At 45.8% G+C, this 276205-nt stretch overlaps 7 protein-coding genes and 1 long non-coding RNA gene across 17 annotated transcripts; 5 read left to right on the plus strand and 3 right to left on the minus strand.

Annotated features, from left to right (window-relative positions):
• The first annotated feature begins 21900 nt into the window (after positions 1 to 21900).
• On the plus strand, positions 21901 to 37054 carry GOT1 (glutamic-oxaloacetic transaminase 1). 2 transcript variants are annotated; one of them, XM_077349404.1, is made up of 10 exons: positions 21901 to 22126; positions 23512 to 23693; positions 24139 to 24256; positions 24399 to 24511; positions 25915 to 26019; positions 27089 to 27239; positions 27371 to 27536; positions 27650 to 27792; positions 28260 to 28395; positions 29908 to 37054. In XM_077349404.1, the coding sequence occupies exons 1-10, from the start codon at positions 22003 to 22005 to the stop codon at positions 29918 to 29920; spliced, it is 1251 nt and encodes a 416-aa protein (XP_077205519.1). In that variant the 5' UTR covers positions 21901 to 22002; the 3' UTR covers positions 29921 to 37054. The 2 variants fall into 2 exon arrangements, with proteins under 2 accessions (XP_077205519.1, XP_077205521.1); XM_077349406.1 differs by lacking the exon at positions 29908 to 37054 and having other exon boundaries at positions 21902 to 22126; positions 28260 to 29081.
• Positions 30007 to 46745, minus strand: CNNM1 (cyclin and CBS domain divalent metal cation transport mediator 1). Of its 2 annotated transcripts, XM_077349402.1 has the most exons (13): positions 45004 to 46745; positions 41218 to 41361; positions 40584 to 40724; positions 39667 to 39836; positions 38237 to 38336; positions 36400 to 36447; positions 35391 to 35453; positions 33878 to 34044; positions 33219 to 33399; positions 32781 to 32897; positions 32571 to 32687; positions 31356 to 31456; positions 30007 to 30651 (listed from the first exon to the last, which is right to left on the minus strand). In XM_077349402.1, the coding sequence occupies exons 1-12, from the start codon at positions 46649 to 46651 to the stop codon at positions 31377 to 31379; spliced, it is 2976 nt and encodes a 991-aa protein (XP_077205517.1). In that variant the 5' UTR covers positions 46652 to 46745; the 3' UTR covers positions 30007 to 30651; positions 31356 to 31376. The 2 variants fall into 2 exon arrangements, with proteins under 2 accessions (XP_077205517.1, XP_077205518.1); XM_077349403.1 differs by lacking the exon at positions 35391 to 35453.
• Positions 46746 to 63398: 16653 nt separating this feature from the next.
• On the minus strand, positions 63399 to 72859 carry LOC143843408 (uncharacterized). Of its 4 annotated transcripts, none has more exons than XR_013233550.1 (2): positions 64254 to 70806; positions 63399 to 63734 (listed from the first exon to the last, which is right to left on the minus strand). XR_013233550.1 is itself a non-coding variant. In XM_077349409.1 (2 exons), exon 2 carries the CDS (start codon positions 66347 to 66349, stop codon positions 65516 to 65518), a length of 834 nt encoding a protein of 277 aa, XP_077205524.1. In that variant the 5' UTR covers positions 66350 to 67820; positions 72664 to 72859; the 3' UTR covers positions 63399 to 65515. The 4 variants fall into 4 exon arrangements, 2 of the variants coding, with proteins under 2 accessions (XP_077205524.1, XP_077205523.1); XR_013233551.1 differs by having other exon boundaries at positions 63399 to 63737; XM_077349409.1 differs by adding an exon at positions 72664 to 72859 and having other exon boundaries at positions 63399 to 67820.
• On the minus strand, positions 63399 to 76436 carry LOC143843409 (uncharacterized). The gene is made up of 2 exons (XR_013233552.1): positions 76312 to 76436; positions 63399 to 64399 (listed from the first exon to the last, which is right to left on the minus strand). It is a non-coding gene; the product is annotated as an uncharacterized LOC143843409 (long non-coding RNA).
• HPSE2 (heparanase 2 (inactive)) lies at positions 71521 to 205543 on the plus strand. The gene is made up of 12 exons (XM_077349407.1): positions 71521 to 71774; positions 72093 to 72250; positions 87412 to 87573; positions 162470 to 162643; positions 163230 to 163401; positions 180301 to 180348; positions 186828 to 186921; positions 189064 to 189170; positions 193993 to 194107; positions 199255 to 199400; positions 200995 to 201141; positions 204369 to 205543. The coding sequence occupies exons 1-12, from the start codon at positions 71521 to 71523 to the stop codon at positions 204532 to 204534; spliced, it is 1743 nt and encodes a 580-aa protein (XP_077205522.1). The 3' UTR covers positions 204535 to 205543.
• Positions 205544 to 210712: 5169 nt separating this feature from the next.
• Positions 210713 to 229285, plus strand: HPS1 (HPS1 biogenesis of lysosomal organelles complex 3 subunit 1). Of its 2 annotated transcripts, XM_077349416.1 has the most exons (11): positions 210713 to 211096; positions 213639 to 213755; positions 214478 to 214615; positions 215512 to 215654; positions 217476 to 217584; positions 217906 to 218066; positions 218275 to 218377; positions 218603 to 218695; positions 218977 to 219046; positions 219969 to 220036; positions 222176 to 222438. In XM_077349416.1, the coding sequence occupies exons 2-11, from the start codon at positions 213639 to 213641 to the stop codon at positions 222197 to 222199; spliced, it is 1026 nt and encodes a 341-aa protein (XP_077205531.1). In that variant the 5' UTR covers positions 210713 to 211096; the 3' UTR covers positions 222200 to 222438. The 2 variants fall into 2 exon arrangements, with proteins under 2 accessions (XP_077205531.1, XP_077205530.1); XM_077349415.1 differs by lacking the exons at positions 210713 to 211096; positions 213639 to 213755; positions 214478 to 214615; ... (4 more) ...; positions 218603 to 218695; positions 218977 to 219046 and adding exons at positions 222814 to 222881; positions 224102 to 224227; positions 224697 to 224761; ... (2 more) ...; positions 226332 to 226414; positions 226917 to 229285 and having other exon boundaries at positions 219878 to 220036; positions 222172 to 222339; positions 222413 to 222592.
• A 1914-nt stretch (positions 229286 to 231199) lies between these two features.
• Positions 231200 to 242569, plus strand: PYROXD2 (pyridine nucleotide-disulphide oxidoreductase domain 2). Of its 4 annotated transcripts, XM_077349410.1 has the most exons (17): positions 231200 to 231618; positions 232081 to 232100; positions 232299 to 232392; positions 232489 to 232562; positions 233066 to 233221; positions 233371 to 233524; positions 233865 to 233926; positions 234214 to 234311; positions 234651 to 234792; positions 235133 to 235267; positions 236033 to 236104; positions 236284 to 236371; positions 236894 to 237050; positions 239235 to 239389; positions 239791 to 239897; positions 240163 to 240283; positions 240852 to 242569. In XM_077349410.1, exons 1-17 carry the CDS (start codon positions 231396 to 231398, stop codon positions 240920 to 240922), a joined length of 1929 nt encoding a protein of 642 aa, XP_077205525.1. In that variant the 5' UTR covers positions 231200 to 231395; the 3' UTR covers positions 240923 to 242569. The 4 variants fall into 4 exon arrangements, with proteins under 4 accessions (XP_077205525.1, XP_077205526.1, XP_077205527.1 ...); XM_077349411.1 differs by lacking the exon at positions 236284 to 236371 and having other exon boundaries at positions 236033 to 236105; XM_077349412.1 differs by lacking the exon at positions 235133 to 235267.
• Positions 242570 to 252356: 9787 nt separating this feature from the next.
• LOXL4 (lysyl oxidase like 4) lies at positions 252357 to 266428 on the plus strand. The gene is made up of 15 exons (XM_077349417.1): positions 252357 to 252583; positions 254040 to 254335; positions 255646 to 255830; positions 257120 to 257325; positions 259276 to 259314; positions 260106 to 260322; positions 261409 to 261592; positions 262279 to 262433; positions 262826 to 262993; positions 263253 to 263415; positions 263768 to 264011; positions 264519 to 264634; positions 265045 to 265181; positions 265419 to 265530; positions 265654 to 266428. The coding sequence occupies exons 2-15, from the start codon at positions 254110 to 254112 to the stop codon at positions 265722 to 265724; spliced, it is 2223 nt and encodes a 740-aa protein (XP_077205532.1). The 5' UTR covers positions 252357 to 252583; positions 254040 to 254109; the 3' UTR covers positions 265725 to 266428.
• The last annotated feature ends 9777 nt before the right edge of the window (positions 266429 to 276205 follow it).

Consider the following 276205-nt stretch of genomic DNA (forward strand, 5'->3'; position numbering starts at 1 on the left):
ATGGTCTGTTGTGGACCGTTTAGATCTTGGTTAAAATTTTTATTTATTTAAAATGCTAGCAGAAAAGCCCATTGTATGACTGAATACAGCAGGTGCTAGACCATTTCCACCTCTGCCCCTGGTGGAGCTGCTTGGGGTGGCAGGAGTGCTGACAGGGGCTTCCTCCCCTCCCCCCACTGGCCCACAGTCCCAGATTCTCCACCCTCTCAGCTCCTGCCTACTGGGCTGGAACTTCTTCAAAATGGAAGAAGTTGGAGGGGGGTTCCACCAGGGGTGGGACATCCATCCTGATTGGCCTTAATTGGACAGATGGCCAATCAGGATTGGGGCAGCTGACCTTATTGGTGGATAGGCAGTGAATCCCAGCTCCTCCCAGCACCCCTTACCAGCTTTATTAATGATTACAGAAGATTTATATCCTATGTCTCCATCAAATAACCTACAAGGCAACTTACATAAACTACATTAAAATCAACGTAATAAAGCAATTTTGACACAGAATTACTACCTCACATTCCTAGAACTAGTAAGAAAAAGCAGGAACATCAGCAGTCTATCCACATCCTCCTAAAACTTAAGAAAAAGGAATGTTTTTACTATTTAAAATCTATTTATGGGGCAGGTGAATGAAAGTTTCTTAGCAGAGAGTTCCATACCTATTTGGAAGGTCCTGTCCCAGAAAATCACCAGCTACACCTCAGATGGTGGGGGAATAGGAAGCAAGACCTTCAAAGAGAAACTCCAAAACCTAAGCAGGCAGAGTAAACCTTTATATGAGAGAATGTGGCCATTCAGATATCCTGGTCCCAGAGATATTTAGGACTTAAAGAGTCAGTACTAGCACTGAACTGAGGCCTTATATCAAGGGAGAGCTAGTAACATCTAAACAATATTAGAGTAAATTCTGTCAACAGCCTTTGCTACTGAATTTTGGCCCAGTTGTAATTTCTAAACATCTTTTAGAATGAATAGAACTCATTTCTTTGACTTCCAAGGAATGACCTCTTATTTACATTGTCATGAGTAGTGACAGATTTTAACAGCCTGAGAAGTCTGATACCACTCACATTCTCAGCTGACCAGTTTAAACAAGTCCAGTCATTATTTTACCTGAGTAAAATGAACAACTCAGGAGGGCTTTTCAGTAATTAATTTCAGAAGCTTTTATTAGGAACATTACTATATGGTAGGGTAAGAGCTGGGATTTTAAAAAATCTCGAATAATGAGAGCTGATCCAGGATAAATTCCTATTCTGAGTTTCCACCCCACCCCCCATGTGCCATTTGCTAGTATCTTTCTGTTATCCTTGCCCCTGAATTTAAGTGACATATCCAGTAATGACTGGTGCTATGGGATTTTCTTATTGTGTACTGCTAATGTGCCCCTCACTGTCACAAGTAGAAAGTCTAGCATAAGTACTCTGACACTGGATATTTTTCAGTAGTTTTTTCTTTGTTTCCTCTAGAGTGGCAAGTTGAAATGAGCCAGTCACTTGCACATAAGGTCTTTGAATTGTCAGTGGAGATGGTGTCTTCCTATTCCCCCAGATGCCTTGTAAATTCAACTTTGTCACAAAGAATTTTTCATAATGAACACCATCATGTTGACGGCTGAGGCAGGTAGTTTGATGCAAATTCTTGCATGAGTTTATCAAATTGTAGAATTAGATGGGACCACAGGTCACTTGCCCCAAGGCAGTATTCTCCACTCTACTCCTGGGGAGCAAGTAGCTCCAGATATCTTCTACGTGATAATTAATCCAAATGTTGCAGAAGAAGACGTCTTCTCCACTATAGTTCTCTATTTGTTCCATTGGAAATGTGGCAAAAAGCAGTAATTCAGAAAAGCAGTAATTTCACCCAAGTACACATCTTGGTGCCCCCTGAAGGATATTCCTCATATTCCATTCAATCATGCACACTGGAGATCTTGCATATCCCAGCACATCCACACAAATTATACATGAGAAAATGACTAATGACCTGTCTTGTCCAGCATCCTCTTTTCCTCAGTAGCTCATAAATCTCCCCCCCCTCCCCAGCCTTCAAACAGGGCATGGAGGTCAAAGTATTCCTTTGCTGCTGTTCCCCAAGAATTGATATTTTCACTCCATTTCATAATTGTGGCAAATAATCTGTGAAGAGAACTGTGAACCAAATAGAGTCCTAGAAAGTCTGGAGAATTTGTCTCTGTGGAAAAAAATGTGGATCTTATTTATTTATGCCTTCTTTTTCTTCCCATTGGGGACTTAGAGTGGTTTCAGCATTTTCCACCTCCATTTTACTTTCAGAACAGTGCCTTTCTAAGGCTGGTTCAGCGGAGAGTATGTGATTGGCCTATAGTCCCCAGTGAGCTTCTGTGACCGAGTAGGGATTTGAACCTGGGTCTCCCATATCCGAGTCTGATACTTTAACTGTGCTCACAGAACTATGCAGTGCTTTATGCACAATGGGACAGTCACTTACTTCCGCATCTCAGTAGGAATATCAAGTTTAGATTGTAAACATTTATTTGGAATTATCTCCATGTCTCTATACACTTAAATTCTTCCTATACGGAATTAGTGCGTAAACCTTGTTTCCTTTAGGTGGAGTGATCATGTTTTGTTCTTTGACATCTCATGAAGCCCTAAGCAAGCTGCCAAGATTTGCAATGGTCAGGGGAGAGTTTACTTGACTATCAACACTTGCATGCCTTGCAAGAGTTGTATGGGAGCAGAGTCTCTATGATATTTGAACTGAGTGGTGAAACGCCTTCCTAAATGTGCTCTTCAGACCCCATGTGGAGTAAGACAGGCCTTGGAACCAGGGTGAAGGTATGTGCTGGGCCTCCTCCCGGACATCTGGTAGGTCCTCGTCCCTCACTAAGTTTGACATTATCTCCCAAACAATCACCGCCAACTTGTTTTCTTTGGCTTGGCTTGTTATTTACAATCCTCATCCTGCTTATGGTTCATGGTTTCATTTTTCTCTTGGTGTTTATAGAGATCCTTCCCGAATATTTGTGACATGATTTTATGAGGGGACATGAGGAGAGACTTCAGACAGTCACCACCTGGCTCATCAACTTCCACCAGCATCCCAGCCTAGGCCTGTGGTGGATTTCTGGTCAGCTGTTGGCTGCTGTTCCCTCTGGGGCCTAGCTAATATATTACTGGAACACCATAGAAGTCAGTTTACTGTGGATCCCACACAGCTCAAGTAGAACCCATGAAGCAGAATCCTTTGCACTGGGTGAATTATAGGTTTTGTTTCATCAGAAGCATTTACTAGGCTCAGGCTAGGTTGGCAACCTCCAGGTGGGTCCTGGAGATCTCTTAGAATGACAGCTGATCTCTAAACAACAGAGATCAGTCTCCCTGGAGAAAATGGCTGTTTGGAGGGTGGATTCTACAGCATTATACCTTGCACTCACTGAGGTCCATCACCTTCTTAAACCATACCCTCCCTAGACTCCACAGTTACCTCATCCAGGAATTTCTAAACTAGTATTTGGTACCCCTAGCTTGGATCAAAGAGACATGACTCTCAAAACATAATATTGCACTGATATTATATGATGTAGTTTATTTTGGCATCCTGGACTTAGATTGTATCATCACATTATGTTACTAACACATCAAGTAAAGAATCTATAGCCCTTTCCTACCTCCTCAGATGATGAGACAGAAAAGCAGTGACACTATTTATACTTTTCTACCCTCAGTGACTTTTGGTTTTGAACCCCCTGGCCTCACTGTGATGTTTCAAAATTTGTTTTGCTGTTTCAAAATGAGTACCAGAAACTTATTTGCTTTAGTTAAGATATATGCTTAATTTAGTTAAGATATATGCTTAGTTAAGATATATGAGCCTAGTAAATGCTCCTGAGCCTTCGGGGAGGGCGGTATATAAATCTAAATAAATAAATAAATAAAAATAAATATATATTTTTTGTCTGATCAGCCGGCTGCAAGAATGAGGTTTCAAAGAGGTTTTCTTGGAATGACCTTGCTTCAGTCTCATAAAGCCTTTGATGCTGGCACAGCAGCATATGTGCTTGGTATACTCTTTCCTTGCAGCTATAAAAAATTAATTATATTATGTATCTGGCCAAATATTTTTCTTTGCAATAATATCTGCCATTTAGCTGCAAATAAGGGACATGACTCAATCACAATAAATTATTTTAAGTTCTCTGCATTTTGATAGGAAATAATAAGTGCTTGGTTATTCCCTCACTTAAATAAAGCAATCTAAAATAGCTTAATATATTTGAACTATAACACACACTCTCACAGAGCTTTTTTGGGTTTTGCATCAAATATATCCATGACAGAAAATCTTATATAAAAAACATGTGGAAAGAGCATAATTACCTGTAAAATAGAAGCCAGCTTGAATTCTTCTATACAGCCATTACAGGATGTTTCAGATACTCATTCTCCCAAAACTCCATTGGCCGATTGTTTATTCCCTCACCCTCATTTAGTTTTTTCATGCATGCAGTCATACCAAATGTTGAATAACAAATCCTTTTTTTTTGCAGTAATTCCTTTTCTTCCAGTTTAACTACCCTAATTATAGCTTTGTTAATTACTAGGCCTAATCTTTAAGTGCAATTGAGCAAAAGAAGTACTTTTAACTTACAGGTATCTCAATGAGGGAGATTTCAGCAGATGTTTACTTTATCTGCTGAAACCAATATAAGCTAAAAATACTTAAATTTTTGTTGGATTATGCCCCTTAATACATACTCTATTGGATGATCTTATAAAGCTAGGATAAAACTTGCAATTTAAAACATATAGTATATAATATTTCACAGATTTTTTTAAAATAAAGAGGCATTTTTACCATGTGTTTATAAGACCAATAATTCTTATTCCTCTTTGCCTTCCACCTCTATACCTCCTCCACATCTACTTTCTCACACCTACTGTTTAAATCTCTCTTCTTTTCTCAGTGCTTTTAAACATCTCTTTCAAGCCATGCCAAACTCCTAGTGCCCTACTTGGCACTGGAACACCTAGCCATAGTGATCCATGTGACGGTCACTTCTAGATTGGACTTCTGCAACTTGCTCTATGCTGGCCGGAAACTACAGCTGGCCCAGAATGCAGCAGACATGGTCCTCACAGGAACACTGTGGAAGTCCCACATGTGGCCCACTCTCCAACAACTACACTGGCTATAAATCAAATTCTGGATCAGACAAGGTCTTGGTTAATACCTTCAAGGCTATACGCAGTCTGGGCCCAGTGTACTTGAGGCCCAGTGTGCCTTGCTGTCTATTCCTCCCAAAGAGCTTTATGCAACTGGCTGGTGATCCCTGGCCCCAAATTAGAATGTCTGATCTCAACCAGGGCCAGATCATTCTGTGTCCTAGCCCCCACCTAGTGGAATGAACTCCCAGAAGAGATCAGAGCCCTGCTGGAGCTATCACAGTTCTGCAGAGCCTGCAAAATGGGGCTCTTCCACCAGGCATTTGGTTGAGGTTGTCTGAACCAACAATCTATTGGGCCCCAAAGAACCCCTCTTTGTGAACTCTGAACTGGCCAACCATCATCACCATCATCACCATTTGGATTTATTACCTGCAACTCCCAGCGAGCTGGCCCATGGTGGTTTACAAACAATTCCATGGGATACTTAACATGTCAATATTGTTCAACCACTTACTGAACCTATTGGAACCACTGTTATTACTGATATTACTGTTGCCCTTACCATTGTTGTTTATTCGATTTTGTTACTGTGTCATGCTGTACTTGCTCCAAGTTTTTTCACATTCTATGTCAACTGCCCTGAGCCGCAGGGGAAGGTGGTATATAAACATAACAAACAAACAAATGATATTGAACATAGCTTTGGGGTTGGGTGTCATCAATATGCTGATAAAACCCTACTCTTGGCATCACTAACTCCCGACTCTTGAACTCTGTACAGGACAGTTTTAGTGATTCTGAGGCTCTGAGCAAAAGTCCAATATGAGATCCCAGAATCAATACCATCTCCCCCTGCCACCCCAACCAGGGCCAAGCAAGGATTTATCCAAGCCCTACATGAGGTGAGTAGGAGCCACCACCAGAAGTCTGAGACCCAGATGAGTGGCATCAGGAGACTGCTATTTCCCCCTCCTTTGAGGTGGTGGTGCAATGAATGGTTAATGCCACTCCTATCATGGGGCCTGGGAAAGTTGCCCTGTTGGCCATTGCCAAAGACTGCACAGATTCTGTATCCAGCAGCTGAGGAACAACAAGCTAAACTTAATTTTCAGAGAAGACAGAGTAAAGCTCATGATCTAGAGGGGAGTGAAGAGACAGGAAGTTCTCTTGGACTAAACTTTAGAGAAACAGGTTGGTGCTGCTGACAAGGGTGCTTTCCTTCAAATACATTTTGCTTAAAGTTTATATTCCATTACAGACCACAAAACAACATTCTAATTCATTCTACTGAAACCTCACAAGGCTAGATTACTGTAGCACTCTTTATATGGGGCTGCTCTTGAAGACAGACAGGAAACTTCAGTTAATGCAAAATACAGCTGCCTGACATTTAACTAGAGCATACTGATATGATCATTTTACATGTGCTCTACGTTCTTAAATAGCTGCATATTTGTTTCTAGGTTCAATTCAAAGTGCTAGTTCTTACTTTTAAAGCCCTTCACAGCCTTGGAATCGCATATTTGAAGGACCAGTCTCTCATAATATGAGCCAGATGCGCCTCATCTGTCCCAGATTTGTGCTCCTGCACAGGAGCTGGGGCAGTGAAGTTCCCAGTGCATAAATTGTCTGAGAGAGCTCTGAGAAAACTGGGTCTGCCCCAAGGTCACCCAGCTGACTGCATGTGGAGGAATGGGGAATCAAACCTGGTTCTCCAGATTAGGGCTACTGCTCTTAACCACTACACCAAGCTGGTTTAAATAAATAAATATATTCTAAGGTAATGGAGCCCAGAAATTGTCTCCGTTATGAATACTTCACTCGTGGTGTCCCTTGAACTAAGAAATTCTGTGATAAAATTATATCTGGATAACAAACATCTCATTATTTTTTTTACTAAAGTTAGAAACTTTCAAAAGTAGATACTTTCCTTTACCTGACTTTGAAACTATATTGCCCAACTAGTAGAAATGTACAGTTTTGCCCCTACAGCTTTATTAGCCATCACTTCATAAAACATTCCAGCATTTCTAACCCGATGGGAGGCATCAAACAGGTCTGCTTTGTTTTCCTCTGAATGATCCAGTTTACAAGAATCTTTGTTTAGGGTCTACAAATACCACATAATTCCATACGCGTTTATATACCTTGAGACTGGGTATACAAATCAATTGCATGCACAGGGAACTCCAGAGCACTCTTTATCTAGATTAACTTCACAGAAACGAAAGGCATTCTGCATACGCTCAGAGACACTCCACTCGTAGCGACAAGTATTTTTTCCCAGATGTTGGCTATCCTCCGGACTAGACATGAATGTCTGAGATCATCTCAGTTTCTGCACAGGAATTAAAGCAGGTTGTGCTGGGGACTAATCAGTCCTCAGCTTCCAGGGATTTTGATAGCCCTTTCCTGCCAGCAAAAGTACTGCTGTTCTTGTGGGAATGGGGTAGCCTCAGAGGGAGGGCAGTGTCAGTTCCTTTGTCTTCCAGCAGGAGTTTATCTCCAGGGATCTCACCAGGTTTCCTGGGTCAGCCTACACCTCTTTGTTATCAGCAAACACAGGAACAGCCCTCTCCAGAGCCAAACTGTGCACAAACCTCTCAATCTTCATGCAAGGGCAAGATACAATGCAGCCACGCACACACACACACACGGGAGAGAGAAAGCTGAATGAAAGGCAATGCCAGCACACAGATTAGACTGTTCCTTCCAGGCCTCCCCGGTTTCCACTCAGTTACCTCAGCCTTGCTTTCTGGGTTAATGTCAGTTTTCAGCAGGTAAGATTCCTTCCTTTTGGAATACTTTTTGAATACTTTTTGAATACTCCTCTTAGTTTTATCCAAAACTATATATCGCAACAGCATTTTTCTGCTCCTGAGCAAGAGACTATGAGATCTTGCCAAACAGGATTGTTTTTGATAAGACTTGTGAAGCACTTAGAACACCAAAAGTGCTATACAAAGTCTCAGAACAGCCCCAGAACAAATATTTTCTCATAGTCTCTGACAGAACGATACACTTCCCTGCACTATGATCCAAAGCTGTGGGTTCTCCTAACATGGCACCAGTTTATTCCCAGGCCCAGAACAACTCAAATTCCTGTCTACAAAGTCTTCTCCTCACCTGATTGGTCTTTTAATGATTGGATGGAAGCAAGTGTCAGATTAAAGCCAGAGACCTCGCAGTGTATACTCTCACTCCCCTTCCAAACACCCCCCTCAAGTCTGGCCAAAGGGCAGTCCTAGACAGGTTGCGCTATCTCCCAAGTTTCACGCTTATGCTCAGAGGAACTGTCTTTGTCCCCAATACACCAGGCATCTCTTCTGCAAGCACAACCTATTAATATTTTCTGTTCCAGCATTTCTAATTTAAAAAATGGAGATTCTGTATCACAAACTCTGTGAATAGGCCAGTGCGGCTTCTGATCCTAGGACAGACATGGCCACCCACTGCCTGACCCCACCACGTCATCCCCTACTGGGGCAAGATTGCCTTTGTTTGAATTCCTGGATGAGTAAATGCCTGGGCTGATGCTGCCCAAACAAGGGGAAGTGGTTTTTTAAAACTATAAACCATGCTCCGCTTCACTTTCAGCAGGCCTACAAGTGAAGTAACAAAGCTGGAGTCATCGTTCCAAAACCCCTGTTTGAACTTCTGAAAGAGCCATCTCTTTTCCCTACAGAGCCTTACAGAGATCATTTCTCCCTGTGATGTTTTGCTTGGTGAAATTTCCAGCCTTTAGCACTGAGATGAGGCAGCTGGAACTTCTCCCATGAGTCTGGACATTCTTCTCTGCCCCCTTTCCATGCCTACTCTGGTTATAAAAGTGTCGCCATGTTAGCCTGCAGCAGCAATTGTTCCTAAAACTATGTTAGACTTCAAGAATTGGTGGGAGATAGCAAAAGGTGGGGATGTCCATTGAAAAAAAAATGAACAGAAGTTTGGAATAGATATGTGCATGTTCTAAAAGATCTTCAAAACTGTGATATACTTAATGGATAGACTGTAAAGGAAGGAATGGGCCTGTGGTGGTTTTAAATTAGAAATGTCTTCTAACTGCAGTATTGCCAAGTATATTTCAGCAGCGGAAAGCTTCCTAAAATAGATTTTAGTTCGGCTGGACATGTTGGTTGTCATTTATTTTTCTCACCATGGGAAGAAAATGCAGACCACAGTTGTGTGACATAAGCTACTTCACATGAAATCCGATTTCCAGAATTAACCTTTGTTGTTCTTAAAGGTGCCACTGGAGTCAAACTTTATTCTACATGTCTAATTATAGATTAAACCTTGGAGAATGGTGGGACAAAGGTGAGATAGATCAAAAGATATGGAATTCCAGGCGTCACTTCCAGCCTGATAATGATCTCCAAATATCCCAGTAGTTAGGAGGAGGCCTAAAACTAGCAGAAGGCTTGCAAATTGTAAATGCTACTAATTTGCAGTTCCGCAAGACGTCGCACACAATCTGCAACACTCCTGCAACAGTTCCGCGAAAAGCGATTTGTTGTAGCACTTCAAGGGAAATCGGGAAAAGTGGATTCACCCTCCGAAAAGCGCTACACTCTTGCGAACAATCTGCAACACTAGCGAAAAAGACCTGTGCGTTCCCATTGTTGCGGTTCCAACAAAGTCCCTCCCCTTGGCTCTCTCCTCCGAACTTCCAGCAAAGTGATCACCATTTTTTTCCCCTCGGAGCGAGCGGAAAGTAACGAACCAGCGAGGCTTCATTCACCCAGTGAGGCTTCTCCGGCTACAGTCCCTCCACAGAAGTGCTTTAAAGCTCCCCTAAGTCCCCAAGCACAACACAGCCCCATTTGCAAGTTCCCTTTATTTTTGGCCGAAAATCGCGCCATGCGATTTTTTTCACTCGGGGGAGCGTGGTAACGATGACTCGCCAGCTCACACGCCAGCTAGATGGGTCTCTCCAAGAATCAAGGCATATTTGTTGCAACGTGTGTTTTTCTTTTTTTTTTTTTTAAAAAAAACTGTGCTTAAAGGGAAAGGGGCTTTTCCGGAGCATGATAACAACCGCCCATTGGCTGTTCGTTTGATTGACAGCCAGGGGCGGGACCATGAACAGAAAAAATCGCTTCCTTTCTAGCGATTTTTGCAAGACCGGAAACCTGTGGGAAACGAATGAAACGCTACTGGATTCCACTACAAAGGCAGGTATGCGTAACGCCGAGATTGCACTTTTAAAAATAGTGTTTCCGCTTTGTGGAACCAATTGGCAACATTGGTCCTTGTGCGGAAACACCCTAGATTCTGATTCTCATCTTCCTATTACCTCTCCAGGGCTGGCCCAAAACAGTTTTCTACCACTTGACATAAAAAAGTGAAATGCTGTCCTTTTCTCTTGAAGCAAAAAGCTGTAATACAATTCAATGGCTATTCAATTCAGACTAACTATTCAATTCAATAACACCGTCCTTCTGAAGGGCCTCAAATCTTCTACCTAAGACAGCTGTTTCACTTAGGACAGGTCCGGATCCTCTCACAAGCAGTATTTCCATGGTTGCCAAAAAGGAAGCCATCATTGGATGCTTTTGCCACTATCTACAAAGCCACAAGTCAAATCAGTGAGCTGTTCTGAATGATCAGTTTCTGCTGAGGTGGCTTCCATCCCTCCCTACCCATTCCCACCCCCTTTTTTATTCAGAGAAAGCACTTGCAGGCCGAGGAATGTAAACATGTTGGAGCTTTGCTCTCTCTGGTTCTTATCCCAAAACAGGCATGTACAAATGAGGCATCCTGGACAATGGCTTTTCTCTTTTCATTCCCTGTGCAAAACTGACCTGACTGGAGTCTGAGAAGGGATACCTGTGGGGACTGATCTAGTATCTGAACGTCCTTTGCTGCTAAGTCCTCTCTGCCCTTTACCTACCAGCTCACATTCTATTTTAAACATAATAATTCTCTGGCTTGGGGAAGGGTCTATTGCTTGAGTTTCTAAAGAGGGAGAATTCAATGACTGTGGTATCCTTTGGGACTAGACTGCAGCTCAGTCCATTCCTGAGACAGTGGAAGAGCACAGCCTCACACTGGCCAATGCCCTTACACTTTTCCAGTGGTCTTCCCAAGTCAGAGAGAAATAAGAGAGCCCTCAGGCATTGTTGCTGGAGCCATACAAAGAGAATGATGCGACAGATTCAAAAACTCAAAAGGAACGGGGAGATTAACAGTGCAGCCCTATGTCTGCTCAGAAGGAAGTCCCACTCTGTTCAATAGTGCTCATTCCTTAATACGTATACATCCTTAGTCTTTAAATGGCAAAGGTAGTTGGATCCTGACTGTTCTCTGTTGAGTACTATTCTCAACACAATCCTTTTTCTGCCAGTTATGGGAGTAAATATTAAGCGCAAATCATTAGTGCTTGGTGAAATGTCCAGCCTTTAGCATTGAGATGAGGCAGCTGGAACTTCTCCAGCATTTTTACCTTTCTACCTTTTTGTTAAGCATTTTTACCTTTTTGACAGTACCAACATACTGGATAATCATTAGATCTTCCAGCTGTACTCAGAAGAGTCCTGTAAGGTTGGTAACATTGGTTTCTACTGAGGGGAGAACTATGACTTGCCCAAGGATACTCAGATGAGTACATGAGATTGGCTCTGAAGTGACTGGGGCAAGATTTCCTGATTTCTTTCTCCATACACTGGATCATATCATACTATCCTCCATGGATCTGGGTTAGTCAAATGACTATACCAGGGGTAGTCAAACTGCGGCCCTCCAGATGTCCATGGACTACAATTCCCAGGAGCCCCTGCCAGCATTTGCTGGCAGGGGCTCCTGGGAATTGTAGTCCATGGACATCTGGAGGGCTGCAGTTTGACTACCCCTGGACTATACAGTTCAATGTGATTGCTGGGATATCAAAGGAAAAACCAAACAGTAAGTTGCTCAGAAATTGTGAGGGGATAACTCTTCCCTTACTCTGATAGAAAGAAACAAGTGTGTAAGGAAATTGGAAGCCCCAGTATGTTTCATTCCAGAACAATTAAGTAGAAGAAGAGTTGGTTCTTTTCCGCTTTTCTCGATCAGATTTAACTTTAACTCAGGCAAGAGGGGAGAAGTTATCAGTAAAGATGACCACGAAGTCTGTGAATGTAAGCACTAGATGATATATTGGTATGCAGAGGAGCTGCTGGTTTGAGATCTGAACTCTTAAAGCTTCTGCTTTCAGTCAGTGGAAGTTCTCTGCCATGGTCCCACCTTCTGAGTTTAGACAAGTTATTTATCCCTCAGCCCTAGTTCTCTGCAAAATAGCTGTGTACAGATGCAGCACAGGAGCACAGCACACAAAGCTCAGGTTTCCTTGTGTTTAAGCAAGGGATGTGTTCTCACTCATTCTCTCCCCCTTCAGACGCCATCACATGACTGAACAATTTGATCTCCCCAGTGTTGTTGTTATTCATGTTGTATTGTGAAGTGTTACTTGATAGATTGTTGTGATGTTCTATTGAAATTTGTATCATGTTATAGATTGTTATAATATTCCATGAAAATTTATGCAATGTTCCATGTAAACCACCCAGAGCTGTAAAGAATGTGCAGTATAAAAATTCAAACAAACAAACAACTTCATTGCTGGTTGTTGTTTTTAAAATCTTTTATTGGGCTGCAACCACATGTCATTGGAAATTGCACTATTGTTGAGCCATAGGAATCCTTTGCAAGTAGGTTTTCCTTTGTAGACAAGACAATCCAATTGCAAATAATCTCTATAGCTCTATATCAAATGTATGCCTTAGATGTTGAAGCCTTTTGATACTTTTTGTTGTTCCCTTCATTGCCAGTTTTTATTAGCCTTTTAAAGCTATTTGTATTTTATTGTTTTCATTACTGAAATCTGGAAGCTACTTTTGTAGGAATCTTCTCTGGGAATGCAGAGCATAATTTTTTTAAATGAAGGCATAAGAATACCTCCAAGGGTATTGCCTATCATATAATTATTTGCTGTTTTGGATGGTAGTAAACCTATGATGCAAGAGTACATACCACTACAAATAATAATCATCCCCTCTCTATTTTGGCCTTACTATAATGTTATTGTCTTGCCACTGACGGTATGTGTCTTTGGTCATAGAAATGCTTTTGTGTGCCATGATTGTGGAAACACAGCTATAGAACAGCCAACACTTGTGATAAAACAATGATGAACTATTGACAAAATGGCTTCCAAAGAGTGGAAGTGCTCAAAAATGGGACCTCTACTTTCCTAAGGAAACTACAAGCCGTATTATATCCTCATCACAAAACTAAAGCTCTTCCTTGTAAATCTTCTCACAGGGCTGTGCTTTTGGCTTTAATACCCTCAGTCCTCATCTCGTGTAAACATTTAAGCTTGTAAAATAATCTTTGGCTGGCAATGGCTTCCCCCCTTCCCCATCCTCCTGCAGAAGAGCCACTCCTAATCTGTAGGAGAAAGAAGGGAATGGTGAGTACAGGACAATAAAGGGGTTAATGCAGATTATTACAGCCACAGAGCTGGCAGTGCTGTTAGAGATCTGTAAATCTGAGGACTGGCAGCAGAAAAAGATATCTGACCTGGTCTTGGGGCTGAGAATGAAAACAGACCACACTCCCTACTTGGGAGCAAATGCCAGAGAACAGCTGCAGTCAGAAGAATGCTTATGTTTCTACGTTCAGTAGCCATCCAGCTACTTTGAAGGCATTTAGGGTGAGGGGATAATGGGTGTGAGTTACACAGGAATGGAGTAGGATACAAGCTGGGGAAGAAGGCATTAGACTGACTGTGATACATGGCCCTCCTCTGATGGGTGCTGCTAGTGTGGATTCTTCAGAAGCACCCAGGGGGTCAGCTTCTTTAGTGTGAAAGTTGGTTGCCAGTCCTTGAACAGGAAACACCACTGATTCCTTCCAACAGCTCCAAGGGAGCAAAGTATTATTCCACAACAGTGTCCCTTATCCTGTTGAGGTCATGATGCTCCATCCTCCTGCCCTCTCCCCTACACTCTAATTTTCTTTCACATCAGCAAGGAGAACAAACCAGTTCAGTGTGGAAAGGGGCTGTGGGGCTGTGAGAGCTGTCTCCTGATCAAGCATGTGCAACCTTACTTTAAAAGCTAATTGTCTGTCTGGGAATTGATTTGGTGGATGTTAAATAATTGGCTGAGATGACTTCAGTCTGATTGACTGGCTGGCTTTTTCTGATGACCTCAGGTATGGCTATAGGCACAGAATTGAATGACACTGACAGATTTTTTCTGTTCCGAAATTTGAGACAGTATATTTGGGTGCAGGACTGAGAAATCCCTGGGAAAGTGTTTCTGGCATTAGAGTGCATTTCCCACCCCAGTTCTCCTCTCCCCAGCCCCTCCATCTTCTCTGTGGGGAGTCTTTACCCAAGGCCTCCATGGTGGATGTAAAAACATAAACATGGATTCACTTTGGGGGCCTTGCATCAGGGTGGGGCTGTTTAAGTGCATGCTGGGGGAGGCCCCCTCTCTCTGTGTCTCTCAGCTCAGGTGTACAAGTGTTCATGTTGAATGGCAGGTCATTTCTCCATGTCAATCATAGTCAGGAGATTAAGGGATGGGGTGCCTCAGGGCCCCTTTCTACATTTTCTCTTTGTGTGTACTTTTCCATGGCAGCTTTTGTGTACTGGTGTGGGATTAAAACACTAGCGGGTGGGGAGGTGGAAGGTGGGGAATTAACTTTGATTTTACAGACTGCCACTGGTGGAGGGTCTAGATGAACCCTGGTTAGCTTAACCTCCATGTAACTGTTAAAGATTAATAATCCAGAATTGGTTCTAGGGTTGAGATCATCTAAACGAGACAGAAAACAATGCACTTAAAATTGTTTCAGCCTACAACACATTACATAAACTGGAATGAAGGAGACATCAAGAATGATGCTCCACTAATCCCCCAATATTAATAGACTAGGAAATTCTAGAAACTGCAAATGGAAACTAATGAGACGTGTTTTCATTCTAGGAATGCATAACTGTATGTATGAGCAAGCTGGAAGGACCCTGATTTCAATCAAGTTCTGAAGTTTTTTGCACTAAATGCCACATAGACTGGCATTTCTAAAAAGACATCAGGGACAAGAGCCATTCCTGTTTCCCCCAAACACAGTAAAATTTTCTTCCTTTTCACAATAGCAAGTCTGCATGACTGGATTCACGTGCTGCAGGGGAAATGATGCAGAAGGCATTTCCAAGTGCCATTCTGAATCAAATAACAGGGTTACAGAGGTAACAGAACAGCTAGATCCAAGTCCAAGAGCACCTTAGAGGCCAACAAGATTTGGGAGGCATAAGCTAGTGAGGGCCATAGTTCCCTTCATCAGATACAATGGAAGGTTCTACTTTTAAGGAGAGGCGAGCCCAAATCTTGTCGTTCCTTATTTATAAGTGTTTACACAGAACTAACACTTTCCTACCAGACCAGGATGCAGACAGCTTACCTGCTTTTAGGAAATACTTTGAGTATCTTAATTTCTCACCTGCACTGTTCATCCTATGATGCCAACATATTGTTAGGTGACAGGATGTCCAAAAGAGTTATGCAGAAAGCAGAGAAGAAGCTGATTAGATGGGATTGACTTAAGTGAGACTGGAAGTACATGTTTAATATTCCTAACCTCTGCTCCAGAGAATAGTGTCCACAACAGCTTCTCCTATGGATTCCTCACATCTGTGACCTCCACACTCCAATACATCACGTTGGGAGTTGCCTTTGGCACTGCCAGAGAGGCTCTAGGCCTGTGCAGACAAACTCACTGTTTCCTAGACAGTCTTGCTCTCAGCCTCTAAAACATCAGTAGTGCTTGAGGAATACAAGGCTTACATTTCCTTTTGAATTTACTTTGTATCTTAGTCTTCATCACTGGCCTATAGGTTACAGCTTTACTGCCACTTAGTGGTTACTAATTTTATTCGTTCTATTCTTTTCAGCTTTTGAAATAAGACTTTAGCTCTTGAAATGTTATGCAAATAAGTGAAAATTTTTTGTGATGCATCTCAAAAAAACTGGATGTTAGAAACTTGTAAATGGTGTTTAACCTTTCATTCCCCCCCCTGCAGCATCAATTTGGTGAGAGAGAGAGAGGGGTAGGCAGAAGAAGAGACTGAGTCTCTACTTATTCCTATGTTGTTAGGTGCGAAGTTGTGTCCGACCCATCGCGACCCCATGGACAATGATCCTCCAGGCCTTCCTGTCCTCTACCATTCCCAGGAGTCCATTTAAGTTTGCACCGACTACTTCAGTGACTCCATCCAGCCACCTCATTCTCTGTCGTCCCCTTCTTCTTTTGCCCTCGATCGCTCCCAGCATTAGGCTCTTCTCCAGGGAGTCCTTCCTTCTCATGAGGTGGCCAAAGTATTTGAGTTTCATCTTCAGGATCTGGCCTTCTAAAGAGCAGTCAGGGCTGATCTCCTCTAGGACTGACTGGTTTGTTTGCCTTGCAGTCCAAGGGACTCGCAAGAGTCTTCTCCAGCACCAGAGTTCAAAAGCCTCAATTCTTTGACGCTCGGCCTTCCTTATGGTCCAACTTTCACAGCCATACATTGCAACTGGGAAGACCATAGCCTTGACTAAATGCACTTTTGTTGGCAGGGTGATGTCTCTGCTTTTTAGGCTGCTGTCTAGATTTGCCATAGCTTTCCTCCCCAGGAGCAAGGATCTTTTAATTTCTTTGCTGCAGTCCCCATCTGCAGTGATCTTGGAGCCCAGGGGAATAAGTAAATAAGTAAATAAGTAAATAAATAAATAAATAAAATAAAATGTATTCCTATACCCACATGAAATTAGTATGTCAAGAAGAATCAAATTTCTCATCTTACTGACAAAAGTCCCTACCTAGTTATATACAGTACCTAAGCATCAGTGGGGACTGCAGAAAAGCTAATTCTCTGCATCTGTGTTCTTTGTGGAAAGTATGGGCCATGTACTCAGGGCCAAGAGAGAAAAACACAAGAAGGGCCCTGCTGGATCAGATGGGTGGTCCATCTAGATGGGTGGTCCAATAGAGACAAGTTTCCATCTAGACCTGCTGGAGAAATTTTTAAAAATGAATTATTCAGGTCTTAATGGTATAGACCTGAGGGTTCTTAGGGAACTCATATGGGAAACTGTTGGTTTAACATTTTACTAAAATTGCCTTGAGTCCTCTGGGGAATGGTGGGGTAAACATTCTATAAATCAACAGATCAGCTACTGTACCAAAGAACTGCAGAATGGCAAACTTAACATGAGGTTTTAAAAGAAAGCCTAAAGGAGAATCAGGAAATTAAAGACCAGTTAGCCTAACATCTGTCTTAGGCAGCTAAGTATAGAATTATTAGGCACACAGAGGAACAAGTCTTTTGAATTAAAGTCAGCATGTCTTATGCAAAAGGAAGAAAATGAACAAATAACTTGGATAATGGTTACCTGGTAGACATTATATGCTTGGGCTTTTGTCAAGGTATCTCACCAAAGACTCCTGAGTAAGCTTAGCAGTCATGGGATAAGAGGATGGGTCCTTTTATGGATTAAAAATGGGTTAAACAAAAGTAGAAAGTAGGAATAAATGAGCAATTCTCTCAGTGGAAGTAAGCAGTAGGGTCCTACAAGGATTGGAACTGGGCCAATCTAATTTAATTTGTTCGTAAATGGTCAGAACTGGGAATGAGCAGTGCAGTGGCCAAATAGAAGAGGGTTTTTGTGCCCTACTTTTTACTACCTGAAGGAGTCTCAAAGCAACATAAAATCACCTACCCGTCCTCACCCCACAGCAGACACCCTGTGAGGTAGGTGAGGCTGAAAGAACTCTAACGGAACCGCTCTCTGAGAACAGCTCAGGGAACTGTGACTGACCCAAGGGCACACATGTGGCTGCAGGTGGAGTAGTAGGGAATCAAATCCAGTTCTCCAATTAAGAGGCCGTTGCTCCTTATACCAAGCTGGCGCTTGTGAAGAGCTCCAAAATATTTCCCATAAATTGGATGTCTGGGCAACAATGTGGCAAATAAAGTTCAATGTAGATATGCCTACAATGAAGCAGACTGGAACAAAATTCCAACCTTAAATATACGCGAATGGGATCTACACTTGCTGAGACTGAGTAGTGGTAACTCCATGGAAGTGTCAATCCAGTGTGCCACAACAGCAAAAAAGACAAATTCTCTGCGGGGGAATATTAAGAAACATAAAATGGCTGATATTATAATGCCCTTATATTGTTCTATGGTGTGGCCTCATTTGGAAAACCATGTACTGTTCTGGTCAGTGTCTCTTGAAGAGAATACTGCAAAGGTCAAAAAAGGACAGAACGGGAAAACCAATATGATTAAGGAGTTGGAATACTTTTCCTATGAGGAAAGTCTAAAGAGTACACTTTTCCATTTAGAAAACAGAAGATTAGAGGTCATGATAGAGATTTATGAAACTATGCATAGGCTAGAGAGTAAACAGTAAACTTTCTCCTGCCTCTCCCAAAATACTAGAATTTGGAGGTACGCAATGATCTTGATGCACTAGAGATTCATGACAGACAAAAGGAAACAGTGTGTTACGGAGGAAGTGTGCCTGCACACAAAAGTTCATACCTTGAATAAATCTTTGTTGGTCTTTAAGGTGACATTGGACTCAAATTTTGTTGTACTGGTTTACTCAGTGATAAAATTTGAAATTTGCTGCAGAGGATATTGACCACAGGCATAGATGATTTTCAAAGATAATTAGACAGATTGATAGAGGATGAGAGGTAAACAGCCTCTGAATATTGCCACCAAAGGGAATCAATAGAAGTTCATGGCCTCTATGCCCTGTTGGCTGTCCAGAAGAACTCAAAGTAGCAACTTAATTGGGTGCAGGGCTTCTAGTCTTAACATATATTTGGAGGCAAAAATGTATCCTTCCAAGAGTAATAATTACAATAGATGGTGGTACTTTGAAGTCTCTGTATTCTTGTTAAAAGCCAGGAAGCTCACTAAAATTGGGATTTTTTTTGTCTCTGAATGTTGATCATATATTGATTCACAGATGCATCCTCAGTATAAATGCAGATTTGTTAATGTGTAAAATTTTCAATAATAATAATTTTTAAAGAAAGTATAAATACAAATGCTAATAATTTGGGCTACAAACCTAGCTGTAAAATGCAGGTTAATTTTTCAAATATACATGCAATCTCCCAGGAGCAGAGCTTTTGTTAGGAATCCTTTTCTTCCTGAATCTTCCACCAAACCATTGTAAAGTAGAGAAAAACACTGTTCTCTGATTAGCCAAAAGTAGATCTGACTAGATTTCAGGGTTGCTTGAGAAGATGGCAAATGTTTTGCCCAGCATTATCTTGTTGTTGTTAGGTGCGAAATCATGTCCGACCCATCGCGACCCAGTGATAATACACAGTGATAATTTAATTTACATCAGAAAACCATAAATAGCTGTAGTCTCACGACTGTATCTTTAAATACTGCTAGGGATAATTCACATGGCATCTTTTTGAGCTTTAAAAATAGTATTAGCATTTTGTTTCATAATCATAATAATGACTGTATAAACATGATTATTTTTCTAGAACTAGATAAAATCTCTCTTCAGCTATATAAAGGTAGAGCTTTGCCGGCAGTGAGTAAACAAAGACTGGCTTGTTGTGGGACATGACAGCTCATCATCAACTCTAAATGAAAATTGGATTGTCCTTGTCTTCTGACAGTTTAAGTTTGGCATGAGGAGTCCTTTTTGTTAATTGTGGTTTAGTGGTTATATTCCTCTTAAGAATTTAAAACATATTTAAACAACATTGGGCAAGAACAGAATTCCATTGATTTACTGGTGAATGATTAAACAAATCTGATAACGAAAGTATAAGGCAGTTTAAATGAGCAATTGCAATGACTGAGGATAGCTGGGGTTTTTTTTTTGGGGGGGGGGAGCATCTTGAACCAAAGGCACTCAAGTCAGTTCTGATAGTATCTAGTTTGTGGGAAATGTTCGTAAATGACATTTTAAAATCCTCAATAGAACAAAACCACAAAATGGTAACACATTAGGTTTAGGGGCTAGCGGACTTTGAGTTGGCAAAAATGACACAGCAGTACCCTCTGCTGGTACTCTTAAGTCCTGAGCTGGATAGCCCTGGCTAGTATTTGGATAGGAGACTTCCAAGGAATACCAGGGTAGTGAGACTATCCAGCAATAATCCAATGGGGTTGCCATAAATCAGCTGTGAATTGACAGCACACCCACACAGAGTGCCCTCACAGATCTGACAGGCTTTCCTGTGGCTGACGTTATGGCCATACCTTATCAAGATGCCTTCTTCAGGCTTAATGACAAAATGTACTGTTTACTGTGACATGCAGCACATTAATCCAGTGGTTGCTAAAGTGGCGCCGTGGTGCTTGCCAGTGCTTTGTCTGGTGCCAGACAAGGGTATTAAAAAGTAGGTGGGGCTATTCTGGCCACCTGCCTTAGCAGGGCTTTTAATTGGCCCATGGAGATCCAACTGGCTGTGTAGATTAAAATGACCTTGTTTCAGCAGCAGCTGCCAACACAGCATTCGTTTCTCTCTCTCTCCCAGCATATTTTAAAATTTCTCTTCTTCCTGCACTTGTGTTTGTGTGCGGCTTGACCTCCGGAAGGAGTCATTTTGTGCTTGTGCCCACCATCCTGTGTTAGAATTCCAAAGGCACCCACAGGGTCAAAAAAGGTGGTGATCTCTGTATAAAACTTCAGAATGGACACTGTAACAGATTAGTGAGATGGTTTCCAGTCTCAAAAGTTGTTGCCAGCAAGTTTTTCGGGGGGGGGGGGGGCGACGACGACGACTTCATGTTTCTGTGGAGACACGTCTGGTCCATCCCCCTCTTTGCTTTTTAAAATGTTTGTGTTGACACAAACAAGCAGACAGTCAACATGTAAAGCATTCCCCATCGATGCTGGGAAGAACTACATCTGGTGAATTTCTGCGTGGCATTTTAAAGGCACAGGAAACCTGCTGGACAAAGGTCTGCAACCCTCCCCCCTTTCCAGGTTTGAGCGGCCAGGTTTGAACGAGGCACATGGTCAGGATGGGAAGTCTCATTAATGTAGGAAGCCAGCACTCCCAACATCTTCCGTTATGTTGACGCACTCTCACAGCCCGCGATGAAAAGGACCTCTGGAAAGAAGGACAGTAAGGCAGCCTCAGACGGTATCAAATGTCGCTTCCGTAGATAATTTTATTTTTCAGCCCCATTCCTCAGCACAAAGCGGGGGCGGGATTCATGCACGACGGGAGGGAGCCGCTTGCTTGCTGCTCTCCACGGGATGGGCTTAGCCTCCTCTTCGATTAACATCTTCTCTCTTTTCTCCCAGGAGCAAACACAACACGCTCCTACCTTTTGGACCGACACATCAAGCTTTTCCCCATTTAAAGCTATGGCGAAGGTAAGGCCCGCTTCCTTCTGAGCAGCCACGTCGAGGATCGCGCTCGAAAAAAAGAACCTCCCAGCGCCCCGCCCCGCCCCGCCCCCCTCCCTGCAGAACGCCGCCACCGCACAATCGGCCTCCGGAATGCCCACCGCCGCGGGATTCCTTCCTTTCCAGCCGCCGTGACGTTCTCATAGAGCCCCCCTCGGCCTGTGAGAAACAGCGATTGGCTGGAAAGCTGTCACTTCTCTCCTCTGAGGCAGCCGATTAGCCAAGCCGGCCGGCAGCCTTAAACCTTGCGCGATTGGCTCCTTCACCTCGGCCCCTTCGACAGCGGCTGTGCGATTGGAGAGGACGCGCCCGCCCTCGCTTTAGGCGCTGGGGATTGGCGGACGGCTCTCTCCACCTCTGGCTGTGAAGGTGAAAGTCTCCTCCAGGCAGAGCCCGAGAAGCGCCAGCCTCGGTAAAGCCCCGCAATGGCTCCCGTCGCAGGTTCCGTGTTTGCCGCCGTCCCGCAGGCCGTGCCCGTAGCCGTCTTCCAGCTCACGGCGGATTTCCGCGCCGACGTCGACCCTCGCAAGGTCAACCTGGGAGTGGGAGGTGAGAGAGGCGGATCCGGCGGGGCAGGCAGTCGAGACTGCGTGCCTGGGCTGTTTGCAGGCAGGCATGGTGCACCGGGGTCAGTTCAGACAGCACGGGTCTGTCTAGTGGACCATTCTCACAGGCAATCCTTGGGGCGTGCGGATCAGTGCTCGTGGCCTGGGTTTTTGGTCGCGGTGCCGCCCTCTGGTTACAAAATCACAGCGAGGTCCGCGCATCGTGAATGGAGGCATCACGTGCTGTGAGCTAGGCTTGCACATAAGGCTGAGAGGTGGAAGGCTTAATTCCGATACCATGGGGAGGTATGGGCGGGAGGGAGGATGGCGCCCTTGGTTGAGTGTCTTGTCAGCAGGTAGCCTCTGGGACAATTCTTTGACAGCTGGTGATATTCTTAGGACAAAAACGGTGTTTAAAAATACCATATTTAACAACTACATAGCTGGAGCATTATTGTCAGAAGCATCCGGCTGCTATTGAAGTTCAGCTCCAGCAAGCTTGATAACCTTGGGCAGACTATTATTACCTGTGCCTTGGAGAAGCTTGAAAGGGACTCTGCCCTGGTACTAAGAAGCAGCATTCAGGCTCGCTGTCACCCTTGCTACCTCTGAAACTTTGCTCTTTGCTGAGAAATCGTTTGACCTGTATCTAGCTGGTTGTTTCTTCTTGGATCACTGCAGCTTTATCAGCGCTGAATATCTATCTGCTCATGGCTTGCGTATTACAGGCAAACTTTTCAGCTTGTTCTCGGACTAGAGTTCTCTGGGACTTGTGTCTGTTGCTGTTTGTCACCACTCTTGGCAGTGGTCAGGATGTTGACTTCAGGTGCTGCTGGCCTTTGCCCCTTGGCATTCAGCCCTTGGCATCTCTGAAATGCCAAACATGCTTCCAAACTGACTCAGTTGATAACCTCTAGGCACAAAGTGCTTGGGTTTGAAAAGGGATTGGGGGAATAGTGCAGTAGGGGGCATTGGAGTCTAATGCAGGGATGCCTAACCAGGGGTCCGCAGGAGCTCCGAAGTGGCATGGTATGGGGGGTGTCTGGGTTGTCTTCTCAACTCCTACTCTTCTTTCCAGCCTACATGAGACCGAGTCACCATAGCAGTAGTAAAGGTGGGGGGAAGGAGCAAAAGGAGGGTTAAGAGTGTGGGTAGTGATGTCACTTCCAGGGTCATGGCAGGTGGTGTGGCCAGCTGCCATCATTTGCGGGTTTCCTCAAAATCTGAAAAATTACTTCAGGAGATCCTCCAAGGTCAAAAGGTTGAAGAAGGCTGATCTAATGTGACAAAAATCACTGTGAAGTGTTGAAGTAGAAATTGGAAACCTAGAAAGAGAGGAAGATATGCGTAGTAAATGCTTCCCTAATACAGTACCATCTCCCCCTGCAGCTTATCGCACGGATGAGGGGCAGCCTTGGGTTTTGCCGGTGGTCCGGAAAGTGGAGCGGATGATTGCTGAGGACACCAGTTTAAATCATGAGTATCTTCCAATCCTGGGCTTGCCAGAGTTCCGTGCCAATTCCTCAAGGATCGCCTTAGGAGAGGACAGCCCAGCCATCCAGGAGAACAGGGTGAGTCTGGCAATGAGAAACTGGTATGGGCTGGTGGAAGGAAGTGTCTTGCCTTTCTGGGATGTTTGGATAAGGATTTTAGTTGTGTTTTCCTTTTTCCATTGTGTCGTGGGACTATCAGGAGTCGTGGACTGAATGCTGATGAACAAACACAGGCAAAAGATCTCTCTTATCTTTAAAAGGAGTAGATCTTGCCGCGGTTAAAGGGCAGTGGAGTGGGATGGAAGGTGGGGGAAGGCAGGGCTGTGTAGTGCCATTGCTGTACCAGAGAGCTTAGTTCACCGGTAGAATCTCTGAGGCTCAGCGGGAATTTGGATCCAGCTCAGTGCAAGACAAAAAGAGGTGTTACAGGAAAATTGAAGACTTGCTGAGGAAGTGCTCAGAATTCTTATTGGAAAAAAACGTATCAGTCTTCTGATAAAACCTTCTCCCTCCCTTTTTTTAGGTGGGGGGTGTCCAGTCTTTAGGAGGCACAGGGGCCCTGCGTATTGGAGCAGAATTCTTGAGACGCTGGTATAATGGAACCACAGTGACCCCTGTCTACATTTCCTCCCCTTCCTGGGGTGAGCATTGAAGCCTGGCTAGCATCTTTGCTATGGTGTGGAGCAGGGAGAGGGAGGGCAGTGGTTGAATATCCCTATTGCATGAGGCTGCAAATGGCTTGAGCCTTGGCTCAGTGAAGATTGCATCTCTCTCCCCTTACAGAAAACCATAACTCTGTCTTCACGGATGCGGGCTTCAAGGACATCCGGACCTATCGTTATTGGAATGGTGCCACGAGGGGGCTGGACATCCAGGGATTCCTGGAAGACTTGGAAGTAGGTCAAGTTGTCATACATCTTGGATATAACCTGGGCACACACTGGAGTAAAGATGCAAGAATTAGAATTCTCCAGTATGGTTGGTTTAGCAAAGATTTGTTGTGTGGGAGATTCTTCATATATACTTAAGATTCCAGTGTCTTTTATGGCCCCTGGACAGCTACTTTCTAAAGGCAGGGGACTTTTCATAGCAGCCTCCTAAATGGAGTTGCAGTCAGAAGCTGCTGCATTGTAGACACACTGTAGAAACTGTATGGTCCTTCTGGACTGCAGCCCACACTGGTGCTTAAGTGCACGAACATAGGAAGGTCCACCTAGTTCAGGCTACATTATGTCATCAGATGACCTTGTTGATGACTGTGGGGAGGACTGGAGGGTTTTTCTGCCATCTGAGGTTCTTGGTTTTAAGATTAAGGTTTTTATGGGGCTTCATTATGTAATCTGCCTTGAGTCTAAGGAGGAAGGCAAACTATAAAGTTAATAAATAAGCAAAAATAATCTGACTAGCAGTAGCTCTTAACTAGAGACTAGTGCTTTTTGCCGGAAATACATGTATTCTCTCCCTTCTCTTAATACAAACAGGGCTTGGGTGGGGGGCTGCTCTTCCTTTTGTAAGATTACCTTACTTGCACAGTATATTTCTCACATACTACAGAATGTTAATAGAGCCTCTTGTGGCGCAGAGTGGTAAGGCAGCCGTCTGAAAGCTTTGCCCATAAGGCTGGGAGTTCAATCTCAGCAGCCGGCTCAAGGTTGACTCAGCCTTCCATCCTTCCGAGGTTGGTAAAATGAGTACCCAGCTTGCTGGGGGGTAAACGGTAATGACTGGGGAAGGCACTGGCAAACCACCTCGTATTGAGTCTGCCATGAAAACGCTGGAGGGCGTCACCCCAAGGGTCAGACGTGACTCGGTGCTTGCACAGGGGATATCTTTACCTTTACCTTTACAGAATGTTAACAACTCTTTACTATCTGCCAATTTCTGGCAGAAACCCTTCTGGCAATTCCTGACCTTTCAACCTCCGTTTGTATTTAGGCTAAGATACTTTACCTCAGTATTAAGTATGGTTGTTTGTGAACTAAGTGAAACAGGAGGATTACATGGAACATTTCTTCCAAATGGACAGATTTGGAGTCCACTGACTCTGACAAGACATAACCCTTTGTATGAACTTTGTATTAAAGATTATCTGTGCCCTTAGAGAGGATATAGATTTGTGCTAATAGCTTAATGTACAGTTTTTGCCTACCTGTACCAGGCCACAGTTTATTTTTTTGTTAGACTATTTCCAGCAGTCAGCCATAGGCATGTTACAATCCTGGCAGTATTGTTCATACAGAATTAGTGAGCACCTTGGACACAACACAGAGTCTGTTCAATTTCTCTTCCTGCCTTCCAGAAAGCTCCAGAATTCTCCATCTTCATCCTCCATGCCTGTGCTCATAACCCCACAGGCACAGACCCCACCCAGGAGCAGTGGAAACAAATTGCTGCTGTTATGAAGGTATTATTTGATCATTCCATGCAGTCAACGGGCAACAGGACTGTATATGCTTAGGCCATTAAAAAATTTCCATTTTTGTACCAAAAGGCTAAATCTTGTGATCAGAAAGACTTCTTCAACTGTGTCTGCTGCCACACCAAGGATTCCCCATTTTTCAGGCACCAAACTGGTGGTTTTTTTTTTGGGGGGGGGTGTTTCCATGTGATGCCATTTGTATTTGTGCACAGTCCTTCCAAAAATAAAAATCTGCTTTATTTAAAGTATTTCCTCTTTAAAAATACTTTTTGGGCAGGCTATTAACAGTGGGAGTATTCTTTTGTCTGAGGGAGAAACAGCGTAATTTCAGGACTTCATGAAGATCTTGTCATTTGCTCACTTGTTGATGACATGAGGGGTCATTCCCTGGCAATCATCAACATAACAGATGAGAATTTCCTGCCTTTTAGACAGAGGAGCGGGGAAGCCTCATCTACAAATATAAGGGTATTTTTAAATGTTGTTAAAGGGATTGTGTCATTCTTATCCAGCATTACTCATGCTCAGTTTATTTTGAAAGAGAGAATTGCCCACAGTTGAGCCTATCTTTTAATGAGAGGCTCGTTGGGAGTGTCTGCAAATATGTGAAGTTTGGTGTTTTTAACATGTTATTTCCATGCAGCTCTGAATTACCCATATTCCTCAAAATAACATACATTAAGAGTGGCCAGAGAATGCTGAGCCTCATGTGATCATGGGTGGGTGGGCTTCAATGAACATCAGATGTAAAAGAAAAGCACAGCTAAAAATAGCATACAGTGAGCTGTCTAGAATCCCTATTGCAAGGGCAATTTCACATAGAATCACATCAGCAACTAGGCTGCCGTGGAAAATTGGCAGCCTAGAAGTAGCTCAGTGCTTCTTCCCAACAAATGGTATAATGGAAGACAACATTTATGTTTCTTCTAGTTGTGGATCTGCTGGTCTATTGGGGTCAAGGGAAGAAATATGTGGGCACCAGCATAAAAGCAAATATTTCTAGCGGTGGTACACAATGAAGCTATGTTCATGGTTCTCCATTCCTTCCTTGCAGCGCCGGTTCCTGTTCCCATTTTTTGACTCTGCCTATCAAGGTTTTGCCTCTGGTTGTCTGGATAGGGATGCCTGGGCTGTGCGTTTCTTTGTTTCCGAGGGCTTCGAACTCTTCTGTGCACAGTCCTTCTCCAAAAACTTTGGGCTCTACAGTAAGTGCTTGTATACGGAAGGGACCTAGAAGGGGCTCTCTTCTCATAGTAGGCTGGAGGTAACGCACAAGAGCACATATGTTGTAGGGCGTCACACTTATGGCTCTCCTCCTTTTCCTGCCTCTCCTCAGATGAACGGGTAGGAAACCTGACAATTGTGGCAAAGGATGCAGATAATGTGCAGCGTACCCTGTCCCAGATGGAGAAGATAGTCCGCACAACTTGGTCTAATCCCCCATCGCAGGGTGCCCGCATCGTGGCTACTACACTCACTTCACCAGAGCTGTTTGCCGAATGGTAAGGAACATCAGGACAGGAGGTGGGCACTGACCTTTCTTCCACAGGGGTACAATAGGGCATGGCTTGTTCATAGCCCTGTTGGGCCGAGCTTAAACTTTTTTCTGTGACAGGAAAGGAAATGTGAAGACAATGGCAGATCGGGTCTTGCTGATGCGAGCAGAACTGAGGTCTCGACTTGAGGCCCTGGGCACTCCAGGCACTTGGAACCACATCACGGAGCAGATTGGCATGTTCAGTTTCACTGGGCTCAACTGTAAGTACACATCTGGGGCAGAAAGAGGGGGTATCAAAGGGTAAGGGTTTGGCTGGAAGGATGCTCTAGGGCAGGGGTAGTCAACCTGCGGTCCTCCAGATGTCCATGAACTACTATTCCCATGAGCCCCTGCCAGCGTTTGCTGGCAGGTTGACTCTAGGGAAGGGGTGACCAAACTGTGGCTAATTTGGCCACCCCTGCTCTAGGGAGCCAAACAGTCTTCCTCCAAACTCTGCTTTGGTGACATGTGCCTCATCCCAATTCATCGCTCTGACCCACCTCCCTACAGTGAGGGGCATTGACGCTAACTCTCTGCCCCACTTGCAGAAGGTGGATGAGAGTCTCTGCAGTGCTGGTTGTTCATATTGAGGGCTCAGCTGGCAAATTCTAGCAAAGGCTGTCTTGAGTTGTGGGTGACAGTTAAGAGGAAACCTGATATCCTTCCCCCTCCTCCTTTTTCCCTTCAGCTAAGCAAGTCCTGTTCCTGATTAAGGAGAAGCATATCTACCTAATGGCCAGTGGCCGCATCAACATGTGTGGCTTGACTACCAAGAACTTGGACTACGTTGCTAGCTCCATCCACGAAGCAGTCACCAAGATCCAGTAAGCCTGCAGTCAAATATTATTTGCACATGTGTGTAACTTTCTCCTTTGTTTTGCACTAAAGAGAATAACCTAAGAGCAGAGGGGAAGTTGGATTGAGGGCCAAGTGGAAAATAGATATTTCCCTCCTCTGCTTAAACCTACAACCTCCTGAGGTTGCTCTTGGTTTAAAAAAGCCAACCAAAACAGCTGAGTAAAACTACACACAACTGCATTTAACATCTAGGTTACCCTCCAGAAAACATAAGCAACCAAATCCCTCGACTCTGCACAGTATACTTACTCCATGAGTTTTCCTTTTCATTGCTGGAACTCAACGAAGACTGTAATACTGTCAGGAACGTGTCTCCTGGCCTTTATTTTGGTAGGAGACAGACTGTGTGAAGTGCATGTGAGCTGTCCCATTTGCACATTAATGATTATTAAGCCTGGATAACCAGCACAAGGCTTCCTCTACCTATCTTGTCCACAGGATGTCCCTTTGCACTTTATGTAACCAACCCTGCTGCAGCAACACAGCAGAGCTAGTGGGAACAGATCCCCAAATGGGTGTTCTGTGTTACTGGCAGCATTGATTGTTTCAGGGAGCAAGGCTGGAGCTGGTTTCCATTTCCCAGTCTTGCATGAGCAGAGCTTGTAACCATAACTGTACCTTTTCTGTGAGCACAATAAACAGTTAAACAGTCTCCATTTACCTCTCTTGAGATGGGGCTGGGGGTTGGGTGGAGGTGAACAGAGGCTGTGTGAAGCGCCCTCCCTGCATGCCGTGGGAGCACGTATGCCTGTATCTCAGCTCCTTTATGAGGCCTAAAGGTGGGAAATGGAGCCACTTCTCAAGTGTCTTAACAAGGTGTCCAAATCTGCAGTGCCTGAGGCCAGACAAATGCGTCCAGTGCTCATTTTGAAGCTGATAAAAGTGAATGAGAGTAAAAGGCCTTTTAGGTACATTTGTCAGTTATCAAGAATAGTTTTGCTGCAGGCGAGGCCTTTTGACAGAGTAGCAGTGGGAAAGGTGCTTACAGATCAGGTTTCCATTTCAAAAGAGCTTTATTGAGAGCAGCTGAGACTTCCATGGGCAAGACTTCTGGCTTAAAAATAGACTGCTGCTGTGACTCTTTTGATCTTGCAGGCCTTGGTTCTCCCTCACAGGCTTTCTGCAGCCCTATAAAAGACACTGTGCCTTCCCAGCCAAAGGCATGGAGGTAGTTAGTGTAGGTCAAAGCAGGCCCCAAGAGAAACCTCTCTCTGTGTGAAACTTAAGAAGAGTCAAGGTAAAATGGTGAAGTTTGGCAAAAGAACCTCCTAACACCAATAATGCAGGTTCTCAAACATTAACAAGAACGAACACCTGAGGTTGAGACAGCACTGCTTCCCAGTTCCTATTGGCACTGAAAAGCCAATGCCAGTTCTCCGTCTCATGCTGCAAGGCTAGATAATTCTCACCCCAAATCCTGGAATGCAGAAAAATAGAGCAATATATTTAAACACTTCCACATAATCCTTTTCCAACAGAACGCCTGCTTAACATCATAATACAGAGAAGTCCTTTTCTTCTTCCTCCCCCATATGCATCTTCAACATTCTACAAAGACGAGATGGACAGACTTCATGTAAAACAAGTACATTTTATTTCTCCCTTATAGATGTTTGACTTCAAAACTCCCTCTTTGTTCTGAACTGAGCTGAAAGGCATGGCTCTGTCTGGAGCCACACTCCTATGTTTGTTTGATTTCATGCTCACAGATGAAGGGTGATCAGTGTATTGGTCTGTGAGACAAGCTTGCAAACCCAAAGCCAGCTGGTTCTAGGCAGCAGTAGGTCTCAGATGTGTCTGGATAATGCTTGTATGTAGATGACTACAGAGGGAGTGGAGGTTGCAATGCTGTTATTGCACATACATGCACGGGAGAGGGTCCAATGTGCAGGACCATGCATCAGGAGGGGTAGGTACTTCCAGCTAGGACTGTGTGCCTGTTCTTCTTGGGCATTACCGTACTGGAAGTAATTTATGATGGTGAGGTTTAAGCTACCCACAGGGTCCTACACACCCCACTGCTCTGCTCTCTTCCTTTTTCTACCTTTTGCCAAGACTTGATGCTCAGCTCTTGAAGTTCTGGCTCCACCTCTCAAGCTTGGCCCTTAAACAATCTGCCATCTGAATCGCAAGCCCTGGAGGCGGGACAGATAATGTGGGAGAGAAGCAAGTGCCATCACACGCACACAGGAACCTTGTCAGTTAGTTGTCATGCTGCAGACCTGTGAAGAAGAAGCTGTTCAGAGTGGGGTAGCTGCAGAGAGGGCCTCACGCAGCCCAGATCGGTGCAGAATAATACGGCACCTGCTTTTCTTTACCATCACAAAGCTTCTGAAATACTCTCTTCATAATGCAATAGTCTCAGAAACTGGATAATACCCTCTACACCTACGGTAAGGCTGTTGATTGTTCCCTTCACATAAGGTTAGATGACCCTCTAAAATCTGGTTTCCCCAGCAGGAGAATGCAAAACTACTGTTGAAACTTTTAACTAGCACGGGAAGAGTCATAAAATGAGGAAAGGTGACAGTCTTGAGAACAGCCTGGCTCTCTTTGACCTAAGGGCCATCTAGTCTACTATCCTGTTTCCACAACCCGACCTCCCAAAGACAGCATGAAGGCAACAACCCACATCCCACGGTTGCCTTCCCACAGCTACTGGTTAGAGGGGTCACTGCCTCTGAACACGGAAGCATCATCTGGTCCTGCTGTTTTGCTTCACACGTGCATGCACACATCTATGTACTTCCAGGACTTGGGATTGCTTAGCAAAAAGCCCCCGAAGAAATGGGAGATCCTGCAAACTACAAGTTTACAAAATGCACACGTGTCTGTGTGTGTATGCGCATGAGTTCTTAGGCCAGAGCTGGATGCACAGCTGAGCAAGAGATGGGCTGCTAGGAAAATGCCTGTGTCTTTCACTAACCTGTGGGAGGCTCAAGGCCACTCAAGTGATGAGAGGTGTGAAGGTGGAATTATCATCAGAACTCTTTTCACTCTCTGCTGACGTCTTCCTTCTCCTCCCACCTGCAACACCAAGTTGGCGATAATTGAGATACAGAAAGTAAGGAGGGTGCTTGATGACTGACCTACAGGCCAGGTAGTTAGTGCTGTGCAAATTAAGCTTCTGTTCTAAACCAGAACAGGCTGTCCTCACCAGGCGGTTCCCAGTCAGGATGGAGGAAGTGCATTCTGTATCCTCCCACCTCAGTCTTTCTTCTCCATGTCTCTCCCTAGTCAGTACATCCCAAGCAACTACCTGACCTGGGTAGCCCAGGCAAGCCTGATCCCATCAGATCTCAGAAGCTAAACAGGGCTGGCCCTGGTTATCGCTTGGAAGGCCACCTCCAAGGAATACCAGGGTTGTGGCCCAGGGGCAGGCAATGGCAAACCCCCTTGGAACATCTCTTGCCTGGCCTCAGACACTCTTACACTCCTGGCTGTATTACACACATGGCCAGGGCTGGTCTGCTGGGATAGGTGGTATACAAATCATCAAATACAAAAATAAAATAACCCAAGCAGTTGTTGTCCCTAAATCCCTCAATGCCCTTGGAAATGCCCAGTGGCTTTCAAGGGCTGCATCCAGACATGTGTAACTGGAGCAGTGAGTCCATTGTGGAAGCACCCTCACCGCATATCTGACATGAATATAGCTGCCTAATGAAGATAACTCATTCTAGCTTGGAACACAAGCTTAATTTGCACAGCATTAATGGCCTGACCTTTATGTTAATCATCAACGACCCTTTCTCAGAGCAGGACTGTGCACAGAGCTGACTGGCTAACCTGCATGTCAGTTACAATGCCACATCCCCCGCCCTTCCATAACCAGAGCAGATGTCAAAGTTTAAATATAAGCTGGGGCGGGGGAGCATTTTACAAAACGTAACACCAAGCAAATGTTTGCGTATTCTAATAGGGCGGGCCTTTGACTAAACAGCAGCAAGGGGGAGGCAGAGATGCCTTTGATTCAGAACCTGTATGACACAAGAAGAGATGGGAGTTCTCCCCATAGCTGAAAAGCCTGCCCTTGGTGCCAGGACACACACCAGAGTGAGCAGAACTAGGCCTCAGCAATCAGAATAGTGCACCTGTACCTCTCAGGCCAATTCCCCTCAAGAGCTGTGGTGTGACTTACTGAGGGTACGGAGCAATTTCTTGCCTAGGGGCTCCTCGGGACCGCTTGGGGATGTGCTGGTCTCTATTTCTCTGTTTGAAGACTCATGTTCCAGTGTGACTGCACAGCCCTCGTTTTCTAAAAGATAACAGCAGTTAGGATAAGGCTGGGATCAGTTCAGACCCTCCGACCTCACCCCCGCCTGCATTAGCGTGCCCTTCCAATACTCACTCTGCCGTGTGTTGCTTTCTGTGCCCCCTGCCAGCTCCTCTTGGATGTGAGGAATCCCCTCCATGTGCAAAAACACAGCGTCTGTGGGGCTCTTCAGGCGCCCATCTGAATGGCTAACTGCAGGATGCAGGTGGGGGAAACCACAATGGTCTGTGTGTCAGGGCAGACAGGCAGCAATTCAAACACAAGTGGGACCACATGGCTAAAGACCGGGGGTGGTAGTGCACTCGTACAAGACACAACTTCAACCACGTAACACCCCAGTTTGCATAGCCTTCCCAGTTGGTCTGCTTACTGACTCAGTTTGCTGGATGCAAATCTCTTGCTAATTTATGTGTTACAAGAACAGCCTCTGAGCTTGTGCAGGAATGTGCATGGTGTAACACACAGCTTTGTGTACAAGTGCTCTGCTGGAACACACCCTTTTGTTGTACCTACCTACAATGCTGTTTCTCATATTCAGGAGAATGGCAGGATCATCCTTGGGTGTCTGAGGAGTGCCTCTGACAGTGGGAGCCTTTGTGGAGTCTCCATCATTGAAAACCTCCATGTCAGGGGTCTGGGGTGAGCTGTCCATCCGGCTAGCAGCCAGGGCATTCTGGTACTGCTGCCGAGTGATCTAGGCATGGAACAGAGGGGTCGCTGTTCAGACGGGTGGTGCTTGTTTAATCTTTTTCAGGGTCTCTAAAATCCTCCCATCATCCGGCAAAGCCTGCCTCTAGGTTCTTTCCCACCTTACTACTGGAAACTCTCCCATTGGTTTCACCGTGACATTTTCCTTTCAGTGCTGCTAAAACAGTGCTGCTAAAAACCATCTCTCTGCAGTCTTAGGAACCTTCCTCAGTGCCTGTCTGCTGCCTTCCATTATCCTCTATCCTTAACACAATATGTTCTCCATCACTCTGATCCTCACTATATTGCTTTGTCCAAACTTATTTTGTTTCGCTTCTCACCTTTTCCTCCTTGCAATCTCACTTGCTTTCTTCCCTTCTCTTATACCCATGTCTGGAATGGCCTCCTCACAAGGCAGCCAACCACCTCCCCTTCATTATCTCCTGCCTCAAAATTTTGCTTCCGTCACACAATTCAGAAGATACCTTGACAAACTGCACATCGCAGAGGATGTGTACAGAGTAGTCTGGCGTGTAGATGTTGTTGTTGCTACCACTGTGGAGCTGGGTGCTGCTGCCTCCATAGTCATTACGCTCTCGGATAGGGGATTCAGAGCGATTCAGGCCGCTGCACCGGGAGGGTGACTGGTTCACTGGAGGAAGAAGGGAGCAAAACTGTTATACCTGGTAATGATGATGCAACAGCAAAAAGGGCCAAGGCAGTAAAAGGGAGTGCTTTACGGCACAAGGAAGTATACTGCTTAACCTCTTGGGCTTTTTAGGAAAAGCTACTCTTCCTTTGGGTTCACGTTTTTGCTTATCTGCAGTGATCACCAGCTGTGTACATCGGGGTACACAGGCAAGTCACTTAAGCCTCTGCAATATGAAGCTAAAAATATTGGGTTAACTTAAAGGAGTGCTATATAATATGTATGTAAATGGCATTGAAATCTGAAAGCACTACACAAATGCTAAGTATTAAGAATTGCCCAGGTTATTCATATATTTTTATTTTTATTGTCTGTTATTTATGGACGTCCTTTCCTTTGCAATTATGTTTGTGCTTCTGTGACCTTCTGGCTATCAAAACACGCTCAATTTTGTCTGCTGGACAGCAGGGGTTGGAAAGCCCACTGATCAGATAGGCTCCTCCTCCACAAGAGCCAGCAGCATGTCTCTCTCTCCAGGTACAGCTGAGGCGGAGTTTTGGCTTCCCAGGCTTGAAGCTGTTTCTATGGCTGGAGTGGCTCCGTCTATGTGACATATTCTTTGTTGAAGTTACTCAGATTTCAATCTTGGATCACCTTAAGAGCTTCTGACACCCTCATGAACTGGACTATTCTTTTCAGACTTATTCAAGTTCCTACCCTGCTTCTCCCCTGAAATGAACCCAAAGCAGCTTGCCGTGTTATTGTCCCCTCCTCCATAATCTCCTCACAACAATCCTGTTAATAACCAGCCCAGAGTTTGTGAAAACTTCCCTGGCACAGTGGGGATTTGAGCCTGGGTTCTCAGATCCTAGTTCAAAACTCTAACCACTGTATCACACTGGGTCTAAAAGAACACAACTGCAGTTAGTGAACCTACACCCTCCAGATGGGGCACTGTGGCTGTGGACTACCACTGGTCAAGACATTGTTCAGAAAGGATCAAGAAAAGGTGGTTTTCTGGCTTTAGGCAATATGTTTCTGCACATGCATACATTCATACAGTACATTCATCTTCATATGCAGCATATTCAAGCACATGCAGTATAAAAATATGGTCCTCTATCTACAGTTAAGGATAAAGAACCTTACTTAGCACTATTAAACAGGTACAGCTCTCAGAAGTACTAAATGTGCAGAAGCATTCACCAGCTATACACCTGCGCATGCATGCTGAAGCATGTACTCTTCCAAACCTCTTCAATACTTTGTGTTTTGGGTGAGAGGTTCACAGATAAACATAGATTAAGGCAGAATGGGAAGCTGTTCTTGGATGCTCTGTATACAGTTACCTGGGGAGCCAGCCAAAGATTCCCCTCTGCTGAAGGCGAAGGTACGGGACATGGACACAGGTACTAGAGAGGAGGTTTAGGATCAGTAGAAAAAAATCAGGGTAGGAAAGGGGGGAGCAAGAGAATAGGTTTGAAGGAAGAGAGTGTAAACTACTGGGATTGACATCAGGACACTGACTTCATGATGCCCCCACATAGCAAGACTTAATCTACAATGGACCTATGACTAAGGAAGAGCTGCATTCTTTGCAGCTATAAAACGAATAGGAAGGCATGGAAGGATTCAACTGCCATATGTGGAACAGAAGAGACCGGCACATGTCCTCATCTCTGAATTATTTGTGGGCCCAAAGAAAAGGTAGAAGAGATTTCACTGCACATGCCACACCATATTTCATTGCTTGTTATCACATTTAGATTCATGAGAGAAGAAAAAGTAGGTTTAATAAATACTTCAGTAGTATTTATAGATGTGTGATGCAATTACACAAAACACCAGAGGGTGGCACTAGGAACACACATGATGGAATGCCGACAGCTGAGTAGCAGGGTTATTTGGGGAATTAATTTATTTACTAAATTTCTCTACTGCTTATTGCTCGAAATTGTTTACAATAAAACTAGAGAGACAATTTAAAACCAAACAAACAACAAATTAAAAGCACAACCAAAATGTATATCATCACATTAAATCCAAGTCAAGAAAAAGATCACCTAAATATCACACCAATAATTAACATGCTATTCTTCAGGGATATGACTGCCAAAGAAATCTCACAAAAGATTACTTTCTTTTCCCCCTCAAATGTCATTCACCATGACTAACAAGCTTTGTTGTTGCAATTTATATGTGCTGAAAACAGCTTCAAATAACAATTTGGAGAGAACTGTGCTGGAGCCTGCCTTATCTCTTGATCCATATCCAATGGATCGAGGAAGACCCAGGCCAAACCACACAATATTTGACCCCCCTCCCCACCAAAGAGTAGGTCACAGGGAAGATACATACACAGGAAAGAAGATCCAGCCAGGCTGCTCATTTTGCGCACATCATTATCTGAAAATACAGGGGGTACACAGAAGATGAGTCCCAGTCAGAGCTTTCTCAACAGAGTGAAAGAGCAGATGTGTCATACCAACTGCGGCATCTCCAGACTGGCTTCAGGGAGGTGAGACCTTCTTGTCACAGGCACATTTGGACTCTGTTTTACAAAGGAAGTATTCTCCCCATGGATGTTTTTCCTCCAAACATGCACTTTTCTGATTTCCCATTCCTATGAGGAAGACTTAGGTACATCGCTACAGTTGATATGGCTATCAAGATGTTCCCTAACCAACCAAGTAAACTGTTCCGCCTTCATCATTCCCTCTGGCTAGATTGTTCATGTAGAATAAAACAAACATACAGCAAACACTTAAAATATGGCGCAGAACTCTATTTTCCTCCTGCATTATTCCAACATTTTTAGAAAGCATAATTGGCAATGTTTATATTTAATTGTGTATTTTAATGTTTTGAAGCTAGATGTTGAACTTGGTTTGGTTGATTTAAATTTTATTATATATTGGAATGCTATACGTATTTTATTATTCTGTAATCCATCCTGAGTTTTTGAAGACAGGGTGGAATATATAAATAATAAATACATAACATTTTAAAAGTTTTTATTCTTAGGTATTTGAATGTCTCCCATTTATTATGAAAGGCTACCAAGTAGCCAGGGGCCTCTGTGTCCAGCACAGCTATTCAAATTTACCCACTACATTTTCATTTTCTTTTCATGAATATTGGTGCCCCTTCTAACAATTTCTTTGTGGCTATTTGCCACTAAAGATTATTATTATTATTATTATTATTATTATTATTATTATTATTATTATTAGATTTATAGCCCGCCACTCCCTTGCGGCTCGTGGCGGGTGCGGCTTCTTATGATAAGAAAGCATTTTTGTGAGCATTCAGATTTGTTTATTAAAATATTTATACTCACCTTTCGTTTTTACTTAAAACTTGGAATGAATTCTGCAGATTTATAACAAATTTCAAATCCAGTGCCACCTTTGAGACCAACATGTTTTATTCAAGCTGTAAGATTTTGTATGCATGCACATGTCTTCAAGTACAATGAAAAAGAAGTTACCAGTCCATACATATAGGCAGAGAGTGAGCAGCAAATTAGCATACAATATAATGTTCAAAAAAGAGCCTCTTGCAGTGCAGAGTAGTAAGGCTAGAGGGTGTCACCCCAAGGGTCAGACATGGTGCTTGCACAGGGTATACCTTTACCTTTATAATGTTCCAAGGACCAAACAGGAATAAGAAGCTTAGTTTATATAGTTACCATTTGTTTGGGTTTAATTCTAGGGGAAATAATTTATCAAAATTGGAGATTCATGGGCAGATATACCCTTCTTAATTGTGGAATGCTGAATGTAATGAACTGAGACCATCGCATTACACTCCATCCATGTTCTCTGAAGTATGGAGGTGACCTTACAGCATCCTCTTCTTTGAAGTAGGGCAAGTAGCTGTGTAGTGTATCTCCTCTGTTCCCAGACCACAGAAATACATTCCAATCTACCATTCCAAATCATGAAAACTTCCATTACAATGTACCTGAAGAAGTGTGCTTGCACACAAGAGCTTATACCTTAAATAAAACTTGGCATTAAAGGTACCACTGGACTTCAACTTTGTTCTGCTGCTTCAGACCAACACAGGTACCCACCAGAATCTATCTGCAGATTTATGTAAGCTGTGTATTTTGGCTACTTTACAGTGAATAGTGAACAGGAGGTTTTGTTGCCTGATATAGCCCACCTTTCTGGCTGGCTCTGGATCTTACCTGAACAAACCACAGTCATGATGGCTGGGATGCCATAGTAGGTAAAGGCTCCATTCTCAAAACGCAGGCCTTCCTTCCCTACTTCCACCTCCACTCTTCCCTAGGAAAAGAAAAGAAAAAAAAAAGAAAATGCAGCTTAGTTAACATCACCATTCCCTGTCCTCACAAGACCTGGACATTCAAAAACTCTGAAGCCTAACAACTTTACTCTGGGCAAAGATGAGCCCTGGACACTCGATGAGACTTGTAGGTGACTCTTCACAAAGACAGAACATAAGAGAAGCAGGTCAACTATGTTAGCAATATCAGAGAGGTTGGGCCTGGAACAATGGAGGAAACAGGTTAGGACAGAATACACCTGGTGTATTGGAGTGGCTACACAGCAAGACTGATGAATATTGATGAAAATGGTATTAGGAAGAAATGCCACTCCAAAGAATTAACAAGGGCACACTGAATTTTTAAATCATGTTACGTGAACATACATACATTAATATAAAGTTGCATTATACCTCTGATTTATATAGTCAGCACGGCCTACTCTATTCTGACTGGTGGCGGCAGGGTCCCAGGCGGAGAAATGTCTTTCCCAACATGTTACCCAGAGGGCTGGGCCAGAACCAATGGGTTTAAATTAATTCAAAAGAAATTCCATCTAAACATCCAGAAGACGTTCCTGACAGTTAGAGCGGTTTCTCAGTGGAACAGGCTTCCTCGGGAGGTGGTGGGGTCTCCTTCTTTGGAAGTTTTAAAGCAGAGGCTAGATAGCCATCTGATAGAAATGTTGATTCAGTGAACTTAGGCGGATTGGCAGTGGGTGGTCAGGAGAGACTGTGTTGGTGCTTGGCTCTCGTGGCCTTTCTTGCATGCCCAGGGAAGGGCCAATTGCCAGTTAGGGTCGGGAGGCGGATTCCAGTTCAGAGATTCTGGGGTTTTTTTTGAGGGGGGCATCATCTGGGCATGCAATTGGGGTCACTGTGGGTGGGCAGGTAGTTGTGAATTTCCTTTAACTGGAGATGAAGGCCTGAAGTAGTCTTCTACTGTACTCTCTTGCCCATACACTGGCAGTGTTGAGGCAGGCAAGGTTGAAAAAAAGATGTCTGCTGTATGCAAACCAGGTGTTTCTACCACCAAGCTGCAGCCTGTGCCATGACACCGCTCAACACCACTTATTGTGGATGAGAGAATCTGAAGCTTGAAAACTGAATATCGAGTTGAGTGATGGAGTTCTATAATTCCAGAGGCAGAACTCTAGTAATACAGAAGTTCAAGGCAACACCCCAGTGATAAATAATGGCCCAGGAGCCACATCTTCTGGGCAGTGGTCCTTTAAAAGAAAATCCTGTTAGAGAAGGGAAGCTACAGCACAGCCCATAGTAAACAGCCTCCACCCTCTGGGATGAATGACTTCTCCAGAGGCCTCGACAAACCTGCAAGAGGAGCACAAAGTAGTCAACCGGCCTGTTGCGCTGGTAGAGGTAATGTTCGGGTGCCCGTTTGTTCTTGTGGTCGAATTTCATTTCCTGGATGACATTGGGGTGTTTGAGGAGTCGCAGCAGGATCTTCTCTGAGAGATACGGTGGCTTGAAGGGCTCCACCTCTGCAAGAGGAAGAGGAAGGAAAGCAGCAAGTGCTTATGAGGGACTTCTCCATCATGGTCAACTGCATGCTGTGGAAGCTCAGGTCAGGAAAAGGAACGTTCCAGTACAGGGCTGCACATGTGATCACATGAAGTGGCTATGCAAGCCCAGAGTGGTTCTGCACTGTACCGTCTTTCACATGTAAGAGAAGTCTAGAGGTAAGAAAGCTGGAGAACACAGGGGAAGAAACCATAACTTCTCCAGGTATGCAGTTACTCATTTAGATAATACTGGTCTGAGGCACAGAGAGGGATGCCAGCCTCTAGGTGGGACCTGGGGATTCCTAAAATTACAGCATTTCTAGAGTACACAGATCAGTTCCCTGGATAAACTGGATGTTTTGGAAGGTCGACTCTATGGCATTGTACCCCAATGAGGCTCCTGACCTCCCAGGCTCCATCCCCAAATCTCCACAAGTTTCCCAACATTGATCTGGAAACCCTAGCCCCCATCCCCCACCAGTGCCAAGGGGGACCAAGCAACCGTGGGCACAAACTTGCCAGAAGTACCAAGGGAGGATAACAACAATGGGTGGAATTTTTAGAATTGTTTTAAGAATTGTCTAAACTACAATTTAAATTTACTGTTGAACATGTATTGTTCACCTCCCTGTGTCCACTTGAGAGGGCAGCTTATAATAAATAAATAAATAAATAAATAAAATTGTCACTGTAGGTATTTTAGAAGGTCGGGGAAAGGATGGATACCTGTAGCCATGAAGCGATGTGTGGCCAGCAGAAGCTGAGGAGAAATCTTCACTCTTATCTCACTATCTGAAAGCCGGAAAATGGAGAAGTCATGGGGTTTCCGACCCCGATGAGGTGCCCGCTCTTTCTTTTGATTGTCAGCTAAAGGTCAAACAAGCAAAGATCATAGTTTTAGTAAAAGCACTTTGAACCCACAACGGGCATTGTGTTCTCCCAGTCTCCTAGTCTGAAACTTCTGGGTTTATATTTAAGGAGATTTCGACACTGTGGTTTCAAGACTGACTAAAACTTTTGAGACAATGATGCCCTTTGAAAATTTTCAGGATTTTAAACTGTGATTCACTTAGCTACGCCTCAAGCAGTTCCAATTAGAAGTTCATCAATATTCCTTCTTTCAAGGGTAATGAAGTTATTGTATAAAGTGATTATGGTTCATATACGGACATTGGTTCGCAGAAGGGACACCCAGCTGGTCATACAGCAGAAGGAACATTAAAACTGTAATATAATATTCAATAAACACCAAGAGATTGAAGGAGGTTTATACCACCTCTCAGTACTTTTGGGTTCAGACGAGACATGTCTCTCTTGAAAACCTGTCTTCAGGAAATACCAGCGTGCATCAAATACTCACTGTAGAGGTCTGTTTCATCCAGAATCTCAGATTTGATTATTTCCTCAATCACATCTTCAAGGGTAACAATCCCCATCACTTCGTAGAAAGGATCTCCTTCCCCTTCATTATTCACCCGCTGCACAATTGCCAGGTGCGATTTTCCTGCAGGGAGTGAAATAACAGGAATAAGCAGCTCAAGTGCACTGCCCATCCACACACACCAAAGGCCAGAAATTAAATGCCCGAGGACCTGCTGCTGACACCAGTGACTAGCAAGCCCCTCTTGAGATTTGGTTTGTAGAACAAAGGACAGGGGAAAGAGTTTGATTGTGGCCAAACTTCAGGCTTTAATTACAATGTGAAGTTTGGGGGAGAGGGACATTCCATTTGTTGCAAACGAAGGGGCTGCAGACCGATGGAGATGGTGCTATGACACGTAACACTGGTGAAAGGAAGTTCATAATGACGGGAAGGCAAGAAATGCATGACAAGGAATCACTTATTCGTTGACAACGTAAACCAGCCAAGGAAGTCAAGGTACCTCAGCAATTGGACCAATTTTCCAACTTCCACCCACGTGTATAAAGGAGCATTTTCTCACTGAGAGTACCATCCTAATTGTAAAGGGGTAGCTGTGTCAATCTGTTGTCGCAAAACCAAAGTAAAGTGGCAACTTGAAGACTAACAACATTTATTTCAAGTGGGTAGCCATGTTGGTCTGAAGCAGCACAACAAAACAAAATCAGAGTCCAGTGGCACCTTTAAGACCAACAAAGATTTATTCAAGGTGTGAGCTTTTGAGTGCAAGCAATTAAAGAACATTGTAAAAAAAAGTCTTCAACCCCAAAGGATCTACTCAGCTACCCCAAAAAGGTCACTTCCAACAAGTATCCTACCCAGGGGAGGCATGGCCAATGGATTTCACTGAACTACCCAAGATGGGGAGGAAGCATAATCTTTTAGTCTTTGTTGACATGTTCTCTGGTTGGTCTGAGGAAGAGTGCTTGCACTTGAAAGCTCACGCCTTGAATAAATCTTTGTTGATCTTAAAGGTGCCACTGGACTCTAACATTTATTTCAATACGAGTTTTCATAAGTCACAACTCATTTTCGAGTAGCTACAGCCTTCTACGTCCATGGAAGTCTGTGATGTAACTTTTCTTAAGACTGCACTGTCAGTCTCTGGTTAAGAAGGGAAGCATTATAGTCTCTTACTAAAATTTCCTTCTAACTTAATTTTTAAAGAACGCAATTTAAATAATATGAAACAAAAAGGATTTATGCTAGGCTTCCAATGATCTGACGGTAGGTAAAGAAGAAGAGAGAATTTAATTCTACTGTCTACAAATTTCTCTGCTCTATAGCAAATAACTCTACAGGACAATACTGGCAAGTGCTGTTTTCAGAAATTGTACACTAAGAGATAGCAGTACTGAGAAAAACAAGCCAAACGTGACTCAGCAGGATTATTCTACACTGCACCAACAAAGCCAAGTCATGCAATAATTAGCACTAGTGAGGCCATTTTGAATCCTACTTCACTAGATGAGTTTTGTATCTACCACGGGAATACTGACAAACCCATCCCTCTCCACAGTTCCAAGGGAAGCAGTATCCTTACTACCTGCCTCCTAATTTTTAAATGAACTTATTCATATCTTGCTTCCTTCCCCAGTAGCGTTGTTCCCTCCTCCTCCATTTTATTCTCACAACAACCTAGTGAAGCAGCTCCAGCTGTCTGACTAGACCAAGATCACATGATCTTCCATAACAGTGTGAGGATTTGAACTGGGGTCTTCCAGATCCCAGTCTGACATGCCACCCTCTATTCATACTGGCGTACTGCTTTTCCTTTGTACTTGTACCACAGAGAATGGCCAGAAATTAGACTCTTCAAAAAATTAGAGCAAAATTCCCAGAATTCCAGTTGCTGGAGCTTTAGTGCCCGAGATCACAATAAAATGGTGAAAGCTGGGGGCCATGATCGCTATCAAGGCTCTTACTGGCCTCCGTATTACCTATGCAAAGCTGACAAGTATCAGGGGAGCCTTAGTATACATCTGGAGATAAAAGGAAAAAAACAAACCCAAACCCAAAACATTTAGTTCCTCCCTGGCCTGAAGAGAGGGCTGCTGCCTTAGGTTCCCTATGGATTGGAACACTCAGCCAGCCAGCTAATTAGCCGAGGTCTCAGGGATGAATGGATGGGATGAATGGACGCAATCAGCAAAACTGAAGGATATCATGAACACATGAGGCACCCTTGAGCTGAAGCAAACCACTGGGCTATCAAAATCAGCACTGACTAGCAGTGACTCTCTGGGCTCTCAGGCAGCAGTTTTTCATATCACCTACTACCTGATGCTTCCAACTAGGAAAGCACTACAGGAAGATGAGCCACATCCCAAGGGACTTCACCTTGTCTGATTCACTTGCCTCATTCTTCTAATTGTCTGCAATCTGTCCACCAACACAGGAGAAATCGAGGCTCCCCAAACAACTGGTGGAGCCATCCATCCCCAATCACCATCCCAACTAAGACATGCAAGTCCCATTAGTTTGTTAGGTGTCTAGAATGATGCCACAACAAGGTGGAAATAATGTGGTCAAAATGTTAATTGTTTTGTGGGTGTTGCTGTCTCCAGAATGAGTTCCTAAGTGTCCACAGTTTCAAGGAAATATCCTATGACTTTGTGGTAAACAGATATGCCAGCTAAAATTCAGAGATACAGTCACGGATTGTGCTAATGTATTGCTTCTCAATTTCATGTACCATTTCACATCCATAAGTCCCAGACTCGCATATACAGTGCAGGAGAGAATCAAATGTTCCCTGCCATGCTTGAAAATGAATGGCAATGGTGCAGGGAGAAACTGGGGTTCATTCAGTTCCAGCCAGTACACCTTAAACTCACAGCAAAGAATGGACAGGTGGCATTGTAAATACATGGAATACCCATAACACACCATGATCTGGCTCAGGCTTGTCAGGTCTGGGAATCTAAGTAGGGGAAACCCAAGGTCAAATGCAGAGGAAGGCAATGAACCAGCATCTCCAAATGTCTCCTGCCTTGGAAACCCTATGGGGTTGCCACAAGTTCACTGGGAGGGCAGCGTTTTCCACCAGCACCCATAACTCTGCTACATTCTACTGGCATACATTATGACAGAACCACCTCCTCTTATAAAAGAAAACCACTGCACATGAACATGAAGTCCCTTGCACTGAGTCAGACCACTGGTCTATCAAGGTCAGCACTGTCCACTCTGACAGAGAGTGGTTCCTCAGAGGCTCAGGTGTCTCACTGTTCACCTAGCTCTCTACCTGACTCTTTTACACAAAAATGCAGGAGTGGAACCTGGCACCTTCAGCATGCAAAGCAGATGCTCTATCACTGAACTACAGGCAATGTCAGGCATCAGAGTCCTTCTGTGAGGAGTGACTGGGAAATGTGTGGGAGCATCTCATGTAAGCATTGAGCACGCTGGGTTGAACAAAGGCAGAGGCAAGAGCTGTCTTTGTACCCCTGCAACATTAGGGGAATATCCGTTATATATAGATTCAGTTAGAAGCAAATCTCTGTAATTCCTGTCAATGGCAAGGGGCATGCAAAACCGGATTGCACGCATGCATTAACACATGCATGCCTGTGCACACAAACACAAATGCCCACATTAGGCAGGAGGCAGAGGGTAGGGCAAGGCAGAAGGGAGTCCCAGGGTACCTCGCAAGCAGGGCACGTGGGGAGCAGAGAGGAATGTGATGCTCGAGGGAGGTGAGCGGCTGGGGCCCCAGGCCCTCACCCTTCTTGAACGCCTCAAGCAGAGCATCCAGGCGGGTGTCGTGGAAAACGTAGTGCAGCGGCCTATGGTAGAAGCGGGTGATGGTCTGCAGAGGGGTGCAGTCATCGGGATCCACAAAGGCCAGGTCCTTGACGAAAAGCAAGTCGACAATGTTGTCACGGCGCTCCCCTTCGTAGACCGGGATGCGCGTGTAGCCCGAGCGAAGGATCTCTGAGATGGTGGCAAAGTCCAGCACGGCATCCGAGCGCAACATGAAGCAGTCACTCAGGGGCGTCAGGATGTCCTCGACCGCCTTGGTGCGCAGCTCCAGCGCGCCCTGCACCATGGCCAGCTCGCCGCTCACCAGGTCTCCGTGGGGGTCGGCAGCCCGCAGCGTCTCCATCAGCCGCTCCCGCGTGGAGAAGGTGCTGAGCTCCTGGCGCAAGGCCCAGTCCAGCAGGCGGCTGAGCGGGTAGCAGAGCGGGAAGGTGGCGGCCATGAGCAGGCGGGTGAGGCACAGGGTGTGCGCCGCGATGGCCAGCCCGTGGCGGGAGCACACCGAGTAGGGCAGCACCTCGCCGCCCAGGAAGACCAGGCCCGCGCAGAGCAGCACCGGCGCCCAGGGCACGCCGCGGCCGGCCTCCGCCAGGGGGCTGGGGTCGGCCTGCAGCGCGGCGCACAGCCAGCCCGCCAGAGCGGCGTTGGCGCCGGCCTGGCCGAGCAGCAGCGTGCACAGCAGGTAGGTGCCGCTCCCGCCGCGGCCGCGCGCCGCCTCCACCTTACGCGCCTGCTCGCGCTCCGCCGCCGAGCCGCTGTTGCGCAGCACGCGCAGCTCCAGCGGATCGAGCGCCAGCACGGCCAGGCGCAGGCCGCTGAAGAGCGCCGACAGGCCCAGCAGCACCACGGCCACCAGCGCCCGCAGCCACCCCGCCGCCGGCAGCGGCACCAGGCCCGCCGCCAGCGCCGCCGCCGCCGCCTCCACCTGCAGCGCGAAGCCGCCCGGCGCCCCGTGCAGCTGCCAGGCGCGGCCGTCCCAGGCGCACAGCCCGAAGCGGCGCCCCGCCCGCCCCGCCCCCGCCTCGCCCTTGCGCGGCTCCCGCACCCGCACCTCCGCCAGGGCCGAGCCGGCCGAGCCGCCGGGCAGCAGCGGGCCCAGCACCTCCACCTCCGAGGCCCACGCGCTGCGCTCGGGACAGCGCTCCAGCCCGGCCGGCTCCTCCACGAACACCAGCCGCCGCTCGCCGGCCTCCAGCCCGCCGCCGCTACCGCTACCGTTGCCATCGGCCGGCGGCTGGAAGTAGAGGCGCAGCAGGAAGCGGGACCCCTCGGCCGCCCGCAGCGCGCCCCCCTCCAGCCACACGCGCCCGGGCGCCGTGTCCTCCGGCCGCAGCCCCAGCAGCCACGCCGCGGCGCCCGGCGGCCGCGGCGACAGCGAGAAGAAGAGCAGCAGCACCGCGCCCCGGCTCCGGCCCCAGCCGCCGCCGCCTCTGCGCTCCAGCGCCGGGCCCAAGGCCGCGGCCATCCTGCGCATCCCCGGCGCGCCTCCCGAAGCGGCGCGGCCAAGGGCAGGCACCGGCTGCACGTGACACTGCCGCGGCGCGCGCGGGGGGGAGCGCTTGCCGGCCACGTGGGCCGGAGGCGGGCCGGCCATCTCCTCGGCAGGTCTCATTGGCCCGGCGCCCCCCCTCCCACCAGCTCGCCACGTGGCCCCGAGGCGCCCCAGGGGACCTCCCGGCCGGAGGCCCCGGGTAGCTGCGCGAAGGTCTTCCGCTGGCCAGGTCCTTTGTGACGCTGACGGGGTCTTCTGTCGCCAGGGCGATGCACGCGCACGTCCAAGTGGGACCGTTGAGCGCAGGATTGCATCCTTCTGGAGAGCAACAAGAAGCTTGTGCGGGATCGGGTTGACCGCCTTTGAAAAGCTTGGGGTAGAGGAGGAGGCTGGAAATGGGATGCTGAAGGAATTTGTGTTGGAGTGGATGTGAAATGCTTTCTGGGCATTTCCTCTGTTCGGGTTGGAAAATGAATCTAGGAACAGAGAATGCATGTTGCAATACACGCATTTAGCATACCCCAGAGACATAGAAGTATTTAATCAAACATTATAAGGGCAACTGGCAGGTGTGAACAGATAAGCCCAAGAGATCCATAGAAGGAGAACGCTTAATACTAATAACTTTAACCAATTACTTGGGGATTAAATTCCCCTAGGGAGAGAGCAGTCTGGCAGCCTGTTGAACTCAAAATCTCACCCTTACTGTTTTTTAATCTGTTGTAGGAACTGACTTTAGAATACAACAAGGGGGGTTATATTAGCCTAGTATAATTAGATTTCCTAATCCAATTTGGATTAGTTTGCATCTGTGTGGGGAGGTCTACTACTGAAGCCATCTCTGTGTTGGGCATTTGAATTGTGTGAAACAATGATCTTGCTGGGTGATGAACACAGGTTGTTGACAAAAAAAACACTGACTTTTGGGAGCTGCGGCTGTCAGCTACATTTACCTGAAAGGATGGGATTTTAGGCAGTGCTCTGGGGGAATTATGTGTATGTGTTTATGTGTAAAAAACCAGAGTTGGCTGGGTGTTTTTTTTTAAACTGATCCTCTCTGGGTACCTGCTGCAAGAAAGACTATTTACATGCAATGTGATCTACTTGTATATTTGTCAATAAATCAAATATTAGAAAGGCAACCTAAATCTATAGTGCTGTATGGTCCAAATCGAGTGAGCCACAGCTGCCACTGGAAATTCCCAAGGCTTGGAGATGAGGGGCGCATTTGACAGTCTGCAAAAACTTATGTTCAAATAGATGTGGTGTGCTTAAGATGCCACTTTTGCTGCACTGGACCAACATGCCTACCCCACAGATTCTTGGAAGCTGTGAGCTCATTTTCTCTGACACTAGACTGCACTGATGAAGTTCAAAACATAACACAATTACCATTTCCTCCAACAACCAGGCAGGCTCAGTCCCATTCCATGGGTAAATATTTGATATTGACAGAACTAAAAGGGCTAAGAGAAAGTTATTTATTTACTTTATATGTAGCCTTTCTTTCTTTCTTTCTTTCTTTCTTTCTTTCTTTCTTTCTTTCTTTCTTTCTTTCTTTCTTTCTTTCTTTCTTTCTTTCTTTCTTTCTTTCTTTCTTTCTTTCTTTCTTTCTTTCTTTCTTTCTTTCTGAGAGTCAAGATGAACACAAACACCCTGCATACTATAAGACAAGATCCACATCTGGAAATGCACTATGTGAAACCCACAAAAATAAGAACTAAGGAAATTCATCTAAATGTGGTACCCTCAATTCTGTACAGCTTTATTTTTGATCTGGTTTAATTTGAATCTACTTCCAAGTGTCTAAAATTGTGGGTCCAATTGAGTGTTAGAAGGAAGTTCCAGTGAAATCAATAGGGATATTTCCAAGATACTTATGATCAGGGCATCATATTGCATTCCAGTAACCTCTTTTGCTTATAAGGAAACTTATAAGCCTTATAAGAAATCTCTACTGGTCTGTCAAGTTAGGTAGTCTTGACTGACAGCAGCTGTCCAACACCTACTCTGTGATTTTTTGGCCGATGAAACTTGGGAATTTGTACATGCAAAGCAGATGCTTTAGCACTGAACCACACATACTCTGAGCCAGCGTGGTGTAATGGTTAAGAGTGGCAGCTTTTAATCTGGTGAGCTGGGTTTGATTCCCCACTTCTCCATATGCAGCCAGCTGGGTGACCTTGGGCTCTTCACAGCCCTGATTGTGCTATTCTGACCAAGCAGTTCTGCCAGAGTTCTCTCAGCCTACTTCACAGGAGTCTGTTGTGGGGAGAAGAAAGGGATGGTGATTATAAGTTGCTTTGAGACTCCTCAGGGCAGTGAAAACCAGGGTATAAAAAACAACTCTTCTTCTTCTGCCCCAAGAAAGAAACAACCCTTCTTGTTAATAAAAAATATAGCTATGGAGGCAATGACATTGTAAGGCTGGGAATCAAATGGCAAAAAGTGAGAATCCAAGTTAATTAACTGACAAGCAGTTGTCCCCCAGAAAACATGTGTTTTGCATCACTTTAGCCCCCAGCCAGCTGGTGCTGGCAAGGGAAAATATCATGATGGGAGACAATACAATCTGCACTTTCAAATGTTTAAAATTAAGTGTTGCTTCAGTTCATCTTAGGTGCAAAAAATCCATGGGGGTACATGTGTTATACACTATACAAGACTGGAGCAACACCATGAACTGAATTCCTGAAATCAAACTGGACATTTTATTGCTCATTTCCAAACAAAGCTACAGGTTTCCCCCCCACTCAGTAATGCAATTCTTAGATGGAAGTCTTCAGCGAAGTGCAACATTTTGTGAGGGACCACTGAGTGATCTTTCTAGGATTGTATCTTTTATTTCCTATCAATCATAACTGCAATGGCAGGAGCTCCTTAGATCAGGCTTGCCTTGAAACTATGGTGGCCACCTTGTGGAGAGTAGCAGTAGGGTCTGAGGTCTGAATATTGGCCAACGATATCCTGACTATTCTGATCATCTGACTTAATAAGTCAACCTAAACAATATTCAAACACACTATCAGCCAGACCTACCTCACAGGGTTGTTATAAGGATAAAACAGAGGATAGAAGGACAATGGAAGTTGCTTTGTGTTCCCATTGGGGAGAAAGATGGGATTATATATCTAATCTTACCTACAACATTTGAGTCATGTGGCACCTTTAAAACCAACAAAATTTAATTCTGTGTAAGTTTTATTGTGCATGTACACTTAATCAGATACCTGAGCCAACTGGGAATGGTGGGCTATAAAAATAAAAATTATTATTATTATACATTGAAACAGTTTCCTTCAAGTGTTACATATAGTTGGTGATGGAGTTATATACCAGGAAAGGCTTGTTAAAGTCAAGATGCATCAGTAACTTGGTGAGAAATATAACTGAGATTGGATTAAAACTGTTAAGACCTGTGAATGGCAGTAAATCAGCATACAAACATAAGAGTTAACAAATGGATGTGAGAACCAGGTTTGGGCCCAGTTGCACCTTGCAAGGTCAACAAAGTTCAATTCTGGGTATAAAGGAGAACTGAGAGATTTAGTATGTGTTGATGCACACTTCCTCAGTTCACCAAAAAAGGACATCTACCATTGCTGTTGACCTGCCCTTTTGAATAGTCTGCCTGAAAGCCATTTACTAGGCTCCATCTCTGTTGTCCTTTTGTGGGGCTTGGAAAACATTTTTTCTCAAAGGGCTTTAGGTAGATCTATTTTGGATGGCAATTAGTTCCATCGTGATTCAGGGTTGGGTTTTAATATATGATTTTTGATTTTGATTGGACATTTATTTTGTAGTTCTTGTTTTTTGTTGCCATCCACCCTGTACCCTTGTACCCTTCAGGAACAGGCAAGGAATGCATATAATGAAACAAATCTTTTGGTCTTCCATGCAGTTAAGTGGCTAGATTAGGTGTCCTCACACCACGCTGTGTCAGAATGCCAAAGGTGCACATCAGGTCCAAAAGGTTGGGGACCCTTGAACTAGGATATGTAGCTGCACACTCCCAACTTGTGTTTCTGTCTCAGCTTCTTAAGCTCAGTTCACAATATTTTCAGGGTTTGGAGCCATCCCTTGAATAGACTTTAGAATGGAACCATCAGTTTCTAATTAACCAGCTAACCAGGCAATCGCCATTCTCTGAGTATGGGGACAAGCTCAATGACACAATGAGAAATGCAAAATGAATAGATTCAAGTGGGCAGCCATGTTTGTCCAAAGCAACAGAACAATGTTTGAGTCCCGCAGCATCTTTAAGACCAACATAATTATGGATATAAGCTTTCATGTGTATGCACACTTCATAAGATACAGGGATAAAGGAAAGTGAGAAATATAGAAGAGAACATAATGAATTGGCCCATGTGCAGCTTCCTTCAGTTTTCATTGCATCCTCATAGCAGGGTCATCTGGTCCAACATCCTGCCTTTAGACCAGGTAATTGAGAAAGCCAGCTTGGTAATGTGGTTGGGAGCAGTGGCTTCTAATCTGGCAATCCAGGTTTGATTCCTCACTCCTCTACATGCAGCCAAGCTGGGTGACCTTGGGCTAGTCACAGTCCTGTTAGAGCTGTTGTTGTAAAGCAGTTCAGTCAGAGTTCTCTCAGTCCTACCTACCTCACGGGTGTTGGGGGGACAGGAAGGGAAGGTGAGTGTAAGCTGCTTTGAGACTCCAGGAAGTGAAACACAGAGTTATAAAACCCAATGAACTGAAAGGCTATCAAACTCTTTGGGCTTCACTGGCTGATAGCCCTAGTTCCTGAAACTGGGATCTATTGCTGAATGTGGAGTATGCAATTATGTATTCAGACTTTGGCAATGTTACTCAGTTGTACTATATTTACATTTTTCCAAAAAGGTTTAATTGATTCTTTAATGTTTTCTCACTTTATTTTCTGGATTTCCAGACTGTGCCCTCTTCTGTGTATATCAGGAAATAATTCAAATAACCATAAGGTGGCTCCCTTTCTCCATGTTTCTACCATCAGAACAGACCAGCAGGTCTGGGGGTTTTCAAAGAGCGTAGATAGGATGTGAAACCCTTCAGCAGGGCTGACTAGCAGCTGTTACGATGCTCACTTTACCATGCTGAATTAAATCATTTTCCATTGCAGCTGAATCCTTCCAGGCAAAATATAATAAATAAGAGCCTGCAGAAAGTTGATCCATTGCCTGTGTTTCCATTGTAATTGGGATATATGCAGGGAATAAGGATCCCCTCCTATCATGGTAACAAGAAAAATAAACCTTAGTATCAGTTGTCTCAATTGCATGGTCATCCCAGTGAGGATGGAATTGGGCAAACTGCACTGAAGACTGAAAACCTATGGAATGGCCTGCCCCAGAGGACCAGGAAAGGTCCCACTCTCCTGGCCTTCTGCAAACTATGCAAAATTGAAGTATTCAAGAGGGCTTTTCTACATAGGTAATAGGGTTGCACTTCACAAAAGGGTTGCTTGGATAAATGACTAAGGACTGCGGTCTACACTGCTGTGTTTAGCTTATTGTAAGCAATATCCTATTCAGCTACCTTCTGTCCTGCGAAATGTACCATGTGAATACTCATACTTCATTTTTTTCTGGTGGTTCCAGAGTTCTAAAATCCTAATGCATTGGTTATTGTCTCATTTTTTCCATAGTTTGCCTAATAAGACAGAGACAAGTGCCCTAACATAAATTTAAAATGGTACATATTGTTGCATGTTCAATATTTAGTCCAATTTGAACTGATCAGTAGTTTTGAATAATATTGAAACCATTTTACTTCATGCCAGTCTATTATTTTAAGCTGATCTCTGATTGTAATAATAAAGATGGTGATGACTGCCTCATTTTGTCAATTGTACAGGCTTCTTCTGTGTAATCTGCTTCCAGTCCCTGTGAGAAAGACAGGCTGCAACTAACATAAGTAAAAACCAACGTAAAACTTGCAATGTTGTTTCTTTTCCTCTCACTAAACTTTTCTTCTCAAACATCTCAAGTGAGCCTGCATCTCCCAATGTTCAGGGCATGTTATATAAATTTCTAGTTATTATACTCTGTTTTAGACATGGTGGGCTGAAATCACGGAGTGTGCTTAGTGTCAGGAACTCAGAAGTTGAAGTCTGAATCTAGCTTGATATACTAGCCTGTGTGTGCTGCAGGAATGTACAATATGAGCACTTGGAACTGGCAAGTAGAAGAATGACTCTGGATTGGGCAAGTCTAACCTTGTCATTTGAGTCTTATCTTTTTTTTGCTGGATTCCAAATTAAGCCACTGATCCCCCAGTTCACTTGAGAATATAACTTATGGATCTACATTTTGAGGAGCTCCCGCCTGTCCTATCCCAGGCATTCTCTTGTTTCAATGCACTTCTCAACAAAAGAGAAATGAAACTCTCATTCTGCAGAGTACAACAAAGCCTGAGCACAAATGAAATATAGATATCCACAATTAACACCCACCCCAACACTGATATGAGATCATCCAGGTTCCCAGTGCAGGTATCAAAATGTTGTCCACTGAGACAGCCATGATTTAGTCCTTGCATTTTAGTAAAGGAGGATGGAAAATCATGTCTGAACATCTATTCTGTTGCTGGAGTTGTTCTCTGGATAATGCTAGATGAGATCTCCAACAAAATATGGTATTTTGGTGGCTTACCCTGCTTTTCAGGCTTGTGCTCATTTTTATATTTTTATTGGCAACTCAGAGAAGTGTGTATTGGGACACCCAGAAATGTTTGGGGATTGTATTTAGGAGCAAATTGAAACAGGGACTCCTCGGAAAGGAAGCTTCCTGCCTGCAGATTCCAAAATGCCTTTCTGTTTGGACTGCATGGCAGTGTCATGTATCTGGAAATCCTTTGGGCAGTGCCTTACAAGTTGTGGGGCAGGTCTGGGACAGTGGCCAAGGGCAGTCTGTTCTCACAGGGAAGTTAAGGAAAGGAAGCTGTGGGGTTTCATTTAGTTCTACAATTTAAATATATAATCAGTGACAGATGGAAGTACTAACTGCAGAAGGAGCCATTGTATATTTCAATGTTTTGCACATAGCAAAAAGTAAATAGCCTGAATGTCAAATTAAATAGATCACCTTTCTGCTGTGCCTGCAGCCTAGGCCAAAATGCATTTTTTTCCAGACATGTTGCCTCAGTCTTGCCTAACTTGCCTCAGAAATTCAGCAACCAAACAGGTACAGTTTTAGATTAATATCTATATTGTATTGTGCTGAGAGGACCACGTTGGTGAAGCCTCTGCTCCTAGAGCAGCCATGTGAAGTAAGGGATCATGTTCTATACACAGTTATTCTGAGGACAGGGCTATGTTCTTCATGCACTATCTCAGACTCCTCACCTACAAACAGCTTTCAGTACTACCTGCCTCAAATGGGAGGGGGATTCGTATCTCCCAGGTAAGCTGCAGTAGTGCAGTCCTTACCCTTCAGGTACAATGATGAGACAGATCATCCTGCCAATTGTCTCCTCCTGTACTGCCACCATTTTGTGGGGGGGAAATGTCCCTTTTTTGTTCCACACATGAGTTTATCTATTTATTTATTTCCTTCATTTATATCCCACCTTTCTTCCCAGCTGGGACCCAAAATGGCTCACATTGTCCTTCTCTTCTTCCTCCATTTTATCTTAACAACATTCCAGTGAAGTAAGTTAGGTTGATTGGCCCAAGGTCACCCAGCCAGCTTGCCCGGCAGAATAGGGATTCCTACCATGGCCTCCCAGATCCTCATCTGAGACTAACCATGCTGTGACCCCTGGCTCTTCATTCTGCAGCACCTTTCCTACCCCCACCTGCAGTTCTGTCATTCTGACTGCACAGGCAGCTCTCTCAGCTTGGCAGGGTCACCCTCTTCTGCTCCTTCCATATATGGGATAAGTCCATTTGCCGGCCAAGTGAGTAGAGCTTGGGGCAGCTGGGGGCTTCCTGTTTCCCAGGCTCTGATACCTTCCAGATCCTTTGGAAGCATGTCATCTTTCCATGCACTGAGCTGATTCCAGGAAATCTGCCACCATATTTGTTTCCTTTCGAAGTACAAGGGAAGTGCTGGGAATGATGATTGAATTAGTGAAGGCAACAAACAAGCATCAGCTGTGCTCTTGGAGTGAGGATGACAGATTCTCTTTATGCAAAATAGCCAAAGTTACTTTCAGAAATGGTGAGCTCACCATCCTTCCCAGTTTGTCCCAGCAATAAATAGCCTGTTGGCTCAACTGCCACCCCAATTGCCATTTCTCTGCACCCCTTCTGCTGTTTAAGGCTGCCAGCCTTTGCTGCTAGATTCCATCCTGTGCATTTAACACCAGTTTGGCTTCAGCAGGTAACCCTGACTTCCTGAAAAGCAACTGGTTCTTTCCAAGACACTAAGCTGTTACAGGCTGAATAGAAGCAGACAACGCTATTGTTACCTGATACATTAGCAGGTTTGTGTGCCATCCTGAATGGCTCTTTCCTCTGGCTTCCCATGGCTTTAGTGGGGATGTGTGTATGCTCAAGGGGGTGTGCACGTGGTGGGGTGCTGAATCTCTCAGCTGCAAAGTACTGGATAGACTTCCCTTCAACAAAGAAATTGCAGATCCAGCCAGCCTTGCTAAACTCTTCCACTCTCCCCATATCCCAAACCATCTGGATGTGATCTACAGCAGTGATTTCAGCACCTGGCTATTACTGCGACTGGGCTGTAGAAATAGTTTAGATAACTCCAGGGCCACAGCCTTGGAAGGATCAGAGGCAGCATGGGCATCCTTTTCCTGCACACTTCTCTGTCGCAGTAGCAGTACCACGCCTGGGAGATGAGCAGTGCTATTCTTTAGACACGAGCACTTCATCTGCTCTCTTGGGGACAACACAGCTTGTCTTTGAAGCCAAAGGGAGAGACTCCCATTGATTTCAGTGGGGCTGGATCATGCCTCTTTGGACTTGTTTCTGCAACTATTCTGCATTCTGCATTCTCTTTGAAGGAGGGATTCCATAACTGGATAGTTTTTGACATCATTTGTGCCCCATTTGTAGCTTGTGTCAAGCACTGATATCAGCACAATACAGTCCAGAGGAATGTAACGTCAGCAAACAATACCCAAATGTTAAATCTTAAAACCATGTAATCTGACCATGTTTATGGAGTATGCCCTGTAACACTCACACCATTATGTTGTGCATATTTACTCAGAAGAAAAACCAGCTGTGTCCAATGGAACATGTGACAAACAGTACCCTCCCCTTCCATTTTAGCAAACATTTTGTAGCATTACAGATTACACTAACTTTTTTACAGTTTTGTGAGCTGATACTAGTAAAGGTGCTTTTGTTACTTTCACCATGGACTGATGCCTCTTTCTTGAATTTGTTTCTATTCTCAGTTAAGTGTTAAATATTCCTAAATAGAGTTATACTCTTCTAAACACTTACTTGGGAGTAAACACCATTGAACTTAGTGACTTAGTGACTCTCACTTCCTAGTTATAGTCCATAGGATGTTACTATGAGTTAGTTGCATCTGGGGAGGCACAGCTGGCTACAGATGAGGAACAGATGAGCTATTGGCATCAATGGCCATCAAGTTAAGAGACAAGAAAGAGAGTTTAAAGAAAATCCTTTCTCCTTTGGCTTCGCTGCCACTGCTCCCAAAAATTCTTATTCAGTCTGCGGCCATAATTGAACAGAGTCGGCTGTCTTCAGAAAGCTCCTCTCCATCCTCATTGTTAGGGTGGAATTTTCTGAATCTGGTAGAGTCCTTTCAATTATGGGGACAGAAGTAGAAGTAAACATGAGCTGTTGGAAGCAGTGGCAGTCAAAACCGGACTTGACAGAATATTAAACCTTGACAGAATTTCTAGGTGCCATGGTAGCCTGGCAGCTGGGATTTGACATCTAGCAATAATTTTATTAGATTTCCATTTATATTCCAATCATATTGCATTAATGAATGTGTGTGTGTGTGTGTGTGAATGTGGCTTTCTTTCAAGTAGGGCCATGGCTGTTACTTGCACGCTTCACTTAGCCACTATACTGTCACTGGAAAGATAACTGCCTGTTAAAGGTGCCGCAATATGCTGGGCCAGTTTTTCTTCCTGCCAGTTGGCTCTCCTACCTCAACATCGGGGGCTGGCTTTTACTGATCATAGGTCGTATCCAAAGTCTCTCCATAATATTTTATAGCTCATTCTTCCTACATTTACTGGGCAAGCATGGAATGCAGGCATCCAACTTTTTTCATTTTGCCAACATCTGTCTTAGAAGATTTGCAACCAGTTTGTTGAGTAACATTTCTCTTGGATAGCTATTTTAACTATGCACAGTTTGCCTAGTACTTTTCATATACTTTCCAATTTTAACGTATTTATCAGTACCACCAGATTTGTTCTTCTTTCTCTTGTGCATCTGGCTTAGAGGCAAAACTCCCCAGGTTCTCTGATCTTATAGAAAGATTTAAGAGCATAAGAAGAGCCTGGCTGAATCAGACCAATGGTCTATCTAGTCCATCATCCTATTTCCCATGGTGATCAAACAGATGCTTTTAAAAAACCACCAAAAGGGCATAAAACCAGCCCTTCCCTACTGTTATCTCTTTCCTCAATATTAAGTTTCCAATGAGTTTTGGATAAGGGGCATCCATCAAAAGCTTCTGAAAGTCCAATTATATAATATTTCTCAGATTAATATAAGTAGACACTCCAAGACTGTCAAAGATCTGGTGATACAGGACTTCCCTCTACAGAAGTCATGCTGATTCTTCCTCCACAATGTTTTGTTCTTTTGCTGCGTAGTCCTTCTGTTTTTAACAATGGTTTCCACTGATTAATCCAGTAGAGATGTTGAGCTAACTGCCCTGTAAGGTTTCAGAGAAGTTAAATGTGAAATTCCTCATCTCACAAACATTTGCAGCATTGTTAAAACCAGCTTCCTTATTGGAAGTCTGGAAAGGAATCGACATAATGCCAGTGTTTAAGATAGAATTTTTGTGTGTGTGAATACAGAAGCTGATTTTAGTAATGCTACACATTTTGTTACATCAGTAATTTCACATTTAAGTTCTTAGCAAACGCTTTTCTGCCCACCATTCAAAGCAAGTGACTCATTAACTTGTGTAGGATGTTTTCTCAGAAGTAAACCCCACCTCCAATGGAGCAATTTGCCTGGGGTTGCCTGGGTAGCCAATTTCAACACAAGACCCTCTCCCCACTGGGTACATATTCTAAATTGTGCTGTTTCGGGATGGTGCCTTGCTGAGCAGTGATCAAGTCAGCCCTGCTTCCTCAGTATCTGCATGCTTCGTGGCAAACACCATTCTGTTTGAAGTTAGGTTTGCGTTCAACCCCCTTCCTCTCTATTATTTCCTTTTTTCTCAAAGGCTGTTTTTATGATTGAAAACAGCATACTTAGAGGAAGAGAAAGTGGGAGGGGGATTATTTACAAGCCTAACAAAATCATGGGCTAAATATTTACAGGGGGAAAGAGTTTAAAAGGAGCCAGGCTTTCAGAAGTAATTATGATAATGTCCGAAAGAAACAACCCACTCACACCAACTGGGTGCCAGATCTTCAGCTGGTGTAAGATGATGAAGAGCTTGTGAGGTCTGGCCCAAGCCGGATTTGGGGGGGGGGGGGTTGCCCTCTGCTTCTGATGCCAAGAGATGTTCTTGCTGCAATGTTCTCCCACCTAATCGTTCAGCTTGGCCTAATCTTCAGGACTCGTAATTTCAGCTGTGAAATTCCAGCTCACACACTTCCCCTTTTTATAAAAGAAACAAAAAAAATTTCCCAAACCCTCCTTCTTATTTTTGAGTGGCACATACAGCAAAAACTCCTTGAATTCTAGTTGTCTTCTTTGACAGGTGATTTATTGTAGAGTTTACCAGCTAGATATCCATTCTGGTCAGCAGGTGCCAGGATGTCTCAAGCCAGGTATGCCAGCTGAACTTTGTAGCCTTCCTTCCGCTCTCTACACAGCATGAGGCCAGTTCAGAGGACTCCTACCAACATGTACTGACATCATATGGTCAGACTCATTTTGGGAAAGTCATGAGACATTTTGCTAGGCAAGGCTTTAAAAATTATCTGAAGAATATCTCAGAAATGAACGCTGTGTGGCCTGAGGTGAGTCACTCGATGGAACGGATAGTCAATCAATGGACAGTCAATCCATGGAATATGTTCTTCAGGCAATCCATGGAATATGTTCTTCAGGCTGAGTGCAGATCACTGTTTCTGAAAGAATGCCACCAAAATTGCCTTCTTGTGGAGTGCAGTTGTGGAAAGTGATGAGGGACATGTGGAGATTCTTCTTCTGTTGATACCCTCCCTCTCACACACACACACATATACACACACACATATGCACACCCACACCCACACCCATCTCCTGACATAGCCAGGGATCCAAAACCTATCACGGCTGTTGAAACATCATTTTGGATGTTCAGGTCTCCAGGACAACCTTATGGCAAGCTTCCCATAGAAAGAGCAAAGCAGGAACATTACCTCCCCAGACAGGGCACAACGCTTGCTTGAGATATGGGCTTTGTTCAGGCCATTTCAGAATGAAGCAAAACAAGAACTTGAGCCCAGTTTAGCACAGAATCAACACAGAACGCTTCCTATGAGAAATGTCTGTGCTTTTGAATCCCACATGATGTTCCCTGTGAGGAAAGTTTAACAATAAGGGGGAAAGGGTTTAGATTGGCAAATGAGCCCATCAGGTAATGATATGCAAATAAGATTCTAAAATCAAATAAAGATAACTTTGTACTAGATCTATGAAAATTGTTAATACAGATGTCACACCTTCTATGGGGAATGGCTTAGGACCAAAATGGAAAAGTCTGCTTTGAACAGCAGACACCAAGAAAATTCTATATTCACAGATGAGCAAGCAGGGAACCCAAAGGCAGCCTAGTTCCATGATATGTTTTCAGGTTATTTTTAAATCTACTGTTTTCCCACTGAAAACTCCCACCTCTCTGCTCATTTTATATCCACTCGGAGAAACTACAGATTTCACCCTAGCAGAATCACAGAACTAAACAGAAAGTCTCATTCCAGCCTTGAGGGTGGCCTTAAAAATGTGCAGCTGTTGTAGTTAGCTGATCAAACTTTAAACTTCAGCCTATAAAGGTCTGATACTGTATATCAGAGTGCACTCTAGCTCTTAGGGTAGGGATCTGGGCCAAGCCTTGGAAATATCTGCCAGATTTTTAAAAAGGTTTTGTTTTGAACTGTTGAACATACAAAGCTGTGGCTCTCCAGAGTCTCAGGCAAGGGCTTTGCACAATACTGGGGGGATTGAACCTGGAACCTTCTGCATGCAAAACAGATGCTCTGTCACTGAGCCATAGCCATTCCACTAGCCCAGGCAAGCCCAATCCCATCAGATCATGGAAGCAAAGCAGGACTGACCCTGGCTAGCATTTGGCTGGGAGACCTCCAAGGGTTCGGATGGGGGTTCTCCCAGGAACACAAGGGGTCACGATGCAGAGGCAGGAAATGGCAAACCACCTCTGAGCATACCTGGCTGTCAGACAACCCTGGGCTTTCTTGGCTACACTAGACAAACTCCATATGATAAATAATAAATAGCCACTCCACTAAAGTGTGACCATGGTATGTACTTTGCCCACCCATAATGAGTAGCCTCCTGTTCTTTTTTAGACTTGGAACTATTACTTGCAGCTAAATTCTCATAACATCACTCATTTCCCATTTACTGATCTCTGACTAGGCCCAGCTGGTAAAAGATATGTCCTGAAGAGAAGAAATAAGTAACTATACTCCATAACTTGTCACTGTTATCTTTAGAAGCATTCAGAAGCATTGTGCCAAAGGTTTTAAGGCAGGGCTCAAGTGCCAGGGCTATAAATAGTTCTGGTGTTCCCGCATCTATCTGTCGGATCAATCTCTCATTGATCGTTTTACTTACTGTTTGCCTGCAGATGAAGTGAAACTGTCAGAGGTTGGAAACTCCATTAAAGACCCATTCCTTCCAAATGGACGGGTCTTCCCAGTTACTAGAAAAGTAAAGGCGGAATCTACTCCTATGTATTGCTTGTGTCCTTCTAGGCCAGGCTTTCTCAACCAGGGTTTCATGAAACCCTGGGGTTTCTTGACAGTCCTGGAAAGGTTTCCTGAATGGGTGGGAATTAATTGCTTTTTATATATTTTTAAAAATATTGTTAAACATTTATTGGGTAATATGACCATATATGGTCATGTTGACTCATCCCCCCCCCCCAATGGCCAATGATGGGCATAGAGGGGTTGGGAAGGGGAGGGGCTCCTGATGGGCATGTATGAAGCTATGCTTCCCAATCATATTCTGCATGACTGTACCACTTCTGGGGTTTCAGGGTTTTCTCAAGAGTAAAAAAAGTGGAGAAAGGCTATTCTAAGGCCACTGGTTTCAATGGATTGAGAAGGGTGGAACTTTGCTTAGGATTTCAGTGTGGATCTGCCTGGTGCTTCATTTAAAGCAGCAGACATTGCGCCAGGGCCACAGTGCCAGAGCAAGGGGATTAACCAGAGCAGTCTGCAGCATTTCCTAGGGACCAAATCCCACCTGAAGTGGATATAAACCTCAGGAAGGAAAAAGGATCGAGAGAGATGTGCCCCACAAGGAGGCAAAGGCTTACCCCACCTCCTGTACCAGCAGCCCTATTTCAACTCCCCCTCCCAACCTAGTCATGGATAACCTCCAGTTACTCCCTCGGAACCGTGAGCTGTAGAAAAAGAAACCACTTCAGTTCCTTGTGGAAAAAGTAAAGCAAAGTATATTAGGGAAAAGTTTTTAGATGCAACAATGTGACAACTGAAAGGCAACAAAGACTTTTGTGCATTCTGCACAGGCACACAGGCTGTGTGTGATTTTCTGATGGTGACGGATGTCCATAGATGGAATCTGCTGCCTCGGAGGGTGGTGGCGTCTCCTTCAGTAGAAGTTTTTAGGGGAGAGTGGATGAGCACCTGTCAGGGTTGTGTGATTTTTAAGTCCCCAAGAAGGTGAAGGTGAAGTGCTGGACTGGATTGCCGTTTGTGGTCTCTTCCAGTTCTGCATGATTCTGATTGTGAAGAACCCTGGGAATCTCTCCTTTCACAGTTTCACAAGAAAAAAGTCATGGCAGTGAAGATAAATTTTGTGGGCAATGTCTGCTGAAATTGAGGGGGAGATAGAGCCAACTTGATTCCCCAATGGTCGGTGGAGTTTCTGACTTGCAGCTGGAGAAGAAATCCCACATAAGAGAAACATATGTGCAGAGGTGCATCACTTGATATGCCAGTAATTGATCTATGTTGATAGGTGAGGCTGGATTATTTATTTGTCTATTTATTTTATTTGTATCCCATTTTCTCCCCAATATAAACCCAGAGTGGTTCACATTGTTCCTGATTGGGGAGGGGGAGCTTAGGGATGCATGCTTTGTGCCAAAACTTGGGGGAAATCCCCTCCCCCCATTTGCCCATACGTTGAATACCTATTCATTGCTCCAGGCAGTTCACTTAAAACAAACAAACAAACTCCTGTCCCTGGGAGAAGGGAGAGGGGGATGAGTGCGAGGGTGGACCATTGGAGGCAGAGATAGCACTTCTTCGCCTCCATACCTTTCGTTGGCTGGTGGCCTGCTGGTTCCTGTCTGGTAGGTAGTGCTACATATGTTGGTGAATCCACTTTTTGGGATTCACCTAGTGCTTTAAAATGGAGGATGTAGCCAGCTGTTTCCTGCTTAGACGCTGCATGTTGGCAATGTCATGTGGAGGGGCCGTGATATAATTACAATGAAAGGTAAGTATCTCACTATTTTTAAAGGGTGCAGAAGTCCCCCAGGTCAAGGGCAGAGAGTTTGGGAGATCTGAGCACCAAAGTGTAAAGCAGCCCATGGCTAATGGTCTCTTTGATCATGCACCTGTGACCCTGGAGGCCTGAATCCAGCCATGTCTGCATAAGGACATCAATGCCAGCTCCTTGTCAGGGTGCAGCCTCAGCCAGGAGGCTTCCTTGTGCCAGTGTCTCCTTGGGCCTGTGGCAACCCCAGAGGCCCGGCTTCAGGAACCAGGCTCCATGCAAAGGCTCCCACCAGCACATGATGCTACAGGGAACTGAGCCTGCCTGCACCGGAGAGGCCAAGGCAAAGCTGGGTCCTGTGAGATTTTATATGGTCTGACGCCACATCCCACCAGTCCTGCCCTCCTCCCCCTTCACCCGGCCTGGCTTTCATAGAACAGAGAAAAGAAATGGGGGAAGACACTTTTTTTCCAGCATTCTCTATATTTATCTTAAATGAGGCAAAAAGGGAGGGGGGAGGCTTCATCAGCCAGTTTGAAACACTATCTGAAGCCGGGCCTGGCTGCAAGGGAACGCCACTTCATCAAAGGCCAGGCTGGAGTCTCCACTGGGGCAGAAGCCCAGGGGCCTGAGGGCAACTCGAATGTGCAGGATTCTCTTACATCATCTGCTTTCTGTAAATCTCCCCCCTCCGCCCCACACACACACAAAGCAACTCTCAGAACACCCAACTCCCCAGCTTCTGAGATATCTTATTCCATATGGGAGGGGGGAGGAGAGAAATATTGGGGGAGAAAGGTGTAAAGATTAAAGTTATGAATTTTGGGGGGAATCATGTAAACATTCAGGGTGTAATTCACAGTTAAGTACTGCCAATTTGGTTTCAACAAAAGAGATCTAAGTATTGCGCTTACTTAACCTTCCTGAAAAACAAATGAGATTTCACTTTGGCTGGGTTCTGCCTGTCATATAGAATGTTACTATTTTACATATTTATTTACATCCTATTTCTTGGGGCCAGGCCATCTATTTGCCTGTGGTGCCCTTGCTGGGGGACGGGGGGGGGGGTTCTTGAACAAATAGGAGGGGAGGCACTTACCTTATTTATTTATATTTATTTCTTTTTGTATTTATATACCACCGCACTCCATTTGGACTTGCGGCAGTTCACAGTAAATTGATAGAAACCAGTATGACCCCATTAAAACCATTAAAAATTAACATTAACATGAAGTATTAAAAGATTACAATACAACCCCCTCCCCCCCCCCCCGCCCTCTCCCTCTGTCCAACTAGAGGGGGCCAGAGCTCTTCCTCTTTGGGAGCGAGGGTCCAGATGTACCAATACGGAGGGATCCACTGATGGAAACTCCGGGACCTTCAGCAGTTTATATCCGCCTGTCATCTTGGTCTCAAGCTGCAGTCTAAAACCTGCTTAAAAACAAATGCCTTTCTCAGCAGAGAACCATTTTAAACATTGGTCAGTAGAACCTGCACACATGAGGAGGCAGCCCTTCCGAGGGGCTATGCGCCATGAAACCAGTGGGATGCGCTGACTTTGGCATGGGTTTGCTTCGGGTTCTGCTATAAGGCTGCCAGTTGTGCCGCCTGATCTAGTCACCCTCGTGGACTACTGTGGGGCTTCCTCCAGGCCCAAGCCAGTGTGAACAAAATCCTTGCTCGGAAGTGAGTGCCATTGCACCCCACTTCCTGCCAGTGCTCATAAGATCAAGGCAACAGTATTTTCTTTGAACCACAAGCCACTGAAAGAAGGGACCCCTGGGACTGAAACCTGCCAGCTCTTGATTATGTGAGTGGCAGGTGGCTTAGAAATGCAGAGTGGCTTAGAAATGCAGTGAGGGTGTGTGTGGGCGTGGGGGTATTATTTCTGAAGCTGGGAGAAGACACCTACTGGAGTTAGCTCCTGTCTGTCTCATAGGGACTGCAAACCTGTTAAGGAGCAGGATCCAGGCCAAGTGGAGTTGCGTGCAGAATCTTGTTGATAGCGACCGGAGGCATGAGATGCTCCCTCTTTGAATCAATGGAACACAAATTGACTGGGTTTGTTTGAGCCTTTCAATGAATCTGTCCCTTTTCTGCTTAAAAAAGAAAATTACAGCAAGTTCTTTGAGAAGATTTCATTCATATCACAGCTTTCCTCCATTGAAAAGTCCTAAAAATTATGGACTGAAAATTATAATTCAGATCTGAGCAGTTTTTATAGAGATGGAATAAAAAAACAAGAAGAAGAATACTAGGCTGTGCAAATGTTGTCTCTTGACTTAGTCCAATAATGGGAAAATCTGTCAAGGATGGTTGGGGAGGTTTGGGTGTGATTTGGAGTGGAGAAAAGGCTTGCACCCCCCCCTCCCGTTTGTTTCTCTAAAAAGAAAACAAATAAGCCAAGTGGCTTCTGGAAAGCTTTTAAAAAAATAATCCGAGCTTAAAACCCAATTTAAGAGTGCTGAAACTATCAGTTCTCTGCTGGTAGCCCAACAGGCAATTCAGAACATTCTTGACAAAGGAATCCTGATTCCTGACTCCTCTTTCCCCTGTGGTGTCCTGGTTAAGACCAGAGCGGCTGTCCCTAATCTGCATAACAAGGGTGATTCCCCACTCCTCCCTAAGCAGCCAGCTGGGTGACCTTGGGGCAGTCATAGTTCTCTTGGAGCTCTCTCAACCACACCTACCCACAGAGTGTCTGTTATGGGGAGAGGAAGATAGGTGATTGTAAGCCGCTTTGAGACTCTTTCCGGTAGAGAAAAGTGGGATACAAAGCCACAGTCCGTCTACAGACACTCTTGGAAGCAAGCCAGTCTTGCAGCGGCAAATTAACGGGCTTCCTCCCCCACCTGGAGCTGACCTCTGCCAGGCACTCAGCAACCCCTCCCCCAGGCCATTTAACCCCTGCCGACCCTCTAAGAAAATCCCGAAGGGACGTCCTGGAGCCTCTGCCTGCCCGCGGCTCTATCCGGCCACCTCGACCCTGCTAAATATTGGCCCCGCGCGAATCCTGCTCCCTCATGGCCGCCTTTTGGAGAGCATTCCGGGAGGGCTGGCGGGAGGCTAGTGGACAGTCCCTCCTCCGGGCAGACGCTCGCCACAAGGGTCCCCGCCGGGAGCCCCGGGCAGCGTTTCTCTGGAGGGGTTGACTACAACCCCCCCCCCCGCCGCCATTTTCCATTGGCTCTTCCGACGGCGCCGCCGCCGGATCAGGACCGCCTGGGAACGGAGTCCGCCTCTCTCGCTTCTGTAAAGGCCAAGCGGCTGCAGGGCAAGTCTTGCGCGGGTTCCTCCACCGATCCCAAGCCCCAGGCGTCCCTGCCCCCTCCTGAGAGCACCCCATGAAGCCCATCACACTGGGCCAAGCCAGCCTGCTCCATCCGACCCAGGCCCACTGGCCGAAGACGAACGTGGATGAAACCTGCAGCCTCAGGAGGCCGATTGAGAAGCCCCCAAAGCGGGTCTTTGCGCAAGGGAACGCCCATCCGCCGAGAGTCTAGCGCGCCGTCCCGGGGACTCTGGGCAGTGCTGAGTTCAAGCCGGACCAGGTCCGGGAGGTCCCTCTCGGGGCCATCCAAGGGGATCATCGCGGTTACTGAAGGGCTTGCAGTCCCGCAGTCCCCGCACCCCACCCTGCAATAATTTGGGGGAAGTTTGCGCTTCTCCAGTTCCGAGCGTGACATTAGCTCGACGTGAGGCGCGCTTGGATTCTGGCCACTCTGCCATGCGCCTGATTCGCTCCGCAGAGCCAATACTGCTTTAAATGGGATTTCACGCTGCTTTCTGAGGCTCCTAATGGAAATCCTTGGCGCTGCACAGTCTAGATCTCGCCCGATGGAAATGTAGAAAATGAGGTTCGAAACTCGATGGTGTGTCCCTCGGGGAAAGAGAGTCCAAGGAGCCGGGTCAAAGGTTGGCTTCCCCAGGGATTTGCTCCCAAACTGCCGCCCGTTTCCGAATGAATGCCAGAGTCCCACTGGTCCAGATCCACACCCGTGCGGGTTTCCAAGGGGGAACTGGATCATGATGACGGTGACCATCATCGGAAGAACCGGTGCAGGCAGAGAGCGTCGCTTGGGGTCATTCCCAGAGAGCACCTGGGGTGGGTCCTGTGTGTGAAAAGCAGTGGGTGGGGAAACCTGCCACTGAAGGGCCGTCGATCCGCTGCCCCGCCCGTGGGGGCCTCCTGGGCAAGGCCCTGGACCTGGACCTGCTGGCCTCGACAGCGCTCACCGGGCTCAGTGGGGTCCAATGAAGCCGGAGCGCAGGGAGCGCCGCCTGGCCACTTTAGGGGCGGCTCCGCTGTGCTCCTCTCCAAGGCGCCGCCGACCTCCGCCTTCGTGCCCCCTGCCAGCGAGCCCGGCTGCTGGTCCCGGGGAAGGGCCCTCTACTTCTCCTCTCCGCCGTCCGTTTGGCCCGGAGGAAGTCGGCTGCCTGGCCCACGCTCCCTCTCCTGGACCCGGGCCCGGGAGGACCCCAGCGGGGACGCGGCGGCCCTCTGCTGCGAAGACTCCGGGGAGGGGGGGGGCGGCACGGCAGCGAACGCCCAGCAGGCCCGCGCGAGGGCCCGGGACCGAAACTGCGGCGCCGGCACGGAAGGGCCTCGCCTGACCTCGCACCCGGCAGCGCCAGCCGCGCGGAGGGAGGGAGGGAGGGAGGGAAGGAGGGCGCCTCTGCCGCCCTTTCAGCCCCTCCGAGGGCCCGGCGGCCAAGACCTTTCGGCTCTCCCATCGCTAGAGGGCGCCGGATGCTCTACGCCCCCCCCCCCCCCCAGTGCTCGGGCTGGACGGGACGAGAGCGCCGCGACCGGGCGCGGGGAGTGACCTCGTGCTTCGTCGGCCGCTTCTTGCCTCCAGCCCCTCGGAGGCCGGCCGGAGAGGCCTGCGCAGCGCGGACTCGGCAGGACCCTGGCGCAGATGCTTCGGGCGGGCCCGGGAAGGAAGCGAGGCCACTCCCAGAGCCCCGCCGCCGAGAGCCCGATCTCGTTGCGAGGCAGCCGAAGCCAGCAGGCCTTCGCCGCTCCCAAAACCGGTCCAGGCGCGGAAAGAGGGGGAGAGGCCGGGGGTCTAGGAAGCCCCCTCCCCGGGGAGGCCATTTTGTCTTCCTCGCCGCCTCCAGCGGGATGCTTGCTGGCTTGCTTGGCCCGAGACGACCGGGCCACAAAGAGGCCCCCTTAGTTGCCCATCCTTTTTGGCATGTCTCCCTGGCGAGAGGCGTCGTCCTGGAGCCTGTGTTCCCGGTTACGGCAAGATCACAGCAATGGAGGGCAAATGCATTCCGAATGGTGAAGCGATGAATCACAAGCTCTCCACCGGGCAAAGGCCAGAGAGATCGTTCCCGAAGGGCGCCCAGCCGGGGAAGCTCCTAGTCCCAGAAGCGCTGTCGATTGGGGGGTGCGGGAAGGATTCTGGTCAGGATTTCCCCTTCCTCGATCCGGGCTTGGAGCATCGCCTAACAAGTCTCCCTCGATCTGGCGCCCGCGGGAGCTCCCGAGCCAGCACCTTAAGCCGACCCCTTAAAAAAGAAAAGAAAAGAAAAGAAAGAAAAAAAGACCTGGCTTAGAGGGCAGCAGGCCTTTCGCTGGTTGTCAGGGAGGCAGAGGGGGCGGGTCACGCAGGGTCCTCACAGGTCATGAAAGGGAGGGGAGAAACTCGCTCGACATCTATCAACTCATTGGAGCAGGTTAAATCTAAAGCGGAATTGCAGACTCCCCCCCCCTCGCCCCTCAAGTAAAGACAGCGACCCGTTAAAATTCATGGCTGATGAACAGGTATTTATTTACCATCTTTGTAGTCCGCCTTTCTCTCTGGGACTCGGCGGATTATGCAGAGTAAGCCAATACACCCCAGGGATGGGTCCTCAGTGAATTATGATTTGGGTTGTAGAACCAATCAGAAGTCCAAAGAACAGAACTGAAGCAAAGCATAACTGTCACCATGACCCATTAAATGAAGCAAAACTACACAGCAACCCACAGCGAACGGTACACAGTAATGCTGGCCGCAGTTCCCAGGAATGTATCCAACTAACTTTGCGAAGCCCTTGCCTGTTGTGGGGAGAGGAAAGGAAAGGAGTTTGCAAGCCATTTCGGGACGTGAAAAGCGGGGTATAAAACCCAGCTCTTCTTTTGTTCCGTGCCTGCGTAGACTAATTTGAGGGGAGCCAGGGAGTGGGGCAAAGGAGGGCGAGGGGGCATCCGGCAGGTCCCCGAAAGGAAGAGACATGTTGGATCACAACCGTGGCTGCGCCAGGCTCTAGCCCTTGCTGGGTTCATGCTTAATGACCTTCCAGGCAGCTCCTGTGTTCGGCTGCCTGGAAACGGAGCCCCGGGGACGCCCGTTCAATGGCCGACTGCCACCTGAATGGAGAAAGGCGGCGCCGGGCACGCTCCCTGTCCAGGAGCTCTCGCTTTGCCCAGTGGCACTTCCGCCCAGAGAAGGGCCAGAGGATTTCAGCCGCAGTTCTGTTTTTTAAAGGTCGCGATGGGGCAAGAAGGACAAAGCAAAGCACGCTTGGCCACAAGCCGCGGGATCTTCGGGCTCCTCAAAGCAGAGCCAAAGAAGACTGACCTACATGCTTGCTTTTGAAACAGATCAAATCGTTGTGTCGCATAACGCCGGGTTTACACGTGCATCTCTTCGCTGCCAGAGAGGAAACGGGACCACAGGCTCGGGTTGGTGCGTCTTGCCCAGCCTAGTGTGGGAGACCGACTTTTCCACCAGCCCGCCTCCCCCTCGGATGTTTCCCTCCCCCAGAGGGCAGGAGGGCAGAGAAGACTTTGTGACACCCCCCTCCCCTCCCCGCCCAGGCTTCCTCGGACACGGTCAGGGACCGGCTACTGGCCTCGGGGACCCGGACGGGCTCGGGGGCGTCGGCTCGTCAAGGCAGGGGGCCAGCGGAGCGCGCTGGTCAGGGCCAGTTTGTCTTCGGACAGAGGCGCGTTCGTTGGGGACGCAGGCCCCTCTCCCCTTGCTGGCCCAAGGAAGCCTGCCGGGCTCCTTTCCTGTCCTCAGCCGTTGGCGACTGCCCGATCAGTCGGGGTCTCCCAGCAGCATGGCATCCAGGGACCAGGAGCGGGCGGGCCTGCAGGGCCGAGGGTGCCAGAAGTTTCCCGGGAGGTGCGAAGGAACGGGAAGCGGCCGGCGTAGGGGCGAAATCTTCTGTAATGTGCGCCCGTGTAGACGGGACCCAGGGCAAGTGATGCCATCAGAAATCGCTTAGGGTTTGGGTTGTTTGGGATGTCTCTGTAGCCAGGTCATTTTTGCACAAAAGGAAATCTGACACTTGGGCAACACTCGGGGTTTTTGGGTGTCCAAGGAAAAGTGTTTGGATGTTCTTGTCCAGGAGTTTGCGCCAGTAAGGACAGGAGTCGCCTGAGCCGGTTCTAAGACCGCAGCGATCCGTTTCACATGCTTGGCAGTAAGTAAGCCCCCAAAGTTTTGGTTCGGCTCAGATCCTGAACCCATCGCTATATTCATTAACAAATCGCGATACTTTCAAAGAAATATATACACGACCGAAACGCAAGACCTCCGTTTTGCACTCAGATTCTAATAATGTTAGTGACCCTGCCTAGAATCAGCGCCCGTCGCACAAGCGCTCCCAGCAGGGCTTCCGAATGGGCCACATGGACGGAGGGAAGGAAGGAAGGAGACGGAAAATCTCCCCCACCCGTCCAAAGCTAGCCTCAGGTTGAGCTCTAGATGAAACCTGCAATCTAACCAACTCTTTGGGAGTCACTCGGATGGGGTCTCCCGCCACGGAAATCACCAGAAGGCCGTGTTTTCGGGCTGCCCACTCTACGCGCCTGAGCTGGGCTGGGGCTTCCGCAGCCCTTTTCTTCTGGCCGGATTTTATGGGTCCAGCAAACCAAGGATGCATTAAGGAAATGAATGAAGGGAAAGATCGCGCAGAGACAGTCGTGCACAGCAGAAAAGCCCCGAGAGTTCACGGGCTCTAAGGAGGAGGAGGAGGAGGATCAAGGCGAGCGCCCTCTTGGGCCTTCCCCGGGCTAGCGGGACCAGCGCCGGCTCCGGGGTTTAGCGCCGCGGCTCCTTGTGGGAAAGTCGCCTTGATGCCTCCGCGCTGCCAGGGTCGCGGTCCAAAGCCACCTAGTCGGTTCCCGGTGCCTGGGAAGGGGGAGGGGGAGGCAAGAGCGGCCCCCTCCCCGCTTGCCTTCGTCAAGGGCCCTTAAGATCCGGAAGGTGGCTCCGAACCGGGCATCGCCACCGGGGGCCGTTCCCCGAAAGAAGCAGGGGAAATAACTGGGCGCCATCTCGTTTCCTCGTGAGAAGGGAAGGCCTGGGCAGCCCCACGGCGAAGCGGATGGAGGCTGAGTTCCACCACCGCTGCCTTCTCTTAGGAGCTCCCCCCTCCCCTCCCCGAGTGCGTGGCGGGAGTTGGGAGCGCCGTCAAGGGCCCCACCAGAGGCCCCCGGGGGGCGCAGCCAGGCGACGGATCCTTCCTCGCCGCCGACGCTGAAGTCCCCGCGCCCCACCCGGCCGACGGACTTACCCGCTTCACCGGTCCACATTCGGCCGCCCCGCCGACGGCCACGCAGAGCGCCGCTTCCCCCGTCGATTCCAGCGCGGCTGCCGGCACCCCGCCCCCCCCCCCCCCGCCGCCTGGGCGCTTCTGTGGCAGGTCCCGGCGCCGACGACACACTTGCGGCGCGGCCCCTCCGGCCGCTGCCCTCCCGCCCTCCATTGGGATCCTGCCCTCGGTTTCCCCCGAGTGCCCCCGACCCCCCTGCAACCCCCCCCATCTTCTCCCCGGGCGCCGCGGGTTCCCGCATGAACGGGGGGTGGGGGGGGGGTCGAGGCCTGAGACGGGGCAGGGCGGGGCAGGAGCTGCGGCGCCTCTCGCAAGGCCGCCCCCAGCCGCGGAGCCGTGGGCAGCTCTCCCCGCAGGCGCCCCCGGGGAGCCCGGGCCGAGAGGGTTAAGCGCCCCGCGACTCCCCCTTACCTTTGGCGCAGCGAACATGTCCGCAGGCGGCGGCTCTTCCAGGGGCGGCGCTGGCGAACAAGGCGTCTTGGCACCGGCCCCGGGGAAGGCTGGTCAGGGGCGTGCGCTCCCCTCTCCCACCAGCACCAAAACATTGGGGGGAGGGAAAAGCAGGCTGCGCGCCCCCACGCCCGCTTTGCGCGCCGGACCCTTCGCCGCCCGCCACCGGCGCCGGAGCGGATCGCGGAGCCCCCCTCGGCCGCGGCCCAGCATGCCCTGGCCCGGCGCTGGCCCTCCCGGCTTGCTGGCCCTGCTGGCCCCGGGGCTGGCGCTGCTGGCCCACCTCGCCTTGCCCTCGCAGGCCGGCCCCGGGCCCGGCTCCAGCCCCCCGCGCGGCGCCCCGGCCAGGACGCTCATCCTGCTGGACGTGAGCGCCAGGAGCCCCCTGCGCCTCACCAGCCCCCACTTCCTCTCGCTCCAGCTCGACCCCTCCATCCTCCACGACGGCTGGCTCGACTTCCTCAGGTAAGAGCCCGCCGGCGCCCGCCTCCCCTCCGCCGGCCCCGCACCGCCGCGCCTCGGGCTGCCTGGAGGCCGGGCCATGGTTCCCATTAGGCGGCACATGTTTGCAATGCAGGGGGAAGGAGCAGCGGCGTCTGGCTGCCTCTTGCCCCCGCCCCGCCCCGCTCCGCTCCGCTCCTCGGGGCTGCCCAGCCCCACGTCCCAGCCCCGCAGGCCGGCCGGCCGGCTCCAGCGGCACGAGCCCCGGGCCCGCAGGCCACCCCCCGAGGGCAGGGCACCGGCTCCCTCCCGCCGCCTCACGCCGCCCCTCCTTCCCCGCAGCTCCCGGCGCCTGGTGACCCTGGCCCGTGGCCTGGCGCCCGCCTTCCTCCGCTTCGCCGGCAAGAGGACCGACTTCGTGCAGTTCCAGAACGTGAAGAACCCGGCCAAGAGCCGCGGCGGCCCCGGCCCTGACTACTACCTCAAGAACTACGAGGACGGTGAGAGCCCCGCCGCCGCCGCCCCCGGCCCCGGCCCCAGGCAGCCTGGCACACAGGCACGCAGGCAGGGAGGTCGCCGCCGCTCCCGACAGGCACAGAAGGCGGCCAGCGGGCGGGCGGGCGGGCGGGAGGCGACGGCCGCCCAGCGCCGGGGAAGAGGTGCAAAGGCAGCTAGGCAGGCAGGCAGGCAGGCAGCCGGGCGGCGCTCCCTGCGCTGGGCACCCCGGACGCCTCCTCCCCGATCTGTGGGGGCAGCTTCTCCCTCCCTCTGGATGGGACCCCCGGGCAGACCCAGGCGGGCCGTCAGCAGGGGCCCGGTGAGAGCCCACCGCACCAGCGCCTGGAGGAGAAGCGGGAGGAGGCGAATTCCCCGGGAGACTGCCGGGGTAGGGCGGGAGAGCCCAGGGACCTACCTGGGAGCCTGGGGGAGGATAAGGGGGCCAGGAGGCTGGGGGCCCTTGGGGCCCTCTGGGCCTCAATCTCTTTGCAAGTGCCCTCCCAGGAGAGGGCAGGCAGCTCCAGGGGGACACAAGCCTTCCCTCTTCTCTGTCAGCCAGTCGGAGTCTAAGTAGGCTGGTTTGATTTGCAGCCTGCATGCCCAGTGGGAGCCCTGTGCTTGGTGGGGAGAGTTAGAGGACACCTACCAGGAAACTTCAGTGAGGTGGTCTCTCTGCTAAGCATGAGGGGAATCCCAGAGGGGCAGCCCTGTCAGGCTCTTGCCCAGGATTTAAAAAGAATTCCAGGGGCATCTTAACAAAATTATCCCAGTATTAAGCTTTGGTGCATCAAAGCTCTCTTTAGCACAGGCAAGGAATATATTAATATTTGCAAGAGGTGAGATATTATCTAGAAATAATAACCAGACAAAAAGAATTCAGTCCATTTGGAATAGGAAAGGCAATTCCCCCACTACAGACAGGAAGAGCAGATTATGCACAAAACCAGATAGCATCAAGGAAGGTGCCACATAAGACAATAGTTGTATTTAACTGAACTATCCTTGTAATATCTCTGCAGTCCCACCTTGCTGTTGCGTATATAGTTAAATATAATTCCCATGAATGTATATTTCCTGTGTCTGATCAAGTGAGGTCTAACTCAAGAAAGAATAGGTTGTCATTAAGTTTGGTGGTCTTTAAGATACCACTGGACTTCTGTTTAGTTTTGCTTTTTCAATTTTATCAAGAAAGGGAAATTTGTAGGGTGGTGAGCAAACCAAATGTAAATGGAGATGTTGCCTTTTCTGGTTCCCCAGAGGCCTCCAGGCTGGGGCTTTGATTTGGACATTGATGCTGCCTTCAGGCTCTCCTGCTCTCCTGCTTGGATCCTTTTTTGGGGGGGGGATTAGTGGTGCTACAATGTACTTTAAAGACAGCCACATTTGGTAACTCTGCTGCTTAAAAAGGGTAGAACCAGCATGCTAACACCAGGCTTAGCACAGTAGGTGTATGATAGTTTGAAAAGACTTAAGGAATCCTGTGTCCCATTGCTGCCCTCCGCATCCCTTCCGTGGCTGTCTTTGAACCCAGTGTCTCTCCTTTTCCTTGTGTTCCATACATTGTATCACAATCCTCACAACAACCCTGTAAAGTAGGTCAGGTGATTTGCCTAAAGGCAAAACTGTAGCCACCCCAGCTTACTTAGCCAGTTAGAATGGAATATTTTGTAACCACAACATAGGTGAAGGACAACCCGCCCCTGCATTCTTCAAAACCATAATTTTGGGCTCCTTCTGACCCTTTGTCCACCAGTACTGCTGTCGCTGCTCTTCTGCCTGCTGGGGAGAACAGCAGGCGACACTTTCTCTGCCTGGTTCCAGGGCTGGTCTTTGAAAGGCACAGTAAGCTTCTTTCTCCTGGTTGCCTCCCATTTAGCATATCTCCTTGGAATCAGAACACACATCACCTGTGTATCCGAATGGAATTTTGCTGAACAAATAGGATAGAAAAGGGTTCTCTCATAATTGGGTTCTCCCAATTATGTGAGCTCATCAGAAGCTGCTGTCCTGGCAAGGGATGTTATTTTGTGTCATTGAACTATTAGTCTTTACTCTCATACCTCCCCACATTTGCTTTGGGGAAACTGGAGTCAATCTCTTCTGGGAATTCCCCCCCCCCCTTCTCCAGGCATTCGGGAGTAGAGGCTTGCTGCCAGTGCCCTGATCCCCTGCACTCTTGAGAATAAACCCTGCTGAACAAAATAACATTTACTTTCAGGTAAACACACAGAGGACCATGTTGCAGTTCCAATGGTTCAGATTTGCACACATATCCTCTACACATTAGCTGGAAATTAAGCCCCATCCCATATACCAATTTCATCTGTGTTTATTTTCAGATAAGGTAATTCTTCTTGATTTTAAAAATTTTTTGCACAGTGACAGTTAATGGTAATTTGCACGTTACTATATGTACACGTTCAAATAAGAGCTGCTGGGGGGGGGGACCCTTATAGCTCAAGGTTTTGAGAACACTCTATGAATTTTGTGACTCAGGGGATGCCTTTATCCCAACAATAAATTAATAGCATGCAATACTTAGATAAGAGACACAATTTTCACTTAATACACTCAGTGTTATTGTATCAGAATGTATATATATATATATGTTGATGAATCTAACATTTTGGTATCCTGAGTAATCAGCCACAAAGTTTTTCTTCATCAAGAGCCCTTGGTCTTTTTTCTTCTTCCAAATTCTAGGATAATGGGATCCTGTCTTACCATTGCTGTTTAATAATTGTTATTGCTGTTATTGTGGGACTCCGTCATATAACTGAACCTGGATTCTTTTTGGGCCCAGGTGAGGAAAACGCAAGACAAAATATTCTGTGAATGGTCAAGTGTAGATACGCTGCTCCCCCAAAAGATACGTGGAAAACCCTGAAAACAAAGAACACTGCAGGAGTTTCCCCCCTAAGTATTTGTGTCTCTACTAATTTAGAGCAAACCTTATAAAAATCCAGACATTAAGCCTGCATTATTTTTTCCACCTTTTAGGACTGAAAAGGCCTTTACTCAAGATCATGCAGAAAACTCAGGGCTGAGCAGTGATATGAGTAGGGAGACTTAGGGGCTCACACTCTTTCCCTAACCCTTGTGTGCTACACTAGCTGCCAACTCCAACAATGTTACTCAGGATTAACTGAGAGTCACCACCAACTATGATTTTTTTTAGGATCCCCACTATACTACAAGCATTGAAAAGGGTGTGTGCCCACTTCATCAGATGCCTCACGCACTTCAAAGAGAACATATTTCACATGTCTGTGGCAGTTATCCTGAAACTACACAGATCAGGACAGTGTGGATAGATTCAAGCGGGTAGTGGCGTTGGTCTGAAGCAGCAAAATAAATTCTGAGTCCAACAGTGCCTTTAAGACCAACTAAGTTTTGTTTAAGTTATGCACTTCCGTGTGCATGCATACTTCTTCAGTGTATTTTACGTGCATTATGAGTATAATTTCAGTCCTACAGTGATCCTCAGCCTAAACCCACAGTTACATCCTTAGAATGAAAGCATGAAAATTAAAATGAATGCAATCACAGTTGAAGACATACATGCGGTCTGAACAACCAAGAATCTCATTAGGTTACCCAATCCCTCCTCAAAGGGCTTTGGTGGAATATTTAAGACTATGCCAATTTAAAGCCCACTTTGTCTGATGCATCACACTCTTTAAAGAGAGCATCCTTTCAAGAGAGACTATGCAGGAGTAGGTGGCTTCTGAATGGCACATACAGTAGTGAAACCATAACCTGCGGCTCAGAGACAAACAAATGAGAGTTTGAACTTCAGATTCCAAAGAAACATAACGAGATCCACACTTCCATCCCTTTCAGCCTTCCTTTGGCTTTGTGACCCAAGAGACTGTTTTCTAAAGGTTTTCCATAAGTCATTACTGAGAAGGCCAATTAATCCCAGACATATCCCAGTGGGCAGCAGAGGAAGGATACCTCATGGGGATCTTGACTGCTCATGGCTTTCAGCTCCTGCCTTTAATACCTTTTTGCTCTTCTAGATGGTGACATTCCTTGAAGTTTTAAAAATATATAGAGATACCTTGGTCAGCGGGGGTGTAGCCATTTGGAGATTCTCTTTGCAAGTATTTTTTTGTGCCTCCACTTCACCAGATCAAACCTTCCGCATTCTCCCTGTCTGCTTCTGGCCATTTCCTCCTTACTTACCAAATGAAACTGACTTTATTAAGGCTGCTGTTATTTTAAAGCTTAAAGGAGAAATTTACTCCATAGCATAAAACTTCCCTGACCAAGAGCTGGAGCTGGTTGGTTCACTCTAAACATTTGCAGAAAGGAGCGATAGTTCAGCCCAAAGGTCAATATTTCAACAAGTTGTGGTAGGGAACTTACACTTATTAAATGTCTTCACCCAGGTTTCCTTGCTGTTGAGTGACTGTGGCCTTTTGTTTCTTCATTTTTCCTCATGGCAATAAAGTTGAAATGTAGCAGCCCTTCAAAATGAAGTTTCTCATAGAAGTTGTAACCACAGGTCTTAACTTTTCATCACTTAAATGTGGAACAGAACCATTGCGAAAGGGGGAAGGAGGGAGGGGACACATGTGGTGTCTATCAGGGATCAGTGTAAATCAGAAAGGTGTGGTGAGGGGGATTTCATGACCACAGGCCAAGCTTTCTTACTGACTTCCCAGAACCAGGAATTGCAAGCAGGACCTTCCACAAAGAATGGGAAAAGACTCTTAAGACACTGGAGGGACAAACTGATTTATCCCAGCCCAAGCTTCATCGTAAGCATGATGAGAATATCCACATCACAACACGGCTTCCATTGGGAGGAAAGAGCTATATTTCTGGCTGCACCAACTATTCCTTTCTGAAGACAGATAAAGTGTATACTATCCCTCTGTTCTGAGGTGCATGTGGTGCATTCCTGGTTACTACCGCACATCCACCTCCTCCAAACTAAACATTATTAAGGAGTATAAAAGAGCAGGCCCCTCAGTTCTGTGGTAGGTGTGGTTTGGTTTGTGGTCGAGTATGCTGTCTGTTATTAAAACAATAACATGCTGCCACAAATTTCAGGTGCAAGATGTAAAAAAAAAATCTTTTCAGAGTGTTCTAGTAATCAGGGTATGTGGGACAGCACCTACACCAAATTTTATTATCTTATCTGGTAGAGCCACACTGTAATATTTTCCATGACTTTTTGAGTAAGTATACAATCCAGAGTTACTTCAGTCTAGATCTTTGGGAACCAATGAGTTTCAACTGAGGCAATTCTGCATAGGATTGTGCAGCCCCAATAATTTATTTATTTAGAAAAATCTTCTGTTGTCTCCTGGGGAATCTGCCCAAGGTGGCTTACAGAATGAAAATTAACTATCTTTAGATGTTTTTAATTATTGTGCTTTCAATTGCTACCCCCGAAGAGACTTTTATGAATTAAAAGGCATATTATAGGTAAACCCACTGTTCAATAGATTGCAGGACTCTGATATCTTTCAACTTTGGCCAAAGGTTTGTTCAGGACCCTTAGCCAGGCTGAGAGCGAGCATGGTGTAGTGGTTAGAATGCTGAACTAGGATCTTGGAGACCTGGGTTTGGATCTTTGCCACAAAACCTTGCTAGGTGATTTCTGCTAGTTAATCTCTCTCAGCCTAATCCACCTCACAGGGTTGTTGTGAGGTTAAAACAGGAGAGGAAAACAGAACTGTAAGACCCTTTGGGTCCCCACTGAAGAGAGAAGCAAGGAATAGATGTTTAAGTAGTATAATATTCCAAGACAGGAATAAATCCTGCAGACTTCACAACAATGCAAGAGGAGCCCTAGAAAATGAGATCAAAGGACTGTCTGACTCAGTTTGCTTGTTCCTATGGTAACCAACCAGAAGTCTCTGGAGGCTTTCAAACAGATCATGAATGCATATAGCTCCCCACACCGTTGCTCCCCAGCAATTGTTTTTCAGAGGTCTGCTGCCTCCGGACATGGAGGTTCTTATTGGCTAGCATGCTTAAAAGTCAGTGATGAGATCTATCCTTCATAAATTTGTCTTGTTCTCTTTTAAAGCCATCTAAGTTCACCAGCTGTACATTAACCTATTCACCTGCTCTGCCCTGTCCTTGATAATATACCTTCATTGATTTCTAGTAATTGGAAAGGACATTAGGAATATGGAATCACAGACAATCTTTTCAATACATTGAAAAGAACTCTAGAAGACTCAGAACAGGAACTATGGAAGGTACACAGAGTATAAAGGCCAGGTTTGGGAAACTGGCTTTCAGTTTAGGGTGAATGGGAGTTTATGTGCACCAGTTTTGGGGGACTGATTTCACTAGTCAATGTTGAACAGATTAATTTCATAACCCTGCACTGGACTATTTAGTAATCAAACATGGTATCTTGTATTTGATGATGAAATATTAAGCAGCAGACACATCTCAGGAAGCCTTTAGTCCATAAGGACTTGCAAAGCAATACATTTACCTCTCCCCTAGTATTTCCTCTTTCCCTTCCCTGAGAGCCCCTGTATCCTCTCTCCTTTCCTGCTTTCACCCACTGGCCAACCTATTTTTATCTGCCTCCATCTTCAACTTTCCCTACCCCTGATAGCCACTTTCCAGGTAAACACTGGCCCAGTTGCATAGTAGGGAGCCCATAAAAACCTATGGGGTATACCTTATTTTCCACTATACCCTCCACACTATCTTATTTCTTTCCTCTAGGTAGCCCCCATATCTTGTACCTTTCCCTGCTTCCTTCTTTTCTTCCTAGCCACCTAACCACTTTTTATTTGCCCCCCCCCCCACTTTCAACTATATTATTTGTTGATTTATATCCCACTTTTCTCCAGAACGGGGATCCAAAGTAGGTGACAATGTGAGGTAGGTTAGGCTGAGAGCATGTGACTGGCATCCTGTGCTTCCATGGCAGTGGGGAATTGAATGTGGATCTCCCATAAATAAGTCTAAAACTCTACACTCTATACCACACTAGCTGCTGCTGCTGAAAAGTAGAAAGCAGCCAGGACTGGGTAAGTTGTGTGAGTAACTAATGAGGACTGATATGAATGAGTCACTTTACTGATGAAAACCAAGTATTGAATGCTGGCATTATTGTTGTGGTAGTCCAGCAATGGCCACTGAGTTTGCAAAGGGCTATTATTTCTTAAAGCTACAGGCAGTGCTTCTATTATTTCAGGGAGAGATTAACGCATTGGTGCATTTTTTTATTAAGGTTTTTTTTTCCAGCAAACCTGGGGCTTCTCTCAGAATTGTAGAAATTTAGCTGATTGACTCATGGCCCCATACTCTGGATCCAAGTATCACAGATGGGGTCATGAGGACAATTAGATATATTGATGAGACAAGCCATTTAACCAGCATTCAGCCCAGGCTTTTAGCTTTCTCCAGTTCATGGATTTCTGAGCATTGCTGTACTGTGCAATCCTAAACAGAGTTACTGATAAACAGAATATGAAGACTTCTGTGGACTTAGGAGGATAGAATTCTGCTTAGGATTGCACTGTTAACCATCTTGGAGGACAGCCAGTGATATTCTTATCTTCCAGCAATGCATATAGTCTGTTTACAAATTCCAATTATTGAACCATGTCACTTGGCAGTGAGTTCCACAGATCAATGTTTATGTTGCATGAAGAAATCCTCTTCTCTTTGGCTTGTTATTTATACCAGCTGCTCTTTTTGTCTTGTATTATGTCAAAGAGGAACTTTGCATTTCTTCAAATCTTTCATGTTCTTTTATGCTTCTGCTAAGATACCTCTTTCCCAACTAGATACCCCAACTAGAAAACTAGAAAACCAGATACCTCTTTCCCAACTGCTAAGATACCTCTTTCCCAACTAGAAAAGCCCTTATCTTTTCATCCTCTCCGTGTACAGAAACCCTTCTGCACTCCAAAGGACTTTGTTGCTTATTTTGCCTCTAATTGTACAATTAATTTTTCTCAAAAGAGAGGCAAGCATAATTATACAAGACTACACAAGTATTGTTGCTTTACAGAGGGCCATTTAAATAGTTTTCTCTCTAACTTTCAGCACAACATATCAACTTTGAATGTTCTGTTAATTTCCAGTATTAGAGATATTAAGGAAATGCTTAATTTGGTATTGTAACATTTGGTTGATCAATTGGTTAATCTATTTACAAGTTTTTGTTCAATTACAAAAGAACCTTGATTAAAAACCTATCCAGGAGGCATATTTTGAAAAAAACAAATTTCAATGAAATTAATTACCAAATGTACCATGAGCAGGCACTATCTTAGAAAAGGCATTCTTCATTCTCTCACTCTGAGGAGGGAAATGCATCTTCCAAGTGTCTGCTACCATATGTGCATGCTGAAAACAAGCAAAATACTTCTGTTATTAATAGCTATGCTACAGCTATGAAAAATATGTTTAACAGACTATTTAGTTAAATCTCATGCAATAATAGCTGTTGTTCAACCAATCAGTTCCCCAGATTTCCTAGCTTTCTTTTAGTAGGCGATCTTGTCCAGGTATAGCCTGAATGGTTGGAAACTAGCATACATGCCAGTCGATAGCACCAAATTCATAAAAAATGCAACCTTGTGTCGCAAACCTTTAGGAACACAGTGCAATAAAACAAAATGTAGTGTAGAAATTAGAATATCAAATTATCCTGGTTCAACCCTCCCACCACCATGAAACTTATCGGGTGATATCTCTTTCAGCCTTGTCTTACCTCACTGGCTTGTTAAAAAGAGAAGAGAAATACCAGTTGTGATTGTCTCAACAACTTGGAAGAAGGGTGAGATAAAATGCAATAAACATCTGAATCTGAGTGAATCATGTGAATGATAGGGTTGCTACCAACTATAGACATAGTGTTGACTAATGTTTCTGGTGTAGTTTTCACAGAAGATGTACAAGTGAAGATACTTTATGACCCATAGTGACATCCATAAGATTTTCTCTGTGAACCAGCCCTGAGTCCATTCCTATGTCAGTAAAGCAGGAAGAGGCATGGAAAAATAGTTACAAGACTTTCCAAGCCCTGTCTTTCTGAGCATCTCTAGCTAAGGAGTTGGGGTCCATTTGTACTGGGCAACATCATTCATTTATTAACTTTATACAAAAAATTCCTGCATTTTGCCAAGTCTAGAGGCAGTGTACAACATTTTAGTAAATTTAGTAAATTACAGAATCAGACAACCAACATTTAAAAAAGTAAAACCAGAGCAAAAGAACAGCAATGACAGTTTTAACTGAGGGCCTTTTGAGATAAAGATAATGTGAGTCTCTGTGACGGTTGCCTGTACATCCTTCCTCACTCAGAGGTAAATTCCATCCCCCAATGAAAAGCTGTTCCCGAGACTGAGCTGGCCTTTGTAGCATGGCTTTCTGTGTTACAATAAAGGAGCTCACTGTCCTGCCCTTTACAGTTAGATCTTTTTGGTTTTACTCAGCCCTGGAACCTTTTGGGAAGGTATAGAGCCATCTTTTCTTAAAAAGCAAAACAAAACCCTTTGTCAGATACCACTGAGGCAAACAAACTAATTTTATTTAAAAAGAGAGGAATGAAAATTGGAATTGAGGAATCATTTCCCCCCCTAAAATACCAGTTAGTTCATATCTTTTTGTTCTTAATGACTGGCTTTTTACTTGTTCACAGGCTTTTCTGTCCAATATCCCACTGTTTTCTGAGACAACTGAAGCTCTTTCTCCCACAGACATATTTTAGGAAATGCACCTCTGATTTCCTATTTCTAACCAGGCAGGGTTCTTCCTTCTCTTCCTTAGAAGAGCTCACCTTCCAAATTGGCCTAATTTGGGAGTAACCACCTGATTACCTAAATTCTCACTGCCAAATAACTAATTTAGTTGTCCAAATACTGTACAGACTAGCTCTCAATAGAAAACTGTTCTCTCACTAGAGTTTCTCCTCAGGGGAGTTTATCAGCCTAGAATCTTGTTAGTGTCTGACTCCTCTCAGATAAAGACTCAGACTGAACTGTTTCTCCTCCTGCCCACATCCAGTATATCAACTTCCACTCAGCTGTGGCTGGCCAATTCCAAGTCTTAGAACAGCCTGTAGCCCTGGTTCTATTTGCCTAGATTTCTAACTTCTCACTGTTTTTTTCTCTCTCCAGCACCTAGAACCTTATTTCCTAAGTGCTGTCCATCACAGTCTCCATAGGGAAGGAGCACTGCAGTTTTAGTCCCAGTGCTGAAAATTACACTGTTTCTAGGTAGTCTGTAACTTTAGTGAAGCTATTGTCAGAACACTAGTCTATTTAACTAAGTACTGCCTAGGATAACAGGCAGTGGCTCTTTACAATTAGGCTGAGTCTTTCCCAGATTTGTTACTTCAGATCCTTTAAGGAGAGATGTGATGGAACACAGAAGTCTGAACAGCCCTTTGAGGAAGCAACATATGTACACTCTCAGTTGAGCTCCCACAGACCTCATAAGTTAATTTAAAATTAAAATGTGGGGAGCATTTGACACAGAACTCTCCGAGTGTCATCTTGCTAGATATTCAGCTGCAGTCACTTTAATGTGGTGGTGTTAGCTTTATATCTCCCAGTTAACTGTGCTAAATTAGACAAATCAGGTGTGGAGTGATGTTGCAGGTGTACTAATCCATTTGCAATCAAGGTCTCTGTCCCTAATGAACTGACTTCTCCTGATTTAAAGTTTAAAGACTTCATTTACTTGGGAGGATTCTGGCAAACCTACATGAGAGCAAATTCTGATAGGTCTGTTATGTACCTCCTGGGAGACTCAGACAACAAGGAAACATGAACAGGAAAATACATCCTATCTGACTGAATAAGTAAGAAAATCTAGTGGTACTTTGAGATATTCTTTTTTTAATTTGCAGAGCATAAGATTCTGTAGCTCCTATTCTGTAAAGAATAACAGTCTTAAAGCTACAACTAAGTTTTCTTTAATATATTCTATAAAGATTAGCACAGCCACATATGGATAAATGTTATGTGATAAAATGAAGGTGAATGTTTTGTTGATAAGAACTGCTGTTCAGCCTCCTCCAATAACACTATGTGAAATTCCCCTTTCTATTCTGGGCTTGTTCATCTGAATCTTGATGACAAACCATATCAGTCTTTCCAAAAGTGCAGAGTACTGAATGCAGCACTTTCTATCAGGAGGCTTGAGTGGAAACAGCTAAGTTACTTTTGCTTACAGAGTTACTCCTTGGTGTCTTTCTCAAGAAATCTGCAATACTCTTGAGCAAAGAGTTGCTTTTTTTGTATTTTTGCAGGGTAATAAGCAGCATGGATGACTTATGACAAATAGAACCTTGACCCCTAGCAACACTCCATATTATTCAACACTTCATAATGTATAATGTAGGCATGTACATACACAAATAATGTGGAAGTAGTTTTGTTCTACAAGAAATGATAAAAAATGGGCATACCCACCTCCGCTGTAGTCCTGCGCTGGAAAATGCCATCAAATCACAGCTGACTTATGACAACTGTAGGGTTTTCAAAGGAAAGAGACAGAGGTGGTTTGCGAATGCCCGCCTCAGCCCTACTAAATGCAGTGGGAGAATGATAGAAACTTTCTAACGTATCATGGGATGAGCAATCATAGGTTCTAGATCTTGCTGGCTTGTCCAGCTTTTGTCAGATATTCCCTATATTTATGGACCAGATATATCTTCTGGAGTTGCAGAAAGTAGGAAGTGTCAATAATTAGGCTGCAACAAAAGGAAGACTTTAAACTTAAACCATAGATGTTGCTAAGGTAAAGGATGGACAAGTGCCATTTTTTTGCTTGTCTTGCTATACTAGCAACTCCCAACAGTTTTGTTTTCTTATCTTGGATTTATTTTTAGTGTCCTATTAGCATTTCAGATGTGTCTGAGTACAGAAATTCATGAAGAATTAAGAAGCCAAACAGAAAGAGTTTTAACCCCCCCCTAAATCTGGTTTAACTGGGGAGAGACTGTAGTTTTATGGGCAAGATAAATTTGACTTGCTCTGTTCAGAAAGCTTCCTGTTTTGCATGATTTATACAACTTTCTGATTTTTTTTTCTGCTCAGAAACAGACACATTTAACAGAACAAATACACTGGCCTTCCCAGGGCCATCCAATTAACAACTTCTCATTAGAGTAGTTAGCATAAATCCCCTTGGGGTAAAATACTCACCTTTTCTGATTTTATACCAGAGCCCAGACACCCCAGTGACTGGACATTTAAAAAACTTTGCCAAGTAGATGAGAGAAATAATGGAAGCCATTTTAATGGCCATGACCTTTTAACTAGCTATTTTCAAAGTTTTACAGCTTTCCATTTATGGCTCTCTTGTTGGTGACCAAGAGACAGAGGGTTTGATCCCAGCAGGGTGTCTCACTTCCCAGTGCTGCCCCGCCTCACTTATTTCCATAAGTAGGAATGTTCAGACTAAAGATGCAATTAAAGTTTCTTTAGGAATCATTTGGTATCACTGTGAAAGGTTTAAACAAAACCTACTGCCTAGGCTCTGCGGTGGACTGACAAAATGTTTGCTTATCCAGCAGGCCAAGGAATGGAAGATCTGTTCCAGAGGGAAGCTGTTTTCCTTGGGGCCATGTGCTCCCTAAGGCTCTCCCTGGATAGATGTTGTTCTGCCCTTAGTGTCACTTTAGAGAACATGGAAGGATGCGGTGTGGGATGTACAAATCTCCAGTGGTGTTAATTCTTCCATTATAATAGGGATCCTCTGGTGAGAAATTCTGAGGGATGCTTTAAGCTCACCTAAAGGAAGCATGCACTTCTGTCATTACTGGAATTGGACAGAAAACTGGTCAATGCCTCACTGTGAAGATTCTAGGGGATTTTTAATGCCTTCTGGTGTAGAGAGCACTAAACTAGTATGGGATGGTTAGACGTGCTGCCTGCAGGAGGCCTTTTTGTTTCTCTACCCTTAGGCGCCCATTATACAGTTTCTTCATTTTTCCAACTCCACATTTCTATATTTTGTGTCCTATAATTGGCCGCAGCTCACTCACCTGCCACATGGGTGTGCTCCCTTCATACTGCATTTAAGAGTTTCCTGCATGGTGACTACATAGAGCATGGCTGTACAAAACTCACCAAATGCATTAAGTTTGTAATGATCCAAAGGTGCAATACCACTGCCAAGAATGACAGTTCAAGTAACAATCCCAGTCCCATCTTCTATAGCAAGTCTTGGCCAACCTCTTAGTATGAGTCTGTGCATACATGGGAGTAAGACTTCTTGGACTCATTGGAACTGACATATAATATGCTAGAGTTGAAAAGTGCTTAATGAGGCCAGTTTTCTTGAAGTTGGGTAGTGCATGTTTGAACTACCTGGAGAAAAACAATATGATAAAGGCAAAGGCAGGTGGGATTTTCAAGAACATGATTTCATTTAAACTACTTTTACTTGCTGCATATCCTTCGACCCACCTTAGCTCAGATTCAGATGCTGTTTTCAGCTATGTCTTCTGTCCCAGTTTCTTTTCTTCCACTGTTTTCATTTTTGTACTTTGCCACTGGCATTGTGAAATGATGAAAGGAGGTCAGGTAAAGCACATGAGAGGTAGCCCATAGGGCTGTTGGTGCTCTATACCATGCTTACTCCCAACAGCATCAAGAACAAGCCTAAGCCATTGTATAGAGCACCAGCCTCATCCCCATGTACGGTTATAATATTTAGTTTGCATAAAGGTAAAGGTAAAGGTATCCCCTGTGCAAGCACCGAGTCATGTCTGACCCTTGGGGTGACGCCCTCTAGCATTTTCATGGCAGACTCAATACAGGGTGGTTTGCCAGTGCCTTCCCCAGTCATTACCGTTTACCCCCCAGCAAGCTGGGTACTCATTTTACCGACCTCGGAAGGATGGAAGGCTGAGTCAACCTTGAGCCGGCTGCTGGGATCGAACTCCCAACCTCATGGGCAAAGCTTTCAGGCAGCTGCCTTACCACTCTGCGCCACAAGAGGCTCTTAGTTAGTTTGCATATGCTGTGTTAATTAAACAGTCATCATCATGACTGGCAGAATAGATTGAATTCTGTATGCTCATTGCTCGTGGAACATGGGTTTTTACCTTCATTGCAGTGGCATTCCTAAACATGGCACTTTTCTCTGTAGTAGTGAATATCAATAATGCAGTCAGGAAACCCTGCTTCTTGTTGCAGACGTAGGGTGACTGTTATTTTTGGCCCCTTTTCAAGTGTAACACAGATGAAAGCCTGTTCACTCTATCCATAGAATTTAATGGAATCCTTGATGATCAGCATAGCTGCCTCTTGATAAGAACTGCTGTTCAGCCTCCTCCAATAACACTATGTGAAATTCCCCTTTCTATTCTGGGGGAAAGATATACCTGTGGGGGGAGAAGTGGCTCAGGTTTCTACATTAAATTACAGGTTGAGAGAGATCACAGACTCTGGATCATTGTTCTCTCACATGAAACTTTGGCCTGATACTTCTTTAACACTTTTTTTTGGTGTGTGTTTTATTCTCCATGATTGTGATGCCTTAGCATCTGCCTCTGTTGTAGGATTGCTGGCTCTGGTATTGAAGTTGGCAACTAACCACTCTGGGTACCATGTCACATTCTTTATGAATATTGTTCAGGATCCAGGATCCAGTATAACATAAGATGATCTTGATTAGCCACATTAGAAATCTACATTTGAAGGAGCAAAATTGACTTCAGCGATGACTCTAGTGGGTGCTGGCACCTGCCAACTTTTTAGAAAGTGGGTGGAGCCAGGTGGGGTTTCTGCCCAGCAATGCTTCTGATTGGCCATTGAAGATTTGATTGGTTCTGTGGCTTAAAAAAAATTGCTGTGGCAGCAGCTCCTGTCACAGCAGCAAGAATCTTCATAGTCTGACCAAAGGTAAGCTGACTATGGCTACTGTAGTAGCCATTTTGTTTCAGCCATCTTGTGGCTGCCACACCACACTGTGGGAATTCTGAAGACACAGACAGGCTCAAAAAGGGTGGAGATCCCTGCTCTAGGATCTATGTTAAGCATAAAGTTATAGTGCCCCCACATCCATGTGGAAAAATTCCCGGGGGTCCATCCTGGGGATGGTGGAGCTTGGGGAGGAGAGAGATCCCAGTGGGGTGTAAGCTCATTTACATGCAGCTAGAAGCAGCATCTGTGTCACCTCCATTTTTCTGTCTTACTGTTTCTTACCATAGACATCATTCGCAGTGATATTGCCTTGGATAAGCAGAAAGGCTGCAAGATCGCCCAGCACCCTGACATCATGCTAGAGTTACAGAGGGAAAAGGCAGCTCAAATGCACCTGGTTCTCCTCAAGGAACAATTCTCAAACACATATACCAATCTCACGCTAACAGGTAAGGCTGCGTCTTGAGACAAAGATCAACAAAGAGAGGGTATTATAATGCAAATTTCTTTCCTCTTTTTAATCACATAGCGATTAAAGTGTTACAGGGCTCTCTGGATCCCTTACTTCAAAAATTCTGATTTGGCTCCTCTGACATAAGTCTTCTTGAAAGATTCAGAATGGGGATGCTCTTTTCTTCAGAGACAGCTGCCGTTGTATTTCGGTAAGATTTGCTTGGCTGGGGCAGAAGGGAAGAGTTAGCAGAAGCCTAGCAGAAGCACTCTGTAGACTTTTACATGAGTTCTTTGCAGCAAGTATGATGCTGATTTTTGTCTGTGCGCATGTTCTCTCCCCTCTCTGCTCCCATGGCCTCAGCAGAAGGGATGAAGCAATACTAAATTTGGTGTCCTTGAAGCCAAAGCGGCACATGCACTTTGGGTGAACCCAGTAAATATTAAAGAGCAAATATAAAAGAGATAATGGTCCAGATGGAGTTGAGTGGCTGTTACTGTTACGGGTGTTGTTTGAATTATCCATGAAATGGGTCCTGAAATGACTGACAGGCTGTGAGGTAAATGGGAGAGCTGTATGCAACTCGTAAATGGATTATGTCTTGTTTGGCCAGAGAGAGGATGGAACAGAAGGGTCCAGTTCTCCCATCTCTGGCCAGTGGGTGGCAGTGAAAATCTCCACCAAGAGGCATTCAGGTTGTTGCCACAAATCCTTAGGCTGAGGATGTTCTTCCCAAGTTTCTCAGGCTTTGTGACACAAATGTCCACATTACCTTGGTAAGTAACAGAACCTCACTTAGCAAGATAGAATCTTGTGGAACTAGGAGCTGTCCTAACCTCTTGAAAAAGAAACCTAGCTGTGATGAATTGAGCCTGGCTGATGTTTGAACAGGATCGCTTCAAGCCATTTTTCATTCTTGGTAACACAATCCCCTTAGCTGTTTATTCCCACTTGAGCTCTTGGAATCTTCCCTGACAACTTGCTTACTCTCCTTTAAACAACCCCCCCTCCTCCAAGGGAAGTTTCTTTCCCTCCTGCACTGTCCTTCAATGCTGTTCCTAAGAGGCCTAGAGCATTGCTTGCATTTTTGCCAGAGACCTGATGCCTGTGGGGCACCTGGTTATTAAGGCCTTTTAAAGTGTATTTATGGGGGAGGTAGATGGAGGATTTCAACTCCAGGTGTCTGGCTATAGCAGTAAGTTGTGTTGATAGCCTTCCAGTCTCCCTGGACTGAATTGAAGCAGCCTGATAATTGTTAGGAAGTTTAATCTCTGATTTCATAAATGTAGCTTGGCTCTGTGTTCTCTGAAGGTAGAACATAATATTTACTTGGAAGTAGACAAAGCCATGTAAATATTTCTCTTTGCTATGATGTATTCTGTCTCTCGAGGTTGTATGAAGGAGATGAACTGCCTAGTGCTGGGGGGTAACTACACCTGCCCCCTCTAGATCCAAAAGCTAAGCAGTCCAGGCTCATGAGCGGGGCTTCTCACTGGCCATGGGGTTACCACTATACCAGATTTCTCTTGCAGAAACTCCCAATGTGACCTAGGCCCTCACAGCTTCCCTATTCCAAAGAAAATGACAACCCCAGTCAAAAAGGTCTTGCTTCTATATCCCCTCACAATTTAATTTGATTTTTAAATTAGTATTTTTTCACATGGCTAAACAAGGTTGTGTGCAAAACCAGGACTGTGGCCTTTGTTAAAGACCCCGACTGGGAACCTGACTGACCATCAGCCTTCTGTGTGCACTGAATTACGCTTGTCAGGGGGCATCTGGCTGCTGATCCACCTCATGGTCTTTCAGCACATGACAGGGATGGGAATTGCTACCACCCCGCCTCATCACACACTCACAAGGATGATCTGGCTGAGTGGCAGCAGTGTTTCTTTGTGTAGTGGTGTGGTGGTTGGTATAGTGGTTAAGAGCAAAGGCTTCTAATCTGGAGGTCCAGGTTTGACTCCCTGCTCCTCCGCTTGCAACCAACTGGATGACCTTGGACTAGTCACAGTTCTCTTAGAGCTGTTCTCATAGAGCAGTTTCTCTCAGGGCTCTCTCAGCCTCACCTATCTCACAAGGGTGCCTGCTGTAGAGAGAGAAAGGGAAGGTGATTGTAAGCCACTTTGAGAGACTCCGAGTAGTGAAAAGTGGGGTATAAAAAAGAACTTCTATTTATTGATTTATTAAAATGGTTATATCCTCTTCTTTCCTTTGTGGCTCAAGCTGATTTACATTTCCAAATTTAAAATTAAAGCAAAGCATAATAAAGCCCTAAATAATCCCCTCCCAAAGTGCCTGCAGCTGATACCCCATTAAATGTCCTAGTGAATTTAGCAAATATTTGTGGTGCAATATGTTCCCAGCCCTTCATAAGAGTCCAAGGATAAAAATACACATTGATTTATCTGCATGCTCTCCCTAGGACCGTTTATGCACTGGGGGTTTCATGCTGGGTTGCAGGCTGGAGTTTTAGTTGTGGCAGGTGGCCCCACCTCTTGCTGCACCCACATGGGGAAGCATTTGGCCCAGTGCACCTAATCTGCCCCCTATTTGTGTTCCTGCATGACAGCTGGGGCAGTAAGTGCCCAGTGCATAAATGGTCTAGGTCCTGCCGATCAAAAGTACATTACAAATTCTGTAGACTGAACTTAGTTCTCAGGGTCAGAACCATGTCATGATAGGGGCCTTTACTCTGCACTGTTTCCTTGATCTGAAACATCCTTGGAGAGCCACAATTTGCCCTGCTGGGGACATTTATGCACTAATGGCTACAACTGAGTTTCCCCAACAGGGATCAGTAGCAGCTCCTTGGGGTTGTTTCAGGTCAGGAAAATACATCTGATTAGGATGTATGTAAATCCCCCTTCAGCCCTGAAGCTCACAGGGATCCCTTGGGTCAATCACTCTGTCCCTTATTTACCCACTTCACAGGAAGCGTTGTCAGGATAAAATGGAGTAAGCATTAAACCACAAGTTCTTTAAGTAGTAGTAGTAGTAGTAATAGATGTCATTGTACTACAAGGCAGGGGAGTTTCTACTTCAGCCATTCTATTAGCTTTGCCTTTCTTTATTTTTAAAAATTCTTTATTTCAAAACAGCAGAAGAATAGGAAAAATACCTAAAAACCAATAACTACAATTTAAAGAATAAAACAAAAACAACACATACTGACAAGACAAAATTATAACAGTAGTTGTTATAATTTGTCTAAACATAATTTATAAATTATACATAATTTTCTATAAATTATTTCCAAATATCTAAAAATGTCCATATGCAGTTGCTATCTATGTACCACGTCTTAAAATATTGATAGAGTTCTGAGTTCCTCAGTCCATTGATTTACTGGAGGTCGACTTCTAATTGTAATATGAGTCTTTAAGCTTTAGTAGGGGAATGGAAGGCCCATTTCTGTTGACCATTGTTTAGCCTCCAAGAGTTGGGCAGACAGTTCAAAAGTACATAAGAATCCTTAAAAATCAACAAATATTCTAATACAAAATTGATATGAGTATTAGAATGTTTCTGAGGATTCAAACAACCAAGTAAGAAATACCACACATGACAAGTCAGTCTGTTGCTTGAACCAAATCATGTACACTTCACTGATCTGCCCAAGACATTCCTAATGATACAGTTGGCTTCAACAGTTATTCTGTCTATACTTTCTCAGACTCTAATATTGCTCAATTTGTGGCTTTAACAGTACTATATCATCAATGGCCATCTGTCTTCAGTTCTATGGACTAATTCTGTATACTTCCACATTCTGGGCTATGTACCGTTTGTTAACATTGAATTTTGAGATGACCAAGAAATATCCCATGACTTTCTTCCCTTCCCTTTCTTTTAAGTTTTCATATGAATGCATAGAGTCTTGCATAATCACAGGGTTCTGTGAAGACCCTGTAAAGCTGTGGTGCTTAACCTTTATTATTATTATTATGGATCTGTTTGAGAAGTTGATGAAAATTATCACCACCACCCTCCCCCGCACATAAAAACATACACACAAACTTTTGCATATAGTTTATTTTATTGCATTGGAGGCTGATTTACTTCACACATAGAATACAGAAATGTCACAGTGGAGAAACATTTTGTTTACTAGCTTTATCAATACAGAAGGCTTTTAAATATGTTAATCTGAACTTGAGCATGAACACCATGGAAAACATCTTTAAAACAAATAGATCCCCAAAAAACCTTAACCCAATGGACTAAAATTGTGCGATTGGGAGAAATCAAAGTCTGTCACGGCTGGTTCTTTCCACTGAGAGGCAGGACCCGTCATAATTTCCCCATGGCATTTGGCTCACTGTCTGCCACAATCAGAAGGGCACTGGGAGGGCACTCACTGTTTCTCATGCGGACAAGCACATTCTATCAGATTGCTGTCCTGTTCGGCCCGGGGAATAATTCCTTTCAAGCTTCAGCTACAGCAGTCAATTAGGCCCAGAGCATGAACACTACACCATGCCCCCTACATGGGCACGAGTCTGAAACATCCATTATACAGTCTCAGGTTCTTGCATTCACTAATGCCCCAGTGTGCTCTGCATGAGGCTTGCCAAATAGTTGAGTTTACAGCAACGTGGAGTCCTGGCTTTGAACAAGATTTAAAGGAAAAGGAAAATATATTTCCTAGGAAGGCCAGAATTTGGCAGACACTTTTGGAATCAATTACCGCTATAATGTATTTTAGAAGTATACAGTCTTTTCTTTCTGTGGGTGTAGACTGGTTACCATTTTCCCTCCTTCTACATTCCTCAAGGGCCCCCCTTCTACATTCTGCCTTTCCCTTAAAAGCTGCATTTATTAGGACGGAGTTTTAATCTGGCAGTTAATCCCCTATAGTTGACTAACTGGAGGGGGTAAATTTCAATTTGTACAACTGCAAATTAAGAATATCCTTGGTTGCTTTTGAGGTTATTTGTTCTGGTATGTAATAATAATCAGGAGTAGAAAAGTTAATTATTAGAGGACTTGCCTAGTACAGAGTAGTAAGCAAACTATTGTTAAAATGATTTTAACATACTTCAGCATATCAAAGAAGCTCCTATACTTCCAAGGAATAATGTGCACATTGATTTAAAGGAAATTTGTTAGTTGATTAATTAGTAAAAAGGTAATGTGTCCAAATACATTAATGGATTGCTGTTCCTCAGATTTATCTTACTTTGGAGCCCAGGCTGTGAAATGCTCCCCTAGCACGTGGCTCTAGGCCCCGTGTGTGCAGACATCCGGCTCTGTGCCGGTTTTGGAAGCCTCATGCTGATTTAACTAATCGCTTCCTTGAAAAGGGTGAAATGAACATTTCACTGTTGTCTCGAAGGCAAGAACTTAGTGGCCCCTGCAGTGCTTCTGTTAGGGCTGCCCGAAGGAGGAATTTACAACCAAAAAGGACATGACCTGACTGCAGGCTCATTAATGGCAGCCAGATGTCTTGAGGTTGCCATGATCACATCCTGCAACGAGTAGCTCCTGATGAGGGGAGTGCAAGTAGGCCAGGCAAACATTGCTATCTGCTTGGATTGGGACTGGCATGTGCCCTGCGAGGCCCTTACTTCTCTACTCTGCCTAACCTTGACCAGTTCATAGTCTCCCCCCCCCCCCCCCCCAAGAGGCTTGAAGAAAGAGCTTTGGTACCAGCAGAGCTTGCAGTTTGGTCTGACTCTTCCTTGATGCGCTTGGGATACAAGGATGGAGGTTAAAGGTATCTTCTTGCTAGGAGTAATATAGTTGTCTACCCCAGCAATGTCAATTCTGCTTTTTCTCATGAGGAACGAGGAGGAAATATTATTTAAATACCAAATGGAAATAAGTTGAAGTTTGCCAAACCTTCTTTTAATAAGTCAGAGATGTTAATATGTACCTTCTACTCTTCTTTCCAAAGTTCTTTCAGTCAACTGGCACATTGATAGGGAGTGGGACCAGCTGGGGAGCTGAGTTTTAGGTTGGTTCTTGGCTGAGTCTAGGGTCTTATCATTGGTAAAGCACCATGCAATCCCTCTGTAAGACATATTGGCAGGGAGAAAGGGGAGGGGGGGAGGGAGAATCTTCAATCACCTACTTATAAGAGAAAAGTGGGACTGCAATGAAAAGGAATTTTTGCTAGTAGAATATTTAAATTGCTTATATCTCATGTAACATCTCAGAGTTACAGAATTGGCTGGCCAAGAGGGGCAGTATATAAATCTAATAATAAATAAAATAAAATAAAATGCATTGGGAAACAGTTTGTTTGAGATGTGACTGATTTACAGAAACATACATATTGTATGGCTAGTGTACAATATAAACAGTTCTGTTCCCCTATCGTTAGTTTGCAAGAAGCTGTCAATATGCAGCGTAACACAAAACTTGCCTCTTGTTTTATTCGTTTGAATCAGGGGTGCCAGAAATTTCATGTCTGGGGTGTTTGAAACAATATTAAATTATTACAAATATTTATTAAAGTGTACCAATAATATATTAAAAAAAAGCTTTTTCTGACACACATGAAATGCACACTTGATGCAGAATAAGACTATAGCTGAGAGAGGTGGTCCTAGACAATATATATCTTAGAAGGTAGGCTCCCAAAAGAAACACTTTAGAAACATTGGTTGGGTCTACAACAAACAGATTTCTCTTGATTAATTTGTTTTTAGACGAGAGCGCATTGCACAGTATATATTGACCACTGAGGAAGACCCCTGTGGGTCGAAATGCGCTTGGTCTGTTCTTCATGTGCAGTTAGATATGTATTGTTTTTACTTTGTTTTTAATATATTATTGGTGCACTTTAATAAATATTTGTAATAATTTTTTAATATTGTTTTAACATTGTTTTGCAGCTCAACTTTTGAGTTCCTGTCTCTGTCCAGGTTGGGTTTCTATTCCCTTTTTTAGTTTTGCATGGGGTGTTTGAAAGTCATCCTTGCTGGTGGTGACGATCAGAGGTGAGCTGAACTCTGGGCCTGTTCAGTCTGGCATCAAATGACTTTGCAGTGGATTTTTACAAAGCTGCACATCTGTGAAAACAGTGATGATCCTAATAGACCGGCTGCTATCAATGCTACTAAGTGCATATATTAAATGATCTGAGGCTGATTTAACTGTCTAAACAACTGCCTGTTGAGCACACTTACAGCAAAACAAGAACATGCATGCACAAAATATTGACTGTGCCATGCTGTTAGGAGAGAATAAGGTCAACTATCTTACTAAACAGCCTCAAACAGGTCAATGAACCGGTGAATAGTCTGTGAAAAAATGGACTCTCTGTTCATGGCTGACCAACAGGACATGAGCCGAACGGGTGGATGTTCAAACACCCCTAGCTCTAGCCAATTTCCAGGAATGGGGCATGCACTTAAGTGTGACACATGCATTGTTTTAGATATTTCACACTGTGGGATTTCATTGTTTTATACTGTGTAATCCACCTTGGATCTCAGTGAGAAAGGTGGGCTACAAATATAGCAAATAAATAAAATGAACACTCGGTGAACCTGAGGACCATCTGTGCTTCCTGCCATGCAAAGTATTGTCTTTGAGTTAAGAATGGGACATGTGAAGGTTCTCTCTGTGGTGATGGTCTGGGATGGCTTCTGCAGCTATGCATTAGCTGAAGCTATAGTCAACGAGTTAAGAATATATATGTGCAAACCAATTCCAATGGTTATATAGGATTCCACATTCTAGCTAAAACAATCTTTCTACTTCAAATTGCTACATACTCTTCTCAACGGGGTCCATCTTGTTTTTCCACTATGCATATTGATTTTGTTTACATCTCATTTACAGTGAATGTTTTCAGTATCTGTTCATGGTAAAAAGCCCTTCTGGAATCTGTCTTCATGGTCTTACCTCCCTATCCCTTGCTCTCTGACCCCTTTTCTCTCCTTACTTATTTTGATGACATTGACTTATCTGCTCTGATGTCATGGAACGGCATTTCAAGCAAAGCTCTCACAACCTATCTGGCTACTATTGACACCTATAGATTATTTTTATTTATTTATTTATATTCAAATTTGTATGCCATCCTTCCCTGAATAGAATATGAGCTCTGAAGTTCATACATACCTTTATTAAATAAACGTATGTGCTGTATGAGCACTGTGGACTTTTTAATGGTGCCTTATTTCCAGTGACCATTTGGATACTTTTATTGGAATCTTTTACAGCTGCCAGGTCCTCCCAGCCATTGACAGGGGATGATGGGTTGCCATCTCCAGGTTGAGAAACTCCTGGAGATTTGGGGGTGGAGCCTGGGGAGGACAGGGACATCTGTGGGGTACGATGACATAGAGTTCACTCTTCAAAACATCCATTTTCTTCAGGAGATCTGACCTCTGTAGTCTGGAGATGATCTGTAATTCCAGGAGTTACCCAGGCCCCACCTGGAGGCTGGCATCCCTACATGACAGGAAAAGCAGCGATCACACATGTGATAATATATGTGTTTTCTCATTGTGCTTTTCCCAAGTAGCAACATCTTATCTTTTTACAGCTGCTACGAATTGACTTTTAGAAGAGTCTCAGAAGTAACTGATAGAGATGTAACTATGGGAGGACGACAGTGAGGGGGTTTTTGATGTGAAGGTTTAAACAAGAAGAACAAAGTGAATAAAAAGGGAGGAAGGAGTGGAAGAATCAGAACCAGTTCCTCCAGAGGCTGTTACAGGTTTCCTTTTTGGATTGGAGAGGGCTGTGTTCTCATCCAAGCAGTTGCAGGTTCAATCACCATGTAAAGGATTTCAGGTGGCAGCTCTGGGAAACATCTGTGCCTAAAGTTATGGAGAGCCAATACCACTGGGTTTGATGGATGACTAAGCACAAGGCCACTTAGTAAGTTCATGATGTTGAGTAATAGTGAAGAGCCAGGCTTGCCATTTTCTTTGCTTTGCTGTTAGTTACTGTAAAAAGAGAGTTTCCTTTCAGAAGATTTAGGGAAATTCTACTGTTAAGGTTACGGAATAAAATGGATGGAGGAGGTAAGCCGCCTCGAGCCTTCGGGGGGAGGTGGGGTATAAATATAAATATAATAATAATAATAATAATAAAAGTATGATCACCGAGAGGCATGTCATAGAAGTGTAATTAGAATTTCTAGGTCCAGCTTATCTTAGCAGACCACTGCTTCTTCAAGAACAGCCTAACAGACGGAGCTTCACCAAGTGCAGCTTTTTCAATCGCTGTGCAGCACTAACAGGAGAAACACCTGGTGGACTTTTTCTTCATATGCAGCCATTTATGAGCTGGACTTGGCAACCCTAGTAGGCTGTAGAATGGAGCCAAGAGGTGACAGCGGCTTCTAGTAAGTGTTGCTTATGTTCAGTGATGAGTAACTTGTAGGTGGTGAGATGGATGATTGGTCTGAATGGGTGGTAGAAAAGATCCCAGAGATGAGGGGTGGCTGTAGTCTTTATCCCATGCGTTGGGCTTCTCAGGTGGGTCCCAAAGGGGCTCACAGCCGGATGAGTTGTGAGCCCATCTAGATCTGCCATTTTTCTTACTGCTTTAGGAAAGACTTAGTGCTAGTGTACATGGGCAGAAAGAAGGACACCACAGTTGCTGCTTCCTGTTCCATACTGACTCAGGGCCACTTCACATATTACAAAGCCTTTGTGTCCCCCACATGGCTGCCACAGGCCCATTTGATCAGGTGTGTGCTGGCAGTTCTGTGCTCAGAACTTAACTTCCTGGCACACACACGCCTGATTTTGAGCAGCATTGTCATGCACAGAGAGAAGTAGTTTACACCCCTCCCAGGAGCTACTATGTGCCCTGCTGTGGAAACAGTTGTGTTTTCCACATAGGGACACGCTTGTGTAGTTCCCCATTGTTGCTGTAGCTCCTCATGCAGTGTGGCTGCAAGTGGTGAAGGGAGGCTTCCATGTTTCCCTGCATTTTTCCTGACCCAGACCATTTCCGCACTAGTGGAATCCCTCACTTTTTCCTTTTTAAAGTGCCAAACTTTGTGTTCACTTCCACACTTAATTTTGCACTTACGTCTCAGTTAAGGGTTCCCTGCTTACAGTAATTTCATTTTTTAAGGCAGATTCTAATTCGGGGCTGCCCAATGGAGGAATCCTTGCATTTGGGTTTTTCTCTTGGTCGTCATTTTATTTGTTTGTTCACGCCCGCTTCCTTGCCATCATCCTCCCTCTCCCTCCCTTCCCCTTCCTTCCTTCCATCCCAAGACATCTGACTTTTTTTTTTAAGGGAGTGATTGTATTACAACACTATCTCTAACCATAAACAATAGCGGCAGTCTTGCTTGTTACATAGCAACAGCATTGTAATGCACTAAGCTAAGTTTAAAAAAAAATAACATCCAGTATACTGGGGGAGGAAGTGGGGGAAGTGATCAGTATGTCTGAGGGCAGGCACAAAATGGTGGGATTAAGGGGTGTTACAAAAAAAGAAAGGTGCAAGCAGGCCCCATTTAGCAAAAATTAACACTTTTTGGAAAAGGGGAAGGGATCAAAGTGTGATGGGAAACTGCCTCCTTCCAACTCAGATACAGAAAACATATGGCAATTTTCAGCCTAGGAAATGAGGGGAGGAAAGGCCAAATATGGGAAGCCTAGTGTCGAGTCACAGCATCTAATGGAAATCCAAAGCGAGGCTAAAGCAAGTTGTGTCTCAAAAGCAGCAGTGGCTATTACTGCCCATGCCCTTGGGCCTGTTTTGTTTTTTTTAAACAGCAATTAAATATCATTATAACAATCTCTGTGTGAGTTCTCTGAATCCCAAGCTTTCATTAATTGTTTCAAACATTCTTAGTTGAGAATGCTGTGGGAAGAAGCAGGAATAAGTAGGAGTGAGATTTTCCCTCTGCTGTGAATTCTTCTGTGGGTCCTCACTTATTTTTTCAGCATATTTTGAGATTAATACAGAGCTATTCCGTAGATGGCGATGGAGTGGCAACATTGTTTACAGACTCTCTATTTTACGCAACTTTTCCCCTTGGAGCTATCTGAGCTACTTCAGAAGCTTTAAGAACTTACCAGTTTGGTCTGTCAACACTACTGTTCCCAGTAGGATTTTTGTTTTTGCCTGCCAAGAGGAACCCTGTTGGCTATATCTTTGAGCTGTGTTGTGGAATTCTGAAGACTGCTTTCTCATCGCTATGAGAAACCATTTCCAGGGTTTTGGAGCTGCAGTCTTACTTAGAGGCTTTAAGTAAGTCTTTATCCCCATTTATATTTTCCCCCTTGTATCTCCTCAATGAAAGGGGCTAGAGACACTTAAAATAAATGAAGGCTGAGAATTCAGAGAACTTGATGCACAGATCGTTATAATAGTATAACAACATGCAATTGCCAGTTTAAACACACACACACTGTGGCAGACATGAATGGCTACTGGAGGGACAGGTCAGAGAAAATTGCTGCCTTGAAGATGGGAATGGGAATGTCTGAACTTACTTGACTTTGTGGCATTTTTTTCCTGAACTTCACAGCAAACCAAGCTTAGAAATGATCAGAGGAAAACTGGGAGAAATCCAGGGAAGTGTACAAATGTACTGCAATGCTGCAAAGAAGTGAGACAAAACTTGGTTCTGAATAGTATTGATCCCTGATTAAATCATGTATGTGGAAAAGGTTTTAGTATAGCCATCAGTACATGCAGGTTTCCCAGTAATGCAAATAGCAGCTTCCGAGGGCATGTTAAGGTCTCAGAAATTACATGTGTGGAAAGGCTTAAGTTCTTTATCCACCCTATGCATACTTTGGATTTAATTTCTAGGTATAGAACTCCCAGCACACATCCAATCAAAAGTCATTGTGGCAGCCTTGTGGAGGACAGAAAGACTTCATAATTTGTGAAGAGAAACAGCAGGACAAGGATCCTGGGTGGAGAGCTCTGGCCCTTCAATGATTCCTCACCATGACTCACCTCCTGTCCTTCTCTCCCTGTGTTTCCTGTTCCCAGTTCTGTTTGTCAGGTGCCCACAGCCAGTGAGGTCATAGCTCTGGCTACCCCTCTTCCTGTCACATGATGCTGATGCATGTGTTTCTAATAGAATTGCCAGGCTCAGCCATCAGGAGGGCTTGGGTACCTTTTTAATAGCTGCAAAAAAAGCAAAATGAGACCAGATGTATTTTCCTGTCACTGTTGCATTGTTATGGGGAAATTTGTTGGAGTGGGCTTTGACATTGGGGGGTGCTACATCACTCTAAATGTGTATAGGTGTTATCTCCTTGAACAGGATGGTCTCCCTTTGTCAACCTGGGAGTTGCTGGCTAACCTCTCTGCTCTATCTCTTTCTTTGTCCTCTCATTGCCTTCACATGGCCTTCTATTGAGGCTTATGTTTCTGCAGGCCTCTCCTGTAGATACAATGCCCTCATATTTATGACAAGGAAAGCATTCTTTAGATCAGGGGTAGTCAACCTGTGGTCCTCCAGATGTCCATGGACTACAATTCCCATGACCTGCTCATGGGAATTGTAGACCATGGACATCTGGAGGACCACAGGTTGACTACCCCTGCTTTAGATTAAAGAATACTTTGATTTAGATCAAAAGAAATTCCGTCTCAACATCCGGAAGAAGTTCCTGACAGTTAGAGCAGTTTCTCAGTGGAACAGGCTTCCTCTGGAGGTGGTGGGTTCTCCATCTATGGAATTTTTTAAACAAAGGCTGGATAGCCATCTGACAGAGAGGCTGATTCTATGAAGGCTTAAGTGGATGAGTGATAGGGTTTTAAGTGTCCTGCATAGTGCAGGGGGTTGGACTAGATGACCCATGAGGCCCCTTCCAACTCTATGATTCTATGATTAAGCTTCTTTCTCTTATTTTGACGGCAACTTGAATGTAATCTACTTGAATAAATGTAACGTTATCTTTTTTGCAATATGCTTCTTGGGAGATTTGTTTACTGCTCTCAGTATCCCTCTTCTGTAATGGGGCAAAGCCCTGTTATATTATCCAAATAAACGTTGTCTATGATAAAAAAAATTTTCTTTTCCATGATTGAGGTTTGGGCCTCGGAGTGGCAACTGTGCTTTCTGAATGGTATCAGTAGTTGCTGAAAGCTATGTCTATTGACCAAGGAGCTTTGCTTATCACTCACCGGTTCTGTTCAGATACCCCCTAAAACCTGTGCAAACTTTTGTACTGTTAATGAAAGCAACTTGGGTTTTCACTCTGTCACCAGCTGAAAACCTCCCCAGAGGCAAGTTTCACTGAAGGTAGGGAACTATATTTAGGACCGTAGCTTGAGCCCTTATGTTAAAACTCTGTTTGTAGTTTCATACAGGGGGCACTCTCAGCCAATCTTAAGGTAAGATTTTGTTACGGGGCGGGAGAACTGCCTCTTATGGAAAAAACGGCACGGAATGGTATCTCTGAGCTGCTGGTGTTCCTGAGCGGAAGGGGAGTAGGAAGGAATGCTGTGGTCATGGTGCTGATGGGGTCATTGCTCATTCTTTCATCCATGCCTTGAGGGACACGTTCCTGATGACAGATCAATTCTTTATTGCTGAGATTCCTGCACAACTTAGAAGGGAAAGCAAAGGAAGAAGGAACAGTGGGTGAGTTTGCATCTGGATTCTCATTCAAGTGGCCACAGGGGTTGTCGTAATCAGTGGGAGCATTACCTGCTGCTAGAAACACCGTCTGACCCAAGCACTCTGCTTCATTCTCAACCACTTCCCCATCTGTCTGGGCCTTTGTGATCTACGATTCTTCCTGCTGTTCAGATCTGACATTACTGGCTAATCAGGGACCAAAGTCCATTTGATCCACTGTTGCACTTTGAGTCCCAAAGTGGCATTGTGAACTGCCACCCTAGAAGGCCTTAGAAGTGGAGCTCTTAGCAAAGAGAAGCTTCTAGGCCTGACTTTCAAGATTCTGGCCGTCTTTGTGCAGCTTCTGCCTTCACTACTTTCATGACATGTTTGGAATCTCATGGAATTATCAATTAATTATCAATTAATTATCAATTAATATCAGGCTCCGATTGGCAATGCAGGTTGGACAAACAATTGACAGGTACTGGGAGAGGAACAGGTTTGCAGGGTGGATCACCTTTGCTCTTTCCAGCATTGCTGGGACACTGTGCCAGGAACTGCATTTATTGAATTACTCGGGGGGGAAATAAGAGGGGAGGAGGAAAACCCTTTTAGGAGGAAATGTGAACCCACTGGCAAGGGTGCAAGAGCAATAGCTCTGAAGGGGGAAGCTAAAGGAGATTCCAACAACCTTCCATTAAGTAATTAAGGACACTAGGGATGGATCAACCCGGGATGCTCAATTGCTCCTTTTCTTCCCTCTGCTGGGAGCTCCCTAGACCGGATCACCTGGGGAAGCTCCTTTAAGGAACTCCAGATGGCGTATGCGCAATGCTGCCTCCAGCTGTGGCCAATCACTTCAAACCAGCCAATCTGCCTTTTTGCTGGAGGCAGCAGCAGCACTGCCCATTCGTCACGCTTCTCCGATTGCAGTGCTCTGGATAGCTTCTCCGGGCCTTGTCTGGCTCTTCCTCTCTTGTTTTATCATCCACCCCCTCCATGAGCTAATGTAGTAACATCTCTTCATTGGCTATAAATTCAGGGGAAAGCCATAGATAAAATATGGCTTGCTAAGGAAGATTGGGAAACATCTGGTTTTTAGCCTGCAGATTCAGTCTTCACTTGTCTTGGATGACACTGTCACTGTTTGTGCATGTGTAAAAAAGTTGATACATCAGAGCCAACCTATAACTAGATTCTCTGGAAGACACAAATAGTTGAGGTGGAGGAGGGAGCAACGTAAAAGGATTTCATTTGGGTAGGCCAAATTGTCGTGTTGAATCCAACAGAATAAACCTCTCCTGACAGTGGAAGAGTACAAGCTGTCCATGGCTGGCTCAGGAGACTGGGTGGTCTGGACTCTTCAGTGCTCCTCTGTGACTCTACACTTTAATGAGTAGGCAGCTGATCAATGACTTTTCAAGGCACAATAGTAAGAGAGCCCTATGAGAAGTTTGGGGCAACAATAAAGGAGCAAAAGCAATTATGATTCTGCCAGCAGAGGCCCAAAATGGAGACATAATGCCAGAAGATCACACATGGCATTGACACTAGTACAGTAAAAGAGAGATTGCCTTCATTGGCAAGGAGATGCCAGGTAGATATCTCTTTCTGTGTGTGTGTGAGTGAATGGGGCATGTACTGATGCTCAGTCTCTCTTGTAGGTATTGTTTGTTGTTCAAAACAAGTGTCAGAATCCTTTGGCCTGAGAGGGAGGGAGAGAGCAGAAGCAAAAGACCTTTTTAAGGCTGTTCTAAAATGAAATCCACATGTGGTTTGGAAAAAGAACTCTCTCTTTCCAGATGTTTCAGTTTGTTTTTACTGACAAGGAAATCAGCAAATGATACACAGTGTTTCTTTAAGGTTCCACCCTGCTCTGGAGACAATACTGATGCCTCTCAATAGGTAAAGAAAGAATCTTATCAGCTCTCAAGAGCAGCATCTGGTGCCAAGATAGGAAGTCTCCAGTCCACTCTGTGATATTTAAATGGAGATGAATGCATAAGTGTTTGAGAAGAACAAAATGGCTATGGAAGAGGCCAGAGCAGAAGTACTTTTTATGGCAGGCTTTACCACCTAGACTGAAGTCTTGCAACGTGTCTGGAGATTCTAACCACTTTTGAGTGCTTTCCAGGTAATCTTATAAGGAAGAGCTTTCTCAACTACATATGCAGTTTGAAGTTCATCAACTTATGATTCTTGTTGATGCCAGCAATACAGCACCACCATACTTAAGCAGAAGGGTATACAAAATGCTATCTGTGAGATGAATGATAGGAAGCCATCATTTGGCCTCCTGACACTGAACCTCTTGAGACAATTGTGCTAAGCAATTTCCCCGGGAGCCTCTAAATCCTGGAACAACAATTTAACCTGAAAATATTAATGGGTGTATCCTATGACAAAGACTACAGCAGAGATTTAAGCTTGGATTCTAAGCCTAGTGTCAGGTCATACTACCCTTCTGATGCAAAAGGCATTCTTCTGGCCCTAGGAATGTTGGCTGTGCAAGACCAGGGTCTTTCAGTGAGCCAAAGTACAGCACTTCCATGCACAAACAGAAGCAAGACTTAGGATCCAAGTCATACTTCCCAGGGCTTATGCTAAATTACTTGCTTTCCTTTTGACTTATCAACCATTGCAAGGTCTGGTGTATCTTTAATTTTTAATGAATTCTGGCAAACAAATCTCAGAAAATTAATTTTATTACATAGTTACCCTTGTTATTTATCTGTTCCTGGCAGAAATTTGCAGTTGAGGAGGGATACCTGAAATATCCAGTGATGCTGCCATCTCTAACTTATCCCCAAACCCACCCAAAGTGTTTGCTAAGCATAATGACCATAGGATTGTGACTTGGATACTGAAAACATTTTAACAGTCACAAAGCTTGATTAACTATTTTTCTTCCCAACAGAGCAAGGGTGCAGTTGAATGCTCACCATACCCATTGCTAATCTGCAGGTCATTTTGCATAAATTATACAATGGCTTTGAAACTTTTTTCCCATTTCTTTTTAGTTTTGTAATAACCAGCTTGAGGAAGCATTCTGAAGAAAGAAACTTAATTGCTGTTTTGTGCCATTTTGACTGGCGTTAATAAAAGGTACTGCACGGCTTTTGTTTTTGGTTTTTCCATCAGCCAAAAAGGCCAAAAGCTCTTGTATCCCTAAATATACTGTGTTGATATAACAACAGATACTTCTTTGCTAGTCATGTCTTCCTTTCCTATCTCTTGTTCTTCCCTTTTGTGTTTGTATTAAAAGCTGCTTTTTCCATTGTAAACTGCTCCAGTGCAGTGGCAGGAAAGAAGGGACCTAAGAAATGCAAACTTCAAGGAATATACATAGAAGAAGAAAGGATGGCTGAGTCAGAATCAAAGCTGCTGACCTTCAGCGTTCAAACACTTTCCCTAAGGAAGATTAGCTAGTGGGATGAGAAGGCTAAGTACAACCTGGCACGTGTTCAGGGATCACCCAGGAATGGCTGCAGCTGAATACTGCCACACTTCCTTTTAAGAGCGTCTTTCTTCCATTTGTCAGCCATTGTGGATGGACTTGTTAGATGATTTAATTGCATGATCACATTGAGGAGTGTTTGGTCTTGGTGTCCAACAGTTCATTTATGCTTGTCCTGGCTCTGAATTCCCAGGTTTAAAGGTTTAGCAGAGAAAAGAGTCTCCACTTGATGGAATGCCATGGACACGAGCTTTTGAAATGAGCCTCCTGAGTCATCTCGAAGGTGTCTGGCACCGAGACAAGTCATTAGTCAATCCTGAAATAATCATCAAGCAGAGAAACAGCTTATTTTATATACTGTTTCTTAGAGTTAAACATTTCCCCATATCCCAGCTCTGATTGGAGCCTTGAATCCTTTCCAAGTGTTTCCAAGTGTTCAACCTGTAAAGATATTTGAGAACCCCGGGACCTAGTAGCTTTCCAAAAAATGATAGATTTCACTTGAATTTTCACAAATGGAAAACCACAACTCCCCCATAGCTGCAAAGAAGCAGCTGTCACACCAGGTACACCGTATGAAAAAACACTTTTTGGAAAGCTTCTGGGACTTCCTATTATCTGGAAGTTCATAGTCCTTCAAAAAGTGGTGAAGAAAATACTCTCCCCGTCCCCCCTCCCTTTTTAGGCACAGACTTGCCTGGGATAATCAGCTGCACCTGTTTGGAAGCTGCTCTTCATGTTTTCCTCTCATTTACAAGTTGCACATGTTTTTGTTAATTTTTCCCAGCAACTCTTCAGTGTCAACAAGCTTACACTGCGGTTCAGTGAAGCTAATTTGAATGCTGGTTTGATCATACCATGATGCTGTGAATTGCAAAGCATTTGGGAAGGCAAATGCTAGCTCCACGCTCTTGGATTCAGTACGGAGGATGGATTTCTTCAAAGTTTGCTCTTGTTCTGCCCAAACCCAAGAGTCAAGGGTTCAAGAGGCAATGGGGTTAAAATTCTATCAGAATGCAGTTAACTGCTCTGTGTTTAAAATGCTTGGTAATAGGATAATCTTCATCTGCTTTTATTGTCCAATTCACTGCCAAAAATGTGAGTTACTCTGTGCTGGAAAATGGTTCCTATTTATAGGAGGAGGCTTGTGATATCCTAGGCTCAGTATGTTCCATTCTCCCAGATCCTGTTTCTGATCTGGGTTTAATAGTGTGTGACATGGCCAGATAAGAACCTTATGGTGGAAGGCCCTGCCTTGGCCTTGGGCCTATGTGCTTAATTCACCACTATTACCTAGTACAGGGAAAGTGGAGTCTGACTGTGAGTCTCTCAGATACCAGGGATGGTCACTCTTCCTGTCCCACAACAAGATTCTGATAGATCTTACACATATGCTGGGAACCTCTCTCCCCTTCCTATTGTTCTTGGAAATAAATCTTTTGGGGAGGGGGGTTATCTGCTTCTGTGCTGGGTCTGGAGGAGAGTCTGTAAATCTGAATGGAAACCTGAAGTTCTCCCAGTCCTGAACTGTTATTCATCCAAGTAACTTATCTATTCCACTTAGGTCATCTCAGGCAGTTCTCCAGCCTATATTTGTGTCTCCTGGGCCAAAATTGCAACTTGTTAACCAGCCATCTTTTATCTTCTGGTTTTACTAGCAATTATATGTTCTCTAGCCTACTTCACATATTACTATTTTCAACACCAAAGTCAGAAAGAAGCAACCATCATATCCCGAAAGTAAGGGCATTTCCCTTGGGTGGTATGCTCTATTGCTGGGATTAATGTTCCTAGTAAGAAATACTACATTTCTGTATCCCACCTAATTTATCCAACCACATGCTGTTGCTGGCAGGGTTTGTTTTGAGGCATTTTGTCACTACAAGCAGATGTAGACAGCATGAAGCAATGACAGATGTTCAGTGTCTTTCCAGCCCATATCACCTGCATTTAGGAAGAGGCATTGCTAGAGTATCCCTTCTTCCTTGGAGGCGGAGGCAGTGGTAAAGGAAGTGACAAGGAGTTGCCTGATGGTGGCAGCTGGGTCTGAAGAGGGAAGTAAGTCTCAGTAGTACTGCCAGTGCTTCTGGAGCTTGCCTTCCTGGATGAACCATTCTTCCACTGCCTTCAGAAGAAACTGTAACTCTTTCACACACACCTGTTTCTTAGAAAATACACCCCTGATTTTTCTTCTCCAACTAATTAAGGTTACATCCTTAGATTTCACCTTACATTTTGGCCTAATTTGGGAGTATCGCTCTGACTACCAAAATTCTCTCTGCCAAATTACTGCTCCAGTTGACTAGACACTGTGTGTGTTAGCTCTCAATTGAAGTATCTGTCTTCTCACTAGAGAATCTCCTCAGAGGAGGGTTTAAGATAAGGAACTGAACTCGACTTTGCTGTGACAAGTCTCAGATTCAAACTGAACTAAGTTCCCTCTAGACCACAGCCAGTATATTAACTGCCCCTCAGCTGTGGCTGACCAATTACAGCTCTTATAGCCTCATTTTCTGTCCATCTCATTATCAGATCATAAGAACATAAAGACCACCATGCTGGATCAGACCAAAGGTCCACCAAGTCTAGCATTCTGTTCACACAGTGGGCAGTCAGCTGCCTCTAGGAAGCATACATACAGAATGAGTGCAGCACCCATGCTTCCCAGCAACTGATATAAAGAGCCACACTGAGGCATCCTGGAGGGAATAGATTTATATAATATAGAATCATAGAGTTGGAAGGGGCCATACAGGCCATCTAGTCCAACCCCCTGCTCAATGCAGGATCAGCCCAAAGCATCCTAAAGCATCCAAGAAAAGTGTGTATCCAACCTTTGCTTGAAGACTGCCAGTGAGGGGGAGTTCACCACCTCCTTAGGCAGCCTATTCCACTGCTGAACTACTCTGACTGTGAAAATTTTTCCTGATATCTAGCCTATATCGTTGTACTTGTAGTTTAAACCCATTACTGCATGTCCTTTCCTCTGCAGCCAACGGGAACAGCATCCTGCCCTCCTGCAAATGAGAACTTCCTTCTATAAACTTTAGCCACTCCTCTAGAATCCTACTGGAATTAATTGTCATCCATTTCCCTTGAAGTACTGAGCTTTTGCAGATCCTCATTTAAACCAGTCTGGTGCTTTGGCCCTTCATTTTGGCACCTGTATATCCCTGAGAATTGTGGGCTGCATTTGGGAGCTTTATTGCTGTGTAATTCAATATGCTTTTAGGATCTAAATATCACTATTAGCAGCAAATTGGCTTCTACTCAGAAGAAAACTATTTACAACACTTATTTATTTCATGTTTATTGTTCAAGAGTTGCCCAACAACCACTGTGAATGCATTTTCTCTAATGTCCCGAGACAAGTCTTGGAAACATTAAAAATATTTTTTGGGAGAGTGGATAAGTCTGGCTACAAGCTTCCTTCCCCCCCCATCTCAAAAGGAATTCTATGAGAACATGGTCACTTCCCCCTAGGGTCCCCATCTCCTTCACCTCATCCACCAACTCTTGCCTGTTGGTCAGTATTAAGTCCAGTATGGCTGAACTAGTAGCTGTTAATAGCCCTGTCCTCTCAAACTTTGTCCATTTATCTATAGTCTCTCAGAAGGAAAAATGCTAGCACTGCCCTTCATATATTACACCTAATACCTGTCTAGGAAATGGTCAATGTAAAATAGCTTTCTGATATGGTAGGTGCCCTGCTCTGCTTTCTTGTTACAGCCTCTAAAGTGGTCTTAATTACCTGAAGACCTAACTATTTATTTTCATATGGATTGTGAAGACATAGGTGCTGACACATGTGGACCTGTGGCAGAAGAAATGCTGCTTATCACTTTTTGAAAAGACTTGCACATAAAAATGCACATTATGTTTGTCCGTGGTTCTTAATTCTACACCTTATCAAAGATCAAGAAGCAGCACCCACATTTTGGGTGGGCAAGTTCCTTTTTCTTCTTAAATATTTTATATATGTCACAGGATCCCTGCCACTATCTTGAGCAGCTGCCTTTATCTCTCCATGTTTTTCAGGTTCTTCTCTTAGCACCCTTATGTTTTATAAATTCACTAACATTCCAAAATGACTCCTTTGCTCATGCCTCCTCCTTCTTTCCTGATCTATCTCTCCCAATATAGACAGCAGAAGCATTAACACAGTAGAATGTGCCGAAAGCGTGATCCCAGATCTTAGACATTTTCCAAACATTATACTTCATGGAAATATTTTTTTTTCTGTGAGAAACAGAAATGAAACATCTGTCTCTTGCTCTTGCTAGGCTTGTTCCTGTGCAGACTCCCTCTGAACGTAGCTTGCAATCCTTTGGGGCAAGTGATCGGTGGCCTCCTTCGTGGTTCTCATTGTGTGTGCCAAGCATTAGTGTTTACATGCTGGTGGACTGTGATTAAAACATCAGCACTGACAGCACCACATTTAGGCCCTTCACTTTAGCACACATGACCATTTCTGCATCAGGAACTTCTCTACTCCAGCTCCTGTATGGGAACACAAATCCAGAGTGGATGAGGCGCACTGGGCCAAGTGCTCCCCCATGTGGGAGCAGAAAGAGGTGGGGCAACCTGCCCTGGCTCAAACTCCAGCCTGCAGCCCGGCGTGAAGCCTCCAGTGTAGAAATGGTTAGTGATGCATCTCAGACTAAAAGGCATTATTCTCATTATCATTTATGAAAACAATAAAAAAAAGTATCTGAAAGACCCAGTTTGGTTTGGGGACATGGGGTAGAAAATTCCTCCTGACTTTCCATTACTTTCATCGCAGCACCACTAGATTATCGTGGAGGTGATTTAGAAGATCATTCTGATACTGGAGGAGCATTAACTGATAGTATTTGATTCCCAGGCCTTGAGCTACTGAGATCTTCTCCTAAATGTCAGTTGACAGTGTTTCTAAGAGCCATGGTATCTTGAGCCAGTACCACCATGGTCACCTAGATGCATATCACTATTGATATTCTTACCATCAAACTGATGTAAAGACTCCAGACTTGCAAAGAGCTGCCATGTATTCAACTACCTGCAGTAAACTCTTAGAAATTGATGGGACACTTTTGCTTGAGTTTCTCATTTGAAGATGGAGGAAAAGGATGCCTCAGACTTTGACAAGTTGAATAAGGGTTTAGACCAGTGTTTGAATAAGGGTTTAGACCAATTGTTTTACCATTGAGAAACCTCCGAAACATTCTTCCGGCTTTGAGAAACCCTGGAGTGATGACAGCAGGTAACACCTCCCTGCCACCCCTCCAGAGGTCACATGTCACCAGAAGTGGTGTCACCCAGACCCTTCCACCGGTATGACATCAAGCTCTGTCACCTCTGCCCCCCCAATGGCAGAAACAGCCCAGTGACCTACTCTGCTGGACCAAGAACTGGGCCGAGCAGGCAACCACTGCTCCATTGCCACCTGCCACCCGCCCCAGCAACATAGTTAAGTAAAAATAAATAAATGATTAAATAAATAACCCCAGGTTCACAAAACCCTTGTTGAGAAAGCCTGGTTTAGACTCTTTCCTTGGTCCTCCAGTAATTGATGCCAAGGCTGTATACTCCTCTACTAAAGAAATGATGATCTATGCAAAGCAGCTTATTCAGATGACCATGGCTTTGAAACTGAAGATGAAAGAAGCCTTTAAAACTTCAGATTTGTGTATACTGATGTGCAAATAGCAGTTGCCTTCCCAGTGTTGCCTGCAATGCTGCGGGTGGCAAAGGGCTCCTGAGAGAAACCAGCTTCCACGCCACCCACATCAAAGAGAATGAGGGCCTGTATAGGACTCAGCAGGAGGGGTGCAACTTCCTCTTTGAAAATCTTCTCCAAAATTCCCTCATGGTGGATGTCTCCCAGGATGAAAGGAGAGAAACACCCTCCTTTCTACGTATGGATAAAGAAGGGTAAAAATTGAACTGCTGGGGTGGAATGTTCTATATTTAAGCTGTACTGTCTGATATAGCAGGGCTTATCATATTTTCTTTTATAAAACTCTTAAGAAAAGACACATAAAGGTTTTCCCAACCATGCATGTCTACATGTGCTTGTACATATTCCCTAGCGGGAGGATCTGGGTGGGGTGAGATAATGGGGCAAGAGGAAATGGTTAAGTACTCCTTTTCATGCCATGCTGGTCCCAGTAATTATATTCTATAAAGAAAAAGTAAAAAAAAAAAGGGAACACAGAATTACAAACAATACAAAGTTCTGCCCTGAGATATTTTGTCTTGCATTGTTTGGCTTTGCTCACCATCTTGAGAATTAACTGATGAGAGGCTGTGTAAATAATCACCTGTGAGGGTTCAGCTCAGTTTAGCACAATGCATGAACTGGAAGCAACATCTGCCAATCATGTAGCAGGCGCAGTGCATGGCAGGTCAGCTTAGATTGCCATGGGCCCAAATTCTTTTATATTTATATTTATATTTATATTTATATTTATATTTATATTTATATTTATATTTATATTTATATTTATATTTATATTTATATTTATATTTATATTTATATTTATATTTATATTTATATTTATATTTATATTTATATTTATATTTATATTTATATTTATATTTATATTTATATTTATATTTTGGCAGGCAAGCAAATCTCACTCCCATGTTATAAAGGCACCCTCCTGAACTGTTGACTTTTGGTTACAGAGTCTTCCTGAACATTTTTGTTTTTTACCTTCTGTGGAATGGCAGAAGTGTGGGCACCTTCAGGACCTCTGCAGGCAGGCCTTCCCACAAGGTGGGAGCCACTGCAAAGGATGTGTAGGAGGCAGTTCTGATCAAGGAGGATTATTCAAGTTAAAATTACAATATAGAAGCTACTCCACAGATTCCCCACCCTTATGGGTTTATGCCTGTTTTTTTGTTTTGTTTTAAGGGAAGCCCCACTTTGGGGATGTTCTTACCCCATCTTAACCTAAATTAATGTTTCAGTGTATTTGGACCCAGAAAGGAATTGGGGGAGGATGGTAAAAATAAGGAAAAAATTACATGGAACAAAAAGTGTTTTGCATAACAAAGAACAGCAAGCAACATATGCAGAGGGAACACGAAGTTAGGCAATAGCATTGCTGCAATTAATAGGTGGGAACAATTTGCGTCAACATACAATGCTGGGCATGCTTAAAGGCCAACGCTATTTCACATATGAGAACAATTGCCTGAAGAATAACATACTGTATTCAAGCTTCTATAAAGTGCTAATAGGGCTATTTTGCCTGGTATGGGCCACATTTCATTTGGTGACAAATGTGGTGTTGTCATTAAGAAGGTTATACTAGGACTGGAGAGACCAAGGTTCAAACTCCCATTCAACCATGAAGCTAATGAGATAACTCTGAGTAACACTTTCAGTCTAACCTGGCAAACTGTATTGTTCTGAGGGGAGAACCCTGTGTTCACCTTGAGCTTCCTTGGATGAAAGGTGGGACAAAAATAATGAATAGGACACAATTCAAGGATGATACATGAGCACTAGATAAGAACAATTTCATGGTCATTACCACCTCCACAGGCACCGATTCCAGAATTTAATTACTTGCTTACTGAAGAAGTACTTCCTTTCATCCATGCTTAATCTCCTGCCCATCACCTATGCTGGGTGTCCCTGAGCTGTAGATGGGCGAGATGGGGGAGAACTCTCTGTATTTGCTTTCTCCAACCCATACATACTTTTATAAACCTTGATCAAGTTCTCCCTTAGTTGTCTTTTTTTCTAAACTGAAAAGCCCCAGACTTTTTTGTTTGTCTTGGAGCCTCTACAAAGTTGGAACAGGATCTGTCATGACGCCAAACAATTTGGCAGGGACTGTGTACAGGTTCCCTTAATGGCTGCTAGTGTCTCCTGTCCTGCATGTTATCACAGACACACAGAGACACATGTTGCATTCCTGATCTGTACATCAGTTATCTCCTGGACTTGTGACGGCTTTGTGGTGGTGTAATCACACAGGGCCTTATGCATGTGGTAAGTTCATCTGCTCTAAAGGCCCTGTGGTAATAATTACTAACTGAAGGAAGGACACACTGAGAAAGATTTTTCTTAACTACCAGGAATATGTAATCTTTTTGGCGGGGGGTAGGGAAAAGAAAAGAAAGCACAGCCTTTGGTCATGTTAATAAAAGTGTAGCCAGTGAAGGACTATAATCACTGCCATTCTTATAGTGGTCAATGATCTATCATAAAGGGAAGAACAGAAGACTTGTCATAACACTTGTGGACACATGTGAGTTCCTCAGTTGGTCAAGCAATACCCCCATAGGACAATTTCAGTTTGAGAAAAGATGTGGGAGGAGGCAAGAAGTCCATTTCCCACATACTATGGTCTCAATCTAAATTGGGCACCACATGTGCTTATATCTGCCTGCTATACCAACTTCATCTGTTTGCTCTGTATTGTGTGAATTGGTGTTCCCTCCAGGAAAGACACTCAGGGTGGGACATCAAGTCAGTCCACCCTCCAAGCACCTTGGCAGAGAGACTGCAAGTGGGCATAACCACCACTTCTTTGCAAGGAATGGGAGTACCCGCTGGCCTACATTTGTGAACCCTGGATAAAAAGTAGTATTGCTTTCTGGAATGCAGACCTCATGCAATGACAAGTGATGCAGAGGCTACTGGTCAACAGACATGGCTAGAGGTGACAACGGGCAGAAGAGGCTGGTGGAGAGAGGAGTCACAGCCCTGAAACTCTGCCTTAAGGAGACCAAGCAGAGAAAAGCCCCACTACTGATTGTTAGTGGTGAACTGAGACATAAGCAGTGAAGATTTAGCAGAGGTGAGAGGGTTCCTTGTAGAGTCCCCAGAGATCAACTGTTTCAATCCCCTGGAGTTCTGGTCATACAAGGCTGTTACCTTGTCTTCTGTGGCCATGAGTATCCTCTCCTGCCTTCCCACCAGTGCCTAGAGTCAGTGAGGGTGCTCCTACCCAAGAGACATTTTCAGTCCCCACCACTCCTGCCTGGGCCCAGTCAGGGTGGACAGGTTGGCCTTCCTCAAGGTCAACCTCTCCCTATTGGACTACCTCTCTCTGGACCTCACAGAGATTAAGAGATCTTAATCTCTTGTTGTCCCCTTGCATGTCTCTCTCACCCAAGTTCCAAGAGTGCAACCTGCAGGCTGCATGTTGGATCACCTGGAAAGGAGAAATGGAGAGACATGCAGGGGGGGGGGGTTGGAAGGGGCGAGGGCATCAGCAGGGCAAGAAATTGGGGTCACTGTGAATGGGCAGGTAGTTGTGACTTTACTGCATTTTGCAGGGGATTGGATTAGATGACCCTGGAGGTCCCTTCCAACTCTATGATTCTATCATTATATGAAAAAGGACACAAGGCAAGGAAGGTATATATGTATGGCATGGAGCTATGTCTAACCTTTCTTTAAGGTTTAAGGTGACTGTGCTCCAGAATCCACACTTCTCACAGCAGAAATTTGCCTCATTCTGTGAATGGCTGCTGCTGGCTCAGGTCAGCTCAGCTCATTTCCCACCCCCCCTCTGCCTGCCTGCTCGCCCACCCGCTCACCCACCCACGTGCTCCTTTAGGAAGAGCAGCCTCATGCTCAAGTGCAGATGGGTTTCTTTTTCAAGTCGAGGGGGGGAGCACAAACACTTGGGTTCAAATCAATCTGAATTCAACGAGTTCAACAGCAGGAAAAAAAAGTAAGTGGAGAATCAGCCCAGGTATTCAGTCACAAAGTAGGTCACATGCATATAATTATCCAAATTAAAAGTCATACAAACAAGGCAGGAGCTTGCCTAAGGTATAAAACAGCATAAAAATTATATTTAGCCTAAAATTATATCCACAAAACCCACAAAAACATAAAAAGATAGAACCCCTCAGTTAAAAGCCTGGGTTTAGGCAGTAAAGAAAGAGCCAGGCAAGTCTCAAGTGTGAGGACGTTCCAAAGGCAGGTGCCACCACTGAAAAAGCTGTTGCTGGTTGCCATCCACCTCACCTTTGTAGGTGACAGTACAGATCCCAGGGCTTAGGAAGAGGTCTCCCCTGGCAAGCTGTCAAGCTGTCAATGGGAAACCAGTAGAGGATTTGGGGAGATAGAAAAAATAAGGTGGGCACTTACTGCTTTTCTTTCTTTGCTTATGATCCCCTCCAGTTTTCTCTTCAGAATTACCAACAGGCAAGCTTAGTGATACATGACATGACTGCTTGTTCTGTGGCAAGTCTAACACGTAGGTAGGCTTTGAACTCTTGTGTGTCAAGTAGGGACTTTCCTTCTAGGTCTAGAATTCTCACAGACTCATTTCTTTTAGACACTTCCATGGACCCCACTGCTGATGGAGACACATCTTGAAGTAATAGGCATTCCTTGATGACACCTTCTCAGCACTTAGTAAATCTGACCTCCCCTTTCATCTGTCATTACACTGAAGCACATGGCTTGATAAGCACTTAATACATTACTTCCAAACTCCACATTTTTGAGGTAGGACCATGTGCTCCTTGAAATTCATTGGTTATTTAAGGGTGTTTAAACTCATTTCCTATTACCTTGAGGTCAGATAACAGGAAGTTGTGGATTGCCATCCTGCCCGATTGCCATCCCACTGTCTTCCACCTGCCTGTGCTAGTGCCGCTGCCTTGTTTGGAAGGAAGTCTTCTTCACATTTAACAAGTGCTGCTTCCTTTCAGTGAAGCGAAGCGTTCAGATTGCCTCCATTAGAAAGGGCAATTATTTCTGTTATGCACAAGCTCCCAAATCTGTTCCACATAATATATTTCTGGTAAGGCCTAGGAGGAGGAGCCTGGTCTCATGGCTTAAGTGCCACTTAGTGCTTAACACCCACTTAGGGCAGCTGTCCTGTCCCTGAATGCTTCCTTCTACAACCAACTTGCCTGTCTGTACAGCAGCCAGCCAATCACTTTCCGTTCCCCGCCCCTGACTACCCCCTCCTCCCTCCACTTCCCTCCGAGGCTCAGAGGCTGCAGATCCCTGCTGCGTGAGAGTTGTCCCTGCCAGTGACTTCCCTTCCTGTGGGCCTCCAGCTTGCAGCCTTTCCAGGTGCTGTGGGGAGGGAGAGGCCATCCACATAATTCTTTGCCCCATCCACCCCAATCTAGTGCCCTTTGTATTCCTGAATGCAATGGGCTTGGCGCCTAGTAGTTTAATATTGACACAAACGGGATTTGCTTGTCTGTTGAGAGACTCACAGTGTGTTGTTGATATCTGGATTTACTGCTTTCTGAGGACAGGAGGGGGCTCGGAACCCCATGATGAACCAAACATCATAGAATCATAGAATCATAGAGTTGGAAGGGGGCATAGAGTTGGAAGGGGCTCAACGCAGGATCAGCCCAAAGCATCCTAAAGCCTCCAAGAAAAGTGTGTATCCAACCTATGCTTGAAGACTGCCAGTGAGGGGGAGCTCACCACCTCCTTAGGCAGCCTATTCCACTGCTGAACTACTCTGTGAAATTTTTTTTCCTGATATCTAGTCTATATCATTGTACTTGTAGTTTAAACCCATTACTGTGTGTCCTTTCCTCTGCAGCCAATGGGAAGAGCATCCTGCCCTCCTCCAAATGAGAACTTCCTTCTATAAACTTTAGCCACCCCTCTAGAATCCTGCTGGAATTAATTGTCAGCCATTCTCCTTGAAGTACTGAGCTTTTGCAGATCCTCATTTAAACCAGTCTGGTGCTTTGGCCCTTCATTTTGGCACCTGTATATCCCTGAGAATTGTGGGCTGCATTTGGGAGCTTTATTGCTGTGTAACTCAATATGCTTTTAGGATCTAAATATCACTATTAGCAGCAAATTGGCTTCTACTCAGAAGAAAACTATTTACGACACTTATTTATTTCATGTTTATTGTTCAAGAGTTGCCCAACAACCACTGTGAATGCATTTTCTCTAATGTCCCAAGACAAGTCTTGGAAACATTAAAAATATTTTCGGGGAGAGTGGATAAGTCTGGATGAGGCTTTTAAGGTTGTGGTTGGATATAGCCCATGGAGATGGATGTGGGAACCATAGGTGCTTCTCTAAGCCACGCTTTCTCAAGCAGGAGTTTGTGAAACCCTGGTGTTTCTTGATGGCCCCGGAAGGGGTCATCCTGAATGGGTGGGAGTTAATTAATTTTTAAAATATTTTCTGGTGACATGACCATATGTCATGGAGGGCAGAAGGGGAGGGGCTATGGATGGGCATGTAAACAGCTATGCTTCCCGACCATATTCTGCATGATGGTGCCACTTCTGGGGTTTGTTGAGGCCTGAAGAATGTGCCAAGGGTTGCTCAATGGGAAACCAGTGGAGAAAAGCTGCTCTGAGCATAGCTAGAGCTGACCCACTCCTCCACCTCACCTACATCATTAGTAATGTTTGCTTTAAAATAATGTAATGTCATTTCTTTTAACATCCTTGCCCTCCATACAATGCAACAGCTGTGTCCATCATAAAGGGGGGAAAGAGATGTTGAATGCAATAACCAGAAGATGGTAATGTTATAAAAGATACATGAGTTGACAAAAGATATATGAATTGGCAGAACCATGTATATGTAGCTAAAACCTATTCTGTGTAGCTATATTATGTTATGTGTAGCTGTTATGCGTAGGTAAATCTTATTTTGTGTAATCCATGCTACTGAATCCTCTATATATGGCAACAGTCAGCAATTTTGTTATAGACCTGGGAACCATCTTTTGCCCTCAAGTGACATCAAAGGATCCACTGAACTGTAAGCAAATATCAAGGAGTCATATTATATCACATGACAGGAAAAGGAAAGGTTAGTTAAACCTTGCCATTGTCTATGTGAGGATCATGGGCAGCAGACTAACAGAGGCAAGGGCAGGAAACACAAACCAAGTTATACAGCAGCGAGGAATAAACATCAGAGCCAAGGAGACTGCCAAAGGATGTGACAAATTTGGAGACAGACAGGGATGGGCAATGACAGAGCCATGCTGGCAGAAGCAAAAAGAGAACAGGCAAAATAGGTTTCTGTAGGGAGACAGAGGAGCTTTGTGCAGGGCAACCTCTCTCTCTCTCTCTCTCTCTCTCTCTCTCTCTCTCTCTGCACTGGCAGCAAATTCTTCCAAAAATCAGCAAATAAAGCTGACTGTATAGGGGCTCACAACGCTATGGGTGGTGGCCATTCGACGGTCATGACTCAGACTTGAAGACCACTACTCTACAGGAGAGTGTTTGCCAAGTAAAATTATATGAAACACATCTCCCACCATATTATGCACCAAGTGCTATCTTAATTTTTTAAAATAGTCATGTACACTCCACTATATAGCATTTGCAAAACTGCTTTTTCCTTTTAGCAGTGGCTTATTATTATTATTACCTTGTCCCAGTTTCACGTAGTATTTCAACAATTCTTTACTACCCCTTTCTTTACCTGGAAAGCATGTCCAGACATATTTTTTTCAAAGGACATGAAAAGAAGTATGGCTATTCCCTATCTATGACATGACAGTGAGACGTAGCATATTGTCAGGTAAGGGAGCCATCTACAGGTTGGGAAATTCCTAAATATTTGGGGGAGAAGCCTGGGAAGGCCACAGTGTGCAAGAAAATACGGTTGGGTGCTTTGGATGCTGAAGCGCCCAACCCTAGTAGGGAACTCAACATGGCTGTGATGCAGCAAAACCCACCCTCCGAAGCTGACACTCTGTAGACTGGAGATTAGCTATAATTTTGGGAGAACACCAGGCTCCAGCTAAAGGTTGGTAACCATAATGTTATGGGACCTTAGAAGTTCAGTGTGGATGCTAGAAAACCAGCTTTGTTCTAAATGCATCTCTCCCTAGGTTCAAGGCTGTTGTGTTACATGGATTTTGTTTGTGGGTTTTGATACATAAAAGGCCTATGGGACCACCTTTGAGATGTTCCAAACCCTTTGGTCTTGTTGAAATCTGAAATTCAACAAAAGCTGCCTTTGTTACCAGTGTGGTTAAATAAATAATAAACCAGTGGTTACCACTGTTGCTTAAATAAAAAGACCCCAAAGAATAGGCAGCATGGCTGAGAGATGTGCATGAAGTCTTGAGATGAGAGAGGCGGCTATATTTAGCCATGTTGGGAATACCGTATATGATATGTGCACAGTTCTGAGCAAGGTAGGCGCTCAGCCAAAATGGCTGGATGGGAACGGCTCAGGCTGCCTACAAATGACATTGGGTTGGAAGGAAGACAAAGGAAGAGGCTCAATCTTTTACTGGGTTGGCAAAGTATATGGGATGCTTTATCAAAGACTTCAATGCTGCGATAGGACCTATCACTAATGTATGAAAAAAGGGTTTGCATGACAGGTTCTTCTGGGCTGAAAACTGCCAGATGGGATTTGGAGCTATTAAGCAGATACTGTCCTCAGTTCAAGTACTTGCAAACTCTGATTCTGATAAACCTCTTGTGCTACGGACATATGATTCATTCATAGGCTTGGAATCCATCCTTCTGCCTCAAGTGGTAGTTGGCTGCAGACTTCCTTATCTAAGCAAGAACCAGCTGTCTTGGGAGTGCAGTTCTACAATTATACAAGGGAAGCATAAGTTAATGGTTTGGGATCTAAAAGGAGATGGAACTTTATTTGCACAGGAATCTCACCTTCTTTTGGATGGGTCCCCATTCATTTTGCTTGATCAAGTTGTAAGATAATTTTTTTTCTTTCAGAGAACAGAAATAGTACAGATTTGATATGAATAGAGAAAGCTGTGCTAAAAATATACATTTGTTCACATTGTAGTACAATAAAAGAAATTTAGCACTTGCAATGACTTCATACCTGCTGGTGACAGAGATATGTGGAACAAGCAGGTATGGAAACATTACAAAATGTAAGGCATATGAGAATATAGTATAGCTGGCATATAAGAATTAGCAGCATACCTCAGGAAACACGTTATTAAGTTAGATAATTTCTGGATGCTTCTTCATTGCAAAGAGTGATTAAAGCAGCTTTCACTTATTAAATGGTTAAAACAAACATGCACCAAAACTGTAAGCCCAGGTGATAAAATCAATGAAGCTATTAAAAACAGCAGAAGAATGCTAGTAGATATAACTTATTTCAGTGGAATATTTTAAATACTTCCCCTGCCAACTTGAGCAATAAAGCATTGTCAGCTAGTAAATTTTCCTGGAGGAAGGGTTTGAAAGTGATGGCACTTGAAGGCATTAAACATGTGATCCCCACCCCCACAGTCTGAAGTGGTACAGTCAATTCTAAAATCTCAGGACCCCCGCTCCTTATTCCCACCTCATATGTCTGCCCTGTTCATTTATAGAGCAAGATGTGGGACTGTCTGAACTTTATTACAGATATAACAGGTGAGGGGACCTGATACTGCAGGAACTGTTTTAAGCATAGAGCACAATAAATGTAATAGATATTACAGTCCATTCTAACATTTCAGGACTCTTCAAGCTTATCTGTACACCGCCTGTGGCGCCGCGGGCGCCATCTGTACACCGCCTGTGGCGCCGCGGGCGCCACGGACTAAATAAAACAGTAAGCCCTCCTGGGGTGGGATGTGTCCGGGATGAGGAAGGGTCCGGATTGGACCCTTCCTCATGACAGACAATCGGAGGGACCAATCGGCAGGCGTGAAGCGCCTGCCAATTGGTCCCTCTGATTCCCAGCAACTGTGAGCCGTGCGCAGCGCGGCTTGCAGTTGCTCGCGGCCTGACGCAGCAAGAGGCGCAAAGCGCCTCTCGCCGCGTCAGGCCGCCACCCGAGGAAACCTCCGGCAGTCGCACGGAGCGCGGCTGCCAGGGGCTCCCTTGGCCGGTGGCCTGACGCGGCGAGAGGCGCGAAGTGCCTCTCACCACCTCAGGCCGCCGCCGCAAGACCACCGCCGAGGGCAGGAATTACCGTCGCCCGGGGCAGGCCCTGCCGCCGAAAGCCCGCTGCCCTGCTGCCCGATGGAGCCCAACTATGTAAGTGCCTAGCACTCGCAGAGCCGTGGAGAGCCGCGGAGCGCCTTCCCCGGGGCCTGGGGAGCTTTTTTCCGGAACGGGGGGGGGGGGGGAGGAAAAAAGCTCCCCAGGCCCCAGGGAAGGTGCTCCGTGGCTGGGGAGCTTTTTTCCAGATGGGGGGGGGGGAGAAAAAAGCTCCCCAGGCCCCTAGCGCCCGCTGAATTTTGGTTTCAGCGGGCTCTACTACTAGTTTCCATATCATTCTATTTACATGTATAGAACAGACTATATCATCACAAAGGGAATATGCCTCCAGGCCTGAACTGCCTATATTAATGGATGGGAAGGCAATTTGCTATGATTTACACATTTTATAATTCCCTAACCAGGATAGCCTAGGTGAGCCCAATCTTGTCACATCTTGGAAGCTAAGCAGGAGTTGCCCTGGCTCACATTTGGATGGGAGACCTCAAAGGATTAGCAGGGGCATGACATGAAGACAGGAAATGACAAACCAACTCTGAATGTCTCTTGTGTTGAAAACCTGGGTGGGGGTACCAGTGATTAGACAGCACTGTCTACTGTCATTGTTTATAATTGACTGCAAATCGTATCACTGCCTTTACAAAATTGGATCACAACCGGATAGTTTTAATAATATGTTCTTTCTTTCACAGCCCACTGCATCCTTGAGAATCTGGTCTGGTAACGAATTTTTAACATGGTTATAAAAATAACCAAATATCTTAAGATCTTGAAATATAATTAAATTTTCATTGTTAATGATGAGAATGATGAGAATGATGGTCACAGCTGTACCAAGAAGTCATAATCAATTGATATCATGTGTTCAGTATGTATAAATAGAAGAATTAGAAAACTAGGCTTCTGTATTCCGATACATTTAATGTAGTTCAAAATAGTTCTATAACCTCTTTCTACCAAGAAGGATCTCCAAAGTGACCAACAATCAGTGGAAACATAAAGTAACAGTTGGAATAATTGCTAATTTTATGCATTATATTGCACTTTTTACTTTTTAAAAGTTGTAAACTGGCTTGTGTCCTAGTGAGAAAGGCAGGCTATAAATTAAAGAAAAAGAAAGTGTAGTGTAAAAAGTCAAATTGGTTAAAAAGATGTTCAAAGAACTGCAGTAGGAAAGCACAAATATGAATATGGTCATAGCATGACTTAGCGGGTAGCTAAGAGGAGGTGGGCAAGGAGCATTCTTCAGTTTGCAAGTAAAGACCTTGCATAAAGTCATCTGCGCTTCAAAAGATGTGACAGACTAAACATATGAGTAGTGGGGCATTTCAAAAGGTATTTGAAATGTGCCTCTCTGTGTTCTTGAAATCATTTAGATCTTGCTGCAGGGCTCTGCAAGGCCTGAAATTTGTAATTCTCTTGTCTAAATATGATGCCATGAGCTACAGGAAGTATTTCAGAATTCTAGCACTCACACATTGCTTTGCCGTTTCCTGTCTGTGCAGTACTAATGTTCTTGTTCTTCATCTTTTAAATGGAGCATAAAACTGCAGGCAAGTGTGCATGGCATACACATGTGCGCACCCATAATCCTCTGTGTAGGGAGAAGGAAAATAAGAGTTCTCCTTCTGGCTTTCTTACTAGATTTCCTTATGTAATGGTTCTCTGTTCATGAACAAGTCTGTCTATTTTAATATTTAGACATCCTAGTTTTAAGAGCTCTCTGTGTCCAATTATACAGTAGCATATCTCTGGAATATTAACACATTAAAAGCAATATACTTCCAGCAAAGAAATGTGATCCTAATTGGTGCTGGAATATTGTATTTTCCAAACTGAACTGTGAATTGTTCACCACCACCACCACCCTGTGCCCCTTTTCCCCATTGAAGACTAAGGAAAACATTAGATCCTTAGCAGAAAAAACAAAACAACTCAAAAAGACAAGGAACGGATTCTTGGCATTTACCTGCCAATCTTACATTTCTCGGGCTTTTGTCCAGAAATGAGCACAGGAACTAATTGACTCCTGTCCCTTTCTGTCTCCTTCCCCCACCTTTAACATGGTGACTCAAATTAAAGGAAAGATAAAATTCCTGGGGAAGCTGGCATTAATCAAGTTTTGGGTTAAATTAAATTAAGGGCTTTTTATTGAACTCAGCAGTATTAGTTATTAAAACCAGAAGGCCCTTCCCAGCCAATGTAAAAAAAGCAAACAATGACTCACACTGTGGCATAGAGTTTATTGGGGAATTAAAAGGCTCGTTTTCTCTTATTCTGCCGAAAGGAGACTTCAGACAGATCCATGTAAACAAGAGCAGAGATGGAAAACCTGGCAGTCAGTTTCCCTCCAGCTCCCTCGCACCATTCCTGGGCAGGGAGGTGTCACTGGTGGGGAGGCAAGGTGGCAGAGAAAAGATGAGTTTTTATTTTATTTTGATTGCTGCAGCTCTGCTTCTTTGCCCAATGGTATTCTTGCTAGGATGGCTCAGGAACAGTTTTGTTAAACAAGGAAGGTTTGAGGAGGGATTATTCTGTTCTTTCTAATACTTTTTCAGAGTCATTAGGACTTTTGCCCAGTCATATTTCACATGCAAAGTAAATGAAAAACGCAAATTTTATTCTTGATGAAAAACAAGTTCTCCACCATTTATCTTAAAGAGCAGGATAAATCTGAGATAAGTAGGATATTAGCTATCCTGGGAGTCTGGGTAGGTTGACCCTGGATTATAAACCACACTGCAACCTCCTCTCAATCTACTAAGCAAAAGAAGATCCCACTTAACCCAGTCCTGACTGAAGCAAGAACATACTGCTGATATAAGCAGGAATATGGTAGAACTCCTGCTGACCTCCGTCTAAACAACTAATTGGCTCAAGGCTGCTGCAGGGAATTAAACACAAATTAAACCATAATTTATTTGCTTCATTTGCCTCCGTGAGGACCCAAAGTAGGTTACATAGTTCACCTTTCCTCTATTTGAGCCTCACAACAACCCAGTGAGGTAGATTATGCTGAGAATATATGACTGACCCAAAGTCACCCAGAGAGCTTTCCACAACAGAGTGAAGCTCTGGGGGTTCCCAGATAATAGTCTGACACTATAACCACTGGCTTTGTATTGGTGTGCATCCCCCCCCCCCAAAAAAAAAGGTACAAGAAAAGAGGGCAGGGCTGAAATGTTAATGCCTCTAAGGTTGTCTGTCCAGGAACCTTGCTCCATTGATGCTAGGTGTGTTAAGCAGGCTTAAGTTTTGCATTTCCCCTGTTCTCTCATTAAGTTTTGTGCATGCAAAACCAATGCTTATGCCCTGCTAGGTAAAGGGTGAACCTCCCTGGAATGAAACCTCACTCAGAATTTTAATTGTTACTTCCATTAGTTTTGCACTGCTGTGAGCCACTTTGCAGTGGATTATTTTAACTAAAAAGAGGATTAAAATATAAGAACCTAAACAAGCTGTGAAAGGAAAGGGTGCCAGGTTTTAGGCGTTGGGGTCCATACAGAAATGCCAGTAAAACTAAGGAGTGCTGGCTGATACTGGCTTCATCTTGCTATCATGTGAGCCAACCGGATGAGTGTTCCATTCTGGATGGGCTGTTCAGAATCTGAAAAATGTTTTCCTAATACCTACTTTTCATTACCTAAAGGAGCCTTCCCTTCTTTGAGTTGGTAGGGCCAAGAGAGCTCACTGAGAACAGCTGTAACAGGACTGTGACTGGCTCAAGGTCATACATCTAGGTGCAAGTGGAGGAGTAGGGAGACCACCACTCTTAACCACTACACCATACTGGGATTATTCTTACCTTTATTTTTTCGTCTTCCTTCTTAAATTATTCCTCATTTGCTCCTTTCCACTTGGCATGTTTCTTTTGGTTTTGAGCTTTTTAAATTCTCCCCTCGGTTTCTGGAGGAGGAAAAGCTATAATAATAGTATCTAGCACTCTCCACCCACCCTGGTACTTTCCATACTATGTGATATGTTTGTGAGCCCCAACAGTCTTTAGATGATGTGTTTAGACAGGTGCTGCAGGAGTGCAGAAGGAGCGAGTCTGGTTTTCACCAGTCCTTCTCATTGGCTAGCTTGATTGGGGAAGGAGTACAGCTACTGGGACTGTGGGTTTTATATAAAGAGATTATAGTTACTGCTTCTGGAATTGCTTGTCCGTTTATTATGAACATAGTCTGTTCTGCAAGCTGGTTTTGGGCTTCTCTTAGTCTTGTGGCCTGTGCTGCTGGTTTTGTGATCAAACATTCTGCCACGCTAAATTTGCCTGTCAAACAATTGGAGTGCACCTTGAACTAACAACGGGATACATGTCTCTCTTGCAATAACAACAAGCAATCCATTTCCTCTAAGGTTTCAACTCTCCTAGCAGTTTCCTTCCCGTTTTCCCCCACCTGTTGACTTGTAAATACATCCATCCATCCATCAGCACTGGGTCATTCTGGAGTTTCCAGGAAAACAAATATTATAATTAAATGGCAAAACCAATGGATTTTCTTCAGCTCTTTGTTGTGCTAAAGGTTTGGATCAAAGCTAACCTTTACAGTCGCAGGCAGTTGAAGTACTGATCCATACTGATTGTAGAGTTACTTAAAGACCAGCTCCCTATTGCCTGCTTTGCTCAAGATCTTTCTAGGATGCAAACAACTGGAATCAAGTAGCTTATGCTGGATAGCTCTGCACTATCCCTTCTTTTGTGCAAAGGACTGGATGGGGGGGGGGGCATCAGTGGAATCCTGACACACACTAAACAGTATACTTCCAATGCACTTTAGCGATCATTTGCAAATGGGTGTTGCCATTTCATTCAGTAAAAGCCAGCTGCAAAGTGTGTTGAAAGGGCATCATTTAGCATGTGTGAATGAACAAACTGTTTCTTGCTTTATTTTTATTCCATTCATGTAGCTATGTAACCTGAAATCAAACAAGTAAATTTTTTTTTAAATCAGAAAAGTTGAACAAAATAGCAGGGGATTACTACAAAGGAGGGAGCAGGAGTGATCACCAATCCCTGTCCCCTCCCCTCCCGTGAGCATTTTTAAAGTGCCTGAAATGTTTCTGTTGCAGTTTTATGACAGGGAGCACCTGCTTCTTTAAAGAAAAAAATGGTGCATGCATGAAGCAGGGGAGAGGGAAAGACTGAATGCATTCTCTCTCCCAGTATAACAATTGTGGGAACTTGATTAAGGAGCTCAGGGTTTTACTTTTGGGTGCATGGCTGGGCACTGTTTCCTTGGTGGGCTGGTTGGGCTGCACCCAATTGAATTGTGCACTCTGTCCAACAGCTGGCTTGATTCCCCATTTCACAGGCTGCCTGTTGAGCTCTATGTTTTGTTAGTCAAATAGTCATTAAGTTTTGCTGCACTATGAAAATATTAGAATAAAAGAAATCTCTGCCACAAATTTTGTTTTGCCAAGCTCCTGAGGAGATGCATCCCACAGAAACTATCACAAGCAGACCTGAAGTTGCAGAAGCTGCTCTTGGGGCACATTCCCTCCCTCCCCACTGCCATTTCTGACATGCTTGTTAAGAAATCTGTGGGTTCAGCAAGACATGGACACTCAGTCCAAACAACCAGTAACTTTATTGGAACAAGAAAATACTGAACACAGATAACCAGAACTGTTAAACGTATATACATTCTGGGTAGGGTTGTGTGTGGCGGCGTCCGAATTGGCCATTCCAGGCCGACGCAGCCAGCGCTGCACCATGGGGGGGGGGGAAGGCACGGGTGCCGGTGCGTAACTTGGTGCACACATGCCGCCATGCACAACCCTGTTCTGGAGCCTTGTGCCAAGCCTTGCTTAAGATCTCTTTGTGTCCACAGACACAACATCCCTCCCCCCTGAGGTACAAATACACCAACTGGCGCACAAAGTCTTGGAGGAACCGGGACTGAGTCTGCACTCATTGCAAATGAGGTTCCATAGGGGGGCTTGCCGCTGGGTGACCATAGCTGACATTGGCACATCCTAGGGTTCGACTGCCACTGTATAGGGCACATCAATCTCCGAACTGTTCTGAGCAGTCACAATGTCCCATGTGTCTGCAGTCTCTGACATGAGTGGCTTCGGTGCCATGTTGAATGGAGGTTGTTGTTGGATAGGTGCAGCCTCATCTTGTTCACATGCCATTCAAGGTCATGTCCATCTGGCAATTGGACCTGGTACGAGACAGGCTGTGTTGCACTGTTGACAATTGCTGGGGTCTAGGCTGGGCCAGTACTATAATAGCACACATAGACATGGTTGTCCGGTGCAGATGATCTTTAGGTAGTGGTCGCCTCTTGACTCAGAGGCCAGTTTGAAGTAAAGTAGGGGTTTAGCCTGTCCAGGAGAGTTGCCAGCCTCCTGTTCATGAATAGCTTGACTGGACTCCTGCTGGTGGATGAGTTTGGTGTGATCTGCTGACACATCAGGAAATTGGCTGGCCATTGACTCCAATCCCCCTAAATGATCCAGGTGAGTGACTCCTTTGTAGTCCTCACAATCTGCTCAGCTTGGCCATTGGTGGATGGATGGACTGGTGCCGACATGATGTGCTGAATCAAATTTGCCACCATGAAATCCTGGAACTCAGCATACATGAACTGAGTCCTGTTGTCGGATATGATGGTGTCAAGGAGACCATCGGTAGTGAAGACTCATTGAAGAGCCTTGATGATGACTCTGGAAATCATTGTTGAATCTGTCACAACCTCCAGACGTTTCTAGTATGAATCAATGATGACTAGGAATGTTTGGCCTTGGAAAGGGCTGGTAAAGTCTATGTGGAGCTGCAACAACAGAGTGTGGAAATAGTAAGCAATGGGAGCCTCGCGCCTATTGGACAACTGATGGTTGAAGACTGCTCCAATTCCATATGGAGAGGTGTTGCAAGGGAGAACAACTGGTTGGGACTCATCAAAACAGACAAGGACACTGTCAAAGGACAGGAGGCTTTTCTTATCCAGAAGATGATGCAGCAGCTTGGCAATAGCTGCTTTGTTTGAGTGGTAGAACTTGAGAAATTGGTAGAAAATGAGTGGTAGAAACTGAGCTGTCTCAGAAAACATTGAAGGTCATGCTTTGACTGCAGCTTGCTGGATTGCCTTTCCCTTGGATGACATGGGGTGCATGTCAGTCAGGAACTGAGAAACTCTACAGATGGCATGCTGAAATGGCTCTTTTCATACTTCACCATTAGACTAGTGGACTGAAAGCGGCAAGACCTTATGCAGGCATGATGCAAGCTCAGTGTCAGAGCTGCCAGACACAAGGACATCATTAAAGAATGGGATGACACATGAAGGACCTTTAAAGACACCTTCTATCAAGCCTTTGAAGATCCCTGGAGTGACACTGATGAGCAAGGTCAAGCTTGATGAAGACCTTGCCTCCAGCTAACAATGTGAGGAGGTGGATCGCCACTGGGAGCAGATATGCATGTTGCTGTAGGGCCTTGTGTACACTTGTAGTTGGTGCAGATCCTGATGTTCCCATTGGATTTGAGAAGAGTAACAATTGGGGTTGTCCAGCATGCATTCGGGACTGGCTTGAGTACCCCTTGTTTCGACAGTCCAGGACAGTGCTAACTTTAGGTTTCAGAGCAAAGGGAAAATACCTGGGCTTCAACCTGCTTGGCAGCCATTGTACCACCCTAAGGACTTGTTGAACATGACCATGAACACTTTGTAGACCTCATCATGGGCAGTGCTATGGATGTGTTGGACCCTGCTGCTGCTGCTGCCCAGTGGATTGAACCAATTGAGGTCCAGGAGACTGGTGTTTTGAAGAATCTGCTTGTTGTGGATGCGGTTGTATTTCCCTTGAAAAAGCAGGACTGCAACCTGTAATTTGTGCTGACAGATGGAGGAACTAGTCTCCTCTGTGGTACATTGGGCCTTCACTCAGCTTCAGGTGGTATGCCAGTTGCTGTCTTTCCTTGAGAGGGATGAACTGGCCAGAAGTATCCATGGTCTGATTACATGTAGACTGGACTTTTGCAATTTACTCTGGACAGGGTTGCATCTGAAGACTGTTCAAGAGCTTCAAAATGTCACAATGAAATTTCTGAGTGCCATAATCTCCCTCGGATTACATTGTTCTACTTTTAAAAGAGTTAAACAATGTGTATTTGCTTCTGAGCACAATTTAGAGTACTGGTTATTATCTTTAAAGTCCTAAGGATATGGAAGAATTTCAGAGGAAATTTCAGAGAAGATAAGCATATATAAAATTGATAATTAAAACACAGTATTCATATAAATAAGTAAAAGATATATGATACCAGTGGGAGAAGCCTGTTTTAAAAACTGGTGGGGGGCCCTGGAGCCCAGGAGCGGTGGGGAGGGCACACAGTGCACTTGGTGGCCAGGAGGCTGGCGAGAGCATTGTAGCTGACATGCAGTATGCCTGGCTAACCTTCTGTGCCCTCCTCCAGCAGCCAAGAGGCCAGCAAGAGTGGCTCAGAGTGTGTGTGAACAGCCATCCACACCCCCATCTTACCTTGTGGCTGCTCTTCCTCCTCGGGTCAAATGCAGGGAAGTGGCATGGAAGAGGAGGAGAAGGACGGAGTGGGGAAGAGCCTCTGATTGGCCCTCAGTGTGGAAGAGCTCTCACCCTATTGGGGGAATGCTCCCCCTGTGAAGGCCAATCAGAGGTGCATGTTGTCAGAAGCACCAGTCAGTTTTTATGTGGTATATAATCTAAACTTAAACAAGAAGTTCCCTTTTAAGCACTTGACGATTCTAATTAATTAGTCATATTGTTTTATGTCTTGTTGTATAGTGATCATTTTATATTTTATTAGTGTGTTTCATTATTTTATTGTTCTATTTTTATTTTGTAAGCTCCCTTGAAAAGGTCGTGGGAGATGTAAAAAAACAAAAAAAAACTGTTTGCTCAAACGTGAGCCTGCCTAGTAGTTAAGTACAAAGGCCCTGTGCCCCCCACAGTGGAGACATGGTTGGCCAATAGAGAGAGACTTTTTCTCAATGATGGTACCTCAGCAGTAGTATGCCAACCCTAAGGCTGTTCACATGATGCCAAGCTTTTTCTTTTTCAGTTACCTTTGATAAATTTTAGCTATGTTTTATGACTAGTCTCCAACATGGTGCCCACCAATATCTTTCTTGGTACCTGGTCAATGTTTTTAATAATCAGTGGGGCTCCTGCCTGGCAGAGCTTCTAATTTGCTGTGCAGAGTAAAATAACCTTTTTTCCAGTGACAGGTATCTCTACAGTGTTGGTTTTATTCTCTTGTTCTCTTCTCTTTTCCAGTATATTTTTCAAAATTACTCCTTGGGCTTTTTATGTGTGTGCATGTGCATGTGTTGCTCTGTTGGGGTATGCCTACCAACCCATGTCAGAATTCAGAAGATGCCCACAGGTTCAAAAAAAGTTTGGGAAACCCAAGTTTATGAGAAGGGATTAAAAAAATGGACGATTCTCTTTTCATGTTCTTGATCTAATAACTTTAAAACCACTTTATTATCACTTTGGAAGCTACCTCAGAAACTATGGCTAAGAGTTATGGAGTGTAAATCTTTTAAATAAATGAATAAAGAATGATACTCAGACAATATATTATTGCAGAGTGAAAAGATAGTCAATAATTTGTCAGAATGACTAGCATAATATTTTTGTATATATTCCAACACCAGGAATGTGATGTTTAACCATCTGGGAAGCATCAAAAGTTGTAGAGAGGAATTTTTATAAAAGTGTTTTATCTGAAAAAGAGGGAGAAATAGATACCATGATTTCCCAAATTCAGTGGCTTCAACAAGAGCATGAAATAACATATTTTGAGAAGACTAGTATGTATGTATTTATTTTTTAATTTTCAATTTATACCCTACCACTCTCAACAATGAGGCTAGAAATCACAGAGGAAGCAATTACAACTGGTATATGGCATGTCTGTAGAAAAAATCATTTAAAGGATTTTTCAAGGAGTGGCAAACTAGTTTATTAGCCCATGGGTTAAAAATAACATAGATGTAAGAAGGATAATGATTCTGGCAGAAAAGAGAAACAGTAGAAGACTTTAATTTTTATAAAAGGTTACATGATTTAGAGAATCTGCAATTAACATAATTTTGAACGGTTGAAGTATTGCTGCATAACTACCAAGATGTTGATTATTTATATGACCAGCTCAGTCTGGAAGAGACTGAAAGAATAATTGTGACTGTGAAAAAATTACATTGCAAGTGACAGAAAGTCTTGCTAGAGGACTGCACTGTATGAAATTAGAAATGCTATTAGAACAACCAAAAGATATCATTTGCCACACTAATTAAATATTGGTCTTGCAACTCTGTGGGTGATAATGCTGAAAGTTTTACAAGCTGTTTATTTTGGAGATTATATTATATTCAGACTGAAGCAGATGCTTTTCGTTCTGGGAAGGAGGAAAAATCTATTCCAGGGGAAAGTAACATTTCCAAGAAATAAATTCTTGCAAGGGGTGCCACTATAGGGAGCCTGGCTTCTCCCATTCAGGCAGCAAATAAGAAATGAGTGGTAGCAAGGCAGCTGGGGAAGGAGGACACTGGCCAATTAAATGTCTGTGCTTACTAGTGCTAGTACTTTCCTTACTGTCTCAGTGTCTTCTACTCCATCCTCTTTGGGAGTCAGGTGTCTTGGCCTACTTAGCCAACAAAAATCCTTCTCCATTGCCAATTGCTGCCAAGGGGTTAACCAGATCCAACAGCAGAGGCTGTAGGAGTTGGCATGGAGACAGCAGAGCTCGTGTGGTATAGTGGTTGGAGTGCCAGACTAAGATCTGGGAGACTCAGGTTCACCTCTACTCTACCATGAAAGGGTTTTGGGTAACCTTGGACCAGCAACTCTCTCTTTCTCAGCATAACCTCACAGGTTTAGGTGTTGGCCTAAATCAATAGAACCTCACATTTCTCCTAATGTGGCTTACAACAACCCCCACCCCCATTTTATCCCTGTGAGGTATAGAACAAAGTTTGAGTCCAGAAGCACCGTCAGGATCAACAAAGGATATAATCTTTTGTGTGCATGCACACTTCTTCAGATACATTGAAAGAGACTTCCTCAAGGCTTAAATATAGGTAGAGAGAGGGTGTGGTGGGAATTAGTTGCCAGGAAGGGCTAGTTAGAGTCGAGATATAATCGTATAGGTAAAATTGGATTAAAGCAGTTGGTAAAATCTGTAAATAGCAGCGAATTAGCATACATATAAAAGAATTAACAAACAGATGTGAGAACTGGGCCCTTTTCTGCACTCACCCCCCCCCCCCCAGTTCTCGATCCTGCTGAATTCTAATAGATTTGAAGCCAGATCTTCCAACAAATCTGCAGCCTTCATTTTTCCTGACCCAAAACTTGTCCCACTAAGTCCGTGGCTTCTGCACTGTATTTTCTCCCAATTGCCAGTCTCCTGTTTCCCTCCCACTTGATTGGGGGGGGGGAGGGACTAAGGAGGTCATGTGAAGCTCCAGCCGGCATTGAAGTAGTCCAAGGCTAGAAAGTGCTTTATTTCCTGCCTTTTGTCTCCACACTCAGCCAGAGCAAGCCAGGGGAGAGGCAAGTGGAGCATGAGGCTGCGTGTTTATTTTAATTTTTCTTCCACCTGTGTGTGGGGTGTGTGTGTTGAGTGTCAGCATCAGGAGAGAATGGGGTAGAGGGAGGAAGAAACACCCAAAGGTAAACCTCAGCTTTGGAGGAATAGGCTTGTGGAGCACAGTGACTTAAAAATGAGGGCAACGTCCGTGTTTTCTGGCAGCCATTCTATAGAAAAACGCTGGCTCTGTTGTGCAATGCCAACAACTGGGTTAGATTTCATAGTGCTGACCATGCAGGCCCAGTTACAAGGGGGATGAACCTGTAAGGACTTGCAGGGCATCCTTCCCCACCAGTATTTCTTCTTTCTATCCCTGTGGCAGCCCCTATTTCCTCAGTTTTCCCTGTATTTTAAAAGGCACACTTTTACAATACCTTATGATATTCTTAGAGCCTCTTGTGGCGCAGAGTGGTAAGGCAGCCGTCTGAAAGCTTTGCCCATGAGGCTGGGAGTTCAATCCCAGCAGCCGGCTCAAGGTCGACTCAGCCTTCCATCCTTCCGAGGTCGGTAAAATGAGTACCCAGCTTGCTGGGGGGTAAACGGTCATGACTGGGGAAGGCACTGGCAAACCACCCCGTATTGAGTCTGCCATGAAAACGCTGGAGGGCGTCACCCCAAGGGTCAGACATGACTCGGTGCTTGCACAGGGGATACCTTTACCTTTACCTTTACCTATGATATTCTTAAGTGACTTACCCTTCTTTTTTGACAAAGTTAATGGTCATCCCCCATTCTTGGCAAAAGACCCACTCCACTTCTTTTATATGCAGATGACACAGTTATCTTATCTAGAACTCTGAGTTGGCCTTATACGCTATCTCCAGTCATTCAGAGATTACGGTAATGACAATCAACTAAAAATAAACTTTGAAATAACGAAGATCATGGTATTTGCAAAGACCCGATATAAGTTTCCCTGGATAATAAATGGTAAACATATAGAACAGGTCAATCACTACAAGTATTTAGGCATAACTTTTATTTATAATAACAATTGGGCCAACCATAGAGAAAAAACAATCAAATCTGCAAAAGGCCAGTTGTCCCTTTTAGCCAAGTTTTATCATCAAAAAGGCAACAAAAACCTTCAATCAGCCATTAAAATCTACAATGCCAAAATAATTCCTCAGATTTTTTATGGAATCCCAATATGGATGGATGCATTTAATAATATATTAGAGAACATCCAATCTTTCTTTTTCAGAAATCTGCTAGGAGTCCCAAACTGTGTGGCCAATCATACACTTGTTGCAGAACTTGGCCAACAGAGTCTAGAAGCCCGGGCTTGGTTTCAGTCCTTTAAATACTGGTTAAAAATCCATTTCCATGCTCACACAGGTAGTTTGTTAATTAACCTTTTGAGTGACCCTTATTCTTTCAGCTGGCTGGGCAAAATGTCAAAAAAACTTCAAATTATGGGTCTGGACATCTCATCCCTTAGCATGCAAGACAAAAGGATGATACTAAAGCTAATATCACAGAGACTAGAAGATCAGGATACACAGATTCTGGGCTCCATGTTCTCCCCACTTCTGGGATATTTCCTTATCTTACAAATCCATGCCCATGTATCTCCAAATTTTGGAGACACACCAGTTAAGAAGAGCTTTTCTAGTAGCTCGCTTAACATCTTTCTCTCAAAAGTCACCCGAGGTAGATTTTTGAATATCCCTCCTCAGGAGAGATACTGTTTACATGGATGTAGTGTCCCTGAAACGTTGTACCATATACTTCTGGTGTGTCCTAAGTTTGAAGTATTTCGTCGCCTGTTAGCTAATTATCTGAATAAATTGAAATTCAGCTGTGTTAATGAGAAACACTGGATTAAAATGATACTAAATGTGAAGGACTCTATTATAACTATTATAAACTATTATAAAAGTAGCAATGTTTTTACTGGCAATTTTAAATGAAAATCTTTTACGATAGATTTTACATCTGAAACTGTTTGAAATTTTCATTTTATGCCTTGCAATTTTATGCCAATAAAAGTACTCTGAATCTGAATCTACCATATGATATTTTATATGTCAGCTACAATACGTCTATGTACTTATATGTTTAAAACTTGATCTAAATTATGTCTAGGTACAGTGTCTGTGAAAAAATTCCTTGAACCTGACAGTATAAGCTTGGATATTTAGTATTTGAAATATTCATGTATTGATTTTTTTTCATGTACTCACTTCCCCTCTTTTAATCAATGTACCTTTTAATCAGTGCTTTAAAGATTTTGATGTATTGTTGTATTTAGTTCAGACCCTTCCCCCCATAAAAAATCAGCTGTGGATGCTAGAATGTGCTTCCCATAACCAACTGGTTAGTTAACACTTTCCAATATCTTTCCTACCTAAATCTATGTTGTACCCCCTTGATAGATGCTTTTTTGTTCTGTTATTTTTCCTTGTTTAATACTTTCTTTGAAAATCATTGCCCACAATTTAGTGCTTTAACCTGTGTAAGCTGCTTGCAGAAATGCTGTAAGTGGCTACAACAGCTGGGTAATTGGTTTGATTAAATGGTTCCTGGTTCAGTTTTTGTTTCCTCTTTATTGGAGATCTTGGCACCAAAGTAATACCTGCTGAGCATGGCACTGCTGGATCAGATACCCAAGTTAAGCACTGCCCAAAGCCATGCCAGGTTGAGACATTGCTAGTAACTCCATCGCTTGCCAAATATTTCTGCTTGAGAGGCCTGGCCCTTCCAGAGTACTGTTGTTTCTGAGGATAGAGCACTCTTGGACATTTGCTTTGCATAATATTTGTACAGGCCCAGTCCTGATTTGCTGGCCCAAACAAGATAGCTGCTGGCTCACTGTGCCAGCCCAACTTCCCTTTCTGCAGCTGGGTAACTTGGGGTTGGTGACAGAGGTAGGTTATGTGCATGTATGTGTGGGCCTGCAGCCCCCCTTCCCCCCAGCATCATCTCTCTCAGCAGGCTTGGACAGAGAATATCGACTGTGGAGGAGCAGCTGGAATAGTAACTGCGGGCTGTTGGTAATCAACAGGAAAGCTGCAACTATCTTCCAGAATGTAAACACCCTTATAGCTTAATGGACCTATTTACGTTGAAGGAGACCAAGAAACTAAATTTGTTTTGTTGTTCAAAATAAGCCTGTGCAGATGGTAAGCAGAACCAGACGAGTCAGCGAGCATGAGTGCAATGCCTTTTCCTTTGGAAAGTGCTTGATTTTATCAGGTTGTTTACCAAACTGTCACAACAAGGCATGAAACCAAGGAACCCTTGTACACACTGATACCGGCAATGTGTTCCTGAGGGTGGGCAGTGATGGAAACATGCCTTAGTTGGCTTCCCACTCTGCATTAAATGGGATAATGAGCCAGGTTTTCCTGAAGCCAACAGCCTGGTGCATTGGGACAGAGAAGGGTGTGAACGTGGCAGGAATCAGTGCTGACCAAAACCAGTGGTTTCCTTGCATCTGTAGTTCACACCCTCTGCAGGCAAGACTCTGCCATTGGACTCCTTTTTTCCCCTATGTGCACAGACTCATAGCTGGTTCTGTCATCATCATCAAGAGATGGTAGGTCTCTTCCATTCTGGGAAGAGAACTGATACCTTGGGAGCTGGAAAATTTGTTATAGCAGGAATCAAAGCAGTTAAGTTGTGCTTTATCTCCCAACTGGGAGCTATGAGCCATTGCAAAATATTCCACTGTACCACCATTCTTCCCTCCCCTCGCCTCCGGGCTCTGCGTGTAGATTTACAATTAAATTGGTTCTGGTTAGCAAATGAGAACAGGACGGTTAAATTGAATTTTCGAAAGAATGTTGTGAATCCTATGTGAAAAAAAACACTCCCCCTTATTCTGCTCTTCATCTTATTGCTGGCAATTCACTCCCACCCATCTCCCAGATCAGGAGACATTGGAAGGCACTGAACAACACAGTTTATATATTTATGTTATTCATAGCCCTCCTTTCTCTCAAGGCAGATCAAAAGTGGTGCCCTCCCCCGTATCCATCTTGCTGCTCTGCTGTTAATCCCAAGAGTCCTAGGTCTTCTGATACACTTTGAGATCTCTCTGTGAAGATGAGCGAGGTCTGACTAACAGGTCTTCCTCCTCGTCCTTGCTGATGTCACCCTGTGGCTCCAGGCATTCCCTTTCACTCTCTCTCCTCTGTCAAGTTGTCCCTGATGGGCTATGTGGGCCCGGGGAACATGGGTAAGGGCCTTGTTTAGGTCTTCCATCTTCTCCTTCCCTTGTCTCGTGATCCATGGGCCTTCCCTTCATTCGATGGATTGACCCAGTCCTATTTCACTCCATGACTGGCAAGGTGACTGCAGTACAAAGCTCATCCATTATGTTATAACCCAGGTTTAAAAAAACAACAACACATTCATGACACTTTGTGGATGATTGCGAAGGCAATCAAGGGCACAGAATGGTGGTATTAAGGGGTGCAAAAAACCCCCAAAGATCCAAGCAGACACCATTTTGCAAAAAACACATTTTTTGAAAAGGGGACTCAGCATGGAAAGTATGTTGTGAATTTCAGCCTGGGAAATAAGGGGAGGAAAGCCCAAATGTGGAAATGCTAGAGTCAACTCACAGCATCCAAAGGAAATCCAAAGTGAGGCTAAAACAAGGTATGTCTCTAATGCAGAAACTGTCTTTGTGTTGACACAAGTGAGATCATCCCCAGTATCCCACCCAGGGCTCAAAAGCCAACACCTCTTGCTGTCTCTCTCTCTCTCTCTCTCTCTCTCTCTCTCTCTCTCTCTCTCTCTCTCTCTCTCTCTCTCTCTCTCTCTCTCTCTCTCTCTGCTGTTGAGGTTACACATACTAACACTGATGGGCTTTGCAGGCATATCCGGGGGTCTTGTTTGGGAGGTTCTTCTGTCTTTCCCTTTGTTCTGAGGGTCCAGGTGTCTGGGGGTCCTTCCCTTTTTTATAGTCCCCATCTCACTCACACCACTAGTGACTGGAAAAATGATGGTGAGTGCTAATCCCATTACTTTACTCTCTGGCTGGAGCAAGCCAAGTAACACTTCCTGTGTTCGTACTGGTCATGGGATCCATTGAGGCACAAAGATACCAAAAAGATGAAGAAGAAAAGAAATGGAAATGGAAAGACCCTCTAAACTTCAGGACAAGTCCCTGGTTAAAATCCTGCCAATGTGGTCACTGCAATCACCTTGACAGAGGGGCTAATCAGACCCCGTGCCCTGGCACACTGCCACACCACAAACAACCAAACTGAGATATGGGGGGGGGGGGGGAGAGAAGATTGATCACATTCAGTGGGAACAATTTGTCAATCCACCCACTCTCAACCACCAAGATCCTATTGCTAGGAATGGTTGGCCAAGGGTGTGCCCGATAATCAGTTGCGCTGCCGAAAGTGTGGGCAAAAGGGGATGGATATGTGACCAGGGTGGTAAAAGGAGTCATGGGCAGGAAGATCAATTGCCCTGGGAACTGGGACTCAGTTAGCACCCTCCACAGGCAACATGACATGGCAGGTTCACCCTATCCACCCTGCCCTGCCCTGCCCTGCCCTGCCCGAGGTCTGGGAGTCCAGGTGACTGCATCTCCTTGAACCCACACTCCTGACAAGGCTTGCAGAGAAATGTGTATATATCTTCCTTCCTGCCTTATGTTCTTTTACAAGTGGGTGATTGTGGTTGTCTTTGCCAAGGTAGATCATACCCGTAAGGGGAAGCTGCAGCTCGAACCTGCTGCCAGCAACATCCAGGCCATCATGCAGACTCGAACATCCACATTTTCCCACCCACACAGCAGCCATCCAGGCTATACCGTGGTCTTTCACAAAACATTGGAGCAAAGCAGTTTTGAGAAGTTTCCCTGGAGGGAAATGGGGGGTGGGATTGTTTTCCAAAAACATTGAACTCAGGCTGATATAGAAGACCCCTCTGAGCGTGAAATCTTGCTGAAGCAAACACTGTGTAGGGTCAAGGGTAGACCTTACCAGCGAATGCTGGCAGGGGCTCATGGGAATTGTAGTCCATGGACATCTGGAGGGCTGCAGTTTGACTACCCCTGGTAGATGCTTCTGTTGGAGGGACTGTCTGCTGTGTCTTTGGGTGCAGAACGTGACAAGTGATAGTAATGAGACAGAATTTTCCTGGCTGCAACTGAGAGAGTGTGAAATATAGTTTGGGAATTCACAGTGCTGGAACTTTTTATTGTGTTTTTAAAGGCCTGGAAGAAATAGCTTAGGAAAATATGGTCTGTTAATGGGCAAGGGATGGCTTATTAGCTATTCAAATGCTTTTTAATTGTCTAAATCTGGTCTTAGAAAGTGTCCTGAGGATAATTACCTTGTGGCTTGTAGCATTTTAAAATTTAGAAGGTGGTGGATACCCAAGACAAACAGAAGCACTTAAAAATTGTATTTTATTAAAGAACACAGAAATGTAGCACATGATTAAAGCAGAGGAAACAAAAGTAACCTCTGCAACCAGATAGGTGAGGAGCTTTGGCAAGCAATGACAGACCCTTCAAGGGTGCAATGCAGGAGGAAATCTAGCCAAATTTGGTGCTTCAGTCTGGCTGGCATTTCTAAGACTCAGCAGGCCTGCAGATTGACTAGAGCAGCTCCAGGTCAGAGATTCATCACAGACAGAATAAAGGCAAAACTAAGGCATGGTCCAGGTAGGGAACACTGTCAGCCACTGGAGCCAACCCCTGCTATTTTTAAAGCTAATAAGAGTGATAAGATGACAGTTTTAATCAATGAGGGCTCTTCCTTGACATTTTCTGTGTACATTAGATATTAAAACGTCAACAATATCAGCTAATTTCCTGCAGAATCATACATTAAAAATATAATTTTTTATATTATATATATATATTTATATGAGCCTTCGGGGAGGGCGGTATATAAATCTAAATAAATAAATAAAATAAAATAAAGTTCAGACTTCTGCTATCAAGTAACAACCGATTTATTTATTCAGATTCCATATTGAGGGCTATGCAAGACAAGTGATTAAGCCGAGGTGGTTTGCCATGGCTTTCCTCTGCAAAGTCTTCCTTGGAGGGTCTCCCATCCAAAAACCAGTTACACGTCCCTCAGACTTCTTTTGATATTTAATTAAACAAACAGGGCTGGGTGAGCTAAGAAAACTTTGTAAAGATGATGGTTTTATCATTTACATCAATGTCTGAAGTGTGTAGTTAGGATGTAACCAGACGTGGGTTGCCTTTGCCTGCCTCTGCATCATGACCCAACTGCTTCTTGAGGTCTCCCATCCAAGTACTAACCAGGCTCCACTCTGCTTAATATCTGAGATCTGATGAAATCTGGATTGCCTGAGCTATTCCGAGCTATTAAAGAGAAGACTTCACAAAAAAAGGGAGATGGCCATGTGAATTAAATTTGCATACTTTAAGCAGGCAGGTCAAATTTTGTTTTGTCCAGTTATACAAATGTCTGCCATTCCTTCATTTACAGAAAAAAACAGAGAGAGAGAGAGACAGACAGAGAGAGAGAGAGAGAGAGAGAGAGAGAGAGAGAGAGAGAGAGAGATATCTAATGCTAATATATGTACCACAAGTTCTCACCTAGAGCTCCTTGCTTTTCATGCTTGTCTCTTTCAAATCGGTCAGTCATGTGCTTTGTGTTTAAGGAGCCGGGAAGCCTCTGCTCCCTCCATTCCAGTCTCTGACATGCTGTGTCTTGATTAGATGGATGAGCTAGGGGAGTTATTTAGTTAAAAACTGCTGTGCAATTTTTGAAATACTTATTTGACTACAAAGATGTCCACATTTGTATGACTTGGTTTTAAAATTGGATTTTAAACAATACCCCAGTAATGAAGTTTTGCTACATCCCTTAAAGATGTATTCAGTTAAACTTGGATATGCTTCTCTCCAGAATGTTGACCTTTTGCCCTTCCCAAAACTCTCTGAATGTGAGCTGTTCTGGCAGCAACTAAATCCCTTTGGGGTCTTCAGCAGTAGCTCCTTTCATCTGATCAGGTTTAAACTCTGACAAGATCTTTGTCCAATCCTTCCCTCAAAAGGCAGGCCAATGGCACCATTATCCTAATCTTCACCACCTTGTTCCAGCTTTAATGGTGCTCATAAGCTCAAAGCAGGGGCTGGATTTGAGCAGCAAGATTTGTCTGAGTACAGTAATAAAAGTGGTGTATTGGTAGAGACTGGGCTACATTTGAATGGGAGCTGAAATGCCCTGTCTATGGAGAATTACTTTGAATTTGCTTGTCAGCTCCTGGAAAGGCAGAAACACCCCTGCTCAGAGCTCACTGTTTAGCACTGAAGTTGAGCTATAGAGAGCCCTCCTTGGTTGTTCAATTTTGGCAGCAGACTGCCAGCCATGCTAAAGAGAATACAAAAGACAGGATATGCTGTGAGAAGGGTCAGCAGTTATGCTGACTATTGAATAGTGGGGTCAATAAGGCGCGGGCCAAAACAGCAGCTCTTTATTAGATTGCACTGCCCACCACCTGAACTTACATGCAGTGAAGAGTTCCTGCCAAAGCCTATGAATGGCCCAGAGTGAGAGTTCCCAAGTTCAAACTGACTGGACCAGCTTAACGATCCAGTAGCAGGATGGATCCTGTACCCTGGCCAATACCATTAAGAATCCCCGATGTTAGAATTGTAGTTTCCGCTCTGTGGTTCTGCTAATCCGCATACACGGTGCCGACTGCTAACAACTTCTGGCATGAGTTGCTGGTAGCAGTGTACAAATATGCCCATATTTGGTTTGTTGGCTTGTTTGTTTTCAGATGTTGTCATTGTACACCTCTTCACTTTCCCCATTTTTGGTGCTGGCGTTTCTTATTGTAAGGCATTTTATGGCATTTTTTCCTTGCCTGCCATTTATGTTCCATTTATACTCTACTGATTCAAAAATCATTTTGGAAAATGTATTCGTTGTAATGCATTAACAATAACTATTTTACATTATTATTTACATTATTATCATTAACTATTAATATATGCAATTATTATTATTATTAAGTATCAATATCAATTCTACTGATTTATAGTTATTTATTACTTAATGAAAAATGTAATCATATTTAGCATGAGGAAACAGAAGATAGCAGAAATCAAACTCATGGGTTTGGTTCAACCAAGAGAAAAGTAAAAACAAAATGAGGATTTTTTTCACCCTGATGAAATAGTTGGTAACACATGAGATTGTGGCTTATTCTGTCAGTTTTTGAGTGCACATTCTGAGATTGTCCAGTTATTCAGGGGACATGGGAAAATGCAGAGACTGTTACTTCCCATAAGGAAGGGTCAGCTAAATACCCCAATGCCTAAAGGATGGATCATGAGAACCGGGATTTCTTGGACACTGTGAACCTGAAGCGATTCAGTGGTAAGTTCAGGATTCTGAAGCCATAACTATGTCTGCATCTGAACAAAGTGGCTAGGAAATCTAAGCCTCCAGCAGCGTGTATTCTTTACAACAGTGGCTTCTAACCTTTTCAAGTCTGAGGACTCCCTTTATCAATAAAAAATTAGTGGACTCCACCCCCAGCACAGTAATTATTATAGTGGTGAGTATCCATTGGTTGGGAATTGCTTAATGACAACAAAAAATCAAAATGACAATGCTTGGTTATGTGGATTTGCAGACCCCTTGTAATAACTCTGTGGCCCCATGGTCCCTGCCTCCCCAGGTCAGGAGCTCCCACATTACAAAATCACAGCCAAGCAACTCTTTGGAATGATCTCAGCAGTGATGTCTAGTTCCTCTTTGTTTCAGGTAATTTAACCCTGTTGTCTTCTCATATGACTCACCTGCCAAATCCTGAGATATTTTGTTGAACAGTGAGTGCATGGCTTTTTGAGGCTTCTCTGAATAGCCAACTACAAATAGAGAAAATCGAACTCAAGGCAGTCTGTAAAGTTGCCGGTCCAGGAGGTCACCCTTCACCTGTCACAAAGCTTGATGGAATTAGAGATCTTCCAAGGATGCAAAGGAACTCATGCAGAGACAGGTACAATGAGTGATGTAAATATAAAGAGTCAAGTACATCTTTGAATACAGGGAGGGTGATAGAAACTTAAATGGCATGATAATAGGGATAGCTAGTTTGGGCATGTGTTATTCCTCAGGGCAAACCTCTCGTTGCTGGCTAGTGTAATGATTATTTGTTATTTTATATTGGCTTCATTGTTGCTATTTGCCTTGGATCCCAGTTCTTTGGAAGAAATATAGATCTATAAATGTTTAAAATAAATAAACAAGATCCCTATTTCTGGTGATCAGGTGCCTGGGGCTATTCTTTAGAGCAGGGGTAGTCAACTGGCAGGGGCTCATGGGAATTGTAGTCCATGGACATCTGGAGGGCCGCAGTTTGACTACCCCTGCTTTAGGGGCTGCTGTGCTGTAAACAGGGACCAAAGCTTTTGAAAGAGCATTTTCCTAGCATGATTCTAGATTTATTCAAATGCTGCCTGGGATGTACAAAGGGATATTTCTTCTTTAACTTCTTTCTTTAAAAGCTAAGTCAGCATTTGAAGCATGGTTTTAATTAAGGATTTCAGATCGAAACATTTCCGTTTTTGTATGTGTGTGTGTTTTTCCTTAGGACAGTTTTCAGTTAAAATGTTTTAGAGTTTTGAAAAACACCAGATGCCCAGCTCTCAAAGTGTGCAAAAGAAATGTAAAAAATCCACCAGACTCTCTTGGTTCTTGGGTAGATTCACGTGTGTGATGCTCACAGTGGAATTTCAAGAGGTGGGGAATGACACAAAGAGGACAACAGTTAAGGTCAAATGGGCCACCATTAGGTTTATTTGTAATGACTCCTGGCATGCAGCCACTGTGCTGGTTGCAGAGCTGGAAATAATTTAGGCTCTAATGAGGGAGCATTTTTGTTTCTTTTCCTCATATCAAGCTTTTAAGGTGAGGCTACTTCTTGATTCAGCTGTCAAGATCTCCAGTAAACCTCTCTCTGGTTTCTCAGAACTAGCATGATCAACCTGGCTATCTTGGGGTGTGTCTTCCAGTTAAGATGGAGTTACATTCCATGGAATTTTTACATGTCTTGGTCCTGGAAACAGAAAGTTTGCATTATGTTTTTCCTTCTCAAAACTACTTGGAGATCATCTTGGGGATCACTTGGAGATGAAAAGAGACAACATATCCTTGAGCTGATTTTGCACTTGTTTACTGGTCAGCCATGATAAAGTCTGTAGCCTCCAAGGCTTCCCAAGCAGGCAGGAGACCTGGGAAGAGAGCATAATATTTGGTTGCACTGGAAGAAGGCTTTTTAAGATTCTCATAATAAAAAATGGAGGTTCTGTGTTTCCTTGCAATTGGGCTCCCTCAAGCCGTTGCAGGGGAGACCCAGGTATTATTTTTGCTTACATAACTTTGTACATGACGCTAAGGTTGTCAAGTCTTTAAAAAACCCGTCTTGATATAGATGGCAGGGTCAGGACCACATCAAGGTGATATCTCTTCTAACAGCTGGGCCAAAGGGGTCGGGTCCCAGCAAAGGCTGAAGGTGGACTGATGTCTTTATTTATGCAAGGAGCTGGGAAATCAGACCTGCCTCTCCAAAACAGACTGCTGGTGCTTATTAACTTGCAGGCGTGCAGTTGGGCTTAAGGATGATACTCACACACTCCAACTTTTGGCAAACAAGCCACAGCTTTTATTTTAACAAATCAACATCAAGGTGTTGTCCCACTAAGGGGAACAGGAGCCTAACCAACCAACCTAAGGCCACCTGACCTTTTTCATCCTGGCAGCACCCTGGGTATCTCGTCCCAGGCCCCTGCTGAGCCACAGGATCCCTTGCTGCCTGGAGTGCCCTCCAAAGGTGGCCTGAAATGCTTTGGAGGTGTAAGCCTCTTTCAGCCACATTCCATGCCGCCTGCATCCTGCGGGTGACTTTGGGCCGGGTTGGCCTCCCGCAGAATTCCTGGCTCTTTCTGAGGCCCCCCATGTTTGGCCAGACTTCCTGTTTTCTAGACTCCCTTTCCCTGGTTAGGCTCTTTCCCCTTAACCTCTGCCAGCTGTAACATTATTTATAACATTTCAACTTTGCAAACATATAAACCCTCATCTGCACAACTCTTCAAAATCCCATTCAAGGTAGGGTGGGCAGGTGGGAAGCAGCTCGCTTGGGAAGAAGAGGCCGGCTGCCGAGCATGTGGCGCCTTATAAAGGCCCTATCTTTTGATGCGGCACTTCCATGCCACGCCAGCGTCGCCCGGCCCAGGCGCTCCCATAGAGTACCTGTAGTAAACTAGATAGTAAAGAGTTAACTGAAGCCTGATGAGGAGTGGAGGGAAACTCCACCCCTCCAATTATTCTTTTTCGTTACTTTCATTTTCCTAAGTTAGTTGGAGCTAGGTTGCAAATAAAGAAGTTGTGTTCTGCAGCTCCGGTGAGTATCTGGATTTATTGATTACAAAAGTACCATCCTGTTAATTGCAGCCACTTTAAAGGTGTTCCAGTTAGTCACTTCAGAGAGTGCTCTGGTGAAGCAGGAATGCCTCCGGGCTTCTTGATCTATCAGCTGAAGAGAGATCACAGGGTGCATTGCTGGTTTTGGAGGGATGGGGGTTAGAGTGAGGACTGTCTCCCTAGAGGTAGACTCAGAGATGGACTCAGAAAGGCTCCTTTTGGACCAAAGGAGGCTCCTGGAGGAGCCCTTGATGATGCCTCCTGGATTGTTTCCAGGTCTTCAGCTTCCTTGTCAGAATCTTCAATGAGGAGAAAGCTGGTGCCCTTATCCATGGTAGTATCTGGACAGGGCCTAAATTCAGATTCCACATTGAGTCCACAGGAATAACCAGAGGATGAAATTAAAATGGTAAGCTTGCATGAGGGACCCAGAGATCTCCCAGAATTACAACTGATCTCCGGACTACAGAGGTCAGTTTCCCTGGAGGAAATGGCTGTTTTGGAGAGCAGACTCTATAACATTGTATCCCAGTGAGGTCCATCCCCAAACCCTCTCTCCCCAGAATCCACACCAAGTCTCCCAGGGATTTCTCTATATTGAGTTGGCAACCTTATTTGGAATCCAGAAAAATCTGAGTTGACTCACGGGCAAAGCTGACCACAAAAGCCATCTATCCACCAAAGGTTTAGAGTTTATAAAATACAAGAGGAGAAAAACAAAATCCAACTAAAAACAAATTACAGCAGATTTAGGAGGACACTTCTATTACCCACTTGAGGTCCCCAGCCCATGGGGCTTGCTGGTGCGGCTGATCTTGGGGGAGGGAAAATCCTCCTTAACAAGGTTTATTTATTTATTAGATTTCTATACCACCACTCCTGGAACCAGCTGGCTCCTGGCAGTTTTCCATCCCTGTCTTGGGACATTCCTGGTGATTTGGAGGCAATGCCTGACAAGGATGTAGTTTGGGGAGGGGAGGAAGTTTAGCAGCTATGCTGTAATTCTGGGACCTCTCCAGGCCCCACCTGGAGGTTGGCAATCCTGTGTAGCTACCAGGTTCTTGCATGTGAATGGGCTAAGTCCTATGAGAATAACATTAACTGGATTCTTGCTGAGCCTGGGAATGGCTGTGAAGCAGCACTCTTCCACACATCTCCCTCTCCAAGGATCAAAGAACAGTCCTCTTATTTTGGGAGATTTCTTGTGGGCTTGTCCCCTTTTTGCCCCTGGGTGGGCTCTGACTGAGAGTGCTCTGCTGTGCCTTTCAGTAGTGATCTACTCATAATTGTTTTCCCAGTGGGCAGCAGGCCTGAAGGGGAAATGGCCGATTGGATGTGCTAATTTATTGCGGCTGGTAAGCATTTTATAATGATTATAAGCAAATACGTTGAAAATGTGCTTAGCATTTGTATGATTGGTATTACTCTGAAGGCATTTTGTCATTATGAAACAAGCTGTGATTCTTCAGCACTGTTGTTGAAGCAGATTGCTACAGGAATGAACTCTGGTCAAGGAACTGGCAGCATGGATCAGCCGCACTTAAACTTAATCTAGAGTTCAGTGTCTGTATAAGGAGGTAAAACATTCAGCCACAAATTGTGTAAACTGCAGCGTTATGATTAAACAAGAGATATGAAACATTACTGAGGCATGATCACATGAAACATGGGAGAGAGAGGGAAACAACCACATCTTTCATCACTCTGTGTAAATGGCATGTTCAGGCTGACAAACTGTTTATGGTTACACATGCCCAACTTTCCCAAGTAGTTAGAGGCATTTAAAAGGTGACACTTCTCTTTCAGAGGAGAAGGCATTGGAAACACGTGGTGTTATGGTAGTATTTGTTTTAGAATCATAGAGCTGGAAGGTACTTCCAGGGTCATCTAGTCCAACCCCCTGCACAATGCAGAAACTCACATCTATCTGCCCATCCACGGTGACCCCAATTTCATGCCCAAGTGATCCCAACTCCAAAAATCTCCAGAATTCAGCCTGGCCTGAAGGAAATTCATCTACCACCCCACAATGGCAACCAGCAATTTCCTGGGTATGCAACGAAGGGCCAGAAGACACAAACTGGCACATCCCTTCCTGCTCACCCACTCACAATCTGCCTAGATTCATAAAATCAACATTTTTGTGAGATGACTATCTAGCCTCCGCTTAAAAACTTCCAAAGAATGAAAACTCACCACCTCCCGAGGAAGCCTGTTCCACTGAGGAACCGCTCTAACTGTCAGGAACTTATTCTAGAAGTTTAGCCAAAAATTCTCCTATAGGTACTCCTATAGGCAGCAGATCTGCACCTATATCAAGTCTGTACTCCACATATATAGAGAGATCTTGCATTGCTGTAGCACATCAACTAATTCACTTTTCTCTCTCTGGCTCTGATAGCATATGAAACTACACTTGTTTTTCACATAGACATCTGTTTACCCATTCCATTTAGCTAGGCCCAGGGATTTCTTCTTCCAGTTTGGCCAGAGCCATCTCTTGATAGTAGATACGTCATCAATGGGCCTTAAGATATATCATTCATTCAGTCATTCATTCATTCGTGTCCCAACACTCCCACACAAGTGGCTCAACAGCCTCCTTACAATGTCAGTGTGTGTGTGTGTGTGTGTGGGGGGGACTCAGGGTCACCAGATGGATAGGCTGATCCTAGGAGGGGCCCAGATCTTCCTTGCTCTGGAAGCTCCATCTTACAGGCTCTGCAGAACTGAGCTTGCTCTTTCAGAGTCCTCAATTCTCTCAGGAGCTCATTCTACTAGGTTGGGGCCAGGACTGGTCAAGGCCAGAAGAACCTCCTATGGGCCAGAGATCTCCAACAGATTTGCACCCACAGGGCATAGTTCCCTGCAGAGGGCATAAGGAGATAGTCCTGCAGATATGTGGGGCCCAGGCCATGGATGGCCTTAAAGGTTAACACCAGAACCTTGAACCTGATCCAGGCTGCAACTGGCAACCTGTGCAGCTGCCTCAGCATAGGCTGGATATGGGTCCTCCAAGCATTTCCTGTGAGGACCCTATCAGCTACCATTCTTTTTGGGAGTGGGAAGCAGGGCTGTGATAACTTGCATGCAGAAGGCCCAGGATCAACCTCTGTCAGCTTCAGTTAAAAGGATACGGTGATGTGAAAGACATCTACTGGAGATCCTGGATGCCTGCTGTCAGGTAGCCAATACAACAGGGATCTTGATAGGCCACTGGTCTGACTCAGCATAATCGAGTATTCGTGTAGTATAGACCAGTAGTTCCCACACACTATTTCAGGCTGCTGTCTCCCTGGGCTCCCAGGTCATATTCCACCCATATGGACCCTTTCCTAGTATTAGGTCTACTGCAAATTCAAACCACACTATCTTGCCTACTCTACTTTTTGGATTGTTGTGCAGCAGCTATATTTTAGCCTGGAAAAACATATAGAAGTTGTTCTTTGTAAAAGCCACTTTGAGTCCTCTTTGGGAAGAAAGACAGACAGGAGGAGAGAGAGAGAGAGAGAGAGAGAGAGAGAGAGAGAGAGAGAAGCAAGGTTCTCCTCCATGCATATTACTGACATGAGTTCTCCCTATGGAGCTGTTGTTTGACCCGTGGGGCACCTGTGTGTTTGCCCCATCAGGGGAAATAGCAATTCCTCACAGCCATTTCAGACCACATTACCTCTCCTCATCTTACACTATTTCACTCCAGATCAGACTCCTGCATGATTTACAAAGAAAAAAGTTTGCAAGCTCTGGTCATGGTTTTTTAACATAAAAAACATTATGTGTGAGAGGTCAGCATTTATGCTTCAGGGGATGACTATATTGTCAGTGTGGTGTAATGGTTAGAGCATTGGCCTCTGATCTGGGAGACCCAGCATCATATTTCTGCTCTACATTGAAACTGTGGGACCTTGAACTGGTCATATTCCGTCAGACCCCAACGATAGGCATGGGTGAGTCTTTGAACTTTTCAATGGCACTAAACCATTTCTTCTTGGCTCCAACTGATGCTTTATAATCATTTCCTGATCTCATTTCCTTTTTGTAATCCCACCATTTGCTATTTATTTATTTTTTAAATTGATCTGTCAGTTGCACTTATTTCACCGTTGAGCACAAATGGAGTTGAAAATAATAATTAAAAAAATTCCACACTTGCATGCACCTCCCCAACACTCATGAACTCATGTTTTCCTTCCCACTTAGTGTGATTGGCATTTTAATTAAAATATTTCCTGCCCTTATTTCCTCTTTGCAGTCCTAGGCTGTTTAAAATTAATGGAGAAGAGGACTGCATGGCCAGACGTGTAAGTGGCAGAGCAACCAGACAATGGTTGGGCATTACCAAATGCATCATAAGTCTTTTTCCGGGTGCATTAGTGACATTTGGCCATTACGACAGGCACTGTGATTACGACAGGCACTGAGAGTAAAAAATAGAGCCACAAACCAAGTCCGGGAGAAAAAAGATGGCGAAGGGGAACAACACTGGATAGCAACCAGTTGGCTTTGCCACTGAGTGAATTAGCAATGGCAATTCCAGACGAAATGGCGAGAGCAGAAGTAGCTTGTGAGGTTTGCTAGTGTCAGTGCTCCAGTTCACCGTGGGTCAAGCAGGGCTTTGCTCCTCTTTTTCCAACCATGCTTTCGTACAGGCTGGAGGCTGTTCTGAAAGCAGCCAGTTCTTGCCTATTTGGGAATGCTTTTAAACTGTTCCAGAAACCGCGTTTGTTGATAGATCAGGGTACTCAGAGAAGAGCGGCTGATCTAAGCTATACGAGAGACGGTGTAAACTCTAGCCCAGCGGTGCCAGCTGTCACTGCTTAGAAACACATAATAGATTCTGCTGCTTTTCAGACAGCACATCTTACAGCCACATAAACCAGTCATTCTGTCATCAAAATCCCTGGCAGCAGAGAAAAGTTCTTCTGGGGTCTGCATTCTTGGGGCAGTTTGGAGTGCAGAAGCAGAGGGAGGCAGCTTTGCAACGTGTCATTTCCCAATCTGGTCTTAGGGAGAATAGGAAAGCTAAATGCCAGAGAGCCTTGGATCACATAACTGCCCTTTGTTTCAAGGGAACAATAAATCCAAGTCAGGAACAAATTCAGTACCAAAATGAGGATCAGGTTCACAGTAAGATCAGCATATGATGTAGGAACTAGCACAAAGGGGAACCCAGCTAGGGACTGGTGAGAGTTTTTGATTGGCCTTTCTTCTTGTGGCTTTATGGAGGCAGAAGTGATCAATAACATGGGATTGAGACATTGGAACTGAAGGGGATATAAAGAAAGAGCAACTGGAATTTAAGCCAGATTTGGAATGCTGAACACTAATGCTTGGATCCTTGCAAATGCACCCTAATTGGGTCATCATGTCTTGGTTTTTACAACTTTTTGACCCCCCCCACCCAACCTTGGGAAAGGTGAAATATACTACCCCTAACTGTCAAAATCCCTTAGGTTTCTGGTGCTCTATTCCAGTACGACTGCTAGTTCTGAAAGCTTTATCAAATGGAGCCTAAACTGATACTCTTTCTAGCAATGGGTAGAAAGTTGCTCTCTCCACTCCAGGTTCATCTTACTCTGGATAAACTACATCTTCTGTGCCTTCTTGTCTTTGGTACTGGGTGGGGTTGGGCTTAAGCTGGAGAGAGAGGTTCAGTTGTCTCTACTTGGCAGTTTGAGTCCAGAAAGACATTCCTCCAGTTAGAGCTGTTGTCTAGCAAGAGGAGGAGCCCTTTTGGTCCCTTTTGTTACCAAAAATGATGTGTGAACTCATAGCCTTCTCTTTATGCCAATAAAAGGTTACTGACTGACTGACATAGCCTTCTCTTATTTAAACACTTTATGTTCCTTGAGCAGATATCATACATTATTAACAGCATTATACCAGTCTGCTCCCCCTTCCATAAAAAGGATTCTAGACAAAAATGTTCCTCATTGGATGGACTTTGTAATCATCTGAATTCCGGGTCAGCTGCGATGTGAGCTTTCCATTGCTGGCTCTAAAGTATGCTTCTTAGTGATGAATGAGGGATGCTTGGCCTTCTCTCCTCTCCACTTTGCATCAACTCTCCTAGTCCTTGAAAGGGCAGGAGAGGGATGGTTAGTTTCCAAGGCAATTTTGTCCCAGATGCAGCCTGCTCTTGCAACTATGCTTTTGAAGTTGGAGGTTTTTTCAGCTATCGGATTGTGCCGTAGAACTGAATCGCATGTGCATTGTAAAGTGCAGGAAAGTTGAAATGCAGCTGTAAATCAGTCTTCTTGCACACTCATCAATTGATTCAGAAACCTGATGCAAGCAAATTGAAAACTGTTGTCCTGCCATGTCATCAACCAGAGTGTAGCTGCAAAATAATCTAAATGCCAAATGGCAATTTGGTCCTAGTGAAGAAGGACCGTGTGCTTCACCATCTTCTGCAGAGTCCTGGAGGCAAGTTCACCCAGCCATGTATGTCACTCAGAGATGGAAACATCAAGTCAGGACTTGCATATATGAAATCACCGTCAGCAATAAAGCATATAATTTGCATATCCACTCAAGCAAGAAAATTTACAATGAAGGTAATTTCAATAGAACTGCCAGGCATCAGGTGAAAAACCCTCTGGATACGTGCTGGGCTGTTTTTGCAGTTATCTGTATTCTCCGGGACTCCTTCATATTGAAGAAGAAGAGTTGGTTCTTATATGCCACTTTTCTCTACCTGAAGGAGGATCAAAGCAGCTTACAGTCACCTTCCCTTTCCTCTCCCCACAGCAGACACCCTCTGAGGTAGGTGAGGCTGAGAGAGCGCTGATATCACTGCTCGGTCAGAATAGCTTTATCAGTGCTGTGGTGAGCCCAAGGTCACCCAGCTGGCTGCATGTGGGGGAGTGCAGAATTGAACCTGGCATGCCAGATTAGAAGTCCGCACTCCTAACCACTACACCAAATTGGCTCTCTGGAGGTCAGCCTTGCTTTTGCACCTGGCCATCTGCACATGCAGTTTCCAAATGGCAATACTGAGGACTTGCTTTCTTTTCATGCCATTCATATTAACTTTGGAGCCATGTGCTCCTGTGTTTTCTTCAGAGGTGCGGGGTGGACAGCCCCGCTCCCTTCCCCTTTCCCCCTTTTTTTTGTACATGAGCGATAACGCATGTTCAATTTAATGTATTTATGATATCTTTTGAGGAAGTGTGAATAAAACTTTGAATAAAATTTTGTTGCTCTTTAAAGTGCCACTGGACTCTAAATTTGTACTTCTAAGCTGAAATGATTGGGGGGGGGGGGAGCCTGTTCAGGAAGAAGGTAAAAAGAAGGGGGTGGAAAAACAACTTTCATGTGTCTTAAGGCATCCAGAAATACAAGAATGGCGGCAGGGTGCAGGGGAACGAAACAGGAGGTGGAGAAGCAGGGCTTGCAGGTCCATGAAAGCATGTTGAGGGCATGGAAAGAAGCCACTTTGAATGCTGACCACACACATTGGATTACTGCAAATTTGCTGTTTTCCTGAACTCCAAAAAGCTGCACGATGGACACTTTTCCTCCGAATCTGTGCCTGAGGAGTTCGATTTTTGTTTGAAATTAAGGAAATTCCACACAGCTAAAAGGGTGCGAACTCAAAATTTTAGGTCATTGTGGAAACACTTCTGCTGAATTTACATACAAGCCTTTGAATATTAGCCCTACATCAGGATGTTGATATAGTAGATGAGGTCATAGAACAAGGGTGTTATCTGGTATCTAGGAAGTCGCGGACTGGCCCTATGAATACGACTGAAAGATTCCTCCAGAGGGCTTTCTTGCATACAGAAGTGGATCATTTATGTTTTCTCATCCTCAGCTGCTCCTGACATAAAATGTCGTTCTTGGTGGAAATCTTCCCAGTATGGAGAGCAGGAAGCCCCTGCAGTTAAAGGGAACATCCACACAACATCATCCCCATGCTGAGCATGACTTTTGGGCTTCCTGTTGCTTCACTCTTTAAACTGATGAAAAATTAACCCTCATTGACCCATTTCAAGTGGGGAACTATGGGATAGTTGCTATGGGTGGAATGTCTACCTGAATGTTTTTTATGTGGCTGATACAGGAAGGAGGCAGGGCTAAGTTGTACTTTCCACATGGCAGGTGGCTGCTCATTGCTCTGTGCCATCATCCCTCCCAATTGGGCCTTTTTCTCTTTCCCAGTCCAGTTGGGCTAAAATGGACACTGAGGGAAAGGAGTCGGGTCTGGACTGCTGGGGGGTGCCATGATTACTGGCCCACTGTGCTTTTGTGCTCATGTGACAGAGGGAAGGGGAAGGAGTGGTGGTAGAGGGTGAAGCATTAGTGAGGACAACAAGAATGGGTATGTGCAGGCTCCATTCTCACCCATTCCTGTTATAGTTAATGCTGCTATAATAGAGGAGGATAATTTGACCCCCCCCCCAATAAATGCAATCAGAATTTATGTAACTCACCAATAGAAAATTGCTGGAGCTCACAGATCTCCTTGGTGGGTTTAATTAGCTACAGAATCATCTCTTGCATTCCCATTTTAGTTGTTCTTTGTAATGTCGGATCTTAGTAAACACCACAACCTGAGAAGATTGAGGGTTCTTGGTTATAATAGAATGCGTCCTGCTTCCAATTGTGCATCTACAATGCAGTTGACTAGAAGCCTAGGTAATGCATTAAATATAGACTATTTTATTACCTACAGACCTCTGCTGTATGGGAATTCTTGAGTTGCATGAACTTACTTTTGCTGTGAGCTCAGTTCCTGAAAGAGTTCTTATGGGATATTTTTCATGGAATTTAGCAACGAGGCTGCAAAAGCCCTGAGGTTCCCTCCAAACATGTCTAATGCTGAAGACAGATATTTCCTTCCCCCTTTCAATGAGTGGAAGACAGTCTGAAGGAGAAATTTCCTGTCATGGTGAACATCTCAGTCTGACTTTCATCTTTGGTAAACAAGTTCTGCCGGTTGTCCTACTTCTTAGAAAACCTGTTTGACTAGAGATGACAGCGAGACAGAACAAACCATTGAATACATGATGGGAAACTGATCCCTTTTCCAACCATTTTCAGCTGTCTTAAAAACTGTTATCTGTCTCCAGCCTCAAATCATTTACAGCACAGTCCTACACCTGCACATTCAAAAGTAAATCCCATTGAGTTCAATGGGAATTACATCCTAGCAAGTGTGCTTAAGCTTGCAGCCTTGGTATCCTTGGCAACCTGACAAAGCTTTCATCTTCATGTGGGGCTAGAAGAGAAAATATTATTTTTATAACTATCATTTAGTATTCTAAGAGTTCAGCATACTTAACACTCACTTTCTCATTTATTTATCAAAACATTTATATCCTACCTTTCCTCATATTTCAGGGTACCTTATAATAATAAACATTTTCAGCTTAAAAACAAAAATAAAATAACAATTATTAAATATCTTCCCCTCCCCGCAAAAGAGAGAAGCCCTGCCAAACACAGGCTTTGCGGCACATTGTGAAGCTCTCTAAGGAGGGCCCCCTCACCTCTTCAGGGGACTCATTCAATAGTACAATTATACTGCCCCAATTGTATTGGGGGTTTTAATGTTTTTTAATATTTTTATTGTGAACTACCATGAGCCGACCTGGCCGAGAGTAATGGTGTAGAAATCGAAGGAAGGAAGGAAGGCAGAAGAAGAAGAAGAAGAAGAAGAATTGGTTCTTATATGTTGCTTTTCTCTACCTGAAGGAGGCTCAAAGTGGCTTATAGTTGCCTTCCCTTTCCTCTCCCCACAACAGACACCCTGTGAGGTGGGTGAGGCTTAGAGAGCTCTGATATTACTGCTCAATCAGGACAGCTTTATCAGTGCCATGGCGAGCCCAAGGTCACCCAGCTGGCTGCATGTGGGGGAGTGCAGAATCGAACCCAGCATACCATATTAGAACTCCGCACTGCTAACCGCTACACCAAACTGGAAGGAAAAGTCCTAAAGTGTGGTTGATGCTAGATGGGTCACCCCAAGTGGTGGGTTAGCCAACCACTGGCAGCCTGATGGCCATAACTGGTGTGCAGGAACACATGGAAATAATGGCCCTTCAAATATGGAGATCCCAGGCCATGAAGGGCTTAAAAAACTATAACCAGCAGCTTGAATAAGAAACAGACTGGCAGCCAATGTAACTGTTTCAGCACGGGCAACATATGCTCCGCATGGCTAGCTCTTGGCAGTAGTTGGCTGCCACATTCTAGACCAGTTGTTGTTTCCAAGTTGTATTTTAGGGCAGTGCCAGATAGAATGCATTGCATCGGGTTGCCTGTCAGGGTTGGGAAATACTTGGAGATTTGAGGATGGAGCTTGGGGAAGATGGGATTGAGGGAGGAGAGTAACTGTAGCAGGGTATAATGTCATAGAATCCATCTTCCAAAGCAGCCATTTTTGCCAAGGGAACTCACCTTGGTCATCTGGAGCTCTATTGTAATAATGGGAGATCTCCAAGTGCTACCCAGCATTGCAATAATCTAACTTTCATGTCACAAAACCATGGGGTTACATCATTATTGTTATTGCTGTTGCTATTATAGCGGAACCCAGAACTTCTAGTGTCCAGATTATCCACTGAATCATACTGGTTCTGTATTCCACCCCATCCCCCATCTCCTCCTTTCCCCCTGTAGCTTGTCCCATGATTGATGACATCTTCTTGGCTCTCTCTCTCCCATAGACTGTGTGAAGTGCCATTGTTAATATTAAATTGTGTGTCAATGGCAAATTCCCAAAGCCAAGGAAAATAAATTAAGATTTCTAGAGATTATTGTCTCAGTCAGTGACATCAACACTGTGCATCAACGCCTGCTTTTAAATATTTAATTTAACAACACCCCAGAGACCATTTTCCTCTCACTAGTCTCAGATGCAAGTTTGCAGTGGCACAATCACAAGACACACTGGAGAGTGTCTCAGAGACAACTGGGTGGAGCATTCTGGCATCTGCAAGAATACAGCCAAACAGTTGTTTAGCAGCATTCATGTGGTTCACAGTGAGTGACTCCCCTTGTCAACAGACAGACAATGTTATGTAATGGCATTTTATTTTCCTGCTTTGTTATTCCAATACCACTGAAAAAAAGCCAATGCAAGACTCTTTAAAAGCACCAAGAAGATCTCGCCCTGTGCAGACAGGCACACATGCACTGAGGTACACGGCAGAATACATTACCTAAGATTTGTAAACTAATTAACTAAATTTTTTGATCTATCTGACAAGCACACGGCATTACCTCATAACTGAATCAGACCGTCCCCAGAGGTCCTCAGCCTTTGTGAACCTGTGGGCAACTTTGGAATTCTGACACAAAATGGCTGCCACAGGAGATGGAGCCAGCCAAAAAGTATCAGGGAATGAGATTATGCATAACTCCAATGGTAACTCTTCACCATTTCAGGCAGAAGCTCTGCTTAGCAGGAGGCATTTAAAATGAACATATTATTTAAATGTATATTTTCTTGCTCACACAGAACTTACCTTCAGTCATGCAGTGAAGATCTTTGTGCTGTGATGGCAGTTGTGGCCAAAGTAATATCTCCAATGGCCAGTTAGGAGCCCTGTTGGACAAAAGTACCACCTGACCCCCGTGATTTCCTAAAAAACACATGTGTGTGGGGGCACCAGGAAAGGTGTTGGTGGGTGTGGGGGGTACCATGCTAGGGACCCCTGACTTAGTCCAGTACTGTCTTGCTCTGACTGACAGCTAGTGGGCTCATCTCATCTCTTTCCTTCTGCTACATTTGTTTGTGTATTTACTTCATTTGTTGTCTACCTCTCTCACTGTAACATCTACCTTTAACAGCAACTCCATGTGCAGAAATTATGCAAGTAAAGGTCACTCACCACTATATTTTCATGTCAGGGGAAAGCATGGCTTGTAAATTTATATATGTTAGGCTGCTGTTAAAAATATATGAGTACAGCCCATGAATAGGTTGGCAACCTAATCTATGAGAATGCATGGAAAGCACTAGAAAATTGCAAGCAGCTTCATCTACGCTTGCCTCTGAAACATTTGGATTTCCAGACGAGAAGTATCTCAGGAAGCATCCTGAGGTTTCTAACAAGTGGGAACAGGCAGATTCTATTAAATTTCCACAGGCAACATGTTTCTTTGGTTGAATGGCTGGAAAAACAGTGTCCTGTGCATTGCAAAAGTTTTGAACTTTTACAAAAGGGCCCCACCCTGAGTGGGATGGAAAAAAACAATTTAGCAGTTTAATGTAGCTTTTAGTAATTGAGAACACAGTGTTTTCCTCGTTTTCAGTTGGTACCTTGCCTGTTTTTTTACATTCATTATAGTCTATCAAAAATAATAGCTGTATGTAGGGTTTTTACTCTGGAGGAGTAAGAACACAGACTTTTTCATAATTAATCATGTCCAAGTCTGGGGTTGATGGGTCCAGGCCCTGGTCTGCCTTTGTCTGTACCAGATCTGCTGGGATGGAAGAAACTGTCTCCAGTACAACTTTTCCTTTTGTGCAGTACAACTTTTAGAAAGGCAAGAGGTCATTTATGAGACTGTGCCCATCAACCCTAACAGCATCTGAAGAGTAGTAGAATGAAAGAGTTGACAACTTTGGAATAAGATCTTGAAGGTCTTTCTTTTAACAGTAACATAATACTCAGAAGTGAGGTGAAATTTGCACATTTGGTAATAAATTATTGTCTGCTAATTAGAGTATATCAAGTTGCCATTAAAAGCACAAGAGCAATTGAGGCCATTTTTTTGCTCATTTGGTAGTCCTTCTTTTGTCTTGCCAAGTGTTTATCTATTTTGCTAAATGCTCTAAAGCAGTGATCCACAACCCCCGGTTCATAGAGCGGTATCGGGTCGCGGCTCCAAGCTATTTGCTAAAAGCGGCCATTAAGGTCTGAACAGCCATCCCTTAAGACTACCCCCCCCCCCCCCGGGCCTCAGTAAAATTGTCAAGCGTTGACTGGTCCTCAGTGATAAAAAGGTCGGGGACCACTGCTCTAAAGTACCAAGATGGGATGCAGTCACTGTGCCTTCTGCTCCATTCCTCTACTGGTCTCCTTGTCCATCTTACCTACCATGGCTCGCAGAAGGCTCATTTTACCCTTCAGTGAGGCATGAAGAAGAAGGGCAAAGGATCTAGGGCTTCCATTGCTTCAGAGCATGTAAAGATACAAGTACTCTAAGTGAAGAACTGACAAACCCAGGGCTCAGTTGAGATAACATAATTAGGAGTATCCTTATAGCAAATAACTGCTTTCTAGCAAGCATGGATTATATCAGTGAGTAGCCTCACTGATGCTCCCTCTAGGAAGGAAAATGAAAGGTAATTTGTGCTGAAGTGCATGGATGCAATCCATCAGCAGAGGAATGGAGGGGGAGGAGGCAAGCAGGCACTGTGCAGGAAGCATATGACTTCTCCCCGCATCTCCTGCCTGCTTTGCTTCACTACTTCTTACTTAAGAAACACAATAGCGGTCACCATGGCAACACATGTTCCCTTGGCACCTGTGGACTCACAGGTGGACTCCTCTGAGCCTTGAATATGGTTCCCAGCCCCAGGCAGGTGGGCCTGGTCATTACTGATACAGTTGCTCCTGGAGTCCAAGCATTCATCCTGGTCCCATTTTGTCCTGAAAATGTCTTCTTATCCCTGCTGTTTGCCAGCAAGTGCTGGCTCTCCTACATTTGGCTGGCATTTCTAACCCAGCTAAAGACCCCATTCCAGGGACAAAGGCCAGCCTCCAGGATTCCAGGAGGAGGTTTCTCTGTGTGGGAAGTGCCGGGCTCATCTGCCAGTACCTGTTACTCAAAGGACTCTGACATTTTCCAGACTTCCCTGCAGGGAAACAGCACCTGATTCCACTTAAAGCTTGCAGCATCTCTCCTCCCCACTCCCACACCTCACCCCAGAAAACATGGAACTCTCAGAGAACAATAATGTAATTGGCTGGGAAAATCTCCTCAGGATTTTCCATCAAAACCTGGAGCTGGCTCAGACAGCGCTAACACACAAACACATGCAAGCCGGAGGCCCCAAGGCACTCATGAAAACATGGGTTCCCCCCAGAAAATGCGTGACCGGGACGGAATGGAGCCCAACGTAACAAGGAGTGACTGAGACCTGAGAGACAACAGATTCCCTCAGGGGATGACCCAGTCTTTGGCCCCATAAAGAAGAAACCACCAGCCGTCTGGGCCTATTTAGCATCCATGACCTTTCACCCTGGAGATTCCCACCTCTTGCCTGCTGTGTGCAGGCCCGTTTTACAGCAGGCAGGGTTACCTTAGTGCCGCTTCTATTTTTTAAATGACGGAAATGTTCAGTTCTTAAAATATCTGCAATGTCCCCAAAATGTTTATATTCACATCTATTCCAAACTACGTATTTAGAAAAAATTACTAATAATCAATAGAATTTGCGCCAAATGAAGATAGCATGGAATGCTGAAGACCAGATTCAAATCTTCCTTCAGCCATTATCAGGGAGGGCAGACGGGGAAGTTAAAATGGGTGAGCAGCATTGCTGGGGCACTCAGTTCAGATTCAGCTGGAAGTGTCAACAGTGGGTATCTGTTCACTCACTGCCTCTGCCAAGCCTGGGCGGGAACATTTTTGAAGATTAGGGGGTAGAACCTGGGGAAGAGAGGGACCACAAGGGAGTATAATACCGTAAAGTCTATCCTCCAAATCAGCCATTGTGTCTAGGGGAACTGATCTTGGTTATCTCATATCCGCTGGATCTCTGGCAGATCTCCATACCCCATTTCCAGTTCTAGCACCTGTGGCTACTGCCATATGGCCGCAGTGTGGGAGGTGACACCAGGAGAGCTGGCACTGACTGACCACCACTGCTAAATGAAGAGTTAGGGCTAAGAGGTTTCTGTGGCAGTGGCAAAGCAGCTAGGACTTCACTCTGCTTTCACCTAGCCATCAGCAGCTCTCAAGACAACAGCCCACCAGGCATTGTGCCCTGGCCTAGCCCTTGCCAGGCCCATCCTGATGACCAGTGGGGGAGGGACAGAGGGTTTCAAGATTTGGGGATGCAGCTTGGGGAGAACAGGGATCTTGGGGGGGTGGGGTGGGATGATGCCACAGAGTTCACCCTCTCAAGCATCCATTTCCCCCAGGGGAGCTAATCTCTGTAGTGTGAAGATGAACTGTAGTTCCGGGGGACCCCCAGGTCCTTCCTGGAGGATTGTGTCCATATGCCCTTGGCCATTCACTCTTAGCCTCAGATGCATGTCTGAAAAATGGGAATAATAATTTTTACCTCACAGAGCTCTTTGGACTATAAAGTGCTTTGCAAATTAAGAACTATGTGTCACAGTGGCAGTCCTCCCGAAGTAGCCAGAGCACCGTACGTAGAAAGAAACAGATGTACAGAGTAGGCTCAGCTCGTCCAATTCCAAGCATATTTAAAAAAAAAAAAAAAACCAATAGTGTTGTCAACCCTGGGGAAGGGGGGAGGGCTAGAGATCTCAGTCGGTTCCCCTGAAGAAAATGGCTGTCTTGGAAGGTGGATTCTATGGCCTTGTACTCTTGAGGTCCGTCCCCTCTCCAGACCCTATTCTCCCTGGGCTTCACCCTCAAAATTTCCATGTATTTTTCATACCCAGAGGTGGCCATCTTCATTGTATTCCAGTTGTTTATTAACCAGCCTTAGCCTGTTTAAGTGCATGTATCACTACTTTTCAGCGAGTTGTCTGAAAATTCGGCCGTCTGAGTTTTGACAGAGTATAAATATGCAGAGAGGGGCAAAGCAACAGGATGCTTAAAAGAATAAAATAGTTTTATGATGAAGAGAAAGTGGAGAAAGAGGATTAGTCCTAACAGTCTGTCTGTTCTGTTCATTCAGGCTGTTCAGTTCTGGAGGCAAGCAGGAAGTCTCAGATTGAACCAGTCAGGACATAGGAGGAGACTATTTGAAAAGCAACAGCAAGTTTCTATTCTAACTATGCTAAATATGCATCTCCTCCAGTGCTCCCTGGAGGATATTGGCTGCATTCTCTTCAATCATGCGCACTGCTATAGAAAGAAACTTATTAAGCAAAAGCACCAAGCTGTTAGGATGCTGCCCCAGGAGGCTCACAAAGACTAAAAAAACAAACACATTATATATCTAGATGAATAATTTTGTAAATGCAATCTAGTATCAGTAGCCTAACATGAGTGAGTGGTAGCCATTCTCTAAGGCCTGGATTCCCAACCAGGGGCCCATGGACACCTGGGGGTCCACAGGACCTCTGGAGAGGTTCTGTGGCCTTTCCCCTCCTGCCTTAGTGGACTCAGCCACAAGGTAGGGAACTCCACATCTACTCTCACCTTAAACCCCCTCCTGCCCCCCTGCCAATCTGACTGTCCCCCTTAGTCCTCCTTGAGCCTGTCTGTTAATGCAGGTGGTGATGTCACAGTGACATGTCACTTCCTTGGGGTGTGGCAGGGAGGTGTGGCCAACTAACATAACTTCTGGGGTTCCTCAAAACATGAATAGGTTGAAAAAGGCTGCTCTAAGTTATAGCTATGTCATTATTTATAGTTATTAAATGAGGATGGATGAATACTCTGTGGCTAGCTGTACACAGGAAGGGAGACTGCACATCCAACAAATAATTTTAGGGGAAAACACATAATAAAATTTGAGGATGGAGGAATGAAATGATAGAATTATGCAGGAAGTAGGGGACCATCTGAGGCTTTGTAGTTGATTTTGAGGGAAGACCATGTACAGTGTCTTACAGTAGTCTAGTCTTTATGTTAATGTCACGTGGATCCAGGTAGTCAGGTCAACTGTAATAGGGCAAGAGGCCATTTTATAGGAGTGGGCTGAATTGGTAGAAAGCATTTCTTTTCAGCTGCAGTAGTTTGCTTCTGGACCTGAGAGACTTAGGTTCAAATCCCCACTCTGCTATGAATCTCAGAGGATGCCTTGAGGCAGTCAGTCTTCTCGTAGTCTAATCTAGCTCATGGTAAGAAGGTTGTACTCGGCTCTGCGCTCACTGGAGGAAGGGAGCAGGAATGACAGATAAAAAGACAGATAAACCTTGCATCCATTAAAGACATGAAACAGACATCCATAAAGGGAAAAAAACACAAAGCAGCCTGAATAGCTTTTGAGTGTGCCTTCTTAGGGTCCATCATTTCACCATGTTGAGAAGGGGAGCACTGGTGAAAATCTAAAGGTATCATTGCATTTTGAAGGCTCCCAAGAATGTGTGTCATTTGGATATAGTTGGTATGTTTTTTTTTCTTGCCACTCAAAGGAAAGGCGATAATGGGACCCATTCCACACATTGAAAAAAAATAGAGTTACTCCAGCACCATGGCATAATGCTAAAAAATAATGCACCTCCAGCCATTCCTCAACTCCTGGCTCTCTTGCTCTACTCTGCCACCTTCTTGCACTTCTTGGCACTCTGCATGCTTGCTTGAAATGGCGGAGGAGAGGAATGCACTATACATGCGACTCTCTTCCACCTGTCAATCAAGCCAGGCAGCCAATCACCTTTCTCCCTGTTTAAAGGAACCGCAAAGCAAACTAATTTTTTTAAAGTCAAACTTCTCAATTGCTATACCTATGCATCTGATTAGAGGGTTAGAGAGGTATGCTTTGTGTGTTAACTGGTGGGGAAAAGGGTATTTTCAGCACTGCCTGGATGAGTTCATGCATATTCATTGCTCCAGACAGTTTGCTTCAAAAAAAAAAAAAAAGCCCCATCCCCAGGAGAAGGGAGAGGGAAGTGGGTGCAAGGGCGGGCACTGGAGGTGGAGATAGTGCTTCTTCGCCTCCACAGTGTTCCTTAGCATGTGTTTGCTGATTGCTCTCTTGCTTGTGCTACATGGCTGGGGGAATCCACTTTTGTGGATTTCCCAAATAGCACTTTAAAATGAAGGATGTAGCTGCCAGTTTGCTGCTGGGACACTGAATGCTGACGAAGTCATGTAAAATGCCAAAAATATGTGTCAGCAAAAGGTAAGCTTTTCACTTTATTTTCTGGGTGCGGAATGGTCCTGAGAGTTACTCTCTGAGGTTCTTTACATGAGTTTCAGGCTGGTTTTGTTTCTTCCCAGCCAGGTCTCTAGACAAACTCTATAACTTTGCTGACTGCTCTGGCCTCCACCTCATCTTTGCATTGAATGCTCTGCGACGGAATCCCAACAATTCTTGGAACAGCTCCAATGCCCTCAGCCTGCTCAAGTACAGTGCGAGCAAGAAATACAACATCTCCTGGGAACTAGGCAATGGTGAGTGGGGCTGAAGTGGTGAAGGGAGGGAGAATAATAAGGGTTTCTGTGGTCAGTTTAAGTCCTACGCTGGGAGCAACTTGCAATGGGGGCTCCTCAGCAACTAACAGTCACTGGGACCCACCAGCAAATGGCATCATAGGCCACAAAAAGGCCACTATTTTGAGAATCATGGAAAAGAAGAAACACATATCTTGGACAGAAGATTTCAACGCTCCAGACAAAAAAAAGAACCAATAAAGCTCCATCTCCAAGCTGGTGAAGGTGAACCAAAATGGTTAGAAAGAAAAACACAGACGTTTAAATCAAAACCACCAGCACCCTTTTAGAGAAGAATTTGGCCATTTAGAATGCCATGAGATTGAAGCCATAGCGCATTGGTACCAGGGGATTCCGCCACCTTCCATTGTGCCTTTTTAAGTGCTGAAATCGCTTCCCTCATGCCTCAGTCAGGATCAGGCCCTTGTGGCATTTTAAAGTCACAAAGTCTTCTCTATGGGGTTGGCAGCCACCAGTTGGATCTATGGCTGCTACATCTCATTTGGCTCTGAGATGCTACTAAATGCATGTCTCTGTTTGCTTGCAGAGCCAAATAATTATCGAGCCCTGACAGGGCGAGCAGTAAATGGCACCCAGTTGGGCAAGGATTACATGCAGCTGAAGAGTCTGCTGCAGCTGATCCGCACTTATTCTCGAGCCAGCGTGTATGGACCCAACATTGGGAGGCCTAAGAAGAACGTTGTGTCCCTCTTGGATGGGTGAGTGATGTGGTTCATGGCAAACAATGCTGGGAGTCAGAAAACCGAATGCTTCAATCTCCAGGTGCTCCTGTACTTTTAACTGTTGCATGGCAGTGAAAGACTCTGTAGGTGTGGCTACTCTACTAATGATGATGCAGGAAAAGGGAATGCCATGTTTGCCGCACACTTATTGACAGAAGCTATTTGGGCATCAGTAGTTTGGGCTGTACAGACTACTTTCTTATCATCTCTGTTTTTGATTTCCAGTATATGTTCTGCTACTGGAAAGACCAGGATTATGACATTGTAGGCCAAAAGTGCTAAGGTTACAAGGTCCATTGCAACAGTGTTCCCATGACCCTTTGTCACGGGATCACCCTATTGTATTTCTCCTGGTCTTTCCCTCTCCATGATATTTCCCGTCAAAAGTCTTAAATATTTGGCGGAATCATAGTTTTCTGAACAATTAGTGATTATTTCATTCAAACTTCCACCTTGGGAACCTTTTTTTCTATTAATAATTCCTATATTCCATTTATGCTGGAATGAAAAAGCTCTAAGTTGCAGTGACCAACTATAAGGAGAGAGGACAATGCACATGCTTGCCATGAATCATAGAATCATAGAGTTGGAAGGGACCTCCTGGGTCATCTAGTCCAACCCCCTGCACCATGCAGGACATTCACATCCCAATCGCTCATCCACTGTAACCTGCCACCCCCTTGAGCCTTCACAGAATCAGCCTCTCTGTCAGATGGCTGTCCAGCCTCTGTTTAAAAATTCCCAAAGATGGAGAACCCACCACCTCCCGAGGAAGCCTGTTCCACTGAGAAACTGCTCTAACTGTCAGGAACTACTTCCAGATGGTTTGTACCATTGTTTTTAAACATCCCAGGAAGGAAGGAATACAAATGTAAGATAGAAAAACCAAGTGCAAACATGTAAGGGAAGTCATAGGTATAATTCCAACACAGCAGAAGCAGCACTTCAGAGGCAGATTCGGGGATAACAAATGGGTATAAATAATTGACTATGAGCCAGCTATGCAATGCTGTGAAACGTATGACCTGGGACATTTTATGCTGCATCCACAAAAGTGATGGCTCCCAGGCTCGGAAACAAATCAGGCAACTCTACCAGGAACTGATAAGGCCATACCTTCTGGGAACCACTGTCCAGGAAGAATGTTAATGCATTGGAAGAGATTCAGGGGCAAACTGTGAAGGTGGCAAAGGGACTAAAAGACATTCTCAATATGAATAAGAAAGGCTAGAAGTATTGAGTTTGTTTAGCTTTGAGGAGAGGCTGGTGGGGTGAGTTGTAGCTGATTTTTAAGTTTTTGCATTCTGATCTTGCCCATGTTGACTTGGAAGTAACCCTCAGTGTGCAGTAGGATTGAATTCCAGCAAACTATCTGGATCTCTGAACAGTCTGAAACAGCTCCTTCTGACATCAGCAGGGATATATTGCAAGTCAGGACTGGGCAAATGGCTTTAAAGTGATTTAAAATCATAATTCAAATCTAGATAACCCTAATTCTGTAAGAACAAAATCTGAATTATGTGACATTATTGCTCTCAATGTTTTATATGTTTTTTCTCCATCAATTCTCATATTCTTCTGATACCTGAAGGGCTGTTAAGTGGAAGAAAGCCAGATTTAATGTGTTAAAGTTATAGGTGAGCTAAAATTGGTTGAAGATTATGGATTAGAAAGAATAGCTTGACATATTTAGTGATCACAGGCTGGACAGTCATTTTCTGGGGATGCTCTAGCTTTGTATTATCTGCAATACTGAGCAAGGAGTTGGACCTGTAAGACCCCTTCAACACTAGGATTCTCTGAGGAGGAGGAGCGTAGGAATAAAGTATTCTAGGCACTGAAGCCCTCCCCTCAGATTATCTGCCACCTCACTCAGCTGCTATTCTGGTTTCTAAAGTATCACTAAACACTGCCCAAACATCTTCCAAAAAGTCTGCACACCAATAAGCAGCCCTGGGCCACCAAAAATAATAAATAAAAAGATCCTCCTCAAAAAGCCAATGTTTTGAGAAAGTTGGATCCTGCAGCTGGCATCTATGGAATTATGGAACTACTATGGAATTGTGACATACTCCTCGTAAGGAAGCAGACCAAGGAGGACAGACTCCCTGGGGAGGTGGACAGCCATGTTAGCCTATAGCAGGAAATGAAACAGGAGTAGACTGGATGAATCCCTGTTTTAGCCATCTTCAGAGCTAATTCAAATAATGCCAGGCTGGCACCTGTTAGGGTTGAGTTAGATACACACTATTTGGCCATGGGAAGGAACTACAGTGGGAATTAAAGTAGACAGTCTTAGTTTGGCAGGTCACAATTAAGCTTGCATGCTTCTGTCCAGAGCTGATGAAAGAAACTGTAAATGTATCAACATTTCCTCCTTTGATTATAGCATAAAATTTTAATATCCTATAAAGACTTTTGGAGGTACATTAATCACTGAGCCTGAGCAACCTAAAGAGCTTCAACTTGCTGGTGGTCATACTGTCTAACATTCTTACCTTGCAATCCCACATTTTTTCATGTTTTGCATGATGGCATCAAACTCTCTATCCTACTTAGACAGATCCTACTGGCTGCTCAGCCTTTGTTGTTTTCTTACGGTACCTAGTTGCTGTTGTTTTGAAAGAAAAATCCCAGTATGTATTTAAAAATTAAAGTGGACTCTTGTACCTGTTCAGTCAGGGTCATGAATCTTCAGTCTTCTGAACTGGCTACTAAAATACAAAATGACTAGTGGAGTTGAGACAAATATTTTTCTATCTGAAGTAGCACAGATGCCTGGGGTGGGGGGAATATAGTGTCTCCTTTTCTTTCTTAGTACTGTCTATGCTGGTTGACTGCAGAGTGGAGGACTGAACCAGAGAGCAGTACAGGTGCAAGAGAATTTCTACAGATGGGACAACCAGACCCATTTGATGAAGTGTTAATTAGGCTGTTCAGGCAGCCAGAGCTGCTGAGAACAGCCAGTATTTGTTCCTTACAATGTAGGGTCAGAGTCGTGGTATTCTTTAAAGTTCCCAGAGGATCAATGGCAGTGTTAACAGTAAGTCTGAAGACATTACTCTGGATCCAACTTCTAATGGGAATTCAACCATGGAAAATCATGCAGGATTAAGATTGAAGGACAATACAATCACACAGGGGTTTGACAGCTTCACATAGCACTTTAAGGACACAGACATAAGAATGACAAGTTACTTGATGTTGATACCCAAAGACATAAGGAAAACTCCTAACAGAATGTACAAATTCAACACCAAAAACTTCCACAGCATCAACTCCAATTTCATGAAAGTTGTGTGAAGCCCCTGTCAGCTCTTCTCTTGTTTTCTAGGAGCACAATGCTCCCATATCTTCTATGTTTGTATAGCAATGAGGGCTTCACCTGGTGCTGTTTCCATTCCTTGCTTGTTCCTGTCAACATTCTCTCTGTGTCCAAGAGCCTTGTCCTCCATTTCATCTGGCTACCTGCCCATCATCACTGATTCTTCCTCACTGCAGCCAAGTGAAGTATGCCACTTAACTGCAATTTCTTTTCCCTTACTGTCTTCAAAACAATGAATGATTGGTGGGCCTCACAGATGTACTGTCAGAAATGTCAGATATACATTGATTCTACTCTCAGGGCTGTTGCAAAGACGGAATAATAGACAGAGCCTCTCCAGCTAGGAAATCAAAGTGAGGCCATTTCATCATTGGGACTAGATAGGAGAAGATGGGTGCTGAGCTACTGTTTATGTTTGTATGTGTCCTATCAAGGCACAACTGATTTTGACAACCCCAGCAACATGATTTTAAGGCAAGTGAGAAGCTGAGGTGATTTGCCATTGCCTTCCTCTGCAGAGTCTTTTGAGGTGGTCTCCTATCCAAGTATCAACCCTGCTTAGCTTCCCAGATTTTAGATTGGGGAATCTACCATTCTACAACCAAGTATTCTCATGTAGAACAGCCTATAAGGTACAAGCCACCAGGCAGAAGACACTAGCTCAAACTGGAGTGGGCTGGGAAGGATAAATGGATCTGCCCCCTAAAAGAGGGAAGGAGAGAGGAAGAAGCATCCTGCCTGCCCAGTCAACCAGGTGCCTCTTTCTGGGCAAAGTGTGGAATTAGGCTCTGCCTTCTTCCATTGGGCTGATCCCATTAACCCATTGGGAGAAGTCCTGATAGCCATAATGGACAATCTGCCCCTGAACTCAGAGCTGGAGCTGTTCCCGTAGGGACCTTGTGCCCTTTCATTTGCAGTAAAAGAGTGCTTGATAAACCCTGCTGCTTTATCTGAGATACAGCCCATAGTTTAATCATACTGACACTTGTTTAGATGTTGAAGAAAATCAAACAAGGGTTTTGAATACATTTATTCAGTTTCTTCTCCCCTGGAAATCATAAAAAGGTAATCAAAGAATGATGACCATGTGCCACAGTGGAAGGAGGCTTGTAGGAATTATATTCTTCTGCATGACACGAAAGCCTGAGCAAGCAGGATGCAAGTCAAGGACACTGTGAATTATCCTCATTTGTAAAATACAAGCCCAGGAGGCATGCTACATCCTATAGGTGGTGCCACTCATGGATCCATGTCCCAGCATCCCACCTTATTCAGAAACAAGCAAATGTCAGCAGTAATCTCACTGAAGTTTTTCCTTCTTCTGGACCACAGAACATAAGGTTGTTGTAATGAAGCCATGGGAGGAGGGGGATTGCTTTTTCTTGGTGTGTTTGTGTTGGGGATGGAAAGCTGCCCAAAGAGTAAGTTGCCTACTTGATTGGGAGCAGTTTTAGATACTGGAAAAACAGAGAGCTGAAGCATGAGCTGGTGGCTTCAGGAGCATGGCCACCATGTGCTTTTTTGGCATGATTGCCTAGTTCTGGGTCAACCTTATTGTTCCCAAGTTAATACAATGGAGCATCAAGCACATGAAAGGTTTGCACTTTCTGCATCACTTGCTGAGACCTATGGCCTTTTCTGCCAGACATGTACAGATCTGTACCTATTTACCATGCATGGGTTTCAACAAAGGTTGTGCCTTACATGTACTGACTCTTTGCTTAATTGGGCTGACTAGAAAATGATTTATGGGGGGGCAGGGGTGATCAGAAGGGATTTGTCATGTTAAGAAACCATAGGCAATTAGCACTGTGAATAACCAGCTTTTACTGCAAACTAGCAGAATTGTTTCCCTGAAGCTCAGCTGTGGAGAGGATTAAGTTGGTGGCCCAAAAATGTGATGAGTGAGCTTTCAGTTTGCAGCAACTGCTCTTTTTAGACCCTTCAAAATGCACATATACCTGTACACATCTGGGAAGATGTCTGGCACTCCTCTCAATGTGATCAAATTTTTATCCTGACTGGTGTTTCTTTACTCTTTTGTGCTCTTCAGATTGGCTGAAGACTCGCAGTGCAGTCCAAAGCAGAGTTATACCCTCCAAGCCCATGGAAGTCAGCGACCCTAGAAGGATGTAACTGTGTTTAGGATTGCACTGATAGCACCTGAATAAAAATTTAAAACAGGTTTTGTGAGAAATTTTAAACATGCACAGGCCCCATTACTTTGGGGAGGAAGCATAGGGAGAAATTGCCCCCATAAATCCCCCCCCCCTTTTGAAATAAGATGTGTTCCAGATTTTCTTGCTTAGTTTCTTGTTTTTTTTTTTTTTTAAGAATTAGAAGAAAAATTATATTTCTCTCCTGGTTAAAATTTGTTTTATCCAAAACAATGGTCTCTAAATCATATTTTGCCTTATTTGATAAAAGGTCTTTAATAAAATTCTGACTGAACTTATACTTTAAGCAAAATTTATAAAACCTGACTCCAAATAGTTAGCTTGTCACACAATCTGCTGATGTCCTAACTGTGAGCCTGACCATATAACTGCAGAAGTCTTTGATGTACTTGTGCCAAACGTTCAGCTTCCCTAGCAACGGAAGCCTGAGTAATAAAAACGTTTTCAAAGTGTGAAACTGAGATGAAGTATATTACCAGGCTCTCTTATGCGGTAGATGTTTGATCACATAATAAAGATGAACATGTACAAAAATTGTTTTTCACAAGAGACGGGAAAAAAACACCCGCAGGTCTGAAGTAAGTGGCCTTTCTTTGCTGCAGTTGCTCCCTATTCTTCCTTTGATTCATCTCTCCTCTTTTAAGGCTATTTTAAGTATATATTCATTGCAGTTTTATCCTTTCTTAACATCTCTGCACAGTATAAATTTTAGATTCACATAATCCTTCTAAACACTATGAGTTGAATATGCATCATGGAGGTGCCTTGTCACTCTTGTCGGCATTGATCACAGGACAGATCATATTGGGCATCACATATCTTGACAGTTTTTATCTATATCAATAATTGTATCCATAACCTTGATCCTGTTTGCTTCAAGAGGGAAGTAATATTTCACAGTATCTTTCAACAAACAGATGTGGGCTTGGAGAATCGGGAAGCTAAAAAAATTCTCAAGTATCACTAACTCAAGCCCCCACATTGTTGCAATGTTTGCAAAAGTGCAATTCCATCATGTCTTCCTCTAAACCAGCAGAGGAGGTTCTGCAAGCCTCCTTGGGCAACATTGCCTGGCCACTTTCTCATTTGGGAAGTGTTGCCGTATATCTAGCATAAACCTACTTTCCTGGCAAATAAACCTTTTGCTTCTTGTCCCATATCCATGCCAACTGTTCTCAGTTCCCATTTCCCCTGAATTGTCAGTGCCCCTGAGGAATGAGTTTCAGATGCTGAGCTCTTTGTCTTAGCTGCATTTATTGATTGATATACTTCATTTATCCAATCGAACCGTCAATTCCTTGTGGTAACTCCACTCCCAAAAAATATATATAGAAATTGTCAAGGCTATTCCAAATCAATAATGGATCTTTTTATTTCTTCTTTTTATAATGATTCAAAACTTTATAAATCATCTAAATTCATAACATAAATAAATCACAACCAAAATGGGTTCCTAGGTAAATTATATCCTGTTTCCCCAAATATCCTCAGTGATTGTGATCCTTCATAATGTTTTCACTGCTCCTTATTAGTTATCGCTTGGGCTTTCTGTTCATAATACTTTTGGGTCCTAATTTGCTAGTTAATGTAATTTTGAATTTTACTTTCTGGTCTCAGGACAAGATAGTTGCCAGCTCAGCTTCTACTTGTAGGAATGTTTCACGCTTGGGAGGCAGATGGGGCAAGCAACAAATGGTAAAGTGTAATCACTAACATAGACAGTTTTATTTCTCCTATGTTTTTGTGAACTACAACTGAATTCGAGGGGACTGATTGGCTGGTTTAGAATTATCATATGGCTATATTTGGATTTTATGACACAGTTTACTAATTTAACAGGATTAACTTTTGCTTATATATTCCCACTGTCATGATCTTCATAGTCTGAGGAAGAGTGCTTGCACTCGAAAGCTCACGCCTTGAATAAATCTTTGTTGATCTTAAAGATGCCACTGGACTCTGATTTTATAATATACAAGAGTCATACTTGTCTTCGTTGACCACATGGCCATAGAGAGTAGCACTGGCCTTGTGAATTTTCTGCAAGGCAGGGGCTTCATGTATTTCCTCTTATAAACTGTTCCTCAAAGTGGGAACCAGTTGCTGTATATACCAGACAGCATCAGGAAGGGTTTTGTTGGAATTTCAGAATCACTGTGTGAGCTCTTGTGGAAAGAAACAGTCTTCCGGGTATTTGGTCCTTGATCATTAAGAGCCTTATAGGTAAGAACTAGCATCTTGAATTAAGCCTAGAGTGTGTGAATAAAGCACAATGCCAGCCAATAGGAGGTTGGCAGCATTCTGCACCAATTGCTGCTTCCAAGTTGGATTCAAGAGCAGCCAGGGCAATAATTCAGTCTGGAAAAAAGGTTGCAAGACTCAATATGATCAGATTCACTAAGTCTAAGGAAGAGGCAATAATGCCAGCCTGTTTTGATAGCAGTAAGTTGGATCTAAGATGTCCCTGGGCTCTTTACCTGACTGGATAAGATTATAGAAGTTTCATCCAGAACAGACAAATCACTCCCCACTGGAACATCAGCATTGCCAATAAATATAACCTCTGTTTTGTCTGGATTCAGTTTCAGCTTGTTTTTGACCACTGCATCCAAACATTATGGGGAACACAGTAAGGTGAAGGTAAAGGTATCCCCTGTGCAAGCACTGGGTCATGTCTGACCCGTGGGGTGATGCCCTCTAGCGTTTTCATTGCAGACTCAATATGGGGGGGGTTGCCAGTGCCTTCCCCAGTCATTACCGTTTACCCCACATCAAGCTGGGTACTCATTTCACCGACCTCGGAAGGATGGAAGGCAGAGTCAACCTTGAGCTGGCTGCTGGGATTTAACTCCCAGCCGCATGGGCAGAGCTTTCAGACTGCATGTCTGCTGCCTTACCACTCTGCACTACAAGAGGCTCTTGGGGAACATAGTACTACACCTAATATTACTAGGCTTTCTTATGCTTATTATTTATTTATTTATTTATTTATTTAGATTTATATACCGCCCTCCCCGAAGGCTCAGGGGAGCCTTCTGTAAAGCAGACCTTAAACTTTTACCTAAGAACTAATTATCTGACACCCAGGTAGCATAATGGTCTAGACTCTAGAACCATTCCTTTTCCTGCTTGCCAATTCACATTTCTCTTTTTTATGCATTCCGTAGACTTATGTGCTTTTTATAGTAGATATATGACAAACAGGGAGGGGAAACAGATGTGAGTAGGGGCAGAAAGGCACACATCAAAGAATAACCATCAAATGCTGAAGAAATCTCACAGGGTCCTAGCAATTATCTCTGAGTCCTTGTTGAAGAAAGAAGAAGTCTCAGAAGAATGGAAAAGGGCAAATATCATGTCTGTATTTAAGAAGCAAGAAAGTAGATCTTAAGGAGTTATAGACCTATTAGTTTGACTTTTGTACCCTGGGAGTTATTAGAATGTGTTATAAATCAATCTCTTTTAAGCACCTATGGGAAAATAGAGTAATACCTAGTAGCTGGCATAGATTTATGAAGAGGACAACAGGGGAAATCAGTCTTTTTTGACAGGGAAATGTTCTAATAGATCAGGACTGGATGGGCATTGTACACTTCAAATTTGGCAAAGTTTTAAAAATAACATTTCACATGGGCAAACTAAACATAACAATTAGAAGGCATTACCTCAGATGAGAATCAAATTGTCCAATAACTGAATATTCAGAATAGATTAATTATCTCAACTAGGTGATTCAGTGGAGGAAGTGTGGTCTATATTTAACTATCCCGTTTTTCCCAAGCTTTGGCCTCCCCTTCAGGAAACTTCCCCCTTCCACTTCAGAATCCTCTAGTCCAGTGGTTCTCAACCTTCCTAATGCCGCGACCCTTTAAATGCAGTTCCTCATGATGTGCTGACCCCCAATCATAAAATTATGCAAGTGTTATTTCACAGAAATTAAACTGAAACTGACCAATGACGTGAAGATCCATTGTTCATGATTGTATGTAAATTGTTTTCCCCCCCAAGGTTTCTCAGTTTTTTCAGTTTTGCCTCTTGTCCTGCTGAGCTGTGCCACCAATGGAAGTGCCTGGTGGGAGACTGTGCTGCATTGGAGGAACTGCTGGAGCAGCTGGTGGCTGAGTGCCGGCACCTGCAGGAGGAGTGGCCCTGCCGCAACCCCTGTGAAAGGGTTGTTTGACTCCCAAAGGGGTCTTGAACCCCAGGTTGAGAACCACTGTTCTAGTCTTTTTAAAAGAAACACTAGCAGGTTCCTCACACATCTTGAGAATCAACAGGTGGGGTAGAGAATAATTGTGGGAAAGGTACATGATTCTTGCAGCAGACTTGCTTTTAGGAAAAATGTAATTTAAGAAGCAGTTGTGTCTCTTTCTGATGCAGTGTTCTATAAAATTGACTCCTTTCATTCTGGGAAAAGATGGTCCACAAAGCACTATCTATCTCATTGGCCCATTATGCACGGAGTGGAAGGTCCGCATTTGTGGTGGAATGGCGGCGGCTAAAATCACCAATTATGCACGCTGCAGGCGGCAACCGGGCGCAGAGTCTACATATGCTGCCGAAAAAGCCACGTTAGTGAGATGCGGAAGAAAGTGGAGCTTCCCGGGACCAGGGCGCAACCAGAAGTGGCTCCAGAGTAACCGTGTGCATAACCGGATTCTCTGGGTTTTGCCGCCATTATGTTCCGTCCCATGCATAAGTGGTTTGCTTCGCTTCTTCCTCCTCCGCATTCTCCATGCTGCCGTTTCAGTGGCCGTGCATAATAGGCCATTGTGTAGCACAGTTGAAAGAGTTGAAACTAAGTGTAGCAGAACTGTAGAATATATAAAATGGAGAAAAAAGTAGGTCAAAATGAAGAATAAAACAAGACTTTTTAGTTATGCTAAACTGAATGGAAACAAATAGGATTTAGCAAAAACGAAACATAAAAACTACTATTAGTAAAGAGAACATTCATGGTAAATGGGAGGAATCACTCATTGAGCAGCAGTGATGCTTCTTACAAAAGACAGTGCATGAAACACAGTTTAGCTATGTTCAAATGGGAAGCTGTCTTGGTCTGAAGTAGCACAACAAAATAGTACCGAGGAGGCCCACCTCGGAAAGTGTGCATGCATACAAAAGCACACACTGAATAAATCTTTGTTGGTCTTAAAGGTCGTATTGGATTTAGATTTTGTTGTGCATAGTTTAGCTATGTGACACTATTCCAAAGATGGGAAATGTCTGTATAGCTTGTGGTAATACAATCAGAATATCAAAGTCACTGAGAATAACAGAACCATGCTTCTTGGTATTGGTCTGGTCTTTTGTTTGTGCCTTCAGTTGTACAGGAGTTTAACTGAAGTCTGGGAAAAATTCAAAGGATATTTATAAAGTGTTGATAGTCAAGGGATGGGAATGTAAGAAAGAACTGAATATTTAACCTAAAGAAAAAGGACATTTTTGTTGTGAAAAATTGATGCAAATGGACAAATGAGGGGGGGACGGACAGTATATACATGAGCAGTAGCCATCTTTACCATCTTGAGAGATTTAATACTACATGGATCATGAAGGATGAGTGAAATGCACTTAATGCATTTAAGAAAATTAAAAGTCTTCCGTTGCCTTTAACATAAAGCGAAAGAGCAATAGGTGTACGTCCGGAAGAATAGCTACAACTGAAAATTAATACGGAAAACTTGTTGAGACTGTAACATTTTTAATTAGAAGTAAAGGTCATTTCATAGGCCTGCCAATTAGTCTTCTCTTTCATTTTGTGCTTACAATGGATGTGCCCCTGGTGAACAGGCCATGCTGAACAGTCCTAGATGGCAGAGTAGATTGAGTGTCCTGCATTCCAGCTGTCCTGTGTTAATTGCATAGTGTCATGAACTACTGTGCTGTGAGCATTTTGTACATGCCATGAACCAGAGAGAGGAGGACCAAACTGTACATTATATGAGAGGTGTGTAATTTTTTTATTTCATAATGGAACACAGTTAAGGGCTGAAGGCTTGATTGGGGCAGTGATCATGTGAAGGGGGCCCTTAGCTCTTTACTCTGCATAGTTTTCTGTGTGGAGATGCCTGCAAGGGAGAGTAAGGGGTAACAGTGTCCTCTGTTCCAACAGCAAACAGAAGCCATTAATGCAGCTGGTAGGCCAACCCTCAACCTGTGTGGGAACAGGGCTGAGTGACTCCAACCATGTGCAGTGGGAGATGCTGTGCAGCAATCTTATTTTGATCTTCCCCTGCAGGTTTGAGCTGGCCCTTGGCCACATGGTCTGGGCCAGGAAAACGAATCAAGCTTGAGATGCCAAGAATTGAGAGTTTTGGCTTCATTAGAGTTACCAGCTGGCTAGTTTTCCAGTGGCTTGACCAATTCTCCCCTTTTCTGGCTAGTTGCCAGTGGATGTTTTTTCATATAATGGAGGGCATGGAGAGGTTGGGCATTAGTACCTTTTAAGGCAAAAAACTCTGCAGCAACTGATTTTTATTTTTATTTTCCTTTTCAGCCAAGGCTTTTTTGTGTGTCCTCCAAAGCAGTTTCCTTTTTGATTTTCCTCTGACTATGTCTTCAGCCGTAAAGAAACCTATAGAGGGTAAAAAGATATCAAAGTCTCGCCATAGAGTACCCTCTCTCTTCCTATTTTTGTCCTATCTGGTGCATAAGACAAGAGACCTGCATCTACAAGCTAGAGACCTAATTCCACACAGAGATCTTTCACCATTTTATAAACTCTAGTTGTACACCTTTATTTTATTTTATTTTCACATGATGTAGGTCTCCATTCCTGAACAAATTTTGAACAGTCCATTTTTTTCTGCTAAGAACTGCTTTAAAAAATAAAAACCCTGAAAAGATTTTTCCCCCTGACTAAACTGAGGCTATCATACTTTGGTCATGAGAGTCACTGGAAAAGACAATAATGCTAGAAGTTGAAGGCATCAGGAAAAGATGAAGATGGATTGAAACTATAAAGGTTGCTATGGCCCTCAGTCTGTAAGACTTGAGCGAGGCTGTTAACAATAAGACATTTGGGAAGACTGGAATTCATAAGGTCGCCCTCATGGCACTTAACACACACACACATTGGTGGGACTATATTTTTCATGTATTTAGAATGGAAGTACACCTTGAGCCAGTTTGGTGTAGTGGTTAGGAGTGTGGACTTCTAATCTGGCATGCCGGGTTCGATTCTGCGCTCCCCCACATGCATCCAGCTGGGTGACCTTGGGCTCGCCACGGCACTGATAAAACTGTTCTGACCAGGCAGTGATATCAGGGCTCTCTCAGCCTCACCCACCTCACAGGGTGTCTGTTGTGGGGAGAGGAATGGGAAGGCGACTGTAAGCCGCTTTGAGCCGCCTTCGGGTAGGGAAAAGCGGCATATAAGAACCAACTCTTCTTCTTCTTCTTGTGTTTGAATGATGGGAAACACCCCCTTTGCTCCCCGCCTCTTTATTTTCACAGTAAATTGCTGTAGTGGTCTAACTGACAGCAACACTGAGATTAAAAAAAAATATTTTGGTAAATTAGGGCATTGTTATAGTACATTATGACAAATTTAATAGCAATTTTTTTGCTATGTTTTCTCAGAATTTGAAAAGTTCCTGAACTGCTGTCTTCCTTTTGCCGAAATAATGAGGCCAGTCAGTCTTTTCATTGTAGATAAGTTTAGAATTACCCAAAGGTTTTGTGTTTTCTGGAGCTGCACTATGCAAATTCTCAGGATTTGGATTTTTTAAAGTGTTGTATTGCATTATTCTTGAGGAATGCTATGCATGCAATATTTTTTTAAAAACGGGCAGAGAATCATGACCGTGGCATGACAACAGAATGGGACAGGTATTGATGTAATCTGCATCTGGTGAGATAGGGAAATCATGATAAATGAAAAAACAGACTACCTTGTGGCATATGGAACCTCTGTTGTAAGTGTGGATTCAGCATCAATAACTCTGGTATTACGAACACCATAGGGGGAAAACTCTTGTGTAGAATCAGCCCGGCAGGTGTGCATAGCATTATGATTTCTCCTAATTCCTCTGTGTTCCTGCCATCCTTTCTGACCCTTGTGGCTCAGAGCATGGCAGGAAGGGGGTAAAATTGCTCTTTCTGTGTCTTCTGAAAGCACAGCTCTGCTGATGGAAGAGAAGGGGCAGGGTGAGTTCAGACATTCCCCCTCCAAACATCAGTGCCCCAACTGAGTCCTGTGATCTCAGAAATTGTTCTGAGGGCTGGAAGAAACTGTTAGAACAGAGCGAGATACAGGAAAATGCTGTATGCTTTCCCACGATCCAAGCCAGACAGCTATTATTTTTAGAAATTGAAGATTTGGTACTGATTTCTACCCCTCTCCCCCCCCCCCCCAAACACCATATTTTAACCACAGTGATCAGGGAGCATCAGTGATAATCTGTCTGCTTCTATGCTTATTAAGTTAAAAGGAAATCCTACAGGGTTTAACAGGGCTTAGTCCCATATAATTGTGCTGGCAGAACTGCATCCTCAGATATATGAAGCTGCCTTATATTGAATTAGACCATTGGCTTGTCTAGCCCATTAGCACTGCATATTCTGGCTGGCAATGGATTTCAGGCTCTCAGCCACTATTCACTGCTGCTGTCAGAAATCCATTGACTAGGGGGGCCAGAGTTCTGCTGGATTAGACCAATAGTCCATCTGATTCAGCATCCTGTCTCACACAGTGGCCAACCAACAGGCCATAGAAGATGGGACCTTCCCCTGATGTTGCTCTGGGATTCAGAGGTTCAGAGCCTCTGAATGTGGAAGTTTCCTTCAATCACTATGGTTAGTAGCCATTGATAGACTTATCCTCCATGAATCTATCTTATCCCCTTTTAAAGCTGTTTATTCCCATGGCCATCACTCCATCCTCTTGACTGCAAATTCCATATTTTAATCACTTTCTGCGTAAAGTAGCATTTCCTTTTTTCCCATCCTAAACCTACTACCCAACAGCTTCATTGGCCGTCCTCAAATCCTACAGTTTTAGAGAGAAAGACAAAACTCAATTTTACAGGCCCTGCAGAATCACTTACGGTCCTGCAAAGCCCTGATTGAGACCAATTTGACTTCTTTGGGGCTGGGGATCCTGAGGAGATTTCGATCGCTAGTTCTAAGTGTTCTTCTAGTATGGCCTCTGACTTGTTCCTTCTCTTATAATAATGGTTTTTGTTACCCCTTTGTTTCCGCAGACTAATTATTTAAGTTTCCCCTGTTTCTTGCTCAAAGTTCCTCCCTTTCCAGCTGCTGTATTTCCCATGGGGGGAAAAAAGAGACTCCATGGCAGACTTCAGCATTCCATGCGATAGAGATGTGGCATTACCATTCCACAATATACAACTGCTTATTGACAGATGCCCACCATTGACATTTGCTTGCCCTCCAGAAAGGAAAGTGCTGACAGAGTGACTGTATCCAAGTTGGGCCCTTTGGACTAGGCATTCTCTAGACCAGAGGTGTCACTCTTTTGTTATGATAGCTGGATCTGGCATAAATATCCCTTTATCAGACTAGGCCATGTGTGCCATAAAATGTAATGCCGGGTACCAGAAATATTTTACCACTGACCGTGACCCACACCCCTCCTGAGCATCTAAGTAACCACACTGACAATCAAGGTGCAACAACCAGAGACTCTTGTGGCTCTTTAAAGGATAACACATTTCAGAAGCTTTGATGAGCTGGCACATGAAGGGCAGCATTCCGTTTTCACAGATGCAGCAGCCAAAGACAGGGGGACCCAGCAAGCCCTGCCTGAAAGAAACTGCTATGGTCCACAGGGTTTGGGGAAGAGAGGGGAGGCTGTGGCAACCCAATCCCTCATCTCCCTCTATAGAAGTCCCAAACTTAACAACAAGTTTGAACCACAAGGGAACTCCCCAGCATCACAGGCAGTCTTCAAGTGCTGTCACTCTGCAGAGATGCCAGCTCCTCTTTTATTGCCTCTTGCAGACTTTTATTTCCTGCCAGCTCCATGTCAGTATCCAAACTCCCAAAATATGTAAGTGCACAGCCACACATCCGGTACCTGCCTCTGCCATGTGCAAACCCAACAGACCTTTTTGAATGCTTGCTCTGGTCCCTGATGTTTGCCTCACCGCCTCCCTCACCTCTGCTTCCATTCAGACATAAGGCAGTAAGGCAGTATTTGTGTGAAGGGTGACTTGGAGCATGTGTGCATTTGGGCTTTGCCTCTTATTTAAGCCTCTCCGTGTTTCCAAGGGAGGGAGGCAGAAGAGGAGCTGCACACATTTGGGTTAGCATGTCAGCAGGCTCCAGCTCACCCAGTTTGGTCCCCCCCTTGTTGGCATTCTGCACACATTGTGCCCCTGACACAAGCACTGAGCTTTTCTCTCTTGCCTGGGGTGCTGCACACATTGCACCTGGCCAGGTACTCTGTTCACATGTACACCGCCCTGAGCCAATCCGCTGGGAGGGTGATATAGCAGTTAAATAATGTAAGTGGGCACATCTGGCAAACCAGCCAGTGGCTTTTCACAAGGCTGTGCCTATAGGTGCCTTCCTCAGGCTGCCTGCAAATGGGAAGAGGTGAGACCAAAGAGATTCTGCCGGCTGCACATGAACAATCAGCCATCTTTCCAGCAGCCCAGGAGACAGAGGCAGGAACCCAAAGCACTTTACTGGGAACAGGAGTGGGAGGAGGAGCCTGGCACCTCAGCCAAGGGCAGCAGGCTGGCCCCGAAGGGACTGACTGCACACATCTCAGGGCCAAACCAGCCCTCCTCACCCCTTTTGGTTGCCAATCCCTGGAGATCTGGGAGGCCTGTGTTGGGGGAAGAGAGGGACCTCGGCAGGGGGTATAATACCTTAAAAGACCCCTCTGGTCCACATTCAGACTGGTCTCCCCCCAGTTGCTCACAGACCAGATAAGAGTACTGAATGGGCTGGTTCCACCCCTGGGCTATATGTCTGACATAGCTGCAGGTTCCAAACTGAAGCCACTTAAGTGTTTGTTTAATTGAATGTTTTGCCCTCCCTTTCTCTCACATTGGGGACTCAAATCGAATTACAAAATAAAATGTGCATAGGTAGTGAAACCTTAAATACACACACACACACACATAGGCCAACAGACCTCCCAGCGGTGTTAACATCATGCCCTGAGAATCTTCCAGCTTCCCCATTTAGAGGGAGCTTAACTCTCCCCAGCAGTTTTTGGGGACAGAATTGCATGAAATATGAGTGTTTCACTTTAAAGTCAGTCTCTGCCAAGATGTCTCAGTGTGGATGGGGTATTGCATAGCTGTCAGTCACACTTGTACACGTGGGGCATGTGTGAGTGTGTATGCTTGGACTTATTCCATGGCCAACGGCTTACATGTTTTCTGCATCTCATAGGTTCATGAAGGTGGCAGGCAATACGGTGGATGCGGTTACCTGGCAACAGTAGGTATTCCTTTTTCTTCCTCCTTTCTGGCATTACTAACCATGTGACAATGAGGACTAATTTGGGCTGGAAGCACAGATTGAACCTGACCGGGATAGGGCACTGCCTTATGTACAAACACAAGCTCTGTAGACTACTCTCTCCCTTCCCAAAGGAAACACAATTGCTAGCCTTGAACAAGGGTTTTGTCTAGCTGGCAAATGCTTGTGAGGCAGCAGAACATGTGTTTGGGAAGCATCTGCATGCATGCATGCTTGTGTGAGTGTGCGTATGAGTGAGTTAAGCAGGCAGGAATGTTAATGCCCCTATTGCTTTAAAGGTCAGTTTATGTGATGCTCAGGATAGACTAAGAACAGGTCCAAAAGGTGAGCCTAACCCTTGCATGCTTTGCTGTCAATGCAGGGCTTCTGGGAAAAGGAACTAGCATGCTTCTGGCAGACAGCCAAGGCTCTGCCATAGAGGAGAGATCATGTAATGCTTACCTCTTGCCTCCCATTGTGAGGAGTTAACCGTAGGATTAATGCTGCCCCTGAGTTGATGCAGTTAGGGCTGAGTCAGTGGGAGACACTCTTGAGAAGAAAAATGATGAGAATCAGAAGAAGCCATCAGAGCAGTATCAGGATGGTAAGAACAAAGTTTGAGTCCAGTCGCACCGTTGAGACCAACAGATTTTTATTTAAGGGAATTTTCCTGTCCACACTTGTAGGCAGAGAGTGAGTAATAAATTAGTACACAGCATGATGAAGATGTTTAACGGATTCCAGGGCGATACAGGAATAACAAGCTAAATTTGTAAGATTATCATTTGCTTGGGTTCAACTCTAGGGGAAAATACAAATATGTCAAGATTGGAGACTAATGGACAGATGGATCCCCAGTGATTAACTCAAACGCTGTCACTGTGCTCCATCTGGACTTAAAGGTGTCACTGGACTCAGATTTGATTCTGCTGCTTCAGACCGACATGGCTACTCACCTGGATGTATCAGAATGACAAAACACAGTTTGCTTTTTGCACAAGTTACCTTGAAAACCACGTGCCTCTACTCTGTGATGATACTGTGTGATGGCTTTGGAAGGCATTTAAGTGACCTGAACAGAATGGAGTTGCCCTGATTTGGTGACATCATTGCAACCAGTCTCATCAGAGCACTGGGGTGCCTTGCGTATAATTCCTGAGGACAGGTAGTTACTGTTGTTGGGAATGAGGTTCATAAACTTCCCTGGAAGATATGGCTGTACAGGATATACAAAATAGCCTTGGAGCAGGTAGGAATCAGGTGGTCAGCCATGATAGCTTCTATCCTGAGGATCTTGTTGCTTCTGTGTTATTTGTTGACTTCTTCAGAATGGTGCTGGGCAAAGATGGCCATGATTTGTATGGGTATTTCTGTCCTCCAGGCCACAGAGGGGTACATCAGGTTGCTTAACTGGCAGTTCTGGAACCATCTCCGAGATGTCAGTACAGCTGATAGTAAAAGTTAGTGATCAACACACTCCATATGAGAAAGGGAAACCCCCTTTCCCAAATAGTATGTTTCTGTTTGAACAAAGGCTTGGGGCTGTCTTCTTCATAATGTCTGTTAACTGTCACAGAAAATGAACATTGTAGAACAGACATAAATGGAATGGATCTGAAAACTTATCTAGACTGGGTTTTTATTATCTATATCTATGAGGTAACCTGTGTGGTATGTATTAGTGTGATATTCTCAAGAAGACTTGGGTAGTATATGTTAGGTATCATGTAGATCAGGGGTGGCTAAACTGTGGCTTCCCAGATGTCCATGGTCTGCCGTCACTATAAGCCCCTGCTAGAATGGCCATGCTGACAAAGGTTCATGGTAATTGTATTCCATGGATATCTGGAGAGCCGTAGTTTGGTCATCCCTGATGTAGATTATTGAACTAGACTAGAGCAAATGAAATGTTTGCCGAAACAATTTGCATTGAGAACACAGTGGAGAAAGATTAACTCTAGAACATGTGCCTGAAAAGGAAGAAAAGAACTGGAAATGATCCACTGGCTTTATCCTACCACTTTGCTCAGCAAAATTTGAACCCTTCCTCCAACTTATGCAGTTCTGCTGAAGTGAGGCTTCTTGAGCTGGAGGAAGGCCTCAAGCTTTGCTGAGCACAGTGGAAGAACACAGGCTGATGTGTAATCGCCTTTGATGGAATGTCTGCTCATCTGGATGGTTGGTATACATCTCTCTCTCCCACTAAGGACAAAGCCCATCTATTGAGGGCACTCTGTACTTCCACTCTGCAGCAAAAATGAGTTTATTTGTTAATGCTCTACAAGTACTAGCCTTAATTCAGTTTTCTGCATGCAGTGTATACCCACCTGTACAGAATGGGTAGTGTTCACTGGGGGTAGGATACCTATTGGAAAAAGATATATTGGCTACTGGGAAGTCTTTAACCAACTACTCTTGTCCCTGTTACTACTGCTGAGGGAGAAAAATCACTTCTCTACCCCAATCACTGCTGTTGTTTTGCTGCTTTTTTGTGGTAGAAGAGTAAGTTTGCTTTTTCCCTTCCCAAACTGCTGTGTATGCACTAGCTCTGGAGCAAAGCAATATATATTACATATGCTAGTTTCTTTTAAAATTAAAAAAACAGAAGTGATAAACTGAGCAGCAATGGAGGAATCAGATATGTAGCTCATATAATTGAAAATGATTTGAAACACTCTCCCCCCACCCCCAGCAAAATTGCAAAGATGCCTGAAAAAAAGAACTTGGGAGAATCATCAGGTTTATCAGACATAAATAAAAGAGTGAACAGCATAAATAGGAAGGGGAGATATTTGATAACCTCTACCATCCCTAGTCCAGAGGTTGCCAGTCTCTCCTTTTCATGGACGTCCCATAAAAGGCGGGGCAGGGAGCGAAGAGGAGATGGTGGGGTTCTAATTCCAAGCAGACCTTCCTGGAACAGGAGTGGAGATGGAAATTCCTGCGTGTTGGGAAGCTGTTTTAATGCAATTAACTGAAATAAAAGGAGGGGTCAGATAATGGGGCAAAGGTTTCTCTACAATAAAGAGGAGTAAAACAAAAACAGCTGCTCTGAAGCCATCGAAGTCTGCTCATTAAATCCCATCTGAAGCTAATGGGTTTGGGGGGATTAATTGTGGATGCTGCCTGGAAAGATATTGAAGCCTATGAAGCTATACTTTGTGCAGAGAGTACTCCAAGGCCTGCCAACGGCTTACATTTCCCCCCCTTGCATTGTGGCGCATGCAAGTAAGTGGCAAAACTTATGTCTATGGGTGTGTGGTGTGATACAGTTGGCCCAGGTTTGAACTTCAGTGTTTTTAGCTATTATACGTGCAGGGGGCAGCCTCCTTCCAGCGCTCTTCAGTGACCTACTGCGAAAGAGGTACTGGCAGAACAAAGATGCTGAATACTCTGTGCTAGCAGGAGTAGACTGGGAGGAAAAAAGCAGCCCTGGACACTAGCCCTACCCCTTGCCTACCCAGACCTCATAACCACAAGGGAGGGAGAGATAAAGTCAGCTAGCCCACCCTGTACCTCCCACAGTTCAACTGGGTGGCTCCCAGCTCTGCTGGCCAGGGCAAGGACACCTACATACTGTGCTGGACTACATGCTTTGCTTGGCTGGGAGCATCCTCCTATGACTTGCTAAACCAGGAGCCACCTTTGTGCGGGCATGTGTAACCCTGCTGGGGTCATAGGTTTGCTGGCTCTGGGTTGGGGAAATGATTGTGGATTTGGAGGGTGGAGTCTGGGAGGGACCGCAATACGATATAAGGCCATAGAGTCCACTCTCCTCAGGAAGGTGCTGGCCGGGAGGGTCCCATGCCACAAGAATTTATGAGACTCAGCAGCCAAGGATTCAACTCAGGTTGTACATATGGAAAAGAAGCTGTTGTGATTTGCAAAATGCAATGATTTCTTCTTAACAACTCAGGTCACAGGTGAAAAGGCCTTGAACCAGTGACAGCTGGTATTACATTGCAATTATGAAGGTATATTCTCTTAATTTCCTGCTCTACCACCATATCTTCCTGGCTATATTTATTCTGTAATTGTTTGTGCAGCTCTGCAAGTGGAAGATCTCCAAGTGGGGCCTGGGAATTTCCTGCAATTACCGCTGATCTTCAGATGACAGCGACCAGTTCCCCTGGACAAAATAAGTGCTTTGGGGGGTGAGCTCTATGGGTTTGCACCCTGAGGTCCCACCCCTCCATAAATCCCGCCCTTCCCAGACTCCATTCCCAAATCTCCAGAAATTTCCCCTACCCACTGGCAACCGTGCCTTTTATTCTTAGCTCAGTTGGCCTACTGGTGGCGACTGGGGCAGTGGGGGGGGGGGCATCAGCCCACCAGGTAATTTCCTATTGGCTATAATGACCAGTTGCCATAATATGCATGAAGAGCTTTCAGCTCTTAGGAACAGGCAATGACTAACCAGGATCAGTATATTTGTATTACGTGATAAATGAAGTCCATTTTAGGTAAAAAGAATGAAGGAGAAACCTAGAAACCTACTTGTCTGCACAGTGGTGTAAAAATAGCCAAGAAACCCACTCTCCCACTTCCACACATTTATGCCTGACACTAGCCAAAGGGTCATGTAAAATTTTCCTGATACTTCTGAAACAAACAAATGCTGCTACACTTCTGATTCCTCAGAGTGCTTCTCCTTTGCTTATAGGCCATGCTGGTCTGGGCATGGAGCCCATTGAAGGCTGTGTCAAAGTTTACACAATTTGTGTTTTAATTTTTTAATTCCAAACCTCATAGCAACTCTACTAGCCAGTTATAGGTCTGAAGTCACATGATATCTGTCCAAACAGTACTTTCCACTTTACTGCCAGAGGTGACAGAAACATTTTATGCTATGCAATTTTTACCTTCTGTGTTATTCTACATCAGTGGTCCCCAACCTTTTTATCACCGGGGACCACTCAACGCTTGACAATTTTACTGAGGCCCGGTGGGGGGGGGGTAGTTTACTCCTCTACTCTCAACCACTGCCCTAATGCTCTCTCATCGCTATGGTAACGTTTAAACATCCCTTCAAAATAAGATACAGACACGCCACAACAATGAACATAAGGAACATTTTATTTTCATGGAAATTTTAACTCATGACAATGACAAATCAATGGCAACCCTGAGCTTGTTTCTCTGTAACGAGATAGTCCCATCTGGGAGTGATGGGAGACAATGACACCCGAAGTGTGTTGTAAAGGGCCGGGGGGGATGAAGTAAAGGGCCGGGGGGGGGGGGAGAAGGCGTCCTTCGGGGCCCACCTCCAATTAGTCGAAGGACCACATGTGGTCCGCAGCCCACAGGTTGGGGATCGCTATTCTACATTATTGTTGTTGACCACCCTGCCCCCTCGGGGACATTTCCATCTTAATGACAAGCCACTTGTTGCTCTTAGGGATTTCAGTTTTCAGTAGGGAAGGTCTGTGTTGACTGTTACAGTAAAGCCCAAAGTGATTTATTTGTTGGGGTAATGAGGTGGGCTCAAATGGATGCAAATAAAAGGGATGGAAAGAACTTGTTACTGGTGGGAAAGAAAACTCTCATCTGCATTGGAAAGCCCATACTTCCTAGTCTGGTATTTTCCGATTTAAAGATTTCCTCACCTGATGGCTAAATCCGCCCAGTGCTTTTCCAGCAAAGATCTACTGTCTGCATACTGTCTACAAGTATTTTCTCTGAAAGCTGTCCGGGCCCCTTTCCCTTCTCTACAATTCATTTCTTGCTTTATGATATTAAATTCTACTCTCCTTTGGAAGCACCAAGGGGCAGATGGGGATTAGTGGTGATGGGGATCTACACATGCCCATTGCCTGTTGCTGGTCCAGTTGTCTCTTTGGGGTCTGTGTGATATGAAGAGGAGACCCTAAGCAGAGTTATGCCCTTCCAAATGCATTGAAATAAATGGGCTTAGAAAAGTGTAAGTCTGTTCAGGGTTGCACAGATACCTGTGACTGTGCAGATTGGTCTGATGAGGTGGCCGTGTCTGGGGACTGGAGTGGCTCTGTACTCTGTACTCCCACTGTGGTCATTATTTGATACTTGCCTTTCATCATCTTGTGATGTTAGGCTTTGTGCATTAAAACCATCAATGCTGCAGTCCCTGTGCAGTTTGTTAGATGGACAACAGGAGACAGGAGAGAGCTGGTCCTGACAGGTAGGGCAGGTGGATATGGAGGTTTAGACAAGGGGAGACAAGGAAATATTAAAGTATGGGCCTGGGATTGTCCTTCAGGAAAGGGAAAGGATGGGCAAGGAGTTCTATTCATAGAGGACAGCCTATTGCAGAAGGCAAAGCAAAGAGTGCCTTATGAGGACTCAGAGGCTACCAGCCACAGTGGACCTTGTGTAGTGCAGTTTTTGGGGAGCCCCAATATAGGCATCAGAGGCGCGGTCTTTAGCCAGGGTGAGGGAGAGCTGCAGCCCCTCTGACTGTTGCCTTCTCGTTTTCATTCCAGTTACTACCTTGATGGCCGAGTGGCCAAGGTGACGGACTTCCTGAAAACGCGCCTGTTAGACACACTCTCTGACCAGATCAGGAAAATCCAGAAAGTGCGTGAGTGAGAGGGATGGCTGGGGCAAGAGGGCAGCATGTCTCCAAGGGTGGGGAGCTTGCAACTGCTCTGAAGTCTGGTGCCTGGGCAGTATGTGTCCAGAGCTAGGAAGGTCTAGTGGGTGTTGTCCTTGAGACTGACCTTGTTGTTCTTGGGCCCTGCAGATCCCACTTCTTAGGCTAAGAAATGTTGAATGAGGCTGGAGAGCAGGTAATGAAAGTTCTCAGGGACTGTCCTGTAGCCAAAGTCTGCTGAGCCCAGTCCTCAGTACAGCACAGTACAGTACAGTCCTTAGGAATAGCTACTCTGGACTGAGACAGGCTGTAGAATAAGATCAGCAGGGATAAAGAGGGACCTGTAGAGAACAAAGAAGTAAGATGAAGACTTTTCCTGGCCACCGTCCATCATGGGAAATATGGTTCTTCTCTGTGGAACTCTGAAATATTTGATCCATTGTTGACTAGAAATGTTGGTTCATCAAAAGAGATTTGTTTCATGAGCTGCCAATGTTTCATCTTGTTTTTGGGTAATGTTTTCATGTGGGCTATCGAGCAGATCCCAACAGGGATCTATTACTCTGCTTGAGAGGCAAGAAGCTCATCGACTCAAGCACAAATATTGGGACATTTGCCACTAAGTAAATCAATGCGGCACTTTCTCCCCTCATTTCACTGCTTCAAGATGCTGCTTCCAGGTAATGAAGCCTGCTCTGGCTAATGGCCAGGCTTTCCAGGCACTGTGTCAGCTGTTCTGTGCAGAGGCAGAAGGGGCTGTAAGCTGGCATCCTTAATGTCCTTGTGCTCACTGATGCGCTTTTGTTTGCTGGCGCCGTCTTGTCCTGGCTAGTTTGTGCTGCCAAAGTTGGTCTCGTGTTACAATGGCATTTCCCAGGCTGGGGATGCTGATGCCACTCGGTTTCACTTCTGCAGGTATTCAGGCATCTTCAGGTATTCAGGCCAACTTGCGTCTTGGAATCTGGGCATAGTGGGGAAGCACCGGCTGCTCTAAGACTAGCATGGCACTGTATTATGTCCCAGATTATGTGACTGAGCTTGTCATAGGCTCTGATATGGCTAAAAGAAGAGGTTGCTCCATAGTTGTTACTAACATAATTAACATCTACACTTGATAACTAATAAGCCGGGGACACAGTCATGTAGACTGTGAAGCTGGTCTAACCAGCAATTTTTTAAAATTCTCATTTTGCTGTTACTGCTTTAGTTATGTCAAGACCACTTTGCATATCACATCTGTAAATGCATCAAGGGGTTGCAGCTAATCCCAGCTCCCTGGCATATGCACTTGTATCATGCATGCACTGGAAAACACATATGTTTTATGCACATGTTCCATATTTATGTGTACATGTTTTTTAAAAGGCAGTATGTGCAACAGCTCTACTGCTTGGCAATGGTCAACTTTCTGTGCCCAGACTTGTAAAGAAATTACAGTTAACATTTCAAAGCGACAGTGATGGCAAATGTGCATGTGTGCCTTAACTATTCTGCCATAAAACTATACTGTGCATCCTTTGTTTTGAGTGAGGGTGATTGATGGCCAAGTCATGGTGGCTCTGGCAGGATTTCCTAGTGGCCACATGACATGCCATGGTTTGGGAGAAAACAGTGGAATCAGGAGGGATTCTTCCCTCTGCAAATGAGACACTGAATCAGAAAAGGTGCATTTCCTATAGCAGTTGCTTAGGTGCATGTTCTCTTCTTCTGCAAGGAGAGAGGACTTTGAAGAGATGTATCCACAGATAGCCAGTGCAGAGGAAACATAACAATACTTAGTTGGTTAGTCTGCTGTATGGTGCTCCTCATGAGGCACAGGACACAAAGGAATAGTACCATGGGCACTGAAATATATAAAACTGCTTTATCTATTGGAGTAGCAACTTTAATGCAAGTGCAGGAAATAGAAAGCTGAATTGGTGCAAGGAAATGGGTGGTGAATGATGATAGGTATGTTCCTTTTGAGCCTCATATCTGTTCTGTCCTATCCTGACTGCCTTTTCCATACCCTTTGGCCTTATTAGCCAATCCAAAGCAGGTTTACTTGGGTTTACCTTTCCATTTCATGGGTAGCACCTCCTCCCACATGATTGCCAATCACTTGTGCCTTTTCCTTTTTGCAATAGGTTGTCCATTCCCACATCCCTGGAAAAAGGATTTGGCTGGAGGGTATCGGGGCCACCTCAGAAGGAGGCACCACCAATCTCTCGGATTCCTATGCTGCCAGCTTCCTGTGAGTAAATGTGGTGGTTGCAGTGGCAATGGGGAGAGAGGCTGCTGTTTAGTAGAGATTTTAAATGGGAGATGAGTCTGGGAAGAAATTTTGAATCCAAGACTAGTATGGGTCTGTGTTACTTAGCAACTGAATTAATAGGATCCTGCTAACTTCTTCATTGTTCTAATTGAGATGAGTGACACTCTTTGGAGCATATCCGCCCTCCAGAGTGAAACGCTAAATTTGACTTTTAGGTGACGATGGCCAAAATGGTGTGCCAAGATAAGACAAAAGAAATCATAGATCACTTGAACTGTGTACTTCCTTCCTTAAAGAACAGGGTTCTGTATGTGAAATTAAGTATCTTTGTGCACATACAATCAGGTGTATGTGGCAAGTAGAGGGCAGGACTTCCCGCTGTGAATAGCCAGCACTCCTTCAACGTTTTGCCTCTTTGTGTTTTCTCCAGACACCTGTCTGTCTGTGCGTTGACACTTGAGATTATAGGGGACTTCTTCTCGGTAGACCCCAATGGGATATGGTATTTTCAACATGACGGAATCTTTATGTTCCAAAACTGATAGATAAGGTTTTATGTTCCAAAACTGCGTGTATCTTCTACAACCCTAAAGTCAAATAGGAGTCCAATGGTGGTGCCTGAAAGACAAACACCATTTATTCCAACATAAACTTTCACAGAATTGTGTGTGCCACCTATTTTGCTGCTACAGACTAACAAGGCTACCCCCCTGGAATTAACAACCCAAGATTCAACTGCATGAATATATGTATAGAAATACCTTCTATATAATATAATACTAGCAATAAAGTCTGTTGCACAGAAAAATGCTGCTGGGATATATCTGTGCCACTCAGCCCCCACCTCAGCCTGCCCTTTGTCTCCGCCATCGCTGCTCATCTCTAGACGATAAAGATCAGTTCCCCAGGCACGAATGGCAACTTTCGAGGGTGGACAAACCACAAGGAATATTTGCAACCATGGGATTGTCAACTATTAGGTTGAAGGGGAAAGCTCTCTCCTTTCATGTGTGCCCCTTCAAATGGAATGTATGTCCACGGAAGCCCCTGCATCGCTCTCGGAAAAGCAGCAGCGATGGCTGCCCTCAGTGTGACAAAGACAGGCAGAGAGATGGGGAGAAAGAGAGAAAAATGCATTCTTCACCTCAGTCAGTAGTTGTTAGAGGATTCCTTCACAGCAGGCCTGAAGGGAAGGAGGAAGTGCAGAATCCTTAGCAAGAGCTACAGTTGGCCCTGAGTGGGGGATATTCCACCAATAGGAAAAAGAAGAAGAGTTGGTTCTTATATGCCACTTTTCTCTACCTGAAGGAGTCTCAAAGTGGCTTACAGTCACCTTCCCTTTCCTCTCCCCACAACAGACCCCCTGTGAGGTGGATGAGGCTGAGAGAGCCTTGATATCACTGCTCCATCAGAACAGTTTTATCAGTGCCATGGCGAGCCCAAGGTCACCCAGCTGGTTGCACGTGGGGGAGTGTAGAATCGTACCCGGCTCGCCAGATTTGAAGTCCACACTCCTAACCACTACACCAAACTGGCAGTCTGGATTCATCAGCCATTGCTGGGCAGTTCCCTTGGACTGTAGGACATGCTAGTTAACCGGTGAGCCACCCTTGATCACAAGTTCATTTATGTGGTATGATGATGACAACCCATAAGAGAAAGGCAGACAATTGACAATTCGTGATTCACATGAAAATCAAGTCAGGCCTATTGCTATAGAGTAGGGACTGAACAAGAGCAAAACATAAAAATACTATTAACTCAACCCCAGGGGCCTTGCCAGACAGACCATATGAAACAGGGAAATGGTACTGGGATATTTTATTGGATAACATCTTATTTGGTTCCCATGGGACAAAGTAGAATTTGATTTTAATGCATAGGATGAGGTGCTACACAAACTTAACCAGTATTCCTCTGTGCCAAAGGCAGAAGTTGGTTACAGAAGTTATGGGTTCAGATTCATATCTCAGCTATGCAGCAAATCAGTGCTTTTCTGTTTCAGTTGTAGCATAAACATAGCACATTAAAAATGCTATGAAAATGCTTAATAAGAAATTTCCACCAAGTTCTCTGTTTACCAGAGAACAACTGGAAACTTTTTCAAATGGTAAAAAGTACTGGACAATTAAGTTACCCAGAAGTTGTGGAATTTCCTTCCCTGGTCTGTTTTTCAGAAGAAATTAGATAGCTAGTTAACAAGATCTAGGGAATACACTGCCTATTAAAAAGACTGCATTTAATTAAGTCTCTTTCCATCTCTTGTCATTTCATCCCATTTCATAGTTGTTCCTCCCAGAACAAAGATCAGTAAAGTACATTCAGTACACAGACTGACTGTACCAGGGACAAAGATTATCCAGAACTATGTATTTGTGATTGTACACAAGTAAAAGTTAAAAAAGAAACAACCTGTGGTACAAATCCCATTTTATAAGACTCTCACCTTTCTTTTTCTTTTTTTTAAAGAATGAAACATCATTCATGTTTGGCTCTTGAAACTGCCAGAGGTATTCTTCAAAGTTTATGGGGGAATGCCTGATAGATTCCACAGGCCAGGGAAATAACTAATTAAGATTTCTGGTGACTAAGGGTGGGGACTTCAGTGCTCTGTCCCAACTCCTTGCCTCTCGCTATAATTCACAGAAGCATGAATGTTTCAAAACAAAGAAAATATACAAGTTTATGTTATTGCATAATTAATATAGGTCATATAATCCAGTTTTCCATTTTCCAGAATGTGGAACACATGGTATAACAATTAAACAAAGGACTCACAGTTCTCCAAACATCTTAATGTTTCTTCCTTTCCTTTCTTCCTATCCTTACCCCCCCCCCATGCTTGTCGTTGCTCATTAGATGCACAGTGAACTGCAGTTATTTCCCTTTTCTTCTGAAAGTATTATGAATTTGGGAGGTTTCACACGTTAGCACACCCAAGAGACTGGGCTTTGGCATCTTACAACAGCTCGCTTTGACTGCTCACTTAGGAAATGAATCTCTCTTCCTCTTGGTAGGGAAAGGTGATGTCATAGGCTACAGGTCTGCAAGGTGGGGAGTTAACGGGGGAGGGAAGACCCGTCTTGGCAGTTTTTCATATGTTATAGCAAAGAAGAAGAAAATCACATGGGACATTTCCAGATGATTGAGCTAATGTTACTAAATCCATAAAAAGAGAATTTGCAGTCCCATAAGATGGAGTCAGTTTCATCCACAAAAATTAGTGCATAATTCCTTCCCCTCTCAAATTAATTTATGTATTCTGGTGAAATTTTGATTTTGTATTTGAATTGGTACTAGGTTACAAGTCATGTTGGGGGTTATTCTATGGCAATTAATATTATACTTGTGCAGATGTAGTAAAAGATTTTGCAGGTTAACTTATGTACAATAATGATTTGTTTGAGCAAGGTAAAGTGTTCCTTTCCATATATATCCTTCCCATTCCCATTGTAATTGTGCTTCTCGTTAGCAAGGCCTAGGGCTAAGCTTTTAATATCTCCATTTGAATTTAGTGATCCAAAGAGAAATTGAAACTTCTAACAGTTATATGTAGTGCACAGAAATGGGCATTTTAATGGATTAGACCATTAGAATATTTTCATTAGATCACAAAGCATCCACAAATATTGGATGACCATGAAATTGTGAGAATTAACATGACCTTAAGACTGTGAGAATCAGCAGAAGCTGGAGTCTCTGAAGGCTTATGTATTAGTCAAAAAGGCTCCTCTGTGTCTTTGAATGGCAACTGCATTCCTCAAAACACGTTTTTATAAACACATGCCTTGGAGCCTGGATGAGTCACCTGGGAAGGAAAGGGTCCTCATTTGAATTTATGGAGACCCTTAAAAGATAAAATGAAGATGTGGTTGATCTGTGATGGAAGTGTAGAACCCTACCCTATGTGTGAAGCAACTGTCACTCGGTCAAGATGGCTGCTGTTTCATTTCAGCTAACTGAATTTATTTGGCCATTGGTGTCCTCAAGATTCTGTATCTCTATGCGACATCACACTATTCAAACCTTCCTAGAAGTAATTAGATTTGCTTCTAAATTGTGGAGCTTACTGTGAGATAGTATTGCAGTACTATGGTCCAACAATATGTGTTTTCTATCGAGTAAGTCCACCTTGTTCCAGTGAGATTTATTTCCTCTAAAGTATGTATACTGTGGCAGTTCAGATTTAAAATAAATAAATTAAATGGAATGACTCCGTTGTGTTTTATTGCTGTGCAGTCGCTTTGCTTCTCTGTAACCTCTGGGACCAAAGTCATGGAATTGGTTTTTTGGCTATCACTGAAGACCTCAGCTGGGATCTATATAACTGTGTGCAGTAATTCCAACAGAGCCTTTAATGGAAAAGGGGAAAATATAGAGAATTAATGTTGTTCCCAAAAGTAAATATCACTAGACATTTTCACAATATCATATCATGCTAACATCTAGAAATTTTTTTTTCTTGCTATAAAGATGGAGGACTTACCAGAGTACAGAAGCATGAAAGGAAGTCAGTTTGGTACAGTCTTGTACATAGAGTAGAGTATTAGATAGGGACAGGAAAGGTTAATGACAGTTCACCCTATCGACTGCCTCACAGGGTTGTTGTAAGCACAAAATATATGGTTCTCTGAGGCCACTGCCCACTTTGTGAGATCTGTCATAACACATCAGTTGCTTAGGAGGGTGGCCACAGTTTCCCAGTCTTGACATCCTACTTAAAGGACCTTTTGGCATGGGGATGCAGGCTGCTGTTCCTCTCTGTGAAACATGAATAGTAAATAATCTGCTTACCTACCAGGTGGCTGAACTCTCTTGGAATGCTGGCCAGCCAGGGCATTGATGTTGTGATGCGTCACTCGTTTTTTGACCATGGGCACAATCATCTTGTGGACCAGAACTTCAACCCACTGCCGGTAGGTACAGCCCCGTAACTTGCCCTGTCAGCAATCCTGTTTCTGTTCATCTCTTAGCTCCGTGGCTACTGGGTTTCCCTCTTTCCTGCTAAATCCATGGCACTGCCCCTCTCTCTGCCTTTCATTTCCCCGCTTGCTCTGCATCTCTGCTCTGTCAGCCTGGGGCTGGCTGTCCCTCTCGCTTCTCCATGCAGCACTCACCCTTTCTGCTTCTTCCTCTTGCAGCGTCTCTGCCATATCCCCCATCTCCCTTTCCTGTTACCAGTCAGTAAATCAGGGGATTTGTGTTTGACTTCTGTGCCCTTGACCTGTTCCTCAGACTCTTGGCTGCTCCACAAGAAAAAAAAAATTCTACGCGCAGCTGAAAATCCGCTGCTCCTTGTGGCCTGTTTGAACTCTGCTTGAAAATACATTTTTCCAGATTGGTTTCTTTCAGTGCTAATAGGAGACATTAGTTAATGTCAAACCCAACATGTTGAAAGCAGATGGGGCAGGGTTACCTCTGGAGTTGGAACTTTGTCCATAGTGAGAGTCTCTATGGGACCCTCATGGGGTGTGCATGAGCAAGAAAGTCAGGGGGGCTCCGTGGAGGAAGGCACCAGAGAAGGGGAGGGCAATGAGGATTCCGGAAAACATGCTGAAGAAATGGCACCAAAGGAGAGACAGCCAGCTCCTTAGGGAAATACCAAAAAAACTGGGGAAATGGGGCTGAATGAAGTTTAGATTTATAGGAATGAAGGTGAAAGGAGTTCACAGCTCCACGCAGCAGGGCAGTTCCCTCCCGTCTAATGCAAACCCGCTCATTTGTAGCTCTTCAAAAAGGCTGAGGGGGTTTGCTGTTCCAAGTACGCAAGGCTCTAATAAGGAAACCGTATGTAAAAGGTCTTTAAAAGTAGCAGGTTTTCTTTTCATCTTTTTTCAGTCTAATAAATTCTACACCTTGCAAGTGGAACTTTTGGCAGCACTGAGACGCTCTGGATCTCCCCGGCCAAGAATTTACAAGCCTGGTCCAGGGTACCAATCTGAGAGACACTGCCAGCAGGCCCCTGGAATGTAGACCGGGGATCTGGGAAGCAGAAGGGCAGCCGCAAAAACCGAGCCCTGCCTGTAATGAGCTGTGGATTCTGCATTCTTCTGCAGCTGGTCTCTAGGAGACCTGCGACTATCTGAGCTGTTGTCTCCCAGCTAATCAGCTATTGGTCCAGGCTCCCTTTGCCACACATCTTGATGCATCAGGAAAACATTTGGGATACTTTCACATTGTTCATTAGTAGACTTTTCTGTGAGTGGCTTCCTAACACATGTCTCTATACATGTGTGATGTGGGATTCTTTCTATGCAAACTATTCAGGATCCCGACTTGATTTCTGTCCGGGAAAGATAGTTGGGAAGGGGAGGAGAGGAGCATATTTGGATGTTTCCAATTTTCTTACCCTGTGCCTTTATACAGAAAGGCCAGCAATTAAACAGGTATTAAGTGATGGTGTGGAAGAGGAACTGAGGGACATGCCAATGGGACACATGGAATTCTACTTGTGCTAAATGCCCCCAAACTAAGCTAGCTGCATGTTGCTAACCAGGCACCAAAGGAATTGTGTGACTTGCTGCTATGGCAGGGTGGCTGACAGCATCAGGACCTAGGGGTCCCAGGCATACAGAAGAGTTCCCCATGCAACTTATAAGCATTTCCAACAAGGGAGAACTCTTCTCTCTTCCCTCTACCTTGAGCTCAGTCCATTGCACGTCATAGCAATTGTTTGTTCTCCACAGTCTCCCTTTTTAGCCGGTGCCTTTCCCCTTGACCAGAGCAAGTGAGGGGAACTGGGGCACTTTTAAGCATCAACAAGGGCAGGGCTCAACAAGGCCAGACTGTGAACCTGGCGTGAGGTGTGGCGGCTGCTCTTTTCCCGTGGGAGCTATCAGGGAGATGAAAGCAGCTGCTTGGGCCTAGGCAAGGCTGCTAGGATGTGAAACTGAATCCTCCCCCCTCCCTGCAGTGACAAAGACTTTTCCACATGCTGCCTTTCCTTTGTGCAGACCCTCTGCTGCCGAGAGACGCCACGGCATCAATCACTGCCTTGGCCCGGCTGCCCATCAGCTGGTGATGAGCTTGGGCTGAGGGCCCAGCAACAGCATCATTCTTTTGCTTTCCGTGCCACCGAAGCTCCAGCTCCACAGGAATGAGAGCCGTTGCCCCAGAGATGCTCTGCTGAAGCAGATGCTATGACAGCCAAGCTCTTCTCAAGTAGCCCAGAGTTCCAGCATAGCTCTGCCTGCCAACAAGTGTGTCTTTCAACTCTGCCGCTGATGAAGGTTAAATAGAAAAGGCAGTACCTTATACAAATAGAGACTTTTAAAAACCAGGAACCACACATCTGTACTTACAAGGATATGAATAAGCTTCTGCTCCTGCGGCCTTTTGGTTAGCAGGCAAAATGTTCACAGTGTAGCGACCTTAGAAAGACATATGGTTTTGTGTGGTGTTGAACTAGGGATCAAATCCCCACTTAGAGTACTGGGTGACCTTGGTAAGTCACTTGCTCAGCTTATCCTATCAGAGGCCTGGTGAGGAAAAAAGGGGAGGAGGAGTCAAATATGCCACCCTGAACATCTTAAAGGATTAAAGTGTGATAGATAGAAAGTGCCTCCAAAGGACATGTTAGTGTGAGTAGTGGATCTGCTAAACCTGAAGTTTGTATCACAGAAATGTGTATTTTCGTAACAGAAATACAGGATGAAGTGAAAAGTGCTTTCTTCAAAGCATCCAAGGAGTCATGAATGCTGATGCCATTGCATTCAGCTCCTCGGCACTCTTTGGTTCTTGGATGTGTATGAAAGAAGGGATAACAAGGGCCTGGGGTGGTGCATGCTCAAGAGACACCCTAGCCAGGGGCAGTAACCAATATGGCAGGACCCCAATTCCCAGATAGTAACAGTAGTGTTTGACTTCCATCTGATGCAGTCCTAGACAGGTCAGCAAAAGTTTCTGTGGCATACAAGACAACCACATTTCCCATCTGCATCTTCTAGAATCTGCCCTAACAGAGGTTCCGGAGGAGTCTGTTCCTTATGTGCCATGACATGATCTCAAGCACAGAACTGACAGTCTACTGAGCATTGTGCAGCCCAAGAACAGAGATGACAAGATAGGAGTGTTGGGGAAGGTCACTGGTTAGCATCAGGGAAGTCTTCCCATATAGCTCTATGGCCAGAGTCCAGTTTCAGCTGAGTGTGGTGGGGCACTCTATTGCTCCTTACTGTTTGTGCAGCAGTGCCTTACAGGGAAGGATGGATGTTTCCTGTTCCTCAGCAGCCCTCGTGCCACCACTGGGACAGCCACAAGCACTCGACTCAAATACTCTTGGGGTTGACATCTTTCTACCCATGCACAATATCTCACACCCCACTCACAAACCTGGGGCCAAATGTGTGTCCTTCAGTGCAAAGGAGAAAAAGGGTGTCCCTTGGGTTTCTGTGTGACTCATAGTTCACTGGGGTTGTAGCTGCCATATCAGGTGCATCTTGGGATGACCCTGCATTGACAGAGCTTCCTTACAGGAGGTGTGTTGAGGCTGCCACCTAAAAAGCCTCCTTTAGATAAGGTCTGAGGCCTGGGGTGGAGGGGACAGTCATCCTGCTTAGCAAGGGGGACTTCAGTAAGGTACTGGCCAGGAGGGTCCCATGCCACAACAAATCAGAAGACTCAGCAGCCGAGGATTTAGCTCAGGCTGTTCATATGGAAAAGAAGCTGTTATGATTTGCAAAATGCAACAACTTCTTCTTAACAATTCAGGTCACAGGCTATAAAGTCTGGCAACTATGAAGAATCTCTTAATTTCTTGCTCTACCACAGTATCTACCTGGCTATATTTATTATGTAATTGTCTGTGCAGCTCTGCAAGCACTGCTTTTATTCATTGCTAAATGGCAACGCTTGGGGGTCATACTGTTTCTTAAAGACAGACAGATGGGGTCAAATTAAAGGTCTGTCCAGAAGTATGTCTTATATTTAATGGCAACCAAGACCAGATGCTTGCGAAGAATGTGCAAGAGAGCCTCCAGCCAGGACTTTAGCTCTGCTGTCTCTTGTGAAACTCCCTGCTTTCTGCAGCCTCTGTAGTTAATGGGGACCACTGTCTTCTCACAGCCCAGATAATAGGACTGATCTGGTTATTCACATGGTTTGCTTGGCCTTTTCTTAACATCTGCAGTCCATCGAAATGAGTTTGGGATGACAAAAACCCTGTAAGCACCTTGGCTTGGAGTAGTAAATTGTCTGTCTCACACATGCATCCTAAGCACGTATTGCTCTAATATTTGGGACTGGTGGCACACTTGTTGTTGGGCTGCATCTCATTTGCAGGCCTGAACATGCATCTCTGAAAGGAATAGGACGTGAAGTGTGGGGAGCAAAACCACAAGCTCCATTGTGTGTTCCTCTGTGTTTTCCAGCAACAGCTCTCAAAGGGCTGTGTGTGAGAAGAGTCTGTTAGGCGGCTGCTACTTGCCAGGTTACAGGAACGTTTCTTCACCATGTGGTTAGTGCACAATTTCATAGCCCCAGCCTGGCTATAAAGCTGTACTGGGCCCCTGGGAATGCATCCTGTAATGGCTCTGCCAGCAGACAGGCATGTCTGCTTAATAGGATTGTATGACAGGCTGTCTAATTCACCCAGTTTCCAACACCTTCTGTCTCTAAACACACCTGTGTAAGGAACCCCGAGGGTCATCTAGCAAACCTTCCTGCAGTGGCACTGCTGAACCAGACTCACAGACGTCTCATTCAATAGAGCACTGGGAGACTCAGTATGAGAAAGAGCTCCTGCATCTCTGGCAGTTACTGTGAAGAAAGGGAGAATTTGGGTAGGTGCTGTCTCTGCTAACACAGGACTAACTGTCCTGTGCAATCCAATAAAAACAGGTGATAACAGGAGACAATAAAAATCTAATAAAAGCAGGTAATCTGTCCTGCATTTAAGATGGTATATATTTATTTAAAGTTTGCTGCTGATACTTTAAGTCTAGTTTCCTGTGACGTTTGCAGCTATCTGGAGTAGGCTTGTAACGCTGGGTCAGAGATCCTATTCTTTGCATCACTTCTTTAAGGGGACTATCCTAGGAATAACCCACAACCCCTCTTTTGGCAGGATTACTGGCTGTCACTGCTCTACAAGCAGCTTGTTGGGCCCCGGGTACTTGCTGTGCATGTGGCTGGACTGCAGCAGAAACCTCGCCCTGGAAGGGTGATTCGTGACAAGCTGCGCATCTATGCTCACTGCACCAGCTACCACAGGTGAGTCTGTGGGCCATCCCATGAGGCAGGCAGAGATACATGATCAAAGATGGAGGCTGGAGCAGAGTACGTAATACCCAAGAGAATGTACTTAGCACTGACCATACCCTGTAGAGGAGATTGCCAACCACCACAGGTATGCCTTTGTGCTCCGTCCTCTCAAGGTGCCGGGTGGGTCTGAACCCACCAAAGAATGGAACACAGTTGTTGCTGCCAGTGTCAAGGTTATTCCCCACCCCACCCCATTTATAAAATAGGGGTCTGAGTTCTTTTGCTACAGCAAGAAAGTTGGTGATTGTAAAGGACAGAGTAAGAGGGCTTGTTTTGTTTTGGCCTTTCTGTCCACCACCGCCCATCCAATTTTGCATCCTTAGTCGCTCAGGTTGTGCAAGTATAGAGGGGGGTGGGAAATACCTCTGGTGATGATAGGGATGAGCAGCTATCTCTGGGACTGGGTGAGAGCCTTTGTGGCACAGTTCCTATCAAGGTGAGATCAAGGGAGTATATTTCCCCTAAGGCCCCAGTGTCTGGTTACAGATCCCCTCTCCCCACATTTGGGGCGCCCAAACTAGCTAGTATTTCTGTGATAAGACTTTTCAAAGCATCCTGTGAGTGCAGGCCTGGGACTTCCCTGCATACACAGGTCCCTATTGTTGCTCCTCTGCACAGTCCAGATGCTTTCAACAAGCCTCCCCCTCCACCACCCTCCTCCTGGAGGTGGAATCCTGGCCAATGACTGACAGGAAACTGGCAACTGGGACAGGTGGGAAGGAGAGGCAAGCAGGCAGGGACAGGTGGGCAGCACCTTGGCTCCATCGCATGCCCAGGGTAGGGATGGGGAGGGGGAGGCAGAGATGATCAGAAGGAAAGGAAACTTCCCTGCTTTTAGCATTTCTATATACGCTTGCTTAGCTCAGACCATGGAAGTACCTCTGTGGTCCTGCCTGGGGCAACAATAATATTTACAAAGTACATTTCCTAATAGGTCCAAATGCCTCCCATGATCTTGGTAATCCTTCCAAAGTAATGTTAGCGGACCAGTATTATTATCCCCATTTTACAGATGGAGGCTAAAGCTGACAGAGAGGGGCTTACCAATGAATTCAAAAGCTTGAACTGAGATTTCACCAGGGTGCTCTCAACTGGCCTCCACTAGCTCACAAACTTTAAAAGCTAGAGCTTCCTTGAGCCATATATTCTTGTGCTATTAAGCCAGTGGCTCCCAGGTGAGTTCTGGATCTGCTTCAAGGTGCTGGTCCTAACCTTTAAGGCCATACGACATCTGGGCCCAGCGTATCTGAGGGACTGCTTGACTGAAGGACACTAAATTCATTCCAACTCTAATAAGCTGGTGGCCAAAAAGAAGTTTGTCTGGCCTCAACCAGGGCTGGGGCCTTCTCAGTTCTGACCCTTACTTGACAGAATGAACTCTCGGAAGAGCTGAGGCCCTGATGGAACTGAATCAGTTCTACAGGACCTGCAACTCTTCCACCAACATACGTGACATATGTTGATTGTTAAGCGGCAGCTGGCCAATACTGCAGTATCTTGGGAAATCTGGATATGACTCTGCTGCTCCCTCTTGTTCTCACAGCCACAATTACGTCCGTGGGTCTGTCACGCTGTACATCATCAACTTGCACCGGTCCCGGAAGAAAATCAAGCTGGTGGGTACCCTTAGAGACAAACTTGTGCATCAATACGTGCTGCAGCCCTATGGTCAGGAAGGACTGCACTCTAGGTGAGTACTGTCGCCCTTGTAGAGAAGGTCACTGGCAGAAAGGCTTAGGGCCTTAGAAATGTGGGGATGCTACTGACACCAAGCTAATCTTTTGTGCCAGATCTGTAGGTCTCACTATCATCTATCTACCTGTCTCTTCCAATACACTATGATGGATCTACTGAAGTTATTTTACTCTCTGTTGTCCCTGCCAGTTTATATGCTTTCTTCCAGTTCTGGATTACTGTGTGAATGCCAGCCATCTACCTACATCTTACACACTGTAATAGGGCTAATCTGTAAATAAGATTTCAGTCAAATCCAGTAGTTTACCCTACCTTATACTAATGATAGCACAATGATATACAATGATGGCACAATAGCTAATTGGCAGCAATCTCTAGTTCTCAGTCTATTCGGGCTCTTGTTTTAACAGAAGATGCAAAGCAGGTGCTCTGTCACTGAATTATGGTTTTCCCTGCTGCGGGCATACAAAACAACACTGGTCTAATGGCTTCCAAAAAGCCTTGTCCAGACACACTGTCACCATGTAAATAAAGGACAAGGTATAACAGTGGTACATAAAAAGTGGTCCAATGCCCAGATTCATTGTTATTAATTCAACTACAGTGTTTTTAAAACTGTAGCTACTGTTTGTGGTGTTTTCTCCTGTGTTTGAGGTAAATTATCTGTCCCAAATCATTTTAGCTTCATCTGTTCCAGAAGGTGTTGCAGCACTCCATTCTGGGCTGTCACAGAGGGCCAAACTAGACATAATGTTTTCCCACCAAATTCCTCTAACCGGGGCTCTACCATAATGTTACAGACAACTTATGGGAACTGATTTCCCAAGTGCAGTATAGGCCTGATCTGAATTGGGGCTCCACGTGAAGGAAAGAGGGGCTTCAGCCTTCACCTATGCCATTGTCCCAACCCATAATTGACCCCACAGGGTGTTATATGCTTATGATGTTTAATTCCATGGTTAGTCTTACCTACTGTTTCTGCTTTTTAGAGAGCATAGCCTCTGGGGCTATATTTTGAAAGGAAAATCGGCATTGGGGAAGAGAGCTACTGCTGAAAATCACCCCCACGCTGTTTTTAAACAGAAGCAAGTAAATTTTTCCTAATGGAACATAAAAGCAGTTTGAAGTGGCCGTGTTCTTTGGGACAGTGGTCTGAGGGGAAAGAGCAAAGAGGTCTGTTTCCCTGCCCCCTATCTTTGCCATCAAATCACAGCCTCAACGGCATTGTTCTGTCTTTTAAAAAGGCAGCAAAAGAACCATGGAACTAGAGGTCATGTGTCTACTAGTTGCTGATTGGGCTGTTCTTGTTCTTTTATATGAGAGTTAGTACCTCATTAAACAGATAACGAGTTTTGCAAAAGCTATTTGGTATAAATAACTCCCAATATATTTCATCTCAGCAAGTGTCCTGTCCTCCTTTTTAATAGTATCAGAGCCTTTATCTTCTTTATTTTTGAAGTTGTTTTTATATATATCTTCATTTGCCATCCTGCCATTTTATTTACTTACTGATTTAAACATATTATCTCACTCCCACCAACGCTGTTTGTGTGTCTTACAATCCCATAATATACCGTATATACTTGTGTATAAGCCAAGTTTTTCAGCACAGTATTCACATTGAAAAAGTCCTCCTTGGCTTATATGCGGGTATATATGATAATTGAAATAACAGCCTGTTCCCAGTCAGCCAATCATTACATTGCTTTTGAAAACCTCTTGCAAGCTGAAGCTTGATATGGCTGCTTGTAAGACAGCAATGGTTTGACTGAGGGACTCAGATTTTTTTTTCCTTTTGCCTTCACTTATTCCAAACTATTCTTTTGGTTTCTGTGGGTGGGGTGGATTTTGGGGGTGCTTTGGGGTTTACTGTTTGTTACTCCTAGTGTTACTTTCTTCTTTTTTCTAAGGGGCAGCATTGTTTGCCTTTTCTTCTTGGGGTTGTGTTTCTTTTAAAAGTTGATTTTTACAGTTCTTTCTTTCAGTGTTTAGTTTTACAGTTCTTTATTTCAGTGTTTTGTTCTGGGGAGCACTGCAGTTGTAGTTAGAGTTGTCCATTCTCCCAGTTTGGTAGCTGTTGTACTTGTTGTAGGAGGTTGCCAACTCCAGGTACTGTTGTTCTGCTCTGGTTTGCTGGCCCTCCTTTGCACTTACAGAGCTAGTTTACTGTTTTTCTTTGAAATAAATATTCAAAAAAATTTAACCTACTGGTGCCTCAATTAATGTACATTTACCAGTGACTGCTGCATTTCCCACCTTTAGCTTATATGCGAGTCAATACGTTTTTGTGGTAAAATTAGGTGCCTCGGCTTATATGCAGGTTGGCTTATATGCGAGTATATACGGTAATACAAAATAAGCAGTTTCTATTGGTGATGGCAGGGAGAAATTTGTTCTAAATGTCCATCCCAAGAACTTTAAAATTCCATTGAGACATACCTTCAACATGTCTCATCAAGGTTATTTATTTATTTATATTTATATCCCACCATTCCTAGGTATGCTGTGCTGCTGTATATTGAGACATAATTGTATACTGTTAGTATAGTCCTAAAAAGAGGAAGCAGCTATGTTCTGAAGACTCAGAAATGAATGCCAGAATAGGAGGGGGGATGAAATTAAAATGGCATGCAGCAGGAGGCACCGGGTCCTATATGCATCTAAGCATCCACCCGGATTAATTAGTGGAAGTGTAAGCGGAGTGTATTGTGCATCAGGAACGCAGGAACCACCTCATTTTGAGCCTTTGGAGAACTCTTCATTAGTTGGCTTTTCCTCCTCTTTGGCACACTTCAGTTGCAGAGACTAGGATCAAATTCCCTTGGGCCTTGATGTGCACATGTGAAAAACAGAAAAGCCGTTTTATATGCCCTTAGACCAGATTTTTTTTTACTTGATTGGCAGTCAGGCACAACGCCTGATTTACAGTTGAACTCTGTTTTAAATGCATGTGTGATTTTTAGGTGTCTTATTCAGTGCTGCAGTTCGCTGACTGTTGCCCAGTGGAAAAAGTGTATGGCATCATCCTTAGGGCCAAGCATCTTCTGTCCCTGAGGATGCAGAAGAGAGCCAGCACTGGCCTCCAGTATCTCTCAAAGCCTGCTATCAGGCTGTGCCAGGCAGAAACCAGTATACTGTTCCTCTTGGGCTCTGGGGGTGAGACCGGGTCTTCTATTTTGGGCGGCTGAGGGCATTCTCATTCAAATTGCTCTTTTTATGCAGGTCTGTGCAGCTTAACGGACAGCTGTTGACCATGGTGGATGATGGATCCCTGCCTCATCTAAAACCCCGCCCCCTTCGTCCTGGCCGGACCCTGGTTATCCCACCACTCACCATGAGTTTCTATGTGGTAAAGAACATTAATGCTTTGGCCTGCCGGTATCGGTAGCTCCACTCACACCACTGCCAAGCACAGACCTGCTAGGCTTCTCGAGGCACCTCTTGGCAAAGTGCTGACTTCTCAGGTAGGTATGGCAGGCGGCACAAGGAAAGATGGGCAAGGCCTCTGAGAAACCTTGTGGCTGTCCGTAAGCACTGGCAGGCCACAGCCCTCTCACTGACAGCAGCTGTTCTGTTCTTGACACCACCCCTGCAGTGACCAGTCTGTGCTGAACTAGGAAAGGAGGTGAGCATTCTCCGCCTGCCTATGTTTGGTCAAATCCTTTCCTTCTTCTTCTTCTTCTTCTTCATGGAAAGAACACTACACTAGAGCCAGCAGGAACTGCCTGGCAAGCTATCCTGCTGAAGGGTGGGATACAGAGATTGCTGCTGCAGACACTTGGAAGAATAGGGAAACTTGAATCCTCTATCAAAAAAATGACAGATCCAGGGAAGCTGCCTCTGCTGGCCTCTTTTGTGTGGTGCTGACAGCCTGGGAAACATCTCAACCCTGTGTCTTCTGCAGAGACAATGGCCATAGCGTGAGGACTTTGTGGCACTTTGTGGTCAGGTGACAAGGCTCGGAGTGGGGGGAGGACTCCTGCCCTTTCCTTACAGAACTGTGCACAAGCAAGATGCACCCACTGTACACTTGTGGTTCCTGTATCTGCCGCGGACAAGAAGGACCTCAGAAGCCTTTAGGCTCTATTCATGTGGGAGCCACTCCCCCTGCTGGCAAGAGGCAGAAGCATCCAAAAAACAGAGCAGCAGCAAACTATGCAACTGTTGAGTCTCAGACGGAGCACAGCCAGAACATCCTCTTGCAGACAGAAGAAGCCAATAGTCCTGAACAGTCAGTCCAGATTAGCATCATCAGGGGGTTTGCAGCTGCTCAAGTCCAGGAGCGTTGCAGGGTGGGGAGAAGAGGTTTGGTCTTGGCCACTGTTGATAATGCTGCCTCTTGGGAGCATTAGCTGTAAATGTTAATTATTAAATTATATTTTCTGAAAAACTGAAAAGGATACTTGAATATTTGGACCTCTATATGAATCTTGCATTTTTTTTTCCTCTAAAAGGATTAAGGATGTTTGCTGAATAAGAAATTAGAACCTTTTAAATGTTAGAAAGTTGCCATTGTAAGCTCATGGTATTTGCTTCAGCATGCAGCATCCTTAATTCCCTTTCATCTGGGTTTTGCATTTCCCTGGGTGTTGCAACTAATTCTAGGTGGACCATGATGCACCAGTCCTTCCAAGTACACCTCTATATTTACTAATCCCCAGGTAGTTCTCCAGTTATAGGAACGCCGTTCTGCAAGTCAGCCCTTCCTCAGCCTTTCTAAGCCCTGGATACTGCAGCACACATGCCTTTACTCTAAAGACCTTTGAGGCACATACTCAAAATTAGGGGGGGGGGAGATCACTGTCTCCATATACCAAAAATTCAGGTGGGTGACCATGTTGGTCTGGAGCAGAAGAACAAAGGTTAAGGCCAGTGGCACTTTTAAGATAAGGTGACCAGATTGTCCCACTTTTGGAGTATGGGGGTACCTGGCAAATTGTACTTATATTGAAATTAAAAATATATATATTACAATACTATTTTTGCATTCTATGCGTTCTATGAAACTTTTTGTTGCTCCATATAGACCACATTTTTAATCACCCCCCACCCCGTCAATGATGTCCCGCTTTACCAATGTTAAAAACTGGTCACCTTACTTTAAGACCAATGAAGTTTTATTCTGGGTTTAAACTTTTGTGTGTATACACTCCTTCAGACAGCAAATCTGACAATACTACCTGTGTCCTCTTGATAACCTTACAACACTTTGTCCAATTACAGTAAATTAATAACATCAAGGCAAGAAAATCTCTTGTTAGAGGTCCCTTATCCAACTCTGCATTTCTGTCCAGCTTATCTGCTATTTGGACCAAATATCCATCCAATATGGGCAATTGTGGAATTCATACAAAACTGAATAGAAATAGAACAAGACTGGGAGGAAATCATCAGCTTCTATATTTGTCTTTGCTCATGTAAGTTCTGGGTAGTATTAAGTCCCTGCATTGTCCAGTCCTTGACACTGATGGAATACCACAGAAATACTGATTTCTTTCTCTAAAGGTACAAAGTACCCTTTCCAGTTTCTCTCAGATACTTTTGTATCCCATTTCTACAGAAACAAAAAGTACTGGGAATCCAAAGGGAAAGTTGAAATGGGGAAAAGCCAGGCCTGGCTAATTTGTCCATCACCAGTGCTCCCTAATCCAGTAGTAGACCCTTACCTGGGGCTATCTCTATTATCACTAGCCCTTCAGATCTTTGAGTCATTATATGATGTAAAAATGTCAAAATGGTCCAGAAATATGTACCCCTACAGTGCCTTCCATTAAGTGGAGAGCAGATATAATAATCATAACAGGTGGATCCCAATTTCTTTCCCAATAGCAACTAACAATACTGTCTGTGCAGACTCTTTCCCTGAGCTTCTGCAGACTCACCAACAAGCTGTCACACTAAGGAATGACAGATGCTTGTTGATCTACTTGCCAGGACAGCTACTGAAAGGTTTTTGGATGCAGCAGGCTCAATGTCATCCATTGTATATTATTACTTCTACTAGAACACCATCAACGGATCTTAACCAAGTAATGGCCAAAAAGACACATCCTTGCCCTCAGGAGTTTGCAATATAGTAATCAATTCAAGACAGGCAACAGAGAAAGAAAATAAGGTGGCACAAAGACAAGCTGAGGCAATACGCAGTTACATACTATCCAGAATATGCAGTTACATGTTTGTTTAAAATATTTATTTCTTGCTTCTATGTATAAACATCTGCAGTTAACAATATCTAAATACAACAGAACCATGTATTATTCAGCACATCTTTATCAAACTCATCCTCCTCCCCTCTCCCCTCTTATCCTCACAACCCCTCAGGGCTACGTTTAATACGCAAGGATAGGCTGAGGAAGAATGACTGGCCTATCATCAAGCAGTAAGGTCCATGGCAAGCAAGGGTGCGAACACGGACTTCCCAGATCCCAGTCCAACCACACTGATGTAGTGTTCTTACAAAGCCATCCTAAACAAAGTTATAGTTTATAAGTCTGATGAGGACAATAGACTTAGAAGGGAGTAACTAAGTTTAGGATGGAATGATTATAATCTATATCAGCCAACATAAGATAAGAATGCTTGAGGGGAGGGGGGGCTCTAAGGCTGCTGCCTTTTGGACTGAACAATAGCCAGTCCCACACTCTGGACTTTCCTATATATTTTTTACCCCATCCACCCACAAGGGGACACAAGGGGAAGCTTTGCTTTTCAGTGTCAAGTGAAATTATACTTCCCAAGCTTGAGTACCACTAGAGAAGATTCCTTTCTCTGGCAGCCACCTACTTAGTCTGTGATAGTGGGGCTACAGAGAACCCAAGCACTGATGAAGCTCTTAATTGGTGGGCAGGTTTGTATTGTGCTCTTTTAGGTAGGCTGTGAAAAACTTTATAGGTAATAACCAGCTCTACAAAATTGTGCCTGGAAGTGAACCAGCAGCCAGCACATAGTTTGTAAACTGATGAGATCTAATCCCTGCAATTTACACCTGTTTAGCAGCCTAGGCTCAGCATTTTAAACCAGCATAAGCTTATGAATCATTGTCAAAGGCAGCCCCACACAGAGTGCAGTCAGAGAGCATGGGCACCTTCATACATTCATTCATTTATATTTATACTTGTTGATCACCACTTCTAGTACTAGCCGGCTCGTGGCAGTTTACATAAAAATCTTTAAAACCCACATAAAACAATCCACAACAGTTCAAATGGTGGCAAAAACTCAATCTGCAGGACATCCCCACTCCCACCCCAACCCCACCAATGTAATTTAATATTTTTGCATTTAGTAACTTTTTGCATATAAAGGCTCCATACTGTCATTCACATAGTTTGTGCATACATCTGTGGCTCCTTTGGCAGAAGCAACTTGCAAGATCTCTTCCATACAAGGGCTCAGGCCTATGGTTGAGATGGTGGTAGCAGGGGCTACAGAAGACAAGGCAACAGGGAGACAGACACTGGGGCAGCAAAAAGAGGATACAAAACTGCACACTGACAGGTGGTATTTTGGTCACTTCCCTCACAGGAAGGTAAATGAGCCACTGGATTGAATTACGTTCCAATACTTGTTGGCAAGAAGGCAAAGCATAACCCTTGGCCCTGAGGAAGCCATGAGACTCTAACCCACACCTCACACACTTGAGAGCAGTCCTCTAACCACATGGGCACACAAAAACAAGATGCAGTATATGGTGTTAGGAATTCCATGGCAGCCCTTGACAAGACACCAGCCACATTCACTTGGTTAGACATGGCTGGAGAAAAAGAAGCAACACAGTGGAAAGGCAGCAGTTCTTTGGAGCAAATTTCATGCTGGCAGACTGTACAACATGCCAATCATTTAGGAAAACAAGCCCCTACGCTGCACAGAGAGGGATCAGGGTTGCCATCATCTCCTTCTCATCCCCACAAAAGGTGCTTTCCCACCTTTTAATGCAGGCCGCCTGGCTTACAGAAGGCCAACACTGATCAAGAGGAGTGTGCAAGCAGAGGACTGGATCCCTTCAACCCCTAGGTTAGTGGTGAGGCTGGAACACGGCTATGCCACAATCTGCACATCCATTGAGCATCCTCAAGTGTGGAGTTCTGAAAGCACAGTACATCAATGGCATATCAGCAAAAACCACAAGACTGCAGGGGAGATGACAGCCAGGAATCCAACAGGCACTACTGAAAGGGATGACAGTGTTATAGATTCTATGAACAGAAAAAGAGATGTCAGTAGAAGGAACCCAGTTGGACTCACTCCTAAGGAAGAAATAAGGAGCATAAGTGGCTAGCAGCTTCTGACTTACTCCAGGGAAAATAATGGCATTGGGTTAATAATCTACAGACAGCGTTGGGTTAATTAAGGAATCTGCAGACCTTTGATGACAACACACAACCAGTGGAATTATAGACTGAGAACTGGTCTGTTCCTTTAAGAGTGACAAATATTTATTTATTTACTTATTATGCTTATATTCATATACCACTGCTCTCAGTCTTGCCGGCGTGCAGCAGTTCACAACATGTAATAAAACATCTATTAAATAAAACAGTCAATTAAAATCCCAAAATTAAAAATCCTCAATTACAAAAGATAGAAACAAGGGCATAAAAACAAGATGTCGAAGCTCTGAGACTTTCATTGCCTTTCTTTTGTTGTAATTGTTATTGGGTGCCTTATGGAGTGATGCTATTAGGCTGTTAAACATCAATATAACACACTGGGTTGGTTTATTCTTTAATAATTCATGGAGGTTTATTATCACCCCCTAGAAAGAACAAACAGGAAGACATTCCATAGTGATTTATATTAAAATATCTGCATATGTTTTAATTTGAGGTTTATAGGAGAAGTATAACTTTTTTCTGTTCAAGGAATCCAACAGGGCCAGTGGATTGGTTAGAACAGAGCAAGCAAGTAACCAACTCCTGATCCTCCCTAGCGTGTTAGTTTCTTTTTAACTTTCAGGGAGTTTTGTTTTGTTTATTATTTAATAATATGTTTGTATGCTGCTTTACTTCCCAATAGGGATGCAAAGTAGCTAAGAATAAAGAGAAGCAACAGGCCAGAAAGGCAGGGGAAGTTTCAGGTGGCTGAATGACTAAGAGCCTCTCTGGGATCCCCAGTCTCAGGTGCCTGGAAAGGACACTCAGCAATCCATCTGCTGCTAACTAGCAGGACCTTCCGCAGTTCGTCCCCTCACAATTTTACACGTGGAGTGTTTTAAAAGAACGCTCTCCGTGTCCTAGTTTTTCACCTTTCAGTGTTCCACCACATCCTGTTGTTTATTCTGAATGGAGGTAGGAGGGAGGTACGAGCAGTTTTTCTTTTCGTGCCTTGAAACTTTCCCCATTTTCAGCGCCTCGCAGGCTCAGATTATGACACACGGTGGCATTTTAGAAGACTCCATCCATGCGATCACCCGAACTGCAGTTTAGGGTTTTGCGGCGTGCACATGGGCCTCTCAGAATCTGAAACCCCTTAGCGGCTGCTCCGGCTAGGCCCAAGCCGGATTCCGAAAGCAAATGACCCCCCCCCCCCCCCCGGGCTTTCATCCTCCTCGTGACAGCCTTGCCGTGGCGAAGGCGGGCGGCCTGCTGGAGCGGCTGGGGCCGGAGGCGCCGGGCGCCCTTAAGGCTCGCTTTCCTCGGGCCTGGCACCGCCCCTCCCGCGCAGCCCTGCCCACTTCAGACCACAGGCAGAGAGAGAGGCGCTTCACGGAAGGCCGGCCAGCCCGCCCGCCCGCCTAGGAGCGGCACCTTCCGAGGAGGCTGGGCCGGCGTCGTCTAGCGTCGAAGGGGCGAGCGGAGTAACGCGTGTGGACGAGAGCTGCCCCCGCTGAGCTGGCCCGCAGGCTTGCCCGCCTCGACCCCCGGGGAGTTCCCGCCGGCTGCGAAGAAGGCTCTGCCTCCTTCGTGATCGCGCCCCGTCTCGCGTAGAGGCTTGTCTCGCGGAGAAGGGTAGGTAGGGCGGCCAGGAGGTGCCCCTGTGCGAGGCGAGGAGGGTCGCGGCGGCCTCGGTGACTGGTACCAGCGGGGGCCCAGGTCGCCCTTGCAGCCGCTTGGGCGGAAAGTTTGATCCTTTGGCAGTTAGTGGCAGCTGTGGGGGACGCGCTCCCCAAGACGGGTCTAAAGGCTCCTCTCGTTGGGGAACGTCACGAGCCATGTAATAGGATCGCTCCTCCGGGGATGGGAACCCTGCCCCTCCGCGCCCGGCAAAGCATAATCCGCAGCTCCGCTGGTCACAAGACAGAGGCTGATGCTGGGGGCACAGGCCCATCTTCCCTCTCAGGTCATGGTGGGGCAAAGTTGCAGTTTTGAGGAAAAGGTCGTTACTGCTGAACTTTCTTGAAATGAGGAAAGAGGGTTATGAAAGAATAGAGGTTGATAAAATCATATGCGGGTATAGAAAACCGACAGGAGAACACCCTTCTCCTTCTTTCATAATCTCTAGAGCTCCAAGTGGCAGTAGGAGGTTCAGGAGAAATGAAAGAAAATAGTTCCTCATGCACCATGTGATTACCTTATGGAGTTGTGCCACTAGGCATAGTTCTGGCTACAGACTCTGATCAGATCCCACAGATGTGTAGTTTAGTCTTTTAAAAGCAAAGAAGGGTTGGATGAGGGAATTCTTTGCCTCCTGTACTGCTACTGCCACTCTTACCTTGGCTGGTTTACCTATTATAAAGAAGCCCTTGGAGACTATGCTTGAGCATCCTGGCCTCTGTGCCTAGTTTCTAGAACATATACAGAGAAAGGGGTAGGTCTTGTCCAGACTCATATTGGTGACTCAGTTCCTTTCCCCTCTTCAATCTATTGCTGAATGGCATTTCTCTGTTGGCTGGTTGGTTTGCTAGGAGTGTACAGCAGATGAAGAGTACCCAAAGAAAGGGGAAATAAAAGTTAACAGTATACCCAGATATTGCCCGCACCCCTCTTCTCCCAGTAATCCACAGGGGAAGACGGCCCAGTCATTCAGTTGTGATCTTAGTGGCCGGACTAGGCCCTCCATGTGTGGAAGAAACTGCTTGAAGTGTTGCTGCTCATGGGAGGGCACAAATATGCCAGCAGTACTGGCCACTAGCAGAGGATCATCTGCACTCCCCCCCCCCACTACAAACACCAGTTCCCACAGCTATCCCGGGTGCAGGGTGAGCGGAGAGGCACGTAATCTCACCTTGGATCCCTGAACTAGCATGACTGTGGGATTCTGCTTGACTGCTTCAGATGAGGGTGTTCTGCCATGCTGAAGGCATGATTGGAGTGACTCCCCCCACCCTGAGATGCCTACATTATACCAGTTCTGCCCCCCCCCCCCACAGGCCTTATGTTTGACATCCCTGAACTAGTGGATCTCAGTCTGAAATTGGAATGTCATGTTTACAAGCAGGACTACATACTGCAGCATTCTGCACCACTTGGAAGTTCCTGAAAACTTTTCAAGGGTAGCCCCGTGTCAAATGCACCGCAGTAATCTAATCTGTATGTAACCAAGGATAGATCGTTTCCACCCATCTGAGATATGACTTTAATTTTTTTCAAAAAACCTCAAACAAAGGGGAGGGAGAAGCTCCCTCAAAATCCAGCAACAAATTATAATGGGGGGGGGGATGTAACTATGTAAAGAGGAAACAAAAATTTAATAACAGTGATGGTGGATTTATACACAAGTTTCTAGAGTAGATTTCCAAATATCTAAAATGAAGTCTACAACTCTACATACAATTGTTGCTTATTCCATGCGTTCAAATATTGATAAAGTTGTAAGGTCCTCAGTTTATTGATTTACAGGAGGTGCATATTTATCCCTCCAATGTTGTACGATAATAGTTTCTTGATGTTTTGTGTTCTGAGGCTGCCACTCTTAACATTGGAATAGTGAGGGAAGGGTTTCCTAACATTCCTAACATGCTATTTGCCAGCTGAGAATTGTCCTCTCCCACCTAAAGTTATGAGGCCCTGGTATCTCTTTTTCCTCTGCAGGATAGAAAAGCAGGTTAGACAAATGGCAAGAATCTAAAGGGTAAAGTAAGCATCCTAGCCACTGCAGCTTCTAAGGCTATATTTCAGTAAAGGAAGCTAAAAATTGTATACATTGTATACAAAGGAGCTTGTAAGCCCATCTCCTCCTGGCTATGCCCCCCCCTTGACAAGTAAACTTTTGGATGTACTTAGTGGGCCATGGATAGATCTTAAGTATCATTTTGGAGCTCTGTACTGCTTGGTCTTTAACTGTGTTGTACCTGCTCTGTCCTTGACTTCTGCATGCTGCTACCCATTCCCATACATGCTGGTTCTGAGGTGGAAGGTGTGGTATTCTGCATTAAGACAGTCCCCACCCCAGGAGTATTGGATCCAAACCTGTTCCCTTGGTCCCTACTTCTAGTATAAGTTGAGGTCTCCTACATCAACCATCAAAATAGACAGAAGGGCTGACTCATGCTGGGATCCAAAGTTACTCTGGGCTGCATTAATGGTACATTGACATCATATGCCTCCACAGATGAAGTGTGTCCTGGTTGCCAGTGACTGTGCTGAAGTTCTTTTCTATTGGGCTGACCCAGACTTCCTGGCAAGCTTGCACCAGCGCTTTGGGGCCCATGATCCAAATGGTGGTGAGGTGAGATTTGAAGGACGGGTGGGAAGCCAGAATGGAGCTGGGCCCAATGGGTGCTGGGCCAGAACGATGCTGGGGCCATTGTTTTAGGGCTGGGGTAGGCAGTTAAGCAAGATCCCAAGGAACGGGTTCTTAAACTTTTAAAGTTATTGTGTGTATAGTTGTGGGAGATTTGGAAGCTGTCCATAGGCAGCTTCCTGTTTGAGGTGATGGAATTCTCTGACTGAAACTCCCAACCTATAATGGGGTGGTAGTGGCGGGGAGATGAGCTGGGGCTTAGTGGCCAGGCATCTTTTTGGATTGTAGAAGGTCCCAGGTTCAGTGTGTCCAGTGTGACATTACAAATGGAGACTGTGGAGACATAACTGACAGCTAACGGTCTGAGGAAACAGAACTGACCTTGAAGAACTCAAGTAAAAATGCCACCTCATGTATGTGTGAGTATGTTTGTGGGTGAGTGGAGCTGCTGTGCTGGAAAAGGAGATTTACCTCATTCCACTCTCTGCTATTTCCCTGATCATAATTGCCCTCCACTGCCAGCAGGAAGAGGAACAAGCAGAATGGGATGTGGCCCATTGAAAGGGGAGAGAGAGGCAGCGTGAAAGAGAGAGTGAGTGTATATATTAACGGGATGGTACACATATCTGAGATCGGTGGGATACTGGCTGGTGCCTCCTCACAGGAATTATATTTCCCTCTCTCCCTGTTTTTTTTTTCTCACACAGCCTCCTGCTTTAGAAGACAGCATCAACACACTTTTTGCCCCTGTGATCATCTCCTGCATGACGCTACTTGAGAAACTGGGGGACACATATAGTTGCTTCTCCGCAGAAAATGGCAAACATCTCTACGTGTTGCGTATGGTAACTTTCCCCGCCCCTCTCCATAAGGCAGACGGAGGGGTGCAATTTGTATCTTATACGCCAGTAAGAGAGTGAGCATAGAAGGTGGTGGTTTCTGGATATTGAGACTCCAGTCTTTGCCTAGCCTTGAGCCTGTATAGTCTCAAGAGGGTTGCTGAGGCATTGTAAGGCATGTTTTCCTCCTGTGGAAATTATTTGTTGTAATATAATATGGTACCTTCCTCTGACCCACCATACCAATACTGAGGTGTATGCTTAGCCTCTTGTAAATGGGTTCCAGAAACTCACTACACATGACCTGCCACATGTTAGCTTGAGGTACAATAAGCCCTCCAGAAAAGGCAGGTGGATATTCCTGATGTCAAGAGAACCAGTTCAACAGCAAGGGAATTATGAGCCTTGGTCAGCTGTTGGGGGGAACCTGTTTCTGAGGCTCGGTATGGAGGCTTGACTGAGGGGAGTCCCCAAGCTGGGAAAGATGTCATCTGGGACCAAGATGGCAGCTGCTGTCTTAGAGTGCTTTGAAGATGTAGAATCGGACCTGTCAAATGACAAATGCAATCTCCTGGCTGTTGGGTCTGATTGCTGCACCTCCTCCAAAGAAGGGTTTACAACTGTCTTGTGCAACTTGCAGTACAACTCAGCAACCATGTACTGCAGCTGGTTGGTAGCTGATAATTTTTGCAATCCCAAACTGGCTACAACACACACACACACATACAGTTTATTGCATTTGACTTGGTGGGACCCCAATTATATAAGGTTGGCTCAAAATGCATCTGGAGTTTGGGAGTATTTTAGAGAAGAAGACTTAATGTACCCTAAAAATCTCACTATCTAAATTTATACAGTTTTGTCATTTGTTTTTAATGTATTGATTTATGTGTCCCCTTCAGTTTGGCGAGTGCCTGTACATTGCAGTGAATGGTGATGGGTCTGAAAGTGAAGATGACTTGCTCCGTAAGCTGTATGTGCTCTGGAGATTATTCGAAGCTCACTTTGGCCTGGTCACGCTGGACAGCCACCTCATCCGCAGGGAGTGAGTCTGCAGGCCATCCCCAAATTTTGTTGTGTGGAACTCCTCTGCCACCCCCGCTCCCCTGCTTCATATGTGCTGCAGATCGCTGGAATGTCCTCCAGGAATATTAGTCTGCAGCCTTTGTGCAGGAGCTTGAGGTGGCACTCCCTGCCTTACCCATAGTTTTGAAAAGAACACAGCCGTGAGGGTTAAATTTAGCTTGTGAACAGAGCACTGTTCAGTACTTGTGTCCTGCTAAGGTGGCTTAAGGAAAGTGACATTCACCTGTGATGTTTCTCCGGGGGGGGGGGTGACACAGATCAAAACTGAAATGGGGAAGTTAATCCCTCCCCCAATGCACAGCAAAACATTTTCTGTATCTTCACCCCCTCCCCTCCTGCTGCTGTTTGTTCCAAGACTGCTTTTAGCACTTTTAAACAATGAGGAAGATCGTGATGATTTATCTCCTGCTTTGTATCCCCTCTTGGGGGTTGGATACAGAGGTAGAATACTTGCTTTGCACACTGAAGGTCTGATATTTCTGATTAAAGCATCTCAGGAGGTCTTGAGACAGGCCTTTTCTTCACTTGAGCATTGCTGCCACCCAGAGTAAATGTGATCTGCCCATGGTGATCCATGCCAGGATTACATCCAAGGCAGATTAGGATAATGTGATTTACATGAGTCTGCCTTTGAAAATGACCCAGAAGCTTCAGCTGGTCCAAAATGCCTCAGCCAGGCTATTGTCAAGAAGGGACAGAGGGATCGTATCACCCCAGTTCTGAAAGATCTGCACTGGCAGCCCATGTGTTTCCAGGATCAATCCCATGTGCTTAGGGCCAGGGTCCCTGAAGGATCGTCTCCCATCATTTCCAGCCCACCCAGTCAAGTCCTGCTCAAAAATACCTGCCCTCAGTACTCCTGCCCTCAGAGGTGAAGCAAGGGGCAACCTTTCAGTAGTGCCACCTGGCTCATGGAACACTCTGGTCTCTGTTTGTACCTGGAGACTGGATTTTGCACAATGAATTTTAATAATTTCAGTCTTTTGTTTTAATTATGCTTTATTTTGTATGCTTCTTTGGGCATGTTCCCTAGAGAGGTGGCATACAGTTTTTCCAAATAAAATAAATAATACTGAGCTTGTTGTTGTTTTTAGTTGAGAAGTCGTGTCCGACCCATTGCGACCCCATGGACAATGATCCTCCAGGCCTTCCTGTCGTCTACCATTCCCCGGAGTCCATTTAAGTTCGCAACGACTCCTTCAGTGACTCCATCCAGCCACATCTTTCTCTGTCGCCCCCTTCTTCTTTTGCCCTCAATCGCTCCCAGCATTAGGCTCTTCTCCAGGGAGTCCTTCCTTCTCATCAGGTGGCCAAAATATTTGAGTTTCATCTTCGGGATCTGGCCTTCTAAGGAGCAGTCCAGGCTGATCTCCTCTAGGACTAACCGGTTTGTTCACATTGCAGTCCAAGGGACTCACAAGAGTCTTCTCCAGCACCAGAGTTCAAAAGCCTCAATTCTTTGACGCTCGGCCTTCCTTATGGTCCAACTTTCACAGCCATACATTACAACTGGGAATACCATAGCCTTGACTAGACACACTTTTGTTGGCAGGGTGATGTCTCTGCTTTTTAGGATGCTGTCTAGATTTGCCATAGCTTTCCTCCCCAGGAGCAAGGGAAACCAATTGACTCTGTATAAACCAATTTATTCTGTATAAATCACATGTTTTCCCAGAAGCAACTTGCATCTGGGAGAAAAGACAGGAAAAGTGAATTTAATAAGAAGGTGAGAATCAACCTTACACTTTGCCTGGCTAATTTGGTTGATGATCTTTCTTAGGCTGCGGCCAGTGGATTGTGAGCAGCGGGTTCATGTCTGGAGACTCTTTCAGAGCCTGCTGGAGACCTATAGCCGGCTGCATCATGAAGACCAAAGCTTTCTCGTGGAGGTATGGTGAAGACAGGGAGAGCCTCAATGGGATGGGGGGTGTGAGTGTCACGTTGTTGCATTTCATAAGCCAGAATGCAGGTAGCCAGGTTAGGTATATTTCAAATTTCAGAGCAGATGGAGGTAAAAGATTTAGGGTTGTATAAACGGATCTTTACTGCTCAGCATAAATTTGTGCGGGGAGATGAAGCACTGGAAGCATTTTCTCCCTGTGCCTCATCAGGGCTTACCTGGGAAAAGTGTCTTGCGTCCCAAGGCTTGAGGAAGAAAATGGACTGAAGATTTGTGTTCCTTGACTTCATCCTCCTCTCCCTTCTCCCAGGCTGTGGAGCGACTGATCCATCCACAGATATGTGAACAATGCATAGAATTCTTGGAGCACCAAGTTGTGCCACACATCAATGGCAGCCCAGAGCGAGCTGGACATGAAGTGGTGCATGCCTTCCTGCTTGTGCATACCAAGCTGCTGGCCTTTTACTCCAGGTAAAGCCATGTGTCTTCAGCCCAGCAGTTTCCAGAATATGTTCCCCTCTTGCTAAGGTAATGTCTTTCAGTGCAGTGCAGTGCAGCCTCTTCAACCTCCTGCAGAGTTCAGCAGGACTGAATGCACTGATGGTCCTGCCCTCCTCCCTCTAGGCCCAGGATCCCCCTGCCGCCTAGTACCCCCTTGCCTTTACTTCCTCTCCTGCAGCCGGAATGCCAGCTCTCTGCGACCTGCTGACTTGCTCACCCTCCTCTTGCTAGTGCAGGATCTGTACCCCAGCAATACTTCTGAAGGGCAAGATGGCCTCCAGGTATATGTCCAAGAAGGGAAGGGGCAAACTCATATGGGATTCTGTAGCCGTGGGGGGTCCCTTCTCTGTCTTCAACTGATTTAGGCCTGTTTAAGGATCCATGAAGATCAGGAGAGAGAGAATTCTGTAACCCCTGCAGGAGCTGGAACTCATGACTGAGTGGGGCTGGGAAGAGAGCCTATCAGCATGGATGCATTTGTGATTGAGCTTCTGTTTTTTGTTCAGCTTTCAGAGGATAAGCCAAGTCCTCAGCAGCTTCACAGCAGCAAGAGCATCCCAATGAAGAGTGCTTGTCCCAGTGAAGCATCTCAAGAGCAGGTGGGGCCTTAGTGTTGCCATCAAAGGGCCAACACAGCTGGTGTCAGCGTTTGGCTCCTGGATGTGCACAGGGTCTCAAAGGGCAGAAAAGAGGAGAAGGGGGGTGTTGCAGTGAGACATGAGGCAAAGCTGTACAGGACCATCCTTCACCAGTGCTGGTAAATCCCACCTCTGCTTAGCCAGATTCTTTTACTGAATCCATTCTGGCAGCTGGGGAGCAAGGCCAGATTTGGCCATTGCTGAGTTGGCTGTGTTCTGTGCCCCTTTGCACCCTCCCCCAGGTAGCAGATGGTGCCTCTGTGCCCGAGGAGTTCTACACCCCCAAGGCTTCCCCTAGCCAGCAGAGTACTGGTGAGTGGGGAACCAAGGTGGGGGAGGGGGGATGGGTGGCTTGAGGAGGATGGAGGAAGAAGAGGAGAGGGCATGAGAGAGGGATCTTCTGTGGGTCAGGAGGGGCTGACAGAACGGGCCCCAGAGTGGAGAGAAGGGTTGGAAGAGCATGATCCTAGTGAGGACAGTTATGAGGTTGTGATTCCTCGTCTCTGGAGAGAAGTAGAGCTCAGCTGAGTCCAGAGCTATTTTCCTGGCACTGAGTAATGCTTAAGTATGGTGAAGGAAGAAGTCTTTGAAACAAACTTCTTGGGGCCGGGGACCTCCTCTTGACTGCAGCATGGGACCCACTTCTAAGCTTTTACTATCCCTGCCCATCTTTCCCTCCATTCTCATAGCCCACTCCCCATTTCCTTTTTCCCCTGACCAGGATGGCCCAAGCTAAAAAAATCTCACCAGATCTTGCAAGCTAAGCAGGGTCAGACCTGGTTAATATTTAGATGAGAGACCCTCAAGGCAGTGGCAAACACCCTCTGTTTGTCTCTTGTCTTCAAAACCCTACAGGGTCACTGTAAGATGACTGCAACTTGAGGGCATTGTCCATCCATCTATTCTGTTTTCTTTGACTGGCTCATTCTGCCCCCCCCCAAAAAAAAAGAAAGAAAGAAAAAGAAAAAAGGATGACAAAAGTGGTGGAGTTCACGCTGGTGGTGGGACCCACCATAGGTCATGGTGCAACCACCTTGTGACTCAGCAGTCAAAGGCCAGGGCCTTAACACACCTGCTAGAAAGACTGCATCAAGCATATGGTCCCTCACCACTGAGATGGGTGGTGTCTGGATCACATTGTAGATGGTCATGTCTCTTGCATCTTCTGGTAACTGTTCTCTCTGTCACCTTCCCTCTCCATTCCTGGTGCTGGGGGCGTCGGCCTCTTTTGAAGGGAGTGCTGCCTGGTCTGAGGGTGTGGATTCACAGGGCGAGGGAGAAGTGAATTCAGTTGATCTTCAGGTAAGTTCCTGATGCTTTTGCTTCTGCTGTGTCTGTTACTCGCTGCATTGCCACTTCATGCCTTCTTCCACTTGTGCGTTCTAAGGTCTGGCTATTTGTGCCACAGTTGCCGGATCAAACTGAGCTTAGTCAATGTCATTTTATTGTATACAGAATACAATACAAAATCATTGTATACGATACAAAAATCATTATACTAACAACAATCAGTTGTTCAAGATAACTTGTCAACTCAGCAGTTCAGTGTTCCATTATGGGTAACGTGAGAACAGCCTCAGTATATACAAAGCAATATATTTTGTGCAAATTTGTCTGTCACAGAGCTAGGTCAACATCTTGTCTTCACAATCCTAGAAGCTGTTGTCAAGTTTCACCCTTCCAAGCTTGCCCTAGGTCTATCTGTGGTCATGGTGCAATCCCCAAATGGGGAAATGAATGAAAGTGACTTCCTCAAATTATCAACAATTGTGCAAAAAGCTGCATAAGGTGATACAATGGAGAAACTGCTACAAATACAGTAAAACTTCTTTTGCATGATGAAGTCACATAGTGATATGCTCACATGAACTTCATTTTTTCTCCTACTTTCTTTGTGCATTGCAGTTTCTGGAGTCTCCCGACAGTTGTTTATACCCTCTCCACAGCCATAATTCTGTCACTCATGCATCACCTGTAATCATCATAGTTTATGAAAATGGTACAGGAAGCCTGCCCAAGTGAATTGTTCTCTGTAGTAGCTGCAGGGGCAGACTTTAATTTACTACCTTTGGATACTGAGGGCCATTCCACACAGCGTTAATGTTGCTAAAGTGTTACCATTGTGTAACGCTATTTATTTTTCATTATTCACGACATCGTACACAATCTGCAACACTCCCGCAAAAATCGCTTCGTTGTAGCGCTTTTTCCCCTAAAAAAAACACTAGACTCTTGAGAACAACCTGTAACACAAACGAAAAAGACATGTGTGTTCTTAGTATAACGGTAGCAAGCATGTCCCTCCCTAAGCTCCCGTACCCGAGCTTCCGGCGTCACAATCGCTATTCCCCCCCCCTTAAACTGGCAAAAGCAATGAATAAGCAATGCATCTTTGGCTGAAATCCTTCCACAAGCAATTGTCTGTAAAGTTTCCAAGCACAATACACCCCCCCCCCCCGTTCAACACTGCCCGTAATTTCAGCCAGAAATAGCAGGGGGGGATTATTTTTTTTTACTTAAATGATTAAGCGCCAGCTCCCACACCAACAAAAAACGTCTTTTCTGATACATCAAATGAACGAATATGCGTTGCTACTGGTGTTTTGGGAGTTTTAAAAAACAGTTTTTAAAGGGAAGCATGAACACAACAGGCTGTTCTGTTTGATTGACGGCCAGGGGTGGGAGGAAGTGCGGAAAAATATCACCTCCTTTATTGCGATTTCGGCGAGACTGGAAACTTGTGCGTTACAAGAACAGCACTAGTGGGAGAGCCTTTTTTTCTGATAGAACCGGCTGTGATTGCAGCGCTTTTCAATAGCGCTCAGATTTAGCAACATTGCCCGTTGTGCTGAATGGCCCTGTATGTGGAGGGAAGATGGGGTGGAGAGGATGGACCCTATAGAATGATTGGGGAATTGGAAATGACTCTAAGGATTTGCTTTTTGTGAGCATAATCCCTTCTCCACCTTTCCCATGGTTTACTTAAGAAGAAGAAGTTTCTTATATGCCGCTTTTCTCTACCCGAAGGAGTCTCAAAGCGGCTTACATTCGCCTTCCCTTTCTTCTCCCCACGACAGACACCCTGTGGGGTGGGTGAGGCTGAGAGAGCCCTGATATCACAGCTCTGTCAGAGCAGTTTTATCAGTGCCATGGCGAGCCCAAGGTCACCCAGCTGGCTGCATGTGGGGAGTGTAGAATCGATGGCATGCCAGATTAGAAGTCCGCACTCCTAACCACTACACCAAACTGGCTGTCTTAAGCTGTTTTGTAAATGTGTGGGTATGTGGAGCTATTTGCTTTCGTGAATGCTGTAGTTTCAAGGAGCCGCTGCCTTCACATGGACATCTGAAAAGGACCAACCAAGATGCTGACCCCAGTATGCTCTCTGTGGTTAACCAGATCCTGATTCTGTGGGTAACAGCTTAATCTCTCCCCAGATAGCTGAGGATTCACTACAGGCTCTGATGCCCTCAACCTCTGAGGCCACCAACCCACGGAGGATTTTTCTGGATGCAAACCTGAGGGACGGCTATTGTCCCATGATGCCCCACACCATGCATTGTCTACCCCTCTGGCCAGGGATCTCGCTGGTGCTCCTCACTAAGGTGAGTTGGCTCCACTGGGCCCAATTTGCTATTAACCCAGCCTGGATCTCACAGTGTTCTCTCTGTCCCTCAGGGCCTCAATTCCCATGTGGCACTTTCCCTTTATCAGCTGCTGGATGGATTCCTGATGGTGGAGAAGAAACTAAAAGAGGGGCAGGAGATTGTGCAGCCCCTCCGCTCTTATCCACTCTTGCTGGAGCTCCGACATAAAATGGACAAATTTGTCAAGAAGCTGGGTGGGCAAGAACCCCAGGTGAGAGCTGACTCTCCCTACAGGAGTCCTGGGTAAAGGCCCCTTCCCAGGGCTGCACAGATGGTGGGGCTAGGATGATGGTGGGGCTGACCACACAGGGGCTGTGGATGAGCATCTGCTTTCAATGGAATGGGGGGCAGTGCCACCCCAGCAGAACAAGGCAGGAAAAGCCATGTGGGGGGGACCAAAAAAACATGCTGACCCTGACGTGTCTCTCTCAGTTGCAGAATGCCTGGCTGGAATTTAAGGCCAAGGTTTTTTCTCGGAGTGAGGTTTTGAATTCCTCAGAGTGAGTATTGAAGGAGGAGAAGCTGGAATAGTGGCCTGGCTCAGAACTGATGTTGGGGACCGCTCTGGGCTGGGGCAGCAGCAGGGGGTGGGCGAGGAGAAAAGGGAGGGTTGGAATGGTGGATTCTTATCATGCCTTCTTCTGAAGACTTCAGATAGCTTGAGGTGTATGAAAAAGAAGATCCTTTTGGACTGGGAAAATGGCATATTGGGAGGAAGAAGTTGTAGCAATTAGTCTCTTGTCAACTGTGAGGCATGAAAATTGAGTCAATTTAAAGGAAAGGCACAGTGTCCTGTTATAGTGCATGGTTGGAAGCTCTTCCATATATATGTAGAAACATACAAATCCTCTGCTGCACATAGAAGACAGTACCTTGCAGAGAAGGCTTGGTTAGAACTCTTCTCCCAGATATGCTTATGATGACTCCTGGAAACCAAACTTTGGTCTGAGCGCATAAAAGGTAGTCTGGAAACATTAACTGGTGTGTGCATTTGCATGCAAGAGAGTGCAGGGATGAAAAGTGTTTATGGGAGAGTCAAAGAGATTATGATGCAGTTGGGAGGAAGGAAGGCAGATTTCTACCTGACTAGTCATGTTTCAACCACATCTCCTGCATTTACCTAAAAGGAAGACAGTCCTGAATGCACGATGATTCCCCGTTTTCTAAGTGGCCTCTAGGAGCTGCTGTCAGTCATTCTAGCCCCTCTCTCTATCTTGATTTCTCCCTGGCTTCCTATAGGCCCCGGATTTTTATGTGGGAGAGCCCTGAAGCCTACATCTTCTCTCCTACATACAGGGAGACTGAAAGTGTAATTCAGAACACAAGAGTTATAACCTCTTAATTCCCATTAAGTCAGAAGGCTGAGCAGGGGATAACTGCTTTTCTTAATAAATATAACATATTTTAACATATATATATTATATATAATGTGTGTGTGTGTAAATTATATTTATATACTGCCTTTCTCTGATGGACATACATGTATCTAATCCAAACTATAACCATAAAAAGGTTTGCCACCAGTTTATTTGCCATAGTTTCTGACTGAACGATTATAGTTTGCACAAACTGCTGGGGGTTCTGTGTTCAGACAAAACATTACTGCCCTGGGGAGAAGGAAGGAGGGCTGAAGCTGTTTCAGTCTGTGAGATGGGTCGGGTGGGGCATTCCTCTTATAAGGAGGAATACCAGAGTCAAGTTCATCTCTGTATTGGTGCAGGATCCTGCAGGCATTTTGCAGCATCAGGCGGCAGCTCTGTGCGGTGTACCGGCTTCTCTTTCTTGGATCCTCGGGGGCCCAGGGCCTGCCTCGAAGTGTGCTGGATCAAGCACAGCAGTCCACACAGTGAGTGAGATAGAACATGGTGGCAGAGAGGAAAGAGGCTCTGTTTGGAGGGATGGGTTCATGGACATGTCATGTTGTCTCCAGCACAATTCTCTTCTAGCTTGAAATAACTGCAGTCTGCACCCGTCCAGGGCTGCTCACCAAAACCTCTTATAGTCCAGTCATGCTGCATACCTTGTAGCTGCCTTGATCCTCTGTTTAAACACCCATCTTTTCCCTACCTTCAGCCCTTGTGGGTTTGGATAGAATATTTTGAGTTCTGTCAGGAGTACCTGGCTCTTCTCTGATGTGATAACTCCCTTTCACTTCTCCCGTGAGAGGGCTGACTAGCATTGAAAAGCTGCCCCCCTTGCTGTCTTCTTTTTAAAGGGGAGATGGACTTCTCCATTACAAAACACTCCCCGTGGGAACAGGAGGGCACGTGCATGCTAAACTGCTGTTCTGTTATTGTTTATTACTCTGTTGGCAGGGACAAGCTCCGGGACTGGAAGGACTTCCTGCTGGTGAAGAGCAAGCGTAACGTCACAATGGTGTCATATCCTTTCATGCTTACCATTCCCCCTCATTGGTTATGAAACCAAACATACTACATGGAAACAGAAATACTTTGGGGGAAATGCCCAGGCTCTAGAGTTTGGGGTGCAGACACCAAAGAGCTTCGAGGGAGAAGTTTTTCCTTTTGGCCTTCTTTCTTTGCTTCAAAGGCAAAGCCATCTTTAGAACAAGCATACCTGAGCCACAACCATGGCCCAGGTAGGCTTCTTCATTCCAGTCCTCTAACTCAATGGATTGCACTGGATTTTAGCAGATGGCTGGGCAGTTTTGTCAGGAACAAGGCCAAGGGGGCTCATCCCCCTGCACATTGGAAGAGTCTCCCATCTTAGCAAGAGGTCTCTGCATGCTTGAACTGGGTTCTCTTGTCCCATCGTCCCTAGGCAAAGGGTCTCAGCGAGACAAGGCCATTGCCCACTCAGCTCCATACTAGAGCTTTGGATTCCAGAGGCAACTTAAAAGGTAGGGGGAAGGAGTAGGGCTGGGCTGGGCAATATCTGGATATTTGGGGGGTGGAGGATAAGGAGCTTCGGGTTTGGGGAAGGGAGAGGCAGTAATGGGGGGAAATGTCATAAAGTCTACCTTCCAAAGTGGCCATTTTCACCTGAACTGATCTGTCATCTAGAGATTACTCATAATTCCAGAGGATATTCAGCTGCCACCTGAACGTTGGCAACCCTGAGTAGGGCTGCTCTTAGGGCTATCCTAATACCAAAGCAGCCCTTGCTATCCACCAACTCCTTAACCTGCTGTGATCCACATATCTGGAGGATTTCCCAGGTCTTGTGCATTTCATCTATGTGGACCGGACAGTGGGCCAGATGGTGGCTCCGGCACTTGGTGTGGCTGAGGACTCTGCCTTTGAGCTAGGCAAAGGGCCTTTGCCTGCATTTATTAAGGAGAAGGTAATGTTCCCGAGACTCTGTTCCTGCTGATTTTGATAACAGGAGGGAGTTAGAAGGCTTGCTACAAGCATGCGTCTGTCCATGATTCAGGTGGCGGGCAGGCAGGTTCTGATGCAGGCTTCAGAGTTGCTTTCTTTGCCACCTTGCTCCCCCAGGTGTGGTCACTGGTGGCACTGGCTCGGAGCTACTTGCAGAAGGGCTACACCATGATGACACTGCGGGAAGGAGATTACTATTGCACCTACTTCCTTTGGTTTGAGAATGAGCTGGTACGTAGGAGGGGCCCAAAGCAGAGGGGGGCTGATCTGGGGGTGAAGCCAGTGCTGTCTAGGGTGCAGATTCTGAACCCCGGCACCTTGAGTCCAGCTGCTCCCTGCAGTCTAAAGGGTGCCAGGTTGCCCTGGCCATGCCCCAGTCTCAGCCTAGCTTACTGCACAGATTGTTGTTTTGTGCTTCTTGGAGGAGCCACAGAACACAAATGTAGCACATAAATAGTGCTAAGTGATGTGACAGCAACAGCAAGGGCTACACATTCAAGCCTGTAAGCAACCAGAGGATACGTGTGCATGCCCACTAATGCCAGCCCTTGTATTGGCCCCCACCAGCCTCTTCCAGCCAGCTCCTTAACTGCTGCTGTTTCCCTTCAGGGCTGCAGGCTGGAGGTTTCGGAAGTGCCGGTGCTTTCTGATGATTCAGCCCCAATTGGGACACTGGCAGGTGACTACTACAGGTGAGTAAGGCTCCATGGATACCATTCAGTGCAGGGTCTGGGACCAGGGCTGGAGGAGAAAGGAGAGGCTCAAAACCTTTTGAAAGGAGAGCACACCATATCCAGACAACAGTACAGGATAATTCTTCAAGGTGTTGCCTCTAATCTCATTTCATTAAGGTTACATTTGCCCCATGGCCAGAGAAACTGTGTTAGTCTGTGGCTTATTGTCATCTGAATTGTGTGCTTGTGTAAGGAACCTCAGTATTTAACATACCTAAACACACACAGCTCAGGAGTTTTCTACAGTGTTGTCTAAAGACTGAAGATGCATCCCTTTTGTCTGGACCACTGAGACTCTATGAAGCCCTCCTTATCCCAGCCCTAACTTTATATGGAGGAGGGATCCTTGTACAAATCTTGCAAAGAATAGCAATGGCTGAGGCAGTTTTATGTATCCAGTCTGCATGTATGTTATGAGGCTTTGCAAAAGCTTTTTCTGACCACCGTTGCTCCCATGCAGGAAGCTTCTCCGTTACTACAGCCAGAGCCACACAGGTGAAGTGGTGAAGTGCTATGAGCTGCTGACCATCCACCTGGGCATTTTGCCCACAGAGCTGGTGATCCAGCAGGGCTGTGACTTGGTGCGGCGACTCTGGGAGCCAACCCGCATCCCCCTTCTATAGGGGCCTTGGCTGCCATGTCTGGGCCTCGTGTCTGTGCTTTCCTTGGGACACTGAATTGGTCTACTCTGCACTGCCATTCAGCAGAGTTAGCAGACCAAACTCCCTTCCATTCCTGCCATACAGAATAGGATGTCCCTGCTCTAGAGGGGCTATAGCTTGACACTGGCGATTGAAGCCAGTGGGACCAAATGGCTTTGGAGGCAGTTTTGACTTGGCTTGGGGACTCTGTGTAAGATCCAAGTTGAAAAATACTTCTCCTTCTGCATACATCATCCTTCTGACTCTGTGTGAGCAGGAACAGTCTCTCTCTGGCCTATCTGTGGCTATTAGATGCACTGAAACAGCAAAGCATCTTCCTGACCAGGCTTTTCTTATGACCACAACAGGGATTAGGAGCATAGAGATTTGGAGCCAATCCCTGGCTAGACTTGGGCCAGATGAGACTTGCTTTGCCTCTGAACATTTGTTGGCTTAAGGGATCTCATCTGCTCACAGAGGATGAGGAGCCTGTAGCCACAAAATTAAAACCTTTCCACTATTGAAGCTCAGGGTTCATAACTGAGTAATCACGTGGATCTGAGCTTTTTCTAGAAATCTGGAGTAAACAAGGAAAGACAGGAGAATAGAGTTTTCTAGGAAATGGCATTACGGATGTCCCTCCCACAGTACTGTATCAATTTCAATATTGTCCTACTGATATTGAATTGTCATATTAAATATTAATTTCAAGTAAAGTGTTGTGGAGTCTAGAGACATGCAGTACACAGGCATAGTTTGAAGCACCCAGTGTACTGAAATGTCTGAATGAAGTGCACACAGGCTGAGCTACTCCCAATAGTAGGGGATGTCCCTTAAAATTAATTTTTTAAATAATGGTTATAGGAACTTGTAAAATCAGAATAAGTTCACTATGTCATCAATGTTCCTGAATAGCAACCATTAAAATGAATCACTGTTTCTCTTAATTTGGCCATGTTAAAAAAAAAAAAACCTCAATGACAAAAATAGGCCCTTTAAATCTGGGGAGGGAGGAGTATGATATTAAGAGGATAGTAGGATTTTGCTAAATAGTGAAGCAATGATGCAGCATAAGAAAATCTGTGATAAAATGGTAAATCAACAGCCAGTGTTTTTTCCAGTAACTTAAAATAAGACATTTTCCCCATGGAAAAATTAAAAGGACATCATCTGCATTGAGAGGGTTTTTGAAAAGGGGTTGCATAAGAAACATAAAGGGTCTTACCTAAATGCTGTGAAAATGTGTTATGAGAGAATGGAACTCTGTAAAAACTTGGGTGTCTGAAAAGGTCAATGTCCATGCTGATAAATTGTGAAGAAAGTGTTAATTGAGAGGATGTGATTCCTGTGAAGCTAAGGAAGTTGTATTCTAGATCCATGACTGTGTTTGGGGCTGTAGCAGAATGCAAGCAGATAAATTTCATGCATGGGGCAGGCAATATTGATTTGACACACTCTTTTGAACCCCTTAAATTTTGCTGCTATACAAAGGACATTTTAATAACATAGCTAGACCTTGGTAACAGGAGAAACAGAAATCTCTAACAGTTGGAAAACAGGAGCTATGATTTCAGAAAGCTGATTCAAATAATGTGTACTACTAGGTTCTGGGTAAAGAGAAACAAGGTGGGGCAATCACTGTATTTGGGGCTTCAGATCACCCACTCGGCTATGAAGCTCACCTGGTGACGTTGGGCCAATCATTTTCTTTCAGCCCAACAGGGTTGTTAGGATAAAACTGATGTGGGGGGGGGGGTCGTGGGTCCTGTGGCAGAATAATGGAATTTAAATGTAATACATAAATGGAAGTGCTGTATTTTTCATTATGCAATATGATATACTTTATTATATAAAATACTGTTAATTTTATTATGAATTAATGTTGTGTAAGTTTATTATATAAATAAACATACATAGCACCTAAAGGGTCCTGCAATTTTTTACAATAAATAATGTGTGAACAGTCTTTTCAAACATTAGGAGTATCACTGGTGTTAAATGAGCAAATACAACCAGGTCTCATTCTGCACATGTTGGATAAATGCACTAATATGCTTTTGCATCTCTATTTTCCTGTGCAAAACAGCAAAATCTCCTTCTACAGTGCATTGAAATATGCTGCATTTAATGAAGATATTCTAAGTATGAAGACAAAGTAGCATGACTGTGTTGTCCCTTATATCATCGTCTGACAATAAACACTGCTGCACACTTCACAATGTTTTGATTTTACTAAATTTGCAGGGTGGCACCTTCAGAAAGCTTTGGTCAGACAAATGAAGATGCTGTAGTAGAATGTATTGGGGAAGAAGTCTGGCAGATAGGCTGGGCGTGGACCATGAAAAGCTCTGACTTCATAGGTGATAAAGCAGAAGTCCAGGGGCTTACAGACTTCATATTTATTCTAGTATGAGTTTTTGTGTGCCACAGCTTTTTCAGATACTAAGGGAAGCAAATCATTTTGGAGCCATTTATAAGAAAAATTAAAAAGTGAGAGGGGGGGAAAGAGTTTGTGCAGAGAGAGGACGCAACCCTGGATTGAAAGAAGAGAAGACCATACTGTCACATTGCAACCAATTCACAGCAGCCCCACCCCTGGGACTTTCTAGGCAAGAGATTAGCAGAGGTGATTTGCCATTTCCTTCCTCTGCACAGCAACTTAGGCCTGCCTCAGTAACATTCCATCCCTGGCCAACCTTACTTAGCTCCCAGGCTCAGACAAGGACAGACTAAGTTGGACTATTCAGGCTTCTCCTTGAATGGAACCCAGAAACTCTTTGATAATCAATGGGATAAAGAATAAATATTATACCCTTTCTAGTTCTCAGTGTTATTTGGGGGTGGGAGTGTCTTTTTTCCTATGTCCACTTTTTAAGTGATAGCCATTGATTCCTCTTTGCTTCTTTCATTTCTCCTTGTTCACAAATCAAGGAAAGTAAAGGGATTGTTGGATTTCAGGGAGAAAATGGGTTTAAAAGAACCAAGAGAACTTTTAACTGCTACTCCAGATAGTAGTTGTGCACTATGGTGTTCTGCACTAGCTGCCATTCACAAAGTGTTACCATTTGAAGTTTCCAATGCAGGGCTCCACCTGGCCAGATTCACCTGATCAAGGTATGAAGCCATTCTTTGGGCAAAATAAAAGTGGAGGAAAATTATTTTTCATAACTGAACTAACTTGCTTCTGCAACAGTAATGGAGGTTTGAGAGTGACCCCTGCTGTCTTAGACAGAGGTGGTCAAGGTCAGCTGAACCCTGTCAAATGGGGGAAGCACAATGCCCTGCAAGATGCCAGCCTTCCTGGCCTGCCTCACTTCTGTCATGTTAGGAATTAGCTTCAACCATTTCAGCATCATTCCCATGGAAAAGGAGGGGCTCTCCTGAATTCTTCAAGGAAAATGAATGGCTGCACAGCATCAGGGACCTACACTCTGTTCCTCCCTGACCTTGTCAGAAGCATCTTCCTTTCAAATTGGTTCACACTGTACAGTGAGACAAGGCAAGGTGGAGGGGGTCCCCACAGTTTCTGTAGAAATAACCCCCATCCTGACTTTCCACCTGAATAAATGCCCATGAATTCTCTTGTGCTATCTAGTTGGGGGCTCACATGTGTGTTCTTGCAGCCAAAAATTCTCCCTGCCCAAACAAGTTTTCTGTGCACAGGAATGTTGGGGTATGCAGAGACACTATAATTTCAGCTCTTTGCTTCAGTCAGAAGCTATATAGTCAAGATTTAGCACCATTTTTGCTCAGTTTCACGGTTAATTCCTGGCAGTGAAAATGTGGTCCCCTCCAGCCTGAAAAGATACAGCACACTTTGCTAAGGTGACCAGATTGTCCCACTTTTGGAGGGACATCTGGGGGCACCTGGCAAATTGTACTTATGTTGATGGTGTCCCGCTTTGCCAATGGTGTCCCGCTTTGCCAATGTTAAAATCTGGTCACCTTACACTTTGCCCACTCGGAGTTCACCCCCCTCACTGGGCATTCCAGGCCCAACTAACCTCCAAAGTGATAGATTCAGGTGGGTTGGATTGAAGGAGCAGAGCAAAGTCCGAGTCCGCTGGCATCTTTTCAGTTTGAGTCAAGGCGCAAGCTTCCGTGCGCGCAGCCGGAGGAAGCGTGCTTGTAGAAAATGTTGTTGGCCTGCTGGGCTCCAACTTTGCTCCACAACTTCCAGAGTGGCGCTCTGCAGCGCCGCTCTCCGCGCGGGCCTCCTCTGCTGCCGGGCGTCGGTTCCGGCCGCTTCTCCTCCTTCCCCCAAGGCCTGGCGACCCGCGCTGGAGGAGGCCTCTGGCATGCTGGGCGGTGCGCGTCGCGCTCGACCAGCCCGCTGCCCCTTCGCCGAGGGAAGGCGCTGCCTAGGAGGCAAAGTCCGCCGTACGATGGCGGCAGCGCGGCGGGGTCGGCTGCTGGGCCGGGCGGCCGCTCCCCTTTTCTTCAGGGGCTGCGGCAGATCCGGCCATTCGGGAACGAGGGTCCCGCTGAAACGCGAATACGATGCGATCGTCATCGGCGCAGGTGCGTGCCAGGAAAGCAGCGGCGGTGTGTGTGCGTGTGTGCGTGTGTGTGAGGCGCCCCGCTAGTGACCGTCGGGCCACCTGGGTGGTGCTTGGTGAAAACCGCTTGGCTGCCGGGTGAACGGGAAGGGGCCACGGCAGGCTCTTCGGCAGTGGAGTGGACCGGCCGACTTCTTGGTCCAGACGAGGCAAGACAGTCCCGGCCGGAGGTCGATGAGTGCAGCGGCAGGAGGCCAGAGCAGGATCCAGCGACCTGCGGGTCTCTTTGAGTAGGTGATCGGTACGCGAGGGGAAGCAGCCCGATGCTCTGAGGAGGGAGGCCAGAAGGGTCCTGTAGCCCCTGGAATGCAAGCACCCTTGTGGCAGAACACGCTTGTTTGGATTGGGTCTCGGTTTGCCCCTGCAGTGGGACGCAGGGTGTGCAGAGGGCAGGACGTCTCATGGGGCGCTTGTCTGTTTGCAGGACACAACGGACTGGTGGCTGTGAGTATTGGGGACCCCACCCCCCAGAAGCTGTGGCGGCCCCCTCCTGTGTTGGGTGTGGTTATGGAGGGGGAGGAGGGGGGTCATGTGCCTGGGGTTGTAATGTGGGGGAGGCAGCCAGGTGTGTGGCTGTGAAGCTCCCTGAGGGGGAGTGGTTGGGGCCAATCTGGGCTGAGGTAACCCCTGCTGCTTCCACAGGCTGCCTACCTGCAGAAAGGGGGGTTAAAAACAGCGGTGCTGGAGAGGCGACACTTGGTAGGGGGCGCTGCGGTCACTGAGGAGATTATCCCAGGTAACCCCTCGCATTCCAGCATGCGGTTCTCCCCCCCCCTTCCCCCAAGCAGGCAGACCTCTGCCCTCAGTGTGCCTGGCATCTGCTGTCTTGCAGGTTTTCGGTTCTCCAGAGCTTCCTACTTGCTCAGCCTGCTGAGGCCCCAGATTTATTCAGAGCTGGAGCTGAAGGTACTGAAAAGGGGGTTGGGTTGGGAGGGCAGATAAACAGAAACAGTGGGAAGAATCGCAATTCCTGACCCCCCTCCTGGCCTCTGGCTCTCCTGCTGGTGTTTTTCCCTGGTATCTGCAATTCCCCACACTTGTGACCCTTATTCTCTTGCAGGTGTCAAGAGCAATCCCCCTCCCTTCTCCAAGTATCCCATTTTTCATGGAGGTCACATCTTAAAGGCTGGCACTTAATAGGCTTAAGAAGGCAAAAAAATAGGAAAAAACACTGAGTAAAGGAGTTGATGACAGAGTTGATAGAATCCTCTTTCTCCAAGTATTAGAACTGGGGGATCACCTAAGACCAGTGTGCAGAAGTTCGTTCTGGTGAGGCTGATGAAGGTGGGAGAGGGAAGGCTTTCCTTATATCCAAGGATCCACTCAATGGATCTGCCTCTTTAAGGTCTGTGATAGTTTAGCATGTCACATCTGGACCCAAAGGAGCCAAGCTGTCTTTTGTCTTGCAGAGGCACGGCTTAAGAGTACTGCCCCGTGATCCTTACTCCTTCACCCCATTGCTGGAGGAGAGCCAGGGTGGAAAAGCCCCCCGCTCGCTGCTGCTGGGGAACAACATGGCCGAAACACAGTCCCAGATTGCTCAGTTCTCTGTGCGGGATGCCCAGGTATCGACAAAACAGATGGGGAAGCAAAATAAGCCTAGCTGTGTGGCACAGGAAGCAGGGCTCAAATAGGGAGAAAGAGGCCTGCTTTTTAAGGGAAGACTGTGGTCTGGGCCGATACCAGCAGTTTTCTTCTCCCTTCCCTTTTGCAGGCCTTTCCCAAGTATGAAGCATTCATGAGCCGCTTGGTGTCCGCAATAGACCCTTTGCTAGATGCTTGTCCTGTGGACATGGGTGCGTTTGGTCAGGGCTCTCTGCTTCAGCGGCTCCGGGCACTGCGAGGAGTGCAGACCCTGTTTCGTGCAGGTAAGGGGGGAGTGATGACTAGGCCTTGGGGGGATCCAGCCAGCTTCAAATCCAAATGCACACATATCAAGATCTCTTTCCAAAGGCCCTTGCATGGCATACATAGGAGACAGAATCCCTGGCCTAGAATGGCCCAGATCCGGGGGTCCCATTCTGTGGTCCTGTGGTTCTTCTCACTACCATGCTGCAGGGGCTGACTGGGCCATGCACTGCACCTTCTGGGTCCGGGGCTGCCTGTGGACCTGTCTCTGAAGGGTAATCGCAGTTGTGCGTAAGAGGAATGCTTTCTTTTCCTGAGCTTTGCTTGTGCCACATGTGACCCCGGTTTTCTTCTTGCCAGGCTTTGCTCTGGGTAAACGGCTTCCCCAGTATTACCAGGTCCTCACAGCCCCCATTTCCAAGGTGAGTGGAACCAGAGCCTCCAAGCTTCTCCCCTATATTTGAATGGTTCTGCTGCTTCTGTGTTCGAGCCACATCATTGCCTTAGTGGAGAGCTGTCTCTTCCCCCAGCCTGGGAACAGCTGCTCCCAAATAAGTCTGGAAAACTTTCCTCTGCATTCTGTGGTATGTCGCAGTAAGCATAGAAGCCTGGGCTGCTGTGCCACCGTGTTTGCCAGAGAGGGTGGCACATGGCCGAGGTCTTTCTAGGAACTCCTTGAAGAGCCCTCTTCCTCTCCCTGTTGCTGCAGATCTTGGATCTCTGGTTTGAGTCTGAGCCTTTGAAAGCAACACTGGCCACAGATGCTGTGATTGGTGCCATGGCTGGTCCTCATACACCAGGCAGTGGGTAAGGACCGAGTCAGGTGGACGGATCCCTAGTTCTCTGTCCAGCCTGTCTCTGTGAGTTCTGTTTCCTCCCCACTCACAACAGGGCCCAAATCCTGTACCTTCACTGAGTGTCTGAAATCAGTGGAGATCTGCAGGCAGGCTTTGCTGGGCACAAGCAGAGATGGTTGAGATCCCAAGCCTGGCATTTGTTTGAGGCTGGAGAAGCTCCATGGAAGGAGGCCAAGAAATCAGTGAGAGGGCCAAGCCTGTCATGGTGCTTCTGACCATCTTGTGCCCCAGAAAAGCTGCAGCTTTTGCCCTGGTCTGGGAATCCCGTAACCTTCAGTCTTTTTTGCAGGTATGTGTTGCTGCATCATGTCATGGGTGAGCTCGAGGGGCGCCAGGGGGCCTGGGGCTATGTGACCGGTGGCATGGGGGAGCTATCCCAGGCCTTGGCTCGTGCTGCTACCATGCTTGGGGCAGAGATCTTCACTGAGAAGGTGTGTCCCTGAGTCTGAAGTGGTGTGCCTGATCTTCCCCTGAAAAGGCTGTTGGGGGAGAAGATGTTGTACAGATGTGGGGAGGGGGAAGGTTATCTCAGAGCTGAAATGTCAGTCATTTTGGATAAAAGGGACAGCCAGGTTCCACCTGCAGTATAAGAAATAACTGTACCCTCTCAACATAGTCCTGAGGACATGACAACCTTGCCCTGCACTTGTTGGCCCCACTGGGTATCTTTGTGTGAGGAGTGGAGGCTAAACCCAAGATCCTGCCTCCTGCCTCCAGCAAGACATGTGGGAGGCTGCCCTTCTCTGCTTACCCCTACGCTCAACCTTGCAGACGGTTGCCCAGGTTCTTTTAAGTGCTGATGGGAAGGTGCGAGGTGTTGGCCTGCAGGATGGCACTGAAGTGAAGAGCCGCCTGGTGCTCTCCAATGCGTCTCCACAGCTCACCTTTCTGGAATTGACCCCCAAGGTGAGCTCTGCTCCTTGGCTTCGAATGGAAGGGCCTTTGAAACAAGGGCCTCAAGAGGATGGTGCAAGGAGGCTGGATCCCAGACACTGCCTTTCTCCCTTCCCTCCTTCTGCCCCCCATCAGGGTTGACCCGGAGCCTGCAAAGGGGTTGGGGGAGGTCTCTTTGCTGCATCATGTCATGGGTGAGCTCAAGGAGCTCCAGAAGAACTGACTGAGCTCAGCTGAAGTTGGGCTACAGTTGAGCTACAGCCCATTTTTTCCTGCTCTCGTTCTACCAGCTAAGCCTCATGTCCTATATTGATTTTGTCTTGTAGATTGTCCTGTCTGGCTTGTCTTCACAAGGAACTGTTTGTTGCCATTAAAATAAGTCTAGGCTGTCCTTGGGAAGGCTCTGTCAGTCAAGGCTGTTATCCCTGCCCAAATATGCAGCGGCCTGAGTCACTCAACTGATGTATTCATTTGTTTCATTGTCTTTCTTTCTTTCTTTCTTTCTTTCTTTCTTTCTTTCTTTCTTTCTTTCTTTCTTTCTTTCTTTCTTTCTTTCTTTCTTTCTTTCTTTCTTTCTCTCTCTCTCTCTCTCTCTCTCTCTCTCTTCTCTCTCTCTCTCTCTCTCTCTCTCTCTCTCTCTCTCTCTCAGGGGCTCACTGGATCTTGGGATTGATGCATGGGGCTCTACTTCCCAGCTAGATATGTGTCATCATGCTTTGGGCCTTGATTGGTTGTCAGTCCCCAGTGGTTCATTTTGTCTGTGACTCTTCTCACTAGGAGCAACTCCCGGTGGAGTTTGTGCAGAGCCTTTCAAAATTTGACACACGCTCTCCCGTCACCAAAATCAACGGTGAGCATTGCAGAGAGACAAACAGGTCAGAAGATCTCATGTAAAGTCGCTATTTGGATGTTCCCATGAGTGCCAGGCCGTGACAGAGTCAAGGATGAATTGGGGGGGGGGGGGAAACCCACCATACATTTGTCAAACAAATAGCATTTATGTCCATGTTTGATGTACTTTTTGCTCTGGTTCTTTGGTCAACTTTTACATCAGGAAGACAACAGAATCCCTGTGGCAGCCTACCCAAAGTCCACGGAGCAAAAGGGGACCTCCTGGTGAGGTATTACACATGGCCAACAGAGGGCATCGGAACACTACTAAATTGAGATCTTTCACAGGGATTCCAGAGAGCAAAATGTATTAATGCCATCTCAGACCCATTGACAGAATTTAGTGGCCAAAAGGAAGGTGAGGTTCATGGAGTCCTGCCCTGGGAGTCCCAGCCTCAATGCCTTTTCTAAATTCCCCCCCCCCCCCCTTGAACACTTATGCAGCCGTCTCTGAAGAAGAGGGGACGTGTGGCAAGATTCTCTCTCCCTTGACACAGGCACCCTTGGTAATAAAAACTGGCGTGTATATCAAGGGAGGGCTGGGGCACACATTCATGCCTGCTTAGTAGGCCTGTACTTGGCCTGGTGGTAAAATATTCCCTAATTTGCTCACTTTACATGCATACACATCCCGATAATTTTGGTGTGTGCTTGAAAGTGTGCCTCAGAAAAGCTTAGTTCATATTTGCCATGTGGAAAGCTGGCCTTAATTGCTTAAGCCTCACCCTCTGCTGCTTTTGTCCCCAGTGGCTGTGGACCGGCTGCCCAGTTTCCTTGCAGCCCCAAATACCAGTGATGGGTGTCCTTTACCTCACCATCAGTGCTCCATCCACCTGAACTGCGAGGACATGGACACACTGCACCAGGCCTTTGAGGATGTCTCTCACGGGAGGCCCTCTAGCAGGTACTTTTGCAAACATCAATCCTACACAGAATAGTTGGCCCAGGTGAGCAGATGAGGGGGTTCTTGACACTCCTCCTTGCCAGGATTCATAGAGTTGGAAGGGGCCATACAGGCCATCTAGTCCTGCCCCCTGCTCAATGCAGGATCAGCCTAAACAAGCATCCAGGATAAATATCTGTCCAGCTGCTGCTTGGAGATTGCCTGTGAGGAGGAGCTCACCAGCTCCTTAGGCAGCTGATTCCACTACTGAACTACTCTGACTGTGAAAACCTTTTTCCTGCTATCTAGCCGGTACTGTTCTACATGTAGTTTAAACCTGTTACTGCAGGCCCTATCTGCTGCCAACAGGAACTACTGTCTGGCCTCCTCCAGGTGACAACCTTGCAAATACTTAAAGAAAATACTCCTGTCAACCTCCTCTTCTCCAGGCTGAACATTCCTGAATCCCTCAGCCTTTCCTCACAGGGCTTGACCCCCAAGTGCAGGATCATCCTCGTCACACTCCTCTGAACCTTCTCAATTTTGTCCACGATCTTTTTGAAGTGAGGCCTCCAGAACTGCACACAGTACTCCAGGTGTGGTCTGACCAATGCAGTATACAGGAGGACTATGACATCTTGTGATTTTGATGTGTGGCCTCTGTAGATGTGAATCAACTAAGTGGTTAAAGCTGACTTTGTTCCCCTGAAGCTGCAGTGAGTAGCCCATGCTACTCCCCATAGTTCTCCAGAGCTGCTTTCACTAAGCAATGATGGGATTAGCAAAGTCAGGCCCCCACGTCCTCACTTACTGCACTACTCTAGCTCACAAATCAAAGGCTTCTCTGTGGGGGGGTGACCTACTGCAAAAAGAGAAAAATGGAAAGTGCAGAGGAACTCTGAACTGTAAGAGGAAGCTGGATTGTGAACACCATCCTCCTTCTGGCATCTCTCCCCATGCCCGGGCCTTGCCGTGATGCAATCCTGGTTTAATGAGATAAGACTCACGTTCCAGCAAAACAAATGGATATTGTCAAGTTCTTCCCCTGTGTCTTTCTAATCCTGTGAGCACGGTGGGAAACTCTCTCCTCCTGCTCACTTGCCATTTCATTAGCTAGGGGAGCCCCTGGAGTGTCTGGCAGCCCCTGGGATACTCCTGGGATGAGTGTTGCACAGCCGGCCTCATTGAAATGCACGGCCTCCTTGCACCGGAGCGGCTGGATCTTCTGTTGCTTCCTCCTGATAACAAGAAGGAGCTTTGTGTCTCCTCAACCCCTTCCTCGTCTCACCCCCGTTATTATGCCATTTTTATTTTTTAAAAATCTGTCCTGTCAGAAACCTTGACTTCCTGCCTGCTCTCACTTCCTTTGGATGGAAAGGAACTTAACACTTCCATGTCTACATATCAGAAGGAAGGTCCTCTGTGTGGATCGTTTACTCTCTTGTCTGGTGCTGTGCTTTGTCACTTTGTGTATCTCTGCCAGCTGGGTGCATCACTTCATGCCTCTGAAAAAGAGGCTCTCTGGGTCACAAAGGACCATCCCACAAGAACCTGGGTGGTCTTCAAAGTGCCACTTCGTTAAGAGTTCACTGGGACTCCCCCACCCTCCTGAAAACAAGCAGGCATCTTATAGCTATCAGTAGTTTGTTTCCAGCGGGGACTGCAATGGGAGGCAAAGCAAGAATAGCCTCCACAGCACCTGCCCTGCCCAGAATCTGTTTATTCAGTGAGGGTTTTTTGGAAGACCAGTCCCTAAAGATGAAATATTGCCCTGGCATCACATGTTTTGATTCTGGGGGGGGGGGGATCATCCCTTGTAGTACTTTTGTTACCCCCCCCTGGAAAAAAAAAAGCAGGGCTAATAGCAGTTTCAAAGAGTGTATGACTATATTGGAGAACTGATCTGGGGGTAGGAAAGGGTTTAAATTCAGCACCAGTTCTTGGACCAGATTAGAAGCACCACCAGTTTGCCTTGCTTCTGTTTCAGCTCTTCTGTATCAGGTCTGCTTTGGCCCTGGGGAGGCCTTTTGTTCTGCTGGGGACAGTCTGTCCCCATCAGGACTGTCGTCAGAGCAGAGTCAGCTCTCTTAACTCCCGGCTGTAACTAAAGGGGAAGTGAGGCCTGACAGCAGAAGTGGCACCAGAGGCTGTTCTGGACCTTCTCCACCCAGCACTGCCCAGCAGCATCTCTTTGTCTGATTGCAGGCCCATGATTGAACTGTGCCTCCCGTCTGCCCTGGATCCCACACTGGCTCCCCCTGGCTGTCATGTGGTCTCTCTCTTCACCCAGTACACTCCTTACACACTGGCTGGAGGGAAGCAATGGAATAATCAAGAGCGTGATGCCTATGCTGACCAAGGTACCACCATGGACGGTGTGGTGTGTGTGTGTGTATGCACAACTTTATGATTGGGGAGAATATTCCAGTTCTAGGACTGGTCCCTGGGATCATGCTTCCCACTTGGCTTACAAACCGTGCTACAGCATGGGAAGATGTGCACATGGACCTACGTAGTCCCTTCCTCTGCGCACACAGACATAGCCCCTGGCATTACGTAGAAAGCTGCTTGCTCCTCCGTGCTTCTCTTTGGGGTGGAGTGGGAGAGTTTCAGCCATGATGCAGTTCTAGTTTGCACTCATGCTGTTCTGAGTGCTGAAGTCCCTTGGAAGGCAGATGTTGACTTGCTCGGTTCTGGGTGAGCCAGCCACACCTTGCCCAGCTCCAGTTCCCCTGTGAGTGCCAGAGTCTTCTCCTCCTAGTGTTTGATTGCGTTGAGGCTTATGCACCCGGATTCAAGGCCTCCGTCATCGGCAGAGATGTTCTAACACCACCAGACCTTGAACGGATCTTCGGCTTGCCTGGCGGGGTACGTACTTTCTGAGAACCACAACCCTCTGCCCGCTCAGTGTAGCCCGCCCGCCATGAGCTCACACGGCAGATGTGTTGGTGTGCCTCACTGATAGGGCAAAGAGTAAAGTCTCCATCTTTGTGAATTAAAGGTCTTTCCCCCTCCTGCTGCACACAGACCTCCCCCCCCCCCGTGCAGTTTGAGTTCCTTTGGGCTGCAACTCAGAGAGGCGTCCCTGCCTGTGGGGCGGAGTTCTCATGCGATGCTGCCTCTGGTGTTTCAGAATATTTTCCACGGAGCCATGTCTTTAGACCAGCTGTATTTTGCCCGGCCTGTGCCCTCCTACTCCGGCTACCGGTCTCCAGTCCAAGGCCTGTACCTCTGCGGCAGCGGGGCTCATCCCGGTATGTGTCTGGGAGGGGCAGCAGGGGCTGGAGGATGAGGGGGGAGGGGCTCCTGGATTGTGTCTCCCTAAAAATCTCTGGCCAGAAGCGGCAACACTCAAGGAGCTGCACTCCCTGCAGGGTGTCTGGAGCTGTTCTTCCAGCTCTTCTCCGGTGAGAGTGCAGCAGTATGGTCTCCCTTTCAGGTTCCTCTGCCCAAGAGCAGCGCCCGGCCAAGGCACTCAGCTTGTGAGCCGCAGCCCCCTCCCCAGCTCTAATTCTGTGCCCCCACGGCTGGTGACCGGCCACTCAGTTCTTGTCCCTGCATAAACTGAACAGGAGTGTGTAAGGGGTGTGGGGGGGGGGGGACAGCAAGGGTGGGGCTGCAGCCAGGGTGGCCGCCTCCTTCCCTATGTTGGTAGGGAGTGGGGCTGGAAGCATGTGGGGAAATGCATCTAGCACTGTCCTCAGCCGTGGCTGCTGATGGTTGCCACCCCCAAGGGCTCTGGCGCTTAACATCTAGAGGGGGTTACTGTGCAGGTGAGTCGCTCAACTGACCCTTCCAATTTCTCCCCCACCCCCACCCCAGGAGGAGGAGTCATGGGAGCTGCAGGCCGCAATGCTGCCAGAACAGCTCTGGACGATTTCCGGCAACAGTGACCTGGCTGGAGCCCTTGGGACACCCCAGCTGAAGAAACTGCACCAGTTGGCAGACAAGCAGCCAGATGTGATTCGGCCGAGCAGCTTCTCCAACTCTTTTCAGGGTTGCCATCCTCAAGCATTACCCTCCTGGCAGTCAGAGGAAGAGATGGGCAGTGCCCCCTGCCACTGGACGTGTGCATGCCGCAAGCCCATTCGGAGCAGGCTGGCAGCTGGCTGGCAGGCTCCACCCATGGTGCTGCCGTTCAGCTGGGAGTCGTGCTTGCTGTGTGCCCTCCTCCGAGGCCAGTTTGAGGGATGCAGCCCACTGCTCCCATACAAGAAGAGACCGCAATTTGAGTCTGCTGGCGGCTTTCCATGGGAAAGACAGGCCAGTCCTCTGTAGGGCCATCCTAAGCAGAGTTACTCCCTTCTGAGCCCATTGATGGATTTGATCAGGTGGCTGTGCTTCAGGTTTCACTGTGAGACTGTCTGGCTCTCAGAGTTTTGGCAGGAGCTCCTCAGCATTAATGCTTTCTTCCAGTCTTAAGCAGAGTTACACCGTTCTGTGTCCAGGGCTGTTAGTGGTCTTAGAAGAGTGTAACTCTGCTCAAGATGCCATTGTTAAGAGCTTAACACAACTTAACACAACATACTGGTTTCTGTCCCTGAAAATGTTGAAACCCGGGCGTTCTGCCACCTTGTGCTCCAAACATGTCACAATCCCCACTCCCAGGAGCTCAGAGGCCTGGCATCTCTTGATCTAAGGAACAGAGCCGAGCTGCCTGTCATCTTAACCAAGGGGCCGGGAGAGTGTGCTCACATCACCTGACCTTGTGGCTCCATAGCCAGGGCCGGTCATGCCTGGCTGAGCCCCGTTCCCAAAGAGCCATATTTCTCACTCACAAAGAGCAGCTGCTTGCAAACATCACTCGATGTTCTGGCCGCAAATCCCAGCTGGGCAGTGGCCAGAAGTCAGCTGCCCTCTCTGACAGGGACCATTCGGGGATTTGTGCACTAAGCAACCTGGTTCACAGATCAGTTAATCCAGTTCAATTCTGTTGAAACCCCTGTGCATAAATCAGCTTAAATCTAAATACTCCAGCTTAATTGGTACATGGACAGCCGCCAAAATGTGTTGACACAATAAGGAAAGAAATCGATATTGTGCCTTCCTCCCAAGCAATGATGGATTGACTTCATGTGAAGGAATGATTGAAAAATCATTACCAGTTGTCCCTTTAGAAAACGTGTGTTCAAAGTTTAGAGAGCCTTTAAAGAAAGAAATCCTGATCTTTCTGTATAAGAATATTGCTCACCGTTGTAGGGGTGCAGCAAGCAAAAGAGCCCAGGCTGCAACCCTCCGGCAGACTGTCCGCTGCCTCCAGGGGCTCCTTCCAAAGGACAGCTGTCAAGCAGCATCCATCCATGTCAGTGCAGCTCGCTTGGATACCCGTCACAGGATGCCTTTACAATGGATGGGAGTTGTGGAGCATCGGTAGGTGGACTTTCATCATCCTGACAAGCTTGCTTGTGGATGTGAAGTCTATACAATTACCGAGGCAACACTAAATGTTTTACAGGATGAAGTCAAAATTTCTGTTGTGGGGAAACTGAAAATGCATTATTTACAATAAATGTCCCAGCAGCTCCCCTGCTGTATACGAACTTGGTCAAGGCATTTGTTCTCTCTGATGCCACGTGAGGGAGCCCAGACTCTAGGGCTGCACCACCCCACTGCTGCTCCCTGTGCAGTCTGTGTTCCCTGCCGCACTAGTTTTGCCTCAGCTTGTAATTTCCAGTATTTGAAATGCAAGCACCATTAGCTTTGAACAGTTAACCCCATGCACATGCTTAGTGCCCCAGCTCTCAGGAGAACGTGACTCTGATATGGCTCTTGGGGCTGTCTGGCTGAAACCTACCGCATGAAGCTGAGGACAGAAGCTGGCCTTCCTTATAAAGTATGAGTCCAGTGCTGCCTCAGACCAACACGGACACCCGCCTGAAGAGCTTCCTTATAGCTTGTGTTCATAACATAAGGAGAAGCAAACAATCTCTGCGAGTCCATGGAAGACAATTGTCATGGTTAGACCAACAGTTGCCACTTGGTGGCAGTGTTGCTTCTCTTGCTTAAGTGAGCAACCAGGAAAAAATGACCAACGCCAGAATAAGGTAGCTAGAACTGCCTTGCTAATAGGATTTCATTCCTCTTATTGTTTTATATCATGAACGTGTGAAGCACAGCTATTTTAGCTTCACCAGTAGTACTTGGCAAGCACAACGCTCGTCCTTCCGCTTGAGGTACAGTCTGACAACAGTAAGGATGGTGAGTGCTTTTTGGACTGTGGCCTGGCCTGGCACCTGAGAAGTAGGTACTCCACTATTGCAAGGGTAGGAAGGAAGGGTTCACTGGAGGTATTTTTCAAGTTGCTAAGAGAAGAAAAAGGCAATGCAAAGTCAGAGTACAGGCTGACCTTGGGGCTGAAATGATTTCCTGAGGAGTTGAGGACACGGGCTCTTCTGCATTCAAGGAGTATCCCCCCCCCAGACTATTCAATTTATTTATTCATTGTCTGCAAGAGTGACACACAAGAAGCACAACAGGGCTACCTCCTATGTGGAGGAGGGCTTCCCAGTCCAATGACCTTCTCAAGCCTTGTGCTGATGTCAACAGTGAATGAGGCCCGACCCATGTACAGAATACTCACAGTTGAGTAACCCTCATATTACAGTCAATGCCAACCCATGCAATGCAATCCTCACAGCCAGAGGCCAGCCCCTGGTTTCCGAGATGAAGTGGCACACGCAGAGGCTTTCGTACAAACATGTATGTGCGTTGACTGTCATGTGTGAACTAGGCTACTGCAAGAAAAACATCACACACTGATAAGGCATCCTGAAAGTAGTAAGGTTTCTGTCCTGTTCCTTCTCCCGCCAATATTTTATTTGACTTTGGGCTAAATTAATCCCTGCGGCCTCTGCAGGACTGTAACCCCTTATCTCAGAGCCGCCTTTGAATCAAGGAGATCATTTGAATGCAGACTAAATGTCATCTCTCTGCCCGCGGGCCGTGTGGGACATCCGAACGGAACTGACCCTGGCCAAAGGGCCTAGAACTGCCGCAGCCCCAGGGGCAGGGAAGGACGAGGGGCGCAAACCTCTTTCCGCCAGCAGGTGGCAGGAGAGGGCAAGCAACGGCGACAGGTTTCGCTTCGCACTGGGCGGCGGCGGAGAGACGGCGCTGCGTGCCTCGAGATCTCCGCCGCCCCGCGAAGGGCGGCTGCCCCACCGTTTAGGCCCTGGGATAACAAGGAGGCGGCTGTCTGTACTTGTTTAATATATTTCTGCCCCGTCGTTCTCCCTAAAGCGGACAACAGTTTTGCTCCCGGCCCTGTTTCTCCTCCCAGCCCCCAGCCTGCGCGGGAGGTCAGGCTGAGAGAAAAGGACCTGGGGTCCCCGAGTGGCCAAGTGGGGATCCCGAGGCGGTCCCCTGGACCTCCTCCAGCCAACTCTGTAATGCCCTGCCCTGCCCTGCCTCTCCTCTGCTGGGCGGGAGCGTGCCTGGGCGGCGCGGATGCAGGTGGCTTTCGACGGGGCGGATGCTACGATGCGGCGGCACCTGTCAAGGAGCGAAGTGGCGGCCACGCCGGGCGAAGAAGCCTTTGGGCCAAACTGCCGCGCACGAGAGGTGCCTCCGCCACACGCACACACACACACAAACACACACACCGCCGACCGGCCTTCCCCGAGGGGTGGGCTGGACGGCCAAGGCGTGCTCGAGTCCGTGATCTGCGGGACTCCCAGGTCGGGCTCAGCGTTTCTGCCCCGTCCTCGCCGCGCCACGGGGAGCTGAACGGCCGCGGCCTCGCCTCGCCTCGCCTGCCTCCGCTTCCTGCCGCCGCCTGCCTCCCGCCCGCCCCCGAGAAAGCGTGCCCGGCAGGCGGGGCTGCACCTGAGACACCTAAATAAATATTGACGGGCGGGCGGGCAGAGAATAGCTCCCGGCAGGGCTGTTTTTAGTGCCGCCCGAGCTGCTCCCGGCCGCTAACCGCAGGACAGGCCGGGCCGAGGGGCGGACACGTGCTGGGGCCGGGGCTCGCCGCCGCCCTGCGCCACGTCGGCCTGGCAGAGCCGTGAGGACGAGCCCAGGCAGGGCACGAAGACACGCCTTCCGTCCTGACACCGCGGCGGAGGAGAGGCAGAAGGGATCGGCCCGGCCTGCCTGCGAGGAAGGCGTGCGGGAGGCCCTCCTGCGCCCGGGTGTGTGTGTGTGTGTGTGTGTGTGAATGGGGGGGGGGGGGTCGGGCAGGAGGTTCTGCCTCCCGCGAGCGGCTTGGAGAGACGCTTGGGCTTATGGACCCCGCCCCCTTCCCCTCCCCCACCGGAGGAGACGGGCCTTGGCTCAGCACAAAGCAAATCTCATCGACCCTAAGGGCCATTCCACACTCGTTCAAAATTTGCACAATGGTTGCAAATTGAAATCGCTACTGTTTTGCTGTTATGCACAACGTCGTTGACAATCTGCAACACTCCTGAAACCGATCCGCAAACCGATTCCTCCCCATCCCTCCTAGGCAGACCAGTGGAGGAGGGAAGGGAGCCGTCACTGTGTGTGGGCCAGGCCTCACTCTGCATGCTGAAGGTCCCGGTCCAAGTCCTGGCATCCCCACTTAGTTAGGAAAGGGGCCCCAAAAGGCCTGAGTCGAGACCCTGGAGAGCCTCTTGGGACACCTCAGACCATAGGAGGCTGATGGGCAAAGTAAAGCAGCCTCACATGCCAGTCCCTGTGGATTTGGGCATTGCTTTGATCCTCTGTCCTGCTTGAACAGTCCTAAATCAGTGGGGAGGCTTGTCCCCATTATAAACCGGGGGGGGGGGGAGCGCATCTGTGCCAGCAGGCTGGGCTGTTGGTGAACAATCCACAGGAAGCAGCCAGCCCTGCCTCTTGTGGGGAAAGTTGATAGTATCTTTTGCTACTCCTCTTGGCCAGTTTTTGGAGCGGCAGGGCTGTTGCACTCACTGATTGGGCCTGACTGGGCAACCTTGCTTTCTTTCTGTCGGTACCATATGTCAGGTCTGCCTCTATTCACACCTGCTGCTGTGGCAGCTGTCCCCTGCAGAGTTTTCATAGCTTCACCAGCTATTCAATAACTGTGCTTTCTTCCATAGATGAGTCTAATCTGAATTAAAACTAAAATGGGTGTGCATATCAGCCCGCCCTGGTTCATGATGTCATTAAACCCTCCATCTCAGTGCATCACTTTTTCATAAAAATAGCTCTCTTTTGACTTTAATGTATACCCCTGAATACATTTATTATGAATTTGAAGCCTGTGTCTGTGCAAGTGAGAAAAATCTGTTTTCTATCTGGAGGAGAAAAAAAAGAGAATCATGCATTCTTTTACCCAGGCATCAGCTCTGATTTTGACATTTTCTGTCTCCAAAGTTAATTTAGTATACAGCTAATCTGGGATGAGGTCATGTTTCTTGTAATTTTATGTTCTTGATGTTATGCTGTCATTACTTGCTCCTGAATAAGCATTTTTCTTTGTTTACCTGTTCTGCCAGGTCTGCTTCAAAAACCCCTTTCTCTACAATAGTCTTAAACAAAGAAAGGCTGTGAAAAATGGAATCAAACCTCCACACAGCCATAAAGCTTCTTGGGCTAAGTGTCACCTCCCTCACAGGGTTGTTGTGTGGGTAAAGGAGATGGTACCATGTCCCGAGCTCCTTAGAAGAAGGGTAGAAAAAACATGTCAAGTTGCTTAATTCTGACCGTCCTAAGCAATAGCATTAGGATGGATGCACAATAAAATGACATCAGTGTGATCAGTGGTACAGTGGTAGCGATTAGGTGAGGCATGACTCTAGCACTGGTTCAGCTACTCCTGTTTCTCCATGCCGTCAGTTACCCCAGAGGAACCTGAGTTTGAGAGGCCGGTTGTCTCCCTAGCAGCACCCTGGAACCATGACCTTTACAGATCCCTGCACACTGGTGTACTTTGGCGTGTCTCCCCAGCAGTGGTATGACTGGCATGAAAAGAAGTTGTTTTGAGACACGATGGAGCAGGAGGAGTCCCCTCCTTGTAACCCATAGGAGGAACAGCTCCCTTCTCATGACTCACTCTACCCAGTCAGCCCTGTGCCCATTTCTCCTCTTATTTTGCACAGGACAGCTGTCTCATGGCTGACCCTCCTGGGTCACTCACAAGCAATAGCTTTGGAGGGAACTGGTTCCCTGGCAGGTGCTAGCACCCTGACATCATTTAGCCAGGAGACACATGATGGGGAGAAACGTCACAACAGTGCCAACAGCAGCTCTCAATCGAGCAAGCTGGGCTCCAGAAGGTATCCGTGGGACCTGGCTGGGTACCAAGAAATGGCAGGATGCTCATTCAGCCCAGCCCACCAGGAACAACCAGCTCTGCCCTTCCCTAGGAAGAGCTCGGAAGCACTGACATTGTGATGAGCTCAAGGGGCGTTTGGGGTCATGTTTTTTTTCTGGCTCCTCCTCTCAGGAACCTGCTCCTGAAGCTCTAAACAAACAGCCTGTAGCTACTGGCACAGTCCTGCTGGGCTTGGACACACACAACACCATTTCCTGTTTATCTCTGGCCTCACAATTGGGCTGGCGGTGGGGCAGGGTTGCCTGGCCACAGACCTTGACCAGCAAGGCCAGATGAAGACCCGAGGGAATGGTTGCATTTAGCTCAGCTTTACTGAGCAGGTCAAAGGCTCTTTGGGGAATTCTAAGGAGAGCAAGACCAACCACCACCCACCCATGCTGGGTGAGCTTTATAAATCAAGCCAATTTATTGGAAAACACACTACCCTGGAAAGGAATCAAATCAAGCAGGGTAGTGATCTCCAGTCTGGGAGATTCTGGGAGATTTGGGGGCAGTGCCCGTGGAGGGGGGAACTGAGGGAGGGATTTCACCTGGAAGCTCTGGTGTCCCATAGAAATTTTTCTCCAGACAAACAAACTGACCTCTGTAGGCTGGTAATCAGTTACCATTCTGGGAGACATCTCTGCTCCAATTGGAGGCTGTCCATCCTAATGTGAAAGGAATGCATCATATTACCTCTCCCCCTGGGAAGTCAGCTGACCAACAGAGGCTAGAGTGGCCAGCCGTTCACTGCGGCAAGAGAGAGCCTGTTTGGTCTTCTCAGGCACTGCTTGGAGGAAGCTCCTCACCAGCCGGCATTCTTAGGTTTCGGAGAATGCTGAGACAAGCATGGTATCCTGGAGGGTGTCTTTCTGGTCTTCTCTCTCCCTCTGTTCCCCTGAGCTTCTATGGGCTAGGTGTGTGTAAAGTGCCATCCAGTCACAGCTGCCATAGGACAACCCTGCCAGCATGGCTCATGGGAATTGTAGTCCATGCACATCTGCAGAGCCACTGTTTGGCCACCCCGGCACAGAGGTTTTAAAGCAAGAGGCAAACAGTGGTGCTCTGCCATTGCCTGCCTCTGCATAGTGACCCTGGATTTCCTTGGTGGTCTCCCATCCAAGTACTAATCAGAGCCAATCTTGCTTAGCTTCCAAGATTTATTATTAATTATATATGCTGCCCCTCCTGGGTCTGTTGTCTTGCCATCTGATGAGAACTGGCTAATCCATGGGTTAGGTAGTCTCCATTAAAATGCTTCACTTGCTTTCAGAGGAGAGGTTATAAGTCCCACTATGCTGCCTCCTTGCAACTGTTCCTTCTGTGCTGTGTCCTCCTGACCACATATTGGCCAAGGCAAGCATAAGTACCTGTGAAGCAAAGGCTTGAGTATAATTTTAGCCATCGTTCATGAGTCTTGTTGTACCCTCCTTCAGATTTGCGTTGCAGGCTGCTTCAGGCAGCAATTTCTGTTCTAAAATTAGTATACATAAACTATCCCCCCATTTTCAAGACATTCATGCAAGAGACCCTCCTAGACACCGTAGCTAGACAAATTTATTATCTTTTCTCTTGCTTCCAGATTGTTAACAGAGGATCTTTTGGAAACTGACTGTGTTCAATAATTAACCGCATCTTAGCAAATCCCCTCTGAAACATACAAGCAGTAGACCCACAAGGACTTGTGGGGGGATCTCACTTTTCCCTCTCCCACTGTTTCCTCTGTCCCCATAGCCTCTCCCCTTTTCCTGCTTCCTTCTCTGTTTCCCACTCCCCAGCCTACCCGCCTTTTACTTGTTCCTGCAGCTTCTACCCAGGAAAACTATGGCAGAAGGCCTGGCCAACCACAGGGCCTGGCCAAGTTGTGAGACAGAGTTCCTTCATCGACTTGCAGGGGGCACCTTACTTTCCCCTGTAACCCTTCTCATTATTTTCTCCTGGCAGCCTCCCAACCTTCCCTGCTTTCTTCTTTTCTTCCCACCCACCCACCAGCCTCCCTTTGAATTGCCCCCCATGTGCCTTGGGTCTGATGTCCTTGAACCATTAAAGCTTCAGGTGCTCCCATTACAGAATGTTGCTTGGGAAAAGCAGCAGACTAAGAGCTAACACAGCCAGAGTAGAGCTGAGGAGCATAATTACAGGGCTTTGACAAACCTTTAGGAGGAACCTCAGGACTGGAAAGAGCAGAACAAAATTATGGCATCAGTGAGTTGGAAATCATTGGGTAGCCCACCTGTGGCTACAGTTAGGTTAGACACCATGAAGAACTGTTTTCTGCCTCCCTTTTTTTGAGCAGTTAATGTAACTGGATTTTAATATAGATGAATTTATGTTCACACTCATAGATGCAAACTCCTGCTCTTTCCAGTCCTGAGGTTCCTCCTCAAATAACCTCACATGGTATCAGTGCTCATATGCTCAGAAACCTTTTCACAGCTCTCTTAGTCTTCATAACTTGCAAGCAGAGGATATGGCCATGGCCCATGTCACTAAACAGAGCTAAAAGAAATGACTAGGCCTAATTATGGAGGACAGGGAGATCAGTGGCTTTTAACGGACAGGCAGGAGATTGCACAGCCATTCGGAAAAGCAACTGCTACAAGATGTAAACAATGGACAAGGAGCAGGCTTTCCAAGTAGTTATGCATATCCCCTAAAGCTAGGGCAAGAAAGTAATGAATATAGCAAATGGTCAGACCCAGTGAAGGCAGTGATTATGCTTTTAAGTGAACAGGCATTTTTTGATCCCTTTTATTATAAAGTGACTTTAAAGGGTTATATTCTTACATTTATATTTATTTTCACATGAATACATGAAATTTTTATACTTTATACTGAAACTAGAAGAGCCTCTTGTGGCGCAGAGTGGTAAGGCAGCCGTCTGAAAGCTTTGCCCATGAGGCTGGGAGTTCAATCCCAGCAGCCAGCTCAAGGTTGACTCAGCCTTCCATCCTTCCGAGGTCGGTAAAATGAGTACCCAGCTTGCTGGGGGGTAAACGGTAATGACTGGGGAAGGCACTGGCAAACCACCCCGTATTGAGTCTGCCATGAAAACGCTAGAGGGCGTCAGACATGACTCAGTGCTTGCACAGGGGATACCTTTACCTTTACCTTTTACTGAAACCAGACCATTCCCCATCAAAGTCAGTATTGCATCCTTTGACTGGCAGAGACTCTTCAACGACTCAGGCAGAGACCTTACACATCCTTGATCCTTTTAACTGGAGATACGGGGATACCTGGGGCCTTCTGAGTGCCAAGCCGATGCTCTGTCACTGAGCCACAGCTGCTCTGTGGAGATCCTCAGTGGGGAACTAGCATGGCTTACAGTGTTGTCCCCTTCTCTATTTTATTATTAACAGTGTAAAATGGCAAGGAATTACTGAGTAAAGGGTTGAAAACAAAGTGGCCAATACTTCCATACCTTAGTCTAGCGCTGTCAGGCAGCCTTATTTGGATTACTGTATGCAGTTCTGGGTTGCTGTATATCAGAGAGCATGTGACAGAGTTGGGGAAAGTACCAAGCTAGAGAGGCAACTTGGTGTAGTGCTTAGGAGTGCAGACTTCTAATCTGGCTAAGCTGGGTGTGATTCCCTGCTTCCCCACATGCAGCCAGCTGGGTGACCTTGGGCTCGAGAAAAGCAGCATTTCTTCTTCTTCTTCAAAGAGGGCCTGAGGTGGTGAGAGCTGGGGGGAAAGACTGTGACCCACTGTGAGATTTCCAGTGCTGTTTATTGTATGGTAGCATTAGTTTAAAGTGGCTTTTTATTGTAAACTGTCTTGGCTCTTTGCTTGAAGAAGGAAGGTGGGGGGCGCATTCTAATCAAACAAATAAATATCATTGCTCTTGGCATTATCTGTTTATAACGTTTTTACCCCAGCCTTCCTCCAGAAATCTCAGGGTACTCTTCATTTTTCCACTCCTCCATTTTCTACACACAACAGCAAAGGGAGAGAAGTCAGGCTAGAGAAGATGTAGCTGGCTACCCCCTGAGCATCATGAACACAAAGAGCTGAACCCAGTCGGACTCTCTGATCATCACTCCACACTGACTGTATTGATGGACAGAAAGGAAGAGCTGCACATTGGACCTATTTATTATTGTTAATGTGTAAACAACCAAACACAAAGATTATGGATGGGCCAACCTACATGTCATGAGGAAAACAAGGTGGGCATGGGAGCTTAATACTTCTCACGCCCAATGACGCTTTCCTATTTCCCCTTGGACAATTTTCTGTGATTCTCCTCCCACCCTTCCTCAAAGACCAAAGGCAAGTCCAACAGCTGAGGTCTCAGTCAACACAGAAACCGCCAACAGTCAGGGAAAGGGTTCAATGCCCCTCTCCTCCATTGATTCACCCGTTTTGAGATGGCACAGCCAAAATGCGACTTCTCAGGACTGATTGTGGAAGTCACCCAAGTCCACATGTGCAGTCGGCGAAAGAAGTGAAAACAGCCTCCACTCCACGGGTGCCGAAGGGGCAAGTGTGGCGTCTGTGCGTGTGGGGGAAGGTTGATTTCAGGTCCGAATCTGAATTGTGATCCGGAAACCAAGACAGTCGTCCAAGGGCAGCAGAGGCAACCCCCAGTGGCTGACCCCACTCCCACACCCTTCTTGGAAAGCCCGCTGTTGGCCCAGCACCGCCCCCCCCACCCCCCCATCATCCATCTCCTGTCCAGTCTGGGTGTGCCGAGAGCTCCTTGGGCATGGAGCCCCCTGCTGCCCCTCTGAACAGGCGCCGCCGGCCCCCGAATCCGTGGCCAGCCCAGGAGGCTCAGGCAGAGGACTCCTCCTCGCGGGCCTCCCCCGGCGGCTGCGGGACAGGTGGAAAGTCGTCGTCCCCCCCCCCCCCCGCCTCCTGCCGGGTTGCGGCATTCCCAGGACAGCGGCCAGGAAAGAGGTGGCTTCCTCGTCCCTGGCCCTCGGGGGGAGCAACCCCCGCCCCCCGCCCGCCGGGGCCAGGGAGGGGCGGCTGCTGGGATAAAAAGGCGGGCAGGGCTCGGCCACCGGGCAGAGGGAAGGACGCCGACGACGCCGACGAGGACCGCAGCAGCAGCAGCAGCAGCAGCAGCAGCAGCAGCAGCAGCAGCGCCGCCGGGGCCAGGGCTGGCTCATCTTCGCCTGCGCCGCGCGCCGCCTGGCCGGACTGCCCACCTGCTGCCGGAGGAGGCCCTCTGCGGTGGCCGCATCGCGACCCCCTCGCTCGTCCTGGGCCCGCGCCTCCGACGCCCCCACCCAGCCTCGTCTCCCGGGGCTCTGCCCGCCCGCCTGCCGTCCCCTCGAGCCGGCGGGTGAGTAAGGAGGGCTAGCTGTCGTCGAGCCTTCCCAGGCGGTTGGGATTGGGACCTCCCCCCGCAGGAGAGCAGCCGGAGGGGGATACACTGCGCCCCCGCCCCGAAACCCCGACGGCGTCGAGGAGCGGAGTTCAGTGGGGGCTTCGGAGGAGCCCCGACGGGAGGCGAGGCGAGACGGAGCCGCCACCGCCAAGGCCCCCCGCAAGTGGAGCAGAGCGGTCAGGCACAAACAGCCTCCAGGGCTTGGAGCGATCCCCACCCCGGAGGGGGGGGGCAGGGTGCAGGGAGGCCAGGCCGCAGAGCTTGGCGTTGAGCGCCGTGTTAGAGTGAGTGGAGGGCAACTTGGTTTGTTCCCGTATTTTAACTCCACTCCTCTTCCCAAGGAGCACTTAGGGCCTCAATTTAACTTCACAATAACAATCCTGGGCTCCTTCGGTTAGCCTGAGGTTAGACCAAAGTCAGGGAGTGAGTTCCACAACAGAGCTGGAATTTGAATCCGGATCTCCCAGATTCTGATCTGGCACTTGGACCGTTACACCATGGGAAGTCGCCACAGCTCAAGTCCCCACCCCGTGCTGGATGATCTTGGAGCCATCAGGCTTTTTCAGGCTCCTGAGGTGGCTGCTGTGAGGATAAAGCTGCAGAGGGGAGGAGGATGTTGTAAGTGAGGGGGGTGTGGGTCAGTGGCTGAGCATCTGCCTGCCATGCAGAAAGTCCCGGTTCCAACCTCTGGCAGCTCCAGAAAGGGACAGGGGGAAGGTGAGGTGACAGTTTTCCGCCTGAGTCCACATCAGAGCTGCTCCCTGTCTGCATGGACAATAGTGACCTTGTGGGGCCCTGGGTATTCACTGTGTGGGGAAATGGGGTATAAATAAATTTAGAAATAGATATTGTATTATTCCTTCTATTTGCTTGAGCACCTGAAAATACTCCTCCTGATTCAGTGTAAGGCTGCATGGTGTAGTGGTTAAGAGTGGCAGCTTCTCATCTGGAGAGGCAGGTTTGATTCCCTGCTCCTCCACATGCAGCCAGCTGGTAGCGCTGTTCTCACAGAGCAGTCCTGTCAGAGCTCTCTCAGCCCCACCCACCTCACAAGGTGTCTGTTGTGGGCAGAGGAAGGGAAGGTGATTGTAAGCGGCTTAGATACTCCTTTGGGTAATGAAAAGCAGAGTATAAAAACTCTTCTTCTTCTCCTCCTCCTCCTCCTCCTCCTCAGAGAAGCAAAGAGGCTGATTTGTCAGGATTCAGAATTGATTTCTCTAGTTCTCCCCTGTTTGCAGTTTCCCTCCCTGTTCCGTAACTTTTGGGGATCCAAGATCCCCAGAAGGATTACCCCATGTTCTCATCTCAAAACTGGGTCTTTGCTTTCCCTCCTTATGTTGGGCAGTTCTGCTGAGCCTCCCTCCCTCCCGAAAGGTCTATTGCTTTTGACACGATTCCTTCTGCTCCTCAGGTGCCTCTACCAGCGTTGGCTCAGGGATGCTCTCTGTGGCAGGCTACCCTCTTATCTCCTTCCTCCTGCTATGTCAGGCTGCCCAGGCGGGACGCAGCGGCCACGCATCGAGCTGCGGCTGGTGGGGCCCAGGAGCCAAGAGGGCGAAGGCCGGCTGGAAGTGCTGTACAATGGGCAGTGGGGCACCGTCTGCGATGATGACTTCAACATGGTTTCTGCGAGCGTGGCATGTCGGGAGCTGGGCTACGAGCTGGCTGTGAACTGGGCCCACAGTGCCAAGTATGGGCCAGGAGAAGGTAAGGAAGGGCCGCAATGGGGCACCAGAGGAAGGGACAATGGCCGTTCCACTTCCCAGTGGGACTTGAAAGCTCTTTGATTCTCAGGGCCTCTTTTGGAGGAAAACACTCTGCGTGGGACCTTTCAGTACTAATAAGAAGAGCTTCCATCCATGTGCCCAGTGCATTTTCCCCATCACCCCCTGCATTTAGCATATGGGGTTGAGGCTTGGGGTGATGGCAGCAATCCCAAGCAGCTATTCAATAGACAACTTTATAGGGGGCTCTTGAGAACCCCCACAGGTCCACAAAGCTTTCCTTGGGCCCTCCACACTGGTCCTAGACCCAGCGGTGACTCACAACTTGCTTGTCTTCCTGGGCACTTGGAACATGGTCTCCCTCACCCCCTCCTATGGGCTGCTTTGTCTTTTTACTGCCACAGAGGCAAGCGGCAGTGGGAGGGGGTGAAGCTAAGTTTTGCATACCTTAGCAGAATCTCTCCCAGCAAGGGATGCCTTCAGGGTAAGGCAAACATGCTGCCAACAGTCTATTAGTGGGAATTCCCTCCTTAAGGATATGCATTAACTTTGTTTTAGTGCCAGATGCCTTGCCAGGGATAAAAAGCTGCCAACCTGGTATTGCACCAGAGGCATGCAAACTAGTAATGAAATGTGCTTGTATCCACATCAAGGGACTGTGAAATGCTAGACCTAGCTGCTTGGCATGCATGTTCAGGCCACTTTACCTCCATTATGCCTTTTCCCTTTGATCAAATCATTCCTTCAGGTCTCCAAATATCTCATGGAGGCTCAGCATGAGAGCCTAAAAAAGGATCCCCCTCTATTTTCCTTAGGAGGATTGGTTTTATTTCACAAGGCAGATTCTCAGGTGTTGGTTTTTCAAAATGCACCAGTCCAATGATTAGTCTTCTGTGAAAGCAGAGATTGTATAAATGGCTATCTTTCTCAGCAAGACTCCAGGCAGATTGCACAGTGTGACCCAATTCAATATATAGGATTAGACATCTAATAAGCAATGTAATAGGGCTGGCACTGCAGAAATCTGAACAAGGCATAAGTCTTAACCATGATATGTTAAACTATCAATCGTTCAAATTACGTAAGTAGAAATATAATGCACTCAGTACAAGGGAATGACTGAATAGGTGTGATATGCACACTCCCAATAATAACTGAGCTGTGGGGGAAAACGTTTGTAGCTGGCTTTGATTTCCCTAAGCAAATAGAATATTTGGCACCTACTGGGGTTGGGGGGACACAACCGCCAGTAGAGAAGACTTTCTGTCTCTACTCCTTCATGTATCTTCTCAGGCCCCATTTGGCTGGATAACCTGCGCTGCTCTGGCACTGAAAGCTCCCTGGCCGAATGTGGATCCAATGGCTGGGGTGTGAGCGACTGTAACCACAATGAGGACAGCGGAGTGGTGTGCACAGGTTTACATCGACCTCGACACAACCCTGCTGCCCAAGGACTTGTTCCACGCGTCCAGCACCAGGTCAGGACCCATCATGAGGCAGGAATGCTGCCTGATCCTCATTATTAGAGATTAATTTGATATTGGACTTACAGGCCTTGGTCGAGGAACTATTAGAGGTGAAAAAGGCAGCACTTCTTATGAGCACTTCTGGTCTAAAATGGAACTGGTTTTCTGGTCTAACTTCCAATTCAAAGTATATAGGGCCAACATCATAAATGTATATAACATCTACTGGATCACCCTTATCTACACACTTGCTAACCTGCTCAAAGAGCTCCAAAAGTCAGTGAGGCAGGACTTCCCACTGCAGAAGCCCTGCTGATTTCCCCTGAGCAGACTTTGCTTCTCAGTGTGCTTAATAATTCCCCCTTTAATAGCAGTTTATCTGAAACAGACGTTAGGCCAGCTGACCAACTGATCCCAATTGGATCCCTTCTTAAACACTGGAGTGGCAGTTGCTACTTTCCAGTTGTCTGGCATGAAGGGCACCTCTGCAGAGCCCATTCTTTTGCCAGGATGCCACCCTCCCCCCAGCAACTGATTTCGTTTGCTAGTCAACTGAACAGTAACTAGAAGGCCTGGAGAGTGGTAGGGTGGCAATTAGCATTTTAATATCCAGACTCGTCGTCATGCATCCAGCTTGCCCTCCTGATTGCAACCCTATTTCCTTCAAGTGAATTTGGAACGCACAATGGATCACACTTCCTTTCTCCACTGCCTGGTGTGGTCTCTATGAGGAAAGGTTTAGCATTGTACTATAGATTTGTGACTCTCCCCCCCCCCTCCCTTATGCTCTGCCTGTTTATGTATCCTGTATTGCTCACAGTGGGTGTATACATTGTGTTTCTATATCCATGCCTTTTACCATTCATTTGAAGACCACATGCAGTTTTGCTCTTGAGGTGTATCATATAATAGTGCCTTCCAATAAACTGCTTAATTTGGATCAGTAATGTTTTGGATCCTAGATCTTCCTAGTGACATTCACCTATGCACTGGGATGACAGAAACCCAGAGGAGGAGACCTCCTGTTTAAAGGGGTTTGCTTTACATACAGCTGCATCTATAAAGTGCTACAGGGCCTGTCTCCATTTGACTGTAACAGGAAAGTACAACTACCTTCTGGAATAAGATGACATGAGGCTCATTGTCATTTCAAACTATTCTGACTTTGCACTGTCATGCCATGCACTACAGATGCCCAAGGTCTCCCTCCTTGCCAGGGCTGCTGCTTTATCTTTGTTTCACGGCCTTCTAGCACCTGTGTATGGGGATATTAACTCACATGCCTACTTATTCTTGGGCAGGGCTGGAAAGTGGAAGAAGTACGGATCAAGCCAATACTGGCCCGAGCCAAGCTGAGTTCTCCCGTCACAGAAGGTGCGGTGGAGGTAAAACTCCATGGGCGCTGGCGCCAGGTCTGTGATGCTGGCTGGACTCGCAACAACACTCGAGTTGTCTGTGGAATGTTGGGCTTCCCCCACGAAGGACGAGTTGCCACAGGATTCTACAAGTAAGAGCTGTTATTTGCAGAAGGGCACATTGCCATGCGATAGAGCAGTGGAAACTGGATGACTGCATGAGTGTGCACTTGAACATAAGCTCCAGAAAAGCATTGGGTGCATACACAGTATGTGCTTTGCATCTGCATGAATGTTCATGAATGGATCCTGTTGTCCAGTGCTTTATTACCCCAAGGGCCAACCTACATGTGATGTCTAAGAAATTTGATAATTGATCCCTACTGTGCAAAGTTTGAGTCCAGTGGCACCTTTAAGGCTAGCAGATTTTAATTCTGGGTATAAGCTTTTGTGTGCATGCACCTTTAAGACCAGTGAAATTTTAAAGACCAACACATTTTAATTCTGGGTGTACGTTTTCATGAGTATGTCAATGAAAGCTAGAAATGAACTCTGCTGGTCTTAAAGGTGCCACTGGACTTGAACTTTGTACTGTTGCTACAGAACAGCATGGCACCTCACCCGAATCTGACTCCTGTGAATTTGAACTGCAGAAAGCAGGAGGGCAGAAAGACCATGGATCCAAGGCCCAATGGTCAGAAATGAGAGATTCTCTTAACCCCCGGCATTGTTTTGGAAAAAACCCTTGATCCCCTCACAGCTGCTTTAAGCCCCAGGAGGGAAAAAGACAGTCACAATGAGGGTATCTGCCTTCTTTCTTGTCCTAAAGCAGGAGATAAAATAGCCAGGGAGAGGAATTAATCTACCTTTTCTGATACCAGTGCTGTGGTACAGTCCATATTCTTGCCCCACATCATGTCTGCTTTGTACAGCTAAAATACGTCTCTGAGGATCTGATCACAGATCTTTGGCCCATGTTTGGTCTTGCCGCCAGACTCCTCTGAGTTTCTCATAAGAGGCCAGCCCCATCCGCACAACTCTTGTGTGAGTCCTCGCCTACTCCCACTCTGGCAGCCCTGTTTGCTCCACCCCACCCAGCATTCTCTCTCTCTCTAAATACAGCCCTGCAATGAGCAGGTGTGGGTGCCAGGGCCATCTTCCCATGGAGATCAGCCAGACCGCAGCGGGGTAATTACAGAGGAGAGTGGTGGCTGGCCCAGGGAGAAGAAGAACCTGCTGTTTCTGGCCCTGGGCCTCAGCACTCAAGAGCCACAGAGTTCTTGCAGCTCAAGTGAGGCAGGGACAGAGGGAGACCTGCCTTCCCTGACCTCACGTGGATGGTGGTTTAGCTCAGGAGGCCCACAGCACTGGCTTGGCCTGGCCAGCCCATCTGCTTGCCGACACACATCCCTTTGGACGGGAAGGCCGGGTTGCCATTGACTTAATTTCTACCTCACTCTTCTCCCCAATGGGGCCACAAAGCAATTTCCATTGTTCTCCTCCACTCAGTCCTCACAGATTCTAGTCTGACAGGCTAACCATGACACCGTACTTAAGCTTTCCAACCTCCGGGTGTGACCCGGAGTTCTCCCAGTTCCATCTGATTTCAGGACTATGGAGATCAGCCCCCCCCCCGGAGGAAATGGCTACTTCAGAGGTGGGCTGAGTGGCCCCACGGCCCCACTCAGGGCCCTCCCTTCTGTTCCCCAGGCAACACACTTGCTGGGCACTTCAGACAACTTCTCCAAAACTTCCCTCAGCTGTAGGGTTTGCGTGTGGACACGTCAGTTCAGGTCCTGAAGAGTGCAGTGTGTGTTGGGGCGGGGGGAGTGCTTTGGAAAACGATCTTGAGCGACTCGCTGTGTGTGGTGCTATCATGTTTCCCAGTTGGGGGGTGGGGGTGGGCACAGAGGAATGCTATTGAACCACTGTCTATATTAACCTATTAAAATAAGTGTTCCTAATGCATTATCAGCTTTTTAAAAATGCCAGAACCAAAATGCTCCCTTGAGCCTGTGCAAATCCAGCTCACTGGCTCTCAGATGCTTGCGTGGAGTATTGACCCTGTCGTTGCCATTCTTCTTGACTTCTTGCCCTTCCAGGAAACTCTGGAACCAGAAGCTGAAGGACCCAAGGTCCAGGTGAGGAGCTGGCTGACCTTGTGCTTTCACCCGGCAACATGCAGGAGCCGAATGGGCATCCTCCCCAGAGGGCAGGCTGGCCTAGATTCAGGCTAGAAACCTTGTTGCTAGGGATGGGGAGTCCTGGACTGCATGCAGAAGGTCTAGAGCAGGGGTAGTCAAACTGCGGCCCCCCAGGTGTCCATGGACGCTAGCAGGGGCTCATGGGAATTGTAGTCCATGGACATGGACTACACTGGCAGTCTTCAAGCAAAGGTTGGATACACACTTTTCTTGGATGCTTCAGGATGCTTAGGGCTGATCGTGCGTTGAGCAGGGGGTTGGACTAGATGGCCTGTGTGGCCCCTTCCAAATCTATGATTCTATGACATCTGGAGGGCTGCAGTTTGACTACCCCTGCTCTAGAGGGAAGGGTCTGAAACAGGGTTGTCCACTCTGTGTTGGGAAATTCCTGGAGAGGTTGGGGTGGATCCTAAAGGTGGAGGTGTGCTACACCACAGAACTCCCCTTCCAAAGAAACTGTTTTCTCCAGGGCTACCAATCTCTGTGGTCTAGAAAGCAGTTATAATCCCGGGAGAACTCCAGGCCCCACCTGCAGGTTGACAACCTTAGTCTGTTGTAAGCCACAGCCAGAAATGAGTTGTGGTTAATGGAGATTCACTCATTGTCCCCCTTCAGCTGGCTGATGTTCTGGTTGCTCCCCATGAATCTTAGCAATAAATTCTCCACACTCCACAGTGGAATGCCACCCTCCCCCCAGCCCACAACCAACTCCAGTCCTTGTTTTGCAGTCTAAAGAATCTGAGCTCAAAGAACACATTCTGGATCCACCGGATCAATTGTCAAGGCACAGAAGCCCATCTGGGGGAATGCAGGCTGCACATGACCCCAAAGGCTCAGCATCAGCCTGCCTGTCCCCATGGCATGCACACCTTGATCAGCTGTATACCTGGCCCTGAATTCCAGCCTAAGAAAGCCAGGCTGTCTGGCCCTACCCAGCCCAAAAAGGTAAATTATATATACATATATATTCCAGACAAGGGGTGGACTAACCTTTAAAGGCCTATTCAGTCAGAGACTGGCGTATCTGTGAGATCACCCTTCCACTATGCCCCCCACCAAGAGCTTTAAGATCATCTGACCAAGACCTGCTTAGAATCCCTGGCCCAAGGGAGGTGAGATTGGCCTTGGCCAGGGCCTTTTCAGCCTTGGGCCCGACCTAGTGGAACACTCTGCTGAAAGAGATCAGGGCCCTGTGAGACCTCAACCAGGTCCTCAGGGCCTGAAAGGCAGAGCTGTTCCACCAGGCCTACAGTCAAGGCCCAAATAGGCCATTAAAAAGTGCTGGCCTCAGTGCTGAAACAAAGGAAAGATCTGCCCTCCAAGGATCTCAACACCCCTCAGCTCAAATCAGGTGGGGGATACTGGAATTTATAAATGTGTTTTAATGTTAATATTTTGATTTTATTATGAGATTGTTTTAAAGCAGGGGTAGTCAAACTGCGGCCCTCCAGATGTCCATGGACGACAATTCCCAGAAGCCCCTGCCAGCATTCGCTGGCAGGGGCTTCTGGGAATTGTAGTCCATGGACATCTGGAGGGCCGCAGTTTGACTACCCCTGTTTTAAATCATGCTGTTAACTGCCCTGAGGTACCTTGGAAGGGCAGGATATAAAATTAAAGTTTATTATTTTTATTAAATATGGCAAAAGTACCCATGAAGCTCCCTTACGCCACCTCAAGTCATTGGTCCATCTGGCTCAGTTTTGTCACCTCTGATTGATGACAGCAGCTGTTTGGGTCTCAGGTGGAGAAATCCCTTTTCCAGTGTCTCTTCTGCTCCGGAGCTCTCTGCTTGCAAAGTCTGTGCCATACATAGCCCTCCCTCATCTTGAGGACTTAAGCCCTGGTTGTGCTTGGAGTTCCAGAATCCGCCAGGGGTGATGCTATTGGGACAAAGGCAAGGGCATCCATGCCCCTGACCCCCCTGCCTGTGGGGAAGGCTAGGCACACCTCGGTCATCCTGGCACACCCATGAGCAGCAGGAGTGCCTTCTTCTGCCTTTGCCACTGGTCTGTCTCTTCACCCATGCAGCAGCCCCCAGTGCGCCTCCGTGCAGGGGCACGAGCAGGTGAAGGACGCGTGGAAGTGTTGCTGAACGGCCAGTGGGGCACGGTCTGTGACGACGGCTGGGACCTCACAGCTGCCAGCGTGGCGTGTCGGCAGCTGGGATACGGGACAGCACAAGAAGCTCTTCCTGGGGCCCAGCTGGGCCAGGGTGAGTGGAGAGGGGCATCTGTGGGGATCATGAGGGATGGCTGGAGCAGGGACAGGGAACTTGGCCAAGTGCCATACAAGGAAGGGGCTGCAGAAAAGGCTGCCTGTTCTTGGCAGGAGACGCTGGTGGGGAACCTTTCGAAATGTTCCACGGAATCATCCGCCATATGAATGCGGAAGATGCATGGCCAGCTTTGAAACGTATTGTTATTGTTTCAAGTGCAGCCATGGTAGGAGCAGAGGACAGTCTTTCCCTCCTGTCCCGTTTTCGTCACTGGGAGTGATTTGCTGGAGCTGCTCGTGACTCCACTGGGGAAACAGACAAGCAGTCCTGCTCCTCCCTGCACAGCAAGGCAAACAACAGCTTCCCCCTCCAACTCCTCCATGCACTCAGTGGGGCTGACATATCCCCCCTGACACAATCTGCAGTGCAGATCTATTCACAACTCTTCTGGAGGCCTTTCGGGTTTACATCGGAGACTGAATAGCTTGCGGTGCTCTGGGAAGTACGAATGTGGGATGGGAAAAGATAAGATAAAGGGGATCTGGGGATGGGTGCAGAAGAGGGGTGGTGGTGGAGCCAGGCAAAAGTGATGCTGGGTTAAGGATGGACCAGCCGTGGTGGGTGGAAGAAAGAGAGAGAACCGCAATGCAAAAGGAGTGACCCTATTGGGCAATATTTTTCAGGCCTGGGTCCCATCCACCTGACGAGAGTGAAGTGCAGGGGCTACGAGCGTTCCCTGCTAGAGTGCAGCTTCCAAGAAGCGACCCAGAGTGGGTGCCGGCATGAAGCTGATGCTGCTGTCCGCTGTAATGTGCCTCAGACAGCTGCCCGTCAACAGGTGAGACCCAATTCTTCAATCATACCACACACAAGGAATGAGTCATGTAAAGAGAGGTCCCGGTTCTTTTCTGGGGGGCCCAGGTAATGGAAGAGTACCTGAGAAAGTACCACTACCTGAGCCTGAGTGTAGGGCTGACTGGGAGGCTGCTAGAGACCTTATATTCTCAAAGCCATGCAGGACTTTTGACAGTGAAGGAAATCTTTAGTCACTGGAGTCAAACCAAGTGGCAGAAGAGCCCAGGGTAGACTTCTGGTTCTTTGTGGAACGTGAATCTTGCTTCTCTGAAACCAGGTGGGTGCTACTGTTGCCTCAAGTAGAGGTACTCCATGCCTTCTTCACACCACATTTTTATTTGCTCTGCCCAATCAAGCCATTTCCCCACTTTTCAGGTACGTCTGGCTGGTGGTCGCAGTCCAGAAGAAGGAGTAGTGGAAATCCTAGTTCCCAGGGGAAGGACCTCACGCTGGGGTGCCGTGTGTGGGGAACACTGGGGACTCAAGGAGGCCATGGTTGTGTGTCGCCAGATGGGGCTTGGCTTCGCTAGTCATGCTCTCCAGGTGAGTGCTTGCCCCAATCCTTGCGGTTGGTTGTGCCTTAACAATGCAGCTGACACAGGCATGGTTGGCTTGCCCAGTCATAGACTGGAGCTGCTGGGAGAAGGCAGGGCTTTTCTGTCCAAGACCTGAGAACTGGATGGGTTGGGGAGGGGTCTGAAGTGAAACATTGAAGCTTTGACGTGAGTTTGACACTCAGGATCTGAGCTTGAACCTCTTTGTGAGTTTTGGCCCAGTTCAGCTTCTTTTATTCTCTTTGCAGGAGACGTGGTACTGGCAGGGCAATTCTGATGCCGCTGAAGTGGTACTAAGTGGTGTGCGCTGTAAAGGCACTGAACTCTCCATCCTGCAGTGCCAGCATCATGGGCCTGTACACTGCCCATCTGGAGGGGGCCGTTTTGCTGCAGGAGTCACCTGCACTAGCAGTGAGTAGAAATGGACCAGCAGGGGAAGGCTAGGAACTAGTAATCCAGGGGGGCAGATGGCAATCATATGAAGCAGGAGTTTGCCACATGTTAAGTCAAGACATGATGGACTTGTGAGAGTTCAAAACAGTATGAGTTCAAAACTTAAGGCCAACATGGAAGCAACTTGTGGAGGACTTAGGAGGTTGTATGAGAAAAGTCTGGTTCATCAGCCTGCTGAGGTTTTCCCACCATGCATGCCCACCCCCCCATCCCCCTCACCCGTTCATTTGGGCAGGCTTGCACTGCATGAGTGGAAGTGGTTAGCTGTTGCATCCTTTGTATAACTTTGGACTCTTGCTTCTCCCTGCAGGTGCCCCAGATCTGGTGATGAATGCCCAGCTGGTACAAGAGACAGCTTATCTAGAGGATCGCCCATTGGACATGCTGTATTGTGCTCATGAGGAAGGCTGCCTTTCTGCCTCTGCGGATCACATGCACTGGCCCTATGGTCACCGGCGCCTGCTGCGCTTCTCCTCACAGATCCACAACCTAGGCCGGGCTGACTTCCTGCCCAAAACTGGGCGCCATGCATGGATCTGGCACCAATGCCACAGGTAGAGGGCACCTTTTGTTACACAGCATGCCCAGGGCTGCTGGTGCCAAAATTATTTGAGGAATGCTGATGCCCTGTGGTGTACATGCCCACTTGGGGGCAGAAAGCTGGATGCCAGCAACCTGTTGTTGAAGTTCCTTTTTCCTGCCTGTGTCTATTTACGTTGCGGTCCAGACTGCCTCCTCCCCACCCCAGATGCTTCCTTTCCTTGTGAGAAGAGGCTCACATGGCCCACGAACCAGCATTCCACCCTTGCAAATTCTTTTGTGGTAGGAGCTCATTTTGCTGCAGCAGCAGCAGGGAAAATAGCAACATTCACATCAGAGTTGTCATTATGTGAAAGCTTAGATGCAGAGCTATAATAGTCACTGAGCTGAGAGCCCCACCTAACCTTCCCGCTCTGCGGATTCCTTCGCTGCCCCATCAAAAGGGATCACGTCTGGCTCCTTTTCAGCCCACTTCTTCCCAATTTCTGCTTTTCCCTCTCTGACTTCCATTTCCCCCACAGACACTACCACAGCATTGAGGTTTTCACCCACTATGACTTGTTGACGCTCAATGGCTCCAAGGTGGCTGAAGGACACAAGGCCAGCTTCTGTCTGGAGGACACCAACTGCCCAGATGGTAAGGGAGCAGCGACAATGCAGTGATTTCATGCCATCTTTCCACCCCCCTATCAGGGTCCACAAGTTAGACGTTTAGACCCCACTTTTCTCCCACCTGGGGTCCCAAAGCAGTTTGCAGCATTGTTCTCCCCTCCATTTTACCCTCGAGACAATTCTAGTAGAACAACTGGTCCAGGGTCACCCCCACAAGCCTCATGGCAGAGTGAGGGTTGGAAGCTGGGTCCTCGTCTGGCACGATAAGGCCTGTTCCCGTACTAGACTACTTCCCCTTTGGCCGGTGCTCCGAGAGACAAGAACGCACCAACCTCTGCAAGCAGAGGGACCCTTGAAGAGAAAGGAAGGGTCAGACCGGTTCTTCCACACCTGCTGTCCTGACAGCTCCGCAATGCTGTTATCCTCTTTGTACAGGACTGCAGCGGCGCTTTGCCTGTGCCAACTTTGGAGAGCAGGGTGTCAGCGCAGGTTGCTGGGACACATACAGACACGACATTGACTGCCAGTGGGTGGACATCACTGACGTGGCACCTGGAAGTTACACATTTCAGGTAAGACCGGGAAGGGGGCTGCAGGGCGAGGCCAACGGTTTGCCATGGATGCTGCCGGCAGGGGGGAATGGCCCTCACTTTGGCCTTTTACTGGTTTCTACAGAGGTTGAACTGCTGGATACAACAAAATCCTGTCCAGTCTGGAACAGAAAGGGGTATCAAATGTTTCTATCCCAGAGGCCCTTTGACTGTATACCCAGTAACTCCTCTCCCTTCTGACTCCCCCCCCCCTTCCAGGTGGTTGTGAATCCAAAGCATGAGGTAGCAGAATCAGATTTCTCCAACAATGTCCTTCGCTGCCAGTGTCAGTATGACGGACACCGCATTTGGCTGCATGGGTGCCATACAGGTGAGAAAGTGGGAAGAAACCTGGGTTTAGGTGAGAAGAGAAACTGTGGACTGCTGTCATTCCCCTGCTCTGATGAGTTCCTCAACCAGAACTTGTTCCTTTGTTCATCCCTCTCTCTCACAGGTGATGCGTATGGTGCCAACATAGAATGGGATGAAGAGGCACAGCAGAGGCTGACCAGCAACCTTGTGTGAGGCAGATGGGCCCAAGGCCTGACGGCCCCTGCAGGGCCTTGTGGACAGACTTACAGCATCCTGACAATGGAACTGGCTGACACTGTCAAGCAGGCAGAACTACAGTAGGCTGAAAGGTTATCTGTATGTCCCTCTGAATCACCACCTTAGGGGTGACACTCAGCAACAACATCCAAGGCCAAAGTTCCTAGCTGTGCCTGTTGCCTCTTTGTCTGCTTGTTTAAGCCCAGCCTGCTCTGTTTCTTTAATTTATTGAGGTTGGCAGCCATGGACAGACTTGAGGCTGAAATGGGGGGAGGGGGGCTACTGAGGACCCAAGGCCCAGGCAAGGGAGTAGCCTGCCAAGGAAGTGGCACAGTCCTTGTGGTCACAACAGCCCACCCCAGAAAAGCTACCTCAACCTGCCCCTCGTGCTGGGGAACTGGAACTCAGGACCACGGTTCAACTTGATCCCCATTTCACCCCACCCACCAAGCCTCTCCCCCCACCTAAGGATCTATTCACTGGTCCAGAAAACTCACCTACCTTTTATGAGCAGCGATATCCATGAACCCAAGAAATGGAACGAACTGTGAACAAAAATAACAAAATAACAAAAATAACCCCCACACATAGGGTCAGTTGCCCACCTCAGGGAGGGGTCACAGTAACCCTTTATCAATAGAAAGCAGAAAAAAGTGTTTCCACCTTTCATATTTCATTGAGCTGATCCTGTCAAATAAAGGCTTTTTGAACCAAGCTGTGTGGCTTCCAAAGGTGAATGGAAGAGTGAAGATACACAGGTGTGTGCAGAAGCCCCCTTTCTGCACTGGCTTCTTGAGGGCGTGGAATTCTTCCTGTGAGATAAAGCAGCAAATCCAGCAGAGTGGCCAGGATGAAAAGCCCGCTCCCGAGAGTAAAAATAGAGGGAAAGGGAGCCAGGAGTAGCCGTAGATGCAATTCAGTCCTGTCCAAGGCACGGGGCCTTTCAGCTGCATGGGACTGAGCAATGCAGTGGAGCAGCTAGCGAATAAAGAAGAACACACAGCCTTCCTGGATAGCACCTCGAGAAGGGAGCGAATCTGCGGCTGCCTGCTTAAGGATGGGAGGGGGGGGGGTCTGACGCTTGGCCACAGGGACAACCTTAGCATAATGCAAAAGGAAGCCAGGGGAAGCAGTGCAGTGCTCCTTCCATCAGCAGCAGAGTCTGGATAAATGGCAGACGGACAGCACCGCTTGCAATCCATCAGGCACTGGAGGTTGGGGAGGGGGCAGCCCCCTGGCCTGTGTCAAGGAATGAAGAGGAATGGGCGGGAGTGATTGATGCCTGCCTGCAGCAAAAGCCAAGACCCTGCGGCCTTATCGATCCCAGCACCACAGCGGAGTTGTGCCAAGACCAGGCTTTCCTCTGTGCCTGCCCTGTTGCCCTCTGCCTTGCTGCTGAATTCCGTGGGCATCTCTCTCCCCCTGTTCCAGACCCACAAAACACATCAGTATGCACCCAAAGCACTGATGAAGTAGCAAGCCAGATCCAAAGCCAGCCTGGTCTTAAAGTTCATTTTGGTTTGGGGCCCCACAGCAAAAGCCACTGCAGGAACATACGCATTTGCTCCAAGCCCCACAGAGCATGGCAGCAGATGGAAAGGAACGGGGGGGGGGGGGGGGAGACAGAGCCTTGCTTGATAAGGCCCTGATATATCTAGATAAGCTTTTACAAAGACACATACATAGGAAGATGTAAATGCAGACATACCTGTGTGCTTAAAAGGGCTTCCTGAGGGCTTCCTGTGCCCTCTCCCTGCATTCCAGCTGTTTTGTCAGATCAGCAACCTCCGATGAGGCAACCTCTTGGGCATGCTGGTGTTCACTTCCTTCTCCCTCAGAACAGCCTATCATGACTTTCCTCCATCTCACTGAATTGGGAAGTCACCCACAAACACAGAAGGCAGAGAGAGCTTCCACTAGTTGAGCAGTTTGCAAACGGCCAACCTCCTGCGAATTATTTCCCCATTGTTAACATACCCATGCCACCCTAGACTGCAGAAGACCTGAGGTAGTTGGAAAGTAATCACTACAGCTAAGGTGGTGATTCTTGGTGCTCCCCTGAATACAGCCTGAAAACAATGGCCCTAGCTCTTCCATCTAGCCAAACCTGCCAATAGGTATTAAGTAGGGCAGCTCTAGAATGCTGAAGGTGGAGGACGGATACAGAAACTAGTCATGCTACCCCATCCCATGATAAGCATAACAGTATGTCTGCAGTAGAGAAAAGAGAACTGGAAAGCACAAAGACTTCTGCAGAAGGAGGAAAGGAACAAATGTTCCCTATCCCTATGAAAGGAAGAACTAAACCAGATAAACAGCAAGAGCTCAGTAATGAAAAAGGATGCAATACTAAATTTCAAAGATCTTATCTAATTTGAACTTATTAATGTCACAGCAGCCATTTTTCTCCTGTCTTCTGGTATCAGAACTCAGCCGGGAGAAAAATGCTTCATAAGGTAGAGTAAAGCACAAGAAGGAACAGGATTTAGTATCCCTTGCCAGCATGCTCTGCTGTTTTGTTTTAAAATAGACCTTCCATCTGCTATCACTTCCCCTTCTTTACAGGAAAGAGCATTAACACACAGGCAGAACTGAAACCCAAAATGAACTGGAGTAATGATGGATAAAGCAAAACTAAAACAAAAGGATACATTTTCTCAGCAAGATCAACTGTGGGGAAATGGTCCAGACTACATTCAGCAACTGGTTTCATTGACCACCCAGAAATGTTCCCAAAATTCCACATAATACCTAGCAACCTCGATCTCTGAGCTCAGTGTTGAGCCCATAGACATAGGAATTATGAAGCCAGTGCTTAGCTTACGACCCAGTGATGCTCTCCTGTAGAATTTCCTGTGGCATTTTTATATGTTGAGTTGTTTGGGTAAAGACATTTCAGAAGGAAAATAGCTATTACAACAGAGAAAGAGGGACTAGAACCTTGATGATTTGCTGAAATATAAGAGGAATCCAATACTACTTCTCATTCTATTCAACCAGTGGTTTTTCTTTTCTCCATGCCAGTCACTGAGGGGCAGATTACATACAATGTTAAGAGTCTCTGACTGGATTGCCCAGTATGGAAAGTAAGCCCCAAAAAGTATTTTCCCCCTCCCAGCATGCGGCTGCAATAAGGGAGGACAACATCCTGACCAAAAGACCAGTGTCTGTCGCCCTCCACACACACAGTAGGGCTCAAATGAGTAGATGTCAGTATTAATGAGGGACATGGGAGATAGGTCCTCTCCTCCTTGCTGCTCTGACCACCAATCCAGAAGGCATGTGTTAAGAGTCATGGACCTCTAACCCGTCATGTAGCTTAGTCCTAAAATGGTCTTTGGCATCCACTTGGTTCCTTCTCCCAACCACACTCAACTCACATCCTTGTTCTCTTAACAATAGCCAGAGCTTCTCTCCATGGCTTTTATTCAACAAGTACTCATCCTGTATTTTCAAGTACACCATCGTTTTGTTGATCCTGTGAAAACTCCCTTTTCCTTGCCCCCACAAGCCTCCTCCCTTTCTTTTTTTCTTCCCACCTTCTCGCTCTTGACACTCTGCACTCCAGGATCCACTTTCACCATTGGAGCTACATTCACCAGCTCTTGCTAACAGTCATTTAATCCAAAAGCTTCCCCTCTCTGTTGCAATTTTGAAAGGACATCTGATGTGCTTACTCATCCTTTCCCCATTTACCAATGATTGTTCTTTATAATATTTCTTTCTCTGGAATTGTAAACTTACCAGATTTATTTCACTGGTCACTTGGTTTGAATTCCTAGTACATCTAAGTCTAATACCAAGTTTGTGGGGATGATGTAACTTTATTGCATTCAACACTCGCTCTTAACCCCAGCAATTAAAACTCAAATTTCCAACTGTTTCCAGGCTGGGAACCTCAAGTTCAATTTATAATGGTCTTCTGTCTGTGTTCCTCTCTTTTCTTGTACCTCCCTATTAATCTCCAGTTCCCTACTCAGAGCCTCCTCTTCATCTTGCCTTACCCAAATTCATTCTAAATTACCTCACCCTTAAATTGGTAGGAGAGACTTTGTTCATTCCCCGTATTGCTAGGGTAGTAAAAATGTTTGGGGAGATGCAGCTGGGCCCTCCACTTGTGGCTCCAGTACTAAGGAATTTATTGCTGAGAAGGCCTGCCAGACTTCAAGGATTTCTTTTAGGAAGTCAGACATACCTTTTTAAAAATGCTGGAGCGTATTGATGAAACTGCTAGGCATCAATAGAAATTCTCTATTAACAAGCATCCAGCCAGCAATGCTGCAGAGTTATGTATGTTGTGATAGTTCTAAAATTAGGAAAAATAAATCATCTGTTTGGATTCTGGAAGCAGTTTAAGTCTATTTCTGGATGTGATGGGGACTGTTTCTCTCTCTGCAATATTGGTCAGAGTTGCTTTTGCCTTCTAGTTCAGACACATATTGTTTAGTTTTGATTACAACTTCCTGATTTTTCTTTAAGGTGCTTCTATCCATTTACTTCTATTGTAAACTTCTATCTCTCAGGCCTACCCAGTTACCAGCTGCACTGGTCCTGCCGTGTCACTACTGTCTTCTTCTCTCTTTGGAATCTAAAAGAAATCCCATGTTATAGCATTTTCTTTTCCACTCTCCTATTGAGGCCAGTTCTTGCTGCATCTCTCTTCTTAGGTCAGCCACCTCATAGGGTTGACAGCTCGAGGCTGGGATAATTCATGGAGATTTGGGAGCAGAGCCTAGGGGTGGTGGTGCATAATGCTGCAGAATCCAACCAAAGGAGCCATTTTCTCCAGGAGAAGTGCTATGTGTAGGATGGAGATCATTTGTAATTCTGGGAGATTTCCAGGCCCCACTTGCTGGTTGGCAGTCCTTCCTACCTGAACTGGCCCCAAAGGATTTGCCTCCCCACCCCCCAACCCCGCCCTATTTTAACTTTACATATTCTCTTTTCTATGTATCTAGAACTCCCATAAGACCATCTCCCTAATCTTGTTTCTCCTTTAGTGATGAATTTGCGGTCCTCATTCAAACTGGAGCAGAGAAGTGATAGACATTTGTCTTTTCACCTTTGCTCCTCATTTTGGTCACTCTTCCCACGTTGCTTTCCCCCCTTATAATCTGTATCTCACAGAAGGGGTCTGCTTTTAACTTACTAAGGCAGATGCCATTCCAGTCTCAACAAATTCCTTCACGTTTTTTCCTCCAGCAAGAATTCTTCTCCATCTTCCCTGTTCTGGCCTCTTACACATTACCTGCTTGTTTCTGCTCTGCTCACTCTGAGTGTTTTCCCCTGATACTAAATATATCTCCCTCCTGCAATCTTACTTTCCAATTTGCATTTTAACACTCTGAATTTCCATTTGCCAGTTCCTTATAAATAATACCTCAAGTTGCAGACAATATCTCCTACTAAAGAGAAGAACTACTTTCTTTACCCTTGCCTTAAATATGCATAGAATCAGAAGGAATTAAAGTTCTCTGGTATTAAAACTGTGCACCTTAAAATTTTAGATACTTTTACTGACAATAAGCTAAATTAGTTGCCTACAAAATTTTTAATTGTATGTGAAGTATGCACATGTCCTTTGTTAGCTCCAACATGAGCAGCATCTCTTCCACACCAAAAAGATTTGTTTGTGTGGGTGGGTAGGTGGGTGAAACAGCCACTCAGCGCAGCCATGCTGTTGCTCATTCTCAGAGCAAGAAGGCTGCACACTCAAACAATTTTAAACACACCAATGAAACTAAAAATGTTCATAAAACATCAGGATGGCTGACTTTGTAGATGATCATTCAAAGATATGAAGATGTTCCCATCCTCACACATCCTACAGGGGACAGCATTCAGTTCACAATTAAAAAAACAGTTCACAATTAAAAAAACCTCTTACAACGCTAGTACTGCATAGGTAAAGGGGAATGGCATTGTTCACTTTGAGCTATATCACAAAGAGTCAAGAATTCCCTAGAACAGTATCCATGTGGCCACAGGGCTATTGCAACAGCAAGGTCTCTAGTTCAGGGAACAAGGCAGGGGAAACTGCATTTGCCCCAGATATATAATAATGTGGCTTTGTGCTTGGGAAATGCAGCTGCATTGCAACAGAAATGCAACCTTAGGGAAACAAGTGCAGACTGTGTGCACCAAATACTAGATAAACTGATGGTGTGGAAATGCCCTCAAGATCAAACTGAATGCAAGAATGAATGACACAGATTAACCATCAGGTGGCAAGGGCCCAGGCTCTTTATCCAAAGACAATAGATTCAGGGGACTCTATAAGAGGAAAAGTTAAAGAGAACTTTCTGCCCCTTTTCTTTCAGGTTGGAACCAGCTCAGTTCTGACATAGGCAAGGCAAATTTTGATTCTAAGGATAAGATTCCAAACATCTGAGGGAATGTCAGGTATTCGATGGTTCATCAATTCAACTTGATTTGATTTCAGATTTCAGTTAAGTTCAGAATTCAGGCAGAACATTCCTTTCTGTGAAGGAAAACCTCTGCCAGTAATTTTCATTCCTAGTGACTGGCCTCCACACAATATTCATTCATTTCATGTTGAAGCCAAGGAACATTTTTAATGGACTCTGGCAATATTACTCTAGGCAGCATAGGTCAGACAGAAATTCTCCAAATTTGTTCTTACCAAGATGCCTAAAAGCAATCTGAAGTGGGTCATGCACCACTAACTAGACGAAAAGGGGGGAAACCCAGAGGTGGGAGAAAACATGAAATGACATTTTCAAACAAAAAATTTGGCACACTTCTAAAGTGTTATTCTTCAGAAACAGCTTTAATACTTAAGCATCCCATAGGCAATTTAAGATCCAAGAAAACAAAATCTTCTACTGCATGTTTTAAAAAATGAAAGACTTATTTCAAAACAAAACACTTATTTTCTCATCCTTCTGGATTTCTTCAAGTTTTATCAACCTACCCAATTATTGGGAGTCTAGGTTCGCCCCCTAGTCACCCAGCACTGAAGATGATTAGGGTAGGAGCCAAGCAGGTGGCTGCTAAATCCATGGATTCAGTAAAGAAATGTAGACTTCACCTCTAAACAAACTACTCTTTACTTAGCACATGAACACTAAACAAGAAGGAAAACTTATATACATGTTTTAGGCTCCTGTCAAGACACACAATTGGTCCATTGCATAGCCCAATAAATGATTAGAAACGGGGACTCGATGAATCCCATTCAACAGTCCAAGATTCCAGGCTGGTGTTCCAAGCTCCCTGCCTCAGACTGTCCACATTCACAACATCCTCCATACCATGGAATTGTCATGAACTGTTTGCCAGAAAGCCTGGTGTTCATTTTAGTTTCCTTCTTTTTGTTGTGTTCTGGCCTTACTAGGCTCTCACAGTTGCCTTTTTTAAAATGCTTTTCTCTTCCTGGTAACCTCCACCCTCTCAGAACACTTGTTTTTGTAACTTCAGACTTTTCCTATTTTGAGTACCTTTTCATAAACTCTTTTCAAATTTTGCCGGGATTCTTTATCTTTCTCGATAGCTGATCCAGGCAGCTATCCCTTGCCACAAAAGGGATATTTTACAGAGGAATTCAAGCTTGTAAATGCAAACCCTCAAAAGCCAGGTTGGTGGCAGTGGACTACTAAGCAACCACCTGGGGAGTGGGACAGGTAGCAGGAAGGGAGTGAGGCTGATCCTCCAGAGCACCCCACCTCAAATGACAGGAAGGCTAGACTATGCTCAGCCCAGCCGGAGGCCTGGAGCAGCCAACGGGATGTAGACTGAGCTAGTTCTCCCCAGCAACTGGAAGCTCCCTCTGCAATGAAATGCCATGACTCAGAAACTTAGCGATTCTCAGCGAGGCCTCTGCCACCTGGCTTTCACTTGGCCTATCCTGAAGGCATTATATATAGGCTTGAAGGAACCACACAGTAGGCTTGATGGAAACGGCAGCTTTATTTCAGTGGTATGCGTGGTGTGGTTGTTTATTTGTTTTCCTTTTCTCCATCCTTCCGTATTAAAATTATCAAGTGACTGAAGAGCTGGGCCCTGAAAAAGGCAGGTTTCTTGTTCTGACGTATTTAGACTTATTAAATGGAAAAAAGGGGTTGTTTTGTTGTTGTTTCTTTTACAGGAACAGCAGCCAAGCCCTGCTTGCCTCGAAAATACATGAAGTCCCTAATGGGCTCCCTGCCTAACCAGCCCCCTACACAAATCCAACCACCCTCCTCAACACTGTCAGTTGGCCAGCAGCTAACTCGCCCAACTCTTCCTTTTTCCTTTTCAACATCAAATTCACCATTTGAAAGCAATTGGCTGATGCTGCCGGAGGGTGGAACTTGGAACTGGCCATCACATCCTCCATGTGCAGGAAGGGGCAAAGCTGCAAGGCTGGCAAGGGCTCATTTAAACCATCCTGGGCCTGAACCAAGGTGGCCTTTTCCCTGTTACAATAATTCCTTCCCAGCCTCCAGAGCTCACCCCCTTCACTGCACATCCAACAACCAACAGGAGCAAAAAGAGATGTGTTTGTTCAGAGGCTGGTTGGCTGGTGGTTGTTTTTGCAAAACCCCAATCTTCTCATAGGATTATTTCACCACGGCTCAAAACCTGTTTAAGAGCACCAAGGTACCCCTTTGATTATCACTGTCTGCCCCCCTCCTCTTACTCCCCAGGGGAACACCAAACCAGGAGAAACTGGTAATGTAGTAAGCATCCTGACCATGAGTAGGACAACCAGTCTTAATTCCTTCAACAAGCAAAAAAACTTTATCTTGAATAGATCCACACACCTGGAGTTTAAGAACACAGGTTACAATGTTGGAGCACAGTCTCAGAAAAGAAAAAGGAACAAAGGTAGATTGGTACTCTAAACTTAGCAGTCAGTCACTTGGCATCAAAATCTTTCTCTCTCTCTCGCCCCGTCTTGGTCAGAGTTGATATACTGAAGAAGCTTTTTCCAGGTGACTCCATTCACAGGAAGAGCAGGCTTTTAACCCTCCTTTCCAGTTATGTCAGAGATGGCTGTCCAATCTGTTCCCTGGGGCTTTCCTGAATTTTCGATGCCCAAAACCTCCTGTCCAACCACCTTGAGAATCCCAGATCAGTGTCTTTAACGTTTAACTCTAATATGAACATCCCCCCCCCCGACTGGTTGTTTCCAAACCCTTCGTGTTTCCAATAATCTTTCTATATATGATTTGGGACTCCTTTGAGAGTATAAACAAGTGGGATATAAAAAAATAGCTCTTCTTCTATAAATTCTCCACCATTTAGATTGGTTTATGGCCAAGGTTGCCACATTGCAGATGCATTTTTCTAAGGCAAAGTGGGCTTAAGTTCTCATTTGTAACACCTGCTACTTCTCCAAGTTCTCTTAGAGAGAGCAAAAGGGCTGCCAGGTGAAATTACTGGCAGAGTGAGGAGCAACAGGGTGCAAGAATCCTCTCCTCTTTTAGACTGAGGCTCTGGGAACAAACAAGGTCTCCAAAGATTGCAGGGTCTTGAGCAGAATACCCCTGGCCTACAATGAAACACAGGTCCAAAAACTAGCCTTTGACTTACCATGTTATCCTCTTAAAGTTTGAGTCCAGGAATATCATGACTTTTGAAACCTACGAGACTTTTGAAACCTACGAGTTTTTTTGCCAGTATGGCCCCAACTGAGGCCGATGACTGCCTTCAGGAATTCAGAAAGCAGAGAAGCGGCTGCTGCTGTTGTGGTAGGGCTCTGCAAAGGATTTCAAAGAGGGACCAGGAGAGTCAGGCTGGCCTTTGGAAAGAGGACATGGCTAAGCCCAAAGGGAGGACATAAGGCTTTTTCTAGAAACAGGACCAATCAGCTGGAGACGTGTCTAGCACTGAGATGACAGCACTTACACGTTCTTCACAGCTGTAGCCTTTTGGATGATGCAGTGGCAGCTCAAATTCCATGGACCCAATTTGCATCAGAAGACCAACCTAAAGGACTATAGTCAACAGGTTAACATTATCGTAATTTAATGTTGAAATCATGGTATGAAAATGTTATTGGAACTGTTATGAAATCACTGATACTACTGTTGCATTTACGGTAATTGTATTTACTTGACATTATTCTATTACACTGTACTTATCCCCATGTTCTATGTAAACTGCCCTGGGCTGGTGGGTGGGTGGATGGAACAAAGGAAGGAAGGAAGGAAGGTGTGGCTAAGACAAGACAAGCCAAAGAGGTTCAAGTCCACATAACAGGATATAGTCACAATCAGTGTGGGGCTAAAGGGCAATTGATTAAATGTGAAGAAATATGGGGCCTTACACTGTGACACGGATCCAGGAAACTCTCCAATACTTTAATTAATTTAAGAAACATGTCTAGGACAACAATAATAGCAATCAAGTTGACATTTCCAAGACTCTGACTGAAGGGCTATATACAGATGATACCCACCATGTTTGAATGGCTCAACTACTCTGATGTCCTGCCTCTCACCTTCCCTCTC

Source organism: Paroedura picta, chromosome 8 (genome assembly GCF_049243985.1).
Source record: "Paroedura picta isolate Pp20150507F chromosome 8, Ppicta_v3.0, whole genome shotgun sequence".
NCBI lineage: Eukaryota > Metazoa > Chordata > Lepidosauria > Squamata > Gekkonidae > Paroedura > Paroedura picta.

Excerpts from the sequence above, each read along its gene's own strand:
- GOT1 (XM_077349404.1), top strand. The coding sequence starts at position 22,003 with ATGGCTCCCGTCGCAGGTTCCGTGTTTGCCGCCGTCCCGCAGGCCGTG. Across the intron at positions 23,694-24,138 it reads CAGCCATCCAGGAGAACAGG|GTGGGGGGTGTCCAGTCTTT; the intron begins GTGAGTCTGGCA and ends CCCTTTTTTTAG. Across the intron at positions 26,020-27,088 it reads AAATTGCTGCTGTTATGAAG|CGCCGGTTCCTGTTCCCATT; the intron begins GTATTATTTGAT and ends CCTTCCTTGCAG.
- CNNM1 (XM_077349402.1), bottom strand. The coding sequence starts at position 46,651 with ATGAGACCTGCCGAGGAGATGGCCGGCCCGCCTCCGGCCCACGTGGCC. Across the intron at positions 38,337-39,666 it reads ACTTTGTGCTCCTCTTGCAG|GGAAGAGTGGAGGTGGAAGT; the intron begins GTTTGTCGAGGC and ends TTCTTTTCCTAG. Across the intron at positions 34,045-35,390 it reads ATCTTTGGCTGGCTCCCCAG|TGAACCAGTCACCCTCCCGG; the intron begins GTAACTGTATAC and ends TTCTTCCTCCAG.
- LOC143843408 (XM_077349409.1), bottom strand. The coding sequence starts at position 66,349 with ATGATGGTCACCGTCATCATGATCCAGTTCCCCCTTGGAAACCCGCAC.
- HPSE2 (XM_077349407.1), top strand. The coding sequence starts at position 71,521 with ATGCCCTGGCCCGGCGCTGGCCCTCCCGGCTTGCTGGCCCTGCTGGCC. Across the intron at positions 180,349-186,827 it reads GATGCGGTTACCTGGCAACA|TTACTACCTTGATGGCCGAG; the intron begins GTAGGTATTCCT and ends TTTTCATTCCAG. Across the intron at positions 194,108-199,254 it reads AGAACTTCAACCCACTGCCG|GATTACTGGCTGTCACTGCT; the intron begins GTAGGTACAGCC and ends CTCTTTTGGCAG.
- HPS1 (XM_077349415.1), top strand. The coding sequence starts at position 219,878 with ATGGTCATGTCTCTTGCATCTTCTGGTAACTGTTCTCTCTGTCACCTT. Across the intron at positions 222,882-224,101 it reads GAGGTTTTGAATTCCTCAGA|GATCCTGCAGGCATTTTGCA; the intron begins GTGAGTATTGAA and ends GTATTGGTGCAG. Across the intron at positions 226,415-226,916 it reads CTGGCAGGTGACTACTACAG|GAAGCTTCTCCGTTACTACA; the intron begins GTGAGTAAGGCT and ends GCTCCCATGCAG.
- PYROXD2 (XM_077349410.1), top strand. The coding sequence starts at position 231,396 with ATGCTGGGCGGTGCGCGTCGCGCTCGACCAGCCCGCTGCCCCTTCGCC. Across the intron at positions 232,563-233,065 it reads ATTCAGAGCTGGAGCTGAAG|AGGCACGGCTTAAGAGTACT; the intron begins GTACTGAAAAGG and ends TTTGTCTTGCAG. Across the intron at positions 233,927-234,213 it reads TCACAGCCCCCATTTCCAAG|ATCTTGGATCTCTGGTTTGA; the intron begins GTGAGTGGAACC and ends CTGTTGCTGCAG.
- LOXL4 (XM_077349417.1), top strand. The coding sequence starts at position 254,110 with ATGTCAGGCTGCCCAGGCGGGACGCAGCGGCCACGCATCGAGCTGCGG. Across the intron at positions 257,326-259,275 it reads GTTGCCACAGGATTCTACAA|GAAACTCTGGAACCAGAAGC; the intron begins GTAAGAGCTGTT and ends TTGCCCTTCCAG. Across the intron at positions 264,012-264,518 it reads ATCTGGCACCAATGCCACAG|ACACTACCACAGCATTGAGG; the intron begins GTAGAGGGCACC and ends TTTCCCCCACAG.